This window comes from Salvia miltiorrhiza, chromosome 1 (genome assembly GCF_028751815.1).
Source record: "Salvia miltiorrhiza cultivar Shanhuang (shh) chromosome 1, IMPLAD_Smil_shh, whole genome shotgun sequence".
NCBI lineage: Eukaryota > Viridiplantae > Streptophyta > Magnoliopsida > Lamiales > Lamiaceae > Salvia > Salvia miltiorrhiza.
This window is the reverse complement of record NC_080387.1, coordinates 71,752,675-72,029,918: the sequence shown is the minus strand read 5'-3', so window position 1 is coordinate 72,029,918 and position 277,244 is coordinate 71,752,675. Positions and strand designations below refer to the sequence as shown.

General features: G+C 34.9%; 45 protein-coding genes and 1 long non-coding RNA gene across 63 annotated transcripts in view; 24 read left to right on the top strand and 22 right to left on the bottom strand.

Annotated features, from left to right (window-relative positions):
• LOC131005859 (glucan endo-1,3-beta-glucosidase 13-like) overlaps positions 1-1,127 on the top strand; it is a 1,485-nt gene extending 358 nt beyond the window's left edge. The window contains exon 1 of the mRNA XM_057932960.1: positions 1-1,127. This exon is cut by the window's left edge and continues 358 nt beyond it. Within this exon, the coding sequence (XP_057788943.1) occupies positions 1-852 (852 nt within the window). The 3' untranslated portion in view covers positions 853-1,127.
• Positions 1,128-8,806: 7,679 nt separating this feature from the next.
• Positions 8,807-12,202, bottom strand: LOC131005858 (probable sugar phosphate/phosphate translocator At3g11320). The gene is made up of 4 exons (XM_057932959.1): positions 11,190-12,202; positions 10,654-10,757; positions 10,306-10,534; positions 8,807-9,291 (listed from the first exon to the last, which is right to left on the bottom strand). Exons 1-4 carry the CDS (start codon positions 11,637-11,639, stop codon positions 9,145-9,147), a joined length of 930 nt encoding a protein of 309 aa, XP_057788942.1. The 5' UTR covers positions 11,640-12,202; the 3' UTR covers positions 8,807-9,144.
• Positions 12,203-16,999: 4,797 nt separating this feature from the next.
• On the top strand, positions 17,000-23,365 carry LOC131005857 (uncharacterized). Its single transcript, XR_009095360.1, has 2 exons — positions 17,000-17,578; positions 23,161-23,365. It is a non-coding gene; the product is annotated as an uncharacterized LOC131005857 (long non-coding RNA).
• LOC131005856 (serine/threonine-protein kinase RIPK-like) lies at positions 19,888-22,559 on the top strand. 5 transcript variants are annotated; one of them, XR_009095357.1, is made up of 6 exons: positions 19,897-20,226; positions 20,536-20,568; positions 20,649-20,729; positions 21,044-21,217; positions 21,303-21,434; positions 22,286-22,559. XR_009095357.1 is itself a non-coding variant. In XM_057932958.1 (4 exons), the coding sequence occupies exons 1-3, from the start codon at positions 20,167-20,169 to the stop codon at positions 21,306-21,308; spliced, it is 240 nt and encodes a 79-aa protein (XP_057788941.1). In that variant the 5' UTR covers positions 19,888-20,166; the 3' UTR covers positions 21,309-21,434; positions 22,286-22,559. The 5 variants fall into 5 exon arrangements, 1 of the variants encoding a protein (XP_057788941.1); XR_009095358.1 differs by having other exon boundaries at positions 19,893-20,226; positions 20,536-20,729; positions 21,044-21,213; XR_009095359.1 differs by lacking the exon at positions 20,649-20,729.
• Positions 23,366-34,439: 11,074 nt separating the features above from the next.
• Positions 34,440-37,213, bottom strand: LOC131005855 (G-type lectin S-receptor-like serine/threonine-protein kinase LECRK3). Its single transcript, XM_057932957.1, has 2 exons — positions 35,563-37,213; positions 34,440-35,252 (listed from the first exon to the last, which is right to left on the bottom strand). The coding sequence occupies exons 1-2, from the start codon at positions 37,196-37,198 to the stop codon at positions 34,573-34,575; spliced, it is 2,316 nt and encodes a 771-aa protein (XP_057788940.1). The 5' UTR covers positions 37,199-37,213; the 3' UTR covers positions 34,440-34,572.
• Positions 37,214-42,086: 4,873 nt separating this feature from the next.
• Positions 42,087-46,411, top strand: LOC131005853 (sedoheptulose-1,7-bisphosphatase, chloroplastic). Its single transcript, XM_057932955.1, has 8 exons — positions 42,087-42,413; positions 43,744-43,872; positions 43,961-44,146; positions 45,122-45,203; positions 45,275-45,496; positions 45,610-45,710; positions 45,799-45,870; positions 45,978-46,411. Exons 1-8 carry the CDS (start codon positions 42,297-42,299, stop codon positions 46,257-46,259), a joined length of 1,191 nt encoding a protein of 396 aa, XP_057788938.1. The 5' UTR covers positions 42,087-42,296; the 3' UTR covers positions 46,260-46,411.
• A 9-nt stretch (positions 46,412-46,420) lies between these two features.
• On the top strand, positions 46,421-47,316 carry LOC131005854 (uncharacterized). The gene has a single exon (XM_057932956.1). The coding sequence runs from the start codon at positions 46,594-46,596 to the stop codon at positions 47,122-47,124; it is 531 nt and encodes a 176-aa protein (XP_057788939.1). The 5' UTR covers positions 46,421-46,593; the 3' UTR covers positions 47,125-47,316.
• Positions 47,317-49,336: 2,020 nt separating this feature from the next.
• LOC131005852 (laccase-22-like) lies at positions 49,337-54,453 on the top strand. Its single transcript, XM_057932954.1, has 5 exons — positions 49,337-49,493; positions 49,975-50,126; positions 50,199-50,572; positions 52,343-53,263; positions 54,040-54,453. Exons 1-5 carry the CDS (start codon positions 49,395-49,397, stop codon positions 54,168-54,170), a joined length of 1,677 nt encoding a protein of 558 aa, XP_057788937.1. The 5' UTR covers positions 49,337-49,394; the 3' UTR covers positions 54,171-54,453.
• Positions 54,454-56,646: 2,193 nt separating this feature from the next.
• LOC131005851 (protein NRT1/ PTR FAMILY 5.5-like) lies at positions 56,647-59,689 on the top strand. The gene is made up of 4 exons (XM_057932953.1): positions 56,647-56,724; positions 56,817-57,040; positions 57,496-57,739; positions 58,430-59,689. The coding sequence occupies exons 1-4, from the start codon at positions 56,700-56,702 to the stop codon at positions 59,491-59,493; spliced, it is 1,557 nt and encodes a 518-aa protein (XP_057788936.1). The 5' UTR covers positions 56,647-56,699; the 3' UTR covers positions 59,494-59,689.
• A 1,063-nt stretch (positions 59,690-60,752) lies between these two features.
• On the bottom strand, positions 60,753-64,726 carry LOC131005850 (uncharacterized). Of its 2 annotated transcripts, XR_009095355.1 has the most exons (4): positions 64,521-64,726; positions 62,308-64,104; positions 61,374-62,224; positions 60,753-61,026 (listed from the first exon to the last, which is right to left on the bottom strand). XR_009095355.1 is itself a non-coding variant. In XM_057932951.1 (3 exons), the coding sequence occupies exons 2-3, from the start codon at positions 64,099-64,101 to the stop codon at positions 61,712-61,714; spliced, it is 2,307 nt and encodes a 768-aa protein (XP_057788934.1). In that variant the 5' UTR covers positions 64,102-64,104; positions 64,521-64,709; the 3' UTR covers positions 60,753-61,711. The 2 variants fall into 2 exon arrangements, 1 of the variants encoding a protein (XP_057788934.1); XM_057932951.1 differs by having other exon boundaries at positions 60,753-62,224; positions 64,521-64,709.
• Positions 64,727-68,355: 3,629 nt separating this feature from the next.
• Positions 68,356-70,005, top strand: LOC131005849 (transcription factor DIVARICATA-like). Its single transcript, XM_057932950.1, has 2 exons — positions 68,356-68,736; positions 69,594-70,005. Exons 1-2 carry the CDS (start codon positions 68,432-68,434, stop codon positions 69,877-69,879), a joined length of 591 nt encoding a protein of 196 aa, XP_057788933.1. The 5' UTR covers positions 68,356-68,431; the 3' UTR covers positions 69,880-70,005.
• Positions 69,873-73,503, bottom strand: LOC131005847 (uncharacterized). 2 transcript variants are annotated; one of them, XR_009095354.1, is made up of 4 exons: positions 73,357-73,503; positions 71,644-72,985; positions 70,174-71,333; positions 69,873-70,098 (listed from the first exon to the last, which is right to left on the bottom strand). XR_009095354.1 is itself a non-coding variant. In XM_057932949.1 (2 exons), exons 1-2 carry the CDS (start codon positions 72,792-72,794, stop codon positions 70,757-70,759), a joined length of 1,728 nt encoding a protein of 575 aa, XP_057788932.1. In that variant the 5' UTR covers positions 72,795-73,032; the 3' UTR covers positions 69,873-70,756. The 2 variants fall into 2 exon arrangements, 1 of the variants encoding a protein (XP_057788932.1); XM_057932949.1 differs by lacking the exon at positions 73,357-73,503 and having other exon boundaries at positions 69,873-71,333; positions 71,644-73,032.
• A 2,240-nt stretch (positions 73,504-75,743) lies between these two features.
• LOC131005846 (coronatine-insensitive protein 1-like) lies at positions 75,744-79,211 on the bottom strand. 2 transcript variants are annotated; one of them, XM_057932947.1, is made up of 4 exons: positions 78,579-79,170; positions 77,591-78,098; positions 76,014-76,885; positions 75,744-75,925 (listed from the first exon to the last, which is right to left on the bottom strand). In XM_057932947.1, exons 1-3 carry the CDS (start codon positions 79,076-79,078, stop codon positions 76,058-76,060), a joined length of 1,836 nt encoding a protein of 611 aa, XP_057788930.1. In that variant the 5' UTR covers positions 79,079-79,170; the 3' UTR covers positions 75,744-75,925; positions 76,014-76,057. The 2 variants fall into 2 exon arrangements, with proteins under 2 accessions (XP_057788930.1, XP_057788931.1); XM_057932948.1 differs by having other exon boundaries at positions 75,744-76,885; positions 78,579-79,211.
• Positions 79,212-79,962: 751 nt separating this feature from the next.
• Positions 79,963-81,484, bottom strand: LOC131005845 (uncharacterized). Its single transcript, XM_057932946.1, has one exon. It carries the CDS (start codon positions 81,421-81,423, stop codon positions 80,680-80,682), a length of 744 nt encoding a protein of 247 aa, XP_057788929.1. The 5' UTR covers positions 81,424-81,484; the 3' UTR covers positions 79,963-80,679.
• Positions 81,485-85,337: 3,853 nt separating this feature from the next.
• On the bottom strand, positions 85,338-90,382 carry LOC131005844 (uncharacterized). Its single transcript, XM_057932945.1, has 4 exons — positions 89,801-90,382; positions 89,507-89,622; positions 86,929-87,172; positions 85,338-86,839 (listed from the first exon to the last, which is right to left on the bottom strand). Exons 1-4 carry the CDS (start codon positions 90,155-90,157, stop codon positions 85,508-85,510), a joined length of 2,049 nt encoding a protein of 682 aa, XP_057788928.1. The 5' UTR covers positions 90,158-90,382; the 3' UTR covers positions 85,338-85,507.
• A 7,155-nt stretch (positions 90,383-97,537) lies between these two features.
• On the bottom strand, positions 97,538-101,454 carry LOC131005843 (signal peptidase complex subunit 2). The gene is made up of 5 exons (XM_057932944.1): positions 101,277-101,454; positions 100,971-101,122; positions 100,444-100,525; positions 97,909-98,051; positions 97,538-97,836 (listed from the first exon to the last, which is right to left on the bottom strand). The coding sequence occupies exons 1-5, from the start codon at positions 101,379-101,381 to the stop codon at positions 97,740-97,742; spliced, it is 579 nt and encodes a 192-aa protein (XP_057788927.1). The 5' UTR covers positions 101,382-101,454; the 3' UTR covers positions 97,538-97,739.
• A 1,012-nt stretch (positions 101,455-102,466) lies between these two features.
• LOC131005842 (peroxisomal nicotinamide adenine dinucleotide carrier) lies at positions 102,467-109,710 on the bottom strand. The gene is made up of 11 exons (XM_057932943.1): positions 109,207-109,710; positions 108,993-109,070; positions 108,839-108,913; positions 107,018-107,148; positions 106,263-106,317; positions 105,602-105,703; positions 104,914-104,982; positions 104,739-104,846; positions 103,387-103,455; positions 103,075-103,126; positions 102,467-102,908 (listed from the first exon to the last, which is right to left on the bottom strand). Exons 1-11 carry the CDS (start codon positions 109,285-109,287, stop codon positions 102,715-102,717), a joined length of 1,014 nt encoding a protein of 337 aa, XP_057788926.1. The 5' UTR covers positions 109,288-109,710; the 3' UTR covers positions 102,467-102,714.
• An 11,734-nt stretch (positions 109,711-121,444) lies between these two features.
• LOC131005841 (uncharacterized acetyltransferase At3g50280-like) lies at positions 121,445-123,306 on the top strand. Its single transcript, XM_057932941.1, has one exon. It carries the CDS (start codon positions 121,661-121,663, stop codon positions 123,104-123,106), a length of 1,446 nt encoding a protein of 481 aa, XP_057788924.1. The 5' UTR covers positions 121,445-121,660; the 3' UTR covers positions 123,107-123,306.
• Positions 123,307-124,825: 1,519 nt separating this feature from the next.
• On the top strand, positions 124,826-126,801 carry LOC131005840 (uncharacterized). 2 transcript variants are annotated; one of them, XM_057932940.1, is made up of 3 exons: positions 124,826-125,290; positions 125,646-125,998; positions 126,068-126,801. In XM_057932940.1, the coding sequence occupies exons 1-3, from the start codon at positions 125,266-125,268 to the stop codon at positions 126,632-126,634; spliced, it is 945 nt and encodes a 314-aa protein (XP_057788923.1). In that variant the 5' UTR covers positions 124,826-125,265; the 3' UTR covers positions 126,635-126,801. The 2 variants fall into 2 exon arrangements, with proteins under 2 accessions (XP_057788923.1, XP_057788922.1); XM_057932939.1 differs by having other exon boundaries at positions 125,634-125,998.
• Positions 126,802-129,317: 2,516 nt separating this feature from the next.
• On the bottom strand, positions 129,318-131,110 carry LOC131005839 (uncharacterized). Its single transcript, XM_057932938.1, has 3 exons — positions 130,477-131,110; positions 130,130-130,355; positions 129,318-130,024 (listed from the first exon to the last, which is right to left on the bottom strand). The coding sequence occupies exons 1-3, from the start codon at positions 130,999-131,001 to the stop codon at positions 129,564-129,566; spliced, it is 1,212 nt and encodes a 403-aa protein (XP_057788921.1). The 5' UTR covers positions 131,002-131,110; the 3' UTR covers positions 129,318-129,563.
• Positions 131,111-131,232: 122 nt separating this feature from the next.
• LOC131005837 (uncharacterized) lies at positions 131,233-133,991 on the top strand. 2 transcript variants are annotated; one of them, XM_057932937.1, is made up of 5 exons: positions 131,233-131,497; positions 131,727-131,809; positions 132,273-132,833; positions 132,955-133,180; positions 133,286-133,991. In XM_057932937.1, the coding sequence occupies exons 3-5, from the start codon at positions 132,309-132,311 to the stop codon at positions 133,744-133,746; spliced, it is 1,212 nt and encodes a 403-aa protein (XP_057788920.1). In that variant the 5' UTR covers positions 131,233-131,497; positions 131,727-131,809; positions 132,273-132,308; the 3' UTR covers positions 133,747-133,991. The 2 variants fall into 2 exon arrangements, with proteins under 2 accessions (XP_057788920.1, XP_057788919.1); XM_057932936.1 differs by lacking the exons at positions 131,233-131,497; positions 131,727-131,809 and having other exon boundaries at positions 131,834-132,833; positions 133,286-133,990.
• Positions 133,992-136,504: 2,513 nt separating this feature from the next.
• Positions 136,505-138,486, bottom strand: LOC131005836 (uncharacterized). Of its 2 annotated transcripts, none has more exons than XM_057932934.1 (3): positions 138,022-138,486; positions 137,314-137,678; positions 136,505-137,244 (listed from the first exon to the last, which is right to left on the bottom strand). In XM_057932934.1, the coding sequence occupies exons 1-3, from the start codon at positions 138,044-138,046 to the stop codon at positions 136,678-136,680; spliced, it is 957 nt and encodes a 318-aa protein (XP_057788917.1). In that variant the 5' UTR covers positions 138,047-138,486; the 3' UTR covers positions 136,505-136,677. The 2 variants fall into 2 exon arrangements, with proteins under 2 accessions (XP_057788917.1, XP_057788918.1); XM_057932935.1 differs by having other exon boundaries at positions 137,314-137,666.
• Positions 138,487-139,974: 1,488 nt separating this feature from the next.
• Positions 139,975-141,109, top strand: LOC131005835 (uncharacterized). Its single transcript, XM_057932933.1, has one exon. It carries the CDS (start codon positions 140,235-140,237, stop codon positions 140,814-140,816), a length of 582 nt encoding a protein of 193 aa, XP_057788916.1. The 5' UTR covers positions 139,975-140,234; the 3' UTR covers positions 140,817-141,109.
• An 854-nt stretch (positions 141,110-141,963) lies between these two features.
• Positions 141,964-146,560, bottom strand: LOC131005833 (26S proteasome non-ATPase regulatory subunit 7 homolog A). 2 transcript variants are annotated; one of them, XM_057932931.1, is made up of 10 exons: positions 145,992-146,560; positions 144,899-144,991; positions 144,732-144,813; positions 144,038-144,134; positions 143,805-143,880; positions 143,558-143,616; positions 143,334-143,456; positions 143,070-143,127; positions 142,896-142,981; positions 141,964-142,433 (listed from the first exon to the last, which is right to left on the bottom strand). In XM_057932931.1, exons 1-10 carry the CDS (start codon positions 146,176-146,178, stop codon positions 142,362-142,364), a joined length of 933 nt encoding a protein of 310 aa, XP_057788914.1. In that variant the 5' UTR covers positions 146,179-146,560; the 3' UTR covers positions 141,964-142,361. The 2 variants fall into 2 exon arrangements, with proteins under 2 accessions (XP_057788914.1, XP_057788913.1); XM_057932930.1 differs by having other exon boundaries at positions 141,964-142,981; positions 145,992-146,286.
• Positions 146,561-148,265: 1,705 nt separating this feature from the next.
• On the bottom strand, positions 148,266-150,398 carry LOC131005834 (probable aquaporin PIP1-4). The gene is made up of 4 exons (XM_057932932.1): positions 149,756-150,398; positions 149,300-149,595; positions 149,051-149,191; positions 148,266-148,628 (listed from the first exon to the last, which is right to left on the bottom strand). Exons 1-4 carry the CDS (start codon positions 150,084-150,086, stop codon positions 148,536-148,538), a joined length of 861 nt encoding a protein of 286 aa, XP_057788915.1. The 5' UTR covers positions 150,087-150,398; the 3' UTR covers positions 148,266-148,535.
• A 5,491-nt stretch (positions 150,399-155,889) lies between these two features.
• LOC131005832 (glycosylinositol phosphorylceramide mannosyl transferase 1) lies at positions 155,890-159,646 on the top strand. The gene is made up of 5 exons (XM_057932928.1): positions 155,890-156,400; positions 157,570-157,966; positions 158,655-158,818; positions 158,903-158,973; positions 159,288-159,646. Exons 1-5 carry the CDS (start codon positions 156,213-156,215, stop codon positions 159,446-159,448), a joined length of 981 nt encoding a protein of 326 aa, XP_057788911.1. The 5' UTR covers positions 155,890-156,212; the 3' UTR covers positions 159,449-159,646.
• Positions 159,647-161,271: 1,625 nt separating this feature from the next.
• On the bottom strand, positions 161,272-164,876 carry LOC131005831 (uncharacterized). Its single transcript, XM_057932927.1, has 3 exons — positions 164,631-164,876; positions 162,708-164,286; positions 161,272-162,204 (listed from the first exon to the last, which is right to left on the bottom strand). The coding sequence occupies exons 2-3, from the start codon at positions 163,997-163,999 to the stop codon at positions 161,964-161,966; spliced, it is 1,533 nt and encodes a 510-aa protein (XP_057788910.1). The 5' UTR covers positions 164,000-164,286; positions 164,631-164,876; the 3' UTR covers positions 161,272-161,963.
• A 2,802-nt stretch (positions 164,877-167,678) lies between these two features.
• LOC131005830 (60S acidic ribosomal protein P0-like) lies at positions 167,679-171,033 on the bottom strand. Its single transcript, XM_057932926.1, has 5 exons — positions 170,657-171,033; positions 169,818-169,886; positions 168,947-169,045; positions 168,301-168,693; positions 167,679-168,044 (listed from the first exon to the last, which is right to left on the bottom strand). Exons 1-5 carry the CDS (start codon positions 170,912-170,914, stop codon positions 167,889-167,891), a joined length of 975 nt encoding a protein of 324 aa, XP_057788909.1. The 5' UTR covers positions 170,915-171,033; the 3' UTR covers positions 167,679-167,888.
• Positions 171,034-172,481: 1,448 nt separating this feature from the next.
• LOC131005828 (syntaxin-31) lies at positions 172,482-176,079 on the top strand. The gene is made up of 6 exons (XM_057932925.1): positions 172,482-172,906; positions 173,832-174,082; positions 174,170-174,318; positions 174,936-174,974; positions 175,523-175,720; positions 175,800-176,079. The coding sequence occupies exons 1-6, from the start codon at positions 172,684-172,686 to the stop codon at positions 175,957-175,959; spliced, it is 1,020 nt and encodes a 339-aa protein (XP_057788908.1). The 5' UTR covers positions 172,482-172,683; the 3' UTR covers positions 175,960-176,079.
• Positions 176,080-177,101: 1,022 nt separating this feature from the next.
• Positions 177,102-179,275, top strand: LOC131005827 (probable inactive histone-lysine N-methyltransferase SUVR1). Of its 2 annotated transcripts, XM_057932924.1 has the most exons (5): positions 177,154-177,385; positions 177,482-177,515; positions 177,634-177,729; positions 177,926-178,303; positions 178,897-179,275. In XM_057932924.1, the coding sequence occupies exons 2-5, from the start codon at positions 177,489-177,491 to the stop codon at positions 179,104-179,106; spliced, it is 711 nt and encodes a 236-aa protein (XP_057788907.1). In that variant the 5' UTR covers positions 177,154-177,385; positions 177,482-177,488; the 3' UTR covers positions 179,107-179,275. The 2 variants fall into 2 exon arrangements, with proteins under 2 accessions (XP_057788906.1, XP_057788907.1); XM_057932923.1 differs by having other exon boundaries at positions 177,102-177,515.
• A 10,638-nt stretch (positions 179,276-189,913) lies between these two features.
• On the top strand, positions 189,914-195,239 carry LOC131005824 (anthranilate synthase alpha subunit 1, chloroplastic-like). 2 transcript variants are annotated; one of them, XM_057932919.1, is made up of 11 exons: positions 189,915-190,178; positions 190,511-190,695; positions 190,807-190,996; positions 192,082-192,233; positions 192,500-192,615; positions 192,692-192,938; positions 193,015-193,071; positions 193,219-193,371; positions 194,156-194,236; positions 194,378-194,464; positions 194,610-195,239. In XM_057932919.1, exons 1-11 carry the CDS (start codon positions 190,016-190,018, stop codon positions 195,027-195,029), a joined length of 1,851 nt encoding a protein of 616 aa, XP_057788902.1. In that variant the 5' UTR covers positions 189,915-190,015; the 3' UTR covers positions 195,030-195,239. The 2 variants fall into 2 exon arrangements, with proteins under 2 accessions (XP_057788903.1, XP_057788902.1); XM_057932920.1 differs by lacking the exon at positions 194,156-194,236 and having other exon boundaries at positions 189,914-190,178.
• Positions 195,240-195,998: 759 nt separating this feature from the next.
• On the top strand, positions 195,999-196,826 carry LOC131005826 (30S ribosomal protein S31, chloroplastic). Its single transcript, XM_057932922.1, has 3 exons — positions 195,999-196,272; positions 196,347-196,411; positions 196,511-196,826. Exons 1-3 carry the CDS (start codon positions 196,122-196,124, stop codon positions 196,643-196,645), a joined length of 351 nt encoding a protein of 116 aa, XP_057788905.1. The 5' UTR covers positions 195,999-196,121; the 3' UTR covers positions 196,646-196,826.
• A 1,329-nt stretch (positions 196,827-198,155) lies between these two features.
• On the bottom strand, positions 198,156-198,937 carry LOC131005825 (pleckstrin homology domain-containing protein 1). Its single transcript, XM_057932921.1, has one exon. It carries the CDS (start codon positions 198,819-198,821, stop codon positions 198,378-198,380), a length of 444 nt encoding a protein of 147 aa, XP_057788904.1. The 5' UTR covers positions 198,822-198,937; the 3' UTR covers positions 198,156-198,377.
• Positions 198,938-200,007: 1,070 nt separating this feature from the next.
• On the top strand, positions 200,008-204,022 carry LOC131005823 (arginyl-tRNA--protein transferase 2). Of its 2 annotated transcripts, none has more exons than XM_057932916.1 (6): positions 200,008-200,375; positions 200,615-200,653; positions 201,100-201,250; positions 201,799-202,953; positions 203,152-203,470; positions 203,652-204,022. In XM_057932916.1, exons 1-6 carry the CDS (start codon positions 200,225-200,227, stop codon positions 203,766-203,768), a joined length of 1,932 nt encoding a protein of 643 aa, XP_057788899.1. In that variant the 5' UTR covers positions 200,008-200,224; the 3' UTR covers positions 203,769-204,022. The 2 variants fall into 2 exon arrangements, with proteins under 2 accessions (XP_057788899.1, XP_057788900.1); XM_057932917.1 differs by having other exon boundaries at positions 200,360-200,375; positions 201,068-201,250.
• Positions 204,023-204,796: 774 nt separating this feature from the next.
• LOC131005822 (protein yippee-like) lies at positions 204,797-208,155 on the bottom strand. Its single transcript, XM_057932915.1, has 5 exons — positions 207,446-208,155; positions 206,041-206,084; positions 205,437-205,545; positions 205,307-205,362; positions 204,797-205,214 (listed from the first exon to the last, which is right to left on the bottom strand). Exons 1-5 carry the CDS (start codon positions 207,539-207,541, stop codon positions 205,130-205,132), a joined length of 390 nt encoding a protein of 129 aa, XP_057788898.1. The 5' UTR covers positions 207,542-208,155; the 3' UTR covers positions 204,797-205,129.
• Positions 208,156-209,819: 1,664 nt separating this feature from the next.
• LOC131005821 (protein PHOTOSYSTEM I ASSEMBLY 2, chloroplastic) lies at positions 209,820-212,803 on the bottom strand. Its single transcript, XM_057932914.1, has 5 exons — positions 212,612-212,803; positions 212,008-212,111; positions 210,767-210,932; positions 210,474-210,566; positions 209,820-210,068 (listed from the first exon to the last, which is right to left on the bottom strand). Exons 1-5 carry the CDS (start codon positions 212,691-212,693, stop codon positions 209,938-209,940), a joined length of 576 nt encoding a protein of 191 aa, XP_057788897.1. The 5' UTR covers positions 212,694-212,803; the 3' UTR covers positions 209,820-209,937.
• A 1,529-nt stretch (positions 212,804-214,332) lies between these two features.
• Positions 214,333-215,072, top strand: LOC131005819 (uncharacterized). The gene is made up of 2 exons (XM_057932913.1): positions 214,333-214,690; positions 214,767-215,072. The coding sequence occupies exons 1-2, from the start codon at positions 214,505-214,507 to the stop codon at positions 215,037-215,039; spliced, it is 459 nt and encodes a 152-aa protein (XP_057788896.1). The 5' UTR covers positions 214,333-214,504; the 3' UTR covers positions 215,040-215,072.
• A 3,861-nt stretch (positions 215,073-218,933) lies between these two features.
• LOC131005818 (deoxyhypusine hydroxylase-B) lies at positions 218,934-222,218 on the top strand. Its single transcript, XM_057932912.1, has 7 exons — positions 218,934-219,343; positions 219,668-219,801; positions 219,904-220,118; positions 220,198-220,336; positions 221,270-221,396; positions 221,663-221,781; positions 221,884-222,218. The coding sequence occupies exons 1-7, from the start codon at positions 219,187-219,189 to the stop codon at positions 221,917-221,919; spliced, it is 927 nt and encodes a 308-aa protein (XP_057788895.1). The 5' UTR covers positions 218,934-219,186; the 3' UTR covers positions 221,920-222,218.
• Positions 222,219-222,912: 694 nt separating this feature from the next.
• LOC131005817 (nuclear pore complex protein NUP88) lies at positions 222,913-229,922 on the bottom strand. 2 transcript variants are annotated; one of them, XM_057932910.1, is made up of 9 exons: positions 229,535-229,922; positions 229,028-229,179; positions 228,435-228,557; positions 227,948-228,092; positions 226,201-226,262; positions 225,721-225,937; positions 224,470-225,393; positions 224,007-224,256; positions 222,913-223,486 (listed from the first exon to the last, which is right to left on the bottom strand). In XM_057932910.1, exons 1-9 carry the CDS (start codon positions 229,835-229,837, stop codon positions 223,221-223,223), a joined length of 2,442 nt encoding a protein of 813 aa, XP_057788893.1. In that variant the 5' UTR covers positions 229,838-229,922; the 3' UTR covers positions 222,913-223,220. The 2 variants fall into 2 exon arrangements, with proteins under 2 accessions (XP_057788893.1, XP_057788894.1); XM_057932911.1 differs by having other exon boundaries at positions 223,262-223,397; positions 229,535-229,898.
• Positions 229,923-233,132: 3,210 nt separating this feature from the next.
• Positions 233,133-236,966, bottom strand: LOC131005816 (uncharacterized). 2 transcript variants are annotated; one of them, XM_057932908.1, is made up of 4 exons: positions 236,484-236,941; positions 236,098-236,378; positions 233,727-233,824; positions 233,133-233,388 (listed from the first exon to the last, which is right to left on the bottom strand). In XM_057932908.1, the coding sequence occupies exons 1-3, from the start codon at positions 236,770-236,772 to the stop codon at positions 233,768-233,770; spliced, it is 627 nt and encodes a 208-aa protein (XP_057788891.1). In that variant the 5' UTR covers positions 236,773-236,941; the 3' UTR covers positions 233,133-233,388; positions 233,727-233,767. The 2 variants fall into 2 exon arrangements, with proteins under 2 accessions (XP_057788891.1, XP_057788892.1); XM_057932909.1 differs by lacking the exon at positions 233,727-233,824 and having other exon boundaries at positions 236,484-236,966.
• A 2,643-nt stretch (positions 236,967-239,609) lies between these two features.
• LOC131005815 (NAC domain-containing protein 2-like) lies at positions 239,610-242,157 on the bottom strand. Its single transcript, XM_057932907.1, has 3 exons — positions 241,932-242,157; positions 240,398-240,654; positions 239,610-239,736 (listed from the first exon to the last, which is right to left on the bottom strand). The coding sequence occupies exons 1-3, from the start codon at positions 242,104-242,106 to the stop codon at positions 239,677-239,679; spliced, it is 492 nt and encodes a 163-aa protein (XP_057788890.1). The 5' UTR covers positions 242,107-242,157; the 3' UTR covers positions 239,610-239,676.
• Positions 242,158-243,759: 1,602 nt separating this feature from the next.
• Positions 243,760-249,545, top strand: LOC131005814 (putative ABC1 protein At2g40090). Its single transcript, XM_057932905.1, has 12 exons — positions 243,760-244,185; positions 245,300-245,454; positions 245,532-245,657; positions 245,788-245,883; positions 245,979-246,079; positions 246,275-246,311; positions 246,978-247,196; positions 247,494-247,605; positions 247,804-247,895; positions 247,988-248,167; positions 248,476-248,589; positions 249,068-249,545. The coding sequence occupies exons 1-12, from the start codon at positions 243,999-244,001 to the stop codon at positions 249,266-249,268; spliced, it is 1,620 nt and encodes a 539-aa protein (XP_057788888.1). The 5' UTR covers positions 243,760-243,998; the 3' UTR covers positions 249,269-249,545.
• A 1,742-nt stretch (positions 249,546-251,287) lies between these two features.
• On the top strand, positions 251,288-254,563 carry LOC131005813 (GDSL esterase/lipase WDL1-like). The gene is made up of 6 exons (XM_057932904.1): positions 251,288-251,687; positions 253,117-253,194; positions 253,442-253,582; positions 253,825-253,901; positions 253,984-254,133; positions 254,212-254,563. Exons 1-6 carry the CDS (start codon positions 251,577-251,579, stop codon positions 254,423-254,425), a joined length of 771 nt encoding a protein of 256 aa, XP_057788887.1. The 5' UTR covers positions 251,288-251,576; the 3' UTR covers positions 254,426-254,563.
• A 3,399-nt stretch (positions 254,564-257,962) lies between these two features.
• LOC131005812 (protein EARLY FLOWERING 4) lies at positions 257,963-258,628 on the top strand. Its single transcript, XM_057932903.1, has one exon. It carries the CDS (start codon positions 258,179-258,181, stop codon positions 258,500-258,502), a length of 324 nt encoding a protein of 107 aa, XP_057788886.1. The 5' UTR covers positions 257,963-258,178; the 3' UTR covers positions 258,503-258,628.
• A 742-nt stretch (positions 258,629-259,370) lies between these two features.
• Positions 259,371-262,773, bottom strand: LOC131005810 (peptidyl-prolyl cis-trans isomerase CYP19-4-like). Of its 2 annotated transcripts, XM_057932901.1 has the most exons (8): positions 262,462-262,773; positions 262,303-262,371; positions 262,124-262,199; positions 261,236-261,283; positions 261,119-261,142; positions 260,018-260,200; positions 259,798-259,873; positions 259,371-259,653 (listed from the first exon to the last, which is right to left on the bottom strand). In XM_057932901.1, the coding sequence occupies exons 1-8, from the start codon at positions 262,537-262,539 to the stop codon at positions 259,515-259,517; spliced, it is 693 nt and encodes a 230-aa protein (XP_057788884.1). In that variant the 5' UTR covers positions 262,540-262,773; the 3' UTR covers positions 259,371-259,514. The 2 variants fall into 2 exon arrangements, with proteins under 2 accessions (XP_057788884.1, XP_057788885.1); XM_057932902.1 differs by lacking the exon at positions 261,119-261,142 and having other exon boundaries at positions 261,224-261,283.
• A 1,576-nt stretch (positions 262,774-264,349) lies between these two features.
• LOC131005809 (phosphoinositide phospholipase C 6-like) lies at positions 264,350-270,566 on the top strand. The gene is made up of 9 exons (XM_057932900.1): positions 264,350-264,893; positions 266,610-266,806; positions 267,662-267,797; positions 267,892-268,074; positions 268,158-268,366; positions 268,834-268,951; positions 269,409-269,561; positions 269,889-269,975; positions 270,107-270,566. Exons 1-9 carry the CDS (start codon positions 264,600-264,602, stop codon positions 270,398-270,400), a joined length of 1,671 nt encoding a protein of 556 aa, XP_057788883.1. The 5' UTR covers positions 264,350-264,599; the 3' UTR covers positions 270,401-270,566.
• Positions 270,567-277,244: the final 6,678 nt, after the last annotated feature.

The following is a 277,244-nucleotide window of genomic DNA, read 5'->3' as shown; positions in this document are numbered from 1 at the left end:
ATCTCCGCCGGCTCCGACGTCATCACCACCACCTCCGCCGCCTCCGATCCCACCGCCGACCCCTCCACCACCCTCCTCCCGGCCATACGCAACCTCCGCCTCGCCCTATTCGACCTCGGCATCCGCACCATCTCCGTCTCCACCACCTTCTCCTTCATCGACATCATGACGACGTCGTTTCCCCCTTCCACCGCCGAATTCCAGGAGCCGATCGGATCTCTCGTCGTCCGCCCCTTGCTCCAGTTCCTCGACGAAACCAACTCCTCCTTCCTCATCAACCTCTACCCCTACAACATCTTCAAAATCAACTCCGAAATTCCGGTCGGATTCGTTCTATTTCAGGAGCATCCGTTCAATTTCCGCGACGACGTGGTCACCGGAGTGAGATACCGGAACTTGTTCGACATGATGGTCGACGCTATCGTCGCCGCCATGGCGGTGTCAGGGCAGGAGAATGTGCCGTTGATCGTGACGGAGACCGGGTGGCCGAGCGAGCCGGAGGCGCAGGACGCCGGAAACTACGCCGAGATGTACCTGAGAGGGCTACTGAGGCATCTGCGATCTGGATTGGGAACGCCTCTGAGGAAGGAAGGGGCGGCGGAGGCGTATGTCTACGAGCTGTTTGATGAGAAGAGTACCTTCAACAATACGAATGGTACAAACAGTGATGCGTCGATGAGTGGCCGCGCCGCCGGAGGGAAACAATGGGGGATCATGTACCCTAACATGACGATGAAGTACAGGGTCCATTTCTCCGATGCGCCGCGGAATCTTGATAAAAGGTTCGATCGCCTGATTAATCTAGCTTGCCTTCTGCTCGTGTTGCTGAATCGGAAAGTAATGAGAAGTTAGTGACGATTTTCTGTTTGGGTTTGATTCATTTGATTCTTTTCTTTTTGGGGGGGAATTTGGATTGCTGTTAGAATGATGAGCTGCCAATGAGATTTGCTTTACCAGCTTGAGATTCTTATCATATCTCTGCATTATTTCTGTGAATTTCTATGCATTCTATTAATTGATCAAGAAATTGGATAAGATGCCTACATTTTGATAATAGTTTTGATGGGAATCTGGTAGATTCTGTTCTAGTCATTGATTTGAATTTAGTTTCAATTTAATGCATCATTTGAAATATTCAAGTCTTCAGTTTCAAGATTGCTTGTATGTATGACTTGCTTTTAGAGAAAGTGGTTGGATATTTAATTTATAGTATTGCTTTTTGCACTATTTTACTCTTTGAGTAGTCATGTTTGAACATGGATGAACTAAAGGTTACTGCAAAACTCTGTTTTAGGGTAAAATTAAGGGAGTTCAGACTTTAACTAGCTTTTTCTAGTGTAGATTTAGAGTGAATAAAACTATGATTGCCATATTTATGAGAGAGAGAGAGAGAGAGAATAATTTGAAAGACAAAAGTAATAATTCCTTCTTTCCAAAATATAAAATGTTTTAAGCTTTTGGTCCTGCTCCAAAATATAAGATTTTAATTATCTCTCTTCCCCTATTAAATTTTCTACATTTCAATCAGTTTACTATATAATTGGAAAGTAACCCCCATTTTGCAATATGTATCATAATTAAGGATATGAATTCTAATAGATAATGTTCATTAATTACTTGGAACAACTAAAGGATCTGATTAGAACAGCTACCAACTCAAAAGCAGACGAGATTGGATCCATGGCAAGAATGAGACAATTGAACCCCAATGAAATATGCAAGGCCACAAATTTATAGAACTTTGATTTCTTTTCACTAATTGATTATCTCAAAAGAATTATAATAACATGTAGCGTTGTCGAGTTGAGGAAAGAATATAATACAGTGATAAAAAAAAGGATCTGATTTAGTAACCGAGACCGAATGCAATAAAAACTCCTACACAGCTATTGAGGTGTTGGTTTGTTGGTATAGTTTATTTGGTACGCTTCTTGGCTTCACTGTACAGGATAACGCCCAAGACTGTCAGTGAATATCCAAGCATTCCAGTGACATAGACGGGGTTCTTGAAAATTAATATGGAGACTGAAATTGTACCTATCCAAGTAAAATATATCTCCCACAACCACACAGTCAAAACTCTTAAAGAGACTAATAATGAAACTCGTGCAGAAAAATAAAGAACACAAGAACACCAACAATGGTTACCCAGTTCGGTGATAAAACACCTACGTCTAGGGGGCCACGCCCAGTTCAAATAGTTCACTAGAGATGATAAGATATACAAAGGACTTACACGCGAAGACTCGATCTTTCTAGCCTCTATATCTTCCCAAACCTTCTCCTACGTGAACTATGCAGAGTAAGATAAAACTTACTTCCTTAACGTGATTGCTGCTCAATCCACGCTGAAAAGCACGAACGGTATGCTCTAAGAAGATGCACGAAACACTCTCTGAATATACTGAGAATAATAATAATTGCAGCAGCCGTGTAGGTCCTCTTTGATAGACATATATAGATGCAAACCCTAGATGTTAAAGAGTATTTTAAAAGGGGAAAAGATAAATAAATTTAAGTATTATATTAATGAGAGAGTTGGAAAGGGAGAGAGAAAATCTCATATTGTGAAACAAAATACAAAACAATGATATTTTATAAAATATTTTCATATAAACCAAAAGCAAAGTCATATAATTCAATAAATCAAAACTAGAACAAAATTCCTTGGAAGATTGTAAGCTGATTAATTTATATTGTAATATCGAATATTTAATCATACCTGCTAGTGCTAGAAATTGAGATACTTTATATATATATATATATATATATATATATATATATGGCTAAAATAAGAGCATTTCTTAAGATAGAAAAATAAGAAGTTAAAGAAAAAGAAAAAAAAAGATGTATAACTTATAAATAAACCTTCAATTTTATTCTAACCACAAAATTGCCATTCAATTTTGAAATTGATTTGAAATTGAAAAATCCCTTTTTAATATAACTAGCATTTTCACTCGTGCGACACACGAAAAATATTTTTATATTTTATTATATATATAAAATTGATTATCATTTGATTATTATATAAAAATTCAAAATATAGTTAAAAATGTAATTTAAAATAAATATATTTTAGTTTAATATAAAAATAATAAAGAATAATTCATATTAATAAAAATGATATTGTGACAAAAAAAAAACAATATAAGTTAAAAGATAATTGAAAAAAAAATTATTCAAAAAAAAAGAGGAGAGAGGAGAGAGAATTTTCTTTAAGTTTTAATCTTTAAATAAATATACTTTTTATATTTTAAATCCAATATTCACGTAACATATATCAAATTAAAGTTCTTGTCATGATCTTAATTTGATATGCATATCAAATATTTTATAATTAGTCGAATTTCATGATTTTATAAAAGAAATAATTTAGAAAAACAGGAAATTAAAGAAGAAGAAAAAAAAGATGTATAGCTTATAAATAAACCTTCAATTTTATTCTAATTAACTACAAAATTACCACTCAATTTTGAAATTAATTTGAAATCAATTTGAAATTGAAAACTCCATTTTTAATATAGATATAGATATATATTATGGATTAACTTCGTGGATATATAAAAAAAAAATTATATATTATTCGATGGTAGTTAGTAAAATAAATAAAACTTATAGATATTAGAACCCCTAGAAGTTACAGCCATTAACACAAGTTAGGGTTTGTTGTTGCAGCAATCTCCCCCTAGAAGTCCCGAGTAGGGCTGGAAGTTCCCTGTCGTGTCGCGAAAAAAATCTTGGGTAGGGCTGGAAACTCGCTGCACTAAACCCAATCAGGGCTGAAGAATCGAACAGAGCTGGAGACTCCCTCCGAGCAGACCAAACAGAGCTGATAGTCCCGCAGAGAAGACTCCAGACAGAGCTGAAAAAATCCCATCACGCAAACCCGAACAGAGCTGGAGAACTGCAATAGAGACTCGAGTAGAGCTATGCACTAAATGACCCGATCAGGGCTGAAGAACCGAACAGAGCTGGAGACTCTCTCCGAGCACACCAAACAGAGCTGAAAAACCCGCGGAGAGGACTCCGGGAAAAGCTGGAAAAATCCCCTCGGTGGCAAAGCTGGGCTCCTAACCCTAAAGCCCACGAAACAGAGAAGTGAAGCCCAACTCGGTGGAAAAGCTGCGCTCTCGGCAAGACTGGCTATGGTAGCGCTATACTCTGGCAGGTCTGGCTCTGGAAGCTCTGCACTCTGGCAGGGCTGCATTTTGGTAAGTCTGACTCTAGAAGCGCTGCACTCTGGAAGGGCTGGTAGCACTGCACTCTGGCAGGGCTATCTGGTAGCGCTGCACTCTGGCAGAGCTGCCTCTAAGCTGCGCGGAAACTTCTGGTATCTTTGACTGTGCAGGCGCTTCTCGACTGCGCTGGCTCTTCGTATTCATTTGTTATCCCAAGTCTTTAGTTAGATCTGCGCTGGTTAGTTTCTGTGATAATAATAATAATAACAATAATCATGTAAAATATCCTTGTATTACTAAGCACAACACTGATGGGTATTGCAGTCCTCGTCAATTTGAAATCGAAAACTCCATTTTTAATATAGTATAGATATAGATATAGATATATATTATGGGAGAATGGATCCATAGAGAATCACATATATTTTGATAATAAAGAATTAATCTTAGCCTTTGTATTTATTAGATCTAGCGGTTTAGATCATTTCCGTCAGTTATGTCATTAACTTGTCTAATTATGCAATTAATTATGTTCAAGGCTCAATCCAAAACAAATCTCTTTATTTTCGGTAGTTTTTTAACCGATATCATTGAATCTTTTTTTATTCGTCTTCCTTTTATTTTTAATGTGTTATCAGTATTTCAATATTTGTGGTTTCAATATTTCATTATTTTTAAGTGTTTGACCGAATCTTTTTAATCATTAATTCATTAATTAAAATGAATACATGTATAATATTCATTAATTAAGTGTTTGACCGAATCTTTGTCAGCAGCAGCAAGCTTCATTCTCTTGTTACTGCCAGCATCGCTGACATCTTCTTTTTCGGACCATGCGAAATCTCCAAGATTTTCTTCGTTCATTCCTTTGTCAGCAGCAGCAAGCTTCAATCTCTTGTTACTGCCAGCATCGCTGACATCATGACCTGCCTCATCCGAGTGTTGGCGTTTCTTTGAAGTAGCAGCATTGTCATCATCGGCCATTAGTCTACGTCGAAAGGAGAGAGAGAATTAAGATCGAGTGCGGAGAGAGAATTGAGAGTCTAGTGCGGAGACAGAACTAAGACTAGAGTGAAGAGCTTTATCAAAAGAAAAGAGTAGAGTGAAGAGCGTTTTATAACTTTTTTTGAGAGGGAAGAGCGTTTTATAACTGATAACTAAATTTTGAAAAGTTATTTTTTTATTATTTTTTTTACTTGAAAAAAAAAATAGTATTACACGACGACGTATCCATGGGGTGCCCCGTGCAGTTGAGGCTGATCCAGCTGTGGAGGTCAGCATCGGGTCGCCCTGTGCAGTTGAGCTGAACCCGAAGGAGAAATATCCATCGGGCTGCCCATTGCCATTGATGCTGAGCCAGGAGGCGACATATCCATGGGCAGGGCCGGTCCTGAAAAAAATTAGGCCTGGGCTAAATTATAAAAATTGGCCCTTAATATATTAGCACATCAATATATTAAAAATAAAATTTTCCATTACTTATAAAAAATGATTTCATCTAGCATTTTTACTTGCAAAATCATTTACGATATTGTTAAATCTATGTTATCTAAAATCTCTTAATAAAGATAATAGAATTAAAATGAATATAAATCCATCTTATAATTGGAGGATATAAAATGAATGACCAAGATCTTGACAAAACTTTTTTAACTAACGATTATTATTATCTATTTAAAAAAATTCCACCAAAATATCTAGATATTTTTCTTTCAAATTTTCTATTAATTTTGAAAGGTGTTTTGGAACTTTTAATTACTTTTTACTGATTTGCATTTCATAATATTTTTTTAGGCGTTAATTGACTGTAAATCCACAAACTATTAGTGAATTTTGCTATTTGTTCAACTATATAAAGTTGCAATATAAATACATAAACTTTAGCTCATTCATGAATTTGCCATGAATTTTAATTTCGTTCATACATGACAAAATTAAAGATGATATAATATATACACATTATATTAAAATAACTTATACAAAATTTATACTGAAATATACACAGTACTATATATAATGAATAATATAGCTTAATTTTAAAATTTGTATTTTGATAAAATTAACAAATACAACCTAGCAAAGATGAAATTTAAAATTTGTCATGATCAAGAATCATTACATTTTAAATTGTGTTTATTTTATTATGTTTTTTTTTATTTTATATTTTTTACTATATGGTATTATTTTTATATTTATATTTTTTATTATAACAATTTAATGCAGTTACTAAGATTAAACTTATATTTTTTCATTTTAGAACTCTTTAGCTTAATATATATATATATATATATATATATATCTCTTAAAAATAGAATTTCAAGTATGATTTACATTTATTAAATTTTTAGTACGCTTTTGTATGATTTTTATATTATTATTATTATTATTATTATTATTATTATTATTATTATTATTATTATTATTATTATTATTATTATTATCTAGAGTAGATTGATAAAAAAATTTGAAAGAAAAAATTATTTTCAAAAATAGTAAGGTGATTTTTGGCAGGAAAACATAACTTACTGTTTTTTTAAGTGATTGAGCTTTTATATATGTATATAGATATTGTCAAATCATTCAATCTCTTTAGGGACATTGACGATCTCAAATACGTTTTCAACAATTTTAAATTTGAGAAGCTCATTTTAGAACAGTCTGTTAGTAAGTAGTAGGGTTAAATGCATGTAATATCATGAACTTAGGCCGAAATCCAAATTTAGCACGGACTTCAATTTGCCCAATTTATATGGCTAACTTTACCCCGTGTCCAATTTTAACACCGTTTTTTTTCTTCTCCCAAATTGAATCCTACGTGTCAATGACGTGGCTTGCCGGAACAAGTTTCCGGCCGGCGAGCAAAACGCTGCGTTTTGCTTGCCGAATTCTACTCCTCTCCTCCAACACCTCTTCCTCTTCCCGTTGGCGAGTGCCTCTCATCCTCCATGCACGATGCACAGCTCGCGTCGCCGACTCCCCCTTTGCGACCTCCGGCGACGATTCCGACGACTGTAACGCGGCCGGTCGACGCCACCTCTCTTGTCTCTCTCGGCCGCCGCTGCCCTTTTCCCTTAAACCCTAAATCCCCAACTTCAAACACCTAAATCGCGGCCATCCAGCCACAGGCTGCCGTCCTCACCGCCGCTCTCTCTCGCCGGACAAGCAACAGCTCTGAACCACCGCTGCCTCCCCTGCTCTCGACTGGACAGCAGGAGCTCATGCCGTCTCTGACCATGCTTGTCTCTCTCTCTCTCTATCTTTATCTCTATTCGGTGCTAAAATTGAACATAGATTAAAGTTACACATTTAAATTGAACACGAAGTAAAGTTACACATTTAAATTGGACATTTTTAAGTTATATATTATGATGTGTCATTTGAAAGACACGTCATTGCCACGTAGTTCTACCGGAAAACAAATCGGTGTTAAATTTGGACACGGAGTAAAGTTAGCCATATAAATTGGGCAAATTGAAGTCCGTGCTAAATTTGGATTTCGGCCTAAGTTTATGATATTACATGCATTTAACCCTAAGTAGTAACTGGCATTGCCAGCATAATTTTACATTTCAATTTGAACTTTGAAGTTTTAATATAATATAAATTTGATAAAACAATTTGGAGTATTGCCTAATATTTTTAGTATATATAAAGTCTATAATTAATGAGATATATTTAAATTTTTGGGCCCTCAAAATTATGTTACAAAATTATCATCAAATTAATTTGAAATTGATTTTAAATTGAATTTTGAATTTTTGACAATAAATTATGTTATCTAATATTGTTTAGTATACATAAAGCCTATAATTAATGAGATATATTAAAAAAAATTGGGCCCTCAATCTTTGGGTCCCTGGGCCGTCGCCCATGACCGCCCGCCCTCAGGGCCAGCCCTGTCCATGGGGCTGCCCCGTGTTGAGGCTGAACCCGAAGTTAAAATTAAGGACCATTTCTGTAACAGTGAATTCGAATTTCAGAGAGAATTGGCAGCTCATATCATTCTAACAGCAATATCGAAATTCACAAAAAAGAAATAAAAGAATCAAATGAATCAAACTTGACAAGTTGTCAATTCAATAACAGTGCTCAAAACCCAAACAGAAAATCATCACAAACTTCTGATTATTTAAACAGAAATCTTAAGAATTACTTTCCAATTCAGCAACATTAATCAAGCGATCGCACCTTAAGTTTCAAGATTACCTGTGCGAGGAAAGTAGCAGACACATTATCGTGGAAAACCTCAGATGCGATTTCTTGGAAGACTCCTTTCATCCATTTGTGTAATTCCTGTTCCAACATAGAGTCTTCTTTTTCGGACCACGCTTTCTCTCCAAGATTTTCTTGCTCACCATCTTGCTTCTTTTCTTGGTCAGCAGCTACAGAAACCTTCAATCTCTTGTTACTGTGCTCGACATCATGACGACGTCGTTTCCACCTTCCACCGCCGAATTCCAGGAGTCGCTCGTCGTCCGCCCCTTGCTCCAATAGATAAAGTTCTTTAATTATTTGGAATAATTAAAGGATCTGATTAGAACAGCTACTAACTCAAAAGCAGACGAGATTGGATCCATGGCAAGAATGAGACAATTGAACCCTAATGAAATATGTAAGGCCACAAATTTATAGAACTTTGATTTCTTTTCACTAATTGATGATCTCAAAAGAATTATAATAACATGTAGCGTTGTCGAGTCGAGGAAAGAATACAGTGATAAAAAAAAAAAGGATCTGATTTAGTAACCGAGACCGAATGCAATAAAAACTCCTACACAGCTATTGAGGTGTTGGTTTGTTGGTACAGTTTGGAGCCCTCGCCCACGCCTTCCCGGCCAAAAAAGGGTCTTTTTCATACGCCCACAGCACAGCACCGATACTCACTGAACTTGCGTCTATCAGATGGTATCACCTTTTCATATCACAACATAGAAGGTAATGGTTTCAAAGTCTACGCGTTCCTTCATTTGGTACGCTTCTTGGCTTCACTGTACAGGATAACGCCCAAGACTGTCAGTGAATATCCAAGCATTCCAGTGACAGAGACGGGGTTCTTGAAAATTAATATGGAGACTACAACCGCCACTGCCCCTTTAGCATTTCCGAGGACCTGAAGGAACCCACAATTTCGTCAGCAACCATGGTTTCCCCATCATAATCAACAAGCAATCTAGTAATCATAAAGTGATAAATGCAACAACTATGTCATGTAAAAATATATCATGATGTTCTAACAGAGATACTTCAAAGTAATGAAAACAACATTTGTACATTACCAATCTTGTTCTCTGTGATTTTTCAATAGTATAGATAATTTAACAAGAGATTCGAAAAGATTGAGCAAATGAATCCACCAATAACGTTGTTCTACCCTAGAATACCTCAGACTAGTCAAGGCTTTTCTATACATTTGAAAGACGTTTACGAGACTTCCTCCAAATGTTTCACTGGTTGATTCCATATAGCATATTCGAGATTCACATATGCATTCCAGTGACAAACTTTTCATAGATGATCAGGTCAACATTTCATTTTTACATCAAAAGACCCTCAACATTAAACTATAGACTAACAGAAATAGCTTCCGACAGCACTGAACAGAACTAAACAGGCATACGAAGGAGTGAATATTGCCAAATGCAGATTTCTATGGATAATAAATGGATAACTCACAATGCAGAGATTTAGATTAAAGGAGTATAACTGGTACAAACCAACCTCGAGCATATTATTCTCTGGTTAAAATAAATAAATGCACAAAAATGCTGTCGACAGGATATGCACAAATTTCACACAATCACAGGACGCACATGGAGGGACATATCTTATTGTCATTTCATTCTCCTTCAAACACAGCAATTATTCCGACCCTCGCATCGACTTCCCAATTCAATTCATTTTTTTTTAAATAGGAGACTATATTAGATTTTACAAATTGGTAATACTCGAGAACAAAGATCTGTCACAAAGAACACGAGCACAAAGCAGCAAGAGTCAAAATTAATTCAAGTGAAATTACTACATTCAACCCAACAAGAGTACTTTGGCATAAGATAAGCAAAAACATTGATTTTATAACATTATCGCCACGAACTGGACTGTAGGTTTACTGGGAAAGAAGTACCTGAAGAGTGAGGGCACTGGTGTGCTTCGTGACCAGAAAATTTGTCAAATTTACAAAATATGCAAGCGCGGAATTGAACAGCAGTAACCAAATAATTCTGAAATCCTCTCTTGCTAGGGCCAATGTGATGCCAACAACATTTTCTTCCATGAGGAGTGTTACAGGAAGTAGAAGTACTACAGCTATAGGAGCCATATAGAGGAGCAGATTCATAGAATTCAGCTTTTCCCTTCAGACAGAAAGAGGACTTTCAGATTACAAAAGTAATAATATAGCACACAAGTAACTTAGCCCTATGATAAATTCACAAGAATATATAGTTTTGCCTGAGTGTAGAAATTTTTTTACCCTTCAGAAGAAAGCAAAATACCCTGAACCACTGACTTGAGTGCCCTTGCAGCTGTTGCACCAATACACATGATAAACCCGAATAAATGGAAACTAGGCTCACCCTACACCAATCAAAGAGGAAGTCAATCAGAAAAGAATTTGAGTTTCACCGGCACATAGTAAAATAGAAAACTTGGGAGCAGTGTGCCGAGGACATTAGAATACATAGTACATGAACTACTTATATGGCTTTAATACATGAACTACTTAATAAGCACCTAAAATTGATGAACATCAGTTTGCTGGAACACAAAGGAAGCCCTTTTTCCCAAAATGCAAAAGGGGGGCATTTAATCAAACACACAACCTAAATTAGCAGAACAATTCTTTAACAGGTGGATTGCAACAAATCAACCCCAAGCAGTCGCAATCAGGCTCAATTAACACAATGATATCAATCAATAGAAAAAGGTACCCGTATCAAGAGACACTGAAATACGAAAACAAACACCAAATTAAACAAACCACAATTCAATCAAAGGAAACAGACATACCCCACTCGCGATGACAACTCCAGTAACTACAGGAACCAATGTAAAATAAGTCAACCACGCTTCCCTCTTGAGCGTCATCAAGTACGCAAACACCGCAGTGAAAAACGGCGTCGTGGCGCCAATCGCCTGATTGAAGCTCACGGGCAGGTACTTGAGCGAGATGTTGCCGCTGACAACGGAAGCGCAGAAGATCAAGCTGAGCGCCGAGATCTTCATGAACTGAACCCTAGATCTTATCGTCTGCATCGGCACCATCTTCATCCACGCGATCGCGATGTAGCTGAGCAACGAGCACGCCGTCATGTGGCACATCGTCAAGAAAATCGGGTACTTGAACCCGTAATTGCTCAGCAAATACTTGTTCAGCAGCAAAACCCCAATGTTCGACGAGTACCACGACGCCACCAGCCCGATCGTGAACAGCCGCCCCTGAGATTTCGCCGCCACCATCTTCAACCGAATTCAATTCACAAAACCCCGATTGAACCGCAGAAAATTTATAATCTCCAAATCCAATCGAGTACCGACAAATTTCTACACGGATCTACTAGGGCTCAGAAAGGGGTAAACAGATGGACTAAATTGACGGGGTCTGAGTTGCATTGGTGGTGGAATCGTCAAATTCAACGGCTCAGATTCGGCACAAATCGTCAACACAGAAAAAATAATTCAAAAAGAGCTCAAAAAATCATGAAGCTTAAACCTCGCATAAATGCTTAATTGCTGAAGAGAGCAGAAAAAAAGGAGAGAAATTTCGCGTGGTGTGCGTGTTTCTGGAGGTGTGAAGATGACCGACGAAGAATTTGGTTTGGAGAGGGTTTATTAATTTGATTAATTACGAATAATTATGAACATTAATCACCAAATGGAATAATTTATAGTTTATTTAATTTTAAAAGCTTTCAAATTGGCCCCTCAAAAAAAATAAACTCGTATTGGAAGATTCGGTGAAACGTCTTCGCATGTAGACTGTCGTAACATAGTACAAAATAATTTTCCCACAAAAAACATACAAGAGAATTTGACTTAATATTTGGGGTAATTATTAATTTAATTGAGAATTAATTGTTAATTGAGGAATTGCCGGATTGGATGTGGACTTTTGAGCATACAATGACAACTTGCCAACTGCAGTTAGGCCACTACTTTTGCAGATTTTCTTTCTAATATTTTATTATGTGCTATATTTGATGGATTTTATAATATGTAGCTTTTATTATTCGTGAATAAATGTAAAATTAATGATTCCCTATTTTGCACTGCGATTATTGTCTTTTGTGGGATGATATACATATTTAAAAATTAAAATAAATAAATTTGACGTCTTGAGCACATTAGTAAAGATCCCATGTGATGATGTGATGAGTTCGAAGAAAAAGAAATGGAAATATAGAAAGAGAATACAATGGAGATCAAAAGAAAATTATTAAAGGCTATAAGAAAGGGAAACTGAAGATTCTATTTGATATTTTTGTTTCAAAAATAAATAATAGAATTATAGATGTATATTTAATTTTGAGTAGATATCATTTCAAACCTCAAACTATTCGCACTATCAATTATTTCTGAACTATTGAAAATATCTTTTTAAACCTTGAACTTCCAAAAAATTGATGTGCCTCGTCGGATGCCACGATTTATTTAGAATTATTCTTTTCTTAACCTACATTATATAAGACGACGCCATTATTATATGCCTTATTAATTGAAAATTTAAAGCATAAAAAATGGATGAATCGTATAATTGATACAAAATTGATAGCTCAAAATTTAAAAAGCTATTTTCGATAATTCAGAATATAAATTGACATTTGTCACGACAGAAATGGAGAGAGAGACCTTGTGATTTCTTGAGGATGGGTGATTTGCCATGGTTGGTTGACTAGATGAATTAATTTTTTTTTTAATTAAATTGATAAGATGAGGGTCGACCGCCCCATCAAATGGTCATTGTTATTTAGACTTAGAGGATATTGAACCATGATCACTCACAATAATTTAAAAAAAAACGATCTTAATAATTAAATATAAAAATATATTGTTTAAAGTTTGAGGCCCAAAATCTTGATGCACTGGAGCATCGCCTAGGCCCATCAGGGCTGGCCTTGAGAATACTCATTTGTTGTATTCCCATAAATAAATAAATAAAAAGTACTCTTTTCGTTCATGAAAAAATATCATAATATGTAATATATCATAATATGTCATATGTCCACAAAAAAATATCATAATCTTTAATATAATAATTTATGAATTCCTTTCTCCACTCATTAACTTGCGGGCCTCTTTCTTCACTCACTATTTTAATTAATTTGTGGGCTCTTTTATTTACTCACTAAATAAACAATACAAAATTTTTTAAACTCCATGTCAATGTGGACAGATGAATTATTTCGTATCAAAGTAAACACATCATTAACAATGAAGAATACTCATTTTTTCGAGTGCATCTCTTGTTGTTTGCATTCTCGCTAAGGCACGGACAGATTCACATGCAATTTGTTTAAAGAAAGTCTAAACATTTTCTTGTAAAATTGAAGGGTAACATCTGTGGCAACAAATAAAACACTAATTTCGAATACTAGTAATGTTTATTTATTGTAGTTGTACTCCCTCCGTCCCAGCTTTTAGTATCCAACTTTCCTTTTTTTGCCGTCCCACATTTTAGTATCCATTTCTATTTTTGGTCATAGTAGGTGGAGCCCTTACTCCACTTTAATTATTTTAACTTTCACATAAAATGCGAGACCCTTATTCCACTCACAACACATCAATCACTTTATTAAAACCCGTGCTGTTCTGAACTGGATACCAAAAGTCGGGACAAAGGGAGTAGTATTATTTATGGTTGTATTAATTACCCACTGCATGCGTCTCAAAAAATATAATGTCGCGCGCTACATCTTTAATAAATGCAATATTTATTTATTTTTTACTTTAATAAATGCAATATTTTGTTTACAATAGTTGTATACATCTTACATTTCAATTCAATTAATTTATATTTTAATCGATCAATTAATAAATCAAATGTGGTACCTAAGTAATGAAATGTGGGATGGAGGGAGTATTATTTATGGTTGTATTAATTACCCACCGCATGCGTCTCAAAAAATATAATGTCGCTACATCTTTAATAAATGCAATATTTTTTTTTTACTTTAATAAATGCAATATTTTGTTTACAATAGTTGTATACATCTTACATTTCAATTCAATTAATTTATATTTTAATCGATCTATTAATAAATCAAATGTGGTACCTAAGTAATTATATATCTCATTAGAAAAATATTCTTTAATAATGAACTTAATTATTTTTCTTCTTTTTTTTGAAGCACTATTTATTAAAAATGAAGGCAAAATAAGTGCATATGTTGGTCTAGCGATAGAATAATTAGTTTTCGAGGTTAAAATTCTCAATAGTTCAAGTCCATTATAATACAGTCTTTAAATTTAACTACTCCCTTCTATTTTATATATATGTTGTTCTGATGTTTTTCATATTTTTTTTTTTATATTATATGTCATTTTAGTTTTGTATTCAACAATTAACCTCGTTAGTTAAAGAGGCATTAATTAACTGTCTCTCATTTATGCTCCCCATAAGAGAAAGTATCATTAAATAAGGTTAATATGGGTCTAAATTTTTTATATTAAAAAATGTGCAAATGAACGACCTATACATATAATAGGAGGGAGTATTTATTTATCCTAAAAACATGAATACAAAATTGCAAACTCTAGAGTACGAGGTAAGCTGAAATGGTAAAATGGAATATGAAATATGGTTCATGTAACCTATTATTTCTATATATTTATTTTAATTCTAATATTTTAATAGTAACATCATTATTTTTTTTCTTTCTTATTTAAATTTGTTACATCCAAATAAAGGAAAAATACACTCACACTCTAGTCTTTTAGGTGACTCGAACTCCCGATCTATTAGTTGGAAGAGAAACGTCTTACCAACAGACTTCGTTTCATCGTGATCAGTAGGTGACATATCATTAATTTAAAAAATTACATAAAAATCAAAATTCAATAAGTTAATTTCATTTATTCTCGGTACACTTTCGAGGAAATGCATTTTAATGTTTCGAGGCGATTAATGATTGAACTAACAACTGCTCAATATACGACACAATTATAGGTGGCTTAGTCTCATCTCTTCTGCCTATATAGATATCTCCGAAACAACACAACACATTCAACATAGCATCATCAATGAAACCGACGTCGTATCTCTTCTTGCTCGCCATCTTGTTCATGCACGAAGCCATTTTCACACAATGTGTGGAAACCCCCTTCTCTTCCGACGATGCTTCCATCTTGAAAACGGTGCCGTTTTCGCATACAACTACTACTCCCGTTGCTGATGTGAAGCGAGGAAGCCTGCCGCCGCCGCCGCCTCCACAAGCCGCCACGGGTACTCACTGGAAGTGGCGGCTGCAGAGGCCGCCGCCGCCGCCGAGGCTGAGATCACCAGCTCCTTCGCCAGCTGCGTAGACGAAGTTTGAATTCTTGCAAAATTTGTAGCTCTCATGTTTAGTTATCATCGTTATAAATGATTTCTCCTGCTTACAGTGCTACTCTTACTCATTGACTTAAATTAATGGATATATATATGGTAAGAGAAAATGGATCGATGAGAATAATCCTTAAAATGAGAAATAAGATTCAATCTGGAACGTCAAATATTTAAATCTTACGATTAAATTAATTATGTGAATTGTGATTAATGAACAATTTAATAAGATATAAGAACAACATTCTCAAAAAAAAAAGAACAACATTTGATCTTGGGTTACTAATACTGTACATATGCTGATCACGCACATACATGGTTTAAATTGAGACATTTAACTCGACCACCTAAAAATTAATGGATAATTTTTAAATTTTTTATGTGAAGGGTAAAATGATAAGTGTGACTAATTTTTAAGTATTTTTATTTTAGTGGAATTTTTTTTTATTTTTACTATTTCAATTTTGACATTTTTAAAATCCACTCTTTTAAAATATAATAGGTGACTTTTTATTTTCATTCATCTAAAAAAGTATGTATCACCTATTTTTGAATATATATATATATATATATATATATATATATATATATATATATATTATTTTAATATATCAAAATTATTTACAACAAATACCAAGCTAATTTTTTCACTCACAATGCTATAAATAATACCCTCTCCATTCACTTCTGGTGTCTTGTTTTAATTTTTGAATTGCATGTCTCACTGTAAATATCTTGTTTCCCTTTTTGACTCAAAAGTGAGAATCTTTGGGCTTCAAATCACCTTTTAAGCTCTACATCACATGACTTGATAATCCGAATCATTTTTTTCCTAAATAATTGTGCTGAAAACAAACAAGACAGTTGAAATAGGATGGAGTGAGTATAGAACTTTTTCTTTGCTCAAAATACATTCAACTAATATTTTTAAAATTCGTACAAGAAAAAATGGAGTTTGAGGTTTTTTTAGGATAGTAACTTAGATTGATATGAAAATTAGGACAAAAACTTTTGGACATGTAAAAATAGGATACCAGTTTTTTTTAGAGCAAAATAGGACACTAATTAATAAGTGTTGTATCCGCAAGACATTTTTCGATAAATTATGAGCCGAGAAATGTCCTATTTTTACGACGCTTATTAATTAGTGTCCTATTTTTACAAGTCCAAATTTTTTTATCCTAATTTCCAAATCAACATAAGTTACCGTCCTAAAAAATCTCCCGACTCATAAAAAATGGATCTCAACTCAAACCAAATTGCAAGTCATGGAGTCAACTGTGAAGTCAATGCAAGAACCAGACTTGCAACCACCCCTTTAAAAGCTGCACCTTCACAACTGCCCAATAACGACAGCTATAGGTGGCTTAGTCTCATCTCTTCTGCGTATATATATACATATCTCCGATACAACACATTCAACATAGTATCATCAATGAAACCGACGTCGTATCTCTTCTTGCTTGCCATCTTGTTCCTGCACCAACCCGTTTTCACACAATGTGTGGAAAACCCCTTCTCTTCCGACGATGCTTCTATCTTGAAGACGGCACCGTTTTTACATACAACTACTACTCCCGTTGCTGATGTGAAAAAAGAAAGCCTGCCGGCGCCGCCTCCTCCAGAAAAACATCGCTCTCCTCTCGAGAAGATGCTGCCACCACCTGCGCCGCCGCTGTCGCCGCCGCCACCGCCACTGCCTCCGCCTCCTCCTCCGTCGCCTCCTCCTCCGCCGCCACCGCCGCTGCCTCCGCCGCCTCCTCCGTCGCCTCCTCCTCCTCCGCCGCCGCCGCCGCCGCCGCTGCAACCAGCTCATTTTAAATTTTGAATTCTTGCAATTTGTTGCTCTCATGTTTAGGTATGTATATCATGTTTTAATGATTTCTGGTTCTCATTCATTTAAGCACATGACTAAATTGACTTAAATTAATGCATATATATATATATATATATATATATATATATATATATATATATAGGGAAGAGCTACCGTGAAAATACTTTTTAAAATAAAAATAGAAATAAAAATATTTTTCAATTTACGAATTTTATGTAGAACACATATGAATTCATCCAACAGGGTTACGAATTGTGAAAAATAAATTTTTGTTATCTTTGAAATTCGAACTCAGGACCACGAATTCATCCAACAGGGTTACGAATCAACCGTAGATCTTGATGATCTAAAAGTTGAAAATTGTTTATATTTTATATTTTAAGAAGTGTTTTTATTTTAATCATCTCATATATATATATATATATATATATATATATATATATTGAAAATGAGAAATAAGATTAAATCAAGAACGCCATATATTCAGATTATACAATTGAGATTAATTATGTTAACAATATTTGATGTTGTACATGATGTATATACATGGTCAGATTGAGACATGAATGGAGGGAGTATTATTTCTTTCAGAATGGATCGGATGTGTAATTCTTTAAAACGAGACCTGAAAAAAAAATACTATGAATTATGACAATGTAGAGTTTATTCTTATTTATAATTGATCCCAAGTTGAAGCTATGAATTTTTATTTCTAAATATACTACTACTATCTTTTTTTTTTTATAAAAAATTTATATACTCCCTTCGTCCCTCAAGCATTTTCCTTTCCTTTTTATTTTGGTTTGTCTTCAAAACATCTTCTTAATTAATTTTTTCCAAATAATTTCATTAATAATTATTTTTACAATCTTCATTTTTTGTGGGATCCATTCTTCACTGAACATCAAATACACAAATTATTTTTTATTAAAATTCGTGTTACCTTTAGTCAAGAAGATATTTGAGGAATGGATAGAAATTAAACAGAGACACTAAGGCTACAAATGAGCCAATCAATTTAAATGTTTGTCGGATATCAATTTGATATATACATGCGATGGGTCGAGTTTGGTCATTAACTAAATTGAGTCTGAATTTGAATTTGACATTATTTGATTCGTTAATTCGTGAGTACACGCTCATTAAGTGAATTATTTCGAAAATATGAAATTATATTTTTGGATTGGATCAGTGAATTTTAGTTAATTAGCTCAAAATTTTATTAAAATATTTCACAATCACATGACCCAATCCAATACGCGTGTTTGGTTTCCATTTTCAAGTCTTACAAAGAATACGAATTTTATAAAAATATTGATAGATGTGTATAAAGTGAAAAAATAGTCTCATTATATTAATTTGTAAGATAGTAATAAATAAATAGTTTGTGAGATATGATATATTTTTGTAAATATTATGTATGAATGAAGATAAAGTATAAGGATATATCCTTATCCTAAAATGAAAACTGACAAAAAGACCACATTAATCATAAACGGAGGTAGTATTAAAAAATTAACCATAAATAAGGTCTTTTCTTTAGAGAGAAAGATACTGAAAATAATGTCACTATAAGAAAGATAGTGAAAATGGTATTTTAAAAAGAGTCTATATCCAAATATTCATTCTCATATAGCATTAAAAAAATATATCTATCAATATGAAAGTTTTAAAAATTAATCATTTTTTGTGAAAAAAATACAAATATACCCCTGTCATGAAATTAAAAGTTATTCTTCGTAAGTTCCCGTCAAATTTTGTAAAAATTGTTCGCTATTTATAATTTTCATTAAGCCGCAAGTGCATGTTGTAGTTGCAATAAGTGAAAGGAAAAAGTCATATTCCACGTTGACATAGAAATTTAAAATTTTACTTAAACGCTTTTCAACATATGAAATTTGATAAAAACAAAAAGAATTTATTTCTATCTCTAACAATGAAAGTATTGGTTGTGAATTCGAGTTTTAAGCTCAAATTCACAGCTAATTATTTTTTTCACTCACAGTATTATAAATAACACTACAAAAAAATATGGCTATTACTACACGCCTCTAACGACATGTAATATGTATGTCTAGATAAGACCTCTATTACGACAACTTATTTTTTAATATTAATTGATATAAAATCGATTAATACTATAACAACATAGCCAAACCTGTGTCGCAATATTGTGTCAATTATGACACCAGAAAATTCTTCATCTCAGCCATAGAAAATGAGTAATTGTTTTCCGTTTTTAAAAGAAAGTAGAAAAACAAAATAGAAGAAATACTTGTTAGATATTAGCGGCAACTTTCCCACCAAAGTTTTAATAACCTCCCACCAATTTTTTTAACTATTTTATATTCTAAAATTCAAAAGAAATAAAATTGTTCATCTCATACCCTACCCACCTACGGTTTCTTCCTCACAATCTTTCCCCTCCCCAAATTAAAAGCCCTAGCATTCTTCCTCACCTCCTCTTTCGCCGGTGCCGTCAACCACCACCGCCTCCTCCTTCACGCCGGCAAGCACTCTCTCTCGCTCTCTCTCCGCACCCGCCGCTGTTTCCGCTGGCCTCTGTTTTTCGAGGTTAATTCCAGAGCTGCTCTGCTTCGAGATTGAGGATGGAGTTTGATTGTTTTCTCCACCAAAAGAAAACTCTTCTAGTTCTCCTCTCATCCAAGGTGCTTGCTTACACATTTACTTTTTTTTTCCTAGCTAACTAAAAATTCTCGATCAAATTTCATGTATTTTCTGTCTAATTTTACATTCATGAAAAAGTATAGTGTTGCATTCATCTTCAACTACTTGAAGCTAGCCAAAAAAGGAATTGTATGCCATGCCAGCAGCTTTTGTTGCGCGTGGAAGTTTTTGGCTCTAATCTGAACAGACTTTGTATCTATGTGTTCTACATGTCTAAACTTATGTCTTGTTCTATTGTTTGGCCTAATCTAACTACCAAAATGGTTTGTCTGTTTAAATTGTGATTGCAGGCAATAGGTTGACAGTGATATTATTAGCTTCATGTAAGATGATCTTCACTCTTGTTCTCACATTGATTAAAAGCACATAAATTCTGCAATATAACTTAATTTATGAGAATCAGTGATACTTGGAGTTGCAATCCTTGTCTTAATTGGCGGTTGCATATTTTGTCTCACAGTGATACCTAGATTGAAGGCTAAATGTAAGCATACATTCTTTCACCTTTTTTTCGATTCCATTTGTCATTTCAAATGATTGTTTTTCATAAAGATGGTTGAATATCTCTGTATGTATATTAGCAGCTGCCAATCTATTTATCTAAATTCATTTGATGTCTCTACCACCTATTGGCTGCGTAGTGTATTAATTTAAAGATTAGTACTAACAAAAACTCAATTAATATATGTATGCACAAAGATAGTGGAGGACAAACTGTGACATTAGATATATGGGTGGTGCTACTTGTTTGATTGGATTTTCATTAATTGGTCGAATATGCTTATCTTCACTCTGCAGGAGCTCAAGGTGATCACGCAGAACTTCTCGTCGAGTAATTTCCTTGGTGAAAGTGGCTTCGGCCCGGTCTACAAGGGCTTCATCGATGACAAGATGCGCCCCTGGTTAAAGGCCCAGCTCGTCTCTGTTAAGCTCCTCGATTTGGATGGATCACAGGGCCACAAAGAATGGTTGGTATGTCTTTTCTTTTGTTTTTTGCTAATTTGCATTTTGTGCTTCATGTAATATGGTTGACTTTGATTTTTTTATTTACAAACAGAAGTGATTTTTCTTGGTAAATTAAGACAAGCTCAGTTGATGAAGTTTATCGGACACTGTTGCGAGGAAGAACACAAGCTTTTGGTATATGAATACATACAAAGAGGAAGCCTCGAAAACCAGCTTTTTAGAAGTAAGTTCAATTTATTTTTTACCAAATTGATTAAATCTGCCAGCTTTGTGAGAGAAGATAGATGGAGGCATGACTTATAGCTAGTTTCCACCATAACTGAAATGGTTTATTCGAAAAGAAGCCTAGAATTAGTAGTTTTGACTCTTTGATTTTTGTTGTGCTTTTCTTTTGCTACTTGTTTTATTTTTTATTTCTTTTGGTTCTTTGGTAGGTGGATTTCGTAGGCAATAGTTTATCTCCAATGCAATATTGGTTCCTTTTTGAAATTTTAAAAGGACTTTTAACATCTCATATGGTATCTGACCCAATAACTTAAGTGAGTAAATGACATAAAAATTATGATCTTTTATCATTTCATAATTCACATTATTCATTATGGTTTCATTGTTGACCTTAATATTTAAACACATCCTTCCATTTTTCTAAAGTTAGTATATGATTTAATACACATCCAGAAAAGTGCATGTATCACTTATGTATGGGAAAGGGTTGTACTAGGAGTTGGAATGGCTCTAAAACAACATTGCGACAAGGTTTGGATCTCTTCTTATTGGCCTCAAATTAGTTTAATAGTTAGAGGTTAATGTAATGAGTTTCACAGGCTTGTGTAAAAGATGAGAGTGTTGAATGTTGTGACATGTATGCTTTTTTGCATACTTTTTTTGGGTTAACTTTTTTATAGTAATTTTACGATTGATTTAGTTTATGATTACTAGCAATGGTATTTGAAGATGCCTTGATGAAATGGTTGCTCCACATTGGTTTTGGTATATGATATAGTTTTGCTTCATTGATATTTAATTACTGAAATCAGATGTTTGAAATCTAAAGTGTCATAATTTTTTTTTCAGGTACAGAGAAGCTATCAAAATGTCAGATTCTTGTAGCCAGGATTTTAGCCAACTTTTCACCAGAGAAATTTGAAGAGTGCAACATGTTGCTGACAACCTACTCTAATTTTCTTTTCGTTTGGAGATAGTTAATACTAGGATTTAGAGCTATTTTCATAGCATATAAGATAACAACTATTGGTTTTAAGTCTTTTAGTTTATTTATTATTTATAATTGTAACAAAATTCGAATAGATGTTTGAAATGATTATAATATTGATGTTATAGTTAAACATGTCTTTCTGCTATTTTATTTTTATTTTATACTAATTTAGAAATTATTAGCATTACCAATTTGGAATTGGATGGATACGCAATAAGTACACATTGTAAAATGTAATACTATAAAATTTTAATTTAATAATAATATATTGTAAAATGTAAATTGTCTTTAGCGACATGAGGAAATGATGCTAAATTGTATTTATCCAAATGGTTGGTGTTGTAATTGGTTATATATCACGACCCGTAGTTGTGTCTGGATATATACTTACCCTTTAGCTACACTAATACACGCGACACCATAAATAAATGTTGGGATAGATCAAATGTTGCAATAAGTATTTTATTATGACATTTTTAGATGTCTTCAAAGGTGATTTTTTTTGTAGTGTAATATAGAAGTTTTTCTTCACTCAGAACACGTTCAACTAATATTTTTTTTTTTTTTTTTACAAAAAGCGTGCATACCAACACGAGATTAGAATATTCCATGTGTTGAATCTCTCAACTACTCAAACCAAATTGCAAGACATGGAATCAACTCTCAAGTCAATGCACCTTAATAACTACCCAATAACGACAATTAATCTCATCTCTTATGCCTATATATATAGATATCTCCGAAACAACTCCACCACACATCCAACATTAGTATCATCAATGAAACCGACGTCGTATCTCTTCTTGCTCGCCATCTTGTTCATGCACGAGGCCATTTTCACACAATGTGTGGAAAACCCCTTCTCTTCCGACGATGCTTCCATCTCGAGGACGGCGCCGTTTTCACGTACAACTACTACTCCCGTTGCTGATGTGAAACGACCAAGCGTGCCGCCGCCGCCGCCGCCAGATTTTGCTCTCTCTCCTGGCCAAACGGTGGTGTTTCCGCCGTCATCTTCCCCGCTGCCGCCGAGATCAGCTCATTCGCCAGCTGCATAGTCTTGGATGATTGCATGCTTGTCAAAGTTTGAATTCTTGCAATTTGTAGCTCTCATGTTTAGTTATATCACGTTTTAATGATTTCTGGTTCTCATTCACTTAAGCACATGACTAACTTGACTTAAATTAACGCATATATAGAGAGAGATTAATTGTGTAAATTAAGATTAATGAACAAGTTAATAAAATGTACCAATAACATTTGATGCATGTTGAGTTAATGATCATATATATTGTCTACATGGTCAAATTAAGACATTTAACTCAGACCACTTGGAAAGTTACATATATCTATTTTATAAGACATTAATTACACATGTATATAATAAGTGAAGAAGAGGTCCTACAATGTAGAAACAGTGTATGTCAATGTATTAGTGATAATATGAATATATGATAATTTTTATGATGCTAGTTAATGAAATTATTATATAAAAAATAGAACATATTTTATAGAAAGAATAAAAAAAATAAAAATATTTAAGAATAAATAAATTTTATTCTTTTCCTGAAAATTACTTCACGCTCATTTTGACAATTAACAAATACTATAAACAATGATTCTTGAGATTCACACTCCTATCGAAGAATTTTAATTTCATGATAAACGAATGGGTAAATATCATGAAAACCCCCGAAGTATATCCGCTTTATCAAAAATACCCTGAAACTTTCAAAATATTCTCTAAACCCTCAAACTATCAGGTTTTTATCAAATATATCCCGCATCTATTTTTTTATCACAAAAAACGTGACGTGGCTCGCCGGATGCTACAATAGACTCAGGGATAAATCCCAACAGAATTTGAGGGGCATATTTCTCAATAGAGTCATCACCAGAAATTTTCAAATCATGTGACAATTTATTGAAATTATCCATGTTAGAATCAATATCCTTTGAAGGGTCCATTTGAAAAGTCATGAACTGATTTTGTAAAGACCATGAAGACGCTTCAGAAGATGCAGAGTATATAGAGATCAAATCATCCCACAAATCCTTAGCACATTTGTGATGAGAAACCTGTCTAACCACAGAACTGCTCAAATTCAGCAAAATAGTGGCTCTAGCATTATCATTCATATCATGAAGTTTTTTCATCTGTCACAGTTTCATCAATTTTAGTTAAAAGAGCCTTATTCACCTTCTCTTTAACCAAAATGCACTCAATTTTTGTTTTCCAATCATGGAAATCATCCATTCCATTAAAAAGAACCATATGCACATTTTTCATGATTAATGCAGATGCAACACTTAAGCAAACACACACTTTCTCACAGAAAGCCACAACAATCACACCAGAGCAGAGTAGCAGGTCAAACAGACCACAGAGCAGAGCCAAACAAGGGTTGCAGAGCTGTGGATTGCCTAGTTCTCAACACAGATTGATCTGTGGAGCAAGGATTCACACAGGTCACCCAAGAAGGCTCCAACAGGACTGACAAGGTCAGATCCTCATAAACTCTCAATAGAAGTGATTTTCACAGGTGCTAGAAAACACCAACACACTAACAGAGAACAGCAGTAACACCAGAACACACAGAGCCAGAGCCAGAGAACTGCAGAGCACAAACAAACAGAGCCAGAGCTCAAACAAACAGAGCCAGAGCTCAGACACACAGAGCCAGAGACACTGAGCACACAAGGAACAAGAGCTCGAAATTAACCCTTTCTCCTTTGCTATCTAGAGTACTCGCACGAGGAGACCCTTTAAAGGGAATCCAGACGAACTGGACCGTCATAAAAGAGACCTTTCTTGGCTTTGAATACCAAGGGTTAGCAAGAGAAAACCACACACAGAACAGGAAAAACACACGGAAGCAACAACATACCAGAATCGCAAGATACTAGAGAAGAAACAGAAAAATAGCATAGAAAACCAATCCTAGACTAGGAGCTAGGGTTTCAGCCAATTTACCAGAGCTGGATCTCCCAAGAAGGGGAGAATCCAGACTTACCGAGCTCCTTGCTCGTCGGGAGCGAATCGGCACAGCCCAGAGGGTGGTGGGATGGAGGAAGTGCGGTCGGAGGGTGCCCCGGCTAGGTCACCGTGGCTCTGATACCACTGTTGGGTATCTTCGCCTAGCCGGTGGTTCACCACTTGATTCCCGAGCCGTCTTGCCGCCTCTACTATAGTGCTCAAGCACTTTAGATCCACGAACTTGTCCTTCTTCTTCTTCGAACCTGTTCCTGCAATACCAGAGAAAGAAAAGGGACGAAAAAAAGTAGATCGGAGCTCAGGTTTGACGAACACAGCCACCAAGGGTCAGGAATCCGGTGGTCAAGATTCTGGCGGCTCAGAGATCCTCCCTCTATCACCAATCAGGAAACCTAAGGTCAGGAATCCGGTGACTCAGAGTTCCACCCTTTATCACCGATCAGGAAACCTAAGGACATGAATCCAGTGATAAGGCTCACGACCAGAGGAAGCTCTCACCCTACGGCCACAACTCCAGAGACCAGAACGGAAACCAGAGTACAGAAGGAATAGCAGAGCCTTCAGCGTAGAGATCAGGTTCCAGCCTCAGAACTTCCCCCAGTCGATAGCTTTATACCCAAGATCAGAAGTGGACAAGACGGTGAAATAGGGCTTTGGGAAGGAGGGAGCCATTAATGGTTGTGGAGCTCGAGGGAGGGGAAGACCAAAGGTCAAGGTAAATTAGGGTTTGGGAGAGGATCAGAGATGGAGCGGCGGAGTGAGAGAGGGAGTATCTCAGTGTGAAGTGGGCTAGGGTTTGGGGTTAAAGGGCAAGGGAGGTCTGGGCCCAAAAGTTGGGCCAGAGAAGAAAATAAAGAACATTGGGCCAACATCCCACATGGATCGATGAGAATAATCCTTAAAATGAGAAATAAGATTAAATTTAGAATGTTAGATAATTTAAATCTTGCTTAAAAATAATTATGTGATTAATTGTGATTAATGAACAAGTTAATAAAATATAAGAACAACATTTGATTTTGGGTTATTAATATTATACGTATGCATATACATGATTAAACTGAGACATTTAACACGACCATCTAAAAATTACTGGATAATTTTTAAATTTTTTACGTGATGGGTGAAATGGTAAGTGTGATTAATTTTTAAATATTTCTATTTTAGTGGATGATTTTAATTTTTTACTATTTCAATTTGGACATTTTTTTAAAATCCACTCTTTTAAAAATATAAATAATACTTTCTCGGTCCCACTTCAAGTGCATGTCTTGTTTTTCTTTTTAAGTGTACTTATTTTCCTTTTTAGGTTATCACACTTCAAATGTCTTATTTTCTTTTTTAGAAAAAGTTAGTTTGAAAAGCGAGAATTTTTGGAGTTCACATCGCCTTTTCAACTCTATACCACATTACATCACTTAATAATTTAATTATTATTTTTCTAAATAATCGTATCAAAAAGAAATAAAGTACTTGAAGTGGGACTGAAAGAGTATAGAATTTTTTCTTCTCTCAAAAATACATTAATTCAACTATAATATTTTTAAAATTTGTACAAAAAAAATTGTGCATTTTTTAAACCGGTGCTTAAAAACAGTGCGTTGCCAAACACGAGATTAGAATATTAATTCCATGTTTTTGGAAATTGGAACCCAACTAAGAATTGATCGAGTAGTTATATATGTCTGTGATCCTCTTCACAGTTGGATCTCTCAACTCAAAACAAATTGTAAGTCATGGAGTCAACTGTCAAGTCAATGCAAGAACCAGACTGCCACCACCCCTTTAAAAGCTGCACCTTCACAACTACCCAATAACGACAGCTATAGGTGGCTTAGTCTCATCTCTTCTGCATATATATATATATATATACGTATCTCCGATACAACACATCCAACATAGTAAGTAGTGTATCATCAATGCAACCGACGTCGTATCTCTTCTTGCTTGCCATCTTGTTCCTGCACCAACCCATTTTCACACGATGTGTGGAAAACCCCTTCTCTTCCAACGATGCTTCTATCTTGAAGACGGCGCCGTTTTCACATCCAACTACTACTCCCGTTGCTGATGTGAAACAAGGAAGACTGCTGCCGCCGCGGCGCCCATGGCTGCGGCCGCCGCTGCGTCCTCGCCCAAGGGTGCCGCCGCCGACGTCGCCTCCACAAGCCGCTCCACCGCCGCCTCCACAAGCCGCTCCGCCGCCTCCACAAGCCGCTCCACCGCCGCCGCCAACGCCGCCGCCTCCACAAGCCGCTCCGCCGCCGCCGCCAACCCCGCCGCCTCCACAAGCCGCTCCGCCGCCGCCGCCCTAAGCGGCTGCTACCGAGGCTAATGCCGCCGCCGCAGCCTCCAAAATTCGCTTAGCTCCTTGTTGAAACTTAAATTGATGCATATATATAGAGAGAGAATCTGAGAATGGATCAATGAGAATGATGCATATATATAGAGAGAATCTGAGAATGGATCAATGAGAATAATGTTTAAAATGAGAAATAAGATTAAATCAAGAACGTCATATACTTAGACTATACGATTGAGATTAATTATGTGAATTAAAATTACGAACAACATTTGCTGTTGTATTAATAATTAATACTAGTATCTTCTTTATAATAGCAATTTCTTTATAATAGCAAAACCACTTATCTTATGTGGCATGCTTAGAATGGCTTCATTTCAAAAATTTATCATATTTATTTTTTATTATTTATTAATTAATTAACTATTACATTCCATATAAAGATTCATTAATTAATCTTAATAAATATAATTAATAGTATATATATATATATATACTCTCTATATATATATATATATATATATATATATTGGAATAGGATCATATAGTTTCCAAGCTTATGGTAGTACCGTAGGACCAATTTTTGACCACACAATTATGACATGTGGCGCATCAAGATAGTGACACGTGGCAAGGCATTCTAAGGCAAAATCTGGAGAGGGGTAAAATTGGAATATAATTTTCAGAATTAAAAATTAAAATATATATATATATATATATATATATATATATATATTTTTTTTTTTAGATTTTCACAAAATAGATTAGATGCATAAAGTCTCACACGAAGATGCATAAAGTTTTCACATGAAATGCATAACTTTGAACAAAAAAATGCATTTGATTTTTACAGTTTTAGTATTTTCATCACCCCACCCCATACCAACCCCCAACCCACCCCACATCACCCCCCAACCCTCCCCATTACCACCGCCCAAAAATAGGCATGTTTCACATGCATATAAAATCAAACAAAAATGCATAAAGTTTTCACATAAAAATACATTTCATTTTAATAAATCTGGTATTTTCGCCACCCCACCCCCACCCCACCCACCCCCCACCAAACCCCCCCCCCCCCCAATTTTTTTTTTCAAAAACTAATTTTCTGATTGCTGACCCCCCACCCTCCCAAAAAAAAACTTATTTGTAGTTAATGTTTTATGCATTTTCATGTAACAATATATGTATTTTATTGTTCTTGATTATGCATGCATTCTTCTTTTTTATATACACACGTTTTATAATATTTTATTTGAGGGTTTAGGGTTTAGTGTTTAGGTTTTTAGTGTTTAGGGTTTAGTGTGTAGTGTTTTAGTGTATAGGTTTTAGTGTTTAGTATTTAGTTTAGGGTTTGGATTTTAGTCTTTCGGGTTTCTGATGTTTTATTTTAGTGTTTTAGTGTTTCGGGTTTAGTTTTTCGGTTTTCGTGTCTAGGTTTTCGTGTTTCGTCTTTCTTTTCGGGTTTTGGTTTTCGTGTTTCCGGTTTCCTGCTGTTTCGCGTTTCGTGTTTTCGTCTTTCGGTTTTCGTGTGTCGTGTTTTCGTGTTTCGTCTTTCTTTCGGGTTTTGGTTTTCGTGTTTGGGTTTCCTGCTGTTTCGCGTTTCGTGTTTTCGGGTTTTTTTCCCCTGTCTTTGCACCCTCTTCTTTGTAGTTCCTGTTTTCTCCTTTTTCATGTACCTCCTTCTGCCTCTCGTGTATGCATAATGCCTCCCCAAAATTAAAAAATTAAAATTAAATTTGTTGGGTGGGTGGGTGGGGTGGGATGGGGGTGGGTTAGTGGTCAGAAAATCAATTTTTGAAAAAAAAAAATTGGGGTGAATGGTGGGTGGGTGGGTTGGGTTGGGTTGGGTGGGGGTGGGTCATTGGTCAGAAAATCAGTTTTTGAAAAAAAAAAAAAAAATTGGGGGATGGGTGGGGTGGGGATGGGGATGGGTCAATGGTCAGGAAATCAATTTTTGAAAAAAAAAATAAAAATTGGATGGGGGGTGGGTGGGGGGTGGGGGGTTCAGGGGTGGGTGGGGTGGAGTTGGGATGGGGTGAAATCTTATGCATTTTTATATGAAACTGTATGCATCTTAGTTTGAACCTTTATGTATCTAAAATATGAATATTTTGAGAATATAAAGTATATATTTTTAATATACGAAAATATTTTTTGATTTTACCCCTGTCCAGATTTTTGTATTAAATTGTCTTGGAAGCTTCTTGCCACGTGTCACAATCTCAATGCACCTCTTATCCAAATCGTGTGGTCAAGATTTGGTCCTATGGTACTACCATAAGCTTGGAAACTACAAGAACCCAACCCTATATATATATATATATATATATATATATATATATATATATATATATATATATAAACTTTACATATAATCTAAATTAATAAATTTTATTATTTATTTTATCTCGATAAAAATTAGATTTACATATTTGACCCAAAAAATTACTACTAATTTATATACGATAAATGATTTTAATTGAATGTTAGTAATTAGATGTATATTTGTTATTAACTTTATTTAAATTGATTACTTTAAAATAAAATCTTATATCATGTCTATCAAAACAATTAAAATAATTTTTTTTTATCTTTTATAAAATATATCCATACATTTTATCTGTACTGTGCAGAAAAATATATTTTTCATATCTAAAAGCTTTATTTTTTTCAGTTTCATTCATCATAATACTAATAATAATAATAATAATAATAATAATAATAATTATTATTATTATTATTATTATTATTATTATTTTTATTATTATTATTATTATTTTTACAATCTTATTTTTTGTGGGACCCATTCTTCACTTAATATCAAATACACAAATTATTTTTTAATTAAAATTCGTATCATCTTTAGTTACGAAGATATTTGAGGAATGGATAGCAGTTAAACAAAGACTAGTAACTGAGGCTGCAAATGAGCCAGTCAATTTGAATGTTAGTCAGGTCAGATATTGATTTGCTGCTGAAATATAAATTTTATTAAAAAGAAAAAAGAGAGAAAAGGGACATGAAAAACCCCTCAAAGCACTGATGCTAACAAAGAGTCGGGTCACAAAGGATCCGTCCTAGTCGGATATTGATTTGATACATGCGATGGGTGGAGTTTAATTTGCTCATTAAGAAAAATGAGCCTGAATTTATTTATTTTTTAAACCAAATGAGTCTGAGTTTGAATTTTACATTATTTAATTTGTTAATTTATGAGCACGCTCATTAAGTGAATTATTTGGAAAATATGAAATTATATTTTTTTTGATTGGATTAGTGAATTTTAGTTAATTAGCTCAAAACTTTATTAAAATATTTCACAATCACATGACCCAATCAAATACGCGTGTTTGGTTTCCAATTCCAAGTCTTACAAAGAATACGCGTCAATCAAGCTATTATACTGTGCGATCGATTTTATATCAAAGATATATAAATATTTCTAATTCCGAGCTCGATAAGTGTGATCAAATGGATAAGAGAATACGAATTTTATGAAAATATTGATAGATGTGTATAAAGTGAAAAAATAGTCTTATTGAATTAATTTGTAAGATAATAAATAAATAGTGTGTCAGATATGTTTTTTGTAAATAATTATATGTGAATGAGAATAAAGTATAGGATATATATCCTTATCTTAAAATGAAAAATGATAAAAAGACCACATTAATTATAAACGGAGGTAGCATTAAAAAAATTAACCATAAAATAATGTATTTTCTTTAGAGAGAAAGATAATGAAAATAATGTCACCGTAAGAAAGATAGTGAAAATGGTATTTTAAAAAGAGTCAATATATCGAAATATTCATTCTCATATACTCCCTCCGTCCCGCTTCAAATGACACTAAATTTTTCTGTACGAAGATTAAGGAATGTGTGATAAAGGTGTAAAGCGATGGTGAGACCATCCAAAAAGTAGTGTTAAATATTTCTAAATTTGGGTAGGGTCATTTGAAGTGGGACAACCCAAAATAAAAATAGGGTCATTTAAAGAAGGACGGAAGGAAGTACATGACATTTGATGCAAAGCAGCCGTTTCCTTCCGGGGCTCAAAAAGCACGGCAAAGGCGACTGGAAAAACATATCTCGAAAGTTTGTGGTGTCGAAAACTCCGACGCAAGTGGCGAGCCATGTTCAGAAGTACTACATGCGGCAGCTCAACGGAGGAGGCAAAGACAAACGCCGCCGGCTCATTTGAAGCCGGACGGAAGGAGTAGGATAAATAAAAAAATATCCATTAATATGAAAGTTTTAAAAATTAATCATTTTTTGTAAAATCTTCGTAAGTTCCCGTCAAATTTTGCAACTCAAACCAAATTGCAAGACATGAAGTTAATGCACCTTAACAACTACACAATAAAGACAATTAATCTCATCTCTTCTGCCTATATATATAGATATCTCCGAAACAACTCCACCACACATCCAACATTAGTATCATCAATGAAACCGACGTCGTATCTCTTCTTGCTCGCCATCTTGTTCATGCACGAGGCCATTTTCACACAATGTGTGGAAAACCCCTTCTCTTCCGACGATGCTTCCATCTTGAAAACGGTGCCGTTTTCGCATACAACTACTACTCCCGTTGCTGATGTGAAGCGAGGAAGTCTGCCGCCGCCGCTGCCTCCACAAGCCGCCAGGGGTACTCACTGGAAGTGGCACCCGCTGTTTCCGCCATCGTCTTCCCTGCCGCCACCGCCGGCGGTGTCGTTTTCACATACAACTACTGATGTGATGAAAAAAAGAAGCCCGCCACCGCCGGCGGCTCCAAAACTCAATGTATCTCCTGGCCAACGGCACCCGCTGTTTCCGCCGCCGCCGCCGAGATAAACTCATTCGCCAGCTGCATAGTCTTGGATGATTGCATGGTTGTCAAAGTTAAAATTCTTGTAATTTGTAGCTCTCATGTTTAGTTATACTCCCTTCGTTCCACCATTTTAGTTCCTTTCTACTTTTCACACATATTAAGACATTTAACTCTGACTAAAATTACATATATCGAGCTAATTTTTTTTTCTCTTCGGTCGCTAATTTTTTTTTTCGCTCACAATACGGAGCTAATTTTTTTACTCACAATACTAAAACGCATTCAACTAATATTTTTAAAATTTGTACAAAAAAAGTGTGCATACCAACACGAGATTAGAATATACCATGTTTTTGGAAATTGTTGGAACCCAACTAAGAATTGATCGGATGGGATCCTTTGTCCCATAATTTAATAATGTGTATTATTGTGTACTATTTTTTTTATCTCTTTATTTTAAAATTATTTTTTATAAAAATAAAAATTATTATTATATTATAAACTCCAATTAATATTTATCACTAAAAATTAAAAATTTAAAAAATTATATAATTAACTTTGAATTAATTAACTCAAATTAATAATCCATTATTAATATAAATAAATATTAAAAATAATTATAAATCCTAATTGGATGGTTGAATCCTTGTTAATTATCTTTATATTGTATTAATAAATTAAAATTAAAATTAAAGAAAAATAATTAAAAATTATAACAAATTAAGAGTGGTACACGATGGTACACACTAAATTATGGGACATAAGATCTCATCTGAGAATCGAGTAGTTATATATGGGTCTCTGGCCTTCAAAAAAAAAAAAGAATTAAGAGTGGTACACGATGGTACACACCAAATTGCAAGTCATGGAGTCAACTGTCAAGTCGATGCAAGAAGCAGACACACGGCAATGGCAAGACCCCTTTTTAAAGCTGCAACTTCACAACTACCCAATAACGACGGCAGCTATTATAAGTGGCTTCGTCTCTCATCTCTTCTGCGTATATATATACATATCTCCGATACAACACATCCAACATAGTATCATCAATGAAACCGACGTCGTATCTCTTCTTGCTTGCCATCTTGTTCTTGTACCAACCCATTTTCACACAACCTGTGCAAAACCCCTTCTCTTCCAACGATGCTTCTATCTTGAAGAAGCTGCCGTTTGTGATGAAAAAAGGAAGCCTGCCGCCGCCGCCGCCTCCAGAATCTGGTATCTCTCGTCGCCCGCTCTCGCCGCCGCCGCCGGGATCAGCTACATGATTGCATGGTTGTCAAAGTTTGAATTCTTGCAATTTGTAGCTCATGTTTAGTTATATCATGTTTTAATGATTTCTGGTTCTCATTCACTTAAGCACACATGTCATAATCATATTTTTTTCAGGTTTCGTTTTTAGGAAATACACATCCGATCTATTCAGAAATAAATAAATTCTACGTAGTTCTGTCATATGTATTCAGTACCTTAAATAAATCATGAATTTTGGAGCTTCTTTCAAAGATATATAGATCTCTTAAATAAATCATGAAAATACTATGTAATAGTGATTCGGATAGATGAATTTTGCTCCAACATCAACATTACACAATATAAAATATAAAATTTAAAATAATTCACACATACGAATTGATAATTAAACTAGGGGTTGGTCTCCTGTGTGGTTGACTGCATGGGATGCGGTGAGTTACTTTTAATAAGCATAAGTATACATTTGTGCTTATACATTTGTTCGCACAAAGTATATTTACGCGTAATAGTACAAATTTTCATGAATAAAAGTAACACTTATCGTGAATAAATATAATAATTTAGAAATATTATATTTCATTGTAACAATAATTACTTTTTTATTACTACAATGATTACTCGATCAAATAGTTAAGAATAAAAGTATTAATGAATGAAAATAACTAAAAGTAAAAGTTCTTATATATGAATAAAAGTAAACATTATTATGAAAAAATGTAAACTTTCAAACCGTCTACATCGTATGCGATTGAACGTGCAGGAGAATTTGCGTTAAACTAGATAGAACTAAAGAAGGAAGTAGGACTGGGAGGTATGGGAATCTCCACAGTCCCCTCCAGCATGAGCAAAACTTTCTTCATAGTCGGACGCAGCGACGGCTCATACTGCACACACCATAGCCCTATCTTCACCATCCTCTCCACTTTCCTCTCCTCCACCTCCTCAATCTCATCCCCCACGACCTCCCCGATCCTCCCCGCCGCGTAGCGCTCGTGAACCCACTCCTCGAGAACCGCCTCCTCCTCGCTCCTGCTCCAATCAACGCACCTCCTGCAGCATATGATCTCCAGCAGCACCACCCCGAAGCTGTACACGTCGGCCTTCACCGTGATTGCCTGCTTCTGGTACCACTCCGGCGCCACATAGCCCCTCGTCCCCCTTATCCCGGTGTGCGTATTGGTCTGGTCTTGCTTGAGGAGCTTCGCCAGCCCGAAATCCGACAGCTTGGCGCACCAGTTGTCGTCCATGAGTATGTTCTGCGGCTTTATGTCGCAGTGGATGATCTGCGTCTCACACTCCTGGTGCAGATACAGTATCCCCCTCGATATATCCCGAGCGATCTCCATCCGCTCATCCCAGCTCGGCCGCCTCTCCTTGTTAAAGAGTATGTCTGCGAGGGATCCGTTGCTCATGAACTCGAACACCAGCAGCTTGTTGTCTCCGTCGAGGCAGTAACCTGATTGAGTTTAAGATTTTTTTAGGCTACTATTTTAGGACAGTTTGCAAAAATAGGTTAATATTTTTCACACTTGCAAAAATAAGTTGAAGAAGTAACCAAGGAGGTGGATGATTGAGTTTAAATTTTTTTAGGCTACTATTTTAGGGCGATTTGCAAAAATAGATTAATTTTCGGACTTGCAAAAATAAGTTGAGAATTAACCTAGGAGGTGGATGATTGAGTTTAAAATTATTTTAGGCTACTATCTTAGGGCGGTTTGCATAATAGGTTAATATTTTTCAAAAATAAGTTCGAGGAAGTTATTAACCTAAGAGGCGGACTAGGTTCCGGTGATATGTCTTCCCGATCGTCTTCAGCTCCGTCTGGAACTCCCTCTCCCCTTGCGCGAATTCCTTCTCTAGCCTCTTCACCGCCACGGCTTTCTGGCGGAGAACCCCTTTGAACACCGTGCCGGATGCTCCCCTCCCCAGCTCTTCCTCGAAGCCGTTTGTTGCCTCGGAGAGATGCTCGAATATGAATGCTTGTAGGCATATATCCTCCACCAAGCTAGCCCCTTCATCTTCGCTGATCCTCCTCCGTCTCTGGTGCGCGTAGATGACGGAAATCGACAAGGCGAGGGCTCCCGTGAACATGAACGCAATGCCGATGGCGATGACGAGGATGCCTGAACGCCTCTCTCTCTTGATTACTTTTCCTCGTATGGCGGGTGGCGAATTTGTCGTCGTCGTTGTTGTTGTTGTTGTGACTCGAAGAAGAGCCATGTTTGAATTCCCCAGAGACCTTCTCCCGTACGTCAATGGAAGCCTCTGCTTTCTGCACTGGCCATCCCCAAAGAAGGCCACTTCGCAATTACAGTCAGCGAGACAGGCTCGACTGCAATCTTCAACAGTCGCCGTGTTCAAATTCTCATACGAGTTTTCCTGCCATTCCGTGTTCTCGACCGGTCTCATCTCGTAGCTCGACCCATTGGTTTTCGGACAGCCTTCCCACTGAAAGGCCGCCCTCGAGCAGCCAGCGGTGTAGTTGCCGAGCTGAATGAAATCGAAGCCGAGGAGGCACCGACATTCCGGCACGGTATCCATCTGAACGCAGAAGGAATTAGCTCCGCAGAAACCTTTTGGGACACACGCGTCGTCGGTGGATGACCATCGCCTGGTCCAATTCCAGTCACCGGGAGGGTTTAGAGAGAGAGAGTAGATTCGGAAGAGGCCTCCGGCGTCGAGCCTCATGAGATTGACGAACTCGCGCGTGGGGAGCTCTCCTCTGGTTATATTCCGGAGAGGAGCGCTTCCATTTAACAAATAAAGGCGGCCGTCGCTGTCGAGGTTGAGAGAGACGTTGCCGCCGGCTCTGTCTGTGTCCGGCGTGTTAACAGGGTACTGCACGAGGTTCCCATCTACCTGCATTTTCAGCCTGAAAATCCCTCCGCCGCGGTCGGAGATGAGCTCTTTCCCGGGGAGCAGCCGCTGCCCGGGGAGGAGGGTGTCGGTGGGGTGGTCGAAGCTCTGCCAGATGATTCTGGATTCAGAGTCGTAGAGCACGAAGTTGCCGTTGTCGAGCATCGACGCCGACGCGATAACGGCTGCGGAGGGGCTGATAACGTCGACGTCTCGGCCGCGGCTCCGCCGCAGGACTAGCCTGCCCTCGGCGGTGAGGTGCAGGGCGACGACGTCGTCCGGGACGGTGGGGCTTGGTGGCGTCCAGACGGCAGTTTTGTCGGGGAGGAAGATGCCGACGGCGGGGGCGGAGCGGTTGACGGTGGTTTGGGGGAAGAATCCGAAAGCGTAGAGGGCGGAGGGGGAAGGCCAAGAGGAGGTGGTGGTGTTGGGTGTGAGGGAAGAGCCTTGGGTGATTCTTTGAGGTGGTGGTGGTGGTGGTGATGATGATGCGGTAGAAATAAAGAGGAGAAAGAAAATGGAGATGGGGATGGAGTGGAAGGACATTGCTGCATGTTGAGGTGCAGCTTCTACTTAGGTTTTAAAGAGGTGTTGCCGTGCTTGGTGATGCTTCTTGCATTGACTTGACTCCATGTCTTAGCAATTTTTTGTTCATACTCGCTCCTTCTGAAATTAGTACCCATTTGTGGATTGCGTGAGTTTTAAAAGAATACTCCCTCCGTCTGCGATATCGTTTCCATATTTGTCATTCGGTCTGTTCGCGATATCATTTCCACTTCCATTTCTATAGAGTCCACAAACTTCCACTCACAACAATAGTGAGATTCAAACTCCACTCACTACAATATCCACTACTATCTACTTCTATCCACCACTTTTCTTAAAACCCGCGCTGTTCACAATATGGAAGCGATATCACGAACGAAAGAAGTATATATATTGAATGTGGTGTTAGCTGAATGAGTACTCATTTCATGGACAAATTAAAAAGAAATATGAATACTAATTTCGTGGATTGAGGGAGTATTATTTATATATTCAAATTAAATCAAATACTTAAAAAAAATCATATTTTTTCTTTTTAGAACGTTCACAAAAAAATTTCTTACTTATTTTTAAACCACCACTTATAATATTTATTTATTTTTATTTTTTTTACAATACTAATTACAATATCTTTTTATCACTTTGAATATATACGCAGCAGTATTTTTTGAAAATTTGTATCACTTCCTCTTATTATAGCTTGTTTGACGGGTCTTCTTTGTAAGACTTGAAATTGGCATGCGTATATTTGATTGGGTCATGTGATTGTGAAAATTCACTCCCATCTATTTTAATTTGACAGAAAAAATTGAAGCACATTCGCAAATGGGATATCTAATGCAGTATCATTTTTCATGTCTTTATTTTATAATTTTTTTTTTAATTTTAACTTTGTTATATTTTAATAAAAGAGCTGATTAACTAAAATTCACTAATCCAATCCAAAAATATAATTTCATATTTTCGAAATAATTCACTTAATGAGCCTACTCACGATTTGAGGCTACAAATGAGCCAATCAATTTGAATGTTATTCGCTAAATGGGATCCTCTGTCCCAAAATATAGTGTGTACCACATGTACCACTCTTCATTTCTTTATATTTATAAATTATTTTTTATTTCATTTTAATTTATTATGATTTTATATATTATAAAGATAATTAACAAGGGTTCACTCATCCATTTAGGGTTTATAATTATTTTTTTATATTTATTTGAATTAATAATAGATTATTTGGGTTCATTAATTCAAAGTTAGGGTATATAATTTTTTAAATTTTAATTTTTCAATGATAAATACTAATTAGAGTTTATAATAATATAATAATTTTTATTTTTATAAAAAACAATTTATAAAATAAGAAATGAAGAGTGGTACACGTGGTACACACAATATTGTGGGACAGGATCCCATCTGGTTATTCGCATATCGATTTGTAGCCTCAATTGCTAGTGTATCTTTCACGTTACGAAGACCAAAAAAGCGATAGTTATAGAAGTTTCTGTCTTTTTGCTTTCTACGTACTTATTATAATTATCATTATAGAAGTCTTTGTCTTTTATATTCCATTTCTTATTCAAACATCTTTTTAAGGAAATGTGACATGAATTTTAATAAAATTAATCATATAGGAGTATTTGATAATTAATTGAGAATGAGTCTCACAAAGAGTGAAGATTGTAAAATTAATTATTAGTGAAATTGCTTTAAAAATAGATTAGAAAGATATTTTGAAGACTGACCAAATTAAATAAAAAGAAAGGAAAATGTTTGAAGGCAACCGAAAAATTATAGTATAAAATTTTATAAAAAAATATAGTATATTTAGAAATAAAAATTCATAGCTTCAACTTGGGATCAATTATAAATAAGAATAAATTCTACATTGTCATAATTCATATTTTTTCAAGTTTCTTTTATGTAGAAATTCCGCCGTCGTCGCCCGCCAGCAACTCCACCTCCAGTGGAGCCGCCTTTCTTCTTTCTTCTTCTTTTTTTTATTTTTTTATTTAGGGCGTGCATGTATAACACGCGCTGTAAAAATCACGCTAGAGCCTAACGCAGAGGCAAGAGCCAATGCTCGAGAGCTTGAGGCGCGTTTTAGCATCTCGCTACGGATGCTCTTATAATTACAATGCCACTCGTTAACACAATATCCAACTCTTTGATTCTTTAATTTTCGTTGCCGTTAGGATCATTAATTTCAAAATTGATTGATATATCAAACTTTCGATTTCAAAGAATTCTTTACTTGGAGAAATTAAAGATTGGGCTTGGACGAGCTTGAGGAGAAAAATATTTTAATACGTGATTTGATATTCAATACTTGTTAATTAATTGCAATGAATATCACAATATCTGCAAATATGTTGGTGCTGCAACAAAATTTGTTGTAATTAACAAGTATTGGACGTTAAATGTTCCTCTCTTCGAGGCCCTCAAAGTTCATCACTTAATTTCTCAAATTAAGAGCTTGAACATTTAAAATGAAAAGTTTGATAGAATCGATTAAATGTGGGATTGATTCTAATTGCAATGAATATATATAAAAAAATAAATTTCGTACTGTCAAGATTTGAAAGTAATATTGTATTTACAATTTAACCTAAAAGTCATGTTTGTAAATGCAATTAATTAGCTAAAAAGAGAGAAAAAGAAAATGTTAGCGGGGTACCTAGCTAAAATGATCGAATTCAATTCTTACATCATATTCATAAATTATACTTACTTCGTTCATGAAAAATAATTCTAGCAAGGAGTGATACGAATTTTAAGAAAAAATTGTTAAGTGTAATGAGAGTAAAAAAAAGTTGTTAAATATATTGAAAAGTGATACAAATGTATTGTAATTAGTATTGAGAGTAGTGAAAAGGGAAGAAAAAAAAGAGCACAAATTAATGAAGATATTATATGTGGTAGCGCATAGTCCAAAAATAAATACTCTCCGTTCAAATTCAATAGGCCATGTTTCCTTATTTAGACGTTCCAATTTTTATAGGTCACTTTCTAAAATAGAAAATCGTACGTACATCATAAACACTCCACAAAATTCATTATTTACACAAAAAGCCATTATGGACCCATAAAATTATCACTTTTTTCACTTAAAAAATAATATCTTCATTTATCTCTCTTGCTTTTTTCATAAATTTATCCTTCAAAAAAGCTATTTTCTCTCTTCTATTTTATTATAATTTTTTTTTTAATATCTATATCCAAACCTTGTGACCAATTGAATTAATATAGAGGAAGTATAAATTTTTAAGAAACAATAGGGCCGGATGGCCCTATTGGTGATTGAAACTTAAATTTTGTCCACAAAATTTAAAACATCAATATTTGGCCATCTTTTATGTGCTCTACCTAATTTACCCTTTAACCCAATAGATCCAACAACTTTCTTTGACCCGGATCCAGATTTAGGGATTAACCCATGCCTTGTCTACCCCCCAGACCCCCGACCCCACCCACCCCCCACCCACCACCCACCCCCAAGCCAAAAAAAAAAAAAAAAAATTTACTTCCCCTGCCTTGTCTACCCCCCAGACCCCAGACCCCCGACCCCACCCACCCCCCCAAGCCAAATTTTTTTTTTTTTACTTCCCCTGCCTTGTCTACCCCCAGACCCCCGACCCCACCCACCCCCCCCAAGCCAATTTTTTTTTTTTTTTTACTTCCCCTGCCTTGTCTACCCCCCCAGACTCCCGACCCCACCCACCCCCCCCCCCCCCACCACCCACCCCCAAGCCAATTTTTTTTTTTTTACTTCCCCTGCCTTGTCTACCCCCAGACCCCCGACCCCACCCACCCCCCCTCCCCACCACCCACCCCCAAGCCAAATTTTTTTTTTTTACTTCCCATGCCTTGTCTACCCCCCAGACCCCCAACCCCACCCACCCCCCCACCACCCACACCATGCCAATAATTTTTTTTTTTACTCCCACTGCCCTGCCTACCCCTGACCCCCGACCCTACCCCCCCCACCCACCCCCAAGCCAAAAGGAACTTTTAAACACTTCCCCTAGGGTTTAGATATTCCATTTAGGGTTTAGATTATCCATTTAGGGTTTAATTGTTCCATTTAGGGTTTAGATTATCCATTTAGGGTTTAAATGTTCCATTTAGGGTTTAGATGATGCTGTTGTTTCTATATTTGTTCTGCATGTTTGGCACTTATGGCACTATTAGTGCCATAAGTGCTAAAAAGACCATTTTACTTTATTTTATTTTGGATTTTCGTTGGCACTTATGGCACTAATAGTGCCATAAGTGCCATAAAATAAAATAATAAAGTAAATTTTTTTGGCTTGGGGGTGGGTGGGGTCGGGGGTCTGGGGGTAGACAGGGCAGGGGGAGTAAAAAAAAAAATTCGTTGGCACTTATGGCACTATTAGTGCCATAAGTGCCATAAAATAAAATAATAAAGTAAAAGTTTTTGGCTTGGGGGTGGGTGGGGTGGGTGGGGTCGGGGGTCTGGGGGGTAGACAGGGCAGGGGGAGTAAAAAAAAAATTTCGTTGGCACTTATGGCACTTATCTATAAGTGCCATAAGTGCCAAGCTTGGCACTTATGGCACTAATAGTGGCATAAGTGCCTAACCCGACCCGCGTGCCTGATCCTACCCGGCACGCGACCCGCGCTCCTGACCCTACCCAGTCCGCCCAATTAAGGGCAAAAACGTCCCAAAGCTATAAAAATGGCCAAAATTTGTGTTTTTTCAATGTGTGGCCATAAATTGTGTTTTATGCAATTCATTTTGGCTACTTCAAAATTTTACTCAATTTTTAATATAGATAATTAGACTCGTATTTCTTCACTTTTTCCAAGAGCCAAAATATCCAAGCTGAGATACAAATTGCATATACAAACAAAATGATGCGCACCCATATCTCAAGTATGTAACACCAATATCTACGCCACAAATTAATGTGAGATCGAAATCAAACCTCCTCCAACTGGGATGGCGCCACGTGTCAGCACATTGTCAGCTGCTTATCTGCTATCTCTTCAAGAAAAAAAAAATACAGTTAACTTGCTTCAAATCCAGTTACCAGGGAACTCGAAAACATCATTAATTTTCTCGCAATAAATCAAGCATGGAAGCTGGTATGGCATGCTGCGCACGTGTGGCAATCTTGCCCAATGTCTCCTCGCAGCAATATTCAGCTGCGCTGCCATCGCCGCGCTCCGTTTATCCATCTTTTAGCTCCAAGGTTCGTTGCTTCCAATTAATCTCATTTTCTTGAGTTCTATGTTATCACAAAGGATGCGTTATCTCTCATGAAGAAGAGTGGAAAATATATATTTTTATATTTTTTTTGCCATTTTCATATATTCTGTGGGATGGATAATTGTTTTTGGAATTTGATGTTCTTTTATCACTGCATAATAGTAATATTATCATAAAGTATCGATGTGATTATATATATATTTTTTTTTCATATTTTACACCTGAGATTATAAAAATATGAAAATCACTAAAACATGATAAAAATATTTTTTCAGATTTTCTAATGATAAATTTGCAATCAAAGAGAATAAACCCAAAATCTTAATCACAATGCAACCATGAAAGTAGGAGATTAGATACGGTGCCAATCTTCGAGCATGACTCGGTGATCGCTCGAACAATTTTTTTATTTTTATTATGTTATCTTGTACGTACTCCATCCATCCCAATTTAATAGATCATATTTTCTTATTTGAATGTCACATTTTAATAGATCACTTTCTAAAATGGAAAGTCAGTACATAATAAATAATTTTCATATAACTCATTATTTATACCATATGTTATTTTGGGCACACATAATTATCTCTTTTATTTTTTACAAAATAATATATTAATTTCTTTCTTACTTTTTGGACAAATATATATTTGAAAAAATTTAATTTATCTCCCCTATTTATTATAAACGGAGTATTTGTTTCTTAATATCCGTGTCCAACCTTTGTGACATACACTCCGTCCCATTACTTTTGAACACGAAAATCAAAAAATGTGTAGAAAATAGATAAAGTATGTTGGTGGAAATTATTTAAATATTGGGTATGAAGAGAAAATATATTGTCAAAAAAGGACGTGACATTTGTAATGGGACGTCCCATTATGGAAAGTGAAACATTTGTAATAGGACAGAGGGAGTATTAAATTGGATCAAAGGAAGTATTTTAGATTTTTCTGATTTTTTTATGCTCTCTACATCCACTAAAAGTGTGGCGTGGTTTGAAAACATGAGTTTTAATAAATAATTGAAGATGTGTATAAAGTGAAAAAAAGATTCATCAAAATCGATTTATTAGGCAAATTTTAAATGGTTTGTTAGATGTTTTTTTTTTTTGTAGATAATATTGAGTTGAACGAGGTTAAAAATATAACGATATGTGTATCAAAATAGAAACACGGTACTTATTGCGGGCGAAAAGTGGACGGCGAAATTACACAAAATTGTGATTTCGACGTCCAAATTTTTTCCAAAATACAAAATTATAGTTTCGACTACTCATTTCTAAAATCCTAGCTCCGTCCCTGCATGTAAAAAGAGCTCGAAAGGGAGCTCCATATTCGGAGAGTCGCTGCGCGTGGCGCCACGATCGTCGATGAAGGCGTCGAAGGGGAAGAGTTCTTCTTCCTCCGTTGTGACGACTAAGTGTGAGATTGGAGACAGTCTGGTGAGTGAAATGGATGGATTAAATTAATTGAATTCCATAGGCATAGATCATGAAGAATTTGAGTTTTTGTAATTAATTAATTTTGCAGGAAGAATTTCTGGAGAAATCGACGTCGGATAAGGGGCTGATTAGGCTGATGGTGTGCATGGGAGAGGCGCTGCGCACGATCGCATTCAAAGTTAGAACAGCTTCTTGCGGCGGAACCGCCTGCGTCAACTCTTTCGGCGACGAGCAGCTTGCTGTTGATATGCTTGCTAACAAGCTTCTTTTTGAGGTCATTTCCATTCCTTATTTCTCATCATTTTTTTGAGTTTGTATAATGATTCATACAAAATATCGATGATAATTTGACTATTTCAAAAGGATGAGAAAAGGATTAAATTGCTTAAAAGTTATTGAACTTTTATCAAATTCTGATTTTCCATATAAATTTTAATGTTTGGAAGGGTAATTACTGAACTGTATTGATTTAATCTGATTTTGCTACCCGTCGAATTTCGGTAAAATTTATTACTGACACGACTAGTTGAATAATTAACTTTGAATAACTGTTCTCGCGTGGTAATCGATTGAAAATTTATTATGAAACCGCGTCAATTATTCGACGAGCCATGTCGGTAATAAATTTGACCGATATCATATCTGGTAGTAAAATCACGCCAAACTTTGAAGTTATATGTAAAATCATAAATTTATTAAAATTAATTTAATAATTTATAGGCGATTGACTCGGAAAAAAAATCTCTTATTTAGTGGGTGCTTGAGCCCACCTTGGCTCCTCTTGAGTCATTTTGTACCTCAACTTTTAGTCGAGGCAAATAGTGTTGACCTCAAGCTTCATTTGCTTGTTACGGAATTGAATTCAAATAATTTAATTCATCATTTTCTCTTAATAATTAAAGTTAATCAGATACTCCCTTCGTCCCCAAAAAATTTACTATAATTTTTTTTTTGGTCCATCAACAAAAAAATTGACAGTTTCATTTATAGTAGTACTGTAGTAGGGGTTCACAGCCCAACTCACATTTGATTAAAACCAGTTCATAATATGACAATTTTTTTGTGGACAGAAGGACTATTTAATAAGTCGTGTGAAACTTAAGCTATGCAGACTCATTTAGTTAACGAATTTTTTTGAACGAGCTTTTATCGAATCAAGATCCAAGTAGCTTGACTCATTTACAGCCTTTCAAAAAGCTCTGAGTAGTGAACACAAGTTGATAAATTTCCCTTGTTGATAAATGCATAGGCATTGCAATACTCTCACTTCTGCAAGTATGCTTGCTCCGAGGAAGTCCCGGAGCTCCAAGACATGGGAGGCCCTGTCGAAGGTCTGAATCCTCCTCCACAAATCTAGTATTTCATTTCATCAGTTTCTCACATAACGTCGAATTTGGAGCAGGAGGATTCAGTGTTGCCTTTGATCCACTCGATGGCTCCAGCATTGTGGACACAAACTTCACAGTTGGCACCATCTTTGGAGTCTGGCCCGGCGACAAGCTCACCGGAGTCACCGGAGCTCAGCAAGTTGCTGCCGCCATGGGAATCTTCGGGCCGAGAACTACTTATGTTCTTGCCCTTAAGGACTGCCCAGGAACACATGAATTCCTCCTACTTGATGAAGGTTTGATATACTATTTGTGTTTTCTCTGTTTCCTCTGTTTCCTCTGTTTCCTCTGTTTCAAGTCATGTGAAAGACACTACTTGTTTTGCTTAAAACATGATTTTTTCTTGAAGGAAAATGGCAGCATGTGAAAGACACAACATCAATTTCAGAGGGGAAGATGTTTTCACCTGGTAATCTGAGGGCTACCTTTGACAATGCAGAGTATGCCAAGGTGAATTTTTTATGTTTTTTCTTTTTCTTTGTAGTTATGGTGATTTGAATCATGTATATGTAATGGTACCAGTTTGAAAAATCCACAGCTGATCGACTACTACGTGCGCGAGAAATACACCTTGAGATACACTGGAGGAATGGTGCCTGATGTGAATCAGGTATGCCTTGATCTTGATCCTCCTCCTCCTCTTCCTCTTCCTCTGCATTCGTGTGAAACGGGCGAATTTGGGTAACCGGTGTGTTTTTTGGGATGAAACTTGTGTAGATCATTGTGAAGGAGAAGGGGATTTTCACAAATGTGATATCACCAACTGCCAAGGCCAAGCTGAGGTTGCTGTTTGAGGTGGCTCCTCTGGGGTTCTTGATTGAGAAGGCGGGAGGGTTCAGCAGCGATGGCAAGCAATCCGTGCTGGACAAGGAGATCATCGGTCTTGATGACCGGACTCAAGTCGCCTATGGATCCAAGAATGAGATCATCCGGTTCGAGGAAACTCTCTATGGATCCTCCAGACTCAAGGCTGCTGAACCCGTTGGAGCTGCTGCTTGAGCACGTTGGCCTCATCGCGTTTCTGCTTCCTCTTTTCTTGCCTAGTTAGAGCAAGATGCTTTTGTACACAGATTCTCATAGAAGCTATGTCTCTTGATGAAAAATTGAAGATGCAAATATATCTTGATCATGAGTTCCCATATTCAAGAAAACTCTGTTTTCTTTGTTTGTTTTCTACCTTTTGTCTTTGTCTTTGTCTTTGTCTTTGTAGTTTCCAAAGCTTTTCTTGTGCTAGGAATCATCTTCTTTTGTAGTTTCCAAAGCTTCATTTTTTCTTGCCTACTACAAAACCAAGGTGCCCTAATAGATATTTGCAAGAAGATAGCAAGGTTTCATGGCTGTTGTTCAAGAGGGAAATGAGGTGATGAATAAGAGCCAGAAATGGCATGGAGCAGTAGGAGGCATTGTTGATGCACCAATAGAAAAAGTTTGGGACATGGTTTCTCGAAGCAGCAGACTGCACGAATGGATGCCGATGGTGGAGAAGTGCAGCCATCTGGCCGGGGAGGAAGGCGTTGCAGGCCACATCCGGTTAGTCTCGGGTTTCATGTTCCCACAGAGAGACGAGGACAGGTCGTGGATCAAGGAAAGGCTCGTTTCCATGGACTCCTCGTCCCACAGTTACACGTATCGTTTGGAGTCAAGCAATGTAGGCCTTGATGGATCTTCAAACTCACTCAAGCTCGTGGACTATGGCGATGGCTCGACTCTCGTTGACTGGAGATTCGAGATCAGTCCAGTCGAAGGCGCCTCCGAGGAGCAGATAATGGACTACTTGGGATATCTGTACAAGTCTTGTATCAATAGAATTGAAGGTGCTATTGAGGTCTCATCTAGAAACTCTGTCACATTCTTGAACCAATAATTTGCTTCTCAACTTTTGGAAAATGCCATTTTTGAGGCAATCACTTTTGCTGTGTAATTAGTGATAGTGATCTCATTTAGTTGTGGAAGGAGCTGTTGCTTATGTATAACTTCATCTAGTGATGCATTAACTTATTTTAAACATGTGATGATATCACATTAGTGAATGTTTTAAAGGAAAACTATTTCTCAACTAATCATCTTTTCCTTTTGTTTTTTTAAGCCCAATTACCAACTCCTACAAACATTGCAGCTAAGCAGTCTATTCATGGAAAGCATTCACCTCCTCCTATTAGTAATTTTCTTGAATGATGAATTTCGAGTTTAATTTGCTGTTCCTTTTCAAGATTATTTATAAGTTGGGTAATACTCCCTCCGTCCACGAAATGAGTACCCATATTTCCATTTTCGTCCGTCCACGAAATGAGTACTCATTTCCCTTTTTGGCAAGTGTACCCCACACAACACTTTAATTAATACACTCAAAAAGGTGGGACCTCTATTCTATTCACACTATACTCAATATATTTCTCAAAGCTCGTGCCGTCCACAAATGGGTACTCATTTCGTGGACGGAGGGAGTATATATTTAGAAACTTAGTCATAAAGAAGTTGAGACTTGATCAAACCAAATCCATCATGAAATTAACTCGTTCTGCAAAATAATAAGTGAAATTAAAAAGAAAAATAATGGGTATGTATTAGTTTAATAAAAGTTAGTTGTATACTTTATAAGTGAAAAATGGGTCCCACAAATCAAAGGTAATAATTAATAGGATTATTTTTAAAAGTAGAATAGGAAGATATTTTGGAAATAGAAGAAAATCAAGATGAAAAATATTTTAGGGACGGAAAGAATATATTTGATTTTGTAGGTCGATATAATGTGTTAAATATACAATATATCCTAAAATCCGGCGAGTTGTTTCAGCTTTCCAACATCAGATTCTCAGTTCTAGACCAAAGTTGAAAACTCTCACGAATTTCTAATAAACAAAAATTCCAGGTCATATTTAAAAAAGGCTTCAAAGTTCGAACCATAAATTATACCGGGCCCCAAAAAATAACATCTCATTTCAAGAGGCCGCTTCTTAAAATGAAAAATAAATACATAACAAACAACCCATACATAACTAGTTATTTACACTAAACGTCATTGTAGTCTACAAATAATTATTTTCATTTTTAACTTATAAACATTATCTTATTTTCTCTCTCCTACTATTTTCTTTTTCCTATTTTATTATAAGTTATTCATTTCTCAACATCCATGTTCCAGTCTCGTGGCCCGTTGGATTGGGACGAAGATAGTAACAAGTAGCTTTTGATTGCAAAATACTCCATCCGTCCACGAAAGAACTTCCTAGGAGGAAGTGATTCGAGTTTTTTTTAAAAAAAGTTGTTAAGTATATTAAGAGAGGAGAAAATGTTGAGTGTATTGAGAATGATGAATATGTGTTTTTTTTTTTTTTTTTGAGAAAAGATAGAAGCTAATATTACGCAATCGCAAAAGAGTTTAATACATGAGGAATACACTCAAGGAAAATAGGTAAAGTACAAGTAGACACCACTGCTAGAATCCTCCTCCTCTCTGAGAGATTTACATGTTGCGAGATTTAAAGTGAAGTGACCCGGGTTCGATTCCTCTTGGGAGCGAATTGGAGATTGGAGATATAAGGTGGATCTTGGTGAATGGAGAGATAAGGTGGTTCTTGGAGTGGATGGGGAACTAACTACTAACATCTAACATGACTTTGCCCAATCAAAAAAAAAAAAAAGCTGGACACCGCGGGAAGGGAATGCTACGGCTGACTGTCTAGTGAATAGGTATTTATAACCGGTGGGGCATAGTCCAAAAATAGATAAAAAGTTCTCCTGTAGACATCCCAAAAGTGAAAAGTAAGAAGTTATTTCATGAACGGGGGAAGTACTTTTAAAGTGTGACACACGAATTTGAAAAATGACAGCCAAAATAATCAAGTAAAGTACGGAAACAAGTACTCAAAATTCATGTCTAAGAAATCCAAAAACAGAGGATACATACCTTTCAAGTTGCACTCTGTCAAGATCCCAATTAGAGCCATATACATTTTTCTGGGCACATAGCCACTTTGTGTAATACGCAAGAAACTTGGGGAAAATATGCATGGCCGTCTTCACCTAACTCATCTAAAACGACATTTGCTTTGCTCTCTCTTATAACGTTCCCATCTCTCTGCCTCATTATACTCTCTATCCCAAAACAGAGACTTTACACACAAACAACAGATAATGGGGGGGAAAGTTGGCGTCGCTCTAGCTCTCATGCTCCTCACACTCTTCTCCTCTTCGTCGCGTGTTGACTCGAGAATCCGACACTATAAGTTCACGGTACGTAAGGAGCGTTTACTTTTAAGAATTAGATAGATAAAAATAAATACTAACTGATCCAATATTTTGAGTAAGATGGATTGAGAAATGATGAGATTAGAGATTTCTCGATAACAGTGGCGGTTTCAGGATTTGTCGACAGAGAGCAGAACTTGTTGAAGTATGGAGTCTGAAAAGTACTTGTACCGTCCCGAGCCAAATATTCTTGGGCAGTCCGCACAGTTTGTTTTTGTGCCCAAGTAGAAGCCATTTGTACTCATTTTTTTAAAAAAATTGTTCCACCTTCTCAATAAAGTAATTTCCATTATTCATACTACATAATCTTATTTTAACTTGAGATCCGACTCAAACTCAATATTGAAAATTAACTAAAAAATGAAAAGAGGCGGAAAATAACTCAAAATTTGAGAGAGTGGCTTCAACCCCCTTAGATTCAGCCGTGTTTAATAATAAGGATAAAAATATTCAATCATACATGCAGGTGGTGAGGAAGAACACGACGAGGCTGTGTGCGAGCAAGCCCATCATCACGGTGAACGGAAAATTCCCGGGGCCCACTCTCTATGCACGGGAAGATGATACAGTCATTGTTAGAGTTGTGAACCATGTCACAGACAATGTCACAATACACTGGTTTGTTTGTTTGTTTGTTTTTTTTTTTTTTGGTGACTAGTGAAGCTGAAACTAATGGTGGTGGGAATTCAGGCACGGTGTTCGGCAGCTCCGGACGGGGTGGGCCGACGGGCCGGCTTATATCACGCAGTGCCCGATCCAAACAGGTCAGAGCTACATTTACAAGTTTACCCTGACGGGGCAGAGAGGGACTTTGCTTTGGCATGCGCATATCAACTGGCAGAGAGCCACGGTGCACGGCGCCATCGTGATCCTGCCGAGGCTCGGAGTTCCGTATCCATTTCCCGAGCCTCACAAGGAAGAGATCATCATATTAGGAGAGTGGTGGAAGGCGGATGTGGAAGCTGTGATCAACCAAGCCATGCAAGCAGGCCTACCGCCAAACGTATCCGATGCACACACCATCAATGGCCTTCCCGGCCCTTCTCCAAATTGCTCTTACGCAGGTACATCGTTTTATTTGATAAAACAAAAAAATATAGATATAATATCTATTATATAAATAGTAATATAGCATAGCCGAAATTTTCTATTAGATTAATTGCTCCTAATCTAATTAAACCCATATAACATGTCTTGTACTAATACAAATAGTATTAGGGCCAGTTTGATTTTCAGTATTGGATTAATCAGGATATAAATTATCCTGATAATTTAGTGTGGATTAGTCATGATTTCTAATCTCAAATGGGTGTTTGATATCATTGGTAATTAATCCCAAAAAGTATTTGGTATCCATTGAAATAGGTTGGATTAACATATCAAATACCTAAATTAGTAGCCTATGGAGGGGGTGGAATAATTAGTGTGGGTTAATCCCATGGGGGAGGTGGGATAATTAGTGTGGGTTAATCCCACAAAATAAGCTAGGGTCTTGGGATAAACCTGGAGTTGACCATATTAGTAACACATAATATCAAACACTACATAAATCCATATTAATTTAATTTATCCTGCGTTTAAACTCATATCAAACAGGCCCTTAATCCTATAGTATAGCATTGCCCAAATTTTCTATTAGATTACACCTAATCTAAGCTCATACATGGTGCTGCCTCTTTAGAGTTAATACAAATAGCATGTCTTGTATTAACACAAATAGTATTAATCCTATAATATAGCATCGTCCAAATTTTCTATTAGATTACTCCTAATCTAAGCTCATATAATATTTTATTATATCAAATACATTTAGCGTAATATCTAATAATTTAATTAGTATATTTATATATATATATATATATATAATTTGTGATTTACAAAATTAACCTTAAAATGAAATATATAGTAGGGATTAGATAGTCTATAAATTTTATGTCCAAGATACTTTTTCTATTAATATAGATTCACAGTATTTTCTCTTCTTCTTTTTTTAGCAAAATAAACCCGTCCAATTTGGATCCAAAAGTGTTGCACGTGTTTATTTAGGTTATGTTATAAATTGAAAAGTAGTGTTATAATTACAATAACTAACTTGTAGAACGTGTCAAAAATTAAAGAGGCACTCTCCCGTGCAATCGGTTGCACCGTGCAACTGATTTCTGAATAATTTTCAACTGTCATTTGTATGTTGAAATAGTATAATTCGGAAATGTTAAGTTAGTCACACACGCAATATTAAGTCTTTTCTTCATCTTCAAATAAATGTCATATTGTAAAATTTATTTTATCCACTTTTAAATGTCATATTATATAGTTTTAAAGTAAAATTATGCGAGACTTTCAATTAATCTATCCTTATCTTAAGTTTAGAAACATAATAAAAACTTGAGAAGTTAGGAAAAATTAATTAAGGGCACACATATAATAATCCATATTATTTAGTATCCATATTTTCATTTTAGTATATGTCTTTCAATTTAGCAGTATCTTTTTTTACTTTTAATAAAAGCATCTCACACAATACTATAAAATGTGGATCTCTACTTCACTTTTAACACCTTCGTAAATGTACTATCCTTAATCCGTTCATAATAAACTCAACCATTTTATTAAAATTGATGTCATTATTAAATGGATATTAAATTGTGAGACGGAGAGAGAAAATATTATCTTCTTTCTTTTAATTCTTTATATGTGTTTTTTTGTATCATATGATATGACACGTATTTGAAGATCGAGTAGTATATTTGATGTATAAGTACTCGATTTCTTTAGAAAGAAAGAAAAAATTGTAGATTATCTTGAACTAAATTAATCAATTGTTGAATTTGAAGGGTATAGTCTCCATGTAGAGAGCGGGAAAACATACCTCCTACGCATTATAAACGCAGCAGTAAACGAAGAGCTCTTCTTCAAGATCGCCGGGCACCACCTCACCGTCGTCGAAGTCGACGCCGCCTACACGAAGCCCTTCAAAACCGACACCGTGTTCATCGGGCCGGGCCAGACCACCACGGCCCTCCTCGCCGCCGACCGGCCCGCCGGCAACTACATCATCGCCATCTCCCCCTTCATGGACACCATCGTCGCCACCGACAACCAGATCGCCACCGCCACCCTCCGCTACGACGGCGCCGCCCCCTCCGCCGCCGCCGCCGCCGTCGCCGCCGACATCCCCGCCCGCAACGCGACGGCGGTCACGGCCGCGTTCATGGACGGCCTCCGGAGCCTCAGCCCCGGCGGCGGCGCCGTCCCGGCCGGCGACGTCGACCACTCGCTCCTCTTCGCCATCGGCGTCGGCGTCAACCCGTGCGCGTCGTGCGCCAACGGCAGCCGCGTGGTGGCCGGGATCAACAACGTGAGCTTCGTGATGCCGGCGACCGCGCTGCTGCAGGCGCGGTACTACAACGTGACCGGGGTGTACACGGCGGACTTTCCGGCGGCGCCGCCGGCGCCGTACGACTACACCGGGGCGGCGCCGGCGAACATGCGGACGACAACGGGGACGAGGGTTTACCGAGTGGAGTACAACGCGACGGTGCAGATCGTGCTGCAGGGGACGGCGGTGATAGCGCCGGAGAGCCACCCGACGCATCTGCACGGATTCAATTTCTACGCCGTGGGGAGAGGAGTTGGGAATTATGATCCGATTAATGATCCAAAGAGGTTTAATCTTGATGATCCTGTTGAGAGGAACACCATAAGTGTGCCTACCGGTGGATGGACTGCTATAAGGTTTAGGGCTGATAATCCAGGTACTCCCTCCGTCTCAGTCGACTTGATCAATTTCTTTTCAACACGATTACTTTTTTTAAGAAATTAATATCGTAAATGCGAACTCATATTAAAGTGATTATTTAGAACATAAATAAGTCAAGTGAGCTCGAAAAAGGATACAGGTTAAGTCAAATGGGATGGACCATGCACTAGCTTTCGTATCAATACAATAATAGGGATGTTAATTCAGTCTGAAATTGTCTGATTCGAATAGACGAAAAGAACTTTTAGGGTTATGGACTAATATTATTAATTTCGGGTGGATGATTGATATGTGGTAATAATAAGGGTTCCAAATTTAGTTTTTGTATAAGAAAAATATACACCATAACTCTAATATTTGATAATCTTAAATGGTCACATGTTATTCATCTATGTATGCAATGGATAGTGATTTCTTTTTGTTAAAAATAGGCGTAAAGTTGGTGCATTTGTTATCAAGGGTGAGATGTTGTTCTCATTGATGAAGTGATCAACTAGATGTTGTTCTCATATTCCTATGAATATAATACTTCTTTCATCCATAAAAAATAGTCTTAGAAGGGGCCGATACAGGTTTAAATGAAAATGATTGAGTTCATTGTGAGTGGATAAAAGGTAGTGTTATAATGATAATTAATTATATTGTGAGCGGAGATAATAACACATTATGTAATAGAAGAACTAATTTTTATGGACGTCTCGAAATAATAAAAAGAAACTTTTTTTTTTATAGACAGATGGGGGTATATAATAATTGATGATGTTGATGTAGGAATGTGGTTTTTGCATTGCCATTTGGAAGTGCACACAACATGGGGGCTTAAGATGGCATTTTTGGTGGAAAATGGGAAAGGCCCAAATCAGTCAATCTTGCCTCCTCCAAAAGATCTTCCAAAATGTTGATCACCATTTTGTAAATATTTTATTTGAGGACAGCTTTTTGAACTTTTGGGAGTGAAGATAATCATGCTGCACTTCAATAAACCACACAAATACCAGAAAAGGGAAAAAAATTGTTTTATGTATCATTTGCATTTAATTTGTTTATTTGTGATCTTGTACATGGTTGTAGGCTTGTAGCAAGTTTTCATTATTTTGTGGAGCCACAAATGAATAAAGTTTGGGCTGTAACTTATGCATCTTTTTTCATAGGGAGAAAAAAAATAAAATATTTGTTTCCATATTAGTCCTTTTTTTGTTGATTAGAACTCAGCTTGTGACTTGATGATAATCAGATTCTGACGCTAAATATTGAGCTGATAATTTTTAGCATTTATCTAGCTTTCTTTCAACATTGGGAAATTGAATTATCAATCAGGACTGGTCTTGACATTTCGAGGGCCCTAAGCGAAAAGAGAAAAAATGATCCAATTTTTTACTTGTTGCACATTATGATATCTTTCATACTTGCGTGGTTGCACAATTTTAATATCAAACAATAAAATGCAATAAAACAAAAAACAACGATTACATAATTGTGGAAATAGTTTAGATCTTCTAACATTTTGCGAAGCGAAATTGCAAATGACAAAACCTTCACCCATTTGTTTGTTCCGAAAACGAGCGGCCCTTCCGCCGTTTGAGACTTAGAGATGTGAGAATGTGACAAATAACTGAATGATAGTCGAGAGACTGAAAGCGAGAGAGTCGGAGAGAACAAAGTTATATAACTAGCATGAGAGTGAGAGATAGGTAAAAAAGAGTGAGACTGTGAAAGAGCCGTTCCAAAATTGGAGAAATAACTTTTTTTCCTTTATGCCGCATAAGTCACGATTAAATAAATTTCTTTTTTTCTTTCTTTCAATGGACTTTTCCGAAGTAGGAAAATAATTCTTTCTCTTTTTTGTACATGGGGTATAATTAGGGTGATTCTATTCATAGCCCACATTTTACTCCTTATTGCCCCTTTTTCAAATATTAATAATAATTAATTAAAAATTTATTATTTTGCCCTATATTTTATAGCCCCAAATTTTATTAAATTTTAAATTAATTAATCACTTCAATTTGATAACCCCCATTTGAAATTGAAGAAATTTCATAGCCCCCATTTGCCCCGGCCCCCCAGAGCTCCTCCGCCGCCAGCAATGGCATCATCTGTGTTCTTATTATAAATTCTCTGTTTTTATTTCCTCACTGAAAATACGCTTGTGTTCTTATTAGAAATCTGATATACAGTTTTGCACCTTCAACCAACAAACATTGTTCATTGATCCGTGTGATAATGAAGATAAACTACTGTCCAATTGTGTTTCAATACAGTAAATAGATATAGATTTGGTTACTTCATTCAATGACACTTTCAAATTCAGTGGGTTGGGAGCTTTAATGCCTGTGGGTTGAGTATTACAATGGAATGTTGTTGCCTATTTTTATATCATTGAACACACTGTTTTCTGCGCTTCTTGTTTTCTTTAGACGGCGTCTTCAAAATTTCCGCCACAGCCAGAGAAATCTCAGGCAACACTTATACGTATTTATTCTTTCAGATTTATTTAAAATTAGTTTAATTTGAGGGCTATAAAATATAGGGTAAATTTTTAATTAATTATTATTAATATTTTAAAAAGGAGGCTATAGGGAGTAAAATGGGGGCTATGAATAGAATCTCCCGTATAATAAATGTTATTGGACTTCAATTTTGAAGCCCCTAAATTTGGGGGCTCTGGGCGTTGCCCCACCAATTAACGCAACATGGCCGCCCTATTATCAACCCATTGATTCTTTATTTTTATTTTTATTTTTTATATATCTTTACCATATTGAACATAAAAACTATATCGAGGTTGAAATTCTAAATAAAAATTAGCTGAAAGTAAAATCATTGAAGATGCATTTATCTACCATTTCTTTCAACTTTGGCATAGAATATCTTTATGCATGCTAAACACAAAAAGTAAATTGAAGTTCAAATTTGCTGAAAGTATCAGGGCCTGAGGGTTTTCTTTTTATTTTTATTTTTTTATTTTTTGGGAGTTAGAGGAAGGAAAACTGTGAAAATTGAACCCATTGAAATGTGTTGAGTTGGATACGTATTTTTTTTCACTTTTCCGCTTCGTGGACTCAAAGTCAAGGCCATGTTACTTATCATATACACGGTAGTATTACTTTCAAAATTAGTCGGTAAAATAATCTTATCATATAATTAATTATTAATTTTTGTATTATGCTGGTGTATGTAGTATATGGTATGTTCCCTAAAAAAAAGGTATATATGGTCTGAACAAACGAATTTTATTCCTAGTATTATATAGACAAGCAAAGAAAAGGAATGGATACAAAACTTCACAAGCTACTCGTGAGAATATTATTAACGAGACATGAAAGACTGAATAAGCTACTACATTCTCTCTCTCTCTCTCTCTCTCTCACACACACACACACAGTATTCGTATTGTGCAGGGGAGCAGAAGGTGTCTGAATTCTCTAACGATGGCTGGAAAAGTGAGAAGCAGTGGTAAAGAGAGAATCAAATCTTAGCTCTTGTTTAAAGTTAATTATGGACTAACTAAGATAATTAAGTCACATTTTGGTTGTTTTGATTTGAAGCTTTGGCGTGGGCTGACATAGTGGTGGAAGGCACTCTCTTTCTAATGCAAAATTATCTAACAGATATTTGGAAACTCAGCTTCTTTAAAGCTGCTGCATTTCTTAATATATGGGGTGGAATTTATAGAATATTGCCAATTTTGATTGTCTTCCTCGCCGGCAATGGAAGAAACAGTTTACTAAATTTCATCATGCTTGCAGCCTCTGGCATCTTCAGCACAACGGTAAGTATATATACGAATTTTATTTACTTTCATATCATTCAATTCGTGTTAAAATAACTACAATCTGATTTATCCATATCAACATTCCAACATGCTAAATAAGCTTTAATTTGGCCGAAAATAGAATTTATGTTAAAATCATTACAATTAATTAATAAGTTAATGTATTTTTTGACATTTTTTAAAGTTCATGTTAAAAAGTAAAATTGGTGTATTTATATGCCCATAACCCATAATAAAACTATTATTTAATGAGAAGTCAACTTTATTCATTTGTTTCTTTTAACTGGTGTGGAGCCCATTGAGATTATGTTTGTTTTATTTATAAAAAAATGGTTACAATCATATTTTTATCAATATAGGTAAAAATTTATACATTTAAGTATCCAAAATAACTATATATGCATTTCACCCTTGCATAAAGGTTTCAAAGATGGATTGAGCTTTGGGTGCAGGGTCTTGTCCTTATCACATATTCGGCGTTGCCGGCGTACCGATGCCACCACCAGGATCGGGAGGCGCAATGCGTTGGGCCTTCAGAAAAGATTGAGTTCATAACAGGGATGGCATTGATAGGTCTGGGAAAGGCTACTCGTTTCGCCTTTTCCCAACCAATAATGAACATTGATGAGGTTGAGACGACTAACCATGAAGACGAAGACGAGATCCAAGCTCCGGGCACGATCGGTGATCGTCCGGGTAATTTATTTTTAATTATTACTTATTCCGTCTCATAATAAGTGTCTACATTTCTTTTTTGGATTATCCCATAACAAGTGTTTACTTTCTAAAAAATGAAGTCGGCTCCTGTTAAATGAAGTCATCTCATAATCATCCCCACTTAAATGTTAAATTATATTTCTCGATCACAAAATAAAAGTGAGTTCCACCGCTTTTTGTCTTTTTACCTTTTAATCATTTTCACTTCAATTTTCGTGCCAAAAAAAAAATAGACACTTATAGAATGGATGGAGTATATTTATATTGTATTTAATATATGGGTTCATCATATTTTTGTCCATAATTTCCAAGATTTTTCAAAAAATGTCTCCAACTTTTAGTTTCTATTCAACAAAATCCCTAATTTTCAATATTTTTTAAAAATAGAAATTTTGGCCATAGAACGAGGAGTCACTTCACTAGATTATTAGGATTCTTAAGTGGGAATTTTTTTCCCGCATAAAAATCCAATTCCATCGCGGAATATTTTTTGAAAAATGCTAAAAATTTAAACTTTTTTAATAGAACGCGAAAGCTAATTGGAGACATTATCTGAAAACCGCCGTAAGTTAGGGACACAAAATATGTTTACACCTTTGTATTTTTTTTATTCTTTTAATATATAAAATTGTACTAATTTTTTTGCCCGCTCAATTTTTGAAATCCTAGCTCCGTCCCTGCACGAAGAGTACTTGAACGGACCAAGTTGCGAGCTTCCGAGGCGGATTTTAATGTATTTCCGGTGGATACTTGTTGTTTTCTTCTTCGTCACACCAGCAGTTGCATTTTTCACATTCCCATACGTGAAAAAATGGTACCTTCTGTTTGGAATTTCAGCAATGTGTACCCTCTTAGCTACTCTCTCTCACTTGAGCGGATTCCGCACCTACAAGGAGTCCGTATCAACTCCGGCCACCGTCGTAAAACAAGCAGCCATAAAATTATTAAGCCAAGAGCTTGCCATAAAATTAGGGTTTTCAAGTAATCCCAACACTTCTTCTTCACAAACAACAAATGCAGATCACGAGCAACCACCTCTTAAATTCGACCACACTGTGTTTCGAATGGCAATGCTGTATACCGGTTGGATTATTTGCGGCATCGTATCCTCGATCGGGAACACTTATTTCGTGCAGCAAGCAACTCTCATGGATTACAATATTGGACACTGGAAACCCCCTCTTCAGGTGCTCCAGTTGATCTTCCTTGTCTTCAAGCTTTTTTATGTAGTAAGTTTGCTCCCACATGAAATTTTTACAATCGGGGAACCAAAAGAAGTGGAGACCAGTATTAACTCCGCTCTGATGTATTCTGTTTTGTGCTGTGCGGCGGCGGCGGCGGTGGAGAGGCGCCGGATTCATGCGGCGAGAAGGCGTAATTTAGTTGATGATGCGAAGACTCCGATGAGCGCGTTTTGGTTGTTTTTCCAGTTATGCTTCCTTGGCATTGTGGAAGGATCGGCTAAAATCGGCATTTCGTTGTTCCAGAAGCAAGAGGCGCCGGAGTTGATAAAGAGGTACCGGGAGCTCGTGGGCGAGGCGGTGACGGGTTTCGGATATATGTGCAGCGTGCTATCGGTGTACGTTGTCGGAAAAATAAGCGAGACGGGCGGCGGCAAAGGCTGGTTTCAACACACGCTCAACGGAAGCCGCCTGGATCGGTATTACTGGGTGTTGACAGGTTTAACTGGTGTTAAATTTTTAGTGTTGTTTGTTACTTTTTTGTATTGGTAATTTTTTGTATTATACTCCCTCCGTTTATAAAAAATAGTCATAGAAGTTGACGGCACGAGTTTTAACAAAAATAGTTGAGTGTATTGGTGTTCTGGTCAAATTGTGTTTTTTTGTTTGGTTTCTATTTTCTATTGCCAAGAACTATGGTATACCAAAAGTTAAAAAACAAAATAATGCAAATCTTTGTAAATTTCAATTGGAACTATCTTTGTCTTTGTAATTTCCAAACATTTTCTTATGCTATGTGAACAAACACATTCTTACATAAGCCTACTACAAAACCAAGCTGTCCTAATAGATATTTGCAAGAAGCAAGGTTTTTTGACTTGAACAAATATTTGATTACTAGACTTATACTAAAACATTTCATGGCTGTTCTTCTTCCTTTCTCGTCGCCGCCTTACTTCTCCGTCACCCTCAATCTTCTTCTTCTTCATCATCCTCCCGCGTCTTCTTAATTCTTACAAATACTATAGAAAGGTGTCTGGAATTCTCTAACAATGACCGGAAAAGTGAGAAGCAGTGGTAAAGAGAATCAAATCTTTCAAACTCTTGCTCTTGTTTAAAGTTATGGACTAAGATAAAAAAAAAAAAAAAAATTGACTTTATGGACTGAGATAGTTAAGTTAGATTTTGGTTGTTTTAATTTGAAGCTTTGGCGTGGGCTGACATAGTCGTGGAAGGCACTCTCTTTCTAATGCAAAATTATCTAACAGATATTTGGAAACTCAGCTTCTTTAAAGCTGCTGCATTTCTTAATATATGGGGTGGAATTTATAGAATATTGCCAATTTTGCTTGTCTTCCTCGCCAGCAATGGAAGAAACAGCTTACTAAATTTCATCATGTTTGCAGTCTCTGGCTTATTCAGCACAACGGTCAGTGATTATGATTGTGGAGGCTTCGGCTTAATCACTTGATATTTAATTTTTTATTGTTAGTACCAAAAATAGGATTATCATATATATTGAGGATAGTATATATATTGTGTGATAATGTTTATAATCACTTGATTATGATTGAATAAATAAATAAATTGATATATTGAGAATAGTATTGGTAGTGTCTATAAATAAAAATGAATTATTTACGTGGATGATAGAAATACACAAGAAATACTAGCACTACCAATAAAAATGAATTATTGGTAGTGCTAGTATAATACACAAGAAAGGCCACCAACTACAGATAAAGGCAGCAAGCTTCGATAAAGATGTTTCCTAATCAGATGTTAAATAGCAAGACAAAGCTAGATGCTTCTTACTCACCTAAGCATATATTTATAACTGCAAGTTCAAAATGTAAGTAACATATGATAACATAATCTGCTAGTACCAATAAACCATATATACTGCCTATTTCTAAAAATCACACGATAATTCGTCCAGAAGTGCTCACATTTTGCACGTTGTCACAATCGTGGCACATCCAGCTTCAAAACATGTCAAAACCCTTCTTGATGCATTAGAGTTGATAATCTGCTCACTTCACCAATGCAGACGCTTTGCCGATTGGAGCCCCCTAAGAACCCACCCTGGCAAGTAGAACAATAATAGCGGTACTATCTATTAGCATCCATCAATCAATTATAGCAAGAATATCTATTGAATTCTCAAATTGTTGCAACTTGCTAGAGTAAATGTATACTATTATTCACAACAAAGCAATAAGAATGCCTCCAAACATGAGTGAGCAAGACATGCAGCATACTTGCAGATACATGAAAAGCACAAGCATGCTACTACTGATAGACCTACTACCACTGAAGTAAGAAAAGAAATTGAGATTACACCACAAAGAAAATGTCAAAATTACAATTACTATTAAAAAGAAATGTAAGTCGTCATGTTGAAACAAGAATCATAAATAGAACAGACATACATGTGTGGAAACGAAGCTCATTGCAAAATCTGAACGTACAGCTACGATTTTCTCCTTTGGTTCACTCTGGCACTCTGCTAATAGAAAGTTGATACCAAAATCACAAAACTATTTAGTATTCCATTGCCATGTCATGAGCCTAGTAGTGAAGTGATATGACCTAGTCAATGGCAAAGCAACAAAAAAGTTTCTTGATCTACTGTTACTTTTTTATAGAATCAAACAAATTTATTTAATAGCATTATATAGAAATACCATATCTAAAGGCAGCAAAAATGTATAAATAATTAATACATTTACATTGATCTGAAAATTGACCCTTGGTCATTCTAGTTTTGCTAGCTTAATTGAATACGCTGCAAGATATGCTCGTTTTCAACTGTCGAAAGCACATCGTTCTCAATGTACACAACTAAACTATCATTCATCCATTCATCTCCCAGCTGGTTACACAAGTGAGTTTTGATAGTCTTCATAGCAGAAAAAGCTCTTTCGACAGATGCAGTGGCAATTGGCAAAACCAATGCCAACTCAATCATACGATAAACCAATGGAAAAACTGAACTTTTACCAGTTTCAACCATTTTCTGGGCAAGACTTTCCAAGTTGTTAATTTTAGAAAATTGAGAATCATGCCGCATGTTAGCAATGAAATTACTTAGCTGTTGAGGAAGACATAAATAATCATTCGCTGAGAAGTCCTCTTTGTATAAAGAAGCAAAGCGCATGAGTTGATCAACATTGAATTGAGAAAATGAATTTCTCGGATCAAGGCATGCTATGCAACTAAGTAATTCAGTGCTTGCTTTTGAGAAACGATCATTCATCTCTTGGATAACCAAATCAACAACCTGACATTGTAACCATGAAAAATTCAATAAGAAATGAAAAAAATTCAACAAATGAAATAAAATGATATGCTTAAAAGTAATACCTGACAAAAGATCTCCACATAATAATACTGAAAATTGGTGATGAGTGGTGCTCCTTGCCTTTTATAACCAGGGCGTGTTATATTGCCGTCCATGTCAATCAATGGAATATAATTCAATTCACAGAATTTATTTACTTGGTTCAGTATTATTTTCCATCCATCTTCCCTATAGCTTTGTAACTGATATTTCACAGAGCAGATCAATGACACTGCTTGAATGATATTTTTCTCCTTTTGTTGTAAGACAAGAGACAACTCATGTGTGATTCCCAATAAATATTTCATCAAGTGCAACACAAAAACAAATCCATAACTATCCATCTTTTCAATCAAACTTTCAGCAATCATCCTATTTTCAGAACAAGTGGCATTATCACGTACATTCTCCAACACTTGTTCAACTGAAGGCCACAAAGAACAGAGACGAAGTAGTGTAAGGTAAAATGGACCCCAACGAGTATCTGCACTCTCTTCTTCCCCGCCATCGAATTCCTTAACTAGCCTCTCATGCTCTGACTGCCTAAGTTGATCTCTCATTTTACATGAAGCTCCAGTTGTATTCACTATCATGGAGACCGAGCTAAAAAACTCTCTCACAACATGAAGTTCCTTACCAAGAGCGATAATAATTAACTGAAGTTGGCAAGAAAAACAGTGACTATACATTGCATATGGATTTTCCTGCAATATTAAGGATTTCAACCCGCTAAACTCATCCCGCATGCTTGAAGCCCCATTATATCCTTGACCTCTCAATTTTGATAATGATAAACCATGTTTTGCAAATAAAGCATCAATAGCACCTTTCAAGAAATGGGGACTAGTATCAGCCACATGCACAATTGCAAGAAATCGCTCAATCACACATCCTTCTATGTTCACGTATCTTAGAACGATTCCCATTTGCTCTTTCATTGAAATATCCTGAGCCCCATCAACCAAGAGAGTAAAAATCTTGTCTCCAATATCATTGACGATGGCAAGTGCGACCTCTGAAGCACAAGCATGTACAAATTGTTTTTGAGTTTCAAGGGTAGTCATTTGATCATTTTCAGGAGCACTTGGACTCAATACTTTAGAGATATCAGGATTTCTTTGAACATACCATTCAAGCAATTCAACAAAATTACCTCTATTTAAAGAGCCAACTGACTCATCATGTCCATGAAAAGGCAGTCCTTGCTTCAAAAGAAAACGGGTCACATCCAATAATGTAGTTGAACGTGCACAACAAATAGCATTCATCTCTCGGCTAAATGATTCCAACATATTTGTATTATGAATTTGATCTTGGAAAGACTCAAACTGTATCCTAGCATTATTGTGACAACTATTCACAGCCCCAACATGAGCATTGAATTTTTCTAATGCTCTTTTCCAATTACAAAATCCTATTTTTGTAAAAGCATCCACTGCATATCGACCTCCTTTATCTGATTGTTTGAAAAGATAACACCAGAAACAAAAGGCAGCATCTTTTGATATGCTATACTCTAGCCATGGAAACTTTTTATACCAAACTTCTTGAAAGCTCCTATCATGAATACCAAAGGTACTTCTCGGATACGTGTAACCGATTAGTTGGCAAGGCCCCCTAGCCAAGTACTCTCTTCGTACTTCATCTCGAATACCCACATCAAATTCATCAATTGGTTTCCTTAATCCCGGATCGCTAACAATATCATCTAAGTCCAGTTTTACCTCTCGAGGTTTGACTTCCACTATTTCATAACCAGTTCTTACATTGGGATCGGAAGATGAACCACTACGAATTCGTTTAACATATCTCTCCATACTCTACATAAAGAAAAAAATTCAAAACAAATTAGTATAAATAGTGACTTCCATCTATGAAGTATGAAGACATTTCCGAACTTATAGAGCGAAAACCATATATCAAAAATTCCTATTGAAAATACACATTTACAACATTTTGATAATGACAGAATCCAAGGAATTTTTAGGCGCGCAGATAAAATTTTGTAAATATGCATCCAATTTGGTATACTAACACAAAAGCAACAGCAGCATACACAAATTAATTCTTCTTACCAACATATGCAGCTCACTAACAGATAAATGCTCCATATTATGCATACTAGTTCTAGTCTCAAATGAGTTCACTCCAAAAAAAAAAAGTGATGAACACAGTGTTCATTCAATATTACAGTAAAAAAATGATAATACGTCAAGAAATTGGAGATAGGGCTTACCGTATGGCCTTGAAATTTAGCGGCGGCTTAAACAGTTTGATTGTAGCAAGATGAATTTGCTGCTGCTGCCATTGCGAGAATTGCTTCTTTCTTGGATTTTTTTTTTTTTTTTTATAGTAATTTTTTTTCTTTGAGCTGGAATTCAGCAAAGGATACAAGGGTTAAGGGAGGATGGAAGAGTAAACTCGTCAGTCATCAGCCATGGACCCAATCAAATTACCAAAATATCCCCAGAGTTGGAGAAGTCGCTTTTTGTAAGTGTAGCACTTCTTGGTTTAGTAAGGAATTAAAAAAAAAAAAAAAAGATTAGGTCTTTTTTAATGTAAATTTATTAATAAGAAATGGGGGATAAAAATTTAATATTATGTTATATTTGAGTTGTTCTTACCTTTTTTTTATTCTATGTTCTTAAGAATTTTTTCTATAGTTTAGATGAGAAAATATTATTACATCAAATTCCCATAATAATGTTATCATACATTAGAGTATTATTTTAGCGTGGAATTCAAGTATAGCCTTTTATTTGGGTTTTAGTTGGTAAAGTCTTACTCTTTCGTTCCCAAAGAATGTAATTTTTGTTATAGTACGTCACACAAGAGTGTGCATTTTCTTTTCTTGGACCATGTCTTCCGTTAATAAAAGTGGATCATTAATTTCTTTCACTTATAAACGCACCCACCTAACATTTATCAAAACTCGTGCTACATTTTGCGTGTGTTAACCTAGCGGTAGGAGGTTAATGCCCAAGACCTGAGGTCCTTGGTTCGAGTCCTCCATCTCGCAGTCTTTAATTTTTTTATTCATTTATGTAATTTATAAAAAAAAAAAAAAAAAAAAAAAAAAAAAAAAACTCGTGTCACCAATAATCATGCACACTCTTGTGGGGCGGAGGAAGTGTTAAAAATCAATATGATTTAATTATGAATGCTCCCAATCCTCTCAACTTTACTTTCTTCGGGCCGGTTATGTTTCATCTCCATTAATTCATCTTTCGTCGATTGAATGTTTGTTTCAAATCTTTGGTAGGTTAAATGTTGATGAGATTTTCAGATCCTCATCCCCATGCAATAATAATCAAGAGAGTGTCTAGGTAAGCTTATAAGCTTTATAAAATACTCCTTGTAAGCCATATACAAACTTATAAGTTCATGATCAGAAATATGTGGCAAAGTAAATTTTTAAATAACTTGTTAATTAAGTTATAAGTTATAAGGATTCTTTCACAATAAGCATGTATAGATTTGTTAAGAGTAAAGTTTTTCGTGAAAAGATACTGTTGTGGGCCACATGGAAATAATCAAATATGTGAAGCCCAAACCCTCAAATTTTCATTTTAGGATTTCCACTAAAATCCATCAGATGAATTGAAAAATCGTCGGTACATTTAAAGATATAAATGGAATCCAGCTGAATCGAGATTTCAATTACACTTTTACGCCTACGCTCAACTTGAATAAGATATTCTGCTATCCTTTTTTGTCACTTCCTTTACTTTTTCCCCTCTTTATTGAGATGTATTATCACTTTTCCAATTTTTACTTTAAATAAATGCAAAGGGCATAAAAATTAAAAAGTTGTATATAAATTGTGGCTGCTGATGGTTCGCTAACACAAGATTAAAAGTTTATATTATTAATTTAGTGTTGAAATTATTAATAGTTCCTATGTCCCAATAATATTGTCCCCTTTCTTTTGGGCCGGAGATTAAGGAGTGTAAAATTAGTATGGTAAATTCGAAGGTCCCACATGTTTAACAAGAAATTAAGTATAACTTAAAATTATCATTGTTTCTTCCTCACTTTCCCGGTGGCAGCAACAGTAGGCGGAGCCACACCTGCGCCGCCCCTTCCCCGGCGTCAGCACGGCCACCAGCCGCATTGCCGCCTCTCTCCATCCGGAACAGTGAACAGAATCAAGCAAAAGAACAAGAATAAAAATCAAATCTTTAGCCCAATAACAATTTCTTCAACAAATTTTTCATCATCTTCATAGCCCAAGAATAGAAATATAATCATTAAATTTTCCATCGTCTTTGCTAACCAAGAACAGAAAACCAAGAACAATTTCTGGAGAAGCCAAGAACAGAAAAATCAAATTTCTTCAACAAATTTTCCATCGTCTTCGCTAATCAAGAGAGGCCGTTTTTCATCGTCTTCGTTAACCAGGAGAAGCCGCCGACGGAAGGGGCTCAGATCTTCGTCCTTAGATGTATTAGGTGAGCCCTAATTTTTGGAAAAAAAAAAAAAAGAGAAGGTGGATTTACAGATGGGGGAGGCTTAGATTTGTGCAAATGGAGGAACGATGGGGAAGGTAGGGGAGGTGGCGCCCGAGGAACGATGGGTGCGGCGCCAGAGGAACGATGGGGGAAGGAAGGGGAGGTGGCGCCGGAGGAACGACGGGTGCAGCGCCGAAGAAACGATGGGGAAAGGGGGAGGCGCGAGGAACGATGGGGAAAGGGGGGAATTGTTTGCTGGGTTTAATTGTTTGGGGAGGGGGGACCGATAGGTTTAATTAGAATTAATTAGTATTTGATCTCTAAAAAAAGAATTAATTAGTATCTAAAATTTGCCTAAAAAGAAAATGAGACAAGATTATTAGGACAAACCAAAAAGGAAAGTGGAACAAAATTATTGGGACGGAGGGAGTACTAGATATTAAAGGTTCAAGTTCAAATCCATTGACATGATCTGGTTCAAGCCTAACTAACTACTCATTAAGATCAATTTTATTTACCGAAACTCTCAACTAATTAAACTGAAAACATCTTATTCCTTTCGTCTCACAAAGACATGCACGAACATTTTGTTATTTTGAGCCGTCTCAACAAAACATGAATATTTTTACTTTTGTACATTATTTACTTTTTATCTCTATTTTTATAAAGTAAGATCTATTTTCCACCCATAATATATTTTTATCAAATACTCCCTCCGTCCCTAAAATAAGTTCATTTTTGGGGACGGCACGGATTTTAAGAAAATGTTGTAAAATGTATTGATAGTGGAGAATAAGTATTATAATTATTATTGGAAGTTGTGAAAATATATTAGGAGTGGTAAAAAAGTGAGAAATAAGAATAAATATAAGTATTATTAGTGGTGAGTTAGTTGTCCAAAAAAGAAAAAAAAGAAAGAGGAAGTTATTTGGGGAACGTCCCAAAAAGGAAAAAGAAGAACTTATTTCAAGGACAGATGGAGTATTTCTTAAAACACACGTACGCCACTTACAAATATTCATTTTGCCACTTACAAATGTTCATTTTTTTATAAAACGGATGAAGTATTAATTGAGTTGTGCTTCGTTGTCGTTAATCAATAAGAGCATTCCAACCAACCATTTCAATGCTAGTTCAACACTCCCATCCTCTCTCTAAATATCACTCTCTCTGTATACCAACATCAACTTTGGATTCCCAAGTATGTATACATATAACACAAAAATTCTTGTGAAATCGGTTTTATAGTGAAATCGGCATCACATTGACACTACTTCAACATACAAATGACACTTTATCATTTTAAAATGTCATTTATATGTTTAAGTAGTGCCATTGTGAAGTTGGTTTCACCATGAAATCGGTTTTACAGGAGACCACCCCTACATGTAATATTACTAGGAGAGAATCGGAATACAGATTTTGCTCAAAAATCTCTCCCTATGTGCAGTCATGTTTTTCAAAGATTCTAAAAACAGTGATTTCTTTTCAAGATTCTTCAAACAGTTCCTCTTGGAAAAGGAGAATGCTCTATTCCCATTAAAATATTCTCATGATTTAATTAGTGCCCTTTTCTTCGATCACAAGTATATATAGATAGATATCCCCACTTCTCTCTATAACACAACATCGTCCCAACTCAACATATATATCTAGATAGAGAGAGAGAGAGAGAAGAGAGAGAGAGAGGGAGAGGATGGAAACCCTAAGTGGAAGGTTGATGGAGGGGAGCAGCACGTGGACAAAAGAGGAGAACAAGACATTCGAGAGCGCACTTGCGATGTTGGACGAAGCGAGTCCAGAGAGATGGTTGAAGGTTGCGGCCATGATTCCGACCAAGTCTGTGTTGGATGTAATAAATCAGTACAGAAAACTGGCGGCGGATGTTAGTGATATCGAAGCAGGTTTAGTCCCCATTCCCACATACTTGTCTTCTTCCTCTCCCTTACAATTGCCTTCTCAACGAATCAAAGGCCTCCCTTGGACTCAGGCCGAGCACAGGTATGCATGCATCTCATACATACATATATTTCAATTTACATAATATTCCCTCTGTCCCACAAGAGTCTGCATCGATCACTTTTGGCGGCACGTGTTTGATGAAATGTTGGATGAGTGTATTAAGAGTGGAGAAATTAATGCACATTCTTCTGGATAAGGACTGCATTTTTTTACGCTAGCTGTTAAGATTAATGCATTCGAAGAAAAAAAAATATTCACTTCCACCATGATTTGCACGGGTGCTAATGCATTCATATCCGGTAAAATGATACATTCGTAATAAATCTTGAAAATAATTTTTCATTTTCATTTTTTATAACGGTTATCATTTGAATATCTTCCTATATATGCTCCCTCCATCAACAACAAGTGTGGTTAACCATTTACCGCTAGACCAACAGACGCACGTGACGTATGTTTTTTTTTTAACTACAACATACACGAATTTACGAAATGAACAGTATTGATGAACCTTTATTTATTTTTATTTTTTTTAAAAGAACTTTTTTCATATAGGGCAATTCTGAATATTCATCTAAAAAGTGACTATTCATATATTTTCAAATTTATGTATATATTTTCTTTGCCATATAAAAAAATGACTCAGGATTCGTGGGACGATCTAAAAAAGAAAGCGACTTAAGATTCGTGGGACGGAGAGATTAGAATAATGCAAGCATAAATGACACATTATACATGATACTTCTTTTAAAACCGTCATTTATATGCATGATTCAAGTATGCACGACAATTCTAATAGATACAGGCCGGATTTTTAGATATAGACGATAGTTCACACAGAACGTCGAGTATGTAATTATTTTTGTATAGAATACATAACATTTCACGCGATGCAGGCGTTTCCTTCTAGGGCTTGAAAAACACGGCAAAGGCGACTGGAAAAACATATCTCGAAAGTTTGTGGTGACGAAAACTCCGACGCAAGTGGCGAGCCATGCTCAGAAGTACTACATGAGGCAGCTCAACGGAGGCGGCAAAGACAAACGCCGCCGGCCTAGCATCCACGACATCACCGTCCATCTCGCCCGGTCGGAACCACCTTTTCTCCACGGCGACGTCACACTTTTCAACTCCGATCTCGGCGTTGCGTATCCCTACCCCGAGTCGTGCATATATAGTTGAATTGAAGGATGCTAATTAGATTATGCATTGAAATGTTCTACTCAAAAGTGACTAGGGCTTTCGCCTCTTAAATTTCATATATATGCTTGCTATATTTCCTAACAATGAAGAAATAATGAATACCTACTCTCTCTCTCTCTGTACATAAGTCTTGAAACTTCAATAAAAGAAATAGATATTCTTCAAAGATAAGGCAGCAAAGCTTGATCCTCAGTGTCACTGCAAACACGAAGAATTATTAATATAAGAAAGAGAGGTATATGTGAAAAACAAAATTGTAACAGCAACAATTACCTTTGCTTTGGATGGTAAACAAACATGCAGGAAGGATCGAAGTCCTTGATCCTATGCGGCACCTCAAATCTACAAGAAGCAACAACCTCACCCTGCACATTCCCTACATCCATAATGACTTGACCATGCTTCGACTTCCGACTAACGCCACCATGCACAATGCAGACATGACCCTTAGCCTCCTCACCCTCCAGAGGAGTGATTGTTGAACAAGGATACCGTCTCAACGGATCGTCTTCATCGAACCAAGTTCGTGGGAACTCAACAGCATTTCCGAATTCCCTATCTCCTTGAATATCAGAAGCACACCAAGGCGTTTGCCACCGCATTTGGGTTTTTTCATTAACTACAAACAGATTCTGATCTGAACTAGGCTTGGTTACCATACCTACATCGTACAGTTTCCAGCCTTTGGAGGGGGACTTGAGATCAAGAGTAAGCATTATACCACAAGTAAGTTGCACCAGAAATACATCCTCATCGATCAAAGTATAACGAGAAATCTCTGTATGAAATTTTTTATCCCAAGCATTCCTAGGGATCTCTGTTTTCTCATCCCCGTGCACCAGGAAAATGGAAGGATTCATAGAGTTAGTTTTTCCCATGTATTGGTTCCAACATCATACATCTCAAAATCAATGTCTTTATCAAAACCAGGATCAACACCATCACCAAAGAAGGTGGTAATGGTATTGTACAACATAGAAGAAAATACTAGAATCTTTTTAGTGCTAGGAATTGATGCTATTCGAGCACAGCATTTGGGTCCCAACATAGGAGGTAAGCTGCCTAAATCATCAAGGCCTAACTTCAAGCCTTGATGTTTGGTTTCGACATCGAGAGTGTATACTGTCGGACTCTCGGACGAATCAGGAGAATCAACAAAATAAAGTGTGGAATCAAGACCACAAACTGAACAGCTAAGGCCATGATTGAGTAGGATATTATATTGTAAATACTTCTTAGATCCATTAACTAATTCAGATAAGTCGACGACAAAGATAAGGTCGCCTTTGAAACCATCACAACAATCACAACCACAACCATAGCGACCATATTTCGGATCGACACTGCAAACAAAACATACCCTATCTGAAAAGCGGAGTTTCTGCTGCTGCTGCGCTACTGCTCCATCAAACGATCGTTTGATCTCACCCATCCTGCAAAATTTAAAAGGAAAATATTCCAATGAAAACCCTAAACTGATCGGTTTCCCTCGCTAACCACAAGATGAGCATTAGTAATGATTAACAATTTAACATCTATCAAGATATCCTTGAAAATGGTGGATGAAAATTTGAACTTTTTTTGCTTTAGTTGTGTTTATTTAAAAAAAATAAATCAAGTTCAATCCGTGGTAATTTGTAAATAAAGACAATTCAAGATCATAATTAATGCAATATTCAAAATAAATTTTAATTTAAAAATGCATGATACCAAGTTAAAGAAAATTGTAACAACAACAATTACCTTTGCTTTGGATGGCAAACAAACATGCAGAGAGGTGTGAAACACTTGATCCTATGCTGCACTTCAAATCTATAAGAAGCAACAACCTCACCCTGCAGATTCCCTACATCCATAACCATTTGAGGATGCTTCGACTTCCGACTAACGCCACCTTGCACAATGCAGACATGACCCTTAGCCTTGTCACTCTCCAAATGAGTGATGATTGAACAAGGATATACTTTCAACGCATCGTCTTCACCGAACAACGATAGTGGAAACGCAACAGCATTTCCGAATTTCCTATCTCCTCGAATATCAGAAGCACACCAAGGCATTCGGAATTTATCCTCAACTACAAACAGATTCTGATCTGAACTAGGCTTAGTTACCATACCTTCATCGTACAGTTTCCAGCCTTTGGAGGGAGACTTGAGATCAAGAGTAAGCATTACACCACAAGTAAGTTGCACCAGAAATACATCCTCATCGATCAACGTATAACGAGAAATCTCATATATTCCAAAATCTTCATCCCAAGCAGTCCTAGGGATCTCTGTTTTCTCGGCCTCATGCAGCAGGAAAAAGGAAGGATTCATAAAGTTACCATTACTGTAGACTTTTAGGATAATAAGTGGAGGTAGTTTTTCCCATGTATTGCTTCCAACATCATACATCTCAAAATCAATGTGTTCATCAAAATCATCAACAAAACCATCATCAGCCAAATTAGGATTGTACAACAACACTTGGAACTGAGAAGAAAATACTAGAATCTTTTTAGCGCGAGGAATTGATGCTATTCGAAGAAAGCGTTTGGGGCCCAACATAGGAGGTAAGCACTGTAAATGTTTAGGGCGTAATTTCAATCTTTGATGTTTGGTTTCGACATCGAGAATGTATATGTTCGGAATCACTGAACAACTAAGAGATTCAACAAAGTAAAGTGTGGAATCAAGACCACAAACTGACATGCTAAGATCATAATTGAGCAGGATATTGTATTGTAAAACCCCCTTAGATCCATTAACTAATTCGCATAAGTCGATAACAAAGATAAGGTAGCCATTGAAATAATCATAATCATGATGCCGGCAAACAATACATACCCTATCTGAAAAGCAGAGTTTCTGCGCTACTGCTTCATCAAACGATCCTTTGATCTCGCCCATCCCGCCAAAACTGAAAAGGGGAAATTTACTATGAAAATTGCAAAACTCTTTTAGGCTTTATTACCGGAAATTGGATGGAAGGGGCGGATCCCAAATTAGATCACCGGCGACAGCAATAGGCGGCGGAGTGAATAGAACAAAAAACCTAAAAATCAATTATTTCAAATTAGTTATAAGTTTGTAAATAAATACTGTACAAGATTGTAATTAATATACTATTTAAAAATAATATGATTTCACTAAATTCTAATTTAATTTTTGGAGGAAGGCCACTAAACATAATTTTACATACTTATATAAACTTATTATTACAAGCATGCAAAAACTATGAATTTAAAGATGGACAGATAATTACTGTGCTATTCTTTAAAAGATTATTATTATTTATACAATATAAAATAATGACGACTTATTGAAAATATTAACTGTGATTATTAAGTCCATTTGCAAATTTTCATTTTCAAATATTAATTTGATAAAAGATTAAAGCTTTTTATTTTATTAATGTACTACTCTATTTTTTACAACGGCGCCCATTTATATGCATGATTCAAGTATACACAATGTTCTAAAAGAAATAAAAACCCTAATAGGCTTATTACCGGAAATTGGATGGAAGGGGCGGTGTGGTTGCGAGATTGACGGAGCACAAATTAGGTCACCGGCGACGGCAATAAAAAAACCTGCAAATCAGTTATTTCAAATTGTGTATTCAGTTATCCCTCAGAGAGGGGAAAAAAAATGTGTATTCAATTAACAATAAAATGTTTTAATAGACTTTTTATAATACGTGAATTATGTTAATTTCATAAATTATTATGTAAAGTTTAACAAATTCTGTTAATTTGATTTTTTTCCTTTTCTTAAATTGATACATTTATAGATTGTTATAATAAAATTATATATATAGAAAAACAACCAAATTCTATAGACTTTATTTTAAATTTTGTAATAATAATAATAATATATATAAAAAACAATCAAATTCTATAGACTTTATTTCAAATCCTGTTAGATTAATTTATTTTTATTTTCATAAATTTTATAAATTTATAGATTGTTATAATAAAAAATATATATATTCAAAACAATTAAATTAATCTTTACCAAAATGACATCAAACACTATATTGGAAACTTTCAATTTAATTATTTAGTTTATGTCTAAATTCGTTTGTACTTCTATTCAATTTTATGTGATTTCACTAAATTCTAAGTAATCATCACTAAAAAAATGTTTTACTTTTTGAAGGAAAGCACTAATCATGAACATATTACAAGCATGCAAAAACTATGAATTTAAAGATGGATATATTTTTATAAAAATTTAACATCTGATATTTAGAACAAACAGATATATATTTACTATAAAAAAAATTATAATTGTAGGTAGTCTTAATTGAAATATTATATTACATACATTTATACGTGGCCTTATAATTGATTGATTATATTAAACCAATAATGAATTTATAATTTTGACAAATACTATTAGTCTTAGCATAAATATTGATAATATATGTTAGAGACCTAAATTATTGGTTAAATCACAAATATCCTAACTTATTAACAATATCAATCAAAGACTTAAAATTATCAAATTTGTATCAAACATGACACGAGTTGACTTGGGCAAAATAACGTTGTTTTGCTAATGTTTTTTTTTTTTTTTTTTTCCACTCAGATTGCTCATATTTTTGAAAATCTGAGCAATCTCATCTTTTAATTGTGTGAGCAAAAATATGTGTACATGAGCAAAAATTTGAGCAATCCGAGCTAAAATATAGGCCAAAACGATGTCGTTTTGATCGATCGACATAATAATAATAATAATAATAATAATAATAATAATAATAATAATAATATTATTATTATTATTATTATTATTATTATTATTATTATATGTCATCATTTTGTGATGGAACACGTAACTTGAATAAATGTACACAATAGTTTAAGACATTTGTATGATTCAATCCACAGTTTAGGCCTTTGATTGATATTCACTCTTAAATAAATGGTCTTATCTACTGTACAATTTCAACACACTAATCTTAATCTTTATGTATAAAATAAATGTATTAAAATTAATGGGACATGGGGAATACCGTTTTGTCTCACTGTCATCAAACACAATTTTGGTGATAGGGGCTTCACTATTTACGTATAATTAAACACAAATTCTCCTGTGCACGGTGCACCCGATTGTACAGTGTCATTTCGATAACAAGATAGTGTCATTTAATGTTAGTGTCATTTCGCCACAGTATTATTTATATAACATGATAATGTCATTTATTAAACAAAATAGTGTTAGTGTCATTTCAAAATAATGTTAGTGTTAGTATCATTTTGCATCCGGGTGTACAGGAGACCACATCATAATTAAAACCCTCGTCCCAGCCTGGATTTGGTGTTACTTTACTTTATGCAAATTGCACTATTTTGATTGCCTTTTCCTTAACACCATATAAAGCACCACTTTTGCGAACTTTAAATCTAAGCGATTTTGGCAGTTGCCTTTATAGTGAAATCAACTAGATTTAAGATTGTATAAAGCTATATACAACCTTTTTAAAATTCTTTTCCCATCTACTTTTATAAGAAAAGGAAAAGGGGAAATTAGTTCAAGGTCTGAACCTTGGTCTTTTCTAAAATTGCTTTTATTTCCTACAAAGAAAACAAAGGAAAAGTTTATCAACATGTTACGTTTTGGGATGTGTACCCGAATATATGAAACTCTATATTTGATCATTTTCTTTTCTTTCCAAAAATGTTTCAAACTTTAATCATTGATATATACTGAAATAAATAATGTGATCTTTTCTATTTCATGTTTCAATTCACACAAGAGCCACAAAAGTGACTATGACTATGACTTCCACAAAAGTGACATTTACCTGCTCTAAAAAAACAAAAACAAAATGTGATATTTATTACTCTCGACAAATTTTGGCAATACCCCCATTAACTCATAATTTAACATCAGATATTCATTCATAACACAATCAGACGTGGAAAGAGATCATCAACAACTAATTATTTACACTTACAGTATGTATGCATTAATTAAATTCGACTTAATAGATCAGTCAACACTACCAAGAGCTCCATAAGCATCCCAGGCATGGTCTGCTTCATCACAAATGAAGAAATCAAAATTTAACAGAAAAAATTATGTAATCAGACAGCGCAACAGAGCTAATAAACAGTACGTTACCGAGGAAGAGCAGGCAAGCACAATCGCCACGTCGTGTGACGGATCTAGGGATCGCGGAAAGCTCTAGGGTCCAGAGGAATGACAGTACTCGGAAAATCGGTTCTTTGCCCTGCAAGGGAATAGTAAGCAAGAATGTGAGCAGGGTCCTCGACAATTACTAGTCGTTGTCTCTGTTCATCGTGAACAATGTGTCGCGTAGCTGGTATCAACTCGATATTCCAGTTTGGCCTCGCCATAGCTAAGAGATCTCGACCATCACCCGATCCAGATGCAATGTATCCTTGCACCCACAAGTATCTAAGAGCAGACAACCGAAGAGCAGCCGTGGCTAGTGCACGTTCGCTGAAACAACATCCTCTCATTTCGAGCTTTTGAAGGCTCGGACAACCCTTGGAGAACTCCAGAAGACCTTCATCAGATTCCCCAACATAACCGAGAAGCATCCATGTCACTTTAGGACTATACTGACCTATGTAACCGAGGCCTACGTCTGTCAACCCTCCTTTACGAAGATACAAGGCAAACCTAATGAGTTTATCGCAACCTACTAGCAGGGATCGGACTCCATTGTCAAGAGGCAAATCTGTTATGCTTTCCTCTCTGTCGAGTAAGACCAACCGGAAGTCACATAGATTTTTTGAGTGTGTACCCATGCATTCCAATGCTGCATTTGTAATATCCGACACATATACTGCCAAGTATTCCAGTTCAAGGCAACCTTGAGCCAAAGCGATTAGTCCTCTCTGTGAGACCACGCCTTCAACATCTTCCATATCTTGTTCATCAGCTCCTCGCTCTATCCTAAGCCTTTTCATGCTTTTACAGTATCGAGCAAGAACCTCCAATCCCCTATCTCCAAGAACATTTCTTGCCTATTGCACATAAATTGAAAAAAAATCAAAATACAGACTACTACAGTTCAGGAAAAGTTTTTTGTCATTTGTTTAGCCACAATAATTATAGTTAAATTGTTAGCCTTCTTGGGGGCAAGGGGTGGGATAACAAAAGGTTAGGCACTCAATCATTGATAAATATTCCAAAATAAAATAATAAAAATAAATATAAAGAAAAGAAAGTTAAATTTTGTAGTACCAAAATAAGACCTCAACCCCACTGCATAGTAACAAAACCAAGAAACAACACAGGGTTGAGAATGAATAGCAATTGCCGGTGTTACATGATAGGGATGAACAAACGAGGACATCTTATCTATAGGCAGACCCTAAAGCTCTAAGCTTAAAGGTGAACATCAATTTGGCCACGATCTCAACTCGCCCATCCATAGAATCAAGAGATGCATGTGGACTAAGAAAATTTGTTTTCCGAAGAGGATCTTGACATAATATATATCACTAAAATGCTCCCTAGGATAGTAAATTGGATTTTCAAGCTATGTCACAAAATATTTGTAAATGATTCGACAAAAAAAGTAATTGTAATTGATCAGCACTATGTTTAACACTGGGGACCAAGTTATAGAGGACTTTAAGCAAATAAAAACTTGTCACTTTGCAAGCAGGAAGGAAAGAGATTTACAATGAGAAAAAGGGTTAAATAAAAAGCTTAAAAGGTTTTACCTCAAGAACTTCCAAATTTGGGCATATTTGTAGTATCTGGCAGTGGCCTTCTGTGTCGAGCAGGGCATAAAGGAGATCCAGCTTTTTAAGCTTTGCAGCAATAGGATACACGATCGGCAGCTCTGCTCTTCCCAAATAAGTAAGTCCCAACCGGCACAATTTTGGGGGGAACGAAATTGAACTATACCTTTCCAATTGCTCGGAAGAACTAACTTCACCATTCTGAGCTAGCGGCTCAGTTACAGAGCCGCCAGCGAACTCTTCCAGTGAACCCGCATTTCTGAAAAACTCAACTAGCTTTGAAATATCACAATCACTTATTTTCACGGAGGTCAAAGATGGGCATCTCCTCGCTAGCAACTCAATGTCTTCAGATCTAACACTCTTGAGATCAGTCATGAAAAAGTTTAGGTTTTCAAGAACAGTATTATTTGAAGCAAGCTGATGCAGCCACTCCCCATCATGCTCAGCTATGATGCTCTCTTCGATATATAAAGTTCTCAGATTCCTATTAAAAAGCAAAACCATTAAGTTTGGGATACACAAAGTTAAACATATAGAAAGAGCGAGTTCATGATCTCAAATTTAAGCCTCATATCTCAACAAACCAGCAATGCAGTATTGCAAGTTCAATCTTGATAAGATCTGAGAAAAACATGAAAAATACGCACTCATGATTACAAGTTCAAAAAACTATTGAGTGTTAAGAAATAGGAACATATATGAATATGGAAGAGAAAATTGACCCCAAATTACAATCAATCAACAACAGGAAAAAAAAAAAGTAAGTCGAACTTTTGCTCCAAAAGTGAAATAAATATCAAGCAGACAGCTCAAATAATTGAGCTCCAGCAATTAACAAAATAGCTCACAGAAAACAATACCAGAACACAAGAAAATCCAAATTCCGGAACCATTCATGTTCATAAGAAATCGTTTGAAGAAAATTTAATTTTAAACAAACAATAACAAAATCGGGAATTAATACCTGCAGGCGCGTCCAATATGCCGGAGCCCGTCCGTACTGAAACCGGAGCACCTATCGAGCTTCAAGACCTCGAGCACGCCGCCGGCGGCCGACGCGGCGAGCAGCTGTAGATCGGAATCCGACACTATCATGCGCCGGAAGTGCAGCGCCTTCATCCTGGCGAAGGATCTGGTGACCTCCTGCACCCAGGGCGCCGCGTAGCCGCCCCAGTCCTCGCCGATGAGGTTGAACATGGCGGCGCGCGGCTTGCCCTTGATCTTGAGCGACTCCAGCTGGGGGAAGCGGCGCGAGAGCTGCTGCGGGGTGGCGGTGTAGCAGAGCGCCATGGTGACGTGCTTGCGGGTGATGGCGTCGATCTCGTACCAGCGCTTGCACACCAGCGACACCGCGCCGCGGTCACGCGCGTAGGGGATGACGCACTCCCACACGGTGTCGTCAGGGCCGCCGCCGCCGCCGCCGCCGAAGCTAGGGATTCGTCGTTGAGTCGTCGAATTGGTCATTTTGAGAGGTTTGGGGGTTTGGGAGAGAGAAATTGTACGACAGGTGGGATGAAGGGAAAAGCGCCGAAAGAGATGCTTATTGTGACCAATACCAATCAACACCTAAATATCACTTCTTTTATTATTATTATTATTATTATTTTCATTTTCTTTTCTTTTCTTCTCTGTTCAAGATTCGCATGTACTCCCTCCGTCCAATATCGTTTCCACATTTGCCATTTCGGTCCGTCCCCGATATCGTTTCCACTTTCATTTATAGAAGTAGGGTCCACAAACTCTCACTCACAACAATTGTGGGACCCAAACTCCACTCACTACATATCCACTACTATCCACCACTTTTCTTAAAACCCGTGCCGTCCACAATGTGGAAACGATATTGCGGACGGAGGGAGTATTATATTTAGAGATACTTGCAGTAAAATACACGAATTTGCTGCAAATTCTAATTTTTTCTATAATCTTTAAATATATTCCCTTTCGATTTTTTTTTTGGTTTGAAATACATCCAAATAAAAGTTGATTTTAGGGCTTTTCACTTAGGCCATCCACTGTGGTGCTACCCATAGTGGATGTCACATGTGTGCCACCTCATCTACTACCTCCTTTTTCAACTACCCCATATTTTATCCACTATAGCACTACCTCATTTTTAACTATTCATGGACCTCACTATCATTATTACTTTACCACCATATATATATATTTGTGTATTTAATTTTATATTATATTTTATTTTAATAAAATTAATATGATTATATGATTAAATTAATTTATTTAAATAATATAATTTAATTTTGAAATTAATATAATTATATGAATAAATTAATTTATTTGAATGATAACATAGAATTTTAAAATTAATATAATTATGCTAACAAAAATTAAAATTCAAACGCACATTTTATTGAAAATTAATTGCTTACAACACACAACTAAAATTAAAAACACAAATACACACAACATCTTAATTTAAATACCAAATGATGACAAACTAAAAAAAATTAATTATGACACTAATCATCGCCGAATCGCGCCCACACGTGCTCAACCAGATCGGATCGAAGTTGGTGATGTATTGTTTTGTCACGTACTCTAGCACCCCTTCTGAGGTACTCGTTGAATCCTCCTACCGAACCACGATTTATTTCCCCTGCAATATTGTTGCTCGACGTGTTTGGTTCGTCTTCAACCCATTGGCTTGTCATTTCCCCTTCATCTTCAATTATCATATTATGTAAAATAATGCAAGCATACATAATGTCAGTGATATTTTCTTTATACCAGAGGCGACTCGGACCTCTAATCATTGCCCAACGAGCTTGGAGAACCCCAAATGCACGTTCTACATCCTTCCTCGCAGCTTCTTGCATTTCCTTGAACTTCCTTCTTTTTGGATCTTGAGGATGTTGGAAGCTCTTGACAAAAGTTGCCCACTCAGGATATATACCGTCTGTTAAGTAGTATCCATGGGCATATTGCGTGCCATTTACTGTGAATGGGATGGAAGGCGCTTGCCCTTGTAGAACGTCGTTGAATAGTGTAGACTGATTAAGCACGTTTATATCATTGTTGGACCCTGCAACTCCAAAAAAAGCATGTCAGATCCACAAATTTTGAGATGCAACCGCCTCAAGCATAATTGTTGGGACTCCATGATCGCCACGGGTGAATTGGCCTTTCCATGCTACTGGGCAATTTTTCCATGTCCAGTGCATACAATCAAGACTCCCGAGCATTCCAGGAAAGCCATGCCTCTGCTCGTGCATCTCCATCAAGCGCTGATAGTCATCAACGGTTGGCCGCCTCAAGTAGTGTCCACCGAAAACCTCAATAACACCTCGGCAGAAGTGGCGCAAGCACTCGTACCCTGTTGTTTCAGAAATCCGCAGGTACTCATCGTAGTGATCAGCTGGGCCACCATATGCCAACTGTCTAATCGCATTCGTGCATTTTTGTAGTGGCGTGAAACCCTTCTTCCCTGTGGCATCGGGTCTTTGTTGAAACCATGTGTTGTGGGCTTCCAAAGCATTCACTATGCGAGTGAATAACTCTTTTCGCATCCGAAAACGCCGCCGAAATACATTGGGACCCCATGTTGGATTATCATCAAAATAATCCCGCATGAGTCGCTCGTGTGCTCCTTCCCGATCTCGTTGCACATATCGTCTCGTGTGAGGTGTGTTTGACGCTATTGCTCGCAGCACATGTTGATGGATACTATTATCCTCCATGTATTGGCGCATGTACTCTTCCATAAAGGCTTCAGCTTCAGCTACAGCTACAGCTGCAGCTGCAGATGCAGCCGTTTCTTCAACATCATGTTCAGAAGAAGATGAAGACATAAGTCGTGTGTTTTGAGAATATGAAGATATGTATTGGATATGAGAGAATTGTTCTTCGTAGAGATTGAGAATGAAGTATATGTTACATATATTTATAATAACTAAGGTATGACCGTTGGAGAATGCAACGGTTACTTTCTAAATTAATATGACCCTTCGAGAAGGCAACGGTTACTTTGGAAATTAATATGACCCTTCGAGAAATTATTCACACTCCGCATCTGAATAAAACACCCGGCGCATGTTGGTATTCTCTTCGTCGTCGTCGGATGAAGGCTCAACTGAGAGATTTATATTCTCCAAACCTTGAACTGCCTTTCCTGAAGATGGTGTGCCTCCATGAGTACCACTCCCATCTACACTGGTCCTCCTGGAAGAGTCAGAAAACATAAACCCCTGTGAAGGATATCCTTGTGGGGAAAATCCTGGAGGGGGATACCATTGTTGAGGATATCCGTATGGCTGAAATCCATGAGATAGATGCACTTGGGATGAAAATTGAAATGAAGGGGCTGATTGACTCATGGGATTGTTGGGATATGTTTGAGGATTAGACATATGTGGCCAAGAGAAATTTGGAGGACGATTGCCGGAATTTTGAGAAGGATCGTTACAATTTTGTGAAGGAGAACTTGAATTTTGTGAAATTGAATTTGATCCATATGGATCAAACCAATTTGGAAATCCACTCATGATGTTTCTAAATTTTTTGGAGAAGAAGTAAATATAATAAATAGACGAAGAGAAATTTTGGGGTAAGAATCTTATGATACATGGAGATATATATAGGGAAAAAAAATTGAAACTAATACAGATGCTGCTTTGTATCATCACGTCAAATACAGATGCTACTTTGTATCATCACATCAAATACAGATGCTGCTTTGTATCATCACATCAAATAAAGATGAAAAGATATGTCGATCTCTGACAAATTTATTTGTTTGGAGTTGGAAAATGGAAGGGAAACAAATAGGAAAAAGGATGGGGAAAATGAAAAAAAAAAAAAAAAAAACGAAAGGAAACGGACGAAAATGGAGAGAAAGAGGTGGGCCAGGCCGTGTGGGGCATTACCAGGCGCACAGCGGGCGCGTGCAATGCACGCGCTCCAGCTGTGCGCAAATTGGGCGTCCTTCAACTCAAACGCGCGTGCTTTGCTTTTGCCTTGGGGGCCCACGGCTGACTGCTACCAAGCTAGCAAATTTGCTACCTTTGAAATTTTGCTACCCCAAAAACTCACGCCCACTATGGTTCTCTCCCCTCCACGTCAACAACTACCCATTTTTTGTCAGCCATAGTGGATGGCCTTAGGGGGTGTATTCGTTCAGGATTTTAATAGATTTCTGCAGACTTTTAAAATCTGAGTGTATTCTTTAAAGACTTTTAAAAGTCTATGAAAATCTGGGTGTATTCGTTTAAGACTTTTAAAAGTCTATAAAAATTTAGAGGTATTCGTTTCAGACTTTTGAAAGTCTATGAAAATCTAGAGGTATTTAAAAACCTATGGATTTTAAAATTGGATTGATTTTCAATGATTTCATTCAAAAAATACACATGAACAAATCCGACCTCCGACCACGAGAATTCGAAAATCTTCAAGAAGCCAGCGCCGGCTCAAGAGTCCAGTGGTCGCTGCTCAAGAAGCTTCGGCCAAATCCAAACATTTCATCATTTGACCCATCTAATTTTCCTCTAGTCTCTTTCTCTCTCTCTCTCCAAACCTTTCTCACTCAAATCTTTCACTCCTCTGCACTTCTGCTACGCACTTGTATTGTATCCAACTATATACATACATATATACACACATAATTCTAGAGTGAGAAACAGGACGACGCGGCCTTTAATTTTTGTTGCTATTACACAACTTACAGTTCAACTCTCAATTTTCATGTCTCTGATTCTTTCTCTTTCCTGCTTGAGCTGAATTTGCAATTGCACAGATCAGATCTGCCATTGCTATGGCACCTAGCGGTCGTTGGGCCTGGTTCCAGCGCTCACGGGCTCGCAGCAGTCGCTCCAGCTGGGTCCAGCGCTCGTTTAAAGCCAACGACCGCTCGGATTTTTAGTTTCAAATCCGTAAAAATCACGGCAAATTCTTGTTAAAATCCGTCCAAAATTTTTGTAGATTCCTGTTTAGAATTCTAAAAATCATGAAGAATCTGTGTGAAATTGGTAGATTTCTAAAATCCAGAGATTTAAAAAATCTATAGAATTCCTGAACGCATACACCCCCCTTAGATTTGTTGAAATCTAAGCCATGCTTCAATTTTATTATGCCACATTTATTATCCGTCACGTTTAGGTATCAAAAAATTTAAGTCAAAAGCCCTAAAATCAACTTATATTAATGTTTTTTGAACCTCTTACCTCTTCTCTAGAATTACGAGAACTTATTTCATGGTGTAGAAAGAAATTAAGTGGATGATTTACGAATTTTATTTGAGATATTTAATTGATTGAAAGAGAAAAGGAGATTTTGGATAATTGATTAATGATGTTGAATTCACAATTAGATCTATGAATTTACATTTTATTGTTCTTCAATTCACAATCAGATCTATGAATTCACAATTTAATGTTCTTGAATTCACAACCAGCTCGATGAATTCACAACTTAATATTCTTGAATTTACAACCAGATTTATGAATTCACAGCCAAAATAAATTCTAGTTTTAGTTGTGAATTCAAACTTTAAAAACTCAAATTCACAACTAGTTGAATTCACAACCAAAATAAATTTTGATTGTGAATTAAATTCTGATTGTGAATTCGACTGGTTGTGAATTCACAACCAAAAAATTCTGGTTGTGAATTCACAACTAAAAAATTTTGATTGTGAATTCGACTGGTTATGAAATGTGCGAATTTTTAAAGGGTAAAATGGTAAATGTGGTCATTTTTTAATTTTTTTTTTATCTTAATGGATAATTTTTAATTTTACTAAAACAAGTAGGCTATTTTCAAAATCCACTCTTTACATCATAATATTGTTGAGGATGTAAATTTGATTAATTGTGTATTTCATCCTATTCTGCACGAAATATTTGAAATAATTGCGTCATTTTTCATGTGTTGGCGTGGAAGACTGTATACCGTAAATTGTAGTAGTACATAAAATGGATGTTGAAAGGGATGACACTTTTGGTATGTTCTCGTGGGAAATTTATTGGTTCCGATCTCTACAAAGATAAATCGTGATAGGATTAGGAAGAAGGGAAATAATGTCGCCAATACGCAAATACATATTGGTGAAAGCTTATAAAAGTAACTTGTATTTGTATGAATGTCATTTTTACAAAAAAAATAAAAACCTTGAAATCTATATTAATTTCAGCTACAAACTTTTTTTTTTTGATAGAGCTATAAATTAATTAGAAATGATAAATAAATCTCACCCTTTTAATGGAGTAAGAATCAAACAAAATTAATTTAAATGACAGAAATAATCAAGAGTCTTGGATATCTTGAAGTTTCAATTTATGTAAGTAAAATAAGGAATTAATCTTATTATTATTTTTATATATTAAGATTAACCCTGTATAGTAAAGGTCGTTAAATAATTATGTATGTACTTGACAGTATTCCTAACTTTAATTGCTATTTAATGGTCATAAATATTCATTCATGTGGTGATGTACTTGACGGTATTTTTCAGTTATTTCTCTCAACTTGTTTTGGACGTAACATTCACTTTAGACATATTACAACTACCAAACAGCTAAATGAAGAAAATACCATTTTCAGACTTTCTCAAGTTGTTTGGACATGACCTTACAATGGGAACACGATTCATACACAAATTCTAAATTTTATTTAATTATGTAGTGGCTTTCAAAGCCTCAAATTAGAGTTGGGTGGATTAAGCAAATTAACAATGGCAACAACATTGCTACATGCTTCATTGCTTCATGAGTTAAGAATCATAGAAAGACTGCATTTTCCCTTTCATTTGATCTTTCTCAAAAAATGGATAATTACACTGAGCCACAAGCTGATAGATAATAGTTATCACATAGCATCTTCACCGATTTCTATACATTTCGATGAATACCAGACAATTACAAAACACAAAAGAGGCAACTATCATTCTATAGCTTCTTCGAAACTAGATGGATCTGAGGTAGATGCCTTCTCCTTATGATCATTGCTAGCAATTCTTTTGACAATGCTACCCCCAGCCCCGGGCCCCGCTGAATTCTCGGACAACAAAACAAGCTCGAAAGAGGGCATGCTACTAGCTTCGACATCCTTGGTTCCGATGTAGAGACCCCGGCTTCCTGCAGCAAGTATGCTACGGCTATCAATGCTGCTGCTTAGGACAGAAGGCAATACCTCTAGCAGTCGCGGATTGGGTTGGTTGGAGCTGTTGATGAGCATCCGGAGCGTCTCCCTAGCGCTCTTTTCCACCATAGATTCACCATTTGGGAGCAGAGGGTCGACAAGATTCGGATTCAAGGGTGGGATCGAGGTAGACATGGCAGGACCAGCACTGACTAGATACCCTTGGCCCGACGAGCAGATGTCAATAACTGGAATATGAACAATAGGGTCGCAGATCAAAGGTGTAAACGTCGGGATTTGCTGTGAAGATGGTAATCTAACCAAAGGCTCTGGGAGGAAGCTAGGAAAATCAAAAGGTGGAAGCTCTGCTAGATCTAGCAGTGGTTTTGAGGTGACGAGACCTGACGACCTTGCAGATGATAGCAGAGACGAAAGTGGAGGCAGAGAAAGGGATTCGGTGGGAACAAGTGAATTTCCTTTAGTGAATTGCAGTGCTGATGCAACAGGAGGACACCAGCAGTAGTGAGGAGAAAAAGGAGACGGACTTGACGAGGGAGCCTGCGTGTCGGGTCCTGAAGGCGGGAGCTCGCCAGAAGTACCAAATACTTCCAAGAAACTTAAACTTAACGAAGCGAACTGGAGAGGAGTTCCATTCCCATTCACCTCAGGAAGTTTATCTTTCTGAAAGCAATGAGAACTAGAAGCTTCACAGGTTTTCGATGAAGCCTGAAGTAAGCTGTCAATGCCTTGAACATTATTCTCGCCACGACGCCTCAATTTTTCTCTGGCGGCAATCCTTATGTCAGACAAACTTTTCTGCATGCCTTCTTTGAACGAACTCGACCTGGGACTTAAACAGCCCTGATAGATGAGGTTTGTCTTTGATCCCTGACTGCCATATTGCCTGGCGCGTGAACTCTTCAAACAGTTGGCTGATGAATGAGGATTGTTATGTTCAGAAGAATCGGCTGAGCTATCTGAAGGGCTAGCTGGTAGCGCGCCACTCACTTGAGCACTATTTACCACAGTTCCCGCTAGGTATGCTCGAAGATGACTCACAAAAGAGTTGAGTCTTGACTCGCTAATTCCAGTTAATTCAGCGAGTGAAGGTTTCTGAGCTAGCAAATCCTTCAACTGTTCAGACAAGAAAATGAAAGTTGAGAAATGTCTCCAGATAACATAGATCAACGTGAAACAAGGCTTTCAGTTATTTTAATTCTTACCTTTCTTAGCAATTCATACCCCACAAGCATAGACTTTTCGGAGCACCAAAAATAAGAAACCACACCATCTGAGTTCTTCACAAAGAAGGATCTTCCAGATTTATCAGCAGGGATCTCATTAATTTCGACATCAGTACACTGAGCCTCAGTACTTAATGTCGCCAGCCTCTCCTCGGAGCCATCATCTCCATTAAACGATATTCGCAAATCTGATGTTGGCAGAAGGGTGAGACATAAATTCCCCCTGTTCAAACAACAAAAAAAATAAGGCTCAGAATCCACAATCAGCACAAATAGGATGGAAGCAGATCCCAAAGAAAAGAAAAGGTCATACTAATGACAGCCTTCATTTCCCCTAATACCCACTAGTAATAAGAAACAGCTACAGTCAGAAACCCAAATTTCCAAGTCAGCCCAGTCAAATCCACTTTCTACAAGAACGAGATGCATGTTGTACAAGGAATTTATGCTTCAAGTGACCCAATTCTAGGTTGGCCTGAGCTTTTGTGGAAATTGAACTTTAAGTTCATGTGTTTTATTTTCCCTCTTCCTCATTCTCCATCTAACTAAAATCACCATACCCTCTAATTTTGAACATTTGCAGTATGTCTATGTCCTGATTTCTTCACAGTATAGTTTAAATACACTTGGACTATAAGATCATAGACTGGGTTTGTTCACGTAGAAGATCAAACTAAACATGCCAAGCTATATATTTAAAGAAACAAAAAACAAGCATTAACTATAAACCTTATTTTATTTTTACGATAATCAAGTGTGATATATATTATAGGCTTATAGCATGGTAACCAAGTATTGGTGAGCTCGAAAATGTATATTGGTAAAAAAACAATAATTTAGATAATAGAGCCAGAAAAAAGGTAAAATTTTACCAGTGCCTAAATTTCTAAGTAACACAACATTAAATGTGACAAAATCTTGAAAAGACTAACTTAAAGAACTAAACATCAATTTGAAATCTCAAGATTTATAAACCAAACAATTTCATGTACATAATAATTTCTGTAATCAATTAATTAACAAAATGGAACATTGATTCCAAGCAGCATGGACTTAAGGAACAGGAAAGATACAGCAAAAACTAACAAAGCAGATAAATATAGTATTATATATACAGCTGAATCACAATTAGAAAGAAGTAAAAGACATCAAAGCAGAAAGACACCAATATAATATACAGTAAGTCAACCAACTCTGGTAGAGCATGATATAATGTAGAAGCATGAAGCTACCTTTACTTCTTCTTAATTCAGAGATCATAATAGTCTACGCCCATTTTACCTACAAGTAAAAAGATGTTTTCACTTGGAAGGATGAACAATGTTACCATCAACAATCTAAAATACAGCACCCTAGGTATTCAGGAATCATAAGAAATTTGCAAACAGGGTAAAGATACATTTATTTCCATTTGCTAGAGAAACATCGCTTGCATCAGGCATAATATCATGAAATAAGGACAGCATAGGATAATGAACACTGAAGACATAATAGCTTGATCCAAACCAAAGTAATATTTCAGTAAAGGAACAAGTAATGATCACAGTCATCAGATATATACAAAGGTCATCAGATATGAAAAGGCTGTTGCCATGGTCTCCATTAAACCGCAAAGGCAATCATATTTCCACACAAACCTTCCCTGGTGTCTCCAGATGTCAAAGGCACCTCCTAGGTATGAACAAGTCATATCAAGACAAAAGGATCTAAGGCAGAATCCAGCATTTACTGCCCATCAAGAGGTGAAACCAAATTTCTCAAACTTAAATGTAAAGACACCCAGAATGTGAAGCCAAGACAAGATTAAGGATCAATATTGACAGCAAAAAACGTATTCCTATCAGCCACTTTCTGTGTAAACAGATAATTATGCTACCTCATCAAAATGAAAAGAATTGCATTATATGAAGTATAATTCAGCATTCTGAGGCATATAGGAACAAAAAGAAAGTCAGGTTTATAAGAGTACTTACAAGATATATATTTATTCTACTACACATAAGCAAGAGCAAGACAAGCACGCACAATTAATACAGCCTGAACATAATTAACGATCAGCAACGGAAGAAATGTTCACAAGGCAAAAGTAAGTTCAGTTCAACTGTTTTGCTTGAAAGTAAAAACAAAATATTGTGTTCATTGACTGACATTAACATATATCACGTTCTACTTCCAAGCATCTCCCAAACTACTATCTTCAAATACACAATTTCATTAGTCTCAGCAATTTGGTAGCCAAATAGCAATTAGGCTTACAAATCTATTGCACTAGAATGCGATTGAATATAACAGTTAGTAATCATTAAGAATAACTCTCAACTGATTTTGGATACTTTCAATAACTGACTGCTTACTGATAAACAAATTGCATTGTTGGAGAAAACGATGAACATACATCACACAAATAAACATCCAACAGTTGTGCTTAGGGTAGCTTTCGACATTACAGATATGGACAATCCTTTATTTCCTCGGCCGATTAATAGAAAGGAAGTGATATTATTTGCAAGCACTGAACCATATCAATTCCCCTAAAAGAATACTCCTGCAAACTTACCTTACAGAGGTTGGAGACAGAAATGTTCCTTGCTTGTTGATCTTTCCGACTCGGATAGAAACCAGCGGTGCGCACAAGCACCTGGCCAACATACCAACCTCTGACGGCTCAAAGTGCTGTTGAATACAAGAGGGGTAACGCGTCAATTACACGGATCTTTCAAAAGCTCAAGTAACATTCAATCTGGTATTAGATTAACTAAGGAGATGAAGCCTATTAAAACATGAAAATGTCAAGCTCACAAAATAACTGGACATACATAATTCCTATTTGAAATTGAATGTGCATACATACCTGACTAAGGTGAGCTAGCAGACCATCCTCAGCCATGGCAGCGGAGGCGTTCAGCTTGAGCAAAGGCTTCAACCTCTCATCCGCTCGGCAAGCCCCCGTCACCTGCAAATCCAATGCGCGAAGCCATTGGATAACCCCCTCCTCTCTCCCGCTCCTCTGCAGCAGCAGATCGGCATCCCTATCCTCCACCAAAATCTCCGTCAACCTCCGCGTAACCGACCGATTCGCGCGCACCGACGCCTCGTCGCCGCTGGAAGAGACCTCCATGGAACCATCCCCGCCCGAAACCTGATCGGCGCGATCCACGTCGTCGATCCGTCGATCCTCCGTCGATTGCTGTTTCTCGGAATTCGCCATTCTCAAATCTCGGAAACTCTTCGATCAGTCCGGAGATAGCGCTGCAACGATCGCAATTCCCAATGAAGTGAACAGATTGAACCCGTAGCGTGAATACCGAGATGAAGATTTTAGAGAGAGACGGAGAGAGAGAGAAGAAAATATCTTCTATATATCCTAATAATATGCCTGGCTGCACCAACCTCAAAATGCAGGGATAAGAAGCCATGAGGTTTCATTTGTAGGAAACGACGGACGTGAGATATCACTTTAAATCCGGTTCAATATCTGCTCTCGGTTCCGGAAGTACACGTCAGATGGGTCCCAGTGGGTTGTACGGGTCCCGCAAACTAACCAATAGTGGTGGTTGCTCGGCGCGCCACGTCAGCGAGTGGGGTCCCCATCTGATGCAAACGAGGGGAACTTGACTAATTTCGTGGAAAATAAAATTTAATACAATAATGGCCTCAAAAAAAAGAAAAAAAAGTACAATAATTGTTGTATGCTACTTCCTCCCTCCGTTAAGATTATGTCACAATTACTATATCGGGCGTCCGTCAAGATTATGTCACTTTCTTTTTATGGCAATGGTTCCACCATCCTCTTTAATATTTTATCCTTACTAACACTCTTTATTTACAAAAAAAAAACCACTCAAAATTCAATCTCAACCGCTCATCTCATAAAGTAGTCGGACCATTTCTCCACTACATCAAAATCATCACCAATTTTATTAAATCTCGTGCCCAAATAAATTGCCATAATCTTGGCGGACGAAGGGAGTACAAAGCATACGAGCTTATTTTTTATTATTTGAAAGGGTATAGGAGCTTCAATAATTTTTTTTTTTTTTTTTTTAGAGAAGCTTCTTTAATTTAATTAGGAGGTGGTAATGTTGGAACTAAATTATTGAATTTTTTATTAATGGAGACAAGGACTAGGGCCTAACTAAAAATAGACAAAGGTCATCTTTAGATGCTTAATTGTCGTTCTCAAATTATGATATCATTGTACTAAACTATGATCATTATGAGTATATATCGACTAATATGAGAGCTTTATGAATTAAGAAATCATCACTTAATTCAATAAAATAATGTTCCCTACGTCCACAAATAGTGTATGGTGAAGTGGAGCGCAAAAACTTTAATTAAATAGTTGAAATATATTATTTTAGTGTTGAAGGATCTCATAAATGGTAGTATTGAACCCATTAAATTGTAAAAATAATCGATGAATATTTTGTAAATATTGAGTATGAAAGAAGTTTAAAGTATAAAGCAAGTTTTTGGATTAAAAAAATACATAATATTTAAGGACGGACGAAAATAGTACTCCATCCGTCCCATTGATCTTGTCCCGTATTCCTTTTTTGTTTGTCCCACCATCTTGTCTCATTTCTATAAATAACCCTCCTACTTTATCACATTCTTTCTCATACTTTATCTACACACTTAACACTACTAATACTCTCCTTAATAACCGTGCCGAAACCAAATAGGACAAGTCCAATGAGACGGAGGGAGTAATAAACACACAATTTTTGTAGACGGATGGAGTAAGTTATAAGGTTGAAATCATACTATCTTTCGTAAGTTTATGGTTAAAACATTTAAATTAAAAGTTGATGACTTTATACATAAAGGTTCAAATTTTTTGTGATATTATTATTCAGCTAAAACATTGAAAAAATCCACGTGGCAGACAAAATATGAGAAAGAGGGTGTGAAATAGGACAAATTTATTTTAAATAGGAGCTACGAAGTTGGGAAAATATAATGAATTCTTTGTAAAATAATTATATATTTGATGTGAAATACGATGAATTCAAAAAAAAAAGCACATGAAATATTTAAACTCGTAATTATGAATTAATTTAATAAATTGATGGATTTACTATTCCATCCGTCTTAATTGAGTTGATCAATTTCTTATCAGCACGAGATTTAAAAAATTAAATTTAAGTGTTTTTAGTAATAAAGTGAAAAAGTAATTAGATGTTTTCTTGCTTAAATTTATTTCATATAAAAAAATTAATCAACTTAATTGGGACTGCTCAAAAATATTGAATCAAGTTACTTAGGACAGACGAAGGGAGTATAAATTTTCAAGATTTAAGGATTGAAAGTAAATCTTAATTTATATTCAAAAGTATAATGTTTCCTATCGAATATGTCACATAAAATTTTTGGATAGCAGAATTTGAGTGACGTGAAACAATTGCAAAGATATTGAAATATGGAGTATAAATTTGCCAACTTTTAAACGTTGTGACTTTATTGAGAAAAAATGGCCAAACAATGTCTAAATTATTTCTCTCAATTTTCAAACATTGAGACTTTATTTACCAACTTTTTATTGTTATAATATCAATATGATACACCAACATAAAATTACATGTGTATTGTTGCATCGTTATCATGTAAGATAATTAATTAGCTCTTAAATATTTACACATTTTTAGTTATAGAAGGTTTGAAGGTTGTCGCATAAATGCAATAAAAAAATATATAAATTTAATAATTATTAGTGCAAGTTGAGCTTGTACCGACCTATTACAGTGATTTATATATATTTTTTTATTTTTCTTGACTTTTATATATACACAAATATATGAAAGACCACTTCTTAAGAGTGGTTAGTAAATCGATTATCTGACTATATAGTGAGTCACTATCACGTCAGATCAATTGCAAAATAGTTATAATAATAATCAGCAACTATTTATTTTATCTTGCTCAATATGCATCATCAAACCTTGCATAAGGTTTTAGACGAATAACTTATACCACGCATGTATATATATTACAAAAATGAATTAATTATTTTTCAAGAAAAATGATAGGTCTAACTCCCACACACTCCAAGATCAATGGATTCATGTAGTTGATGAATCACGTACATGTATTTAAGAATTGTTAGAAAAATAGATAGGTATATTTATATTTTATTATTTCCCATGAAAATCAAAATTTTAATAGCGCAATCATAAATTTCAAAACGCCGATGAGGCGTAACTCAAGTGACAAAGCTGAGTCATTCAAAACTCTTCTTTGTGAAAAGTCTCGAGTTTAATTCCGCCTGCGTTTGTTTATATATGATGTAAAGGTCTCCCCTGCGTGCGATTTGCTGATTTGTTCATATATTAGACGCCGCTTGTCATTCTTAAAAAAAACTATAAATAATGTCAATGCTCTTCGTTTTGTAGAAAATAAGCATTCCAAAGTTTACTAAATTTTCAAAGATCACACCAAATTTGAAAATAGAAGTGTCAACATCCGACCATTATATTAACAACTTTACCCTTATATTTAAAACAGATTCGTAGATACGTCTAACTTTATTAGTTATTACGACATCACCATTCTTTTATTTTTCCATTATCATATTTTAAGGTTGCCAATGGTTAGCCAGGCAAATTAAACACCAAAAATTCCAGCACCTCTCATTCTCCAAATGACAATGATTATGATAATTTAATTTAATTTAAGTTAAGTTAATTTAATTGGATGTGGCTGCAGAAGCACCAAGCCACACTTCTCAAGCTTAAAGACAAGAAAACCGCCCATTGAAAGAGATTGATGAGCGACTAAGAAGTCAACTATTCATGATTAATTAATATTCCCTTTGTCCCATTTCACTCATCCTAATTTCTTTTTTTACTGCCTCATCCGATTTGATCTGTTATTTTTTCTTTGAGTAATATGCTATAATAAATATGGACCCACATACTTTATATCATAATCTTACTCTTTTTAGTAATTGTGTCGAAAAAAACTAGATCAAGTGAGGTGAGACCATAATCCTACTCTTTTTAATAACCGTGCCGAAATGAACTAGGCCAGGTGAGGTGGGACGGAGAGAGTATTTCATTCATCTATTGTATTTATATATATCTTTCCTCTTTATCACGTTTCTTAATGCGCACTTTATTTTTGGATACTACTCCCTCCGTCCCACTGTATCTGAGACTCTTTCTATTTAAGGACTCTTTCCTTTTTCGGTAAAAATTTTACCCTTTAAACACGTTTTCATTTTTTCACCTATAAACAAATACATTTTTCTTAATTTCCGTGTCCAAAAAAATGGTCTCACGTACAGTGGGACGGAGGGAGTATTCTATACATAATTTTCATAATTTTACCCTTATAACTTACACTTATTTCCGCAATCTACTTAACAATACCTTTAATATGAGACCCTTTCTCCACTATTGATACTCTAAACAAATTTTTATTCAAATTCATGCCAAAAGCACCTATGCTATTTATGGGGGACAAATGAAGTATTTTAAAGGGTTATTAGCCTGTAAATACACGAACTTTTTATATTTTCTGAAATTTAACATGACTTTTATTTTTAGCCCACAAATACACGAACTTAACATTTTTTCTGATTTTTGACATCGACAGGAAAAAATTCTAATTTACTATTGACGTGAAGGCCGGTATACCATGTCATTCACTCTCTAATCAAAATAATGAATCAAATTACTCTATTCAAGTGCATATTTTGTAATTCATGTCATGTATTCTGGCCTCCACCTCAACAATAAATAGAGTTTTTTCATGTTGATGTAAAAAATCAGAAAAAATGCTAAGTTCGTGTATTTGTGGGCTAAAAATAAAAGTCATGTTAAATTTCAGAAAATATAAAAAGTTCGTGTATTTAGAGGCTAATAACCCTATTTTAAAATATAGGAGTATTATATACTCTATGTGTCTCACTATAAGTGGCACAAAATTTTTGAGCAGGCAAATTAAGTAGAAGGTATAAATTAAATAAAAGTGGCAAGATCTACACTTTTTTAAGAATTCATTTTTGTTATTTACTATGAAACATGTCATCGAAAATAAAATACATATCACTTGTAATGGAACATAAGAATACATTAGAATAAACTTTTTTAATTAAGTGCGTATGTCTAATGGAATACACACGATTTTTTCAAACTAGTATACGCTCATTCGTGCGATGCACGACGGAAATCGAAATTAAATGATAAATTTAAATAAATAAATAAAAATAATTAAAAAATCAAAAATAAATACAAAATATGTTTTAATAAAATATAATCATTCAAATCAATTATTCAATAAAATCCTTTATTTAAAAATATAAATTTTCAATTTATACAAAGTGTAATGATAATTATAGTTATTAAATAAATTTAAAAATTATTCGATAACAAAAATTTGCACTATGCATATACTCCCTCCGTCCCGGCAAAGACGCTACATTTACCTTTCGACACGGGATTTAAGGAGTTGTAGATTAATGTTTTAAGTGTGTAATAATAAAGTGATAAAGTAAGAGAGAGAAATTGATAAAGTAAGAAAGAGAAGGTAATAAAGTGATAAAGTAGGAGAGAGAAAGTGATAAAGTAAGAAAGAGAAGATAATAAAGTGATAAAGTAGGAGAGAGAATGTAATAAAGAAATACTTAATTAGTGTTAATTAAGTGTTTAAAATTCTTTATTTTTGCCAAATATAGAAATGTAGCATCTTCGTTGGGACGGCCCAAAAAAGAATATGTAGCATCTTGGGCGGGACGGAGGGAGTATTATTCATCATAATAAATATTTTTATTCACAAACATAAATAAAAAGTTATAAATTTTTAATGAAGAGAAAGAAAATAAAATGTTCTAATTTTTTCATAACTTATTCATTTTAATTAAATTCATTTTTGATGATTTTTATACTATATTAAATTTAAGAGGCATACGGAATATTTTTTTCATGATCAAATTTGATGGCGTTTAAAAAATAATTACAATATAAAAAAAATTACAAATAAAATTATTTGGAGGCCCAAAATATTTTTTGTTTAAAAGCCCAACTCCTTTTTTACAAATCCATTTTCAAAACTCCCTTTAATATGGAAGAAACGTATATTTATTTAGGTTAATGATGGTCATATATTATTTTAATTCTAAACGAAAAATTTGTGAATTTAAAACACATCCTCTCTCGCCTCCCTCATAGTCGTCCCATCTTCCCCAAAATCATGCCAGATTTCTAAAAACTTCTCCACCTACCCCTTCCTCCTTAAAATCCGACCACTAATCGTTGTGACTCGGATGCCGTCGTTTGCATCGTTTTTATCTCTCAAAATCCACAAACTTTCCCCTAAACAAATCTGGCAGAATCGCTAGCAACAAATGTCGCCGTTGTCTCGCCGCCTCTGCCGTCGTCTCTTTCCGCCAACGACTGGTTGAAGACCACCATCTTTGTCGTCCTTCCTTCCACTTTATCTCTTTTTCTAATTCTTGTTCCCTCTATACCTGATTCACCCAAAAATCGAATCAAATTTTCGAACAATGATTCAAAAAAAATAGTTAATATCAATTCGAATAGTCGAATATTTTCTTATGCCTCGACTCAGTACAAATCTGCACCAGATGCGCCGCTCTCAAATTTGGCGTCGAGCTCTTCATCCCTAATACTTCTCTCTTCTTAATTCGGCTGAGTTTTTATTTTTGTGTGTATCTTTTTTGCTGTCTTTTGTCTAGAATATAATTAGAGGGAATATAATTAGAGGTTGTTGTTTTAACTGTGAACTTATCCTTTTCTTTTCCGAAGAAACTTGATTTGGAAGAGAAAGAGAAAACTGATTGGTAAAGAAAAGTGTGCCATTTACGGATCATGGAGAAATTAGATTTTGAGAAAGAAGAAACTACCTATTGATAAGAATAGAGCACACATTTTTTTAAATAGATCGAAAATTGTGGAAGAAAAAAACTGTAAAAAGAATTGCCGGGAAAATATTACCGTTGAACTGGTCTTTTATATTATATATAGATTACCAATATAATGATCACGACATTTTCTATGAGAAGTTTCAATGAAACGAGGAGTGAATGTATAGATAAGAATTAGGGATTTTATATTCATTTCCATTTTACAAGTCAATTATATTCAAATAGATCCTTTCAACTTTGTAAGTATATTTATCCGCTTATCTTCGACCATATAACCATTTATTTATCTGCTAAATCGAAGAAATGAAACATTATTACAAATTATGTTTAATTTGCAAAAATCTGTAAAATTAAAAATTATTAATCCTATAATATAAATCCCCCAATTTAAAGAGTTGCCTCAGTTATACCTTGTGATACATACATTCAAAGATTAAGCAATCTAATTATAGGAGTATAAATAAAAAAAATTATAGGAGTATAAAATAAGCAATGTAAACAGCATACATAGAATGATGCCAAACTTGCAAGTTGGTACCCCAAATTATGATTTCTCAACTTAAAAACAACTCATACAAAAATATTTACATAAAATAAACCTAAAAAGGAGCAACTGAAAAGAAGCCAAGTACAAAAAATAGCCCACAAAAAAATGAAATAAAAACATAAAACAAGAATCATCATGGAAACTGCAGGATATAAAGTCTAAAGCATAGAATTTGCCCATCATCAGTTATACTAATTCGATCAGAGTTATATCAGCGAATCATTCAATATTTTTAACACAAAATCTATTTAAGGAGAGAACTCACTTTCGATTACTGTCGTCTCTGCCAAGTAAACTAGTTCGCGTGTACTTTTCTAGCAACGAGATCCACTGGTATATATTACAAGTTGAAATTTATTTGGTCTTTCTAGATTCTTTGGCATATTCATTTATAAGCCCCTCGACGTCCTTCCAGAAAATGCCCTCCACCAAAACTCCATCCTTAGTGAACCTACAAAAGTATACAAACAAAATTAGCACCGAGAATGTGTTCGTTTATGGCTGGGGAAAGTCAAGAGATTACCACTTAGTAACGCTCTTGGTGAATTCAACTGGTGGCCTTGCAGATATTGACTGGGGGTCGGCGCTGGCTATGATAAGTGTATACATGTCCGAGAATCTTGGCATCTTAGACGTTATTACTAACCCGGTAGAGTTGAAAGAATCCTGTTGAAACAGTACAGCAGATATATTTCAGTTTCTCTATATATACAAAATAAAATGCTACTAGTGATATACATAATTCTAACCATGATCAAGTAAATAATCATGGTTTAAAAATCTTTTCTTCTTAACATAATTCTAAAATAAGAATTTGATTGTGCAATGCTTGCAGGGTGAAACACATACAAAGAGTTGCTTTCGAAAAGGTCCTACACTAAGCTTCTTATACAAGTTTATTATCTCAACCTGGTTACTACAGACACCCTACAAGATATATATCTTAAAAAACAAATCTAACCAATTCCTTCACCGATTAGAATAAGACTCTGTTTACTGAGAATGATATCTTTATGGAAGACTACGCATCAGGAACTAACTTGGTAGACATGAGGTTATCACCATGCTAACTGTTTTTCCTTTATCTTGCAATACATAATAATTAACTAAAACTCGGCTCAAATGAAAAAAATAGGCTAATACATAGTGTTACTAATATTCACTGAATGTTCATGAGAGACTTGCTGACACCTCATATTTTCCGGGCTGCTTTTTGACACAAGAAACACAGAATGAGAAGAAAGACATTCTTTAACATAAACATGCAATCAGGATAAAAATAAAAGAAGTGAAAAGAAGCAAACTAACGACATTTCCTAAACTATATGGATTACCATAAACAACTAAGGGGACGTTTACTATGGTCTATGCATGATTGATAAGATACATGATTGAGTATATTTATCCTCAAGATTAGGATTTCTCCAATCCCACCCTTCCAATGGGATATGAATCAAGCAAAACTGGCTCAAATGATAGAAATTAGCAAGGGCCTTGGGATATCCCAAAGTTCCAATCCATCTTAGTAAACAAGGGATTAACTTTACTATTTTTATCTATCTAGGCTAATCCTCAAAAGTAAACGCCCCCGAAGACAACTCCAATAACTGAAAGCCTCAACAACTTCTCTGAATACTTTATCTTAGCTTGTTTTTTTGTAGCAGAAAAAGGTAAAAAGGGGCCCCAGAAACGACATCATCTTGAGCTCCCAAACATATTAACATCGCACCTTTCGAGTCTAAGAGGGACTTGGACCTCAATAGGATGGTGTAACTTAAAAGTAGCACGAAAAAATATAAGATGAATAACTATCCAAGCAAAACACATGTAAACTATTTAGACAAGGCTAAGTTATTTATATCATGTAACAGTGGAGAAGAAGCAATGTCAAGATACTAATCCTAACAAAGATTTATAGCAAAATATGCAACCCATGTCAGCTAATACATGATCTAAAGTACACATCAGTTTACTATGCAAACCTGTTATCTGGATAGTAACACAACTATTTTCATATAATAAACATAATTTCCAATCATCTACATTAACTTCAAGGGTGATTTCCAGGACAACGGAAAAGAGATGTGTAATGAAAACAGCGGTTCTCACAAGCTAGCCAATCAAAATGGTTTTATTTTATTTTAAAAGACTCGAAAACACATGAAGATCTAAAATTATTTTCATACAATAGAAACATAATTTACCAATCATCTACACTAAACTCAAAGGTCAATTTCCAGTTAAATAGAAAAGAATATAAAAAAGGAGAAGTGTAATGAAAACAGCGGATCGCACAAGTTAGCCGACCAAAGGCCATTCTCACACATTCAACACTCAAAACAACATACCGCTTTGTTTGCCTGGTTATCCTTTTCATTTCAAACTCGCCAAGAGAGTTTGGTAATTGATTATGACATTTTATCTTCCTAATTTTGATAAGGTTGACTACAAGGAAATTGTCTGTAGCATTTTAAATCCTAATCAATCAGACTCAAATCATATCTCAGATTCCCCAGCAACTACAGAAATACCAACACCCAATTTAAGTGCTAATTTAGCAGTTAGAATAAATTAAGTATTTTTACTGATGCAGATAGAAGGGTTTCTCTCCTAGTTCACCACATTTTAGAAGAAGGAACAAGAAAGATCATATTCACCTTGACAATCGTGCTAAAGAGTTACGAGTTAAATTTTCATCATACTTGTATACATGATTTCAACAATAAAAAAATAAATGATGAAAAGATCAGAGCATGGGGCAATTATGGATACCAATTCCATATGAGAAACATGCTTTCTACATGCAGCAGCAACTAGTGCTAAGGGGGCTAGCAGGCCGAACATAATATGTTCAAACAAGAATACACACATTGAGATACCCAAAGACAAACATAACCCACAACATATGTCAGGTATTCAACAAAATACTAATTAAGAAAAAAAAAAAGTAAAATCTGGAAAACTAATAATTGTTGTGTGGTACTTCAAACCCCATAGAATAAAAAGAAAACCGAAAATAAGCACACAAAGTTCATCAAAGAGAAAAATCAGAACTTACAGGTGGAGGATAGGTGAATAGAATGGCATTCTTTTCCTTCATGTTTATAATCAGTTGTAATATCCCATTGAACAAAACATACTTGCCAGCGTCAAGGATCAAATAAACAATACAGTTCTCTAACAGAGATAAATAAATCCTCAAATGATAAAATAATACTAACATCTTACACATCCCAAAAGCATGTACGGTATCACCATAGTAATTAATTCTTCATCCTCTTTGATGAATTAGATATTTAAATGCAAAGGCACAATTTTCCAGCGGAGTTTTTCATTTTTTGCTATCCATAACATGCTTTAGAGAAAGAGTAAAGAAAAAATAATCCATGCAGTGAGTCACTTTACAAAACATTGGTTTTTCCCCTCTCAATCATTATAGAAATGCTCTCTTCAATTATCAACCAGACCAATCTAACAAAGACAATCAGCAAAAGAAATGAAACAGAAAAAAGGAAAATCGATCTCAATCCCCACTCCTCCCCCAAAAAATAGAACTTAACAAATCAGGCAAATGAGAAAGGATATAAAACGATGCAGCCGATGAGGAAGTTCTGGTTCTCGGGGAACTTCTTGTTGTAAAACTGCGCGAAGATCGCAATAACAATGATGATCGCCCCAATCAGCAACCGAATGTTACTCATCCTAACATCTTCAGGATACCCTTTGCTCGTCACGATCTACAGCCGAGATAAGATGAACCAGTCAAATCCAAGTCAATTTCGAATCAAACCATTCAAGCCGATGAAATTAAACAAATGACAAAAATCCAAAATCCAAAATTTCAATAAAAGCACAAAAATTGATCATGAAAATGCGTGAGAAACCGTAAACCTCAGTGACAGACTCATCGAGAATGTGCTTGATGGAATTGTGATCGAGCAGATTGGCCTTTTTAGGGTTCTTGTTGGCTGGCTTTTCCACTTTCTTCTCCTGCATTATCTCCGATGTCTCGATTCTAGGGTTATTGTCTGAAAATGAATTGATTCTACAGTTACAGTATGACTGGAAGAAGAAAGAGACGACATATAAATTACTGTCGTAGCTGGACTCTTGGGCTTTTTATTCGGGTCGACCCGTTACGGATCGAAATGGGCTTCGCAATTTGCATGAGTTTTGACCAAATTCCAAATTAATTTTTCATTAATTTGGAGTATATAGTAAAGTTTAAAACTTAATTAAATTATAACAAAAATATTTTTAGTTTGGAGTTTCTGAGTTAGAGAATAAAATAATAAATTTGTAATTATTTTTTTAATATGGATGGTAGTGAGTGAAATAAAAGCAATGAATATAGCATAGATAATGTGCTATATTAGTACTTTATTGAAATTTTCCGAAGTAGGGATGCTTGATTTATGTAATTTAGGAAGAGGGTGAAAATGGTATCTACCTATTTTAAAAGAAAATTTAAAGAATATTTATATTTTTCTATATATATAAATTATACCTATTTAAAATATTTTTTACTCTATGTCGAGCATTAGTGCATTTTACCGCTAATTACTTGACATGTTTGACTCACATTGATCGAACATGTCAAACAAAATTTGCGATTCAAAAAATATAGAACGCTGAGATAAAAGCTTGAATTGTATCGTAAGTAGTTAAAAAAATGTTATAATTAGTATTGAGATGGATGAAAATATGAAAAATAAGTGTACATAAAATATTATAAGTGGTGAGTAGTGTCCTAAAATAAAAAAAGGAAGTTATTTGATGTACGATTCAGAATAAAAGTGAAAAAGTTATTTGAGGAACGGTGGGAGTATGTATTTTATATTTTTTCTTTTGAGAATGAGTAAAAATCATCATTAACCCATGTATAAATATAAAGTATGGTCAAAAAGCATTTCTTATTATTTTAAAGTTCATGGAGTCTGTATTTTTTTTTTACTTGGGGGAGTTGGGAAGGGGGAGCAGTGGGGTTTGAACCCGGGACCTCACTGTTCACACACAGGAGGTCGCACCGCTTGGTGTCCCCTTGGGGACTATGGAGTCTGGACGTATATAGACTCTGGACGTGTAAATATATTCAAAACGTTACATTTTTCAATAGTAACACAAATAATCGATAATATGTGACTAATTTAAACATCAATTTTTCTTTGCACCGTACAGACATGGCGAACTAGTGTACACTTGAACTAATGCAGCAGCAAGCTAAACTGCTACAACACAATGATAATTTCTTTTTTTATTATAACGTATCCAGTTTGGGATTCCAGCAGTAGTTTCTCCGGCGGCAGTCGCCTCCCAACACCGGAGCACATCACCGTGGCTTCGATTTTACTGGATCGACGACGCCCTTTGTTAACAACCATCTGCTACCCTTGACGAGTTCTTCCTTCACCATGAAAAGAACAGCAGCTGCAAGCACACTTTGTACGATTTTCGTGCTCATGCCCTTGTAGAAACCGTAGCAACCTTCATAGCGTATCATCTTCGCGATAGCATCCAAGGTGCCTGCACATTGTGAAATACAGCTCCTACTCGTCACATCCAAGTTCATTGAAAAATGAAATTAATCTATGCTTATGCTTGTAGACTTGTAGTTGTATGTTTCTGATGTAAGCTACGAAATAAAAAGTTACGTATTTGGGGAGTTCAGAATGCAGCTACAAATACAAACCTCTGTATTGATGCCTTTTATCTGCAACCATTTGCTTTGCTTGAAGCCGTGACTGCGGGAAGAGAGACCTCAAGTGAACATTAAATATCCCAAGGAAACAGCCACGATACATCAAACTTGGCTCGAATTTATGTACACTATAGACTATAACGAACATGTCGACAATTTGCAAAAATAAAATTCCATACTACATCTTCACAACAGAAACAAATATACTGACTATCTGGTAACATATTTCAAGTGAAGCCAATATATTGAATAGGCTGATCATATAGAAATTCTGCAATCACTAAATAAGAATTTAAGTGTTACCTTGACAACCAGAAGAGGATATGTCACAACTGTAGCTCCAAGTTTTGCCAAAGCTCCCAGCAAAAATATCTAACCACAATGACGTAGTAATCTCTAAGAAACCAATAGCACAATAATATATGAAAATCCAGACGATGAAGTATTAAAAAAAAGGGGTAATAGCCGGTAAATCCATGAGAAATTTTCATTTTCTGGTTTATATCATGACCCCTAATTTTGGCGGCTAAATACACCAATTTTTAATTGGTTCTAATTTTTCCCACGGCAAAGGACTCCGGCGAAATCGAAACTGACGTGGCAAGTACTTAGACAAAACGACGTCGTTTCATTATTAATTAAAATTAGTTTATATTTAATTAAGAATAAAATTATTAATTATATCCCCTAATCTAGCCACGTCACCCCCTCCCCTTCCCCCACCCCCTGCGCAAACCCTCCTCCTTCTCCACCCCGGCGCCACCACCATTTTTCGACCGTCTCCGTCGCCGACTAGACCAACGCCCTTCCTCCGGCGACTGGTCCATGCCGCCAAGCACAGCGCTGCCCCCTCCTCTCTCTTTCCCGGCCACCCCTCTCCCTACGAAATCCCGCCGCTGCAACCTGAAGAATGGCAAACGGCCGCTGCTTCAGCCCATCTCACATCCTCGTCTCTGCACCTCACTCTCCCACAATCGAGGCAAAAGGGTGAGCCCTAATTTCCCCCCATCAGTTCGACGGGAAATGCCGCTCTTCCGGAGAATTCGACGCCCTGCACCAGAGCTTATCTCTCTCTGAATTCTTGTTCACAACAGGGCTCGACCCCCCTCCCATTCTGATTCGACGTCGCCGTTTGAGAGAATTGTGAATTTGGTGTTGTGGAATGAATTTGGAGGTTGTGGAGGGCGGCGTAGGGGGGAGATAAGCGAGAGAGAGAAGCAGAGGCGGAAGCTCAAGCTCGATCTGTTTGAGGCGGAGGAGATGAGCAAGAGAGAGCAGAGGCGAAGGCTCTGGGCCAGCGAAGCTACCGGCCGGAGCTGTGGTGGCGGTCAAGGCGGAGGGCGGCGGAGCCGAGAGATGAGAGAGAGTTGTGAAGCTGTGAGAGAGTGGTGACGTGTAAGAGAGAGAGAAAGTGGGGTGTGTGAGAGAGAGAGTGGGGAGTGTGTGTGTGTGTGTGTGACGTGGTTATTCCGGCTGCCACGTTGGCATTCCGGCGTCCACGTCAGTTTAGATTTCGCCGGATTTCTAAATCGAGGGAAAAATCAGAACCAATTAAAAATTGGTGTATTTAGCCGCCAAAATTAGGGGTCATGATATAAACCAGAAAATGAAAATTTCTCATGGATTTAGCGGCTATTACCCCTAAAAAAAATTACCTCCAAGGCAGTTACATTACTGTTACCCTTACTGCTTGAAAGCCGTCGCTTCTTCAGCCTCTTCAGGAGAGTCTCATACAGCATAAACTGTATTGAAGGATTGCTTACCTGCGACAACATCAAGGATCATTAATAAATAAAAAAGCAATAGCAACTAGAGTAATTTTGCACATACCATTATCAGTGTGGGGAAAACACCTCTCCAAAATCCCAAGACTCCCCCTTCACCATAAACTTCTTGAATCTGAGGATAAGAACATACTCATGAAGCCGAAAAGAAATTCGAGTAAAGTGCAAGAGATCAAGTCAAAATATATTTGAAGTCAAAGAAAAATGGAAGCACCATTTTCAGATCATACTAATAATAAACTTAGGGAGGCAAAAAAATGCTAAACCTAATAAGGTCACCAAACTTCGAAGGGCATTGAGGAAGTGAGGATATAAGAGACGTAGTAAGACAGGGCAGCAATTTTTGTTAAACCGCATACTAAAAAGTTCTTGGTCAAACCACAACAGTCACAAAAAAGGGTAAAGAAACATATAAGAAACAATAGAATACATATCAAATCTACCTATTTGGGTTCATAGAATCCACCACAGAAAAATTTACAGTCCAAGCCAAAGGAAAGTAGATTAAAACACCAAGGCTTTATGGCTCACCTGACCTAACAAATGAGGACCTAAATAATTTTCAAGCATTCTTCAATAAAGATACAAGTATAAGTCTGGGAAGCACATGAGTGAATGGTTGTACTGAGTGAACACTTCATATATGTGAATGAGTCATACTGAGTAAAACACTTTATATATGTCAAATATTATTTTCTAGTATTCTAATAAACAAATAGAAACTGTGTACATACCGCAAGTGTCGTACCAAATGGAGGAGGTTCCACTGCAGAAGGAATTATATCATCAGAAGACAGCAAACCCGTACGATTTGGTTGGCTTTTCTTTGTGTGTGTCTGCAATTTTTACCAAGAATAAGCTAAAGATATATGCCTAGCAAAAACAAAAGTAGCTTCTTCTCAAAACCTAATTAGTAGTTGATCAATTCATCTTCAATTGTATAACAGAGGTATGTACTTCAGCATACAGTATAGATATAGAACATGCAAAAGAGCCTTATATATAAATTACCATATGCTCATTTCTGAACCAAACTGCATTGACATGGTTAGTATCTCTAGTATTACCAGCACACTCCAAATTAATATTCTATAAATGGAACAACTAACACACAATAGATTCAGGGAGGGTTTTTGACCAATTGGCTGCAACTGCACATAGAATCCAGTGCAGCAGCAGTGTGCAGAAAAGAGCTGCAGAAACAGAACCATTCACAAAAAGATCTAACTAGATTTCAAACTCCACTCTTGCTTCTACTCATACAAATTAGGCCTAAAATAAAATTAGGAACATGAACTACAAAATATGAAGCACTGAAATCTGAAAAATAAACCAACCATTTTGAGCACAATTCAAACAGTTAATGCATAGCAAAAAGGTAGGATGAATCAAGACCTGCATGCGAGTCACGACCACCCAAATAGGATTTGTCAGCAGCACATTCACACACCTGTTGAGGAGGAAAAGTTTATAAGGTCATCTGTCACCTTCTGCAAAATGGAATCTACTTCCAAATACAATAAGGATAAAATTGTATGACGTTGATCTGATTTTTTGCATACAAATGTAAAACGGGATAGTGCCTGGAGAAGAATCCATGTTCATGTTAAAAAAGATAAATTAAAAAATATTTATTTTTTACATATAAGAAAACATAGTACATCTATCACGTATCTTCAGACCCAAACAGCTAAACAAATCAATAACTCATGGTCAGAGTCAGACTGATAGCATACACACGATTAATCCTTTACAATAATAACTGCAGAAATATATAGCTGAATGAAAACATATAAACACTTGGAATACACAATTGATTGATTACGTTTTTACCATTGCTTCAAAAGCATCACAGCTTGATGAGTTAGAAAACCTCAAAGTTAGACCAGAAGATATAGTTCAGTGTTGGCCGCCTACCAAGGAAATTATCATTGTGCCATTATGGAAGCCCAGTAATTTTTTTATTGAACTGATGGCTTCTTAGATTTCCCAATGTATTTTCCATGATTACATTCACAAATGTACACATGAGACCTTTTATGGTTTAAGAAAGTCAAATCAAGGGGGCAATGAGGAGATACAGTCTTTGCAAGTAACGGGAAATACTAACTAACTATGCGTAACAAGTACTCCAGGGAAGAGTATATTACCCAGCCATAGCAGCAACCACAAGCGATGAGAGCATTCCAACTGATCCATCACCAAAACCTTTCCTCTTTCGTTCAAGAGCAGCAACCTCGGCCTTGTTCCTGAATATTTGATAGAAATAATAGTAAACACCCTGTAAAATAAGAGTAGCAATTACATAAGAACCAGACATCTTGATTCCAAATTTTATACTCATAGCTATCAAGGACATCTGACAAAAACAGAAAACATGAACTTATACCACATCTAGTATGTCACAATTTGGTGGAATCTATTATCTATTATACTTTTTATTATTCACAAGAATTGCACATACAAAGATTTATGATAACAATTTGTCAGGATTTGTGCACGTAGTCCATTCTCACTTTTAATTACTATGGATATTATTCAAACCACATATATTGCTTTAACCCAATAATATCATTTGTCATAAGACGTATCCAATAAACTGATAATGACAATTTCATGCTTGGTCCACTCTAGTTAATGTTAATTGTATATTCTTCTGTGTGCATGTGTTGGTCTAGTGGTAGAAGGTTAATGCTAAGACTCGAGGTCTTGGGTTTGAGCCTTCCCTCACGTGGTCTTTAAAATTTCTTTATTTACTTAAAAAAATTGTATATTCTACCATTTAACCCTAGGGCTCAGTGCTCAGAACTGAGGAGAACAAGGCACTTGTTACTTGTTACTCCCTCCGTCCCATTCTAATAGGCTTGTTTTCCCTTTTGGGACGTCCCACTAGAATAGGCCCATTTCCCATTTTGAGTAAAAAAATGTACTTAATTGCTTTGGACCATATCACTTTCTCCTAAAAAATAAGTTTCTTAATCTTCATGCCCAAAAGAAGTGAGCCTATTAGAGTGGGACGGAGGGAGTACTTGTTAGAGTGAGAAAATGGTGCGTGTATCCCTGACAACAATATCCAGAAAATTATTGTTAAATCATTTCACCTATAGTGCACTAATTAATTAATTGGACAAATGTGGATGGTCATTTTGAGTGGAGTAAATTATGGTCTCAATAATGTGTTTGTTGTCTCGTGTAAGGCCTTTGCCTGTTTGCCATATGCATTCAGCAATAACAGCATATCATAGATTTTATTCCAGAAATATACTGTTCACTCTCCATCTATAAAAGAGGGGCAAATGAAAGAAAGCACAAAACATATGTTTCCACCTAATCCTAAAATATTCGGACAATCTCATTAACCTTTATCCGACCTTTAAAAAAAAGTTTTTTTTTTTTTTTGAGAAGACCTTTAAAAAAAGAAACTCATCTCTAATCTTTAGAATAGTGGTTAGATAATATCTTCAGTTTGATTTTTCGAGGCAGAAGAATTATTCTTTATTCCATTTTGCCTAGCAACAGCCATAAATAAATACCATACTCCATTACAATAAGATGCAGATGCCGACGGCACACCATTCAATGACCGGGACCACATTCACCCAACAATATACTTATATTTTAGACTTTTCGTAGATCTTTAAATATCGCTTTAACGCTGCATCATAGGTTGGCAACTGATATAAGTTATACATTTAATACTCTACAAACAAGGCCCAAATCAACAATTTGCAGCCCTTTCAGTTTCAATAATACCTAATTTCCATGAACGGTAAATAAATAACTAATTTCCCAAAGTTAATCAAATATAATTCTCTTCAAGATATGCAAGAAAATTAGCTCCTTTTCTACGTCTATTCTGTACTAACAATTAAAAACAAAAAAATTAGAAAAGCTAGACATGATCACGCCAAAAATACAAGCAATTGAACCAACGAAAAAGGATAAGCTGAAAAAAAAAAAAAAAGGCTGACCTGAGACGTAGCAGTGCCGACGAGAGACGGAGCTAATCCTCCATACAGCCGATCCCACCCTTCTTGCTTTACGACCTGCATATGATCACAAGGTTCCATTATGCACTCGATTGAGAAGGTCAATAGCATGAAACTGGGCCGGAGGAGAGAGGACCTGATACATTTGCTCCAAAGTCCCAATTTTCCTCCTCTCCTTCTTCGGATCCCTCTCTGTTTGCTGCCGAGTATTTACCTAACAAAACGAAGGATCATCAACATACTCACTTCACCATATCCAATACCTCAACCAAAAGCTTAAATTTAAAGTGAATCAAAGAAATGTGCCAGTAACAAGGAAGGTTATGAAATGAAAACCCAAAAAACCTTACCGTTTGGAGAGGATACGTAATGAGCTGAGCGATAATTCCACCGCCGGCACCGGCGAGGCCGTTGATCAAAGCGTCGGACATAATTTCTACGACAATTCCAAAAAAGCCGAAGCTGCTGAATTTGGGGAAAACGAAAGAGAGAGAGAGAGAGAGAAAGCGAGATCTAGAGCGAGAAAGCAGATAAAAATTGAGTATCTCCGAGCTTGGAAGTTTGCGTGCTCAAATTGTTTAAACACGCGGAAATTGCTTGCGTCCTTCCCTACAACATCAAAATCAATACCAATATCATACTTGAAGACTGAGATTAGGATATGGATTAGGCCCTTTCTTCTCAGGGTTTATAGAGGATTTTAAATTTCAATTAGTTTCAAATGGGATTAGCCTTCTTTTAGTGCTTTTTAATTTGAAGCATCTAAAAACCTTTTTTTTATATGTTTGTGAATGTGAGGTGGAATAATAAATAGAAGCAAAATAAAATAACTACATATAAATTTGAAGAATATTATATAATTTGTTTAATATTAATGAAATATGAGAGTGGGGTACCATTATAGACTTATAGTGTATGAAATTTCGAAAAAGTGTCATTAATTTTTATTTATTACAATGTGGTACTCCCTCTGTCCCACGAATTTTGACACATTTTCAAATAAGGTAATAATTAACGGGTCAAGATTCGTGGGAGGGGGGGAGTATTTAATTAGAGTTAATAGTTTGTATATATACAAACTAATTGTATATATACAAACTAATTGCCTGCTAATCATGATATGGATGGTCTCCAAATTAACTAGTATTATTGGGCCTTCTTTAAAAAAAAAAAAAAAAAAAAAAAAAAAAAAAAAAAAAACCTAGTATTATTGGGCTTATTGGGCCAATTCATTGATGGTTTTTTATGAATATTTAGCCAAAAATTCCACTAATTTGGGCCCTTCCACAAAGCCCTTCTCCGCCGTTATCTAGTTTTGAGCGTTTGATTATAGTATAGCCTTTCATATTTTTCCTAAGTTTTATATTAAAAAAATTGGCTTGTTCCATTAATTATAATGTAAATATTTTCTATATCTGGCACTTGGGTGTAGGTGTGTTTAAATGGATAATTAGTTCGTGTTGTCTTTTGCTTACAAATAAATACTTTCTTTTTACTCAAAATAAAAACGAATCTATTCTAGTGAGACATCTCAAAAAGAAAAACGAGCCTATTAAAGTGTGACGGATGTAGTACATAGTATTGTGATGTGTTTGCGTTGATCTTGAGATAGAGTAATTAATGTGTATAGTTAAATATTTCAGATTCAAGTTCATCACGATCTTGTAAAATCTATGTCCCCTCAACCCAAAAAGACATAGCATTGCGACATTAGTGAATTATCCATACACTTTTAGTTTAATTTTTGAGTATGCGAGTAATATACAATTTACTAAAATATTTGAAAATTTATAGTATTAGTTATTAGTTAATTTGGTTAATAATTGATACAAAATTGTTGCTTCGAAAAGATTGAAGCGATGAAGACTTTCTCTATTAACAAATAAGTTTAATTAGTAGTTTGGTTTGATACAAAATGGTGTCGAAAGAATGAATTGGAGAAAACTTCTCTAGAGAAGTTAAGCAATAAAATTAAAGTTCCAATATTTCTCTCTTGCATATATTAGTATCATTAGATAACAATTCAAAATATTTAAACAAATTTAAAATCCTAATAATAAATTAGTAAATATCAACATCACTCGACATATTATTCAACATCAATTACATTGAATTTTCCTTGAACAATTTGATTCTTTGAGATGAAGAAATGATTTTACGATATATTCAACATCAATTACATTTGAATCTTCCTTGAACAAATCAATTCTTTGAGATGAATAAATGATTTTACAGGAAGTATGAAGAGAATATAAAGAAGTCGGAACGATAATAAAATAATTAGATAGAAAATAAAATGATACTATAATCTCGGAGCCCAATCGACCCAACGAGCTGATTGGACGGGTTTTTTATGCACGTAAACCTTTATTTTTCTTTATCGAACTCAACCCAACTCTAAATTCGAACGCGCTAAGCCGATTTTGCCAGCAATACCGACAACAGTACCACTAAAATCTAAGCAACATTAGACTTTGGAATATTAAGTAAGTGTCACGTAGAGTGCGTGTGGTGTGTGTGTGAGTCTACAAAGCACAAGACATATACTTGTCGGATAAAGTGGAATCAAATTTGCATATAGTTTTCTTATCAATTATCATATCAAGCTTCGAAAGATTTCTTTTGATATGACACCATTTCATAGCTATTGTCTCTCATAATTCTTCTTCCTCATTATTTCAACATTTCTTCAATGTGGAACCTCATACCAGATGCTGTTCAATGCATTTTCCCTAATTAAAACTTGCTATTTTATGCTTAATCGATTAAAAAGAAGCAAGAATATATAGCACAACATTATCAATAATAAATATTCATGAATCTGTCGTCGTAGTGAGATGAGATGTTCTGAATTCTTGTTTTCATGCATTTGGAAACTTTTTATTTACCATAGTTCAAAAACAAAACCAATTTAACTTGAGTTGCCTCTAAAATTGAAATTTTAACTGCCCACCCCCCAACTCTTCAAAGTGGGAAATTGTCTTTTGTACGTAAATATATTACTCTCTCCGTTCCACTATAAATGAGACCCTTTTTTTGGACATGATAATTAAGAAATGTGTATTTTATGAGTATGTGAAAAAGTGAAAAGGTGTGAAAGGGTAAAAATTTTACCCAAAAAGAAAAGAGTCTCACTTATGGCGGGACAACCAAAATAGAAAGAGTCTCACTTATAGTGGGACGGAAGGAGTATATATTATGTAATAATGTATTATTGGAGGCACAAATCAGTAGTGTAATTGTTTAATTAACACATCTTAGTAGCAAAATATACAAAAGTACAAAAAAATTACAAATTTAAATTTCCCAATAACGACAATACTACAATTTTTTTTAGACGGAAGGTGTGTAATTAATATTATCAAGATCATTGCATACAATGACCTTCAACCAACGAGGCTAAGCACTCGTCCAAACCTACCTAGTTTCTTATGCTCAATGCTACGCGCATGCTGCGCCAGACTATGCGCGGCCTCATTCGCAGTGTGGAACATATGAGAGATATTAGAGTTTAAAATCTATTAGTATTTCCAAATCATTATTTATGGCACATGAAATGAATATAATGCTTGGACGTGACAATTTCGCATAATTCATTGATAACAAAGCTTTCTAGTCCAATCAATAAGAAGGTTTATGTTCTTCGAATTCAATTCTTGTAGTCACTTTGCACTATACATCGTGTGACTAGCTAGTCTTTTCAAATTAAATCTCAACTTTTTAAGATTCAAGATATTAAGCAAGATAAAAAATATATATATTTTTTTTAAATAATTCCCAAATGGAATTTGAGTTCGACGTGTTTATTTAGTGTCCGGCACTTTTATATATCATTCTTATCCGGAATTTAATCCAATAGTACTTACATCTATGAGGTTACATGTAAATAGTAAGGATATAGTATAAGATCACATTCATGAATCGATGACAACATGTTTATTCCATTTTAATCTAACTTAATTAAAGTTAATCCAACTTGATAGGATAATAGAAAATGATTACAGCTCCAAGTATGGCCACAAATAATATATATATATATATATATGGTGTGTTATCGTTAATTGATAAATTTATCGTGAGAAAGTGAAAAATAATACAAAATTCTCTCTTTAAATGATCATCTTTCTTTTCCTTCATTTTTAATAAAAGAGAATTTCATCATTTTTTTCATTCATCCTTTTCATTCCAATGAGGAATAATATTATCACACCAAAAATTGAGGGATAATATTATTCCTTATTGGGGTGAAAAAGAAGGAATATATAATTAAGAAATGGTGAATTCAGTACTTTAATTTGTAGAAAATTAGGGAAAAGGAAGATATTCAAATGGGAGAAAATTCTATTATTCCTCATTTTTTTCATGATAAATTTATCAATCAAAAATTATAAAATATATCTCGATCAAACATTATAAATTCGCTATGAAAATGATGAATTAGAAAAAATAGAATTCTCACCCCCTTACGGTCATAAATTCATTTAGTAGAAAGCATGAAAAAAATCTTTTCCATCTAAAAACCGAAAATGATTCTTAATTTATATTTTAATATATATATATATATATATATATATATATATATATGGTGTGGTTCTAGAGAGAACTACATTATTTGTGAGAACGGGAGAACCATCAAATCTAATGCATCCACTGTAAAAATTAATGCATTCGCTGTTAAAATTAATGCACTAAAAAAATTAAAAAAAATGCTCCCTTCAGGATTCGAACCCAGGATCTGCATTCATCCAACAAGATGATGCATCCACCGTAGATCTTGATGATCGAATGGCTGAAAATGGTTCTCCGGTCTTCTTTTATTTATGGTTCTTTCTTGAACCTCTCCCTATATATATATATATTGACGTGAGAGGACTCAAAATTTATTAGGGTCGGAGAAGTTTGTTAGACTGGGGTTCCTTTTTGGCATTAATTTAATTAACTTTACATACTATTAAGATTATAAAAAAAAAAACTAAAATATTCATTTTCTAGAGCACAATTTAGAACAAGTATTGGAGATGTAATTAAATCTACTGTAAAATAGATCAGATTGCTAAGATAGGATCATAATATTAATAACATATATATTGAAACGTATACATAATTGAATAAAAACTCCACCTAATTTTAAAATAAATAGTCAATATATTCCAATATAATCAGTTTGTATTCCCAAGCATGCATAACCTACAATCACCAATAATAAGTTAATAACAATCAACCTAATTTTCTCCAAAAAAACAATCAACCTAATTTTAAAATAAATATTCAACCATATATTCCAATATAAACAGTTTTTATTCGAAGCATAATTAACCTACATTAATCACCAACAAAATTACAAAATATGCTTACGGCAGGTTCATTAATCATGCGAATTTTATTTTATTGCTGTTCCAACTGCTCAAACTGCCAAAAAAGTCCCATTTTGAGGTCAACATAGTATTAAATAATATTTTTTTTCCACCCATAAATTGGAATAAAAATTAAATCGTGCAGCATTTAATAGAATATCATGGTTAGTGCATCACAGTTGACTTGAGGATTAGTAGTTTGGTGGTCTGAAGGAGGATGCCAAATTTGGAATCTAGTTATCTAAAAATGGTTTAATTTTGAATTAGGATAGGTACATGAATGCAGCTACAAATTAAATTTAAGTCACAAAAATTGAATTTGGAGTCATTCATGATATCATATGTGCAGAGTATATTGTATGAATTCCGGCATGCTTCAGTTACGTGGTCATATAAACCGGCTCTACTATGAGATATGAGTGTTGGGTAGGGGTATTTTGGTAATTCAAGACCAACAACTAGTTTAACAATCTTACAAATTCAAATATTGTCACAACTTGTGTGTGCTTTTAAGAGGAAATTGTGATTATTCTTAATGTGCAACCAATATTGACTTCAATCTTACTAATATAATTAATGAGTGCTATATATGTTATGTCTTGAGTTTTTATTTTTAAGATAAAAGATTATCAATAATGGTTTCTCGTTTCCCTCGTGATGATTTTAATGCCTGACATAGTAATTGAAGAAAAAGTTTCTTACCCATTGAAATATGTTTCGTTGTTATATGTTATGTTTGGGTTACATGCACGAAATTTCGACTTTGAAAAGTTATAGTAATATACTTTTTCAAGTATGATTTACCTTTTCTATATGGTTTGATGGTTATTGTACATGAACCAGAGTTTATCTAATTGAAAATAGAGACTACGAATTCCACGACATGAAAATGATGTACATATGATTAATTGATAAATTTATAAAGATTTGTTCACTTTGATGGATGAAAAATATATATATATATTCACCCTATTACGTTCTTTTCACGTATTTTGTATGTTGGGCAATTTTTACTTGATCAACATGAAAAAGAAGTCCGAGCTGCCCAATCCTTCTTTTTACTCCACTTCATAATAATAGATATATTTAGTGTGATAATATTTTTTCATTTCACCTCAAATAACATAAAACAATAAAATTTTAAATTATAAAGATTTTTTTATGATAAATTTGTATAAAAAAAAGTACTATCGTAAAAATAATTTCAGAATCCACATCATTGTTGCATGAACTTTGTTGAATTGCCTTTGGATGAGAGAGAGAGAGAGAGAGTGTTTTGGAATTATTGAACAGTTTTACTTCTACTTTTGCGGCCCATTAGTACCAATGGACAACTTGACACCAAAATGTGGATAAGTAAGTGTGCGTTGGTCAAGCGGTAAGAGGTTAATGTTTAAGGTTAAAGGTTTTGAGTTTGAAACCCCTATAATACGATTTTTAAATTTCTTTATTTAATATTATTAATTTATCAAAAAAAGTGTGGATCAACAATTTAGAAGAGTATTTAAAAAGATTTATAAGTTCTTCAAAAATATATAAATCTATATACTAATATAAAAAGAGCCTTAGGCACAACATGTGGATTGCTTATTTTACCCCTATTACATATTTTATTTTAAGATTATTTTACATATTATATATTTATAAGAATATATTAATTCATTAGATATTACCTAAATCTATGTGATATATATCTATAGCTACTGATAAGGCTTATAAATAAATATATTCATCCAATAAAAAATAATAAATTAATAAATTTTTAAAAATAATTAATTATCAAATAAAATAATATTAATTACACATACGACCTATGTGCTTTCTACTAGTTCTTAAAAAGTGTTTGATATGACATATGAAAGTTAGTACACGAAAGTTTGTGCTATGTCATATTTAATTTGACCAAATATTGAAATCATGATAATTTTGCATTAATTGTTATTTTAAGGCCAGTAGACAGTAACCCTTTTAAATAATAGTTCTGTTATATGTGCTAGAAAGTTAGGATTGCTCTTCCTTAGGGAGTGATTATTATATAAACAAAGGTTAAAATGAGTTTACTTCGAATTAGCCATAAAACATTATAGTTTTATTATGAAAATTTATGATAAATTTAGAAAAATATAATTTTTACTACCTATAAAATTTCAACCATGTTATATCAATTCAACCAGTAAAGTCATAAATTTTAACCATCATGAATTCATCTTAGAGATTGCAGGTGCAACTACCCTAAGAAAGTGTGATTTGTTTTTATCCTACAATTTGTTTATTTAGTTCGCTATACCTTACTAATATATTTAGAAAAGTAAACACCCCTTAAATGATGTCGTTTCGAATTAACCTAATTATTCTTGTTTGAGTATAAATTTAACTTTAATTTTCTGTTACCTAGCTCTACATTTGAAAACAAAGCCTATGTATTATATAGTACTCCTTTTGTCCCAGAATAATATACTCATTTTTCTTTTTCGTATGTTACATAAAAATATGCACAACTCATTTCTACACTTATTTACAATTTTATCAATATGACTCATCATTGTTTTTCCACTAAACATAATATTCTTTCGAAACGAAGAGAGTAATATGTTAAAGTCGAAAGTGTTTGACATTTATAAGAAAATGGGCCTATATCGAGCTTGTAGATGACCCCATGAACACTAATTCGACCTTCAATACATTTCTCAAGGCAAGTCTATTCATTGTATTTTGAAGAATATATCACTGTAATGCAGCATACTCTTTCCGTTTTTTATTAAGTGTTTTATTTTAATATTTTCTTTGTTCGCTAATAAGTATCTCATTATTTTATTCTTATTTAATATTATTTATAATATAATAATTAATTGTACATATACATGCATTATAAATGATAATTAATAAGATTATTACAAACATAAATTTTTTATTTTATTCATATGCGTAATTTGACGCCTGAGGAAACAAGACACTTAATAAAAAAACGAAAGAAGTATTCCCTCCGTCCCACTAGAATTGACACACTTGTCTTTTTTGTTTGTCCCATTAGAATTGACACTTTACTAAAATTGTATGTAGTCCATATATTCTTTACACACATAAAATAAGTGAACCATATCTACTTTACACACATAAATTGTTATTACTATATCATTTACATGTTACATATACTCTCCCCCAATCTTATTAAACACCAAACAACAACTGTGATGCTTATAAAGTTCAAAGCATCCATTCATTCATTCAAGAAACAAATTCATCCAAAATGGCAAGATTTGGTTTAATCTGAACCTTATTAATCGGGATTAACAACAAATAACAGTAGCAATCCAGCCCACAAATTCATCTCGGTTGTTCTTGAACTGTCACACACGTGGACATAAATATTAACCCCATTGAACTTAGACGCCAAATTAAAACCCCTAAAATATTCACACAAAATATACAAAATTAAAAGGGGCCAGTGAAGGATGGGCCCACCAATCATAAATATGAATAAATTAAAGCCACATACATAAGTATTGACCAATAATTATATGAAATGTGAGAAATTATGTTAGAAAAAATAGAAGGTGGCGCGCCGACAAACCAGAAAAGACGGTTATGGAGGGTATTATTAAATGAAAGTTAACCGACCTTTTTCGATCAGGTAATCTTAAACATAAGCTAAGTTAAGGATTAAATAATGCCAAGTAGGATTGGATGAATATTTTGGTTTGGATAAATAAGGAAGATTTAAGAGATTCCATGCCGACTTTTATAGGGATTGGAGGAATGACAGCCAGCTTACAGAATGTAAATAGTCGGCGCGTTACAATTATTTCGTTTTACATAATAATAATAATAATAATAATAATAATAATAATAATAATAATAATAATAATAATAAATAGCACTTTAGCCCAACTAAAAATATATAATTATAGAAAATTGAAGTCATATAAACAAAAGTAAAAAAAAAATAGTAATTATATGTTTTAGTTATGGTTAATTGCTTGTAAAATACTGAACTTTAATCAAATTTTGATTTTGAATATAAATTTTAGAAGGTAGTGTGATAATTAGTGAACTTTTATTAATTTCTGATTTTACATACAAATTTTAAAAAGTTGAGTAAAAACTTTAGAAGGTGGCATAGTAATTACCGAATTTTCACCAAATTTTGATTTTTGAATATAACCTTTAAAAAGTAGCGTTATAGTTATCGTACTGCTGATGTGGTGATATCTACCTTTACATATTAAAAATTTATTGTATGCATGTGATATGGGATAGACCCAGAAAAATATTGTGATAAGAACTGTATTTACTAAATTTTGAGTTCGAGAATTTTAGAAGATAATTATTAGTATATGATTCGATTTGATGGCAAAGATTTTTTAATAGTATAACGATTTTATAAATTAAAAAAAAATATACTCGATGACCATTGGATGTGATCTAATATGAACCCATATTTATTTATTTTGGTTGTAAATAATAATAAATCACAGTCAATGCTAAATCTAACTCGTGATATACTCCCTCCGTCTGCGATATTGTTTCCACATTGTGGACGACGCGGATTTTAAGAAAAGTGGTGAATAATAGTAGATAGTAATGAGTGGAGTTTGGATCTAACTGTTGTGAATGAAAGTTTGTGGACCCTACTTCTATAAATGGAAGTGAAAACGATATCGCGGGCGGAGGGAGCATTATTTATGCAATGATGTACAACTCATAACGGTCATTTATAACTATGAATAAACTGAAATCATTCGATTAATAATTATTTGTTTTATAAAATAAATAATATTAATTGAAGAGAAATTTAATTTAATGAAAATTATGATCAAGCTTTAATTATTTGTTTCCTTTTTGTGGGTGACCACAGAAATAAAGTTGATAGTGCAAAAGTTGTGATGGTACTGAGACAAGTATATAACACGAAAGAAGCAAAATTGATTTGCAAATATGAATTGGGATTGTCGAAGCTCGACCTATATATGGCCATGTTCCCCAACTACAAGCAAATATGAACAACCCTTTGCAAATACGCCACGTCGGATTTCCCTAGTTTTACTCATTTACCAATTCCATTTATACCCAAATTCCATTTCTATTATTGGAAAATATTATTAAGGACCCTAAAGTTTCAACTTTTTCACAATTATACTCTTAAATATGCAAATTAATACCTATATTATTATTTTAATAATTCTATCCGCCTCTAAAAAACATACTGCGATGTGAGCGACACATGTTTTAAAAAATGTTAGATGAGTGTATTGTGAGTGAAGAATGAGTTCCACTTTATATAGCGTTATTATGTTACTTAAATAAAAAATAATGATGAACCATAATAATCTTTTTGTGAATAAAATATGAAAAGTAAAGATAAAAAATGAAAAGTGCATGTTTTTTGAGGAGGCGGTCTAAAATGACAAAATGTGTATATTTTTCGGAAACGAATAAAGTATAAACTATCATCGAGAAAATTCTAACGGTACTTTCAAATTGTCAATCAAATTCGAAGGTCGGAGGAGTAATTGGTTGACGAAGATTATTCGGTGCAAAATTGTGCGTGAGGATTTTTTAAGCGGAGTTTGAAGTTTAGATTTCGATGTCAAAACTGATGATCAAATTTGTAAAAGATGATGCTGCAATAACTATAAGGCTTTTTCTTTTCTTTTCCGAACCGATAGGATAGAATTATCAAAATAATGAAAATATATGCATTGATTTGCAGTTTATCATAACAACAGTATTATTACGAAGAATTTCAAATATTGGAGTATAAAATATTTCATCGGTCCCACTAGAATTGGCACACTTATCTTTTTTATTTGTCCTACTAGTATTGACATTTTCTTAAAATAGTATGTGATCCCTACGTTCTCTATTCACATAATATAAGTGGATCCTACCTACTTTACACTCTTAACCCTTTATTCTTAATCTGCGTGCCGAACTCAAAAAATGTCAATTCTAGTGGGACGGAGGAAGTAGTATTTATTAATTTTTTATTAGTTTAACTTCTATGAACTATTAAACATCATACAATATAATAATTCTATTGGTTTGACCCAAAAGAATTAGACTTGAATTTCTTGGATGTAGTCCGAAATAGAGAGTAACCACCATATACTTTGGTTAGTCCAAAAAATAGGAAGATTCAGAAGCAAGTAAGAGAGAGAGAGAGATTTTGTTAGAGGATTCATTGAGCCATTCAAGGAAAATCTCAAAGAGTATCCCTTCGTAATCTCACCAGATTACCATGCCACGATTTATATTTTTCTTACATCACTCGAGTACGACTACTAATATAAAAATGAGGTTAATATTTGTTTGCACTCCTAATTTTAGTTCATTTTTATTTTCCAAAACTTTCTATCACGTGATGAGCCTCTTTCACCACTTATAATACAATTAATTATTATTACTAACACTATTTTTTAAATGAAGTCTCTTCTCTACTTGCAATATACTCAACTATTCTAGTGTCATTCCTTCTAAGTGAAGGACATGAGTTTTTAAAAAATATATTTGTATAAAGTATAAAAAGAAACCAACAAAAGTTTATTCGAATTTTTTTTATAAATGATTTGTTAAATGAATGTTTTACAAATATTGAACGAATCAAAATAATAAATATATCACATTTATTGTGGAGAGAGAAAATATTATATACTCCCTGCTTTCAAAAATAGAAGATAATTAAAGCTTTTGCAGTATAATTACGAACAATTGTTCCGTTTTTTCCTAAAAAAACAAAAAGAATTAAGAATAATTAATTAACATCAAATTTAAGAACTCATTCTCTTTCGTCTACTACATGTTCCAATAAACTTAATTAATGGGGAAAAAAATTTAATTATATCTTAATGATAGGGAGTTGGAACGTGGAAAAATTTAATGGGAAAGAGAGATAATATTAATCTTGGTTGAAAAAAAAATCTTATATTGTTAAATAAAATTAGTGTTAGAGACCACCTCAAAATTGTGATGAATATTTACCACTAAATTTCAAAAAAAAATCCCTTATTATAGATTAATCAGTTCTAAAAACAAATTACTAATTAAATTGCACAATAAATACATAGAATTAGTTATACAACTTAATTAACAATTTTAAAACAAAATCCTAAATCTTATATGGCCTTTAACGCCATAGTTGTACACGTGCCAACCAATAATATCTTTTGAGTAGCCCTTCATCAACAACAATATAGAGTCAACTGAGCACGCTAAAAAACTACTAGCAAAATTTAACAAATTAAAAATTGATAAAAATATAAAAACAGCATCACCCCCAATAACCAACACTGCCACCGCAGCAGCAAATGCATGAACCCAGCCACCCCCTTCGGCCCCTATATATACCGCCCCCCGCCCCCCTTTCTCCCTCACTCTCTCTCACTCGCTTCTCACTGCCACCTCCTTCCCCTTTCAGTAGAGAGAGAGAGAGAGAGAGAGAGAGCGAGAGAAGATGGTTTCGCAGTCGTCGAATCTTCCATTAGTCTCTCGCTGCACCGTCTTCCCCGACCGGGAATCCACCGTTCCCGATCTCAAGCTCTCCGTCTCCGATCTCCCCATGCTCTCCTGCCACTACATTCAGAAAGGCTGCTTGTTCACGCGGCCGCCGCTCCCGGCGGCGGAGCTCGTCTCGCAGCTGAAGACCGCCCTCTCGCAGGCGCTCTCGCAATTCCCGCCCCTCGCCGGCCGCCTCGCCACCGACGCGGAGGGGTACGTCTACATCGCGTGCAACGACGCGGGGGCGGATTTCTCGCACGTGTACGGGGGCGGTATCCGCGTGAGGGACCTGCTGGGGTCCGCCGACGGCGACGTGCCGGCGGAATTCAAGGGGTTCTTCCCCTGCGACCTCACCGTGAGCTACGAGGGCCATTTCAGGCCGATTCTGGCGGTTAGGGTTACGGAGCTCGCCGACGGCGTCTTCATCGGCTGCGCCGTCAATCACGCCGTCACGGACGGGACCTCGTTCTGGAACTTCTTCAACAGCTTCGCGGAGCTCAGCCGCGGCGTGAGGAAGGTTTCTAGGGCTCCGGATTTCAGCCGCGAATCGCTGCTGATATCCGCGGCGGTGCTGCGGCTTCCCGAGGGCGGCCCGAAGGTCACCTTCGACAGCGGCGCGCCGGTGAGGGAGAGGATTTTTAGGTTTAGTCGGGAATCGATTCAGAAGCTAAAAGCCGCGGTTAACAACAGGAAATTGGAAGGCGGAATCGACATCGCCGAGCTGATGGGGAAGCACAGCAACGACACGCTGAAAAACCCCGACGGCAAGCTAACGCCGTTGGCCTGGCTACGCAGCGCCGTCTCGAGGGAGGCGCCGCCGCCGGTGGTGGCGGCGGAGATCTCGTCGTTCCAGTCGCTGTGCGCGCTGCTGTGGCGGGGGATCACGCGCGCGAGGAAGCTGCCGGCGAGCAAAACGACGACGTTTCGGATGGCGGTGAACTGCCGGCACCGCGTGGAGCCGAAGCTGGAGCCGCTCTACTTCGGGAACGCGATCCAGAGCATCCCGACGCAGGTGGCGGCGGGGGAGGTGCTGGGGCGGGACCTCCGGTGGTGCGCGGAGCAGCTGAACAGGAATGTGGTGGCGCACGACGGCGATACGGTGAGGCGGTACGTCGAGAGCTGGGAGCGGGACCCACGCTGCTTCCCGCTGGGGAACTTCGACGGCGCCATGATCACGATGGGCAGCTCGCCCCGATTCCCCATGTACGATAACGACTTCGGGTGGGGCCGCCCCGTCGCGGTCCGGAGCGGCCGCGCCAACAAATTCGACGGCAAGATCTCCGCCTTCCCCGGCCGCGACGGGAACGGCACCGTCGATTTGGAGGTGGTTTTGGCTCCGGACACCATGGCCGCCTTGCTATCCGATTCGGAATTCATGCAATACGTATCAATATCGAGTTAAAAAGTCACCGTATTATTTTATCGTGTAATAAAAATAATTATGCTAAAAAATGAGGGGGAAAAATGAATTCTATCTTGTATGGAATTCGTGACGTTGCAGATTGGGGTGAGGGTGTGATTGACAAATTTGTGATATAGTTTTGTTTTTTGTCACTATGTAATTGATATTTAATTCCATATGCCAATTTAATTTTGTGACTATAGTGTTCGTCAGATACTACTCACTCCGTCCCATCATTGTTGGTCGGCATTATTTTTAAGATAAAACCAATAAAAAAGTAAAAATAAATTAATAATATTGAGAAACTAAAAAAGAAAAACGGCGGTTAAACAATAATGAAACGGAGGGAGTATTTGTTTTGACGCGGTGATGCGATAAATGATGAGAACAACCAAGATCAGAATTGGGGCGAAGGGGGCTGATACCAACGGTCGCCCTCAAATTTATTTATATTTAAAAATCGTTAGGTTTTGAGATATTATTTTGTAAAGCTGTGTGTCAATGCATAGTCCAAATATAACTACTGTGATCAGGTCATGGACTATATGTTTTCAAAATGCAAGCTTAAGTCGGTTGACTTGTATTTGTCAAAGGTTCCAAATTAGCCCATCGGAATTCAAAGGATCGAGTCGAGTCGAGTCGAACATGAAGAGAGAGAGGTTAGATGTGGTCCATGTGGATGGGTGCAGGGTATTCAAACAAATTGATCTTCAATTTATCTTGCAAGGTAGAAAAGGCTACAATTTTATCTTATCTTTTAGGAGCGCCACTATTCCCCCTCTCTTCGTACCCATATATATGTAGTATGTATAGATATTTTCCGTACGAGTTTTAAATAAAAAATATTTAAAATATTGATAGTAGAAATAGAATTTTATATTAAGAGTATTACTAAATACACTATTAGTAGTAAATAAATACTATAAATTATAAAAGTAAAAATTGTGAAAATTATGTGTGAAGTAACGTACAAAAATAGGGTGGACATAAATCTAAGGAACGTACCAAAAATGAAAGGCATGCGTAAATATGGGAAACATAGAATGTACATGAAATCACTGAATATTGGTGTAACCAAGTAACTTGTAATACTTCTTCCATCCACAAAAATAGGTCATAGTTTATCATTTTCGTCTATCCACAAATATATATCATAACCTTTTTTTGTCATTCATTGAGCCACCACTTATTAATTTGTGGGGTCCTATCTCTCATTAACTCTCTACTTTTTTTTAGTTTGTGGTACTATTTCTCTACTTATTAAATAAACAAATAATTTTTTTAAAACTCGTATTGCCTTATCTTAGGATCTATTTTCGTGGACGAATCTCACCGGAGTAATAGTTTATTATTCCAAAAAGCAAATTATACTCCAGTCAGTTGAATTCTCCTCAGATTTTCAACCTATAAACAAACACTTGTAGATGGCTCACATGGATAAGTCTTACCACCGCGCGCGTAAATTTATTTTAAAGAGCTTATAAATTATCAAAATATTTGAATAATTGAATTTATAGATTAGAGGGAGAATTTTGATTTAGAGATAAAATATTCTTGTTAAATAGAGAAAATATAAGAGAAATGGAAAAATTGTATGCAATAGAAATAACTTATTATAATTGAATAATTATTGCAAATAACTTATGTATTGGAGAGTTTATAAGTCGTTGGAGTTTATTTTTAATGGTTATAAGCTATTTAGGGGGTGTTTGAGTAGGTGGTTAGGTTTAGTCAATGTTGCTAAAAATAGGATTAATTTGCAGGTTAGAGGCATTGATATGATGCTGGTCATATATGTTTGATATGCAACGTTAATTATCGAAATACCAACTCGGCTGATTGGTAGCCTCCATTACAACCAACACTATAATTTGAATGCCCTATTTTGCCCTTAAATTCCATTTGTAAAATACTGAAATACCCTCACATCTCACTAGGTCATTATAGCGGCAAAATTCGCCCCATTTTTCTTTGTTAAATAGGAATTCCCCCCATTTTTCATTCACTGCTCATCAAGGCAACACAGACCTTGGCGCCAAGTTGAATAACGGAGAAGAAAAATCTGCAACGGGGCATTTGTCGCTGCTTATCGGGGTAGGGATTTTGGGCACTTGTCGCTGCTTATCGGGGTAGGGATTTTTCGTCTGCTCGACACATCCATGGCAAGCAATGCGGGGCAACAAGGTTAGTTCGGGTGTACAAGGGAAATTTTGTTACGATATCTTGAGGTTACCTATGCTTTATGGAGCAATTTCTTTGTATATGACGCCTTCGTGTCTAGAGTTTTGCTTACCTATTGGTAGTTGTTGGGTCGTCTTTATAGATTTCTCCTTATTCTGTGAATAATCTGGAATTTTTCGATATGAATCATATGATGTTGTATCTGTGGATAAAAAAAATGATTGAGTGTACAGCGTGTTTGAGCCCCGACAGCCTCTTTTTGTGCCCTCACCATTTGCAAGCTTGGGTCGATTTTATTATGCAACTGCACATGTTTTAATGGTATGCTCACTAACTGTGGTTTAAGATATGCAAGCAGGGAGCACCGAAGGTTGCCGAGGCAGGGTAAGTAAGACGGACAAGACCCGTCGTAGCTGGTCGAAAAGGGAAGAGGAGATATTGCTGGCATCGTTGAAGGAAATCGTTGCTCAAGGCTGGAAGGCAGACAATGGCTTTAGGGGCGGCTATCTGACCAAGCTTGAGGAGTCAATCCGTAAGGAATTTCCAGATAGTGACATCAAAGGCATGCCCCACATTAACTCAAAGATCAGTTCTTGGAAAAAATCTTACAACTCCCTCTTAGGGATGCTTGATGTCAGCGGTGTAGGCTTCAATCACAAAGGCACCTTCATGATCGACTGCGACAACGACCAATGGGAGCTAATTGTCAAGGTATTTGTCTTCGTGACACTACATTCCATATATGAATGAAATGTATGTTGATGTCTCCTTTGCGTGCAGAAAGATAAAAATGCTCTGAACATGCGATTTAAGAGCTGGCCCATGCTCGATGACTGGAAGGAGATATTTGGGAAAGATAGGGCCAATGGAGTTCAAGCCGAAGATCTAATGGAAGCTGTTCATGACATGTACACTGCTGAAAATATTGCGCAGGAGGACCGTGGGGCATATTTCAATTCAGCTGATGAGGAGGTTCCAACCGACGAGGCAGAGGTCAGTGTTTGCCAGACTGAGAAAAAATGCAACAAGGGAGGTGGTTCCAAGAAGAAACGCAAGTCGCCTGATGAGTTTGATAGATTGTGTGATGTGCTTGGTGAAATTGGTCGCGACACTGGACTGAGGCTCGGGGACCTTGTAACTCGCATCGGTTATGAATTTGACCTTGGGCAAGCTCGGCAGACCGTATTTGAGAAACTTGGGGCTATATCTGGATTGTCCACGAAGGAGAAGTTCGAAGTGTGCGAAATGTTGGCTGATAAGGTGCAGCGTCTTGAGATATTTATCGGGCTGCCGGAGGATGCTAAGGCCCAGTATGTTGCGTATCTGCTGGAGTCGAAGTTAAACTAGGTTCAAATTATAATTTGGCAAAGTAGTTTATGTTAATATCCCTTTTGTGCAGCTAAACCTATAGCAAGTATGAAGACTACGTAACAGCTCTTGTGACTCATTTTAGGATATCCTCTATTTGTGTTGATCGACCTTTTGTAAGATGCCATATATCTCGAGCGTACCATATTATCTATGATGCCATATATATATATATTACTTTGTGGTTTGGTATTTTTGGCACCGTAGAGGAGTTTTGGTATTAATGAAATGTATCTCTTATGATTGCAATTGTTAGGTTAGCTATATCTTCTTTCGATTCAATATTTTCACATTCAAATCATAGTACACAGTAGATTTCATAACCATATATATACATGATTGTTCATGGCTTCAAGAACTATGCCAAATGAACAACAAAAGCATACAAAAGATAAGGATTAAACAGCAAGAACTAAACACATTTTGCTGCATCCTAAAATAGACATTCAGGTGGAGTTATTTTCATAGTCATAGAGGTTTCACACACACAAAAACTATCTTAACACTACCATATAACACCACCATCAGAGGGTTCAATTTACTTACGTGGACTCGAGGACGCGCAAGAGCTTTCTTCGACGTTGGTTGTCTTGCCACCACGGCGCTTGCGCCAACCAGTCGGCGGCATCTTGGAAACAAGTTTTGGACGTGGGTTTGAGCTGACATTGTCGACTGTTGGCATAGGGGCAACGCACGACATAGCATCGTCGGCAAACAACTTTCGCACGGCTTGGCTTGGCCTATGTGCAGCAGATGGGTTCACCTCCTCATCAGGCGATGAAGAGATTATTTGCAGAGTGTGGCTGATTGTTGGGTTCGGCGAGTCACTGATGAGTATGACCGTGTTCGACGGCTCTTTCTTGATGTCAGTCTTTCCGAAGAGCAAGCACATAGTGTAATACTCCGGCTCTCCCTCACGCAAGTACGCTCCAGCGAAGAAGTTCTCCTATAACACACAGATGACATAACCTTGACAACTTTGCTATGAAAGACATATTGCTCAACTTAAATGAAAAAACTATAGCAAAATCACCGTTTTACCGTGATTATTGTCTCCCATACTTCACTTGCTGCCACAATCTCATTGCTCTCAAGGACCCAGCGAGTTTGTTTTGTACGCGTCAGCTTCTTGAAGGTATTGTACCTCTTCTCGAGGAACTCCATACGTTTTTTTACTTCCGAAAGACTCAAGCTTTTCTCGAATTTTTTGTTGATGGCGATCATGGCGGTAGTAAGCGCATGCATAGACTGATACGCCGGGATGGGGAAGCACTCGTCCTCCATCTGAAGGACACGACGGAGTAGCAACTCATCCATAGCAGATTCCCATTTGAGGTTGTAGAAAAACAAATATTGGCTAGGTACATCTGATAACTTCATTTTCACACACTATTTTTTTTTTTTGGGTTTGTTTATGTGTAATTTCCAACTGCATAAGTGATGGATTTAAATAGATAATTTGTATAGAAGGTATCTTGGTGAGGGTTGGACATGGTTAATTACGGGTAGGTGAATACGAATTCAATTTAGTGCAGCTTTCTTTTGGACTCAAAAGTTACAAGATTTGGCGGTGCAGGTGCATTGATGATATTTCAGAACTTGATTAAAATGGGTGAGTAGATACATATGAGTTTAGGATTAATTGCTTTGATTGACACATAACCACTTTTAGAAGATGAGATATTCTAATGAAGTTATCTAATAAAATAAATGCAGCATGCGAAAAAAAGAACAAAAAAAAAGAACAAAAGTAGCAGGTGGAAATCTATATCTATATATGAAAACACAATTTGTGGCAATTTTGAAATAAATTCAACAATTGAAGGCAATAATAGAAGTTAATAAAAATGGGAGAGGAGGGAGAATAAGAAGAAAATGTTTAATATCAAAAAAATTTAATTAACATAACTTATTTGTTATAATTTATTTTAAATTATTTTTATCATAATTTTTAATTTAAAACGTATATTGAATATTTTTTTATGAATAAAAAAATATATAATATAAAGATATTATATAGACTAGAGCACTTTCAAAAGAATGTTGTTTTACTCTGCAGCTTTATATAGAACCAAATAAGATCATCTACCAATAAAATATTATTTCACCATTCATAAGTTTAAAAGTAAAATATTATTTCAACCTAATTTAGATTTAACCATTCATAAGTTTAATTTAGATCTCTTTAATGTTAAAATATATGTTTAAAATTTCAATTTGTATTAATTCTAATATAAATTTGTAGATAAATAATTAGTTGTCTGTATACAAATATTACAATTTCTAAATACATAAACATATTCGTTTTATTTTGTTTTTCTCACTTATATTATGTATATATATAGATTTTCTTATATTCTGTAACTAAGCCAAGCTCAGACGCAGATCAGCTGTTTTCACTACATATCCACAAGCCAAAACAAAAGTAATAATCCCAATTTCAAACTACAAAAAAAAGGCTTTTGTTTTTCTAAATACATAGCCATGAGCCAAATTAGATAATCATCCCAGCACTTACTACAACAAAAAGAAAAGCCATAGTCGGCTATGCCTGTAGAGTGTAAGAAAGACCAAAAAACAGTGAACTTTACTCCAACAATTTAATTTTCAAGTCTGAAGCACTCATATCACCATACAAATAAACACAATTCTCCAACAAGTTTAAATCAACGCTAGTTCAATCATAAAAAAGAAGTCTCATGATCACAATAAACTACAACCTATAGTTTTCAAAACTAGCATTACATAAGTAGGAAACACGTTTTTTTACTAGATATTGCTGCCACATTATCTGTGCTAGGAAACACAAAATGAGAAATTTTGCTGCCACACAAAATGATACTAGATATTACAAAATGAAATAATCAAAGAAGTAGTAAGTCTTTATCAGCCACATGCACAACCAAACTTAAGTTGATACTAGATATTGCTGCCACATTATCTGTGCTAAATTGTCCCTTGCCGCGTTCCACTCCGGTGAAGGCTCAACGCCATCGATGTATTCCTCATTATCAGATTCAGTATCCGCAGTTTCCACATATTGATTGTCAAACTGCTGCTCTATTGGATCTACAGGCATGTTAGTCCTTATGAAATTGTTGATGACAAAACATGCCATGATCAATCGATTTTGAACCTTGACAGGGTAGTAGGAGGTGCTTCGGAGAATGCCCCATCTCATTTTCATGATACCAAAGGCACGTTCAATTGCGTTACGCGCCTTTGCATGGCGCAAATTGAAAAGTTCTCGGGCGTTTTGTGGTCTAGCAGCAAGAGGGCCCCATTCTTTGAGATGATATCTAACGCTTTTGTACGGTGCCAAAAAGCCTTCACAATTTGCGTAGCCGTTATCGCACAGGTAGTAATTGCCTACGAGCACATACAATTTAACAAAAAGAGAATTAATAAAATAAATTTCACAATTAATGCAGCTTGAATTAACCGTTTGTAATGATAACTAGTCTCTTTGATTACCTTTAGGTACTCTGAACCCATGAACCCTCGTGAGTGCATCGCGCAAGACTCTAGAATCCGCGGCGGAACCTTCCCATCCAGGGAGAACGTACACAAACTGTAGGTGTCGATCGCACACCGCCAATGTGTTAGTTGCAATCTGTCCCTTCCGGGTTCTATATCGCGGTTTATCCTTGTTTCGCACCATAACATCGATGTAGGTGCCATCCAGTGCCCCTAAGCAGCCCTGACAACGTAATGACAAAAGAGTGCATTAACAATTCACTCAATTGGCAGTAGAATGTAAAATGAGATTGAATCATGTGCAAAGTAAATAAAAAAAAATATACATAAACTATATAGTTTACCTTAAACCATCCCCATCTAGAATCTATGCACTCTTCATCGACCGGCTTTGGTTTAACGAGAAGTAGCACGTGTAAAGACAAGATAGCTTTCAAGACAACGTGTACGTAGTGTGATACTGTCTGCCCGGAACGCCAAAAATTGAACCTAACCACGCGGTTTTTTTTATGATGGGCTAGGACCGACAGGAACATGGCTACTTGTTCCTCTACGGTAACGAACCTGCCATTCCTCATGCCTGCCAGTTGCCGTAATAATTGGCACAACCGACCGAATGTGTTGCGATCCATTCTTAAATTAACTATGCAGTCAACATCACTAAAATTTACCATCCTATCTAAGTGCTTAATTTGATCAGGCATACGCTGTATCAAAGCAAATGGTTCAACCGTTGAACTACGTTTCCTCTTGCGGGACCTAACTGTGGCTACATGATGGACAACTACGGCCAGTTGCGACATAAGATTAAGCAGTATTTCTTCAACCATGGAATACACGTATGCTCTTAAACGACATTGTGATTGCATTTTGACGAACACACACTACACAGAGCCCAGTAACTACTGCAACACAAAGAAGGGATGCCTCACTAAACAAGTTTCCAGTTTGTGCAGCCATATACACAACAACATTGAAATCATAAAAAATGCATTTAGCAACTCAGGGGGTGTTTGAGTGGGCATTTAATGCACTATTGCTTATTATACCAGCCCATTTTATGTGTTTGATATATTTATTTCAGATCATGGAGGGCCCGCTATTTTGCCAAAGCCCGTCCCACAATTCACTGTTCCTTCGCGAAAATAGAACCAGCGTCTACCATCGGTTCCATTTCCATGGATTCTACAGTAATCACTACTATTTTCGATGATTACAAATTTGCCCTCCAAACTCATTTCAAAAAATAAATTCATTCCCTCTTCAAGACACATCTCATTCTCTATCTACTTTTTTTTTAGCGCTAAAGTGTTGAGGTCGTCTTCTACACGACGGACTACCGCCAGATATCAGCCCAAGCTGCAGGTATTCCAATAATTTCGATTAGCTTCCTGTAGAGTCAGGTGCGAATTGGTGTTTCTTCGTGCAAATTCGGCGATTTCATTTTTCACCCAGCACACACGCATTTATCTAGGGTTTTTTTACATACCAATTTTATTGCAAACAAAGAAGGGGTTACCCGATTTTGATATAATTGGGTTTTAAATGTGACTGCGATTTATTTTGAATTCAATTTGCTGTTGGTTTTCGGCAGGAATTCCATCCTACGTATAATCTTTCTCGTGTCTGTGAACCCAATTCCAGATTTGTGGTTTACTGATTGAATTTACTCGTCAGGTAAGTCGAAATGGTGCTCACCGTTCGTTAACTGGGTGAGCAAACTGAAAATTTGTTTTTCCATCATTTACTTGTAAATAACATGAATTTGTTGCTCCTTTCTGGCATTTGAGAGTGTTGTTGAATGATTTGTGAAGTTTTCCTATCGATAATTGTGAAGTTACCATCTGAAGTCAAGGATTTGAGTATGGAGGGCATGTATGTTTAACAGAATTTTTTTTCATAGAGGTTATGCTACATTTATATAATATTTGGCGATGCTTGTGCTGGTGCAATGTGTAATGTTCAACGATACAGTTTTGGTGGCTTGTTGAATCGTGATTATGTTGGTGTTGGTTGATATGTTGTGATAGTGTAGTATGCTGAGTTGCTAAATGCATTTTTTATGATTTCAATGTTGTTGTGTATATGGCTGCACAAACTGGAAACTTGTTTAGTGAGGCATCCCTTCTTTGTGTTGCAGTAGTTACTGGGCTCTGTGTAGTGTGTGTTCGTCAAAATGCAATCACAATGTCGTTTAAGAGCATACGTGTATTCCATGGTTGAAGAAATACTGCTTAATCTTATGTCGCAACTGGCCGTAGTTGTCCATCATGTAGCCACAGTTAGGTCCCGCAAGAGGAAACGTAGTTCAACGGTTGAACCATTTGCTTTGATACAGCGTATGCCTGATCAAATTAAGCACTTAGATAGGATGGTAAATTTTAGTGATGTTGACTGCATAGTTAATTTAAGAATGGATCGCAACACATTCGGTCGGTTGTGCCAATTATTACGGCAACTGGCAGGCATGAGGAATGGCAGGTTCGTTACCGTAGAGGAACAAGTAGCCATGTTCCTGTCGGTCCTAGCCCATCATAAAAAAAACCGCGTGGTTAGGTTCAATTTTTGGCGTTCCGGGCAGACAGTATCACACTACGTACACGTTGTCTTGAAAGCTATCTTGTCTTTACACGTGCTACTTCTCGTTAAACCAAAGCCGGTCGATGAAGAGTGCATAGATTCTAGATGGGGATGGTTTAAGGTAAACTATATAGTTTATGTATATTTTTTTTTATTTACTTTGCACATGATTCAATCTCATTTTACATTCTACTGCCAATTGAGTGAATTGTTAATGCACTCTTTTGTCATTACGTTGTCAGGGCTGCTTAGGGGCACTGGATGGCACCTACATCGATGTTATGGTGCGAAACAAGGATAAACCGCGATATAGAACCCGGAAGGGACAGATTGCAACTAACACATTGGCGGTGTGCGATCGACACCTACAGTTTGTGTACGTTCTCCCTGGATGGGAAGGTTCCGCCGCGGATTCTAGAGTCTTGCGCGATGCACTCACGAGGGTTCATGGGTTCAGAGTACCTAAAGGTAATCAAAGAGACTAGTTATCATTACAAACGGTTAATTCAAGCTGCATTAATTGTGAAATTTATTTTATTAATTCTCTTTTTGTTAAATTGTATGTGCTCGTAGGCAATTACTACCTGTGCGATAACGGCTACGCAAATTGTGAAGGCTTTTTGGCACCGTACAAAAGCGTTAGATATCATCTCAAAGAATGGGGCCCTCTTGCTGCTAGACCACAAAACGCCCGAGAACTTTTCAATTTGCGCCATGCAAAGGCGCGTAACGCAATTGAACGTGCCTTTGGTATCATGAAAATGAGATGGGGCATTCTCCGAAGCACCTCCTACTACCCTGTCAAGGTTCAAAATCGATTGATCATGGCATGTTTTGTCATCAACAATTTCATAAGGACTAACATGCCTGTAGATCCAATAGAGCAGCAGTTTGACAATCAATATGTGGAAACTGCGGATACTGAATCTGATAATGAGGAATACATCGATGGCGTTGAGCCTTCACCGGAGTGGAACGCGGCAAGGGACAATTTAGCACAGATAATGTGGCAGCAATATCTAGTATCAACTTAAGTTTGGTTGTGCATGTGGCTGATAAAGACTTACTACTTCTTTGATTATTTCATTTTGTAATATCTAGTATCATTTTGTGTGGCAGCAAAATTTCTCATTTTGTGTTTCCTAGCACAGATAATGTGGCAGCAATATCTAGTAAAAAAACGTGTTTCCTACTTATGTAATGCTAGTTTTGAAAACTATAGGTTGTAGTTTATTGTGATCATGAGACTTCTTTTTTATGATTGAACTAGCGTTGATTTAAACTTGTTGGAGAATTGTGTTTATTTGTATGGTGATATGAGTGCTTCAGACTTGAAAATTAAATTGTTGGAGTAAAGTTCACTGTTTTTTGGTCTTTCTTACACTCTACAGGCATAGCCGACTATGGCTTTTCTTTTTGTTGTAGTAAGTGCTGGGATGATTATCTAATTTGGCTCATGGCTATGTATTTAGAAAAACAAAAGCCTTTTTTTTGTAGTTTGAAATTGGGATTATTACTTTTGTTTTGGCTTGTGGATATGTAGTGAAAACAGCTGATCTGCGTCTGAGCTTGGCTTAGTTACAGAATATAAGAAAATCTATATATATACATAATATAAGTGAGAAAAACAAAATAAAACGAATATGTTTATGTATTTAGAAATTGTAATATTTGTATACAGACAACTAATTATTTATCTACAAATTTATATTAGAATTAATACAAATTGAAATTTTAAACATATATTTTAACATTAAAGAGATCTAAATTAAACTTATGAATGGTTAAATCTAAATTAGGTTGAAATAATATTTTACTTTTAAACTTATGAATGGTGAAATAATATTTTATTGGTAGATGATCTTATTTGGTTCTATATAAAGCTGCAGAGTAAAACAACATTCTTTTGAAAGTGCTCTAGTCTATATAATATCTTTATATTATATATTTTTTTATTCATAAAAAAATATTCAATATACGTTTTAAATTAAAAATTATGATAAAAATAATTTAAAATAAATTATAACAAATAAGTTATGTTAATTAAATTTTTTTGATATTAAACATTTTCTTCTTATTCTCCCTCCTCTCCCATTTTTATTAACTTCTATTATTGCCTTCAATTGTTGAATTTATTTCAAAATTGCCACAAATTGTGTTTTCATATATAGATATAGATTTCCACCTGCTACTTTTGTTCTTTTTTTTTGTTCTTTTTTTCGCATGCTGCATTTATTTTATTAGATAACTTCATTAGAATATCTCATCTTCTAAAAGTGGTTATGTGTCAATCAAAGCAATTAATCCTAAACTCATATGTATCTACTCACCCATTTTAATCAAGTTCTGAAATATCATCAATGCACCTGCACCGCCAAATCTTGTAACTTTTGAGTCCAAAAGAAAGCTGCACTAAATTGAATTCGTATTCACCTACCCGTAATTAACCATGTCCAACCCTCACCAAGATACCTTCTATACAAATTATCTATTTAAATCCATCACTTATGCAGTTGGAAATTACACATAAACAAACCCAAAAAAAAAAAATAGTGTGTGAAAATGAAGTTATCAGATGTACCTAGCCAATATTTGTTTTTCTACAACCTCAAATGGGAATCTGCTATGGATGAGTTGCTACTCCGTCGTGTCCTTCAGATGGAGGACGAGTGCTTCCCCATCCCGGCGTATCAGTCTATGCATGCGCTTACTACCGCCATGATCGCCATCAACAAAAAATTCGAGAAAAGCTTGAGTCTTTCGGAAGTAAAAAAACGTATGGAGTTCCTCGAGAAGAGGTACAATACCTTCAAGAAGCTGACGCGTACAAAACAAACTCGCTGGGTCCTTGAGAGCAATGAGATTGTGGCAGCAAGTGAAGTATGGGAGACAATAATCACGGTAAAACGGTGATTTTGCTATAGTTTTTTCATTTAAGTTGAGCAATATGTCTTTCATAGCAAAGTTGTCAAGGTTATGTCATCTGTGTGTTATAGGAGAACTTCTTCGCTGGAGCGTACTTGCGTGAGGGAGAGCCGGAGTATTACACTATGTGCTTGCTCTTCGGAAAGACTGACATCAAGAAAGAGCCGTCGAACACGGTCATACTCATCAGTGACTCGCCGAACCCAACAATCAGCCACACTCTGCAAATAATCTCTTCATCGCCTGATGAGGAGGTGAACCCATCTGCTGCACATAGGCCAAGCCAAGCCGTGCGAAAGTTGTTTGCCGACGATGCTATGTCGTGCGTTGCCCCTATGCCAACAGTCGACAATGTCAGCTCAAACCCACGTCCAAAACTTGTTTCCAAGATGCCGCCGACTGGTTGGCGCAAGCGCCGTGGTGGCAAGACAACCAACGTCGAAGAAAGCTCTTGCGCGTCCTCGAGTCCACGTAAGTAAATTGAACCCTCTGATGGTGGTGTTATATGGTAGTGTTAAGATAGTTTTTGTGTGTGTGAAACCTCTATGACTATGAAAATAACTCCACCTGAATGTCTATTTTAGGATGCAGCAAAATGTGTTTAGTTCTTGCTGTTTAATCCTTATCTTTTGTATGCTTTTGTTGTTCATTTGGCATAGTTCTTGAAGCCATGAACAATCATGTATATATATGGTTATGAAATCTACTGTGTACTATGATTTGAATGTGAAAATATTGAATCGAAAGAAGATATAGCTAACCTAACAATTGCAATCATAAGAGATACATTTCATTAATACCAAAACTCCTCTACGGTGCCAAAAATACCAAACCACAAAGTAATATATATATATATATGGCATCATAGATAATATGGTACGCTCGAGATATATGGCATCTTACAAAAGGTCGATCAACACAAATAGAGGATATCCTAAAATGAGTCACAAGAGCTGTTACGTAGTCTTCATACTTGCTATAGGTTTAGCTGCACAAAAGGGATATTAACATAAACTACTTTGCCAAATTATAATTTGAACCTAGTTTAACTTCGACTCCAGCAGATACGCAACATACTGGGCCTTAGCATCCTCCGGCAGCCCGATAAATATCTCAAGACGCTGCACCTTATCAGCCAACATTTCGCACACTTCGAACTTCTCCTTCGTGGACAATCCAGATATAGCCCCAAGTTTCTCAAATACGGTCTGCCGAGCTTGCCCAAGGTCAAATTCATAACCGATGCGAGTTACAAGGTCCCCGAGCCTCAGTCCAGTGTCGCGACCAATTTCACCAAGCACATCACACAATCTATCAAACTCATCAGGCGACTTGCGTTTCTTCTTGGAACCACCTCCCTTGTTGCATTTTTTCTCAGTCTGGCAAACACTGACCTCTGCCTCGTCGGTTGGAACCTCCTCATCAGCTGAATTGAAATATGCCCCACGGTCCTCCTGCGCAATATTTTCAGCAGTGTACATGTCATGAACAGCTTCCATTAGATCTTCGGCTTGAACTCCATTGGCCCTATCTTTCCCAAATATCTCCTTCCAGTCATCGAGCATGGGCCAGCTCTTAAATCGCATGTTCAGAGCATTTTTATCTTTCTGCACGCAAAGGAGACATCAACATACATTTCATTCATATATGGAATGTAGTGTCACGAAGACAAATACCTTGACAATTAGCTCCCATTGGTCGTTGTCGCAGTCGATCATGAAGGTGCCTTTGTGATTGAAGCCTACACCGCTGACATCAAGCATCCCTAAGAGGGAGTTGTAAGATTTTTTCCAAGAACTGATCTTTGAGTTAATGTGGGGCATGCCTTTGATGTCACTATCTGGAAATTCCTTACGGATTGACTCCTCAAGCTTGGTCAGATAGCCGCCCCTAAAGCCATTGTCTGCCTTCCAGCATTGAGCAACGATTTCCTTCAACGATGCCAGCAATATCTCCTCTTCCCTTTTCGACCAGCTACGACGGGTCTTGTCCGTCTTACTTACCCTGCCTCGGCAACCTTCGGTGCTCCCTGCTTGCATATCTTAAACCACAGTTAGTGAGCATACCATTAAAACATGTGCAGTTGCATAATAAAATCGACCCAAGCTTGCAAATGGTGAGGGCACAAAAAGAGGCTGTCGGGGCTCAAACACGCTGTACACTCAATCATTTTTTTTATCCACAGATACAACATCATATGATTCATATCGAAAAATTCCAGATTATTCACAGAATAAGGAGAAATCTATAAAGACGACCCAACAACTACCAATAGGTAAGCAAAACTCTAGACACGAAGGCGTCATATACAAAGAAATTGCTCCATAAAGCATAGGTAACCTCAAGATATCGTAACAAAATTTCCCTTGTACACCCGAACTAACCTTGTTGCCCCGCATTGCTTGCCATGGATGTGTCGAGCAGACGAAAAATCCCTACCCCGATAAGCAGCGACAAGTGCCCAAAATCCCTACCCCGATAAGCAGCGACAAATGCCCCGTTGCAGATTTTTCTTCTCCGTTATTCAACTTGGCGCCAAGGTCTGTGTTGCCTTGATGAGCAGTGAATGAAAAATGGGGGGAATTCCTATTTAACAAAGAAAAATGGGGCGAATTTTGCCGCTATAATGACCTAGTGAGATGTGAGGGTATTTCAGTATTTTACAAATGGAATTTAAGGGCAAAATAGGGCATTCAAATTATAGTGTTGGTTGTAATGGAGGCTACCAATCAGCCGAGTTGGTATTTCGATAATTAACGTTGCATATCAAACATATATGACCAGCATCATATCAATGCCTCTAACCTGCAAATTAATCCTATTTTTAGCAACATTGACTAAACCTAACCACCTACTCAAACACCCCCTTAAGCTTCTAAACAGCTTATAAATTAGTTAATAACTATTTCAAAGAGCTACTAAATACTACTCCCTCCGTCTCACAAAAACGTGAGCAGTTTGCCATTTTGGGGCGTCACATAAAAACATGAACATTTCTATTTTGGTACTCTAACTCACCACAATTCCTTTATTTTTCATCTCTACTTTTTATAAAATGGAACTCCTTTTTCACTCAGAATATACTTTTATTTAGCATTTCTTAAAATTCGTGACACTTACAAATGTTCACGTTTTTATGAGACAGAGGGAGTAGTTTACAAACTAGTACTATTTTTAAAAAGCGTTTAAGCTCGTTCAAAATATCCTCTAAATCAAGCCCTTCTCACAATTTTAGTTATTTATATTTAATATTTTACTCCCTCTCCTCCTGTCCACAAAAAATTAATAATTTTTTGTCATCTTGAGAGCACTCACAACGCCTACACGATAGCCCCTACACGATAGCGCTATCGTGTAAGTGTGCTATCGTGTAACCGTTGCGAGAGCACCTTACACGAGGGCTACACGTTCTATCGTGTAGCCCATTTTCTCTATAGTGTAAGGCGCGTGTGATGCACGCGTCTATTAAAAAAAAATCAAATTTGATCGTTGGCTGCCTCGTTTTGCGTGATTTTGACATTTCAAATTTTTTTTTTCCTTTTTCTTCTATTTATTCTTCTTCTTCCTCATTTTTTCCCTACACCCTCACTTCTTCTTCTTCATCTTCTTCATCTTCTTCCTTTCTTCCTCTCTCTACACCCCATGGATCCACACAACCCAAATTACTATGACCTAAATTGGTGCCCCGATCTATCCGACGATTATCATCCCGATTTATCGGGGTGTAACTTGGGGGATGCTCCTCAGTCCGGCGAGGAGATGCCTTCGGCAGCCCATAGTGCCGCCAAACCGAAGAAAGGCAGCCGGAGGAAAGAAGTCGCCCACAAGATCCGCCAAACCGAATAAATGCTCAAGCATCGTGGTCTTATCTAGACTAGGAGTTTAATTTATGTAATTTATATTATGTTTTTAATTTTTTTTAATGTAATTTTTAGGTTTTTTATTTTAATGAAATTTTAATTATTAGTCAAATGTGTTATTTAAATTTGAGCAATTAAATTTAAGTAAAAAAACATAAAAATCAAAACTAATTCTATCATGTAAGCTATCATGTAATCCCACTGCAACATCTTTACACCATGTGGTCCCCCCATCATAAAGTAGGCTATCATATAAGCTATCTTGTAACCCCATTGCGGATGCTATGAGATATGCACAAAAATTAGTCTATTTTCATTTTTAGAAACTATTTATCATGTGTTGGACCCTATTTTCTTCGCACAGTATAATTAATTATCATTATAAACACTGTTTTTTAAGTGAGACTATTTTTCCGTTCATAATACAATAATCATTTTTATTAAGATTCGAAACGTTTTTTACTATAATTATTTTTTGTGGACGGAGGGAATAATTCATTCAGGTCTTGCCATCTAAACAGAACCTATAACAACAAAAAAGCCAAAAAAAAAAAACAAAGAAAAACAAAGTACTAATTGATTAAAATATCCCCAATAAGAAAAAGCAGTGGATCTTGACAATGAGCACGGACTCGGTTGCTAACTCATCAAGCATCCGAGTTAACCCAGGCATCTCTATCTAATTATTCCAATCTTTTCTTAAATCTATCACAGTTTCTCTACATCCATTTGCAAAGATGAGAAGAAGAAAAATCGGGAATTTGAAGCTGAAGAGCCCAGTGAAACTGGTGTGCACGATCGTCACCGTTTCATTCATAATCACACAGATCTTCACTGCGGTTAAGCTCAGAGGCATACCTCGATCGGCAATTGCTTCAACCAAAACAGAATCCCCCGCCAAACGCGCGAGAATCGGCGAGTTCGGGGAAACGGTGATTAAGTTGTTACCTGAGGATCTGGCGTTCACGCTCTTCCTGCCGTCGGAGGAGGCGATTCGGCGCGATCTGAGGCTGAACCGGAACGATAGCGATGCCTACGCGGTGCTGACGCGGGTGCTGGGGTTCTCGTCGGTGCCGAGGTGGATTTGGACCGCCGATTTGGAGCGCGGAGGGCGGAGAAGCTACGATTCGATATCTGGATTGAGTTTGTCCGTGGGGAAGGATTCGAACGGAAATGTGGTGGTGAATGGGGTGGTTTCAGAGGTGGTGGATTTGAGAATCGGGAAAACTGTAGTGCATGTGATGGATGGGGTTGTGATGGATGCGGAGTTTGAGCAATCGGTGCGCCCTGAATCTGATGATGATGATGAATTCGATTAGTTTTTCTGTTTGCTTCGAAGTTGTTGCAGGGTGTGACCATTGCTCATCAATCCGGTGCTCTTGCCGAGGAAGACTGCCGGAGTCGCCGCCGGCCAAGGCCGCGAAATCACCTAAGAAAGCTGCTGCTTAGTTTTAGGCAGATTGAGTTCAGCAAATTTGATCAATTGGTATGTGATTTTTGGCAGGAAAAAAAAAATGGAGGTTGTAATTATATAGTGCTATTAATTTTGATTCATTTGCAAGGTTTAGTTTTTATTGGGTTTATATAATAAATACTTCGTCTCTTATGAAAATTTATTTTTTCTATTTTCGTGCTTTCACAAAAATTGTAGTTTTTTTTATTGTTATTTGTATTCATTTGTAAAATTTTTTTTTTTTCTTTTTTTAGAAACTATATCTCATATTTTAAATACTAAAACAATTATTATTTAACACATCAACTATAATGATCACTTTCTCCGCATAATTTTGATAAGTTCATTTTTCACTAGAATTTTTGTGGATGGAGGGAGTTTAAATTTAATTTCGGTGTGAAGAATAAGGATGCAATTATTAAATAAAATAATTTAACTATTCATAGCCCAAAATTAAATTGGACCTCACGGGTGGGTTTGGGCTGGGCCTATTATTTTTCACAATACTCAATTTTCTGATTTTTAAAACGGAATTTACAATTATAGTAATGGAGTTTTACACCAAACTTATCAAATCCCAAATTTTTAAAATTACAAAAATAGCAGAATTTGCCAAATAACAACAAATAAATAAAAATGAAAGCCTTGGCTTTTGTTACTATCCAAAAGATGTACTACTTGTTAGGTTATTTCTAGGGAACCAAAAGGTGAGCAAAACACCCGAAATTCGAATATCCGAATCGAACAAACTAAACTTTAAAAATAAATAAATCCAAAATCTAAATTATATTTATAATATACATTTATTTTGAATACTTGGATTTCTTTGTGCATTTTCTAAATTTACAATTCAAATCAGATTTAGTCATAATAAAGTTGCCGCATTTTAGGATCAATTTGAATTAGGCAAAAATTCAAACCAAAATCCAAATACTCACACCTATTATTTCACTATCTAATTTATATCGCTGTAACTGCATATGGTGGCATCTTAACAAAGTGAGAGTATTGTCTTACCATAACAAAATGAATTACTTAAGCTCTTAAAACTGACATGTTCAGTCATTCCTAGAGCAAAAATAAAAAATAAAAAACGCGACATTCCTTTTGTTAAGGTGCATCAATGGTTCAACCAAATGGTTTGCTAAAAGAGAACTAATTACTATCTTAGTACATATAAAGTAAGGGTGGTAAGAGAGAGAGAGAGAGACTATACGAATATTGTTACGAATCTAGACGACTCTGGATTTTCAAAATTCACGCAATATTGAGGCAGAAACCAAATACGAATATTGAAGACTAGCTCGAACTTGAGAGGACGCTTCCCGTTGGCAAAATGTGTCTGAGATCTCCAAGTATCCAGGAATCGAAAATCACGCAAAAGCAAACTCCCCAAAAGAGATCTCCATCTTCAGCTACCAGCAGCAGTAGGCACAGCAACTGGCTTCGAGTCTTCCGCCTTTTCATGTTCTTTGTTAAGCATCTGCAATAAGTTTTCCAAAATGTCACCAACAAAGAACAAAGTATTTCAAGCCACAAGCCTATCTGTGCCTGTTTCAGCAGCTCAGGAACATAGCTAAAACAAACTTTCATGTGGCTCGTTGATTCATAGAATAACATATACGTAACCGTGGTATTTTCTCAACTATTCGTTTTAGTGAATTTGCCTAACGCATAATAGTTCCTACATAAAGGAGCAGGTGTTGTTATAATGATACATTTAATAGCATAGACGAAAAGAAGTATGGGCCCTAAATATTTTCAGAAAGTTTACTTCTAAATAATATCTCAATACATGCTTTAACTTTGTACGGTACGCTATCACAGAAAAAATCACTATGGTCAAGTATACGTTTAGAAGTTCAGAGAAATCTGATAGTCTATTCATTGTTAACAAGGTTAAAACTGCATCATAATAAAACAAGACATGTGAAGAACATCTTACCTTATTGTTTATTAAATTGTGGAGAGCAATCACACTTCTGATAAGCGATGACAGATATATGACCAGCATCATGTCATTCGTTTTCACTGTAAACATTACAGAGATCAGAAGCTACAATAGAAAAAACTTGTCAATGAAGTAAATAAACAAACAACTGACGCCCATCTGTTTTACCTGCAAAAGCCTTTACTAGTTCAGACACGTTTAGGTTGGGGAGAAGGTTGAATACATCCTGCAGTTATTTGGAAGCATTTCAAGTTGAGGTGATAATTTTGGTTATATAATGAAGCAGAAAAAATTTAATGGTTTGTATTCGTATATATTTTGGCATTGACAGCTTGGGGGCTAATGAACCATAATAGATGAATGATTCATCCATATTACGAACTGACAATCTGATGTAATAATAAGCTACAGAGATTAATGGAAAATCCATACCTGAAGATGGTAGAGGATTTCATGGTTCAAAGGGAGCTTCCCTTCAATAACCAGATCAAGATAACTTCGAATCTCTTTCAGTCGTGCATCCAAACCCTTCAAAGCAGCAAGTTTTCCAGTCACCTGCACAAGATAGTGATAAACATGCTTATTGCTCCAATTTGTTCAAGAAAACAAATGAATATCATCAGGATACTAAAAGGCTTCAAGGGCAAAAATAGAACCTCTGTAGCAAGGGTGCTGATAGTTGTGTCTTTCACATCTCTTAACAAGTGTTCCACTCCTATACAAAGACAATAGAAAGCATTAGCATTTTGAATAGGAGAGAGGTGAACAAAAACCTGAATATCTGATCTCCATCACAAGCGATAGTAAAGGTAGGAGGTAGTTGGAAGTAAAGCATCCCACAAAAATGGAGCAGCAAAAGCAAGAAACAAAATAAAAGGCAAGTTTATCTTGAGGTATGCATACCAATTTCTTCAACTTCATGGGCAGCGATTTCTGAAGGAACATGAACGAAGACTTTTTGGCTTTTCTGAGTGGCATTCTGCAAGAATATCCAAACTATTAGATGAGATCCACTCATATCATCAAAATAAAGTTGAATTCTGTCTTTGTGATCTTCATTTTCCTTTCCTGTCAGGGCTAGTGGTGGAAGCTATGCCTGGATGTGTCAATAAACACGCAACACCATTTTGTCATACCTCTTTAACTTCCTCAACAGCATAATATGCTTTTGTAGGTATCCCAAGCTCTTTCGGCTGAACATCAATGATCACCAGTACAGGAGTGGGAACATAGCTGCAACAAGAATTAACAGAAAGTCATCAAGCGTAAGGAGGTGCTAAATAACAAAGACATAAATTACAAAATGACGTTCACATGGAGATGTAGGAAAAACCACATAATCTTAAATGAGCTGAAAACATAGATGAGCTAGATGGGGAGTTCTCTTTTCAATTTTATTTAAACAAGCCTAAAAGAGGACCAACAAAAATGAACGGGGAAAGCAGAAGGATATGACAGTCACAATACATACTGTGTGGAGCTAATGATATGGAACAAAAATAAGTTTCACATACAGGTAGTAAAATAAATTTCCATATGTTTCCGTCTCTGTACGAAACAAAAGAAACATTTCACAAGAGAGGGCGGTAGAATACATTCCCTATGTGTTTTTAAAGACTAATAGTACCAAGTCAACAAAATAAACCTCAAGGCATGATTCCACATTAATTGAAAGCCAACTTACCAATCAAAATTACTCACAATAATTTTTTTATTCTTTACTGCTAGCAACAGTACTAATAAACAATGACGTGAATCAGAAACTGCCTAGCAGCTCACCAATGACAGATAATAGAACAAATTCATTCTGAACTGAGAAAGAAATCTTACTCATTGAAAAGACCATGAATATTTAGGTCATTCTCCTTCAGTTTTGGGCCAGTGCTATACCAACCAACAACATGCTCCTTGGCTGACAGAAGCAATATATACATAAGCTTGGAATTGAACAAGCAAATCTTGTTAATCAGAATCTAGAGTCTTGGAATATCACGTACCATTTATTCTTCTGAACATGGAAAACATTGATTCATGGTAATTATGATCAAGAAACCAAATGCTAGGGTCCCTGTCATCTTCTTCAAAAGGAACTGTTTATACCAGGCAAATATATTAGTCAAAGCCTAAAAGAAAAATGTGGAGTCAACCTCAAGAAATTATATACAAGAGCTAGTATTCTGGTATGTAATACACATAGGACATAGGAGATTGAGAGGCCAGATATTATATAACAGCTGATAACATAAAATCCTATCTAGAGAAAAAACTAAAAAGAAACAAATAAAATAAAAGCATTTCTAAAATGTGGCTCATATTAGCAAAGTACACATGAAATAAAGTCGAAGCACCACTGAAGAAAAGTGTAGTAAGATGTTGCACTCAATAGTAAACATTAGAGATAGATATGCACTCAATAGCAATAAAATTTGAAACAATGAGTTACCCATGGCAATAGAGCTAAAATGGACTCCTAGAACTTGTCAAGCTGTATGCCATCTAGCTATATACAGAAAATTGGTACATAACAAGCAGGTTGGCCATCAACAAGTAATACACATTGAATCAAGGACCAACAACTATTAGGTATCTCTCTTATAATCCGCTTTCCATTCTACTTCAATACAAATTAATAGATCAAAACACTCAAAACATAATAAATTAACTACCTCTAGCAACCCTAAAAGATCCTACCTAGCGAACAATTCAAGATCACAACACAAATTAAGCGCCATTTTTCATTTCACGCCTCCACGCAGTCAAACATTGAAAATTTCAAAGCAATCATCATCTAAATTGTATCTCCAGTCCAAATCAGACACTATTTTCAGTGCAATTCAAACTCCTTACCCTCAACTACTCTAATGAGATCTCCTACTGATTTACAGGATACCTAACTCCAGAACACAAAAATTGAACCGAATCCCCCCGCACCCCAAAACGGAACCAAACACGGCATAAGAAACTATATTCTCTTTTCCTACAAGCAGGTCCTCGCATACAACCGCGCAATAACAATTTGAAATGAACTTTTAGAAAAAAATATTTGTAAAAGAATTTGATGAAAACAAAACAGAAAGAAGAAAGACCGACCGGCGTAGCTGTTGGTGACGTCAACGGTGCCCTTATACGAGCTCCCGAGTAGAACACCGACGACGCGCTTCCTGGTGTCACGCGCCACCCGATTGTAGTGATCGACGATGCTGAGCAGCACCAGCGGGTGCACCACCACCTTGTCGATCGGCCGCGCCGAAATCTGCTGTGATTTTATCACGTCCATTTCGCTCCAATTTCTACCTCGCGGTTGCTTGAGCTGGGGTTTTGCTTTGGGACGAAAGGGGAATTCGGTCTTCCTCAATTTCTCTTTCTATTTATTCCCAATAAATAAAATAAATTAAATTACTATTTTTAAATGGGTGTGTGTTAAATATTTCTCGAGATGGGCCTGGTAGATAGTGGGCCTTAATCCGTAATGGGCTCACCTGGTGAAGCAGTATGTAACTATATATCACATGGGAATTTATACCTTCATTTTTGTTTTTGTTTTTTACAACCCTAAACATTAGTTAAAGGTTAATAATACTTTATAACCTTTCAAATATACAAAAAGAAAATGCTCACATTTAAAATATTTACGAATATAGATGCAAAAAAAAATTAAACAAAATCCAACACTCAAAAAGTTTATGCTCTAGTAGTGTTATATTTTACGGATTGGATTGAATTGGATTGGGTCGGACTAGATTAAATATTTTGGCCCAACTACGGACCAAATTGGGCTACCCACTCCAAATTTTTGTACTTAAGTATTTAGCCAGCTGGAATAGAAAGTATGCAGCCCTAAACGACTATAGTATGATACAACGAAATACAATTTAATTGACAAGACGTTTTTCTCATAATCATTAGATCGAGATTCGAGTTGTTAGAAGGGAAATGAGAAATTACCTAGTGAACCAAAGTTTCGGGTTATTATTATTATTATTATTATTATTATTATTATTATTATTATTATTATTATTATTATTATTATTATTATTAATTGTGAGGGCTATATAAGGAAAAGATATAAGTTGTTGTGAATCGAATTAGTATTACCCAAAAATAAATGAAATTGGTAAATGATCTTGTTTGCTAGTCTTTATCATTCTAGGCCCTTCCTCCGCTCCCTAAGCATAAAGATTATTTGCATCATGCAACTATAAATATGTTCATTTTAAATTAAAAAAAATGGACCAATGTTGCCAGGACAGAATGAGATAGAATAATAGTAGTCCTACTTCACCAAATTAAATATGTTAACAGATAAGTCAATACCAAGTTGCTACTTATACTATTCAATGCTCGAAAAGGATAACTATACACAAAATAGAGCTTTTTTCCTTATGAAGTCTTATCCATATGAAGTCTTCCACCTTAAAATAAAGGGTTGGTCATAATTATCTACCAATTTCAACACTTAAAAAAAAAAAAAAAAACAATCTCGACTCATATTTTTTAAAAATTTTAAATATTAAAAATATTTGATTTATATTCTCGTATCAAAATCAAGAATGACCTTATCAAATTCTTAAATGAGCTATACGTAAACTTTTTATTTACATCCAACTATCAAAATGACACTATTTTTATGCTTGTGTGGGGAAAAAATGAAAATATTTATAAATACAAAGAGAATTGTATATATATATAGGTTGTTATCGTGAAAATTACAATTGATAGTGAGAACTGAAAATACCGCACCGATGTATAAAGTTGTTATATTCACCGTGAAATTAATTGCACGTAAAAACAGGAAAAAAAATGAATTTTTCACTCTCAAATCACATTTTATTGTGAGAACTTAGAAAATTACACTGACATATAAAGTTACTACATTCTCGTGTCATTAATTGTATTCGAAAAAAATGGGAGAAAAATGAATTTGTCGTTCTTTCTATTATCCGAACTCAAGTGTTGCACTCATTCATAAGGATGATCAGTAATACATACACAATATTAATTGTTATATACAACGTATATTCATGCTTAAATAGCAAATATTAATTAATTATATATACTATACTTTTTTTAATAAATTACATAAATAAATAAATAAATTTAAAGACAGCGCGATGGAGGATTGGAATTCAAGACCTCAGATCTTGGGCAATAATCTGCGTATACTATACTTTAGTTATTGGCATAGTTGACTAGGGTTAGGCATAATTAATTAATAGGGTGATTAGTCACTCCCACAACCAACCATAAAATACAACAATTATATATTAAATTAACAAATTGCAAGCGTGACCATGGTAGGTTAGGGCAGGTGAATTATTATCATGACAAATTGGCATTTGACAGCCACATAAAACACATTACAGATTATGCCAAAAGCCAAACAAGCCCACTTTTTTTTCCCATTTAAATAATTTCAAAAGCCTCCCCTTTTTGTTTATGAACATTATCCCATCAAACATTATCTCCTACAATACATACAGCAAACCAAACAAAACAGGAAAATATGGAAATTACATACAACATGGACTTCATTTTCTCTCTCATCATCTCCATTTATCTCAATGTTTCTTGAAATAAATTTAATGCCACAAGTTGAATGATCAAAAGGGACAGCTTTTATGGCTCGGGACAACATCACTTGTTCTTGAATGGGATGGCTCGGATCACCACCACGTGATACAGGGCGGCGAGCGCGGCTCCGATGAATGGTCCCACCCAGAAAATCCACTGCCATATTTATCACGTCGAAATAATATTAGATGTTACTAGAACACGATATAAAATATAGAATTTCGAGACGTCTATCAAGAATATTAATAGATATAGATTGTACATATATAGTTGAATTTGAAAATAAAAGGTATTAATAATCAAATCTATTCAAACGTTTAGCCTATTTATTAAATTTATCTCAATCTTTAAAAATAAAAATTAATATCTTTAAATACAAATTATTTTTCGGCGCAAAATAAAGGTCGTTATTCGGCACGTCATGGCTCAACTACTGAAGTGGAATTTCGATGATAAATTTCGAAATTTTTTAAATATAATTGATAAATTTTAAAAACTTAAGGTATAATTAATAAAATCACTAAAAGTTGGGATATAAATTTTATCATAAATAAAAAAAATTAAATCTTGTAGCTTACATGATCATTCCAAGCTGCATCCTTGTTGTAGATGATGGCTGCTCCAAGACTTCTTGCAGGGTTAATACCAGTTCCAGTAATAGGAATGGTTGCCAAGTGAACCAAGAACACTGCAAAGCCAATTGGCAATGGAGCCAATATCTGCAAAAACATAACACCATCTCACTAAGCTCTAAAATACCCTATTAATTAATTATATATACGTAGATACATAGATAAATAGATAGATGTGTATTTACGAACACTAACCGGAACATGGGAGTCTCTAGCGCTTCGTTTGGCATCGGTGGCGGAGAAGACGGTGTAGACTAGCACGAACGTTCCAACGATTTCAGCACCAAGGCCGTCACCCTTGGTGTAGCCGTGGTTGACCACGTTGGCGCCGCCGCCCTTGGTCATGTAAAGAGTCTTGTGGAATCCCTTCACCACGCCGGCGCCGCAGATGGCCCCCAGGCACTGCATCACCATGTAGAACACCGCCCGCGTCAGCGACAGTTTCCTCGCCAGGAACAGCCCGAACGTCACCGCGGGGTTGATGTGTCCACCTGCAATCAACCCCAATTAATAAATACTCACAACCTTTTATCATCCTGACTCAAACTCAAGACCTCAGGTCTTGAGCATTAACCTCCTAAAGCTAACACACGCAGAACTTTTCAATTTTATTAAGGGTGGGTGGAGGGGGACGTCACTCAAATCAATCACCTGAAATCCCGGCGGTGCAGTAAACGAGAGCGAAGATCATGCCGCCGAAAGCCCAGGCTATGCCCTGGATCCCGACGGTGGCGCACTTGGACGGGGAGTTCTGAACGCCCATGACGGTGAGGATGCTGATGTACAAGAAGAGGAAAGTCGCGATGAATTCGGCAATCCCGGCTCTGTAGAACGACCACGAGGTGATCTCGCCGGGCTCGAAGAGCGGCGCCGGCGGCGGCTCCTTGTAGTCCTTGTCCTGAGTCTGCGCCGCCGTGCCGATGGGCTGGCGCTCCGGGAACTTGTTGGCTCCCACTCGAACATCCTCCTCCTTGTTCTCCATTCTCTCTCTTCCCTCTCTAGAATCAAATTAAGCAGTGGAGGTCGTGATCAATGGTAGTGAGTGGTGGTTGGATGAAAGTGGGAGGGTGATGATGATATATTTATATAGAGGAATAGTGAGGATAGGAGAGGGGGGCCCATCGAGCTCCATTGATGACTTAATTTTATTTTATTTTTTCATTATGATACAAACCGACCATCAATCATGCAAGAGTTTTTATTTCTTGATATATTCCTATTTGTGCAAAGTGTAGTTCTTGAATTTTGGTTGGGTTAGTGAAAGCGACGTGGGCAGCCCAGCTGGCAAAATGAGGTCCATGAATGTGTTAAACGTTCCATTTTTGATGATGAGAAAGGGTGGAATTAAATGAGAAAGGGTGGAATTAAATAACAATGATGACTTCCTCAAAAAAAAAAATGGTGACGGGCTCGACTTGCGATTATCCGAATAAAAATTTGTCTTAATTTTTATAATTATATTATATTTTGTATTTTTTTAAATATCAAATTTTAATTTAATTCGTTGTAATTTATTTTTAAATCAAAATGTCCATTTTAAAAGATCCTAAATCCTTGACAACGAGTGATCGCCGCCCAAGCCCACACTTGGAATTTGCTCTCTTTCTCTCTCTATGGATGAGGTTCCATTAAAATGTTAAATATGTTGAGAATTGAGAATGCGTCTGGATTTTTTTGAATAAGTCAGTAATTTTGATGAATAAGTCAATATTTTTTATAAATAAGTTTTTTCAAGGTAAAAACAAGCATTTTATTAATATTAAATGGATAGATAAGCTTGTTCATCAGTTTAATTTATTATTAGTTTATCCAAAAAATTATTGATTTATTAATTACTTTTAATTGTCATATTTAGCAATTTTACTATAATCACACGAGAGAGAGTGAGACTGTGAGAGAGAGGGTCTTCTACTTGTGTTGGTCAGTTTTTCAATACTAGTTTTTAATGTTTGTTCAATAATTTCAATATACAATACTTTTTACTACTATACTGACTACTTAGTTAAGATTCATAAGTTCAATTAGAACTTATAATTATTTTTTGTATTTAGTAATAGTACTTTCTAATTTGTTGTTAATTATCATAATTGATTATTCTATAGTTAGGGTTTTTAGTTTTTTAAAGCATCAATGATATATAGTCCATCGTAAAGCAATAGTAAGACAGTAGTTTTTACTTTTACAATAAATATATGATATGATTAAAATAGAAAAAATGTTAATTATTGGGACAAAGAAGATAGTGGAATAGATACAACAACCCCCTCAACTTTTTTTAACTTTACAATTAGTATTTTCTGTTGATCTTTTTATATATTTTATAATTTTGTTCTTTATATTTTCTTTAGCACTTCTCGTTTTCTTAAAAATCGATTTTAATTTCCATCTTTCACCAAATAATTTTCTACATCCACTCCTCTATATATAATAGTAATATATAGGTAAATAATTAGGTGAGAATCATATCTTTTTTTGATAACTGAGAACCATGAACAAATATATAAAATACATGAACAAGAGATGCATTTAATTGTTTACAATTAAATATAACATATATACAAGATTCGATTATCTCTTATTCATGTATTTTATGTATTATAATTGTTTACAATTTAATCATCTCATATTCATTATTTTATATATTTATACATAGTTCTCGATTCTCACAAAAAAAATGCAATTCACTCGGTGAAACCTAACCATATATAAACCGCACGATCATATTTAAACAATATATTTGAGTGACGTATGTCGTATACAAGATCCAACACGTTCGAGACATTTCTAGAAATACCCAGATTCAATATGTTTTAACCTTAATTAGGTTCAATTTCAAACTCTTATCTCTCTAATAATTGTCTTCGATATATATTATGCGCGTGTTTAGCTTAATTGTAAAACTTTAATTTAATTGTTTTGCGAACTAAGTTTGGGCAAGTTTTTAATTAAATCATACTCCATTTGAGTTTAAATACAATTTAATTAGAATTCAAGATTGAGTGACCCTCGAACTAATGTGTCCAAGTCCAAACTTGATGTACATCGACTAAATTTATTATTTTTACTTTTTTTATAAATCATTAATTAATAACTTGGAAAACTAATAGATACAAGCTTTGAAATAAATTTATTATTTTTACTTTTTTTTATAAATCATTAATTAATACCAACAATCGTTGACATTTTCACTTAAAATACAAGATGCTTTATTAAAACAATAAAATGACGTGGACCTTATAGGGTTTTAATTACTTGGAAAACTACGGAGAGGCTACCTATTTCATGGAGTATTTTAGAATACCAAATTAGTTGGCTTTATATTATTACTCCATTAAATTGATAATATATATATATATAGAGAGAGAGAGAGAGAGAGAGAGAGAGCTAAAAACGAGAGAAATCATAGTTTGGCAGTTATTTGCGATTAATATTCCCCTGTTTAGTCTCTCGATTTGTTTGAATTTGCTGATATTATATGTATAGTTGCTTTCTTAGGAATTTGGTAGTGTTTTTTTAGCAATTTAAAGTACTTGTACATTAAAAACATGCTAGATATGCATAAACATGTTATTTAAATTGTTTTATTATGATTGAATCGGCATGTTACACTTGCAAGGTATGTCTACTCGTTTGGAGAGTACGTGCTATATATACTTACATATCTATTTCAAAAGAACAAGAGTGCCAACGCAATCAGGGCCGGTTCTGTATCTTATGGGATTTTAAGCAAAAATTAGAAAATGGGTCCTTGTATTTTTTTTATATTGATGAAATATTAATAATAAATTAATATAATCTTTTTTCGACCAGTTATTCAAAAGAGTTTTCAAAAGAAAAGAAAAGAAAACGAAAAGACACTAAGAAGTCAATACTAATGGTATAATTTAAATGACAAAAAGAACCTTTACAAGAAAAAATATATTGCAATTCTATTTTTATTGTTAAGAAAAAATAATTTATATACATACAAAAAGAATAAAAAATTAAACTCCCAAAAAATTAAGGCCCTAAGCAGCAACATGTCGAGCATATAATCATGGATTTATCATTAAATTTATTTCACGATTTTGTAATTTCCTTTATAATACTCCATCCGTCCACGAAATGAGTACCCATTTGGGGGTGACGCGGGTTTTAAGAAATTGATTAAGTGTGTGTGAGTGGAATAAGGGACACATTTTTATTGTGAGTGAGTTGTGTATGATACATTTACTAAAAAAGAAAATGTGCACTTATTTAATGGACGGACTAAAAAAGAAATATGGATACTCATTTCATGGACGGAGGAAGTAGTATTGTACATGCTACATTAGCAATATGTGTATACTGAATATTGATGATACGAATATGCTTTGGCTTTTATAAAACCTCGTTTTCACGTCAATCACTAGCAGATAATGCAATTTAATAAATAATTGGGTCGGTTTTAATTAAACGTTTATTATTATTATCTTATCTATCCTTTCTTCGTTGCTCCACATGCTAATTAATCATTTCCTTTGTTGATGAGCTGGTGATTATCTGCCAATTACATAATGCAAGGTCGCCACGCTGGCATCCTTCCCAAGATAATCAATGATTAGTGACCTCTTATTAGGCTAATTAATTTATTTAGTTAGTCTTGTTCCTTTTCCTATTGTGTTCACGAGATGATAATATAGATTAATCAGTGGGTATTATGTAAGCCGTCATAATTAATTAGTGAGAAAGATAATCTTCAAAATTAGTTTGGTGAATGCCCCTATTCTTTCGAGTAAAAAAATCGGTTTTTGTATGTTATTTTCTATTACTTTTTCTATAAGGTATTAACTATTCTATTATTAAAATCAGCTATTTTTTTTTTTCAAATGAGTGGTTAATCGTACATAGTTACATGCGTAGGTTCATCAATAATTTGATTTGCACTTTTTCAATGACTAGTAAATTAGGATATCAAATAACGATATGAGAGCCAATGAGGCATAGTTCAAATGGCAAAGTTGAAGCATTTAAAGACTCTCCTTTATAAAAGGTGTTGGGTTCAATTTCAATTGCATGCATGTAATTTTTCTACTTTTGTATGAGACTAATACAAAATTTGTTTCAAAAAATTCAAAATATGATAATACAAAATGGCCATTTTCTTCTTATCAAAATTCAAAACTATAATTCACAGGTCAAATCTCTCTTCTATCCTTGAATCTTGTTAATGTTTTAAAAATTTATAAGATGTAATTCTTAAGAGCTTATAAGTTATCAAATTGTTTAGATACTTGAACTTATAAGTTAAACAGAGAAATTTTAGTTACAAAAAAAAATAGTGAAAGAGAGAAAATCGAAAAAAGATTAAATTAGAATATTATATGATGAAAATAAAAAATTATAGTTGAGTTATTTTTGTAAAATGTGTGTTGCTTATAAGATAATGAGAAAATAAATTGGGTAGAGGAACTTATTTTTTTTTAATGTCTAAGATATAGTCTACTTTCAAATAGAAACTCTATTGAAATTTTATTTTATTAAATTAATATATTATTTAATGTTTGTAAAGATTATATGTAGAATACATAAGGATAAAATAAAATAACTGCATTGATATAATGTGGCTAATTGTTGGCCCAATAAAAGTTGATCCGTTGTGGGTTTATCCACAGTAATGTTCTTCACGAAAAGCCTTATGGGCCGGCCCAGTTAAGCCAAGTTTTCTGTTCAAGTATGGCGGAATTAGATTTACTTTCGAAATGATGTTTATTGCAAAATAAATTTAGATTTGATGTAAAATATTGGAGATGGCGTAAGCCTCCATTTCACATAACTGAAGCTGCACCCTTCTAGGAATTTGCATTCACATTAAAAGGATTGAAATAAAATTTATGTATTTTATGAAGTACTCCCTCCGTCCCAAATGAAATATTCTGTTTTCCTTTTTGGGCTGTCCTAAACGAAATGTCTTGTTTTCTTTTTTGGCAATACACTCTCTCTCTATACTTAATATTTAAATAATTTTCACCAACCCACTTTATCTACTTTATACACATTTCTTAATCCTCGTGCCGAAAAGAAATAGGGCATTTCGTTTGGGACGGAGGGAGTACTATTTTTTATTTTTTTGCGTCCGTATCTGTTTACGCCCCGACAACATAAACTTATATTTAGAGTAGACGCGTGCAGTTATATGTGTGTATACACATGTGTAATTTCGTTTCAAAAAAATTAAACATTTTATACAATCATAATTATGTCGTTTTTTATTGTTATGTTAATTGTAAATTTGCCACTTCATAATTGATTTAGAAAAAAAAATTAATTTCATGAGAAAAATAAGATAAATTTAAAATTTGTGTATTTACATACAATTATCCTCACATTACGTTTCTTTTTATGACAAATATATACTATAATATATATTTTTTTAATCAAAATGGATATAACTAAACTTTATGGTGATAGTTTGGATATTAAAGTGCAATTTTTCTTAAAAAAAATTATAAAGAAATTATGTGCACATTTTTAACATAGTTTTTCAAGTATTTCCAAAAAGACAAAAGAAATTAGCTCTGATATATATGTGAGGATTACGTTTCTTTTTATGACAAATATATACTATAATATATATTTTTTTAATCAAAATGGATATAACTAAACTTTATGGTGATAGTTTGGATATTAAAGTGCAATTTTTCTTAAAAAAAATTATAAAGAAATTATGTGCACATTTTTAACATAGTTTTTCAAGTATTTCCAAAAAGACAAAAGAAATTAGCTCTGATATATGTAAATTCCGGAATAAACTTGTAAATTGATTGAAGGTGTAAAAATTAGTTACTCCATCTTAGATATTTTTATCCCAAAAAAAAAAAAAAACGAGAAGAATAACTAACTTTTATTTGCTTGATTTATCGAGGGCTCGAGTCCTATATTCCCGTTTGAAAAATTTTCTCAGTTGTGAATCTAAACTGACGAAATCGAGGGCGAGGCATGACGTCATCACCGACGTGAACTGATCTCCGGCAACCGCCTGCTCAGCCACCACCCGTCGTTGTATGGAATCGCCGCAGCCTGCGACCTACGCTTCCTCTACCGAGTTAGTCAGCAAGCGCCGCTCCTCAAATAGTTTCGTAGCTCAACAATGAGGACGAGCCTTTTCAGCCGCCGGACGATAAGGCAGGGAGCGATGTCCGCCGTCGGATCGGCGAAGATGAAGCTAATGTTTGGCTGCTGCGTGCTGTTGACACTGATCGCGCTCGCTAGCCGCACGACGTCGTATGGAGGGTGGAAGCAATACGCTGTTTATCCGCGCGGATCATCTCTGCCTCGGTGAGATTTCTAACAAATCGACGCGATTTTTGTGTGATTTGTTGGCCGTCCTTCAGTTTAAATCGGTCTTAGCTGGCATTAGTGTTTACTAATTATTGGATTTGTGACATTTGTCTATTTACTACTCTAAGTTTTTATAGCTCTATTTCGAAATTGCTGATCTAGTTTCCTGCTTATAGTTATGGAAGTATTTCGTCGTTATCGTTTTTGTTTGAAAATAATTGATCTAGATTTTTGCTCGTAAATATGTAAACATGTCATTATTCCTCTCTAGAATTGCTGCTAGGTGCCTATGAGAGGGTTTAACCAAGGAAGGGTAATATAAGGGTTGAAATTTCATTAAGTTTTGGATCATACCATTATTTGCTCTACTGAAACAAAAGCACGGTGCTGCCTCGGGTGGAATCTTTTTCAGCTCAACTATCTGTAAATAAGATCTTCCTCTAATGCCTATTGATTATGGTAAAGTGAGAATAATTATTAGAAACTTGCTAATTTGCAATATTTGATTGTTCAGGTAATGTTTGAGTAATTTTACTATGTTTGCAAGCATAAACAAAATGTTCAATTTGTCATGGAAAGGTTCGAAACTTGGGACATTTTCTTATGGTTTTACAGACTGCAAATATTTCTTGAAATTCTCTCTGCAAATTTGATTTTCATAGAAAACATCAGTGTCCATGCTTGTTTACTGTATTTGGAGGTTGGGGGTTGTTTATTGTCACTTCATTAGTAAATTAGTAATGTGGTCTGCACGTTTCTTCTTTGGGTTTGTTTGTTTAAGTCTGTCTTTGCATGACAGGGCATCTCTTTTCTCCTTTTCTTTTTCCAAGATTTATATTATAGTAAAGTTAAAAAGTAATGGGCCCTTGCGGTTTTTAGGCGATTCACTTTAGACTCTCACCTCATATATTCTGGCAGTTTGTTCATCTTAACTTCTGTGTTCCTTTCAATTAGCAAGTGGAGTTTTATAAGTAATCTCATGATATCTAAAATTTGGTATTTTTGTTGGGAGTTTTGCACTAATGTGTTATTAAAGCAAGAAATGTGTTGGAATATGGATATAGCTTGTTTGCATGAGCAGACATATGCCCCCATATTGATACCACTGCATGCATCTAAAAGGTTGTCGATCTTTTCTGCTAATGCTAACTTTATGTGTCTTGCAGGAAAGGGTACACCTTATTGATTAACACATGGAAAAGAAATGATCTTCTGAAGCAATCCATATCCCATTATGCATCTTGCCCTGGGCTTGATTCTATACATATTGTTTGGAGTGAACCCAACCCTCCTTCGGAGTCTCTTATCAACTTTCTAAATCATGTTATAAAGTTGAATTCCAAAGATGGCTGGAAAGTTGAATTGAGATTTGATATTAATAAGGAAGACAGCTTAAATAACAGATTCAAAGAAATCAAGGATTTGAAATCTGATGTGGTCTTCTCAATTGATGATGACATTATATTCCCCTGCGCCACTGTAGAATTTGCTTTCAGTGTCTGGCAAAGTGCACCTGATACAATGGTGGGATTTGTGCCTCGTATTCACTGGGTTGATAAATCGGTATGTACTGGCATTCTGTTCATAAAAGTCTCTTAAGGTCACAGAAAAAAGTCTAGGTTGCCTACTATTTAGCATTTGTTTTGTGAAGAGTTTTAAATTTCCTCATTGAATGTTATCACATTATTTTTCTTTTTCATTTTCCTATTACTGTAAGGATTTCTTTTGTTGCATTTGATGTAATTCTTACGCTCACTAATACTATGTTCAGCTATATTTGTTAACATTCATTGTCATTAATCATTATCGTCATGTCTGGGACTTAAAATAATCATTCATAAATGGCACTTTAATTCTTAGTCATATACATATCTTAATTGCTTCATTATGAAGTTGAAATCCTCAACTCTGATACTAGTATATCGTGTAACCTAGTTCATGAAACCAAGTAGAAGTCGAAGGATATGAAATTTATGGTTAGTTTGACATGTTCTCTAGTTTCTATGATGATAAAGTCTAATTGGCTCTATATAGGTGACATCTTTTATTTTTTTTTAAGTTGCACATGGCCTTACTTTACAATTTCTAAATTGGGTGTGATATCTGTTGGCACGAGATCAAGAGATATTAATTGCTCACTTATTTATGATACGATGTTTGTATTTACGTGCTCCTTCAAAAAGCTTGCTTAGAATGAAGCGTGTGTTTACATACACTATCCTTTGGTTCAATCCTCTTTTCGTTGTTTCAGAAAAATGGTCAGGACGCGTTCATCTATAGCGGATGGTGGTCTGTCTGGTGGACAGGAACATATAGCATGATTCTCTCCAAGGCTGCCTTCTTTCATAAGAAATATCTCAGTACGTACACCTATGAGATGCCATCATCCATCCGAGAATATGTGACCAAGAACAGGTTCTTCTCGATATGATACCTGCATTCACATTCAGAGTTATCTTGTTCAGTTTTGGTTTTCCCTAATCACTATGAATATACCAGGAATTGTGAAGATATTGCTATGTCTTTCCTTGTCGCAAATGCCACTGGCGCTCCTCCTATTTGGGTGAAAGGTATATTAATTTGTTCGGTCAACCTTCTCTCTTCTATAAAAAATTATACACTGCTTACGTTTAGTACTTGTTATGCTCCTAATCCTTCAAAGTAATCGTCTCCTTAGTGTCATAAGTTTCTCTGTTTCGCTCCTTTTATCTCCATCAAATTTAACTCTAGGTTGAGAGGTTAATGTACATGGAGTACACATATAACTTCATATTTTACTTTGATAGCTTCCACATTGGTTCTAGAGTTATGAAATTTCGTTGACGGAAGACAACGTTTTGCTGCAAACGAATTTACATGCTCCAACCTTGAAATGTTTGTGTAGGTAGCATTTTTGAGATTGGTTCTAGTGGAATTAGTAGCTTGGGAGGGCACACCGAGAGAAGAAGCGAGTGCGTGAACCGGTTCGTGGCTGAATACGGGGGCATGCCCTTGGTGTCGACTTCAGTTAAGGCGGTAGATAGCCGTTTTTGCTGGTTTTGGTGATGCTGCAGACCATTCTTCTCTTCATCTCTGCATTGCGTATGTGCCAATTCTTGCTAGCTAGCTCCCACGCATGTATCATTATTGTCAACCATAGGAGGCTCCTTACCCCTTTTTTTTCTCTTTTAAAATGTTTGTTGTATCAATGTACAATTTTGTGGGTTGCAAATCGACCTTTTAGTAGGTTCTCACTTGTACCAATTGGGGTGTTTTAGAAGCAGAACCACTTGTACCAATTGGGGTGTTTTAGAAGCAGAACCGATCACCTACCCACCGTGGGCAAGCATAATGTGCCCATCATTGATGTGACAATTTTAATTAGGAAAGATAACTAATAAATCTTACTCTAATTAAAATTATGTTACTATAATTACAATTGTCACATCATGGTGGGCACGTTATGCATGCCCACGATGGGTAGGTGATCGGTTCTGGTTTTAGAAGTCCAATGTATAAAATTTTTAATTCGTTTCTCTTATTTGAAGTTTCTGTTTAGAATTATAGTACCAAAGCAATGCTTTCGAGTTACATAATCAAGCTCAAATTCTGAGAAATATTTTAGTTGCTTGAAATGGGCGTATTTGTGGCATCGCTACCTATAATCTTGTTTCCTCAATATGGAATGATTGTCAAGTAAATCAAATGATCCAATCTTGTTCAGAATATATTGGAGAAGGTTCAATGGAGAAGTAAATATTTACAAAGAAAAGAGAAGTAATTTCAGCCACTGATCTTATCTAATCTAACAGTCAACATCAATAAAAATCACTAAATACAATAAGAACGGATAATCATTTTAAGACATTCGATCATCAAGATCTAAGGTGGATGCATCATCTTGATGGATGAATGCAGAATTTGGGTTCAAATCATAAAGGAAGCAATTTTTTTTTTTTAATGCAGTAAATTTAGTATCGGATGCATTAATTTGTATTGCAGATGCAATAATTTTAATCGTTCTCATGTTCTCACGAAAATTGTGATTGTCACTAGAACCGCACTATTTATATACATAAGTTTTAAAACATTTGATTCAACTTTTGATTTATTAGGATATGGACCACAAGGATAATAATGCATGTTTTGAGTGAGAAAATCAAGCTAATTACACTCATAAAATCAAACCGTGTGTAAGTGGATATATCTCTCAATCACATTGACGTAAGAAAATCATATTTTGTCAAATTTATTTATCACTATTGAATTATTTACCAATTTAGCTACTTGTATCTGGTAAACCTCTTTCTATTTTCAATTGTAAGCTAGCGATCGTGACCGGCAACATAGCGGTGATATCAAGATTATTTGAATTTTATAGCCATTATCTTGAAAAAGTTTTGTATCGTCATAGTTATCCCTATTTTTTTTTTCCTTTTTCTAAACCTTTTATCCATTTAAATGTCTAATCATAGAACGAGAATAAGGCGGTGGATAATTATGAAGACTTCTTGGATCAGAAAAAAAGTACTATTATTTTGTATTCCACTATAATACTTTTTTTTGAATAATTGTATATAGTGTTAAAATTTGTATATTTTCTCGCAATTTTTTTTATTAGGTAAAAATTCAAAATTTGATGATAATTTGGCGATATTTATCATGAATATGACGGTGCCAAAGCTAAAAAAAATATTCAATCCAGTTCAGTTTTTATGTTATACATTTTAACTATAGTAAAAGTATTAATTATCCAATTAAATATATTTTTATATAAGATATTAAAACATATAAATAAATGGTTTATCTTTTTTCGATCGAAATTAATAAATTGTTTATTACCTACAATTATTTGTATAAAAACAATGAATCATAAGCAAAATAAAATATGAAACTAAAACAAAATACTAATTAAATAAAAAAACTAAACAATATACTACATACTTACAAAACCATATACATACTTTTTCAGAGGGGGGAAAAAGCACCCATTCATGAGGACAATATCATCCCCTTATTCTTCCTTTTCTAATATATTCATCAAATTCTCACATCTAAGTAATCAACAAAAATTAGCATACAGAAACTTGAATGGCACCTCTGCAGAAATTTATGTAATAATATACAAATGTAGTTTCTCCTTTTGAATAGTAAACAAGCACACAAATGCCACTCATGTAAGCAAAATCACTTACCTTTTCTGTACAATTGAGAATTTTGGTAAAAATTCAGAGCTGCATTTCTTACTGTGCTGTAAACCTGCTGTAAAATCTTCCTTCTCCTTCCTCATCAACCCCATCAAAACCTCTCCCTCTTTCTCCTGTAACCCTACCTTATTCGCCTTCGTTGCCTGAAAACTATGATTATTCGCTGTCGTGCCTAAAACGTACAAAGATTTCTTCGTGCTCCCGGGTTTCCGGCCCTGATGAAATACATACAATATATCTACCTATCTCCACCTTGTTCCATTGATCAATGTGGAGGAGTTTCCACAGTCCTAGTGTGTCCGGAAACGCAAGGCACGATCGGATTTTTATTCTTCTTATATCACTATACGATGATGATGATGCTAGACGACTCCCTACACGTTTTGGGAATTGTTGAGGGGGAAACAGGTATCCTCGCCACCGGTGCTCCACAAGAAGTTGGCGTACCTGGAAGCATAGTGTGCGTTGTTTGGCTCGAGGGCCAGAGCTTGCAAGAAGCTCTCCTCGGCCGCCCAGTAGTCCTTCCTCACTGTCCATAGGAAGTTGGCATATTGGCTGAGAGATTCTGCATCGGGTGGCGATGCTTGCACTGCCCGCTTGAAGCATTCCTCGGACCTGTTCAATACGACACAATGGCAACCTATCGTGAGAAACTGGGAAAGACCGGAATTAGGTTAACGAGGCGTTTACTTTGCGTGATAGATTAGATTGACATTGAAGGATTTACATGATCAAGAAAGCTCAAAATTGTAGTTGGATCAGCCTAAGCATACATAGTAATGGAGATTAGTGTCACTCAAAATCTCTAAGGGGGCATTTACCATTCATGATCAACAACTATACATGATTTCAAGGTAAATATTTTTATCTGAATCATTTGGATTTCTGCAAAAAGAAGATGAAAATATTCCAACAAAAGTTACTAACAATATGATCATTGTTGGTTAGCTATTTTCAAATCAAATTTCATGCATCAACAGTCATTCATCTCATCTCTTGGTCTAGTTATGCTACAACAGATTATGTAAAACACTAGAAAACAAACTGAGACAATCAATGTGGCCTAACATCATAGAATCAATCAGAAGCAAAAGATAAGAGAATCGACAAGAGATCACCTTTGATAGTCGCGTGCCACAACCTGCAGAAATCGCGCATAGTTCAATAGCAAGAGTGAATTATTAGGTTCCATGGCTATGTGCATCTGGTACAATAGGTCTGTCCTGAGATAATCTTGGTGGGTATCGGGCTCGATCTCCACAGAGACGGGCGAAACAAAGTGTTTCATGGTGTCGTGATCAAGAACCACCTCCTCGTCCACGCCTTCCCGCATATCTTTAGCTTCATCAACCATTGAATCCCACAGATTCATCTCTGCCACGCTCCCAAACTCATTACTCGGATAGATGCTCGGAGGCAGATTCCCACCTTCCGTTTGCTCCTCCAGGGTGGCCCCCTTATCCGTGACCAGCATTGACAACGACGAGCTTATCTCTTGATACTGCCGAGCCTCACTCCGCTCAGAAGGCTCAAGCAATGCTCCCAACAACGGGGCCTCCCCACCTATCGCAGTGTTGTGGGAGGTCGAATGCACGCTGAAATCAGCCAAGAGCACCATCACGTCGAGCATCAAGGCCGGTGTCCTCGAGAACACCTGCTGGAACAGCCACACGAACGACAGATGCATCTCCTTCTGCACCTTGGATGTGATCACATCCAAATCCTCATCACACAGAGCTTCCCTCATGTGCAAGGCGCAGCTCTGCAGCTCGACGATGATGAACACCATCGAGGCAAAGGCCGCCTTCACGGAGCAATAGCCACCCCCCTCCGCCTCCGACCCCTCCATGGACCCGCCAGCAAAGCCCTCCTCCAGCTGCAGCTTCTTCTTGATCATCCTAAGGGAGAGGGGAATGTCCAAACTATTAGCCTTGTGTTCAATCACGGTCCACGCGGCCGTGTCCTTATCCGGCCAATCCGGGAACTCCGGCTTAATCCCTAGCATCATCGGCTCCAAGAAATCGAAACGGGACTCCAAGAAGGAGTCTTTCTGATCCCTCCTCCCTCCTTGCCTACCAAAGAAAGGGGTGTTGCCGTTCGAAATGGCACAATGCTGCTTCTTACGCCCTTCCTCCTCCCGTGGACCATTCGACATCATCTTGGCCGACGCCTCCACGTGGAAGGAGGGCTTCTCATCCAAATTCAAGCTGCAAGAGCGCCTAATAATGTTGTTACCCTTGGAGACCTTGCTAAAAGACCGCGTTTTAAGGAGAGTTTTGGGGGAGAAGACAAGGGATAGAGGCCCATCCATTTCAGAGGTTCGAAAGCGGAAGGATGATGAGGTGAAGAAGGGTTGGAAGGAGGCATGGTGTGAGCAATCTGCAGTGGGCGAAACAGGTTTGAGCCTCATAATTTTTGCTAGTCCCACAAAGACCAAAGCCACGCAGAGGTAATAACAAAAGCAGATTGCAGCAAAATAAGGCCAAAGGCAGAGCACAAAGAGAGGAATGCCCACTAATAATAGGAAAGGGAGAAACAGTCAAAACCACAAAACGGAAAGCCCGTGAAAAGGGGGGCTTTTCAATCTCATGGAGGAGATGAAAACAAGCCAAAAAGCAAATATTTATGAGATAGAGAGAAAGAAAAGGGCTCTCTCAATCGGATCTTGAGCTTGCTTTCAACTCAATGAATCACCACCTGTGACATACAAAATGTAAACACGAGTAATTAATTAAATAGTACTCCATTAATAAGTCAAGATGCATAAAGATCTTCCTTTAGAAAATTCTACTCTATTCCAATTTCCACCGCCATCGCAATTTTATTCAATCAAACCAAAGTAGCTTTTACAAAAGATGTGCACGCACGCACACACATGCTTGCAAGTAGCTCACCTTTTTCTATTTCACACAAACGAAACTACAACCATGTTTTCATTTAATCTAAACGAATGCATTGCAAATATAGAAACGTAAAGCAACTACAAGAGAAGGGGGGAGTGAGCAAGATTAGATTTTGCGAAGAGGGTTTGGGGAACTCACGGAATTCGGATAAACTGTGATGAGCCGTGGAAGTTTGAGTGGAAATGAGTAGGAAGATTATCGTGGAGATATATAAAAAGAAAAAAAAATTGCGAGAAAAGAAAAAAATGGAAAAAAGGGGGAGATGAAGGGAAGAATCGGATGAGGGATAGAAGGATAGGAAGATATGAGAAGACGATATTTAGTAAGCACCAAAAACAAGCGTTGCGCTTTTAGGACCAGTTGTGGGGCAGCTTCATCAATGGCGGACTACAACTGGGGCATGTCGGTCAAATCTTTTTCTTTTTGCTTTATTTATTTGTTTTTATTAAAAAAAAATATTCTCTCGTCCCATTAAAAATGTCTAATTTCTTTTTTGGCAATATATTTTCTCTCTATATCTAATCTTTAAATAACTTCCACCAACTCATTTTATCTATTAATTACATATTTCTTAATCCATGTGCTCAAAAGTAATGTGATATTTGTAATGTGACGAAGGGAGTAACATCTTGTAAATTATATTCCAATATTTGAACTCTTTTACAATTGTACCATGGTCTCCAAAAAAAAATTATCACATTGAAAATGATAACAAAATATGAGTAAAATTGTTATTGAAGTCGGGGTCCACTTTAAACGTGAGTAACAAAATATGAGTAAAATTGTTATTAAAGTCGGGGTCCACTTTAAAAGTGAGTGGAGCTGTGTAAACTCTATTATCAATTATCATACTCATAAATATAATAAAAATTAATTTTAACTAAATATATTTGAATTGAATATTAAAAAATAAAAAATAAAATAATAAAATTTGATATTATGAAAAGCAAAAAAAATTAAGTTAAAAAATAAAAAAATACTAATAAAAAAGAATTAAAAATACACTTTTTTCAAAAAGATGAGAGAGGAGAGAGAAATTATAAAATTTTAATATTTAAACAAAGTTAATTTGTACATTTTAAATCAAATGTTTGTATAAAATATATCAAATTAAAGCTCTTATCGCAATCTTTAATTTGATATGCATATTAAATATTTTATAATTAATCGAGTTTCACAATTTTGGAAATAAATAAAACAACAAATAACAAGTTAAAGAAAATATAGTTTAAACATAAATTTTCAATTTTATTATAACTACCTTTTTAATATAGTATAGATATATATATAGATAATAGTAGCTTCCAAATTCATATGTAATGGAGACTAGGTTGCCCTTTTTCTCGAGGGCCAAAATTGTAGGTTAGGTGAATATATGATTGTAAAGAGACATGGGATTTAGGTTAATTTTGCCTTTCTTTAATTTTATATCGATTAGGAGAAGACATCATATGCAAATAACATGTATTGAGATATATGACATGTAAAGTCCACCCTCTTTAGACTTTACTGAAAAGAAACAGGCAAAAAACTTAAAAAGTGCACATTGATGGGATTTCCTCCAATCACACCACACTAATTTAGTATATACAATATAAACTTTACATCTAAGTAATTAATAACTAATTATGAAATACTACATCCATCCCTTACTTTCATAACCCTTTAAAAATAACACAAATTTCAATAAGATGATTCTTGTGAATGAAATGAAAGTCTCGTATTTATGAGAGTGTTAAAATGAATAAAATAGAATAATACTTTCATTTTTTACGGGGTTGTGTGGAACAATTTTATTAAAAATAAAAAAAGACATGAAATTGGGGGACGAATGAAATATAACATATTACAATCAAAAATATTTTAAGTTATATCATAAAAAGTAAAAACTCTCATTCACATTGAGAAATCTTTTAAATAATATTTGGAATTGTGAATCACATGAGTAAAACAATAAGAGTAATTATCTTTTTATTACTAAGTGCTGGGGCCGGATCTATTACTGTTTGAGACATATATATTTATAAAAACATTAACAAACTATAATATATAAATATTTTCAAGTAAAAAATATATTACTCCTGTTCACGAAAGAATTTTATATTTTTTTTCAGACGTCCACAAAAGAACTTTTTACATATTTTTTTACTATATCCATTATTTATAAATATTTCATTTACCTTTATTTTTCATTTTTTCACCATTCATAATATTAATTAAAATATATTTTTATTATTTTCAATATATTCGTACAATTTTTTCTCCATTATTAATATACTCAACAATCTTTTTTTAATCCGAAAACAATCATTGGGCCGGTTCAGGTTCCACCGGACCCGTTTCCATCTCTGCATGAGCGACACGTGTCGAACTCAATCTCAGATGAGTCATGGACACGTGCCTTCGCCTCATTCAAAACTAGGCTGTGTTTTCTTTCCCTTTTACATTATTACACGTGGCGCTTTTTGTTATGGCATTTGCATGCCTCCGTTCCTTTTCAATATGTAAAAATGATATTGTCTCTTTATTCTTAAAAGAAAAAAAAATCCAGAATATTTTCAGCAACAAAATTCTCCATTGCTAAATTTCCCCAAATTATTTTACCTTTTTTTTTTCCCCTCTCAAATATTTGTCCAAATTCTAAAAGAACAAAGCCAAACATTACAAAGTTAATTCGGCTCTTGCTCTTGTCGTCACTTTGCCTAATCAATACTAATTTGAAACTTTGTTATTGTGCTCATTTGTTCAACGATTGATACACCACTCCACTCTCATGGGATGTTCATATAAATGAAACCATCAACGTGTGCATGATTTAATGCATGAGTTGGTGTTGGTTGAAAAGTTGAATCATTCGAAATTCTTTATGGTAAATTGTTTTTTCATCTCTTATATATTGAAAAGAAATGCAACATATGTTTGTCATGTCCATCCCCTTACGCCATAATAAATAATATTTGGAGATAACAAGTCTAATAAGCAAATAAATTAAAGGCATGGAATATGCCACAAAATCAGCCCATAAGATCAAAAAATGGGCCTCCTTAAAAAATATAAATACAAACTTCTTCGATATCACACAGTAATCAAGTTTTATTGAATCGAGATAAGGCTTGTACTAGTCTAATAATATCTTGTTTAGCTGATTAGATACCGACCCGATACTTAATTTCGAGATAATGCTACTTAAGATTAATCATGTTTTTTATATATTTTTTTTTATTTTGCGAGGGAAAACGACTCTTTCTTCAATGGCCTAACCAAAACAATTCACATTCCACTACAAACTAACTACCTCTAAAATATTTGGTAAGAAGTGGAAACTAACTCCTAAATAACATAAAGCCAAAATTATTTAGCCCAAAGGTAGCCTTTCACTGAACTCACTAATATTACCTAATCGAAAAGGTTGCAAACAAAATCATCATCCGACTCCTCGTCCGCTTCCTCTTTCTTCTTCTCCTCCTCCTTCGACGCGGCCGCAGGGGCACCACCAGAAGCGCCACCTCCTGCCGGAGCAGCCGCAGCCGCAACCGCAAACTTGCTAGGATCCTGCATTATTTACCAAAACAAGAAAGAAAAAAACATGAACATAAAACAAAAGCAAGAAAACTTAAGGTCTCATCAATGCTAGAGAAAATCACAAATACTTCTGTGCAACCCGTTGCAACCGATTTCCAGAATGACTCTACTTCATTCGGGAAATGACACTTCTTCTTCAAGTGTTATTTGTACGTTGAAGAAGTGTTATTCAGAAACAATGCAACCGGTTGCACGAGAGAGTGCCTCAGAGAAAATTGATTCGAACCGCAAGATACTCCTTCACTTTGTCAGCTTGAGGGAACGAGTAGTCGGTCTCCACGGCGACGGCCAGCGCGTTCTTGTACGCATTGACGAACATGTGCGGGGCAGCAGCGATGGTCGGGTACGCGATGGCCAGCGACAGGGAAGTGACGATGGAGACGCCCTGCGCAAACCTCTCGGCGAGGTCGTCCTCTGTCAAGTTGAGCACGTCGGGGCTGAAGACGGATCCGTTGTCGTAGACGGAGAGCACGACGAGGCCGTACGAGAACGGCCTAATGCCAAGCTTGGAGAGCAATGCGGCTTCAGAGGATCCCACTTTCTCACCCTTGTGGATGAGCTCCACAGGGGTGATGATTTCGACCGTGCCCTTGTTAATTTTTGTGGGAATGTTGAGAACCTGTTAAAGAGGCTAAATGAGACTTTAACTGAGAAATAGAGATGAGGCTAATAAACTACTCCCTCAGTCTCTGGCTTCAAATGATCCCAAAAAAAATTGGACACTGAGATTAAAAAATGTGTGATAAAGGTGTAAAGTAGTGGTGGGACAACCCAAAAAATAGTGTTAAATGCCCAATTTTATTTCTAAATTTGGGTTGGGTCATTTGAAGTGGGATAATCCAAAATAGAAATTGAGTCATAGTGATGAGAACCTGGAAGAAGGAAGTCTGTGATGGATCAAGACCGGTGTTTCCAGGCGGGACGACGACGTCGATTGGAGCTACCAAGCCGACTCGAGCAGGTGCTCCGACCTGTTATGTAGTAAGCAGAAGAACTGTAAGCATGTGCTCATCTTCCACAACTCACAAGAACAAAGATACAGTTTTCAAGTCACAGAACCAGCTTATTGTGACATGCCAAATTTTGGATCTATTAAAAAAATTATCACATTGTAATCGACATGAATTTTAATATAATACGAGTGAAGTTGTAGTGGAGTAAGGGATCATTTTGAACATAAGTGAAGTTATGCGAACCCTAATACTATAGTGGAAGTGATAAATTTTTCGTAGATGGATAAAAAAAATTACGACAAATTTTTCGTACTACTCAAATCAACTTTCCAATTCGATATCAATTTGACCCAAAAACTCCAACTTCGAACAATCATGAAATCCAAATCTGCATTGTTAAATCATGGAATTTTCGAGCTTATCATTATTTTTTCATTTTTCATAATAATGATAAACAGAATATGGAAGAAAAGGTGTCATAAGGAACAGACAAAAAGGGGAGAGGAGAGAGTCAATGAAAAGAGTAATTACTTCAAATCTGGCTATCGTTGTGTTAGCAAAGAGGGAATGTCCCAAAAGAAGTTCTAAATAGTCTACATTGATTCATGATTATTGTTGAATTTACCCCAATCTAAGAGCAAAGCTAGTAATTTATCAAATATGCAGGATTCAACCCATGAAATAACAGAGCTAGCAAGAGTTATCATTGTCAAGAAAAGAACACATGCAAGGATGAGCAGGTAAATTGCAAATATACGAATTGGGGAAAGACAAGCATTAGGTCATTAACCTTGTACTTTGCAACCTCCTCACTGACTTCCTTTAAATCGCCCTTGGTGAAGATCAATCCGACATTACCCTGATAAAGAGAGCAACAAACAAATAAGTTAAAGGCTAAAGAAAGTTGAGCGTTTTCGTGTATTTTGAAGTAGAAAATGCCGCCGTGGCAAAGCCATATATAATTTCATGTACATCTTGTGAAAAAAAAAAATTAGAAAGGATCAATGTGCCATGAATCATCCAAAGCTACTAGATCACCTACTAGACTATTAAATGTGACTAAAATTTATTAGACCGTTACCATGATATTAAATTATTAATTAACAGTACTCCACTATAATAAACGTGAGTCATTAAATAAATTAAAAAAAAAAAAAAAAACACGATACAAAATGAGTGGAAAGCGCACTAAGCTGGGGAGCTTGAATCCAGTTCGTCAATGGCGTATATTTTGATGCGTGGCGAAGCGAAATGGAAAATTTGACAAAAAATAAATAAGTCGACGACAAATTGCCTCGAACCAATTGCACGAATAAATAATTACACACCTTCTGCATTTACATCGCGCCAAAACTCATGTAAAGCTGCAGTAATTAGCGAGATAACAACATAAATCGCCAATTACACAATTCACATTTCTCCGTCGAAAACCACACTCCAATAACGTAACAAAGGTCAAAATCATTCAAAGCAGCAGCACAACATTTCACGTAATCTGCAGCACGAGACGCCCGCGCGCGCGCGCGCGCACACACGCATACAACATGCACATTTCCTTCTCTACAACCACCAACGCCAACAATTCGCATGAAAATAAAGAAAACCGACATAAAAATCTACGAGACTTACAACAAGCAGAGGCACGAGGCTGAGAATCGCGGTGTTGCCGGTATTCTCGGAGTGAATTCTGACGGTTCGCTTCATCATGGTGTTCTTACCCATCAGAACGACGGAATCGCCTCGCAGACCCTTCCGAATGTTCTGGAGCTGCTTCGATCCGACGTTATCGGCGGCCACCACCAGCACCTGCGCGTACTCGTCCAACAAACTGCACATTTTCTTGTCGTAGTTGACCTTTTTGTCAGCCTTGGATAGTTTCGGAGCCATCGCGAGCTGCCGTGAGTTCAACTTGTCGACGGTGGTTGCGCGGAGGAGGAGAGGTAAAAGTGAAAAACCCTATAATTTACCTCAGAGGCGTTATATAGGTCAAATGAAGTACGGTAAATCAGTCTAACGATGGGGATCCGGATAGATCGATTCAACGGTTATAGATACTTCGCGTTAGCATCCTTTTTGGGCTCATAAAATTCCATTGGGCTCAATTTCAAAGATTATTTGAACATCCCCATTTTAATAGGTTATTTATAAAATAGAAATTCAATACACAACAAATATCCTCAGTCCTCACATAATACATTATTTACATCATATATTAATGTGGCCGCATATAATTTTTTGTCTTTTCATTGAACAAATATATCCTTAAATAAATTAATTTATCTCTTTTGTTTATTATAAACTATTTGTTTCTTAACATTGTATCCAGTACTACTCAAATGTTTCTTCTTATAACGTAGTGATTTGACTCCATAAGCGGAACCAAGCATGTTGCCGCCAAAAGCTCATATCTAGAAAAGAAAGTCTCCTAATTGTTCCAGAGCAACTAGCTAGAAATGGATTCTTTAACCAAAAAGAATTCGATGCAGAAGTAGGATACTTATCCAGAATTTTTCGTAACTCAATCATAGATGATGGAATCATCAAACATTTGACCTTTTCGAACTCTGTCTGTAACTCACTAGAGACCTGGGAAACAAAGAGAAGATGTGTACAAACGAGATATTTAGCAACAAGAAGAAGGAAAAGAATTGAATAAAGGAACTCCCGAATATTTGGCGATCTCAAATTGGCTATTAAATTGGGACAGATGAAGTAATATTTATTTAGTTGTATGATATGATCCATTGTTTAATTTTAAGATAAATATCATATAAGAATAGTCACAGTTTATTAATCTTTACATAATCCTTTAGTAACATTATTCTCAAATAATATGGGGATAAAATAATTTCAAGCAATCGAACACTTCCTTAGTATTAAAGGATGCGTGTTTGGTTTATAAATGCAAGGTTTTTTTTTATAATAGTAGATTAGTATCTAATAAATTGACATTGTTCTTAAATTTGGAACGAACTTATTTTTAGGTATCGAAAAATTGTATTGGCAATAAAAAAAACTTATGTGGAAAGCGTACTCGCGAACTTATGTAGAAAGTGTATTGACAAAAAAAAAAAAAAAAAAAAAACTTATTTCAAATCGCGTACAAATTCCACATGAATATTTTATTGCTAATGTAGACTATAAAATGAAACAATTTATTGCGCACTAATACGTTACCCACAGAAGTGTGGTCTATTTTTAAATTTAATTCAGTGACACTTTCGAAAAAAAGGTGTAATTAATCCTAAAAGAATAATCCAATGTCAATATTTTAAATTGTATACGAATTTTATGTGAATTTTCAACTGTCAACACAACTATTTTGTATTAAAAATGAATAATCTAAATTTGAAAACAAAATTAATTTACATCAACATGGGATTGTGAATATCAAAATTATTGTATTTGGACATAGTTTAAGTGTAATTTTGTAAATAATCCTAAAATAAAATGTGCATTAGGGTAAAATATCAAAATTGGAGCTCTATTGTTGTGAAAGAAGCCATATGCCAACAACGATGGTGACTAAGAACCAATTAAATCGAGCAAACGATGTGACCCGCGCTTTTTCAATTGACTAAACACGTTTTCACAATCAATTTTGTCATCCCGGCAAAAGATATTTTTCCCTCTATTTTTTTGCACGTTTCATTTTTATGGCTGCCGCCGGCGCCTCGCCGTTCCGTGATCGGACGTCGGAGTTCGTTTCGCTGTCGCAGACGTTGAGAAGGATCGGTGGAAACGCAGCAGCTCCGCCGCAACCGCAATGGAACGACTCGATTGCAGTATCTCCGGATCGGTCCGAATTCAACAAGAAGGCTTCCAGAATAGGCCTTCGCATCCACCAAACCGCGCAGAAAATCGACCGTCTATCTAACCGTATGCTGTCCTTTCGGTTCCGGTTAATCTTGTGATTTCAATTGATGATGTTTATTTAGTCGATTAAATGTTAGGTTTTATGGATGTAGCTCTATTTGCTTTTATGAAATGATGGAGTCGAAGTGTTTTTGAGCCATTTCCTTTCTGCGTTAATTGATCTGCTAATTGATTACAATGATTTAACAGATTTCGGCCCCGCGAGAGTATGATTGTCATTTTGGTTTGCTAGATTATAAATGTTGAGGATGGATGGCCGTAATACTTGATCAACCTTTGAAATTTTGATTATCATAATCAATCACCGGTTATTGAACAATTTACTATATTATATGCAAGTTGATCAGTAGACTACATGTTATATCAGGTAAAAAGGCATGTTTGGAATTGTCTTAATCCGCTCACAAACAGCAAGATTGCCATATTCCAGAGTTCTGATTAGTATGCTGTCTTTATCATTTTCATTGGTGGAGAGGGTGGTCGGGGGAAGACTAATATTTTTCGTTGAATTGGAATCTGGTCCTGCCAGTGCTAATGACAGAGCTAGTGTCTTATATTGAACTCTTTCAATTCATTTTAGCAACTTAGTTTTGGCATGTTTAGTCACATCTAAACAGTGTGGATCCGGCTATATTGCATAAAGAGTTCAGTCGTTTGGTTATTTGACATCTTTTCCTTGCTTATTTTTCTTATGGTAGATGCATAAAGAGTTCAGTCGTTAAGTTTCATCTTCATTAGCTTTTATTGGCATTTAATGCCATCACCTATGTCCCATCTCATATTAACGCGCCTAAAATACTTCCTTCGGAGATAAAAGATACTATACTCAAGTCTTATTTATATATGAATTTTTCAATAAATGTTAGATTACTTCCATCGTATTATTATGCTGTCCTCAGGTTTTTAATACGTACTCTTATCGCTACAGTAACCAAAAGGTCATCTATTTTTGATGATCGGAGCAAGGAAAATGAAGAACTAACAGCCTTGATAAAAAATGATATCACTGCACTTAATATGGCTATTTCTGATATGCAATCACTCCAAACCCTGGAGATGGCTGATGGAAATTATACAGGGGATAGAGTGGTTCATTTGACTGCTGTTTGTGATGATTTAAAGAACAGACTTATGAATGTGACTAAGCAGTTTCAAGATGTATTGACTACTACGACAAAGGTACATTTCCTATAGTTCATGTTTACATTCTTAACCAATGAGTGGCAATGTTAGGATCTTTTTCCTAATCCATTTACTTGTAAACAGAATATCAAGGCTCGTGAGAACCGGAAACAGTTATTTTCCACTGTTGTATCAAGGGAGAATCCTTTAAAACAACCACCTAATACTGTGTCGGAACCACCTCCATGGTTGAGCTCATCTGATTCATCTGGAACAAATCTGCAACCATCAGTGTAAATTCTTTTTGGCTGGTCCCTTACAGATGTTGATATTGTACTTGTTGGATAATTGCGTTTCGGCGAAGATACTTGTGATTTTAATGCAACTTACTGTGGCGGTCAGGTATCTATAGTCTGACATTTTTTGCTCAAATGTTGCATCTGGTTTACAAGATCTTGATTGATAAACTGTGTCCATTTTCCCCCAAATCTGTTGGTCTGTAAAGATACTTGTTGTAGGGACTAGCTTAGTTGGTTTTGTAATTAATCAATTTTGACCTTGTAATCCCAAGCATGACCAATTTCAAATGTGATGTCCTATTCCACTGTGGCTTTTCCATTTTTAAATGCTTTTATTCGTTACTCCAAATAGTGAAGGTGAAACCCAGTGAAGTTTATCTGGATTATGTTCGAATGAGATAGTCCATGTTCAATGTAGTTTTTGTAGTATAAAATGTCAGAGTAATGTTTAGATGTTAATTGTTTGTTTTGGGGAAAATACTTTTGGGAAGTATTCAAGGTGAGTGCGTGGGGAAAATCCTTTTGGTGGAAGACATTACATATTTGTGTTGTGTTGTACATAAATATGTTTCGCCTCTAATATTTTCCTTCTCTATCTTTTTTAATTTCAGAGCAATAGGAAATGGTACTCAAGAGCGCAATCAACTAAGGTATGCTCTTACATGTGATGCTTTTTTGGTTATGTAAAACTGTTTGTACCTTGTGTAGGATAAATATCATCTGGTAATGTAATGCTTTCTGTTGCATCAACTCTTATTTTCTAGTTCACTTGGGGACCAAGGGTGTGTTCTCTTTGATAGAAAAGGTGGAATAAAATTATTTTCCTTGCTTTTCCACCCTTTTCACATATTTAGTAGCGTAGATAAATATTCCCGATCAAGATGGAAAATGTTCCTAGGGCAGCAGGTCTTCTCCCTCCTTTGCTCTCCAATTGTAGATAATATTATCATGGGGCTTGGTGTGACAAAATTATCATGAGAGGAAGGATTGGTGTTACAAAAAAATTCGCACCATAGAGAACATGAGATAAAAACGGTGTGTGGGCTTGCTCCGTGGAAAGCCTATATTTCCTGGAAGTCATACTAAATTATCTTTACAGAGTTCCTCTTGCAGTCATAAGCGGCATGTCTAAGTAGTTTTTGTGCAACGTAAGTCCCTATGCCTAGCTTCTTGCATAATATAAATTTTCTATTTGCAGGCGAAGAATGGGTACAGATGCCAGTCCATCCCCTCAAATGGAAGCTGCAATGTTGCAGCAAGTGGTTCCTCGGCAAGAAAGCATCTATCAAAATCGAACTACTGCTCTTCAGAACGTGGAGTCTACGATTACAGAACTCAGTGGGATTTTCACACATTTGGCTACCATGGTTGCGCAGCAAGGGGAGCTGGCGATAAGGTAACATTCGGACCGTTTTCTGTTGGACAACGTCGTGTAACTCCTTTCTGATTCAAGTTTCTTGGGTTGGAATGATCAGGATTGATGACAACATGGATGAGTCGTTAGCAAATGTCGAAGGTGCTAGTAATGCCTTGATGAAATACTTGAACAAAATATCTTCAAATCGGTGGCTCATGGTTAAATTGTTTCTCGTATTAATATTGTTTCTTGTTATATTTATAGTTTTTGTGCTTTAGTTCTTTTTCATATTATTTTCTTTCGTCTCCATCTTTATCAAAATACATTGTCTAAAGCCTAAACTTGCTGCAGCCGATTCTTTGTATTATAATCAGTGGTTTTCTCATTTGAGATTGAAATTGGCATCTTGGTCTAGTTGAGAGATGTATTGAATAGTACATATTATCTGCATTTGCTTAAATATTATCTGCAGCATTGCAAATAGAAGTTGTATAAAAGTGAAAGGAAATAATTGGTGAGAAGAGAGAGAAAATTACATGAAAAAACTATCGTACAAAAAAAAATTTGAATTTTCATGGAGTGTGCAAATTGCGTCAATTATTATATTCTAATCGTACAAAAAAGAGCCAAGCTGTTTATTTTACGACGCACAATTCAAGAAGTGCGATTATAGAGTGCATGCACAATTGAACACTTTAGTTAATGGGTAAAAATACTCACTTTTATTTTATAATTTTGAAATACTTAATTTGTGAGTTTATTAGTCATAATTTCTTATAAAAATATAGTATATATTTTGTACACATTTAATAAAAATATACTCACTTTTTATTAAATATGATTGAAAAATGCATATTTTTATAAGGAGTTTTGACAAATAAAATCACGAACTATTTCAAAATTATAATTTTAATGTGACTTTTAAAGTGTGACGAATTAAATCACTATACCTTTTAATTTTTGCAATTTCGCTCGGCCAATTTTTTTCATGTGAGGATCGAATCAAGCTACTACAAATAGGCCTAACAATGACACGCAAAAATTATCAAAGAGAAGATCACAACAAAAGAATATTTAAAATTACATGTCCTTGATAATACTCTGACAATCGAAAAAAATTTAGGAAGGCGAAATTGTGAAAACTGAAAAGACATCACAAAAAAATCACGTTAAAATTATAATTTCATAATAATTCGCGATTTTATTTGTTAAAACTCTTTTTCATAAAAATAAAAGTTTCCTCACATTTCAAGATTTTATTTCCGAGACTTAAATTACTTCTTCTTTTTGTGAAAAACCTTTACACATTTATTAGACAATTACGGTTTTGTGTCATATTTTTTTTATTTTTTTATTTTTTTATTTTTATCAAAATAAAACGTTCCTATATTAGTGCACGGCAAATGAATAAAAATTAACCATTGTTACTTTAAAAATCCCATCTCATTTTTATTTGGCAAAAATGATAAAAATATGATTGGCCATTGGGAGAGATCATGCACTCATTGCTTCACCAAAACCCTAAACCCAACGTTGATCTTATTTGCATCATCTTTTTCCGCTTGTTTCTACACAACACAAGCATGAATCTGTCTCCCTATCTCCCCCTTCAATACTCGTCTCGGAAATCGTTCACGAAAACCAAAATTTTTGAAAAACTTGATTGATCAGTGACAGATGCGACTTTGTGCTCGATTTTGAAGTGTATGAAGTTGTGGTGTAGCTCGTTGGCGCTCGTAGACCTAGATTTTACATTCCTAACTCCTGCCTTCTTCTAATCTCCAGTCTCTTTGCATTCAGGGGAAAAATGGCTCCGAGGAGGCGACGCTCGAAGGTTTCTCCATTACTTGATCATCGCCTTTTCTTCTAAATTATGTGTATGGAGTTGATTACATTGATTCAAAATCGTGCGAAAATCTCGTGATGATGCAGATTTTGGAATTTTTTTGCAGGTAGGTTTGGGGAGAATGGACGCTGCGCTAGACGCCATGCGCCCCATGGGTTTCCCCGCCGACGCTGTGCGCAAATCCGTGAAGAAACTTCTTAAGGTTTTGCTGATTCTGTTAATCTTAATTTCTAAAATCTGTTGTTTCAGTAGTTGATTATTTGATGTTGCTATTTGATTAGTGTGGAATGAGTCGCTGTTGTTGAGAATGTTATGCTGCTTCGAAATGCTGTGCTCTGCTTTCTCTGTTTTAGTTTTGCTGTGTGAAGTGAGGCATGAATTGGTTCTGATGTTTTAAGGTTTATGGTGATGGTGGGTGGCCATTCATAGAGGAGGCTGCATATAAGTTGCTCATTGACACAATTCTTGAGGAGCCGGAGGGGGATCAGCTAGGGCATGAGACGGGACTTTCGCCACCGGAAAGTTGTTCAAAAGGGAGTCTCGAGCAACCTGCATCCGGCAACGAACTTTCTGATAAAGCGGCTACTTATGATGAGCATGAAGAGCCACTTCCACCAGTACAAAGTTGTTCAAAAGGGAGTCTCAAGCAACCTGCATCTGGCAAAGAACTTTGTGATGAAGTGGCTACCTATGATGAGCTTGTGGAGCTACCTATATACTGCCAAGAGGTTAAACTTGAAGGAGAGAATATTGAGGGACGAGATTCGGGCTTTGAGGTAACTCCTATGCTATTCCAGGAAATTGTATTACCAACTATGCTATAAATTGTGGGTTTGTTGTGTGTGGAATGAAATCTTTCATTCACATTTGAAGTTGTGCCATGCTTCGGGTATAGGAGGGTAGGAAATACGGTTCTTTGTTTGCTACGTATCTTTTATTCTCGTATAGTGATTGAAACTTTTAGTTCAGTAGTTCTAATCTTCTTTATTGGAGTAGGAATCATTTGAGAGGATGAAATGGTAGGGGTTCAAGGGTCATATCCGAGTGGTTTTTGGGTAAGAATTAGGCAACGTGTGAGGTGTAGAACACTTGTTTGGTGCTTCTGAATTTCATTCTTGAAACTTTCTGACTGCAAATAATTTCTTTTTTTGGCTAGTGAGATGTTTCTCAAATCTGTGGCACCAAACTTATCAATTTCATGATAAATCCTTGAAGTGCAGCTTAAAATTAAACCCCATAGCTGCATTTAAAACCCCATAAGCTTGAGATATCTATGATCAAAATAACTTCCCATCTTCTAACTATGAACTACAAGTTTGTATATCTTATAGTTGATGTTAGCTAATAGCTGAGTTCTACCATTACATAGGATGTCGAAGAGCACGAAGAGATGGGGGTAGGAGTTGATCTTGGTCCAGCCTATGTTCCCCAACCGGTGAGCAGAGTTCCAACAGGTGGCCAGCGCAGACCGTGCTATGGATGGATCAGCGACGAGGACGAGGACGATGAGATGGTTGAATTGGCCCCAAGTACTAGTAGCCTGCAGATGCTCTTGCATGAAGAAAAGTTAAGTAGGTAGTATTTGCAGAAGTAATAGCTAGTAATGTATATAATCATTGAGACGATCTAGTGTTCTTTTCTAATATCTACTTGATTATTACTTGGAGTGTTTTTGGCCAAACTTATAAGTTCCTATTACTCTTTACCAATCATCTAAAAAAGAAGCACTTTATTTACTCCCACAGAAAGATATTGCTTATGAACTTTCCTAGAAAATAGTAATGGAAATCATTTTTCTTCTTATTTTGTAAAGTTTATGAAGTATTAAAGCATGTTATTGCTAAGGGTTAACTGCACACAAATACACAAACTATATCCAAATTTTGGTTTTTAATCAGATTTATTTTTTTGGTAAAAAAATACATAATTTTTTTGTAACACCCCGAATATTTAGATTTATTATATAAGTTTAATTATTATTATTTTCTTGTTATAGTTTTTTTAAAGATAATTACGTGATATATATATATATGCAGCATTAAATTAGTATAGGTTATTATTATTATTATTATTATTAATTCGATTCCTATTAGAACTATAACTCTTTTATCATCTTTATTCTTAATCTTATTGGAAATAGAAGATATTAGTGACAATTATGTATAGTTAGTTTGTAGCTACTTTAAAGTATGAGCAGAGATATTAATTTAACTAACAAATAACAAATTTATTTATTTATTATGCGAGAATGAGTTTTGAATTAATCTATTTAATTTTATTTTTGAATTAGCTAATCTATTCTTTTATATATGCACAGGAGTGAGTTTTCATTATTGAAAAGGTTTACAAATTTTATTTAGGTTTCCTATGCCCACTAAAACTCATATGGATCATTCTTAAATTTTTGTTTTAATCATCCCATTAAGAGACCAACTTGGAATAGAATTCAAACTTATCAATAGTTTTTTTTTCAAACTTATATATGTAGGAGTCAAGGAACGAAATTAGAGAGACAACCACCAAATTCATATGTATTTTTTTTTCTTTCGTCTTTTTTTTTACCAAGCGCTAGTCTACGAAGTTTTAGTTTTTATTTATGGGATAAACGAATTTAGGATTCGTTAAGATATTTTAAAGCAAGATTCAGGTGAGGGATTATATGCTTGTGGTTATATTCATGTATGTTTTTATATGCTCTTAGTTCATGTTTGATTATACTTGCTCAGCCATGTAGAAATACATGTTCAGAATATCAGCCATGTTGAAATACATGTTCAGCCATGTAGAAATACATGTTCAGAAAATTAGCCATGTTGAAATACATGTTCAGCCATGTAGAAATACATGTTCAGAAATTCAGCCATGTTGAAATACATGTTCAGGGGCTTTCAGTTCGCCCATCAGATTATCAGTATATGTGTATGACAATGTGATTTATTTGCATGTTTAAGCGTATGTGAATATGTGCATGGTTCTTCATTGAGTATATTTTCAATATGCTCACTCCTTATCTTTTCAGTTTTGCAGTTCTGGAGTTGAGGTGGCCATGAAAGTCGAGAATGACTAAAGATAAAGTTTTTGCATAGAAAATTTAAGTTGAACTTGTTAAGTTTTAGTTTATCGTTTTATTTTTTTCATGTTACTACTTTAGTTTTGGCAAGTTGATTTTAAATTATTTTAAACGTTGATAGTCAAGATTTTTTATTTATCTATTAGTTCTTCAAACTTTTAAATTGCAAAGTTTATGAAAATTGGGGTGTTACATTTTTTATTATTTGGAATTTGACATGAGCCCCAAAGTTCGTTGATCAATAACTTGATTGTGTGGAGTCCGATGGGCAATCCGAAGGAACAGTTGGAAAGCTCTCGACGTTATCTTTCTTTTGGTCGCCGAATATAGTCGGAAAAAAGAAAACATAAAGTTTCATAATATCAACTTTTATGTCATTTTCAGTCACTTTCGGTGATCAAATTCCAATAATATAAAGATCATTAGAAAGATAGCATCGAGAGCTCTCCAACGATACATTCGAATTGCCATCGAACTCCACACAATCAAGTTATTAATCAGCAAGCTTTGTGCTCAAGTCAAATTCTAAAAAAATAAAAGTTTAGATTAAAAATCATAATTTAGATATAATTGATATATTTGCAGACAATTAACCCTATATAATTAGTTTCAATAGTCATAGAATGTACCTAAACGTGTGTCTCAATATCTACCTAAGCCCTATTTATTTTGGGCATTAATTGAATGATACGCAGTGTAATTGCTAAACCCTATTTGCTATGGAAATTACTCAAAATTATATCATTCTAGTACTTATCCAAAACTACATAGCCTATTTTGTGAAAAATCTACTCTTATTTGTAGTATGGCCAAGTTTAGGGCAAGATTTTTCCACTATAAACAATAAATTAAACTGAATATAATAAATGGTTTGGGTTGGTGTATGCACATTTTTTTATTTGCTAATTGCTACCCTAAACGTCTTAATTAGAGCAGCCCTACCAAAATAGACTAGTTTGTTAGTTAACTTTGGTTTTATTTCTATTTTTAGTCTCGTTAGTTAGTTATAGTTGGCGTCGGATTGTGAAATAGTTCTGTATTTATAAGCTTAAAATGTTTCAAGTTTTTTTTTTTTTTTGAGGGAATAAAATATTTCAAGTTTGTTTCCAAATATTACAACAAAAATGAATCTTAATTAGTAGACTTTTTTTATCATCTGTTTGGGAAATACCAAAAACAAAACTATTATAACTACTTTAAGTATCAAAAAATTATATTGTAAGTGAAGATAATAAATAGTCGTAGAAATTAAAAAAAAAAAACAGTCATTTTTTCGATTTAAAGTAGTGTTTTGCCCTTTATTCACATGAATAAGAATGAATTCACGATTAAGATTAAATCTTTGTGGTTGTGAGTTATCGGTAAAATATGATCAATTCACAACTAAAAAGCTTTGTGACTGCTAATTGTAGATAAAATAAAGTCAATTCACGATTAAAAAAATATTTTACTCGTTGTTTATGGACAAAATAGATGAATTTACGACCAATAAACTTTGTGGGCGTCATTCTAAGCAGAATATTCATTTTATATTGTAATCTATTATCTTAGTGTTTGTTTTTTATTTTTATAATATCTGAATGGATAAGAATATGACTTTTTATTTAAAATTTCCAGCCACAAATGGTAGGACTAGGATATGGGCCGGTTTTGATTATTGAGTTGTAATTACATTAAACGGGATTGTGATTGATACTTATAAATTTGTCTCTCACTTTTAAAATAAAATTCATGAATCACGTTTTTTTACATAACCTTTGTTAGAATGAAAAATCTTTGACGTGACTTTTATAATATAGTTTAGATTATGGAATTTCCTACCTGAAAAATATTTTCTATGCATGTGCAATGTGCTTCACGATTTCTTAATTTTCATTCTTTTTTAATTTATAAACGCAAATAAAGAGAATGATTTCTTAATTTTGATTGTTATTAGGCCTTCACTTTTCCATGGGAAACAAATAAGCGAATAAATTCAAAAATAAAATAATGAGTGTACAAGTATAATTAGGTTACATGATTTTCCAAATTTGGATTTTAATTCTAAGTGTGCATATATATTCTGTGAAATTGTGAATTTGTGCGCTACAGAGTCACGATCTAATGGGTCAAGAGTTGTTAAAGAAATAAGAGATGGTCTTGGGTATAACTGAGTGTACCGTACAATCGGATTGTATTATGATTTGTATTTTTACTCGCACCCTGATTCGGACCGTGTAAATGACACTATTCGGTTATATAAATGACATTGTCTGTAATTGATATTATTCGATTATATAAATGACACTATAACATTATAAATAACACTGTGTATAATTGACACTATTAAAAAATAACACTTCGTGTAATTGACACTATAGAAATTGTAAATGACACTATAAGATTGAAAATGAAACTATAACATTTTAAATGTTACAGTGTCATTTGTATAATCGAATAATGTCATTTGCACGATTTGAGTTAAGATGTGGATTCGAATCAAGATGCAAGTTTGAATTTGAGTGCGAGTAAACATGATTGTACCCAAGTTTTTGTGAATAAATAAATATTTGAATCCAAATTGACAAACAATGATTTCTTCAATTTGAAGAATATTTTCTACGTACATTCACAAAATCGGAGTGAGATACATGGTTATCTTGAGAAAAAACATGTACTGTTTATTAAAGCATTAATATTTTTAACTTTGATTAATTTTGTTGTTTTGATAGGTCTCCAAATAATTTTTTTACCTATCTAAAAGGTTATAAAGTATGAAAACTGTTGCTGTTAATTTCATATTTATACGGTGTATCTAAATGCGTGTTTCAATATCCATCAAAAATAGCTCGTAATTAAATAGTCGACACATGATAGGGTTGACCCGAAAATAACCTAATATCCTATCAAGCTGGTCAGAAAATAATGTGTTCGGCTAGCACAAACATTGATCGGCTAGCACATAATAATTTTGTTTTTTATAAATTACATAAGTAAATAAAGAAATTTAAATATCGCACGACGGAAGACTTGAATTCAAGATCTCAGATCTTAGACATTAATTTTTTACCATTAGACCAACACATGCACACTACAATTTTAGTTATTATTCACTTTTCTTACACAAACACGATTGTACGATAATTATGTAAAAACTTTCACAAATTAATAGATAGTATTTTTTATATATACATTATCAAAAGTAAATAATTTTACCCAGCAGTCACTAACACTGTTTACAGTCAAATTCCATGTTTTTATATATATGCATACACTATATATTAAAAATTAACGAGTTCGTAATTAATTGCACGAAACCACTCATTAGATCACATTATAAATATCGTAACACTTATCGATTACATCATTTTAATGGACCTAGTCCAAGGCAAATCTGTCAAATATAATTCCATACTTATCAATTATAACATCATTTTAATGGACCTAGTCCAAAGAAAATATGTCCAATTCCATGTTTTATACACTTGCATTGTGTAAAACATTAAGGGTTTATAGTAAAAAAAAAAATCCACAAATTTTGATGAAAATTGAAATTTTTATCCGAACTTTGAATTAATTAAGTTAGAAAAAATATTGTATAAATTTTATATTTGAATTTTAATTTTCACCTGAGTTTGATTTACGGCGAAATTATAGTCTGACCACAAAAAATAAATTTTAATTCAATATTTTATGTTTTGATTATTTGTTTAGTGTATTTTGCATATAATATGAAGATTGGACAAGGTTCTGAATTAAAATTTTATTTTTTGGGGCTATATTAAACTCTAATTAATTTAACTGGAAGTCACTTTCAGGTGAAAATTGCAATTTAAATATAAATACATAATTTTTTTTGCATAATAGAAAATTTAGATGAAAAATGCATTTTTCATCAAAATCCGTGTATTTTGGTCATAACCCCAAAAATTAACGACTTTGTAATTAATTACACGATCATCACTCATAGATCACACGATCAATATCGTATCACTTAATCAATTACGTAATTTTAAGGGTTAATGATTGATTTTATTACTCACCGTAAAAAAAATATACTATAAAATATCAATTTCGAACTTAAAAAGATAAAATTACCTTTACCTTAACTTGCAAATTTTGTCGAAATCGTGAACTTTGTTCGACGTGCTCAACCAATATAAGTCAACCTTGACGAATATTAATGATAAATGCACTAAAGCTCGACATGCTCGACCATTGCGAGTCGAGTATGTCGAGCATTAGTGTATTTGTGATAAATATACTCATGCTCAATATGTTCGATCATTGCGAGTCCAACAATCGAGTATTAGCGGTTGAACATTCTTAAAAGATACATTATACATTATTGCAAAATATACTAATGACATAATGAAAAAAAAAGTTATAAATGAGTATGGTTTATATATTTTATAAAAAAAATGAATATTTTTTAAAATGGGTATATATTATTTTGTCCCTAATATTAATCGGCCTAGCCTTTGTTTTTATGATAAATTCCGGCTAAAATACGCACCACCAGTCGAATATGATACCACAATAAATAAATATTTCTCGTGCGTGGGAAGACAAGTATTAAATTTGTAATTAACTTTAATTGTAATTAATTACGAAGTCGTTAATTCCGGTTAGATATATCCATTACGCAACCTGTCGAATATTTTAGCACAATAAATAAAATGTATACGTTGAAATTAAAATTTAATGAAAGAAACGTAAAAATAAAATAATGCAATGTTAAATTGAATGTTGGTAACATATAGTACAAAATTAAAAAAAATCACAAAATTTTAAAACTTGCTACTTGCAACTTGCGAGTGTCTCGTATATAGCAAAATAATCACTATAAATCAGTCGATAACTCCGTATTTTAATGATAATTTACGGTAACTATATATTTTAATGATCGAAAATTTCGATCGTTAATTTCGGTCGTTAATGCTGCTTTTTCTATATATACTGCGTGAGCTGAACAGTCTGGTCGACTAACCAGACCTATTTAACAAGATTTGTTGGATAATCATCTTTCTTGATTAAGGGTTTTTTGACATAGTTCATTCAAAATCCAATAGTTGTGATTTTTTTAATACAATTAACCTTTTATAATTATTTAAACATATTGAAACAATATTAAGAAACGTTCAAACATTAGGATATTGTACATTTAGTTGTTTTTACCCTACGTAAACGTGTGTGTATCTAATTAGCGTATTATTTATTTACCTAGAAATAAATCATCTACGTACCTATATACAAGTAATTAGGTTTTTAGGTTTCACTAGCTAATTCATTTAGGGCTTATATACTAGGTTTTACACGACAACGTCACTAAGGGAGTGTTTGGCTAATTAAACTTATTTTAAAAAACTTATAAGTTTCACCATGTTATAATATGTTTGACGAACTTACAAAATAATTAGGCTTATAAATTAGAAAGAGAAAATAATAGTTAGAGAGAGAAAATTAAGTGAAGAGATAGAACTTCAAATGTATACGATGAAGATAAAAAATATTGCTGAGTTATTTTGGAAAATGATTGTTGCTTATAAGATTAAAAAAAATAGATTGGAAAACTTATTTTGGGGGCTTAATTATAAAATTATATTGCCAAAGAAGAAATTCACTTATTTTTTGCATCCTGTATTACATGTGCTATTTGGGCATAGATTAAAGAATAAATGGGGATTTCCAAAATGTCAATAAATGTAAAATAGTTTGAGCAATTGATCACTACATATAGATTTCATTGTTGGAAACATTGGAATCGTTACTTTTATACTTTATCATATGCCCTAAATTGAAATTGTTCAAAGCTATATGCATTGAAGAGTAATGGAGATGTTGATGATGATTTCACTTATTTTATTATTTTACGAATTTATTTATTTACCCATAAAAAAGAATATCAAAACTGAATTATATATATTTGCCACAAATGGAGTTTTGGATCTGATCATATATGGTAACACACTTATAATCACTTGCTCCTGTTTTTTGAAAACTTTCAAATGCAAAATCAAATGGGAAAATGTCATTTATGAAGAATGAACAAAATTCCAAAGAAGTGTTTAAATGTGATTTTCCATAGTTTTCTTATTTAATCACGTTTTATAAAAAATGGAAATTATCCACAAATAGTAGCTGCATTTGCCTTGATTTTTCTTTAGGTTTAGATGAACTATTAAATGAATATTGGAGTGTAGAATATTAATTAAACATAGTACACTCTAGAATTACGTAGGAAATTAATTAGAAACGTGATAAATTAAGTATACAAATGTATGCTTTTCAAAAAAAGTACAAATGTATGGAAATATAACTTATACTATAAGCCATAAATGCGACGTGGAAAGGAATACTAACAAATTCATTAATAATTCTATTAATTTCGATGTTTAATTCTAAAAAAAATCGATGTTTAATTCAGATAAATTAAGTAAATGATGCAATAAATATCACTAAAATTAAATAGCAAATAGATCTTTTATATCACTTTTGTACCACCGATCAATATTTTTAATTTTAAGCTAAAAATGAATTTTATAGTAACTCAAAGTACATAAACGTATATATAAAATACAAACACAAATAGTCCAAATTTGCACAACAAAAAATTTCATTTCTACCTTTTGCATTTCAGAATTTGTCTAAATTTCAGTTTTTTTAGATTTGAAATACACATAATATATTTTTATTTACTAATTTTAATTATTTTGAGTACTAAGTTAATAATAATAATAATATATTAACAACTTTTATGAAATTAAAAAAATCAGCGAGGATACAATAAAATAAAGTAATATACTGTGAAACCTAAACAAATTTCTAAAAATCCAACTCTAGATTCAAATTGCAAAAAAAGTGAAAGAAAAAAAATAGGGTTGCCCAACTTTTGAATAAGAAATGTAAATGTTATACATATGGCAATATATATTGAATCCAATATGATATACATTGTATATATAAAATATAATTATACTTTATCATGTTATCCTTTCATATAAAAAAAATATTTTGTCAATTAATTTAATTAAATAATTTATCATTTATATTTTGGGTTCATATCATTGCATATTAATTTGATATAATCCGGCTGACATATTTAATGAAATCCAAAACTATAAACCGATTTTCTGTAAAACCAAAAAGCCCGGTATAGAAATGATTACATATGCTATAAATATCATAATATAAATATCATAATAATAATAAGAAGAAGAAATTGCCAAAAAATCGCAAAAATACCATAAATAAAGTTGGGATTCATTTTGATCTGATTGTGTATTGTTTTTGGTGCATGCATATTGCATAGAGTATTAAAATTAACTATCATCATTATTTATAATTTTCATAATCTTAGATATTATTCAATATAAATAAATGAAAAGTGAAATTTTTAGATGAAACATGCAAGGGTTGATATATTTTATATTTGTATATATTTTAATTAATATATAGACCTACCAATCATAAATATTGTCATTTACTCCACACAATAATTTTATCTTTACCTAATATTAATTCATTCGTCTCAAATAATCCCAAAAGTATTTATAACCGGATTCAATTTACTCTTGTATCAATATTTTATATTATTTATTTATTTTTTAAATGCTTTATAACAAGTTTATTTCAAATTGACAACTATGATAGACAAAAAGGAAACGTGAGAACTTATGACGAGTAAAATTATAAGTGAACTCTATTTCATCATTTTTTTTAAAGAGATACATACATGTATCTATATAACAGTTGAGTTAATCAAATAACAATCATACTATTATAAATTAGATTAAATATTCATACATTTAAACAAAAACAATATAATCCAACATTCAAACAAAATACAATCCACATTATGTCGGTGAGACTTAAACCAATGATCTCTTGAAAGAGAATCTTTGATGCCTCAACTTTACCGCTTGGGCTAAGCCTCCTCGACTATATCATCATGTTGTTATTATAAGCCGCACCTGTGACAATTTCGGATAATTTACAAGCTTAATTAATTGTTGTTTCAATAAATCTAGGGATTTGTATAGTAACACTAAGTAAGATGAGCCCATGATAAGATATAAATTTGGCCTATACCCAATGTTTGGTATCTTAAATTTCTACTATGAAGCTCCGAGATAGTGTAAAGGATCTTGTAAAAATTAATTGTTCCTCTTTAGATAAGAGATTGAGTTTCCCCCTCCAAATCTCCAATAACTTTCACTGCTTTAATTACATTTTGAGGCACTCTCCCGTGCAATCGGTTGTACCGTGCAATTAATTTCTGAATGACACTACTTTAACATACAAATGACACTTGAAGATCTCTAAGTGTCATTCGGAAATATTCAAGTGTCATTTCCAGCATTAAGTAATGTCATTCTGGAAACCAGTTGCACGGTGCAACCGATTGCACATGAGTATTTGTGTTACCTTTTTCATTTCTGAGAATTCATTGACCGGCAACAAGAAGCTTGCCATCCAAATTCGGCGATGTCAAGATACGAAAAAAGTTTCGTCGCGTTTCATTTTCTTACTTTTTTTTTATTATTTTTTTTATTTTTGTTTTTCGCTCTTCATAATTCCTATCAAACATGTCCTTAGGTATTTGTTTAGTAGTAAGTTAACACTACCTATAACTGTAAGCTTGATTCCATACACTCCAATGCTCCACTTTACAAGTTTGATAAAATTCCATAATTTTGATATAAAAAAATAGGATTATAACCGTTTAAATACATGAATTTTTCTCAAATTTTAAATTTTAACATAAAATTTTAATTTTTTTTTACTAAAATGCATGAACTTTAATATTTGCTTGATTTTTACATCGACCATCATCATCAACTGACACTTCAATACGACATCGTACTGAAATACAATCATCTTTCAGACATGCTACTTCAAATTCAATTTAGAAAGAAATAAGGCTCGGTGTTAAAAGTCGAATAAGTATTAAAATTCATGTATTTTAATAAAAGATTGAATGTTTATTTTAAAATTTGAAATCGAAGGAAAGTTGATGTATTTAAACAATAATAACTCTGAAAATTAAAAAAAATTCCATAAATTTTGTAATTTGTTTGTGCATGACTTTTTCGAGGGAGATAAACATGATCTATCTGAATTTTGTAAACATTGGCACTATTAATTAAGTCACATTCAAAAAAAGGAAAAAAGAAAAGAAAAAAAAGAAGCAGAGAATATGCTGAAAAAGTTATAAAGCGCAGTCCACAAAAGTAGGTAACCGTAAATATTCAAGCTGAGCAGCTTGTAATAAATAATAATAATAATAATATGTATATTAGTATATATATATAAATAGCAATCACAAAGTTTCGACCAGATTTTCTTAAAAGGCCATCTCTCTTTCCCTCTCTCTCTCTCTCACACACACACACACTCTCACAGTGAGACCACCGCAAGTTCCTAGAGAGTGATTCCAATGCAAATGCAAGCTTTAACGTTCTCTCAGAGGCCATCTCCGGCGATATGGAGGCCACCGCCGGCGACCTCCGCCGCCGCCATTTCCGGAAGAAGCGGGAGCTCTGCCGTCACGTTCCGGCTCCGTACATTCCAGTGCTGTTCTTCGAGAACTCCTTCTCTAGGTTTGCATCGCCTGTTTCTGGACTATGCATTCTAGTGTTTGCATGTTTGGTACACTTAATTTGCTTTTATATAAACGGCGTTTTCTGCAATCTATACTGAGTGAGCTCTGATTTTAATTTTAATTTCACGAACAATGTAGAGCTGCGAAATGAAATTGAAATCAATTCAATTTGCTGTGTTCTGGTTTTTCGTTTTATTTGTTCCTTTAGCAGTTCATTGGATATTTTTCGCTGTGTTAATCTGCCTAGGATTTTTGTTTTTTAAATTCTGGAAAATGAAACGGCGTTTGGATTCGCATGTTAATGAGTTTTTATTTTTCTGTGAATTGTAGAGGTGGATAAGAAGAGGTTTGTTGAAGCATCTGAAAATGGAAACTTAATTCCGCTGTACAGATGCATATTCTCGGATCATTTGACGCCGGTGTTGGCTTACCGATGCTTGGTTAAAGAGGACGATCGAGAGGCTCCGAGTTTCCTATTTGAATCTGTGGAGCCTGGTTTTCGTGCATCAAGTGTTGTAAGAAGCACAGATTTAACCTGATTAATATTTATTATTGAATGGATTTATGTATGCATGTGTCTAAATTCTTGTAGTTCACATTCGAATAAGCTTTGTTATCATTTATAGGGTCGTTACAGTGTGGTTGGGGCGCAACCAGCCATAGAAGTACTTGCAAAAGAGAATCAGGTTACAATTCTGGATCATGGTTCTGGAAAAATAATCGAGAAGTCGGTAGAGGATCCTATGTCAATTCCAAGAAGTATTTCAGAAAACTGGAGTCCACAACTAGTCGAGGACCTTCCAGACGCGTTTTGTGGTGAGGACTGGTCTTGTTGAAATATCAACAGTGTTCGCACGTGCATTTTAACATGTTTCATGATCTTAATAGCTTTTTAACTGTATGTTTTGTATAATTATGTACTGGATTTCGTGGATCTTAGAGGAAGCATCATTTTTGTTGTTCCGGTTCTTGCTGACGCATGTTTAACCCTCTTGTTATGAACTTTCGTGTGATATTATGGAATAGTCTCTTTTGTGGTAAAAATTGAGCTAGAATAACATGTTATCGCTTCATCAACTTATACTAAAATGTGTTAAGTGACTAGAATAATATTCCAAACATATATAGGTAGAAATCAGATGGTTGTCTGCATGAATTTCTCCATGCAGTAATTGATGAAACGAATGGAAGTTTATCTCGCCTCAAATTATGTGTATCTTCTAAGTAATTGGTTGATGTAGATTTTGATATCCTAACTAGTCTACGTGCTTTTTGTCAATACTAAAATATGATGCGTAGCTAACGAGAACCCGAGCTCCTAACTAGTCTACGTGCTTTTTGTCAATACTAAAATATGATGCCTAGCTAACGAGAACCCGAGCTTCTTTTGGCTTCTGTCAATTCAGTGATACAATGAAGTAATGTCAGTTTGTCGTTTCCTTCAAGATAAATAGCAACCATTCAATTTCAGCAGATACAGTATAAAATTATAGTGGCCAAATCTTAGTTGAGACTGGCCCACTTAAATGATTCTTGATCAAATATATCAATCTTATGGAAGGAGTTGGTGATGATATTATTACATGTTTTGTTTTACCAAAAAAATTGTCATTTTATTGGGAGGTCTGACTACATATGAGTCCAATAAACATACATGTATTTTCATAAAAAATATACAAATGTTTCCTTTATAACTGAAGGTTTTAAGTGAAAAGGGAACTAGGGAATTGGCATTTGTCAACATATGAGTTAAAGCAATTGCAATTGCTTTTGTGTTATGCTTCATTGACAGTAGGTAATGATACAAGCCATATGTGTCCACTGTATTTTATTATCTAGAAACTGAATCTGAATATATAGTTGTAATATTTAAGCGACTCACTTTTTACCTTCTTCGACAGGTGGATGGGTTGGATTTTTCTCATATGATACAATTCGATATTCTGAGAAGAAAAAGTTGCCATTCTCTTGCGCTCCGGAAGACGACAGAAATCTTCCTGACATTCATCTTGGACTGTATGATGACGTAATCATTTTTGACCACGTGGACAAGGTACAACCGGGCGAAAAATGATGTTTCTGTTGATTATATGTGGATCTTTTGTCATTAAACTTTTTTGCAGCCTTATGATTCTTCCTCGGAATTGCCGAAGCAATCATAATCAAAATATAGAAATTTTACAACCTCATCTTGTTTAAAGGTGTCCATAAATAGTCTCACATTGATATCTCTTTATCTCAAGTTCGTGCTTTGTAGTTTTCTTCTTCTTATTTCGTATTGGGATCATCAATGGACATTATCTGTGATATTCTTTTCAGAAAGCATATATAATCCATTGGGTGCGCTTAGATCAATATTCATCTGCTCAAAAAGCTTATGATGATGGAATGAAACGCTTGGAAACCTTGGTTTCTAAAGTACAAGACATTGATCCGTGAGTTTTTTTCATCTCATCTTGAAAATGTGAATATTGTCATTTTGTATGCCAATGTGTTTATCTCCATTTGCAGTCCACGGCTAGCTCCAGCTCGTGTTGATTTCTGCACTCCTGATTTCGGACTTTCTCTATACAAGAGAAACATGACAAGTGAGGAATACATTAAGGCTGTTTTACAGGCTAAAGAGCATATTTTGGCTGGAGATATCTTTCAAATTGTTTTAAGTCAACGCTTTGAAAGAAGGACATTTGCTGACCCATTCGAAGTATACAGAGCTCTGAGAGTTGTGAATCCAAGTCCATATATGAGTTACTTGCAGGTTGTTTCTTCTTTAGGGCTAGTCTTCATTAGTTGTTGATGAGTCAAGATATCATTTCATTTTTGCTTCATGTCAGTCTCGCGGTTGTGTAATGGTTGCTTCAAGTCCAGAAATTCTTGTTCGTGTAAATAAGGTAAACTTATAACTTGACATTTTCAAAATCCGACAGATATCAGTTTTTTCTTTGATGATGTGCTCATTTTACATAGTTGTAATTATCAACATTTACATTTCATGTGGACAAATGCCTGATATAATTGCACATTACTGTTATTGACAGAATAAGGTTGTTAATCGACCCTTGGCTGGGACAGCAAAACGAGGGACGACAAGCAATGAGGATGAAATGTTAGAGATGAAGCTGCTAAAGGATGAAAAGCAATGCGCAGAACATATTATGCTGGTTGATCTGGGCAGGAATGATGTTGGAAAGGTTTGTTTATTGTTCATATTGTCTAGAGGAAACTTTTGAGCTTTGCGCACCATGTCTCCTTATTCTGTTTGTTATTCCATTCTCCATGAAAAGTAAATCTCTTAATACTTGAGTACTTTACAATTTTAATCATGCCCTATGCCCTCTATAAATGCTGTTGTGCCAGTGTTTTCAGTTAAATATTTTGTTTCCATTATTATCCACATCATGTGCCTATATTGTGAGGGAGAATATCTTATAATGTTTAGGTGTATAAGTTTTTTGCTTGTACTTTCATCCTTCACAGAATATAAGTTGGGTGCTAACGTATGGGTATTTTCAGAGCATAAGATGATCCGTTCTTGGTTAAATATCCAGTGTGCAAAATTGAAATGAAATTTCACCTACACTAACTGGTCATTGTACAAAGTTGAAGCTGTCTAACAAGTTATAAGAGTATTTGATATCAATTGGTGTGTTATTAGCTTTTCTTGTTTACATACGTTTTGCTAGCATGTCAATCAGGCAACCCCAGGATTCAGAGGAAGGCAAAAACTTGATTTGACTGAAACCTCCATCTTTTTGCTCTTAGCATTAGATAAAAACCATCAATTTCTCAAAGCACTTCCATATTTTCTCCATATGGAATTTTATTAATTACTTGTGAGGATTTAAGCTGTGTATGACTTCAAGAGCCGAAAACTTTCTCGGCATCTTTTGTTTTCCCACTTTGCTATCAAATCAAGATCCCTTCTTATTTGATGTTATAATGTAGAAAACTGTTTCCATAATTTTTTTCGCCCAGGTTTCAAAACCTGGTTCGGTCAAAGTGGAAAAGCTCATGACTGTTGAACGATATTCCCATGTGATGCACATAAGCTCTACAGTAAGAACATGCTTTTACCTGGCAATTGAATTGCCTCATTGGCAAATATTTGTTGCTCAAAACATTTCTCGTTGAAATACCATTGCTTTTTTCTGATTGCTCAATAACTATTTCGTATTTCGTGGTAAATTGTGATTATAGGTAACAGGAGAGTTACTTGATGATATGACGGCTTGGGATGCACTGCGTGCTGCACTGCCCGTTGGAACAGTTAGTGGAGCACCAAAGGTAACGATGCAGCTTTAGCTTATCTGAGACCTGAGTTTATGCATTGAATTTAATTTTCCAGTTTCAAACTCCTGAGTTCTTGTAAATAATCGTATTCGTCAGTCGATAAGATCGTGTTTTGTTTTCCCCTGTTCGCGAACTTCAGGTGAGGGCTATGGAGTTGATTGATCAATTAGAACCAACACGAAGGGGACCATACAGCGGTGGCTTCGGAGGGGTTTCGTTCCTGGGCGACATGGACATCGCATTGACCCTGAGGACAATCGTTTTCCCTACTGCAGTCCGTTACGACACAATGTACTCGTACAAGGATGGCAACAGGCGCCAGGAATGGATCGCGCACCTCCAATCCGGTGCTGGGATCGTGGCCGACAGCCGTCCAGATGACGAGCAAATCGAGTGTGAACGCAAAGCTGCTGGCCTGGCCAAGGCCATCGATTTGGCAGAGCTAGCGTTCGTGAACAACGCGCCCCCACAACCAGAGAGCACCGACGCCTCTCCTCCGCCGCTGCTCCATATCCGCAGTAGGGAGCTGATTACTCATAACGGAGGTATGGGTGTTTGAAACCTAACTAGCCTAGTTAGAGTAGTCTATGTTGTGTAATAGGAGGCTCAAGCCTTTCACAAACTACAGTATAGAGATCTTTGGCTTAATATGCAAGTGCATTTTTTTTTGTCTTGCTTATTTCCTTTTTCTTTCTTTTGTATGTAAATTTTGTTGAAACCACAGTGTTAATTTCTTGAATTGTTACTAAATCATGTTATTTGTATCAAATTGGTTGCTACACTTGCATTTGTATCACCCAAATTTCAATTAATTTTATCTCATGTAGCAATCAATATACCACGTAAGCTTCCCCTGTAGCAATCAATATAACGTCACTTCTGGTTGAAAATAAGGTCAATATTAATATAAAATAAAAATTAAAATCTAATACTAGTCCCACACAATAACAGAATTGGCGGTTGGAAATTGAATGTTTGTGTGAGAAATTTGTTGGATCATTAATTTTCCCAATTTTGATGCTCATTTTATTCTATTTCCGTCATTCTTAAATTATATCTCATACACATTTAAATGGAAACATAATTACTTTTGTGTGAGAGAGGCGTTTAATTTGGATAATAAGATATGATTGATAAAATAATTTATTTTAATTAAGTGTTTATTTTTGCATGATTCAACTTGTGATTGATAATTCGACTTGAATTTAATCATTCAAATGAATGATTATTTATCATCCAAAAATTGAATAAATTTAATCACTCATCTAATCTTATTAATTTTATTGATCTCATTCACCAAATCAAATGCCTAATATTTCTAGAATATGAGCTCAGTAAAAATGAAATGTATTGAACAAAAAGGAGTAACTATTATTATTATTATTAGTTAAAACAAAAGATAATTATATAAGAACACTTTTATTAGTGCCTCAAGGAAAAAAGAACAATTTCATTAGAAAAGGTAGTAAAATTTAAATACGGCTAATTCAATTAATTTTATTTTATTTTATTTTATTTTCATGGGAATAGATATACCAACATTCCCATCAAAACGGCGTCGTTCGATCTCCACATTTTATCCGAAACACAATCCTTTTGTCCACCAATTCACAATTTCGTTGCTCAATTCCCACAGATTTTGAGAATTGAGATGGCGTCTCTCTTGCTCGGAGTTGGAGCTCCTCCCATGGCTTCCAGACCCCTCACAATTCCCCCTTCTCTTTCTCTCTCTAAGTCTCAAACCCTATTCAATGCCCCTTCCTCCCTCTCCACCTCCATATCCGCCCCTACGCTTCCTCTCAGTAAGTGAACTCTCTCTTCTCTCTCTCTCTCTATCTCTCTCTCTCTCTCTGATTTTTTTTTTCCTTGGGTTCAGTTTTCTGCGGCCGAGGGGACAAGAAAACTGCTAGGGGAAAGCGCTTCAATCACTCATTCGGCAATGTGGGTTTTACGCTAATTCATTTGTTAATTTTTCTTTTTTCGGAGGTTTATTTATTCCATTTTTCTGTTATTGATTGTGTGGATTTTTGGCGTGTGAAGGCGAGGCCCAAGGATAAGAAGAAGGGGAGAGGGCCGCCGAGGGTTCCGGCGCCGCCGCTTCCGCCGAGAAAAGATAAGTACGACGACGGCGAAGTGGTCAAGATTGAGATTGACGAGTCTCTGTTTGGCAACTGAATGAAATTTTCGGTTTTATGATTCGTGTAATTTTTGTTATAATGGGAAAATCTTAGCTATGAGAATCGCTTGAGTTTTATTTTAATTTTGTGATTTTTTTTATAATTGTTGTTTATATAGTATGTTCATATTAACTTCTGAGGTTATATTTATCATTCTATATCATAATTCCTCAAGAAAATATATTTATCATTGTTAATTGATCAAGAATGCTTTATTGGTGGTAAAGGCTTGTAATTATTTGGATTTGTTAAGTTTTAAGCTTTTGTGTATGAATTTCCTCTTATAGACGGCATTTTTCAGGGTAACTTAGAACTATTTCTGTTTGATGATCCTTTTCTTGAATTATTATTTCCCAAATTACTATTTAAGTAGTTCTTGATTGTTGCAAGCATTAGGAAAATTTGCTGCACAAATTGGCATATGAGGGCCAAATAGGTATTGCTGTTGCAAGCGAAAAAGCTTTTAAAAGAGCAAAAACAATAAAACTGATTTAGTTGTGATTTAGTTGTATAAGATCTCCTAAAGAAAAATCTCTATTTCATCAAAGGGGTGAAAAATAAACACAATAATACTGATCCAATATAATCTCTCCACGAAACAGAGTTCCATTTGGGGTTCAGAATGAGTTTTAACAAAAAGTGTATTGTTTATTTATTGAGTGAAGAAGATGGCACAATTTTTAAGAAAAAATGATTTATTTGTTAAGAAAATAGTAGTTACTAAAAATGGGTAAGTTACGAATTGATGAACGGACTAAAATGACAAATTAGAACACGAATTGATGGATGAGCCCTATATTCACATTTGAAAGCTATAAGTAGAGGAACATGACTACAACTTTGCCTATTTAATTTGACTGGAATATGGAAAGGCTATCAACCAGCAAAACTTGGGAGAATGAGAAAGTAATAAAAAAAAGTCTATAACCAGCAAAGAGTGGGAGAATGAGAATGCAATAAAATTAAAAAGGGAATACATATAAAGCAATCTTGCTCAAAAACTCACCTGATGCAGCAAGCTTACTTGATATATATAAACATCAAATATGGTTTTGTATACAAGAATTTGAGGCTAGGGACCTGCTCATTGCTCAACACATCATCATTGTAAGGTGCATTAGTAAAACAAGATGCACAAATATGAACCAACACATTTGATCCCCATGTTCAAGAATCAAGACTAACCATTTTCTTGGCCACCACCTCCTCTTTGAGATACAAGATACAATCATATCATATAATTGAATGTATATTACAATGAATTAATCAAGCTAGTACAAACTAGATCAAATTAGAGAGCTAACTATGAAGCACAAATCAAGTTCAATTTTTTAGAAAATTCACCAAAACCATGAGTTGAATGGGCATACAAGAGTTAGCATTAGACTTACATTTCACTTGCTCCAATCCCTATCACTGCCAATTCCTAATTCAAGAATGCAGCTAAGTTCAAGTTGCAGAAACAGAGACCAATCCATTCTTGAACAAGCAAATCGTGAAGCAAATAATTGAATAAGCAAACACCATTCAATGCCACATTTACTGTATTTATCACAATCAACACCAAATACACTTCCCCACCAAAAAGAGAAAGAAAAATGCAACGAACAAACATAGACACAGACACAGGCGCATACACAGAATTACTAGAAAAATTAAACGAAAGCTGAAATTTTATTTATATTCCATCATAATCGAGAAAAATTAGGGCACAGCGATTAAACCCCCTTTCATCCCAAACCCTTGCGGCTATCATAATCGAGAACTTCGTTATCGGTTACCGACCTCGAGTGCTGAACGATGGATCGGCCGATCGAGTTGATCCAGTCCTCCTTCTCCTTCTCGGCGTCGGCGATGAAGTACATAGTCTCGGTCCGAGTGGACAACTCGAAGGCGAATTGCCGGTTCAGCACGTCCTCGGCGCCCTTGACGGTGAGGCAATTGGCGACCGGGATGACGCCGCGAGGCCTGGAGGCGCGGGTGACGGTGGATTCCTTGAACCAGAAGAGCTTCCCCTGCTTCAGCACGAACCAGCGGCGGCGCCAGGTCTTGATGTACTCGCCCTGCTTCATCAGCCAGCCGGCGCGCTCCGGCGTGCCCCAGAACTCAACGCCGTCGTAGTCATCTGCTCCGGCTTGAGCCGAGCCCATCGCAGCTCGCCACAGGCTCGCCATGGACGGTGATTTTGGGGATTGATGAGAGCGAGAGCAACTTTTCTAGTTTTTGTCTGCTTCCGTCTATTAATTTCATGGGACTACTATTTTTATTCTTCATTTATCACACTACTTTTCTTCTACCTCTATTATTCAGTTTTTTTTTTTTTCATAAATATTATACTCAGTAGGAAATTGGATATTTGCAATAAAATACACGAATTTTCAGCACATTCTGATTTTCCCATAACTTTTAAAATTTGAAAAAAAAATATATAATCTCTTTAATTTGTTCTAATTTTTCTCACGAGTATAAAATACCCAAAATAGAAGCTAATTTTAGAATTTTTAACTTAAATTTTTTGATACGCGAATAATAAAGGTGACATTAATAAAGCCGATGCATCGACTTAGGTATCAACGAATCTAAGTTAAAAGCCCTAATAGAAAAAAATTCCATATAAAAAATAATGTTAATAATAATAATAATAATTTATTTTGATAAAGTTAATAATAATAATAATAATAATAATAATAATAATAATAATAATAATTAATTGTATCGTAAATGGAAAAACAGACTCACTATGTGAGTATAAACTTTCTAAAAGTGGAAATAGACTATTTTTTGTGGACGTTCCAAGATAATAAAAATGAATTGTTTTTTGTGAACGAAGGGATTATATATATTTATAAGGGCTGTTTATTTTCATAATCGATAAAATATATGATTGAGTATTTTATTTATTATTATTTAATCTTTTTAATTGAGATATCAATTAAATAAAATTAATTTAAAATAATTATAGTAAGAATTTATTAAGGGTGTCGTAATATTTTAAATTTTGAATTTATCTTAATAAATAAAATTTGAATTAATCTTAATAAATAATTAATTAACCTATATTATTTTAATTATTTAGATTAATTCTAAAAAAAATAAACACCTAATATTTTTAGTTAGGATTATATCTTATTATAAATAAGTTTGGAACTTAAATTTTTCCTATAGTATTAGTATTTTTTTTTTTTGCATTGAACTTTTGCCAAAAAAAAATTAACGAGGAATTTGCACTAATTTTTTCATTGTTTCTACATATAGCATTATTTCGATATGTGATGGCTAGTTTTAGACAAAACAATAATTATGAATTTTATTGACGTGACGATATTTTCATTGTTAGTTTTGTCGTAAGTAAAAGAAAAGAAAAAATGGGAAAAATAAATTTCAAGAACATAAACACAACAAATTTTAGACTAATTTAAAGGGATTCCAAGTCATCTACTTCACAAAACTGCGATCACTGGCCAATTGGATTCATAGGTTTCTCAATCAAAGAAAAAAGGGGGGAAATAAATAGCAGCGAAACTGCCTTCAATTAATTCCACTGCCAAATCAGAATTTGCAGCAGTCGAAATCAGTGATGGCGGAGGTCAAGAAGATGCGAAGCGAAGCGAGCACCAGCGGCGGCGGCGGGGGTGGTGAAAGAGGCGAAAGCGTGGTGGGCGATGTTGGTCGCCGGAAAAGCACTTGTGGCTACTGCAAATCTGGCGCGTACACCAGTGTTTCTCATGGTTAGTGCATCGATTGTTCGTGGCTCGCCTATTTGTATGATTCTGCGATGGAACTTTTGGAGATTAGTGAAGCGTTTGTTTGGTAGAGGCAGTGATTGAGAATTCGAGGTTACGTGTTTGTATGTGATTAGGTGTTTGATGAGATGGCCGAAATGATTGTGTTGGTTACTGAATTGCAATTTTTGAGCTCGATGATGATGATAAATGAGTTACTGAATTCTAAAATTCTTATGTCGTAGGGCTTTGGGCGCATAGTTTGACGGTTGACGACTATCAAGGTTGGTTCCTGGCTTGATTTCCTTGCATATAATACACTTAGAACTTGTTTTGTGCGGCAGTGATCTATTTTTGGCTTAATTTTATTGTGTAGTATGTTAATACAGTGGTGAAGTTTCATTTTCATACTCCTTCATAGCTTGGATATCAGTTCGATATTTTTGCTGCTTTTGAGGCTCATTTATTTAATCTAAGGTCTAAATCAGTAGTATATGAATTATAGTGGTTATCGTTTGTGAAATGTGCTTCCTTAACGAGCACTCTTTAATAGCCCCAAGGCTCATATTTTCTATGCGAAAGAACTTAAGCATTAGAAAGCCAGTGCACTTTTGGTTTGTTACAGAGATTTGAATATATGCTGTCAAGAATTTTGTTATGATTTAATTGGTGATGCCATTTCATTTTCACTAGACTAGGCTGAGTTTTCTCAAAGTTTTCTTCGCTCTAGCTCTCCTTGACAGAGGCTGGAGACGATCTGGCTGTTTCCTGTACAAACCTGACATGGAGAAAACATGCTGCCCCTCATATACTATTCGTCTCAAAGCTGGTGACTTTGTTCCTTCAAAAGAACAAGTTCGAGTGTCTAAAAAGATGCAAAGGTATACCCATAACTCCAGCTTTTTTTTTATTATTATAAGTTGACATATTTCAAAACTCCGGTCCACATTAATCATTATCTAGGCATGATGGAAATAAAAGTGCTCTAGTTGCGTGTATAAGGCTTTTGAGGCTTCTGTGGTTGTTTCTTGTTATATGCATGCATAATTTCACTTATTTACTTAGTGCAAGAGACAAAGATAAGGCCTTCAGCTGGTTGTATTTGTTGGTGCATAAGCTCTATAAACGACTTGATAGTTAGTTGGCTTTAAAAATAATCAATATTCTGAAACTGAATTTGCTTATTTTATGATTTGCTTGTGTGACTGAAGACATGATAAGGAACCTGGTTGTTTCCTAGTAAATTTTTGGATCCGCTTGCTTTTTTTCCTTACAGTCTTGATGCTTCCTTTATTTTAGTATTTCTTCCTTGATGTCTTGAGGATCTTTATGTTGTATTTGTTTTGGAACTCTAGTTGCTTGTCACAAAGATTCCTTATTTCGAGAAGTTTCTATTGGCAAAGAGCTAAATGTGAGTTGATCTTTCTAGGTTTTTAAATCACACATTAGATGTGACCACAAGGTCCACAACAGACAAGCCAACTGATGAGCTGAAGACTTCTGTGGCGTCATGCAGCTCTGAACATAATAGTGAAAAAAACTCTACTACAATTGACTCCTCCAAAGGTGATGGCAAAGATAGGGATAAAACTGGTCAATATGTGCATCTCTTGTCAGACCAGGTTGATAAAACAGTAGACCTATGTGTAAAATGTGGGGAATTACCTGCTAACATACAGCTGCCAAAGGCTTCAGTAAAAAAAGTTACACCAGCTAAAAGAAAATTGCAAGCAGAAAACTCAGAAGAACTGATGTTCTCCTGCAATGTTGCCTTCCAGATCATAGCTACTATCCGACGAGTAAAGAAAGATGCTGAGCATGTGAAATCAGTTGAACATGGATTTGGAGGAGACAAAGACTTCCCTGACCTTTCCCCTCAGAAGACTGCTGAAATTTTGGCGAGCCACTTGAATCAGCTTGCAGAATCCCATGGTTTGTCAGTTAGAGCTTGCAATGGACACATAAATTTCTATTCTGCTATGAACCAGGTGGATCTAGTGGAAGTTGGCAGAAGTACAGTCTCCAAAACTTCTCTCCCAGCTACTGGTGCTAATGATAGAATTGTAAAGAAAAACTCTGGAGGATGTGGCGGCCAAAAAAGGAGGATTGAGATACGGTTGAATAGGTCTAGCTTTGATAAGGAAGAATACTATTTGTACAGGAAATATCAACTTAAAGTGCATAATGACACACCTGAGCATGTGACTGAAAGTTCATACAAGAGATTTTTGGTTGACACTCCTTTAGTATATGTTTCACCAAATGATGATGGCTCGGTGCCCCCATGTGGCTTTGGCTCTTTCCATCAGCAGTATGTGCTAGACGGGAAGCTAATTGCAGTTGGAGTTATTGATATATTACCAAAGTGTTTGTCAAGCAAGTATTTATTTTGGGATCCTGATCTTGCATTTCTATCACTTGGCAAATATTCAGCTTTACAAGAAATCAAATGTGTTCAGGAGAACCAAGTACATTGCCCCATGCTTCAGTACTATTATCTTGGCTATTATATTCACTCATGCAGCAAGATGAGGTACAAAGCTGCATATCGACCATCTGAGCTCCTCTGTCCTCTTCGCTACCAGTAAGTTTACCAAGTTTATGCTTTTACGAGAGGACACAATACATTTACACATGAATGGTGTAGTGAAGCTTTTGTTAGAACTTAGATGCTGTAATCCCTATTACCTGAGGCACTTAGGGTCTGCTATCATTTATTTCTAAATTCCGACTTCTGTTGTTTTAGTTTTTGTTTGTAATTTATAGTATTCTATTTTGTCAGGTGGGTTCCATATGATATCGCAAAGCCACTTCTGGATAGAAAAAAGTATGTGGTCTTATCAGATTATGCCACATTACGCAATGAAGATTTATCGCCACTGAATTTGACTGATGGGCACATGGAAGAGCAACCAAATGAGTTTGACCAGGAGACCACAAATGATGTTTGTATGCATGATGATGAAATGGCTGAACTTGACTCGGATTCATCTGATGTTGAATCAGACTCAGACGTTGGTGCCTCAGCCACCGCAGTCCCGGAAGATGCTGACCTTGGCAATATTTTGATTGGAATAAGAGGACATCGTCCCCGATACAAGGTACCTCTGTTTCTCTGATCCCCTCTAAATTTAGCTTCTCAATTTTTATTACATGGATAGTACGAATACTTATCTGTCCAACTCTACACGCTTGTAAATAATCAGATGATCGAGCATTCTAATCGAAATGTTCAGTTTTGTTGTGCCATAATGTGATAATCCTTTATAACATTGGTTGAAGGACCTTCAACACGCATTCGATCCCAGTCAGAGGAAGTTCTTGGAAACCCAGTTAGAAAGATATGTGAAAGCTGTGGGTACCGAGCTCTCGAAGAAGATGGTTTACACCGTAGGGTAGATCTCTTGGTGATCAACGGTTCGGATTTTCGCGTAATAATCTGCCTTCTTGAGCCACACAGCTGGGAATTCATCTATTGTTCCAGCAAATATGCTGATCATTTAGCTGTGCATGATTTTCATCTGTTTACTCGTTATAGTGGAAGTCGAATTTCTGGTATTACTTTCTCTACTTGCAGTTCATGAAATTAGGTGGTGCTGTAATTAATGGTTTTGTACATTTGAAATATTTTTATGAATTCTAGACTGGTTTAAGTTAGTATCTCAAAAAAGGAAGAAAGAAGAAAAAGAAAAAGACTGATTTAACTTAGCTACGATAAATCTTCTCTTTTTCCATTTTCAAGTTTATTATGATACTAGTATTTTAGGTTGTAGTGATGGGCCTAATGGATTCGTTGACGTCGGGCTATATTTTATTTTGTTTGTGTATAAGCATGGTTTATACTTTTTAATTATCTATTTCGAGAACGTTACCTTTAAAAAGGAAATAATAATAATAATAATAATAATAATAATAATAATAATAATAATAATAATAATAATAATAATAATAATAATAATAATAATAAGTAAATATAGTTAATTATGTTTGGTGTGCTAAATTTTTAATGGTTTTTATAAAAATATCTCTAATTTTTTGTTTTTTATTCAGAAATCCTAAACTTTAAGTGCTATTAGTGAAAATATTATTCCATGATACAAAGTTCGAAGATGAAATGATGACTCACCTCATCGAATTTTTAAATAGAAAAACATCATTTTATTAGGTGAGACAAAAAAATTTAACCTGAAAATCCGACGAGATGACTGTCATTCTGTTACTGAATTTTGTATAGAGATACATTTTTTGAAAAACGTTGAGTTGGAGGATTTTGAAAAGAAACAAAATTTGGGAACATTTTATGTTGGATGTCTTAATCCAATAGGGCAGTCTTAATATTTTGCACGTTGCAAGTTCGTTACTAAAGGTAATTCCAGACTAAAAATGGCTAATTCCAATACTCAAAACACTTCTTCTGTCCAAGAAGATACAAGAAAATGTATGAAGTTCTTTCATCCAATTCAAACCATTAATGTTCATGTTCTTACACAATCATGAAACTAAGACATCAGCTCGTCTTCTACATAAGCTCTTGAGGATCTAATGAGCAATGTCAGTTCCTTGAGAATGCCATCGAAATCTAGACGAACCACGATTCGAGCAACGTTACAACAACAGACGAGATGTTAATCCGACAGTATGTACAAGAAGATCGATTTATTGTAGTAAGCATCCAATGAGCAATTCACAAGTAGAGGACTAAGAAGAAGAATGGGGAGGTTTGAGAATGTACAGTTGAAGATGATGATCCTCTCATTCAGTCAGACCTCATCGGCATCACTTCCTCCGAAATGTGCTCCGTGGCTAACCCAGTAATTACTTCCATCCGGCCCCGATATCTTGAACCTGTGGCACGAACGATGATATCTCAAAAAACCGTGAAAACATATCATCATCACACCGATTTCTATAATGTGGAAATCAGACATGAAACAGACCGCTCAAGAACAGATTTGCCTTCCTTGTACTTTTGACTCTTTTCGCGAGCAGTTTCCTGAAGATTGCAAACATACGATCGTTACAAATGGAAAACTAGGACTTCTTCTGCATCCTAATCAAGGATCTTACATATTTCCATCCAACGATTGAACCACATTGGACGCAGAAGATATCTGCAACTATGTGCGATCCGGTCATCATCATCCTCTCTTCCTTCTCTCCTAGCGTTACATTTGCTCTGGAAACGGAAAGTAAACAGTGCATTATGCCATCTTCGAGCGTGAGAACAAATGCAAAGATTTTCAAAACTGTGCATGTGAATATGAAGATGTTCTTTGCTATTTGTCATCTTCTATAGACTTAAAACAGGTAAATGTGCACACCAGGTACTCGCTACGAATCCTTATTGCCATCTCCAGATACCATGTTCATTAGCGCCATGTTTTTGAAATTTGGAGATCATGAACATTTAGTAACCATAATATAAGATCCCCGAAAATTGATGTTTGATATAACTTCACTCGTATGAAGACTTCATTTCTGGCTCAAGAATGAAGAAATTTTACGTATATCTAATTTACCAAAGTTAATTCCTACAATAAAGGCATAGGAAAACTACGATAGAGGAGAAAAGACATCGCTGATCTATTTACACATCATATAGGAGACCCGTGCCATAAAATTAGTGTTGAACAACACGTCTATTAGCCACCAAAAATCAAGAAACACTTACACCTTACTGAAGAGATAAGCCTTTCCATGCCTGCTGTGGAAAGACTGAAGCAAAAAACACAAGGAAAGGAATGAGTCAGATAATGCCTTGGTTGGAAAACTCTGATTTCATTTTGACAAGTAAGATATTTGAGATTCAATCTATAAAACATACTATAAAATTACACTTGATAGAGTAATTAGCCTAAGGATAAATTGATATGAAGTATAGTTTACTTCATTTTTCGGAGAAATGGATATAAACAGAAAATCACAAGGTTTTCCCTTCTAAATAAATAACTAGCAAAGACACGCACTTAGACGTCCATGACAAGAAACATGAAAAGAAGAACAATATGGTACTAACATGTGGTCCTCTATGGATTACAGCGTCTAGATACAATATCCCAACAAAAGTTTCATTATACATGGCAACGAAAAATTCCTGGTCAAAGTCAATTTTAGATGTAAAACTAGCACACTATTCTACTGAAATAAACACATAAAACATTAGAGGATACATTCAAGGTAAGTACTGAGATAATATTTCATTTTCTATGCTCGGTATTCCAAACGTACTACGCACTTACTGATGACTAGCACCACGAAAAGTATAAGTCATATATGTAGAGCACTGAGGCAAGAATTATACTGATTCCAAACTTTTTGCCCCATATCTGTACAAGAGCAGGCAGTAATAAACGACTTCAGATATCCATTTTGCTCTAGGGAAGATTTTACTATGATTACTGCAACAGTCTTGTGAATACAGGAATGGTTGTCTGTAGTAAATCATCCTACCATTGTGATTTTAATGAAGTTATCATTTTTCCAATACCTTAGAAAGTCTAAAAGTTGGGAACCAAAGATAAAACCAATACTTGAATTCGACATTTCGAATAGCAGATATAGGAAATAACAACACTTCTCCTCTGCAGGGGTTCAAGAAATGCACACACACACACACACACATATATAAAGGAACATGCTTCTCACAGACAAACCAGCAAAAGAGGTAGTACATATATAGCACCTTTGCGCTTGATTAGTGCAAACTGCAAACTGCAGTTATTTATATTATACTCTTACAAAATCATGTAATGTCAGAAATATTCCACCAACATTAGTAAATATTTGATCAATATCCCAACAGGGAAAGTCAACTATCCGAATCAAAATCAGATCACATAAACAACTCCAAGATTGTATACATGATCAAAAAACAGAGCTCATCATCATCAGAACTAAAGCAAACCACCAAATTCCAAATTGACAACAATATAATCGCATGCCAATAAAAAAGAAACAAAAAGAAGACTAGAACAGGCTTCACGTAACATCCCAATTTCAAGATTTTGCAACCAAAATTGATCACCAGAAAATAGATAAATAATCATTTCAATTTATCGAAAGGGAGAATGATGAACCTTGGAGACGATGTCATCGCCCAGCGCAAGATGAGTTCCACAGTGCTTGCAACTATAGATCTTTCCTTCGAGATTCACCACAAACACTCTCCCCATATCCCCTTCTCAAATCCTCAACACTTTTTAGAAAGAAAAAAACAACAATTCAGCGAGAAATTGATCGCAAACGGCAGAATTGAGGAATAATTCCGAGACGGTAACTGGATTGGGGGTGAAGAAAAACGGCTAAGAGGAATTCCAGATTAGACGGCAAGAACAAAAGTAGAAAATTGAGAAAAAAGGAAAACAAATGTAGGTAGCTTTAAAGAATGAAAAATGGGAGAATTGAACACAAGCAAAACACGTATATTTAATTGGCAATCGTCACACACTTTTCTCCAAGTGGACCTCCACAGTTACGTGTATGCTATCGCCATTCACACACACACACGCAGTATTAAAAGAATTTTTGCAGAAATCGATAAGTTAATGGACAAGATAAGATATGCTGCATATTGCAGCAAGCAACCTTCTATAATTAAATACGTGATGTTGATAAAGGGAATTTTCCTAGCTAGTTTGTGATGGTGAGGCAATCTCCATTTTCAAACAATATGATTTTCTTTGCTTTCTCTTTGGGTTTTCAGCTTTTTCTGATTGAGATCGCTGCTGTGAAGTAGCAACATTTTACATTTCGATGCTTAAAAACGAAAATCAGAATTTGTGAATCGAGTTAAATGAAGGCCGAGAAATTTAAGTATGAATCTATGAGTGCATGTACATTAGTACAGACTATAGTGAGCAAAATACTCGAAATCCGAATATTTGATTCGAACCAAATTAAAATTTAATATTTGGTTCGAATTTTTTGAATTTTCAAATCGAATTGAATTGAATTTTAAGTATATTTTGAATTTATGAGGATTGATGTTTTTAAAATTTAAAAAAAAAATCCAAAATTTGATTTATATTTATAAAAAAAATTATAATATTATATATAAATATATATAGATTAGTTCTTAAATAGTTTAGACTAACTCTACACTCTCATCTTGATCTTGATTGATTATAATTAATACTAGTAATTATCTAATTGGTCAGGCTGATATTTATTTCGAAAATTTCATATTTTTTTTTTCATATTTCGAATTTTTCGGTTAGGATCTAATCTTATCCGAAATTTTGCGGATTTGAATTTTCAAATAATATGATTCGAATTGAATTTTCAAATTGGATTAGATAATAATTCGAATGCTCACCCTTATAAAGTACTCCATCCGTTTCAACAATCACGTCCCAATTTTCATTTCTTGGAGTCTCATTTATAATGCTCCGACCCAAAAAATGAACGATTTATTTTATTTACTCTCTTTATTTACTTTATCTATATCCTCATTTATTAAATTTAAATAATAATATATATACAAATTTTCAATTTTTCTGATTTTCCTGCTACGAATAATTTCGGTGAAATCAAAACGTTGAGCTGGAGAACTGAATTACCAGCATGCACAAAACGTTCGACGAACTATGGACAAAAAATAAGTTGGCCTTATATAGATGTCATGTGAATGTTGATTTTGAAAAAAAAAAAAAAAAAACTATATACTAAATGGTTTTGGAAACAAAGAGTGTGATCCAATAATAATAATAATAATATAGCATTTTGTTCGGTCACAAGCTGAAAAAGTTATTCCTCCGTCCCAATAATAACGTCCCAAATTTCTTATTTGAGCATCTCATTTATAATGTCTCAACCCAAAAAAAGAAATAATTTACTTTATCTACTCTATCATCATTTATTTGTATTTCTCTCTTACTTTTTCACTACTCTCCCTATCATTCTCCTTATTTAATTTATATCTCTCTTACTTTATCTATAATTTCTAAATTTATGTACTTTATTTTTTTGAGACGTCATTATTGGGACGAGGGAGTAATACTTTATGCAACATCATTTAGTCTCACGGGTAATTACAACATGTGTTGGTTTGTTTGACAATATAAGCATAACAATGAAATTAGTAGGGTAGGTTAGATAGAGCAATCTCACCTATAATTTAAAGCCACACATAGGTTTAATTATTGAATTGAATATTAAGCACACATATAGTAAATTGTAATGTCATTTGTATACTAAGCAAATCAAGATAATATACCTATAATATTTTGATATAGTTTGATATAAAACACACGTCCTTTATAAATAAAATATTCAAAAATATTATATATATCACATGAGAAGATGATGTACATAATATAAATCATAATTATAATCATTAACAACTTTATATAATCTTAATACACCATATCAAACAACGAATTATATTGTTACATATATTTTGACGCATTCTACGAAATATGACATTAATACGACAAATAGTAAAAGACATTCTAATTAAACATATCACATCATATTTCATACCGTGTACCAAACGAGAGTAAAATAATCTCATCAAAACTTGTATATATTATTTTTCATGATATGGGATAATGAATATTGTTGAAAATAGCTAGGAATTTGGTAACAATCGGCCATTGTACATCTTATCAAGCAATTGGCGTGCGTCTGGCCTCCTTAGAAGACCTTTGTTGTTTGGCAAACCTGTCCCCAAACATACAGGGCACACTAATATCCCCCTACCTGCACCCAAATTTACACTCTCATAAATCCTTCGTACTTTGCATAATTGAGTATTTTTATTTTCGATAGTAAGATTTCTCCAATCTCATCATTTCAATCGGATATGAATAAAGCAAAACAAACGTAAATGAGGGATTTGGGATATCCCAAAAGTTCAATCTATCTGAGTAAACAAGAAGGTAAACGTCCCTTAAGAAACATAATAATCACATCCATATCAATGAAAATCCAAACATTTATTCCAATTCCAAAATCCAAATTAGAAACTTTTGAGCTAATTTTGCTCGACTCATATCCCACTAAAAGTGTGGAATTGCAGAAATCCTAGTAACCGGCATAAAAATATTCAATCATGTATCTTATCAATCATGAAAAGTAGCGCATGTATAGATAGAAGGGAATTACCATAGCAGTTGGGGCATTCGGTAAACTCGTAGACATCTTTTGCACGTTTTCTGTTCAGAGCTTTCCATTTTCCTGTACCACCACACATATCACCTAAATAAACAGCAAATCAACATCTTATGTCGAAAAATACAGATTTCACATTTGCACAAATATGAATTATCAGCTGATTCAGCTCTAGTTTGATTCTAGAAATGAAAGGAACAGGAATAGACTCAAAACATACTAAACGTGTGTTGTTCTCTCATGCATAACAATGGCCATTGAAAATTAAAAAAAAAATCTACACTCACAGATAATAGCACCACTGCCTCTGCAATTGCGACACACTGCTTTTTCTTTGTCATCCATAGCAACTGCCTTAGAGTCGGAATCCGAAATTCCTGGAGCAACTATCAGTGCCATAGTTGAGCATATACAAGTCAGACACTGACGACGAGAGGTTGCAGTATGAGATGCCTGCTTGGAGACCAAAGAAGAAAATGACTAACAATTACATCAACAGCAAAGAAAATGCAGGTTAGGTGCAAAGTAATAATACAAATTACTTGATTTCATGTTCCCACCTCAGCAGCATTTCACACTACATCGACAAATCAACCCCTAAGCTGCCATGCTACTAGACCACTAGGTTGTATGAAGTAAATTTCCGAACAATACAATAAACAATGAACAACGATACTAACTGCACACTTAATATCTCATGCCTCATGATTTTCTTTTCTAAGTATATGAGCAAAAGTGTCTCCAACTCTTATGCCCTTTACGACTTCTTTTCCCATCAAGAAATGAAAAAGTAAAAGTGCCACTAAGAGGGTGTTTTGCTGAATAACAATAACTACTTTGGTTTGGCTTTTTTTCTCGAAGTATTGAAATTTACGCAGGGAAATGAGGAGTTTGTATGATAGAATCCGGAATTGTGATCTTTAATTCAATCTATGTTTAGACATTTTTGCCGAATATAAGATTTACACATCTTCAACTAGGGTTGACAAATTTCAAAATCCATGATCAAAAGTCAAGCCATAGATCCACCAAATACTGTAAATTATCCAAATGTTGACAGCAGTCGCCCTAAAAAGAGGCTCAGAGTTACTACATAAGAGCACCCCAAGCAGTGCACTGAGGGGGCATTTACTTTGAGTGAAAAGATAGATTGATAAAATATAGGATTGAGTATTTGAAAGATAAGATGGTCAAACAAAGTTCAAATGTCATCGATCAATCAAAGTAAACGGTAGACTAGCCTATATTACTTTAATCTATCCGTCCTATCACTCAAAGCAAACTCTCCCTAAATTATATTTTCCAAAGCATTCTTCCCAGCCAACTCTTGTGCAGAATGAGTAAAAGCAAAAGGACATTTCAGCAAGACAATAACAGGCTTTAGCTGCTCAAAGGAAAACTCTACTAAAACCCAAGAATCCAATTTAGCTATATTTTCAACTCAAAACATATAAAAAATATGAGGAAACAGTAGCATTTGGAAAGCAGCACCCACAACTGAAAATCAACGAGTAAAAAACGCACAAACCTCTGTCCTCGTAAGCTCTAACGAGCTATCGGAACTAGAAGAAGCGCCGGTCTCATCCTCCAAACTGGATCTAACTTGCAATCCAACTGGCTTGAAATTAGCATCTAAAACAATAGCCCCAAAAAACCTTACTTTCAGCATATTGAATTCAGGATTATGTATTTTGTTTTGTGACAAATTCGCAACCAAGTCCAAATGTCAGCAACTAATCATAATATAAATATTAAATGCTGGTCATTAGAATCGATAAATCAAATTCACGAAGGAATTTCATGCAATTATCTATTCCCTTTTCCTTCAAATACATCTTCTACTCGTGAAGTTTTAACACTAAGTTGGAAGACATTCCTCATTTACATATACATGAAAAAAATGCGAATCAAGCAGGAACAGAGAAATTCTACAAAGAGCCACGGCCGATAATCTTACGTTCAGTTCCAAACGCCGTTTTCTTCAGATTTTCACAAAATTAATTGTTCTCAATAAAAGTGACCAACAATTGGACATGTTTGAGCACAAAATTTCAGATTTCGTTCACTTTTAGTAGCGGTAACAGCTGAAAACAAAGGAAATTTAGAGCAAAGAGAGAAGGGCAGGCACATACAGCGGTTCGAGCGAGGCTTAGCATGTTGCAGAGAGAAGCTTGATATAGCTGAGGGTGAATGTGAAGAGAGATGAGAAGCCATCTCTCTCTCTCTCTCTCTCAGTGTGTGTGAGAGTGCAAGTTTTGTAAAAGAGATGAGTTTTGTTCGAGTGGTGGTGGATTTTTTTATTTTATTTTATTTTTATCTTTTTTAAGGAAAGATTTGATTGTTATGTTATTTATCAAAGTAGTACATGTGTTCCTATAAGGCACATATAGTCATGATAATTGATTAACTAATTGTAATCACCAAATACACATATGGAGTATAATAATAGAAAAAATGTTAGTACTTCATTATGATAAATATAGTACTAATAATTTTGTGATATATCTACCCAAACAAATTATTAATATCTATCTATCTATCTATTTAATATATGAAAACACAGTTTGTAACAAAATTGTAATTAAAGAATCAATCAAAGGGTATTTATAAAACTCAACAAATCCCATATATTTTCTCTCTCTTCTCTCATCTCTTTCATCATACACATTCTTCAATGTTCTATACTCTCCCCCCCTCTCTCTCTTTCTTTCTCTCTCTCTCTCTCTCTCTCTCATATGCTCTTTTTCATATTTTGATGATTTTTTTAAAAAATCAAATTTTATTTATAAAAAATATTCTATATATACATCTTAAATTAAAGATAAATGTAAGATCTTTGATTTGGTATCAAATAATTATTCAACTCTTTTATTAGTATTCTAATAATATAATTTATTTTCCTACTTATCAATTGAAGCTTTTATAATAAGATGACATAGGTAATGAGCTAACTTAGAAAAAATAATTTTATGCATGATTAGCTTATGTTTTAAAAATATATATTGTGATGTGAAAACTCTTTTTTTTTATTCGTTTATTTTAATTTGAATGATGTGTTTATTCTATAATTTTAGGGAAGAAAATAAAGTTTTCCATCAAATAGATGGAAAATTAAAAACGATACTTTTCAAAATTATAAAATAAAATTAAGAATCTTTACTGAGTAATTGATGTAGATTATTTTATTTTTTAAGAAAAAATAATTTACATTTACTTATATTCTAATTATATTTAATAATTATTTTTTATTTATTTGATACATCATTTAATTAATTTATTTTTGATAAATTAACATGATTAAATAAATAAATTTAAAGGTCGCGCCACAGTGGGCTCGAACCCAAGATCTTCGGTTTTAGACATTAACCCCTAATCGTTTAATCGATACACACACTACATCGTTTAATTTTGATGCAAAACTATGTTCGCCGTGCATCGCACCGGCGAATGTACTAATATATTTTTAAAAAATACAGTAACATATTAAAGCACAACGAATCTTTGTGTCAATTTTCGTCTAAAAGTAATTTGTGATGTTGGAATGTATAAATAGCAACCGGAGATGACAAGTGTCACTTATGCGAAATGATGTCATTTTGTATTTGAAATACTTCGTCTGCTCCGATATTCGTGGCTCCCTTCTTTTAGATATAAATTTATGACAAGTTAAGCTTCATAAATAAATGGGAAAAGTATCAATTAAGCCCCTGTCGTGGTGGCTCTTTTCACTTCTGGCCCCCTATACTCGAAGGGGTATCAACTAAACCCCTGAACTAAATAAAATTGAATAATTTCACCCCTTGCCCTAACCCCCAGTTTGACGCCGTCTGTGTAATTTAATTATTTAATTTTTTTTAATGCGGGCCCCACACTTAACGGCCTCAACCCTCTTTTTAAATTTGGGGCAAAATTTAAATTTGATGAACCCTAACTCGCGATAGGGCTTCAGAAATCGGGAGAATTTGCGTTTAGGTTAGTGAAATTGGTGTAGGGTTTGTCGATGTTCTTCGTCTTCGATTAGATTCATGAGTTTCAATACAGTTTCCGGTGGGAATTCGTCGAGCTCATGGAGCAGTCGACGTCAGTGCGATGAATGGGAGAATAATCCAAAGTTTTGTGCGTGCGAAGGTAAAAAGTGTAGGGCTTCCTTGATGACATCATGGACAGAAGATAACCCCGGTAGGAGGTTCTACGGTTGTCGGAATTGGAAGGTATGTGCGTTGGTTTCATTGGTTGTGTTTTAGTTGAATTTTAAGTCGCTTGAACTCCTTTTTTTTCATATCTTAGACAAAAAATTGTGGTTATTTTGATTGGATGGACGAACCTATGAGTGAAAGAGCAAAGGAAGTTATCAATGACTTGGAAAGGGAGAATCTCAAGCTCTTGAAGTTCAAGGAAAGCTCAAGGTCAAGCATTGATGTGGATAGTGAAATTGCTAAGCTTTGGGATGTTTTGCAAGCTTTGAAAGAAGAATCAAGGAAGATAAGGAAGAAAAGTAGATTTATGACATACATCTTGCTTGGCTCTTGGTTGATGTTTGTATATTTCGCTCTAGCTTAGTTTAGTTTGTCTATGTAGCTTGATCTTGCTTGGCTCTCGGCACCTATCTTTTTTATGATATGATAGGCATTGTCATTTTGGTTCATTTTGGTTCTTGGTTGATGTAAGATAAGCATTTCATGTAATATATTTTGCCTATGAAATGAAGTATATATTTGCCTATTGAATGAGGCATATTTCATGTATTATCCCCTGTTTTGTATGAATAAAATGGTAAGCAAAAACTCGAGTTTTCATACACCAAAGTAACAAGAATTATAAACTGATCCAACAACATTCATCCTTGGCAGGAAACTTCAATAAACAAAATAGTATAGCAATCACATGAAGTCTAGGCATTACAAGTTAGAAAACAGAAAAACCATAAATAAAAAACACAAGTTTTTGTTCATTGCCAACACAAGTGTTTGTTGAAGCCATCAAAAACAAAAAACACCAGTAGATCAATCATCCGAAATGCCAATTCAACTGGTTGATCCAGCAGTTGAATTCACATTTTTTCCTCGCGGTGACCTCCTGAGGATTGCTTGAACCTGCGCATGTTTTCCTTTGCCTCTTGGAGGCTTGAATGGATTGGAGGCAATCTTCCTTGCTTTTGAACTCTGTCCCTCTCCACCAGTTTGAAGTTCCTTTCTCTTTTCTTTCCTCAACTCAAGTTCATTTGGTATTGCAAATTTCGTGTTCGGATCAGCAACTCGAGGGGTTCCCTCATCTATCACAACTGACTGTGAGCTGCCACTCTATTACAAACAACACATCAATTGGTTAACTTCTTTGACAGTGTATATTGAATGAATAAATTGGTTAATTGATGGACTTACATGTAGAACTGTCCTCCCAGTTTCAGGGTTAATATACAAGCCAACTCCAGAGTTAATAGAATCTTGTGTTTCTTGTGTAACCTATAACATATAAGAGCAAATCAATAACCAACTTCAAGGTTAGTTGTTTCAATGTTAGAAGGATACCTGAACTGGTCTTTGAGGGCAGTTATACTTCTTGTGGCTCTCACTCTTGCAGATGCTGCAGTGTTGTTTCTGTCCTATCTTTGATAACTTGTGGCTCGTCCTTGGCTCATGTTTTGCTCTGCCTCTGGAATTTGGTCCTTCACAGCTTCCATCAACCCCTAGCAAAACAAGCAAAAAAACCATGTATTAGTTGCACCACCAAAGCAAAATGTATCAATTAATATAGAGAGTACCTTTTGCATATCACTCATTATGGTAACAGTTGCACCATCTCCAAGTTGGAGCTCTTGTTTCAGCCAACTCACAAACCAGCTCCAATTGTGTTTGTTTTCTTTATTCACTATTGCCCAAGCAATAGGAATCACACCGTCATTGCCATCTTTTCCAACCGCAGTTAGAAGGCAACCAAATGTTACACCTTTAAGGTGACAACCATCCAAAGAAATCAGGGGCCTACAACCCCCCTTCCAGTTCTGCCTGCAGGCATCAAACATAACAAACAGTCTCTTAAAGACCCTCCTACCGTTAGCCAATTCATCCTTGCTCAACTGAAGCTCCATCTTTGAACCAGGGTTGGTCTCCTTCACCTTCTCAATATAACCAATCAACATGTTGAATTCCTGCTTGTAACTGCCTCCAAGCTTGGTGATTATTGCTCTCTTTGCTCTCTTACACTTCCCCATACTCACATGTAGTTTCAGGTGCTCTTTAACATGTCCCTGCATATCCTTCGCACTGAATCTAGGATTCCTGTAGACTGTATCTTTGAAATAATTTGCCAAGTATTTTTTAGAAGCACTTGGCACTTCTCTTTGCCTTGCACAAGTGTGCTCTGCCACTAGAGTTTTTATGATCAACCCCTCTTTATCTCCATCAGCCGATGCAAGCAATACAAAGGGACAATCCTTTTCACTGATGCATACAACTCTAACTCGCTTAGGTTCATTCTTCATGAACTTAAGCTTGTAACCAAATGTCACTGAATATCTTGCCAAAGCCTCCCTACAATCTTTTGCCTCAGCAAAGGTCATGCCTAGTGCAAAGTTCCCTTGCTGTCCCTGTTCTCCAGATCCTATCATGCACTCCTCATTCACTATATCTTCATCACTCTCTGACTCATTGTCACTGTATGTACTAGAATCAGAGTCCGAACCAACCCCTAAAGGATCAGAAAAAGTGTGATCATGCTCATCCCCTTCATGCTCACTACTTATTTCATTTACACCTATACCATCATCCTCTTCTACAGCATCATCTTCTCCAATCTCGACATCAACCCCCTCACCCTCCTTTTCGATCTCCAACCCATGAATATCCTCTAATTGATCACCTTCCTTTTCCTCATCAAACAATGGTAAAAGTGTAACAGGGGGCAGGGGATCTCTTTCATGGTCAGCAAACAAAAGAATCTCCTCTGCTCCAAGCAACTCAAGATAATCAAACACTTTTTTACAATGCTCATCATTCCTAAGTAACACTAATCCCTTTTCAATGGTATAATCTCCATCCAAAGCATACACACTCTTAGGTCTACTATCATAACACTTAGCAAATTCTTCAAATATACGATCAAGACTCATGTCATCAACGTTTTCGTCAATTTCAACAGAATTATAGCCATCATAAACCAATTTTGCAGTTTCTAAATCCTTCTTCCAAATACCCCAATAATTAAAAACGAAGGTTACACGACGCATGCTGCAACAAAAAGAAAAAGAAAACAAGAAAACCAGTTCACATTCAACCATTGCAAGTGCGAAAACAATAAGACCTAGAAAATTCTGACATCCAAATAAAATTGCATGCTCTGAAACTTATGAGGTTTCCACCACAAAAACAGAGTAGATAGCTTACCTTGATCGTGATTTGGTGGCCTGACACAACAGCTTCGTCTTCCTCTCGCTCGTCTTCTCTGGAATCGCCTGATGAAGGTTTGAGAGTGAAGAGGGTGAAGAGACGATTCATATGGCCATCGGTTAGGAAGCCCGCCAATGTACTAAGTAAGTGTGGGGCCCGCATTAAAAAAAATTAAATAATTAAATTACACAGACGGCGTCAAACTGGGGGTTAGGGCAAGGGGTGAAATTATTCAATTTTATTTAGTTCAGGGGTTTAGTTGATACCCCTTCGAGTATAGGGGGCCAGAAGTGAAAAGGGCCACCACGACAGGGGCTTAATTGATACTTTTCCCTAAATAAATTATAAATATACATTAAAAAAAAATTATTCACCTCAAACGCAAAAGGAGGTTATATCGTCCATGTTGGCAACTACGTCTTATCTTGGATATATTGCATATAAATGACTGAACTTTCAACAGATTCTCATTTTGTAAATGAACTTTAAAATTTTGATTAAAATTATTCAATCATTATTTTTTTTTTCATTTTACATATTTGCCCATTTTTCGTCTTGGTGACATAACAGAAATATACTCATTTGATATTAATATACTTGTGTGCATAAATATGAGCGCGTGAAAAAATATAACTTGTGTCGTATTGTATACTTAGATGGAAATAACGTTGTTTTAGGCTTAAGGTTCGGCCGAAAAATGAGTAAATATATAATATGAAAAAAAAAATTAATAAAAAATTTAAAATTTATATGCAAAATAAAAATTTATTGAAAGTTCAGTAATTTATATGCAATTAATCCTATTATTTTCCCTTGCCAATGCTTTGGCAAAAATTTTATTTATTAGATTTGAATATATTAACGATTTTTTTGCTCAAAAAAAAATACTACTATATTAACGATTTACTCCATATTATAAATTGTTAAAACCGTCACAATGTCGTATTATAAATTGTTAAGCTAAACTAGTGTATTTTTCTTATAATAATCACAAAAAAAATCGATGACATCATTATATTTATCCATATTTGGTTCCAAACAACTCAAAATATAAAAACAAAAACAATGATTGTTATATTTATAGCTTATTTCAAGTTTTTTTAAAAAAATCATAGTACTAAAAAACATCACATGCATGCTAAAAAAATCGGTTTTATGAGTTCGATTCGACTTAGGATCGAAACCGCCCGGATTGCTCAGTAGAGCAATTTTAAACCCTAATTTCTAGCAATTAGGGCTTTTCCGCGGCAAAATCACGCTACTGTGATCAATTTTAAACCCTGATTTATAAAGGTTGGGGCTTTTCGCAGAGCAATTTACAAATGGATAGCGAACGTTCGTTCAAAGTGCCGCCGGAAACGGAGAGGTTTCTCTGCGAACGGTTGTTGGATGAAAAGCAGCCCATCTCAGAGCGATTTAGAGTCCTATTTTCTCTCCGCAACCTCCGTGGCGCCGCACCCCGCAATGCGCTCATCAAAGGTATGTTCAAATTTTAGTTTTTTATGCAGGTTTTAGTTTGTCTCTGTGTACATATTCATTTGTGTTGTTATTGGGTTTTGAGATTTGTGGAGATTAACTGCATAAGTTATTTGAGCGTGAAACTTTTGCAAAATAATATCTTGCTAGAATTTGTGTGTTTTTCGTAAGATGAATTATTGCTTCAGCTAGTTAGATGCTTCATGCGAGCTTAAATTGGAAAGGTTTTCTGATTAGAGTCCTTTTTGCATGACAATTGTTTCCATTTGAATCTTGGTTGATTGTTACATTTGTTTATAGTTTCTTGTAAATCTTTACTTCTGTCAGCAACTAGGGATACTTCAAACCTGCTTGCACACGAGGCGGCATTTGCTTTGGGTCAGATGCAAGATGCTGAAGCTATCCCTGCATTAGAAGCTGTTCTAAATGATCTTTCATTGCATCCCATTGTGCGCCACGAGGTATCTGCTTTTGAATCTCGATTTTTGTATTCAAGTGTATCAAGCAATTCAGTCTATCATGATTAAGCTCTAAATAGCTCATGTGGATTTATGAATCATCAGGCTGCAGAAGCTCTTGGTGCAATTGGTTTGGAGTGTAATGCCGCACTTCTTAAGAGTAGTTTGGCTTCAGATCCGGCTCAGGAAGTTAGAGAGACATGTGAGCTAGCCCTGAGTCGAATTGATGGGTTGAAGAATACTTCTGTGTCTGAGACATCTCCTTTCTTGTCAGTTGACCCTGCTGCTCCTGCTGCTTGTTCTTCTGTAGAAGAACTCAGGTAGTTATTTTGCACTTATATCATAAGTTTCTGATTTTATATCATTTGTTTGCTTGATCGACTTCTTTAATATTTTCAGGGAAGTTCTACTGAATGAAGACAAGAGCATGTACGAGCGGTATGCTGCTCTTTTTGCTCTTAGAAACCTTGGGCGAGATGAAGCTGTTTCTGCTATCGTTGAGTCTTTAGGTGCTGATAGTGCTCTACTGCGGCATGAGGTTTGTTTATCTTTTCTGGTTAATGTTGAGTGTGTGGATATGTCACCCGAAAGAAAAAATAAATTAATCTGATTGCCAGTATTCTTAACATGAAATAGTTAGTGGAATCGCTAGGATTTGTGGTGCTAGATATATTGGACTCTACCCGAAAAATACAAGAATTCCTCGCTGACCCGTGTTTTTGTTGCCAATTGGCGATATAATTTACTACTGAAAGATCGTTTGTACATATATAAAGTAAGTTGGCGGTTATTGCAAATCTCAGCCTTCGTCCTCTTCTTTCCTTTTACCTTTACCGGCCATCTCATTTTTATGATACTCTTTTGCCCTTTGCAATCAATCTCAGTTCTACATCAGTGGTTGTAAGACGGAGCAACTATACACATCAAATATTTAAGTTGAATGTGAATAGGGTTTAGAAGTGTAGGTCATGCCACTGATCTCATGCTCATGATTGTTTGTTTCCTGACCTGTGTGATTGAGACAGTTCTTGTTGAGATTTAATGGGTGATGCTTCATTTTGGAATGAAAGTGACCAATTACTCAGTTATCTTTAGTTCTCATTCTCCCTCTCCTAAACCCCATACCAGTATATTTTCTATCATTTTGTCATTGATGCTTAGCTAGCTGAATAAGTGATAACACGTAAATCATGCAAGAAAAAGTCCTTATAAGTTACAATGAAAATGCACTCTTGTCATTGGAAATCTCTTGAAAGGATTTGCTGAAGTTTGATATGGTATTATATCTTTATCTTTTATCACATTTCTTGATTTTGTTGCTGGTAAAGGAAGCAATTTTCCGCATCATATATTTTGCAATTGTAAATTTTTGTATTTAACAGGTCTTCCTGTCTAATGTCACTTCAATTTTTTTATTTTTTTTTTCGTGTGTATAATTCTTTTGCAACTATATGATTTTGATTGATTCCAGGTTGCCTATGTCTTGGGCCAACTGCAGAATAAGAAAGCTTCAGATGCACTTTCACAGGTTCTTAGAGATGTAAATGAACATCCTATGGTTAGACACGAAGCAGCAGAGGCTCTTGGTTCAATTGCAGGTTCGGCTTCTTTATATTTTAATTAGCATTCATATACAAGTTAAAATTGATCAATAATCTGTTGACAAATATGTGCACTTAATTATTTCAAGAAACATTTATATTTGAAATATGGTACCTTGGTCTTCTCATATTGCTGGGAAACATAGTGATCATAATCTTTGGTGCCAATGCCATAACATACCTTACCATAGCCAACTATAGCTTTGTGGTTCACATTTCGTCTTCATTTTAAGTTTATCTTTCACACCATTTGTATCTTGTAGATGAAGAATCGATTGCTCTGCTCGAGGAATTCGCCAAGGACCCCGAGCCCATCGTCTCACAGAGCTGCGAAGTTGCTCTCAGCATGCTTGAGTTTGAAAATTCAGGAAAATCCTTTGAGGTAATAATATAGAAAAAAAAAAAAAAAAAAAAAAAAAACAAGATTCAGATATGATTTAACTAGTATGCATACCTCTGATATATATATACCATTCTGTTACAGTACCTTTTCATGCAGACTCCTCAAGCTTCATGCTAAGTTGAATTTCTTTGTTTTCAACTAATACTATTTCTCAAGAAACTATGGAGGGTTTGAAGATCCAAATCCTTGCCATCGATTGGGAAAATGTGATACACATTTACACATTGTAGTAGACAAGGGAATGAGTTTTTTTTTTTTTTTTTTTTTTTTTTTTTTGCTTTCTGGTGTAGTCTGTGTGACATGTGATGAGTTTGGCTTTTACCTTGTCAAGGTGAGTTATATTGATGGTAGGTACAAGTTGGGACACCACCAATATACCATAAAACAAATTAATTAAATGTTATTTTCATCTAAAATTATATACTTTTTGTGAAAACAGTAATCCCCTTATATAATTTTGGTCACCCTAAAAGAGCTGTACGAACCCTTTGTTGTAATTAATATTTATTACTAAAAATTAAAATTTTGAAAAACTGCACCTCCTAAATATGGAACAATCAACATTATCAAGTATTAATTGGCTCCAAGAGTAAAGTATTCACTAAAGTATACAAATTAAATATTAGAAAAGTAATTATAAAATTTTAAATATGATTAGTGAATCCGAACTAATAATCGTACAATTAATGTTACATGTCAAATATGTTCTTATTTTTCCGGTTACGACGCTCAATTGTCTCTTGATTAGTAGATTCTAGAAATAATGAATGAATTATTTAAACTAAAAAAGGAACCCTTTGGAGTGAATTTTTTGTTTCTATTTTAGAAAAAGGAAAACTAGTTAGTTGATTGATGATTGGCAGGTGGAATCCCAAATCTTCTTCTTCCAAGCCCAAGCTATAGTTTAGATTATTAATACAATCATGAAATTACCAATGTACTAATGTATTTTAAATGATGTTATAAAATTAATTCCAAAGCTTTTCTTATTAACTTTGTTTATGTCTTCTCCTTTTTTCATCGGATAATTTTTTTTTATTAAGGATAAATTATTACGTTTTCCATCGGATAAAGATGTTTTCATTAAAGATAAATTATCATAAACTAAAATTAATTTGAATATAATTTTTCTATTAATGTCTGGCAAAAGCTAAAAAGGAAGTAAATATAGAATAATGCTAAAGCAGAAATACAGAGATGGAGATGATTTACACAAGTGTGCATTTCACATTACAAAGCAAGTTAGCATTTTAATAATCTGTTGCATGAATTCTTGAAGCTCTTTCCAAGTGGTTATGTCAGTTCCCTCCAGCAACAGATACATGGACACTATGTGCTGCAGTGTTGCTTCAGAGAAGTACAAGATCAACAACGTCAAGTATAATTAACCAAGACAACAACGAAGCGCAACTCAGTTGTCAATCAGTGATTTCCCTGGTTTTCAATGCGGATTCAACGAGTTTGACCTTCTTGCTGTTCTCACTGTTTATGAGAGAGAGTTTTTCAAGTAAGGATTTGAGTTCGGACACACCATTGTCTTGAGCCCGGCTTCCCCTTCTCAACGGCCGTTGTGTTCGTTGATTTGAGGAATCAGCCTGCGTGGAATGAGTGTATCTTTTCATTCTTGCACTCAGAGCTTCAATGGAAGAGTGCAAGGCATCCAACTCCAATCCAGTAAATTTATCTGAGGAAATTTGAAGAAGAAGAAGAAGAAGGGGTAAGGCCAATTTTACAAAAAATAATGTAGGGAATTGTAAGCATGAAATAATGACACAAAAGGCACTTTCCTTTCATCATACATTTCAGGAAAGAGCATTTCTTGACAAATCTAAAAGAGCATTATAATCTAATACATTTTCAAAATAAAACCAGAGGTTCTGAGCATTTCTTGACAAAATCTAAAACCAGAGGTTCTGTGCATTCTTCAAAACAATTTTCCTTAGACTATTAGAAAAGAGCATTTCTTGACAAATCTAAAAATAGCAAAGGAATTTTTGTGGCAAGAGGGTTGTCAACTTTTTTACTTCACAAAATTCAGAAGATAGTGAGTGAAGGTTAGGTTAGGACTGGACTCAACCAGAAACAAAGTATACCGCAAGTATAAATCCCCACCCATCATCATAACAAAAGAACAAACTGCAGCTGGCAGTCTTTGTAAATATGATCATTGCTTTCAGGTTAATAAGGGAAAGCAGAAAAATTACCTAATTCTATCTTGAATTTTCTCTCCGCTTTGGAAAGTGGTTTTTTCTGTGGTCCGGGCAGGCTCCTCAAGTTTTGTAGGCGCTCCTCTAAGGAACTGTGAATCTTAACTGCACGGTCTACACGATCCTCTATCTTTTCCTGTTTTATTTCAACTTCCAAGAGCTTCTGTTGCATCTTCCGCAACCGAGAATGCTCTTCGTCAATTATTTTTTTCAACTGAGGTGCGTGATGCTGGAGCTCAAAGTACACCTATTAACAACATAAAAATATCATATTTATTCATATGAGCATATCACCAAGTTTGCAGAGTGTATAAATCTACATGCACAATATATTTTGCTATCTGCTTCTTGTTTGTTCTCAAGCAGAACTTGCATTCCGCAACAATAGTAAGTGGACAACAACATTTTGTCCAGGTACATAACTAATTGGAAACATTAGTTAGGACGTAATAGGTCATACCTTGTGTGCGTACTCCACATAATTTTCATGAAACAGCTTGAAATACTGATGAAGCATCGATCTTCCTTCAATAGAATCAGCAGTCACAGAGCGTAAATTTGGTGCAGAAGGGGGCAATAGAACTGCCTTTGGCCCACTTAGAAGCTCTTTGCTTATTATTGTGTTAAGATCTGTCTGTTTTGTCCTTGTTGTCTCATTTGTCGTTGAGATTTCTTGTATCTTGCCAAAAGCATCAGTAAGCAATACATTCCAAGTTTCCATCTGTAGCACTATACAGTCATTAGAAGAAGTAAGTCCCACAATCCATGAACTCCCATAAGAATCTGATAAAGCCAGGAAACCGTGAAGAGGCGAAGGCGAGGATGAGTCGCCAGGGCATGTACTAAGTACAGAATGTACAGATGGAGTTCTCATTGGCTCTTCGTTCCCAGTTGTCTGGTTGGTGAAAGGGAGAAAATGCAAGACAATTGAATCCATCCCTCCAGCATGAACACAAAATATTCTTTCAGGTAGGAGAGGATCACTAATCATGCCAATCAGAGAACTACTTTTGATAGGCAAAGCTAAATCCACAACGGCCAACCTCAGCAAAGGAGGCGGGTGGCCCAACCAAGCAGTAGAGTACAGGGTCTGATCTAGCTTCAAAACAGCAGGACTACTGAAGACAGACTCACATATCATAGCAACACCTGCTATCTTATCAGATGAAGTGAAACAAAGACGAGGTGTACTATCCATCTTCCAGACTGGTTGAATTTCATCAGCCAAAGCATCAAGTTGCAATTGCCCATCACTTCGAGCAATCACAAGAATTGTGTCTTTGCCAACTAAATTGTAATGAAAACTGACAGCACGTCCTTCACATGTGCTTTTTTGAACATCAGAATCTTCAGTCACACCATGACATACTTTATGCAAAGGCCCCTGAAATTAATGTTGTATTTAAGATGAAGGGAATGGACTAAAGGAAATTAAGTTTGTCAACAGACTGAAGACTACATCCAGCGATATGGAAAAGAAAATCAAATACAAAGGCCATTCCACCATAACTGCAACAAATATCATCAGTTCATTTAAAACAATCTACTCAAAATTCCAGATACTAGAACAGATATAAGATTTGGTCAACAAATAGTAGCGTCTGGTCTTGCAACATCAGAGATAGGATATTTTCCAGTCAACAAAGGCAGGAACAAACATGAAACAAGACAAGAATACTGTAAACAAATGAAAAGAAAGTGCTAAAGTTACCTGCAATGAAACTGAGGCATCCATATGAACAAAAGGCTGAGCTCTAACAGTATGCAACTGTCCACCATCTCCATCGTGACGGACTAACTCGGGAAATGTTGCCTCCAGCCAAGAGATTGCCATGTTCGAATTACTAACAGCTTTTGAATTGGCAGATTTTAGCCCAAATGTATGAGCGTCATTATAAACCTCCAGAATTGATTCCCATTTATACATGCTGTTATAAGTAGTGGACATAATCAGAACTGAGAAAACAGGTAATGTAAGGATGTAGAGAAGTTAATTATAGAGAAGGCAAGGGTGAGAATGCTGAAATCATTATAATTGCATTGCTAGCATCATCACAAGGTTTAAGTTTTGGCATAGTGAGGCACCAGCGCAGCAGCAAAAGCAATTTTGGTCAAACAGGGTGACCATCAGCCGAAAATTTTGATCCAAAAAGCCAAAGGGATAATAACAAACTATGCAAAACAAAATTACCTTGCAAAAGGAACAACTGGGCAAATTATGTAAGTGGATCCATCACTAAACAAGATAAAAACCTGAAAAATGAGCAAGGCCATTAGTCTTTTTCTCAGCATATACAATATATTCAAAACCTATTGCGTTACTTATAGAATATTCACATGAGTAGATTGGATACTTATTATCACTTCGCATGCAGTTGACAACTGACATAATCCAAGATATCACAATATGCTCAACAGGTACAAAGAGGAGCATCAGCTACCTTCTATGTTATTATATAATATGCTCATGGCATTTTCCAAAAAAAAAAAACAAAACTTTTTCTTGAAGGACCAAATTTCTGGTCAATTAAACCATGTTCAAAAGAAACAATCAAAGAAACAATCTTATTTATCAGAAGATGAATTATCTCAACTTCAAAATTCAGACTAGAGCTATTTGGATATGACACTGGAGTTGAAAGCTCAAAACCGAATGACGTTAAAGATTAAATTTCAGATATCAATCAATCTTATTCATTAAGGCACAACTAGACTTATCCAAGGATCAATTGCACTTAGAAATCTCCAGGAATGCTAAGAAAACATTGTAAATTGAGAAATTGGTGCGAGGGTATCTTCTAAAACTGAGTTTGAGGCAGGTAGCTGTTATAATCCTATTATAGTGCTTCACTTTGTTGGCAATTTATCCATTCCAACTCCAGTTGACCAAATTCAATTGCCTCAAAATTAGTCTTTGGTTCCTAAACATAAATAGCTCCCTCCACATTAAATCAAACAGAGATGTGAAGACTGAAGAATGAATAGAACAAGCATTTGACCCTTAGACAGACCATGTTGCCAAGAAAAATAATACTCCCTCCGTCCCACTTCAATTGGCACACTTGCCTTTTTTGTTTGTCCCACTTCAATTGGCACTTTCCAAAAATAGCATGTGGTCCCTACCTTCTCTACACACATTAAACAAATGGTCCCCACCCACTTTACACACTCAACCCTTTATTCTTAATCTCCGTGCCCAAAGTAAAAGTGCCAATTGAAGTGGGACGGAAGGAGTATACTTTAAGGGTGTGTTTGCTTTTTATCCCTCTAAATAGAGGGATAACAAAAATTTGTGCCTTTAAATGTTTGCTTTCTTATCCCACATTTTACACAAACACCATTTTTCCTTCCTTATTTTCACTTTAAAGAGGGATAATATTATCCCTCCATTTTGGTGTGATAATATTATCCCTCCTTGAAGTGAAAATAAGGAAGGAAAAATGGTGTTTGTGTAAAATGTGGGATAAGAAAGCAAACATTTAAAGGCATAAATTTTTGTTATCCCTCCATTTAGAGGGATAAAAAGCAAACACACCCTAAGAGGAAAGAGGGCATATATTAAAAGAAAAATAAACTGTAAATAAGCCTCTTATTAAGCTGAGCCTATGACAATAAACTTCATCAACATTTCAGTAGGGAAAGTAGGAGAAAAAACCACCAACCAAATGACCAGGCAAACTATAAATGAGAATGTAATATATATTCAAGAGCCGAGAAAATAGTCATAAGCATAAACATAAATGATAATTGCAATTTGTCAGCCAAACAAAATATTAAATCAAAAAATGCAAATGCTAAACAAAATATCAAGATCAGAGAATTCCAATAAAGCGTAAATGGAAGTACTAAGGTTTTAGCAGCAAGAAAACAAAATTTCACTACTAGATATGAACACTACACAGATATTCATGTAAGACTGGCACATGAAAGAGAGTTACACTGAATTTATCCCATAAATGTTCACCACCAAAAGCAAAATCAACTGGACAAATTGCTGCAGCATTACGGCAACTGCCATGCTCTACAGGTTGTAAATAATATTCCTGCTCTGGCTGCCCAATGTCTGTAGACAAATCAAAAATTCTGCAAAAGAGACAACATCAATGATCAAACTGTTCATGTTAGCTCATATGCTTCAAGCTGTTAAAGAGTGGTTTTTAGCACATAAAGTTATATTTCTCAAGTTTAAGACATCCTTTATTATTTGATTTGGCTACTTCAATGTGTCATTTTTATTTTTATGTGCACTATTCTTTTCCAAATTACCGGAATAAGTTGTACCAAGAAGAAGTACAAGAATAACAAACAATTCTCACTTCTCGCAAACGAATTGCAAGTTCACCTTGTTTGAGAGAGAACAAATATTTGCTAAACAGATATCAGAAATTTGTACTTCATAGAAATATGTCCAGTAAGAATGTGCACCTGAAAACAGAATCAGAGGACAGGATTCCCAGGTGTGTATCACTGTAAGGGTGCCAAGATATCTGCAGAATGCGTATGAAGTTGTTTCTTTGGAAGTAAATCTCTGAACCAATAGAAACAGTCCTGTAAAAGGTTTAGGTCATAGCAGTGGTATTCTCAGTCTCCTAGGCCAATAAATTATGTACGCAAGTAGGTAAAATATTATAGAAGGAAATCCAGCTTATCAGAGGAAGAGTATAGAAACCATGCATTCTATCTATTAAAAGATTACTTAAGTACTTGGCATATGCTAGACACACTACTTATTTCATAGCCAGCCACTGATGAAGAGCTTAGCAAACTGGATAAATTATCTGCTCCTTACTAGAATCATAAATGATATCCACAAAATGAAACACCCAACTGTATCGTCTACAAATATACGGAGAGTAACCAGCAAAGCCCAGATGCTAGCAATAAAATGGTCACAAAATAAACTCAAACTTACGCTCTCCGATCCATCAGTACACTACTACATGCATGTGATGCAGTCAAAAATAAATAAAACTTCATTAAGCAGATAGGTAGACACTTGGCAAATAATGTTAACATACCGAGAGATGATGGTATTTTCTGCCAGTGAAGAGCGTCCATAAAGGTACATAACACATAGGCCCTCCAGCCCAGCCAGGAGCAAAGCTGAGCCATTTCTGTTGATAGAAATCTTAGTGACCTCAAAACTCAATGGGGTTTCCGCTTGCAACACCTATAAGAGAGCGTGTAAGTATAGTGGAGTCCACATTCATCCCTTCTACAACATAGCTGTTCTCCCCCAACAAAATTAGAATGTCAACTTCCGCAATACCACTAAGCTCAATTTAAGTTACGCCCTATCATAATTTTACATCTAATTGTTGGAAACCAAATCTCAAGCTAGTAAAGTTACACAAATGCATCAGAATTTCTACTGAAGAAAACCTTTAGGTATGCAAAATTATGATTTCATAAACCCCTCTTAAACCCTAACTTGCATAATTCCTGCGCATGAAGCACACGCCATTGTCCTTCTCGCACGCACACACACAGACACACATGCTGCATCAAGAAGAAGAATGAAAGACCTTAGAGGGCGAAGCTGCGAGGATCGAAGACGGGTCGGGTTCGCCCAACCGAATTGATAACCGGTGGAGGCATTTCTTCTTCAAGTCCCAGATGTATAGCCGCGAAGCTCCATCCCAAGCCATGAGATTGGGAGGCTTTCTCCCGGCCGTATCGGCGGCGGCGGGCGTAGCACCGGCGGAGGAGAAGAGCGGGTGGTTCTGCAGCGGGAACCATTCGAGCTCTGATTTGGGGGTAGAACTCGACGGCGAAGGAGCCGGCGATTGACGGCCGTCGGTCTCCGTTAAGTCGAAAGAGAACCGCATCTCTGGTGGAAATGTTGAAGACAAGAGGAGCCGAAGCCTATTTTTTTTAAAATTTAATGTTTTCTTAAATGAAGAAGTTTATGCTGACGTGAGTGTATACTTTCTTGCATTTTGTTTTTTAATTTTTAATTTGTGATTATAAATTGGAATTTTTTTTAGGGCAAATTGTATGAAAATACCTCACTTTATACCAAAATCTGGTTTTTTGACAATCTTTTCAATTGTAGCAAAAATTTGAACTACCTTTCAATTTGTTGCAATTGACTTTCGGAGTAATTTTCCGGCCAACTTAATGCTGATGTGGATTCCCGTAAAGTTGATGTGGCATGCCTCGCCGGCTAATCAAACGACAAATTGCATGAAAATACCCCACTTTATACCAAAATCTGATTTTTTGACAATCTTTTCAATTGTAGCAAAAATTTGAACTACCTTTCAATTTGTTGTAATTGACTTTCGGAGTAATTTTTCGGCCAACTTAATGCTGATGTGGATTCCCGTAAAGTTGATGTGGCATGCCTCGCCGGCTAATCAAACGACAACGTCTCTAATTATCTTAAACGATGTCGTTTTCCACGATTTTAAGCAAATTACAATTTCTAGTTTTATATATTTGTCGATTAGGGCTTCAAATGTCCTCATTTCTTCTCCCAAATTTTCTCATCTCAGTTGTGTGGCCATAAATTGTGTTTTATGCTTCATTTTGGCTACTTCAAAATTTTACTCTTAAATAAAAGTATATTTTAAAGAGTACAAGATACTTGATGTGGGTATTTTTGTACATGATGAGAAGTAGCGCCTCTCCGGATTAGTCACACTATTTGAAGTCTGCAAGATGCACGGCTTTGGTTCTTGGCATCTGCAGAATTTTGGAGATAAGGGGAAATTGTATGAGCTCAGTCGTCCCGTTTGAGAAGAAGAATCCATCAGTTCAAAGATTTTTGCTGCAAATGAGAATTTATGGAACAAGAATTTCAACTGAGATGAGAAAATTTGGGAGAAGAAATGAGGACATTTGAAGCCCTAATCGACAATTATATAAAATTAGAAATTGTAATTTCCCTAAAATCGTGGAAAACGACATCGTTTAAGGTAATTAGAGACGTTGTCGTTTGATTAGCCGGCGAGGCGTGCCACATCAACTTTACGGGAATCCACATCAGCATTAAGTTGGTCGGAAAATTACTCTAGAAGTCAATTGCAACAAATTGAAAGGTAGTTCAAATTTTTGCTACAATTAAAAAGATTGTCAAAAAACCAGATTTTGGTATAAAGTGAGGTATTTTCATGCAATTTGTCGTCCGGCGAGGCATGCCACATCAACTTTACGGGAATCCACATCAGCATTAAGTTGGCCGGAAAATTACTCCGGAAGTCAATTGCAACAAATTGAAAGGTAGTTCAAATTTTTGCTACAATTGAAAAGATTGTCAAAAAACCAAATTTTGGTATAAAGTGAGGTATTTTCATGCAATTTGCCCTTTTTTTTATTCGATTAGGATATATAATTATTTTTTATAATTTAATTTTTTTATTAATTAATAATAGATTGATAAATTCACAGTTATGGTATATCACTTCTAAAAATTAAATTTTTATAAAATAATAGATATAATAGTGAAAAATGGCAGCACACACAAAATTGTGGGACATTAGATCTCATCTCGTCTCACTTAGAGATTGTTTGGCTTAGCTTGTAAAATTCTAATCGGCACCGCTATAGCTTATAAATTGTTTATAAGCTTATTTTACTGAACACTTTGAAAAAAAATTATATACAACAGTTATTTTACAAAAATAATTCAACCATCGTTTGTTATATTTATACTATATTTTTTCAATGTTCTCTTTCTAATAATTATTTTTTCTATGTACTCTCTATCTTTTAAACTTGATTATTCAAACATTTTGACATTTTACAACGTTCATAAAAATGTTCACGAGTATTCAGGCCATTATTTTATATTTTTAAAAGGTCGGATATGATTTTCTAACAATGGTAGTTCCTAATACGATTTTCCAATAATGACAGTCTATAAAATATTTCTTTCAGTGAGATAATTCATTTTTCTGTCACTTAATTTTGTATAACCCAACATTTTCTGAAGAAAAAAAAACTAGAAATTTGAAATTTTTAGAAGAAAATGAAAGTTCCAGATTTTCTGTGAAAAATGTTAAAAGTTTGAGATATAAAATATTATTAACCCAAAATAAAATAATAAGAACAAAATCAGGGCGAGAGTCATGGCGGTGGGGTTCCAGATTGAGAACTTTGTGGATTCTATTATTGGGATTAAATTTATTAGGTCGACCAATGAATAATGATCATCTTTGGCAAACTCGATAGCGTCCAATTTAATAATCACGGTCTGTCTTTTTTTTTCAGTCTCTCAAAAAAAAAAAATTATTTTGTATTAATTCTAATAATTCGAATCTTGGTATTTCTTACTAGTGAGTAGTGATTGGTGCAGATATTTATTATCATCAAGTCGCTGATCAATTAAATTTAAATGTAGAAAATATTTGTGAATGGAAGTGGACATAAAATTAAATCGAAGGGGCCACCTTACTCTTTATAAGCTTAATGGGGAAATATTTTTCTAAATTTAATTATGCATATGTTCTAGATTCATAGCAAGCAGACAAATTGATCATCACGCACTTACTTAGAATGGGACACATGATCATAATTATCTTATCAACAAACTATTGTTAAGGATAATTTATTTAAGTGTTCATGAATAAAATTACTCACGTTTTGTTAGTGTTTATGTAAAAAAAAAATGCTTATTTTTACAAAACATATAAAATTACCCAATGTTAAGTTTTTTTTTTTGTTTTTTTTTTTTGTTTTTTTGTTTTACTCTATATTGATTGTTGAAAATGTATTTTATGGACCGATAAAATAACCCATTCGGCTAATTATCAACCCTGTTACAAATGAGGCACTCTCTCGTGCAATTGGTTTCTGAATGACATTATTTTATGGCATTATATGTTGTAGTATCATTCAAAAATGTTCAAATGTCATTCTGTAAACCAGTTGCACGGTGCAACTGATTGCACATGAGTGTTTGTGATTACAAATTTGTAATTAATGTTACTTCGAATTTAATTGTGCTAAAAAAATCTTGAAGGGGGAACCAAAAAATACACCTTCTCCGATCCATTTTAAATGTTTTTATATCTAATTCTTATATTTAGATTAAAAAAAAAAACTTAATACTTGTTGTCCATCACCATGTCATCGCTATAATTGCTATCATTAAAAATTATAATTAACCATACTGAACAATTCTTGAAGTTGACATAATTCCACATCTATTTAAATTTTAATTACATGTTACAGTTGACAACCTCTATAATTAAGCCGATGCATGTCTCAATATTTGATTGTTCGTTGGGACATACTGCAAAATCACTATACACTTATAATTTTGTGTATATACTACGTATTATAGAAAAACATCGTATATATACGTCTAATCTATGTCTAAATTCTATAATTTCTTGACCGTGTATGCCTTCACAGTCCACCCCTTCGGACAAACCTGTCAAATAAAAAAAGTATATACATATAATTAGTTGTTATCATCAATTAATTTAATTTGTGCTAAATATTCCCCTAAAAAAAGTGCTAAATATATGATTTTTTTTTGGGGGCAACAATTAGGGCATTTTTTACATATATAGATAATAGAAGATAGCACAGAATCTAAAATGAGGAAGGGTGTATGATTTTGCTTAATTTGAGTTTTGTATGTACATGTGATTAATTAAGTGTGTTGGTTGGAAAGATTACAAATGGAAATACTAATTAACTATTGATTAATATATATGCACAAATTAAAATAAAAAATTGTTTAGTAGTAGTACAGGTAAATTTTACCTGAAACCTAATTACTTGGGCTGGTGAAAATTGGAGTCCTGTTAAAATTGAAGTATCTTTTGATGATGTCTAGGAATTATAATATTGCATGCGGATACCTGCACACATGTGACAACAGGTAATTAAATTAATTAGATAATATAGTATATGAAGTAAATTCAAATTAAAAAAAATGATGTTTTCGGTCTTTTATTAAAAAAAGAAAATTTTAATTTATTACGATCAACAGTGGTTCACTGAATATGATTAATGAAAATTCAGCAATGATAAATGCTTCTGAAGCAGTTAGGTGCAATTTGGAATTTATCAGTAAATTTATAACTATAATTGCACGAAAATTCTGAGTCTTTTTTTTCTTTTTTTCAAATTGAAAATTCTAAGTCTTGATGGTTGGGATTTAAATCAAAATATTATAAAACAACTAATTTTTTTTCTTCCAGATATATGAGAAATGCAATATTTATATATAGTAATTAAATCTATAAGGAGCATGTCCAATAGGCCAAAGGCCTATATATCCTAATGAACCTCAATGTGGATTTAATCAAATTCTAATTTATAATAATGAATTATTAATTTTTAGTTGTGATCGTGATATAGAATATTAATATATTACTCTATTCATATAGTTCATCGCACCAATATACATTAGTATATGTTACAATACAAAATAAATCTTAATTAATTTTATACATAATTATATAATAATATCGATATAATAAATAGTATGAAAAAGATTTAGTGGTTAATATTTGATGAAAAAATTTCAACTTATTACATCTTTACTTTTAAAAGTTACTAGTCCATAGCATTATTAGATTGAAATTTTTCAAAGTAGCTAGGGAAATAATTAGTTTTTTCCCCCTAGCTTATGAGAAGGATATATAAATCTCACTTTTCGTGACGTGAGCTCAACCAATGGCAAGAATCTCAATAATCAGATAACTCTGGAATCTTCTATTTAAACAATACTAGTACGACCATCCGTGCGATACACGCGAAATCAAAATTACATGATATTTTAAATAAACAAATGTAAATATTAAACAAAATCAAAATATAAATAAATGTAAAATATGATTTAAACATAAAATATCAATTACTCAATAGAATTTTGAATTTAAAAACATGTATAAAGTGTAATGATAATTACAGTTATTAAATAATTTTATATTATTTGATAATGAAAATTAATATACACATTATTATTATAGATTATTACACATAATAATAAATAGATATTTTTATAAACATGCATAAATAAAAGTTGTAAAATTTTAACAAAGGTAAAGAAAATAAAATATTTTAGATTTTTAATAGCATATTCGTTTTAAATTCATTTTTTATGATTTTGATACCATATTAAACATCTTGTTACGAACTTAAACTTAAGATGAATATTGAATATTTCTTCATAAATTAAATTTGACGATATTTAAAAAAGAATTAAAATTATATAAAAAATGACATAAAAAGAGTGTAAAAAAGTGATAGGAGAGAGAGAGAGAGAGAAAATGAAGGAAAAAAATAGAGGGTGAAAACTCCTCTTCTATATATTATATAGATTAGGAATCATAATACTAATTAATAAAGTAATAATTGTTGCAAATATATAAATTTAAAAATATTACTATCAAATACTCCAAGTGTGTGTTGAAAATATCAAAATAAAAGGTAGCAACATCTTTTTTAAAAAATCAGAATTTTTGTGTCGACCACATAAATCTTTGTCATCTTTCACACTGCGTTGTAACAGGCCCCACCAATACCCAATTTACATGAATCACCATCATTTAAAACTCAAATTATCTAAAAAAAATACTAATAATAATAAAAATGCATGCACCTCAATCACCCCCACTCAAATAAGCAAACCCAAAAATGACAATAAAAATATCTCACAGTTTATAAGATTCATTTTTTTATATAATTACCAAAAGGTAATTAATTCCTAATTGTGCCGTGCACACAAATTTGTTCACTTAATTTTCGTTTTGCACATCATAAATTAAATTAAAATACGTAAGTAAATTTATGATTATTTCTATTTTTTCATAAAATTATCAATTGTCCCTAAATTAACGCTAACAACTGAAATATCTACATGGCTATATACTAAGTTTATATAACTTCAATTAATAAAGATGACATTAATTAATTACCACTTCGACTAGTCATGAGTCATGACTAACATTATTTCAGTGAAAATTGATAATCTTATCAAAGATCAAATAATTGAAAGTTTATATATATATTTCAAAAATAATATTGTTAATTTATGTATAATTAAATTTAAATGAACTCGAACTCAAAATCTTCGACCTTAAGCATCAATCGAAAATGCGTATATTTTTTAGATGGATTGACTTACGGCTTCGATATCAATTTTGTAAACGAGCAGCTTTCTTCTCTCCCTACAGCAAATCCTGTACGCCACCGCCACGTGGCCGATCGCCAATCCCGCCGAGGAAACGAACAGCGCCACCACCATTGCTGTCGCGAATGAGCCTCCGCCACCGCGATCCTCGCCGCCGATGAATACGTAGGGAGCCTTAAGCGACACGAACGCCAGCGACGCCGCCGAGCACACGGTGGCGATCGCCAAGTACGGGCCCCTCGACAGCGTCGGCCCGTCGCACAAACCATACACACCTACAACATATATATTCAAAGTAACAAATTAACAAATAAAATAAAATACTATATATAGGAATTATACGTACAGAAATATTGGTGTATATATACATATATACGTACAGAATATGATGGCGGAGCGAGTGAGGGATAGGAGGGGGATGTCGACGAGGGAGCGGCGGAAGTCGTAGTTGGTGAGGTGGGAGGAGAAGGAGAGGGACGACGGCGGGAGGGCGGCGGAGAAGCAGGCGGAGGGGAGGAGGGCGTCGGCGAGGAGGAGGAGGATGGGGGCGGCGGAGAATAGGAGTAGAGATATGAGCATGTTGATTAAGAATATGAGGGTTTTCATCCATCTAGGGATCACTACCACCACCTTCTTCACCATTTTCTCTTCTTTCAACACTCCCATCATTCTCTCTCTCTCTCTCTCTAGGTGGGAATAAATTAAAAGAAAAGAGGTGAAAGAGGTATGGAGAAAATTAAACGACTGAGAATTTGGTGCCTTACATGAGGAAGGAGAAGGTCAAATAGAGGAGGCTTTACTCTCTCTCTCTCTCTCTCTCACTATAATTTTATAAACCATTTTGTGGACTTAATTAACTGCAATACCTAATTATTCATATTGGCAAGCGATACATGTTTAACATTTTGAGGGTTCTATTCCACTTTCTTAATTTATTATATACTTACGGGTGAACTAAAATAAAAACACCTTAAAATATACTCCCTTCGTCCCTAAAATAACTTTCTCTTTTTCCATTTTGGGACGTCCCCCAAATAACTTTCTCTTTCTTTCTTTCCATTTTTGGAAACCTACCCCACCACTAATAATACTTTATTTATTCTTACTTTTCACTTTTCACCACTCCCAATAGTAATTATAACACTTTTCACAACTTCCAATAATAATTATATAACTTTTTCTCCACTATCAATACACTTTACAACTTTTTATTAAAACCCGTGCCGTCCCCAAAGAGGGAGCCATTTCAGGGACGGAGGGAGTAAAAGATAAATCATTTTCAGCTCTTTGATCATTTTGATTTGCGGTCGATTGACTACGTTATTGGATTTATATATATGTGTCAATATACGAGAACAGTATACTACAAATCAATTTAAGATCTCACCGTATATGAAAGATGTTAATGGAACTTTTCATCTAGATGAAAAGAAATATATTTCTCTTTATTGTCATTTCATTTAATTAGCTTGTTTGTGAAAGGCGGTCTTCTCCATTTGTCATCCTACGATGACTCAATAATTGTATTTTTTATTTCCATTAATTTTAGTACGAAGGGCTTTTAATTCTATAATATGACCAATTCATCGCCACTGATGTACATAGTTTCAAGTTATTACAAAACATATATAAGTTGAGATTAAATAACATTTATTTGAACAGGTTTTATATTACAGGATCATTGAGTTTAAACAGAATAGTTAATATCGGTATTTAATTTATTTAATCGTATATTCGTATTAGTATATTACTATAAATTAATATTTCATTACAGTAGTAATGTCGTTATGCAGTATGTAAAAGATCAATTGCTCGTCAACTAACTAAGAGAGTACTGATTTTTTTCATGTAAGAAGAAGAAATAATTTGTTGATAAAATTAAATGATAGTAATAAATTATTGTTTGTTAAGTAATACTGTAATAGTAGTATTCTTTTTCCCCTAAATAAATATTGATAAAGATAAATGAAGATTATTGTTAAAGAAGCGGGTGTGGTTGAGCGACCCGAAACTATATCATGTGGCACGATTAAGGCTCTTCTGATACACGACATGAGATAAGTTATGATATAATCCATCCGTCCCTGTAAAAAAAGTCCTAGGAGGGAGTGACACGAGTTTTAATAAAAACGATTAAGTTTATTATGAGTGAGTAAGGGTCCCACCATAAAGGTTGAGTTAATAATGATAATTAATTGTATTGTGAGTGGAGAAAGAAGGCCACCATATGATATAATAAGTAAATAAGTTAATATATGGAGGGTAATCTATTAAATACATATGGGAAAAGGTAAGAAAAGAAGACGCTTTCTGAAGGCCCTTTGGAGCTGTACGATCTGGGTATTGTGGAGACGAAGGAATGAAGGTCGATTCGAAGGAAAGGCTTGAGATATTAATGGTTTAAGTCTTGAAATAAAGACTATAATGTGGAGTTGGATCTCTATCTTTGAGTTGCTTGATTGGAACGATTCCTTTTCTTCCTGGTGCTCTAGCAATCTTTCGAGCATTCTTTGTATTTAATCTTGGGCATCTCTGATGCCTTTCATGTTTTATGAAATTTCTTTTCTGATAAAAAAAATCTATTACAGGGTAGTGTCCATAAATGGATTAGGACTATTTTTTGTGGACACCTCAAAAAGAAAAATTAGGACCATTTTTACAGGACGAAGTGAGTATTTAATTGAAATGTCTTTTACTATATGTCATATTAATATCATGTTTGGTAAAATACATTAAAATATTTGTAAAATATTATTTGTCATGATATATTAAAATTATATAAAGTTAATATTAATTATAATTATGATTTGTATCGTGTATACCTTCTCTATAGTTAGTATACAGAATCCATCAAATCAGTATAATATTTTTGAGCTTTAATTTATAAAGATCGATCCGTATATATTTCGTATTACTCCTTACTAAATAAGATACTATGGTATTATATGTATATTATACACCCTAATCATGTATTCCATGCAAGCTCTATACATGCAGCCTGATTTTATGGAGGTTAATTAATTATCCATTAATATAGCTACAAGCTCTTGTAGGTCTGGTCGGTCAAATGCTTAAAATTATATATCTAAGACTTTTGGAAGTTACTTATCCACTCTCATTTGCCTAAAATCCCATAATTATAGTATATTTTTTTCGAGAATATGAATAATACATGGTGGAAATATTTTACCCAGTTTTAATAAAAAAAAATGTAAAAATTAGTTGCAATAGGTAATAATATCCATTCTTGTTAAATATAAACTCCTTCACATAAATGATGACTTAATTTGGCCATCATCATATGTTACAACAATAATATCCATTTTTAGTTAAATATAAACTCCTTCACATAAATGACGATTTAATGTGGCCATCATGATATATTACAACAATCTTCTAACATCAAAGTTACAAGAAAGAAGAGTCCATGCAAAAATTTAAGCAGCTAACATCTGACAAAATTGTGATTAAACTCTACTATATATCATGTTATGTATAAAAAAATAAAAAAATAAAATATAAAAACGTTAGTGCTATATAGTTTTCGTCTTAGTATGCCATCAGCTCAAGTGCTCAACCTTCCTCTTCCTCCACCTTCTTCAGCTTGATTTTGCAAATTATATACCTCTCTACCTGAAAAAAGTGGCACAATTTAACAAGCTCAACTCTAAATAGTAGATTAATTTGGATTAATTTTACCTATCATTCTATCATACGATTGATAGGATACATTATTGAGTATAATGAATTTCCTTTTCATTAATTATTAATAAAATATACCGTTTAAGTATTTTTTTATTCCAATTAATAATAAAATTATTTGAATAATATTGAGATATCCTAAAATAAATTAGCATATATACTATTGAAAATCTAGGCTAGCTAATCCTCAAAATCAAACGTCCCTAGAATTATCCAAGTCAAATCTTGAAGAAAGAACGAGCGATGATTGGTACTTACAACGTCAGTAGATATTTGAGTAGGATGACACTTGTACTACTCCCTCCGCCCCACTGTATGTGAGACCTTTTCTTTGAACACAGAAATTAAGAAAAGTGTATTTTATTTGTAGGTGAAAAAGTGAAAATGTGTTTAAAGGCTAAAATCTTTACCAAAAAAGGAAATTAAGAGTCTCACTTACAGTGGGATACCTTAAATAGAAAGAGTCTCAGATACAGTGGGACGAAGGGAGTATTTTCTATTTATAGTGGGACGCCTTAAATAGAAAGAGTCTCGAAATCAAACGTCCCCTAGAATATCCTAGTCAAATATTGAAGAAGAATGGGGTACTTACAATGTCTATAGGTATCCGAGTAGGATGACACCTGTACTCGATCATTTTCCAATAAGTTCTATTTCTATTGACACCATAAAAGAAAAGTTTGGTCTTAAATCCGATGACTTCTCCGGCTATATCGACGGCCACGTGGTCTTTGTACACTTTCCAATAGCCGTTGGATGTTGTCCGAATTTGACTCTCTTCCTCGGAACTTTTCCTTATATCCGTTGTGAAGAAGAATGCCTCATCGTTTTTTGCATGCTTGAATTGATCTGTGGAAAACAAAAATTAGCTGAGTTATTTGGAGTATTTTGGGACCAATGAAGTATTTTGAAGTAAAAGTTATAGGAATGTTTCTTGCTAACATGCATAAGAAAAAGTTCTAGAAAAATATTTATTGTTTAGTAGAAAACTGAAATAAAAAATATATGAATATTTTGATGAACATTTTAACTAGCTAATAATAATCATCGATACAACTATAAAAAGTCACATTTATTTGAAGTCTTATAGTATTAGTGAGATACATTATATATAAATTAAAAACCGATTTTATATTCTTTTATATTATGAAAATAGTACTATTAATTTTACTATAATTGTATAATATAATAAGACATTCATCGTCAAAAAAATATGAATTATTTATACTTATAAATGGAACTTAATATTAGTTTGATATATTCTATATAAATTTAAAAAAAAATGCAAATTACTTATATATTTTTACTAATTTAGTTAATTAATTATTATCATGTATGACACAAAAAAAACATTAAAAACCATAAATTACTTATATTTTTTATTAACATGAAAACTCAACCAATTGAATAGAATCTAATTTAGTTAAATAACTGCTGTCGTGCATGCACAAAACATGAAATCTAATTTAAATAAATAACTATTATGGCTCACGACTCAAAACATGAAACACCCGCCGGATGAAATTTAATTTAGTTAAATAACTATTATCGTGCATGACACAACATGAAACTCCTGGCAATTCTAATTTAAGTTAAATAACAATTATCGATGAAATATAAATTAATTAAACAACTATTATCGTGCATAACACCAAACATGAAACACCTGCAAGTTGAACTCTAATTTAGTTTTTTTTAGACTTGAACTCTAATTTAGTTAAATAACTATTATCGTGCATGGCACAATCTGCACAAAACATGAAACACCTGCAAAAAAAAAAACATGAAACACCTGCCTACGCCTGCAAAAAAAAACATGAAACACTTGCCTGTCGAATGAAACTTATTGAAAACACCTGCACAAAACATGAACATGAAACACATGCCAAAACTTACTGAAGGCGAGTTGGCGAGGCTCGTAGGGTAGAGATGGTCGAGATCCATAACGTAGTATCTCATTAAGTTAAATAACTATTATCGTGCATGACACAAAACATGGAACATCCGCTCGTTGATTAGAACTTACTGATGGCGAGACGTAGGTGTAGAGATAGTCGACATCCATAACGGAGTATCTAATTTAGTTAAATAACTATTATCGTGCATGGCACAGAACACGAACTTACTGAAGGGGAGTTGACAGGGCTCGTAGGTGTAGAGATGGTCGAGATCCATAACGTAATCGGACGGGAGCTTTTCGCCTCTCAATTTCGGAATCAGATAATGTTGTAATAACTCCACGCTTGTCGGATCGAACTTGTACCCGAACGGCAAATTCAACGAGGATTTGATGGGATCCATTATTATGAGTTTTCGAGGTGAAAACTCGAGTAAGAAGAAGGAATGAGAGGCTAGGATTGTTTCTTTTTGTTGTAGTGTGCAAGAAGGTCATATATATATATACACATGGTGTGTATATATTTTGGAAATATAATTAATGTGCACTGCGATAATAGAATTATCATTGTAATATAATTCTCCTTCCTAAGTCGAGGTAGATGCTAATTAGAATTGAACTAGAAATTGGTTTCTCTCTCTCTCATTCCCGCCGCTCGCCGACCACCACCTTTCGCAGTCTCTCGCGCCTCCGCCCTCTCTCTGTCGTCCGTTGGTCTCCGCCGTAGCCTCCTCCTCCGGTCGTCCGTGGCCACGCCTCCCCTCGCCGCCTCGGACCTCCGTCCAAGCGCCAAGCAGCAAGTAGCGCAGCTGCGCGACTGCGCCGCCCTCGTTGCATCTACCACACACATAAAATACTAATTCCTTAAAATTCGTGTAAAGAAAATTGTTCAAGTTTGGCGAAACGAATGCGGAGGAAGAGAGAAAAAAGAGAAAATATAGTAATGTTAAAATTTGCTTTTTAAGTGCACGGTTGATTATGATTACATGAATGAATAGAAAACATATATGCTATTATCAAGGATGACCATATACACTATAAATTTCTCCATTTAAAATATAGACTTCTATTATAGCTTACTTCTATAATAATATGTAAAATCTTTCTAAATTGACTAAAATAGCTCGAAATCACATGCATGATATAGACTTGCCATAATTGATAAGTGGCATTTGCATAATTAGTCCAATTATTTCCTTTTTCTAGGACCATTTTTGGTCACACATTCATATTCTTCATGGGCTTTTTTGATTCTACAGTCTTGGGCCTTGGAAGTACATCATGCAAAATTAACCCAACTTAATATAAAACTCAATAAATTAAGAGAGTATTTATTTTTTATGATTAATAAAATAAAACGTGTGATTGGGTATTTTTATCATTATTATTATGGTGTTTTCATCCCACCCTTTTAATAGAACACGAATGAAGCAAAATAAATTCAACTGATAAAAATTATTAAGAATCTTGAACTATTCCAAAATTTCAATCAATCTTAGTAAACAAGGAATTGTGATTATTAATGACGTTTTCATCCCACCCTAAGCGCATTCTATGCACTCACTTTAATTAATTTTGGATTGTGATTAATAATTTTTAATCATTAATCAATAAACTTTAATTAGGGATCAATAAACTTTAATAGATAAACATTAATCAATAAACTGTGTAGAAAAAGTTGTTGATATTTATCATAAATTTAATACGATATATGAGCATTGGCAACGGCATCCTCGATGCCTTACTCGAACTCGAGTATTGCACTCGAGTAGGCGTTGCAGGGAGGAGCTACTAGAGTTTTCGAGTATGCTCGAGTGATTTTTTTTTTTTTTAATTCTCTTCTGCTCTTTAAAAATTTCTCTCTCATCTTTAAAAACTAAAAAAATCAAGTAGGCTATCAAGGAACCCCAATGCAGCACTACCTACTCAATAACACAACCACTATCAAGTAGGCTATCAAGTAGACTATCAAGGAACCCCCTAATGCGGATGCTCTATAGTAGTATTTCTTATAAATGTAATTGAAAATACAGCCTGCTAAATTAGTTACGTGCATTGATTTTTAACCACTATTTGCGAAAACTTCTACATGTCCCACTTACCAAGAACAATAAATTCTTAATTTGGAGTTTAAATTCAAATAAAAACTTAAAACATAGGGCAAATTATTATTTAATTAATTAAAGCATCGAAATTGCCGAGCTATAGCCTATAGAGAATTAAACGTCGAAGCCAAGCAACGCTATTTCTTGTCGGCATTAGCGAGGAAGAAGGAAAATCGCACAGAAGAGAGGAAATGGCGGTTAGAGCTTTTTTGCGCGCCAAAACTAAATTACTTTTGGTGGCTACTGCAGCGGCCGGCGCCGGCGCTGGCGCCGTCTCCATTGCCAACTCCGATGATCCGGCTTCAGCTCTCAAACTCGCCACCACCGTTCCCCTCCGCCTTCTCCGCGACGCTGCCACCGCCGCCACCATCGTGTATGGTACGATTGGCTTCTCTAACTCTATAAATTTTCTTCACCTGCTTTCCTTTTGCTATATTAGGTTTTTCCTTCATCCGAACCGAAATCATTTCTGGTATATTTATTGCGATAGCAGCTGAATCGAGCTGCTTATTTGATAGTTTTCACCTTTTCTCACATCTGATTAGTTGGAGAATTTGATTGTGATTTTTAGTTGCCGTTGCTAATAAACAAATATGTAGTATATCTTAAGACAATGGCTCTGCGTTGTGCTTGCCAGAGAGCGGCTTTCACCAAAATGAATGAAAAATGCCTTTGTCTCATATAACTAGGATATTTGTAAGAAGTTGTATCACAAAAATTGGTAGGACACTATCGCCATTTTTACCTAACTAAATATTTGACTAGATTCGAACAATTCTGTAAAATGATTAGAACACTATGGGATCACTCGAAACTTTGTTGATCCTTTTATTTATTTCCCAAACACTCATCATTTTCATACTATATGCATTTTTATTGGTAGTTTAGCAAAATCCATTAGAGAATCAAGAGAGCAATTTAGAGCTCTGATTGAACTATTTTGTGTATTGTATGTGCACAAAAGACCTCTTTCATTCCTGATTTTCCAATATCTCAAGCATATTATGTGGTGGGTGGATTCTCCTTATTTTAATTTGACTAAATTACTTGGCATGACTCAAGATTCTTGCATAAGATAATCGCAATAACTTAAATATATATCAGTAACTTTTGGTTTCTTTATGTGCCTTTGTAGTGTTTTTCAATTATGCTGACTCTGAAACTAAATACAAAAGCTAATTCACTCATTCAACAGCATTAACCTTCCTCCCCTTAAATTGGTCTCAGTTGTTACTATCTGATGTATATTTTCATGTGTGATGAGGTTAAGATACCCATATAATAACTGCCAGATTGACTTGAAAGAGAGCATGGCAGAACACATGCTTTAGCTTTGAGCTAACTTGAGCCTGTGGATAGTGTTTAGCATAACAACAACCATTGACAACCCTATTTCTACTTGCATCTGAAAGACTGTTTCTGTTGCTGATAGGAATTTTCTAACTTATGCAACATTAGAATTGAGATCTTATGGTGTACAATTTCTATGTAGATTACGAATACTCACTCTTGGGGTTGCCTGATGGCAGCAAAGAAAGGGAAAGAGTTAAACGCGAAGTTCATTCGAGAAGTGCACATAAGCTTCAAGAACTTTGCTTTAGAAATGGTGGGATATACATCAAGCTAGGTCAGCATATTAGTCAGCTGGTATGCTGTGATTTATTCTAAGGTTTTTGCAGAGTGTTATTCTTAATGCTGGACTTCATAAAATTTCCCTGTTTCAGGAATACTTGGTGCCTGATGAATATGTACAGGTAATGAGGCAGTCAATGTTGAATAAATGCCCCGTTTCATCATATGAGCAGGTGCTTCAAGTTTTCAAGAAAGAGCTTGGTGGGGCGCCCGATGAAGTAAGTACCCTCATTCAGCTCAAATAACATTTGCATTTGAATGGCTCTTCCAGATGAACCAAAACTTTTTTTGGTTTCTTATTACGTACCAAGTCCTCTTATCATTCACACACAATGTTTGTTCCTGCAGATTTTTGATGAATTTGATCCTGTTCCCATTGCGAGTGCTTCTTTAGCACAAGTTCATATTGCCCGAACTCATGATGGACAACAGGTTGCTGTGAAGGTGTAAAAAACTCGAACCTTCATCTTCTGCAGTATTGATGTTAAATGATTCGAATGTTTTATTCAAATTTTTATTTTTTATTAATTCCACTTCAGGTTCAACATATTCACATGACAGACACTGCACAAGCTGATTATGCAACTGTGGAGTTACTTGTGAACGTTTTACATCGCGTCTTTCCTTCTTTTGATTACAGGTTTAAGTGGGCTTCATAAGGAAACTCTGCTTAGGCTATTTTCATTTGGAGTACTAATGGTTTTTACATCCTAGTAAATGATAGTGATGATAACTGATGCGTTGTTGCAAATACTTGATATTTTGTTATCTGCTGTGTAGGTGTTATATTTGTTTTCCTTTTCCTTATAAACTCAATAAACTCAATCTTGTACAGGTGGTTGGTTGATGAAATGCGGGAAAGTTTACCTAAGGTTTGTTGCTGAACTGTCTACTTTTTTTGTGCTGTCCTTTTCTGTAAGATGAAAAGGGTAGGTTCCATAAGTGATGGACACATGCTAGTTAGGTGGTCATTGGATTTCTAAGTCCTCATTTTGTTCAACCTTTTCATTTGGTTGATATATTTATGGCAATATTTCCTTGGGGAAAACTCTGATCTTGCCTGCTCAGTTAAAACTCCTGGCTTAGTCCCTAGTTTCCCACATTGTATCAATATGTCCCTCTTTCAGGCCACTTTTAGTAAGCTATATGTTTCTCTAAATTAAGGTTAGTCTTCACTCGCTTCCTCGTTGTCATTATCACGTGTTACCCTGTTTCTCTGATTGTTGCTCATAATCGCATTACATTTCCAACAAATGTAACATGGCTTTAACATGCAAAATTCTTAAAAAAAAACCTACAGTTTCCTTAAACATGTTTTATCAGTTCTGTGCATGGTCATTTCACTGATCATGTAGTATTTCATGTTGATAATGTATCTGATTGCCTGAAGGATTGTGGATAAGCAACCATTGCATTCATGGTTCCCATTGTTTATAGTAATATCTCTTAACATATTCAGGCAAAGGTTCCCTTTCTTATCATAGTTGCCAGTTCTAACTTCTAAGACAAATTTTAATGAGTTGCAATGAACTTCTCAGGAGTTAGATTTCTTGATTGAGGCGAAAAACAGCATAAAATGCATGGATAACTTTCGGAGGTTCTCTCCGCATATTGCAGAATATGTTTATGCTCCAAAAGTATATTGGAACTTGAGTACCTCCAAGTTGTTGGTGATGGAATATATCGACGGCGTTCAAGTAAATGATTGTAGGGCCATTCAGAAGCTAAGTATTCAGCCAAGTGATGTTTCAAAATTGGTAAGTTTATGTACTTCCTCTAATAAATTCAGTATTATGATACCCAAAAGTATCAGATTTATCAAGCATTTTGGTTGGAAAATTATCTTTTCATTTAGCAAGCTCCTTCAACAAATGATTTTTTTGTAGCCATTGCAGTATTGCTATTGAACTTGATTACCCACTATGAGTTGATTGATAACACAACTGTCAATAGTCAGTTATTAATCTAAAATGATTGAAAGGTCTTTAACATCATCATCTTAATGTTATGTATTCTTACTACATTTGGGTAATATGTTTGTTTACCATATGCAGCTTAGTCAAGCTTTTGCTGAAATGATGTTTAAACATGGATTTGTGCACTGTGACCCACATGCTGCCAACGTGCTAGTTCGTCCTTTGCCTTCTGGAAGTAGGAGAATTTTTGGTGAGACCTTTTTCAGATCTTTCAGGGTTGTCATTTGCATTTAACTGTGCATCCTTCTTTTGAATATTGCTGTTGGTTTATTGAACTGTTTGCTTGTATTAAGAAATCCTGGTACGGTCTTATTTGTTGTTGCATTTGATCACATGCAATATTCATTTGGAATGCTTCACTGAATGTTTTCTTGTCTTTCATGCTTAGGCAAGAAAAAACCACAGTTGGTATTGCTGGACCATGGTTTATACAAGGATCTTGATGACACAATGCGAATAAATTATGCTTCACTGTGGAAGGTGTGTGATGTTCTTTAAAAGTATTGTTTTCAAATTGGAGATTCTGAGTGAAAAATCTTATTTGATGATATTATTATTGGCATACTTTACAGGGTTTGGTATTTTCTGATGCAAATGCAATTAAAGAAAACAGCGCTAAATTAGGTGCTGGTGAAGATCTTTATGCGCTGTTTGCTGGCATTCTTACTATGAAGCCTTGGAATAAAGTCATTGATCCAGCTGTGGATCATCTGGTTGTCAAGGGAACTGATAGTGATCGTTCAGAAATCCAGGTTGACAACATATACAAGTGTCTTCTCCAAAACCCAAAACCCTAAATCCTAATGATAACAGGCTTCTCGAAAGAAAATGTTCGGGGATCCTCTCTTCAGCTTGAACATATTTGATTGACCTAACTAGATTTATAATAGTGAATTTTGTCCATTCTTGAAGCTGAAAACTTTAAAAAATAGGCTTAATGATTTATAAAAGATATTATGTACAATATTCTCTAGCCGTGTACGACAGTAGATGCTTAAAATTTCCATCTGTTCCTGATAGATATAAACTCTTCCTTCCTTTACTTTTTCTTTGTTTGCAGATGTATGCTTCGGAATACTTTCCACAAATTACTGAGCTCCTTGGGAGACTCCCCCGTGTTATACTTTTAATGCTAAAAACAAATGATTGCTTACGAGCAGTAAATAGAGCACTGGTATGTAGTTTCTTCTACGTTTAATTCTTTCACACTCTGCATGGACATTGTAATTTGATGCAGTATATGAAACTGGACTTTAAGATCAGTACTAATGCAGCCTAATGAATAATTAAATACTATAATCCAAATTGTCAACTATTCGTTTTCAGAATTTAGGTGCATCTATGAAGAGCATTAGAGCTACACCTTTACAGATTTTTTCTTGGTTCCATATGCATCCTCCTAACCCCCGATTTCTGGTCATGAAAAATTAGAATGACTTTACATATCAATTTTCAGCTGTGCTATTTCAAGTGACATAGGCTCAATTAAATATGCTTTTAAGATGCTTCAAGCATCTCTATATATGCATCGTTTCCTCAGTCCTTCTCACTTCATCTTTCAAGATTTCGTTGTGCAAGGAAAAGAATGTGGGGTTCGGTTGCGACACTCTTCTTTTGCAATCCTTACTAATACGACTATGTTTGCTTAACAGATGGAAGGATCGTCTCTTGAGACATTTTTGATTGTGGGAAGAGTTTCTTCTGAAGCAGTTATCGAATCAAAATTGTTGCACAGCAAGTCCATCCTATCCCGGCTTCATGTTTGGTTTGAGTCGTTTCTCTCAGAGGCTCGGTTGTTTGGATTGCAATTTGCAGTGTGGCTATTGAAAGTTCAGAAAGCTTTGACTCTGTGAGAACCAATCCACTCTCTCATTCATTAGTTTATCTGAGACCATGGTTTTTTAACAGGTTGAAACTTATATTCTTCGCGTTGCAGCACCCAATTCATTTTAAAACCCTGTCAATCATTTTATGAATCTACATTTCTACATTTATTCTTGCAATACTAAAGTCCAGCCAAATAAAAATCATAGAATATGTATCAATTAGGTACAAAGGTTTTCGTTTCCTAGAGTTTTATTAGTATACATGAATTGCATGTCATCTTCAATAAGTTACATTTATTGATCATGATCTCTCCTTATCGTGATTTTTAAATTTTGTACTTGTTTGTTTTTGTCGCAACTCGCAAGGCCATAGGTGATGAGGTGCAGGCTCTCATGAGATTTTTCCTAGTTTAATTCAGAGTTTATTTGTTCGATCCTTTAAATACTCATCATATATTTGTATCTTTTTTTTGGGGGAAAATTGCATGTAAATAAACAAATTTTGCTCAAAATCCATATTTGACGTGAAGTTAGGATTTTATAATTAAATACACCAACTTTGTAAGTTGTTCAATTTTGATGTTGATTTCATTTCCGATGATTGGAAAAAATGACGTGAAGTTAGAATGTCGTTTTGTTATTTGTCCGGCGAACTAAAAGGCATGTGCCGGCGAGACATGTAGGAGCTACGTCATTTTAAAATTTGGAAAAAAATAAATTCGTCGTCAAAATTAAACAACTTATTTAATTGTAAAATTTTAACTTTACGTTAAATATGGATTTTGAGCAAAGTTTGTGTATTTACATGCAGTTTTCTCTTTTTTTTTAAACAAATTAAGAAGGGGATAGTCGTAGGATTTTAACCTTACCGTTGGGATGTCATTAAGCTGCACGTACAAACACATATGAGCTTAGTTACTAGGATTTGGTTTCTATTGCCATAACTCTATAAACCTACCCCATAAGTATGTAATAAATGACATTTATTATTTAGGTGTGGGTGCTTGAATTTTTGGGTGGGTGAATCATTTGTCAGGATCTATGTTGAAACACTAAAATTTGACTTTTAGACTTCATTGTTTCATGGAAGCTACATTGTTGTACTATTTGACCACTGATAGATTTAGGTATTTTCTTTTGATTTTAAGTTTATCATTAAAAAAGAAAGAAAAATAAAGAATGAGAAAATTTTATCACACTATAGTCTCATATTTTTTTTGGTGAAAAAAATATATGAAACTATTACGAAGAAAGAGAATGGACAGAGAAAAGAAAACGAGAGAACAAGAAAAATAGAGAGATATATTTTGAGATTAAAATTGAAAAATGATAAAAATATATTATTATGGAAAGTATTAAATCTATAACTTATGATAATATTATTTTCTTTGAACAGAAACGAATTTTTTTTACTAAGAAAATATGTGAAAAGAATGAAAAAAAAAGAAAAAAATATATATGCATTTCACAATTTTCCATCAAAGAGAACACATCCTTAATTATTTGCTCGTAATTACACAAAGTAACTGGGGTAAATGCATACATATTCAATTTGGACAATAATCAGTCACGACTCACTAGTCAGTAGGCACTATTAAAAACATGCCTAAAAACAACGAAAAAAAAATATCATCGGAAGATTTAAACAAGAGTAATATTTTGCTCTTGTTCGCATAATATGCCTAATTAGCTTCGACACGAATTTTAAGAATTGTCTCAAGTGTCTTGTAAGTGAAATTTGAATCTCACATTTTTTGGAGGGTAATAGTAAAAAGTGTTTATGGGGTATATTGTCAAAAAAGATTAGGCAAATGTATATTTTTGGCGAACAGATTGAAATGACAAAATAAACATATTTTTGGTGGACGGATGTAGTATATGATTTTTTAATAAAAATTTTACAATTAGAATAAACGCATCCTTATATTTAAACGAAAGGATTTATTTATTCCAAAACATTATTAATTCATTGAACAATTATGAGACACGTAACGAGAAATCCTAAGCATTAAATTACAAAAATGAAACGACATTTAAAACAGAGCTGTGTTGTTGTTATCATGTGTATCACAACACCAAACAAAAACAGAAGATTTCCCCTAAAAATAAATAAATTACTATTCCACTAAATAAAGTCAAGAAAAGGAAAAAGAGAAAGTAGCTCGGCACTGCCTTCATTTAAAGCCAACGCTGCTGCCATGTTAGCAATTGCTTCCCTTCACCACTGCCCCCACCACCACCCACCCACCCTCCTATTTGCCTCACTACACACAATTAGCTGCGAAATCAATCAATTTCATTTTCCATATACTGGAAGATCGAAGAAGAAGGAGAGATGGTGGGACCGGCGAGGCCATTGTTCGTGCTGTTCGGATCGTCGATCGTTCAACTCAGCTACAGCAATGGCGGTTGGGGCGCTATTCTCTCCGACATCTACGCCCGTAAAGTATGTCCTCTCCTTCATTTTAACCGCCTTTGCGCGCACTGAAAATCCTAAAGCCATCAAAATTTTCAGCTCGAATTTTGCTTTTGCTTGTTTCGAATCTGTTAATTTGTGCGGTTTATTGTAGTAATTTGGCGTAAGAGAGGTTGGAGCTGCTTGATTTTCTGTTAATTTGTTGGTACAGAATTGTGGGGGTTGAAATGACACTTAGGTCCATCAAGTGATAGGGCGGAGTTGATTCGAGCAAGGGCGCCTTGAGGGTATTTTAGAACATTTGGCTCTCGCAATTACTAGCAAACTCATTAGGATAGTCCGAATAAATTAATTACTCCTTCGTTCCATTGACAATGACTCATTATTATTCGACACAATTATTAAAATAATAATAATAATTAAAGGATAAAAGCAGTAGAAATTGGTGAAAATGTGACATCATTATCAGTGAGACACATAAAAAAAAAAGTGAGTCATTATCAATAGAACGAAGAGAGTATAACTGAAATTTGGGTGCGGCCCTCTGCTTTAATTTATTATTTGACTATTAATGTTTTTAATCATGGTTTAGTAATTCATAATTAGGGTTCAGGGTTTTAGTATATGGTTTAGTAATTCATTATTAAAGTTAGATTTTTCATGAATGTGAAGCAAACTATTCTATTCATATGAAGACATTTTTCAATTAAATGTAGTCATGGACGTTATTTTCGTAAAACATCTATAAAGAGCATGCCTGTTTTTCTGAGAGAAGACGGAGAATTCACCATTTTCCTAAATCAGAAGCAAATTTACCTTGCAAGACATTAGTTCTCTTACTGATAAAAGATGAGAATCCGTTTGTATCTCAAATTCTTCACGAGAGTTGTCTATTCGTCGTGAAATTAACTGTACTCGAAAAAGAAGAAGAAAAAAGAGAAATTTTTTATTCCTTCTTGATTCGAACATAGTGCCGTATTCATCCATCAAGATGATGCATCCAACTGTAGATTTTTAAGATCGAAGGATGAATAAGTGTGTAAAATCTATGAGTAAGTTTCTCATAATGCACTAATAACCATTTAAACGTGGATTCGAATGCTGAAGGGTGCAAAAATTTCACCATATTATCTGAATACGTTATTGATACATTATAAGCAATTTATGCATGGATGATCATAATGATTCTCTTACTTCGGTTAAACTATTAGAAAATTGATTGTGAAACTTTCTTGTGTGATTTATACGATCCATTGGACAAGACTGATGATATAATAATGCCTTTTGATCAACGGTAGTTTTTCATTTCTTCTTTATTGGCTATATTCTTAGTTTACATCTCCATAGTGGCAGCAGTTTTCATTTTCATGGTATTTGAATCAAGAAATAATTCTTCATTGGCATCATTCTACCAGCAAAACTATCATCTCTGAGTTATGATTTGTTTCTCAATAAACAGGCTGACATAATCTTAAGGGGATATTATGGTTGGAATTCAAGACGTGCTGCCCAAATCCTTGATCAAGTTTTCCCAAAGGTGAGATAGCATTCCTGCTGCTCATTCAATCAACTTTATGTTAAATGTCAAAATCTTGCACAAATAGAGAGTATAAGGCTTGTTTCTTCCCATCTGAGAGGAAAAAAACCTTAATTAGGCTCATCCACAAGCACTTCAAACTAAACCAACTCTTACCGTATGCATTGAGGAGCATGATATTAGATATATCCGAATGGCTTTTACCCTCTTCTTTGATCTTAGCATTGTGTTGTTTCTGTGGGAGCAGGATGCTTCTGTTCAGCCGTCACTGATAATCGTGTATTTTGGTGGCAATGACTCCATGGGACCTCACTCATCTGGACTCGGTCCTCACGTACCACTTCCAGAATATATTGAAAACATGAGAAAAATCGCGACCCATCTCAAGGTAACTTCTCAACACTAGAGTCCAAGCTTTCTGATATGTAATGACATGTTTGTGTTGTATATACAATCCATTATAACGTGATTTATCTGATTGCTTCACTTTGAGAGCTTCTTGTGTTTTGGAAGGAACAGTCTGAATTTTCTCTGATATCCTTTCAAATCACGGCTTGCTGCTTATCTCCTTTCCTTTCCTTTCCTTTTGTCTTTGCAACTTTGTATACTAACACTGCAAATGAATCTCAGGACCTTTCAGACAAAACCCGCATAATATTTCTTAGTACTCCGCCTGTCAACGAGGCTAAACTTCGCGAAAACACAAGGTACTACTACTACAACTACTATAGTGATGGGAAAACTTCATTAAGTCTCATCTGGAATAATATATATATTCTTTCAAAACAGTACGTATTTCAGTGAGCTAGTTCGAACGAATGAGCTATGCCGGATGTATTCAGAGGCTTGCATCGAGTTATGCAAGGAGATGGATGTGAAAGTAGTTGATCTCTGGACAGCATTCCAGAAACGGAAAGATTGGATGAATGCTTGCTTCACGTGAGCACGTCCACTCTCTCTCTCTCCTTCTCTTGTGCATCATTTTGAGTAGCTTACTTCCTCCAACTGCGTTTGCAGGGACGGAGTTCACTTGTCCGCAGAGGGAAGCGAGGTCGTGGTGGAAGAGATACTGAAGGTGCTGCAGCAGGCGGAGTGGGAGCCTAGTTTACATTGGAAGTCGATGCCGAGTGAGTTCTCAGAGGACTCTCCCTACGATCTAGTTGCTTCGGATGGGAAAACCACCATAAATCCTTCCGAGTGGACTTACCACAGAAAGATTCAGTGGGACTAGGTAGCTCCCATAACCCATTTTTGCCTTTCTTGAAAACTTCAATAGTGCATAAGGAATGTGTAAGTCACCTATGTTACTGCAAATTCATGTATACTGTGTTATTAGCTGTTTGTATGTTGTATTTGGAATTTGGATCGATGATCTGGATACGGATATTAAGTGAAATACTCCCTCCGTCCCATTATAAATATCCTACTTTTCATAATGGGATATTCCTTTATAAATGTCATATTCTTTTTTTGACAATATATATTCTCTCCCTACACCTAATATTTAAATAATTTTCACCAATCCAATGTATCTCAAATTCTTAATTTACATGCCCAGAAGTAATAGACATTTGTAATGAGACAGAGGTAATAAGAGATAATTATGTGCGAGTCACATGCTCACAGTAGCTTTGGTGTAAATAACGAGTTATGTGGGAGCATTTTTTATATAATAATTTTTTATTTTATAGAATGTTCCAATAAAAAATGTGACCTATTGAATTCTGACGAAAATAGGATTCTGATTTTAGTTTCGGGCTATTTCAGTGGATGATTTGGCTGATGACTTTAGTTTAAAAGTCGAGCGATTCATTCCCTAACTTTTTTTTAGGGCCTATCTTCTCCTTTATGGTCCAACAACACAAAATTGTTACGGGCTCATCATTTGAGTTGGAGAAATTCTATTCATAGCCTATATATTTAAAATAGGGGTTATAGCAAAAAAATACATGAATTTTGAAAAAAGTTACAATTTTCGCTTGAACTTTTAATTAAGCTCCAAAATACATGAATTTATATTTTTGTCGTAATTCTCACCTAAGTTTGACTTTCAACAATATTAGAGCTTAATTGATAGTCGAAATTAAGTCAAATATATTAATTTTTGCCTTCTTAGACCTCCGAGCTTCTAAATACTCATTATTATTAGAAGTTAGACTAACATCAGGTGAATTTTCGACTGTCAATTAAGCTCTAATTTCGTTGAAAGTCAAACTTAGGTGAAAATTGCAACAAAAATATAAATTCATGTATTTTGAGGCTTAATTGAAAGTTCTGGTGAAAATTGTAACTTTTTTCAAAGTTCATGTATTTTTTTAGCCATAACCCCTTTAAAATAATACTAATAAAAAATGTACTGTTTTAACCCTATAGCCTCCAATTGAAAAATCTAATAAAAAAAGCATAGTTGATATTCTATAGCCGCTGGATCGATGATAAATTGAAACTCAGCAGCAACAATCTCTCAAAGAAATAGAAAAAAAAAATATCTTTCAAATAAATAGTGTCATTTTTTTTGTTACCAATTACTATTTGCCTTGGTTGGGTAAATAAACTCAATATTATGATTTGATACTTGAGACATGCAATTCAGAGATTCGAATGATCTCTATCAAGAATTTATTGATGGAAATCCAAATAACAATATCATGAGAAGGAGCAGTTGATATCAACAAATTTGAATATCATTTTGACGAAGATGGGAATATTGGTGTTGTGGCAAAGACTAACAAAAGTATTTTTGTTATTAACATTTTAAATTGGGGCTATAGATAAATTATACATCTATTATTATGATTTTTATTTGGAGGGTATAACAATAAGTGAGTAAATTGCCCAAAATTTCATAAAAGAGCTTTTTTTTTTTTTTCTGATTATAAATCGAGTCCACCACTTAAATCTAATACAAATTAAATTTTTAAGTTTTGAAATAAATTCACATAATAGTTATGTAAGTGCATTTAATTAAACCCAATATTTTAATTAGTTCATCAAAGTACATGAACTTTCATTTTTTTTTTACACATGAACTTAAAATTATGTTTATAAATACACAAAATTTTAATTTCTTTCTAATTTTGAACATGATGAATATTTTCAACGAATAAAAATTAAGGTAGAAGTCAGAACTGCCTATACAGCTTAAACATAAGTTTTCCTAAATAAACTAATTGAATATCAGGTAAATTTCACTGCAGAATTACAAAAATATATTATCGAATCATTAATTAAAAATGTTCATCATGCACAAATTAAAGAAAAAATTATGTGAAATAAATAAATAAATACTAGTATAAAATTTCGTTGTATTTTATTTTCGGTAAATGAGAATGAGATGCCATGAAAAACTTAACTTTGAAGTAAACGATGTAACTGTCGCGCATTGCCTACGTGGCCCAAAAAAGGGCAAAGGCTTTTGCGCTTTTTAGTATTCTTATACTCCCTCCGTCCACGAAATGAGTACCCATTTGTGGACGGCACGGGTTTTAAAAAATGTATGGAGTGTAGTGTGAATAGTTTAAGAGTTCCACTTTTTGAGTGTATTAATTAAAGAGATGTGTGGGGTACACTTGCCAAAAAGGGAAATGGATACTCATTTCGTGGACGGACGAAAAAGGAAATATGGGTACTCATTTCGTGGACGGAGGGAGTAAAAAATATCCTGAGATATTTTAGATATTTTTGCTCTCATATACACTCCCATTGCTCTCTGCAGCGCGTGCCTCTCACGTACATTATTTTTTTTCTATTTATATAAGTACTTCTCTTCTAGCCAAACATCCTTTTACTTATTTTAATCACAAAATGATTGAAAAATATTTGTCCCATTATTGATTGAAGAATTCAACGTTATAATAAAGTCTTTATTATTCTTTTAGACTCGTGGCATATTATGTGTTTTGTAAATTTATTTATGTAACAAATAATGGGAATATATTTATTGGCTCTTGTAAAAATTGAGAAATATTGATAATGGAAATAGTAATTTAATTCCTTTTTTTTAATCTCAAATTTTATGAGTGTATTTATTTTGGTTAATAAATTTATCATTAAAAAAATGCGAGATAATAATTTTTTTTTCTAAAATACCCCATTTCTTTTCTCTCATCTTCTACAAAAGATAATTTTATCGTTTCACATTCCAAGCCGTGATAGTATTATCCCTCCTATTATCCTTCTTTGAAGTGAAAAAATAATACAAAATGCTGAAATTTTATTTTATAAAAAATGAGAAAAAGAAACAAAAAATTAAAAAGAATTTTTTTTATCATCCATCTTTTTTTAAATAAACTTATTAATTAAAAATAACACATCTTATAATTCATTTTTTTAATCATTTCACATTCCAAACAGTGCTAATATTATTATTCCTAGTATCCCTCTTTAAAGTGAAAGAAAGAATACAAAATACTGAAATTTTCTTTTATAAAAAATGAGGAAAAGAAAAAAAATTAAAAAGATTTCTTTTATTATCGATATTTTTCTTAAAATAAATTTATTAATCAAAAGATAACACATCTTATACTTTCTCCGTCTCATTGATTTTGTTCTAGTATTTTTTTTTTTTGGATTGTCACATTGATTTTGTCTTATTTCTATATCTGATAGTGATTTTACACTATAAATAATAGTCTCACATTTTTTACATATTTTTATTACAGTAATTTAACTCTTCTTAATAACCGTGTCTAAAAAAAATGAGACTAGATAAGCCTAATGGAACAGAGTAAATAATTCATTTTTACTACGCAGCATTTGTTGCCGATGAGAGGTGAAATTCACGCGGCAGAGTGCGCGTGGCCGGAGCCAGGCATAGTCAGCTGTCCAATCTGTTTCGCCAAAGAAAGAGATAATCCCACAAAAATAAAAAGGATAAGCAAAAACCGTCCCCACTCTGTGGAATAGCTACAAAAACCCCAAACATCCTCCCCAATTTTCTCCATGAACGAAATCGCCGCCTCGCGCCGCCGCCTCTGAATCTGGCATGGACCACCTCTCCCCCAAATCTACCGCCACCGAACAGGCCGACGAGATCGACGGCGATCCGGCCGTTTGGGCCGCCTTCTCGCAGAATTTCCGGCAGGTGCAGTCGGTGCTCGACCGCAACCGCCTCCTCATCCAGCAGGTCAACGAGAATCACCAATCCAAAGTCCACGACAATCTGGTGAAGAACGTCTCCCTGATTCAGGAGATCAACGGCAACATATCCAAGGTCGTCTCCATGTACTCCGATCTCTCCTCCAATTTCACCACCGTCTGCCACCAGCACCGCGACGACGACAAGAGAAACTCCGGCGAGAAGCGCTGAATTCAAATCCGCTTCACCGTATTTGAGTGTAATTTTGATTTTTAGGCATGTATGGCTTGGAATCTGGTATGTATGTCGTCATGCTCTACATTTTCCAAATAAATTTTCAAACTGCTATTAATTTTATTCTCTCATTTATTGGAACCCTCAATCACCATCCATCTTCACTGTTTGTAAGTGTGACTATCTACGCTTTTTGTCGACAAAATATACATTTCCTTTTCGCAACCAATTACTGTTTGTGTTTGGATTGGAGAATTTAATGACCAACATAAATTCAAGTGGTAAAATATTGTTACACATAATTCAAAAGGGGTAAAAAGTAAAAACGCTTAAATTATGCTCCCTGGGTCCCGCGAAACATGAGTCGTTTATTTTGGGCATGAGATTTAAGAGAAAATGTGAACAAAGGAAAAAAATATTTGACATATAAGAATACGTCGTCAAATTTTAATTTTTCACATCAATTAAAAAAATTTATTGCCAAATACGCAAGCTTTCAATTATTTTCATTTTTTCACGCAGACACGCAATTAATGTAGTATTAAACAATATAATCAGATTCAGATGTCCACATCACTTCAATTTATCATTTTAATTAACCATATAATATTAACTCGTTGAAATTCACAATGGTATAAAAAATTAGAATAATTGAACATTCATATATTTAAAGATAGAATTTTTAGTTCATTTAGAAAACTAGAATATCATAAAAGTTCATGTATTTAAGCAGAATGATTAAACATTCATGTATTTAAAGATAGAATTTTTAATTCATTAAGAAAACTAGAATATCATAAAAGTTCATGTATTTAAGCGCAAATCACTTTGTTCAGAAAAATCTCGTGTGCAAAAAAGAGAGAAATTTAAGTATTGGATCGTTTTCTTACATTATAAAACCAGCAAATTTGGACATTTTGATACAGCGTGTAACCGATGTCTGTTGTGAGGAGGTGTGTGTGTGTGTACATATTTTTGCCAGCTAAAAACTGGCAAATAGCAAAGAGGATTACACAGACAATTCACCACTGTCTGAAACAACAACTGTTGCTTTGGGCATTCCACTCTCTGTTCCTAGTGCTTCAATCTTCTTCACCACATCCATACCCGAAACCACTTGTCCGAACACAACGTGGCGCCCGTCCAACCTTTTATTCACGACAACAAACCATATCGTAAGAAGAGCAAGTCTTTTGTGAGCGAATCCTTATGTAAATCGAGTAGTAAATGCTTATCTAAGAATGTAGAAACGTGTTTAGTCTTGGAAGAGGCGTTCGATATTGTTCACATACCAGCTTGTTTTAACTGTTGTGATGAAAAATTGAGACCCGTTCGTATCCACTCCTGAATTTGCCATTGATAGAACTCCTGCGGAGAGATGCAGCAGTGAGATAAACAAAGTTTCCAGTTTGGAACAGCTTCCGTTTGCTTAGCTTTGGTTGTTATGACGGTTGAGCAATTGATTTACTTACATGACATGACATCTAATGGATTTAAACAGAAGATACTCACCAGGGCCTGCGTGTTTTAACTTGAAGTTCTCATCAGGAAATTTATCACCATAAATAGATTCCCCTCCCCACCCATCGCCTCTTGTGAAATCACCTCCCTGGATCATGAAACTAGGTATGATCCTGTGGAATTTGCTGCCTTTGAAATGAAGCGCCTTCCCACTTGTTCCGGTTCCTTTCTCCCCTGAGATGAAGTTTTATATATTAGAAATTCTAACCTTTGCTTTTGAAACTAAATATAAAAGCAGTCCTGTTTTAAGTTGCTCGGCCTTTTATTTAGGTCCAAGCAACAAAATGGCGATGTAGTCTGCACGTATTGTACCTGGGTACTGATCTCACAAAATTAAGGAAATTGTACCAACAGAAATGAAAAAAAATATACTCTGATCATTTGAGTTTTCAATTAAATAAGACCCACATCTAAAGGAATATGATGTAGGGCAAAGGCCCACAATGTTGAAGGACAAAACAGACAGAATAATGTCAGCATTGCTTTCTATGTTAGGCCTCAGAGTGCACTTCTATGAAGAAAAATAAATTACCTCACATGGAAGACAAAATTATACTATTTCTTTACAAATCACTGTTGTGTATTCATGCTAACTCCTTTCCTCTTATATATGGAAAGGAGTGGCTGCAATAACTTATAAGTCAAATTGAGAATACCCCCATTCTGCTTCAGCCTTCAACTTCTTGTTTTATTTACTATAAATTTAACTGGTAAGTCATATTGGACTACTCTAATGTGGCAAACAATACGATAATCAATCTCTATCATTTCACAGAGATGCGGATTGTCCGAACCTTGTAAAAGTCGAGTGCAGGAAGAGAGTCAACTAATCAGTACGATGCTGCTCGAAGTTAACAAGGTTCAAGAATCATGTCATGTTTAAGTACAAAAGTATTCTTAAAACACAGGCAGTACTGTATTTTGATGTTTAAGCTGCATCCTGTAGCTGATAAAGTCCACAGATACCACATTTTAACAGTTCATGCAAGTTGCATACCCAGAGTGCAGAAGACATAAAAAAGGACTTACTGAACATCATTATCTGTAAAACAGAATCAAAGCACTAAAAGGGAGAAAATGTTACTCGGCTACCCGTGCAAAGAGCTCGAAAATTTTCTGCAGTCAGAAAATGAAAAAGTTTAGCACAAATATGTTCATGAAAACAAATGTGAATAAAACAATTATAATTGTATGCACTTGAAATTTTACCTGCTGTTCTTGGCACAGTTTTTCCATAGAGCCCCATCACAACGCGACCTGGAAATGCCACCAGGAATGTGATTATTAATTGTAAAAGACAAACGTGACCGAACTTTGGCTATTTTACTATTATCTTTGCATCACATCATTTGCAAATGTGCTCATGACTAATCTATACCAATTAGCGATTCAGAACTCCAAAAGTAACTCCTGCGAATTGTATCCAAGGGTGCACCAAGATATTAAAGTTACACTAACCATTTTTGAGTCTGAAGATCAGGAAAAACACTCTCAGGTCGCGATTTAATAATGGTAAGAAATACAGTTATAGATAGAAATTGCAATGGCTATCTAAGTGAGAGCTTCGTTGGGGTAATAGAAGTAGAAAATGAGAATGTGAAGGGAATCATCCTCGTCAATGGTGTTTGGCATGTGGTTTCCAGAATAAAATAAGTTAATGATTATCCCATTTTCACTAACTACTCCATAATTTATCAATTTGATTCTCATTTCCATTGCCCCTCCTCTATCAAAAACATTGCTAGAAATTTGTTCCTACCACAAACACTCGGGTACGACTCATGGTGATCTCACTTCATGGCCTTCTTCTATAACGTACATTCATACAATAGGGAACGGAAGATGCTGCAGATATTGATTAGCTAGTGACAACTATGGTTAATTTTAGGAAGAGAAGATTTGGAAATAAAAAATGAAGAGGCAAATTAGGTGACAAGAACATGCTTGCTAGGCATATGAGACTGTGATTCAGCTGAGACAGATTCACACGTCTTGAGCTAGCCATGCCAAAATATACAAGGAAATAAATTTGGATCTTTAAAGCAGATTACTATAGAGGCTTAATCAATACGTAAAAATAAAATGTTCATTTTATACCTATGTGCTTCCCATTAATTTCAATGTCAAAGTAAACTTTATGCGTCACTTGATCTGCATCCTCCGATAATCCCACCTACATGAATCCGGCCAATTATACACGAATTTATGACAAGAACAAAATTTGAAGGACGAAGAGAAGAGTTCGAAATCATTGTTTTTCAGTTGAAGATCCAGACCTCGTTGACAAGCTTTTCATCTACAGCAGAATTATGCTCCGATGAAGCTCCTGGATCGCTTAACCGATTCTGAAATTCAAGGATCATGGAAAGTTAGGGTTAATAACGGTCAAACAGTGCAGGAACTGTACCAAATCATGAGAAGAAGAAGAAATCTACCAGAATCAGAGCAAGGGTGCCAAACAGAATGACAATCCACAAAATCACAATGGGGAGTAATCTTCTGGTGTTGGCCATCTCACCATTCAAGAATCGAGTAGCGCAGGGAAAGAGGAAGAAAGATTTGGAACGCTTTGATGGAGGCGTTATTTGGTTTCAATTTGAGGGAGAAGAGAATGTTTTTTAACTGCAGTTAAAAAAAATTGATCGACTGTCACTGTTAAGACTCTGAGAAAAGTAAAAACAAGAAATTCATTATAGTAGTAATTGCCACTAAAATTATCAAGTTTGAGTGGAATTTTGATTCATTGCATCACCTTTAAATTTTGAACGATAATTTTTATGGAATTTTCTCATAAAATTAAATTGGATTAAATTCGAAGTTCACTTGACAAATGATGTGACAATTAAACGATTGATCAAAATAACATCATTTTAGCTGTCATATGTGCTCAACGAGATATCTATACGGTGCGAATTTGTGTATGTAAATAGTGAGATCGAAGGTTCAAATTCCTCGGCTCCCCATTTTCTAAGTTAAAAAGAAAAAAAAATCTTTGAAAAGTAATTTTTCTTAAATATTTAATTATATATGACAATTAATACAACGTCGATTGCAACATCATTTTTGATTTAGCTAGCTACGATTTTGGCTCAATTTGATATCAAGATTTTTAAAAAAATAAAATAAAATTTCATATATTATTATTTAAATCTTTAAAATCATGTCACAAATTAGATATCGCCAAAACTTCGTAGTTTTAGTAACATGCATTTTTATAAATTGCATATTTGTTATTTATATAGTGTCTACATTATTTATTCTAGTATTTATCGCTTATTGTTTTCTTTTTTTATGTTTGAAATTATAGAAAATTGCACCATACAAACACCAAATATTTAAATACTACAGTCGTCCATTTTAATAGTCCACATTGTTTTTTTTTCACATATTAAAAAAATATAATTAATACTATTATTTAAAAAATGTGATTTAAATATAATTGTTTTATTTTATTTTATTTATTGTTCTACATGTTATCTTCACACATGGAATATTAAATAAAGATTTTTTTTAAATACTTCCCTCGTCAACAAAAACAATACTCCCTCCGTCCCACTGTAAGTGAGACCTTTTTTTTGGGCACGAGAATTAAGAAAAGTGTATTTTGTGTGTAGGTGAAAAAGTAAAAAGGTGTTTGAAGGGAAAAACTTTTACCCAAAAAGAAAAGAGTCTCACTTACAGTGGGACACCCAAAATAGAAAGAGTCTCAGATACAGTGGGACGTAGGGAGTATTTTTTTTTTATTATTTTAGGACGTCTGCAAAAATTAATTTATTTCTATTTTAAAAAACTCTTTATCACATGGTGCACCATTTTCTTCACTCATTATATAATTTATTATCATTATTAACGATACTTTTTTAAGTGGAATCATTTCTTCACATATAATATTAAAACTTGCGACATTCTTTTCTAAGACTATTTTTTATGGAAGGAAAGAGAATAAATTAAATTTTCCAGAAGTTAATTATATCTTGAAATATCCCAAAAAGAACAAGAGTATGTCGTGTTTTTTTGAAATTACAAGAGATATTTGAATACTATAACAAAGGCGAGAAATATCTTGCATATGAGACCTCAACATCAGATAATACAATATCGTGGGAATACAACACTACTTAAAGTGAGAAAACATCATCACATACAAGTAAGATTGAATCCAAGACCCCTCGTAAAGGGAAATCTTTGAATGTCTCAGCTTTGTCATTGGAGCAAGGCCTCATTGGCAACAAGAGTATGTCGTGTTGACTCAGCATTTTCTTGTCGTGTTGACTCAGCATTTTCTAGCTACTACATTATACACGAAACTAACAAGTAACAACCATGTATTTAATAAACGAATACTCTTTGTACACCAATTTCTTTAATTATTTTCATATATCCAACCACCAAAAGTCTTCCCATTGAAAAAAAAAAGTTAATTATCTTAATCAATTTCTTATTTTAAATAAAATTTCACTAATCCATTCATCTAGTTAACTCTCTCACGAACGACAAAACCTTTCAACAAAGAGCCATTCAACCAATATACATATATTGGTTAGTGAGAGAGAGAGAGAGAGAAGAGAGAGAAATGGGGAGTTACAACTACCGGGTGCTCGGAGTGTTCAACCGGAAGTTCAAGATGAGCGAGCCGCAGGCGCCGCCGGACGTGAGGGCGGCGTTCACCCAATACGCCGACGGCGCGGACCACATCACGGCGGAGCAGCTGCACAAGTTCTTGGTGGAGCACCAAGGCTGCACCGCCGCCCACGCGGAGGCGATCGTGGCAAAGCCATTCCTCCGCCGCCACGACATCGGCCTCACCCTCCACGACTTCTTCGATTTCCTCTTCCAAGATGATCTCAATGCCCCCATCAATTCTCAGGTTTTTTTTCTCAATTTTACGTCTAAAATGTTTAAATTGCTCAAATTTTTCGGATTAGAGTTTAACCCAAAAAAAAAAAAAAAAGTAAAAGAAAAATGAGAGCTTACAGTCAACTATTTTCATAGCTTGGGAAATAATGTTTTTATTTTGTGAAGTCCAATATTAGGGAGAGAAAAGTATATGTGCGACATATTCGGTAGTTGTAATAATAGTACTATATTTTATTTTATAGTTGTAATAGTTTATTCGTAGTGAATGCATATTAGGGATCTGAGATTTTAGGAAATGGTTAATTTACTCATCTCCTACTAAAGTTGTTGAATATATAATTTAAATTATTTCTCTTGTACACGTTCGATGAAACTTGACAAAACATAGAAATGGCATCAAGCAAATTATTAATTTGATCTCCCTATTTTAACCTCGAATAAGTATTTCTCCTATAAACTTGTTGAGAAAGATACTATCAGGATTTTAATTTTATTTAATGATTAATCAATTTAGGACCCGTTTGGTTTTCAGTATTAAATTAATCAGGATATAAATTATCCTGATAATTTAGTGTGGATTAGTCATGATTTCTAATTTCATATGGGTGTTTGATATCATTGGTAATTAATCCCAAAAAGTGTTTGGTATCCATTGGAATAGGTTGGATTAACATATCAAATACCTAAATTATCCTCACATATTTTACCAAAAGACATTCGTGTCCTCAAATCTGAAAATAAGATGGAGGCATTGGTATCCTCACATCATCGTTTGGCGTGAAAAGGGTATCAATTTTCGATTTTAACATCTCGGTATTAAATTTATCCCATGGGGAGGGTGGTATAATTAGTGTGGGTTAATCCCACAAAATAAGCTAGGGTCTTGGGATAAACCTGGAGTTGACCATATTAGTAGCACATAATACCAAACACTGCATAAATCTATTTTAATTTAACTTATCTTACTTTTAAACCTATATCAAATGGGCCCTTAAATGTAACGATTTTACATAAAAAAAGGGGGACTAATTATAATGTGGAAACGAAATAATTATGCAAGAATAAAGTCAGAGTAACTAGTTTTTTGAAGAGCTTATAAATTGTTAAGAGTTTATTTTATTAAATATTTTGAAAGAGTTTATAAATTGTGTATTTGGCATCTAAGTTGAGACAAGGGTGATAAAAAAAACATAAATAAAGTATGTATTATGTGAGATTATTATTCTTTATACGTGTTTGGTATGTAAGATATAATCCTAAAACAATTAATATTCTTATTAATTGTATATTCTTATTTGGTAAAAAAGATATTATTGTAGATTAAATTAGCAAATTATAATTTTATTCTTATATAAATTTAAATAAGTAATTCAATATTAAAAGATAAATAGAAAGAAAAGAAAGTCAGAGAAAAAAAGATAGTAATCTCATCTCAGATAAATAACGCCTAAATAATTTATAAGTTGGTTTTTTTTTTATTGATTTGGGGGAGTTGGGGAAAGGGAACAATGGGGTTTGAACTCGGAACCTCACTGTTCACACACAGAAAGTCGCACCGCTTGGTGTCCCCTTGAGGACATTTATAAGTTGGTTTTAAAAACTTGTAAGTTCAGCCAAATTCCCTCTAAATGCTGCATTTCATGTTCACAAATTGAAGAAATATATAACTTTTAAGTGCACATGGATTAAATTTAGCTTACAAATTAATATGTGAATTAATTCCCAGGTGCACCATGATATGAGTGCTCCAATGCAACATTATTTCATATATACAGGCCACAATTCCTACTTGATTGGAAACCAATTGAACAGCGAGTGTAGTGAAATCCCAATCATCAAAGCTCTAGAAAATGGTGTTCGAGGCATAGAGTTAGATCTATGGCCCAATTCTGCAAAAGATAACATCCATGTTCTTCACGGAAGGTATGTATTACGTTTGCTTTGAGGTATAAAGAAGGAATAAGTTCTATTTGTCATCTTATATTTTGTTTGGTTTGACATAATAAAAAATTCGGACAGATGATATAAATTTTCGGGCAACACTTTTTTCCTTAGGAAAGTATAATTTTCCCTTGAGCAGTGGATAAATATATTATCGTTCAAACCAAATAAGATGTAAACAATGTGATCCTCACTTTAAATGATAATTTTATACATTATTATATTATCCCTCTATTTAGAGGGATAAAAAACAAACACACCCTTAATTTATACTGCATTTTCAACATATCATATAGTATATTTTTGGAATGTCTCAAAATGTACCTGTTATATTAGTCCTTTACTTTTTTAAAATGGCTCATAATGTAGCTTACTTTCTTAACTAGAATTATATTAAAATGATCCTACTCATTAGTTGTAAGCTTGATGTATAGTAATTAAGGGCAAAAAAAAATTTACCTTCTTAACCTGTGTGAAAATTAAAGTTGTAGAACAGAGGGACCGGGGGAGTAATAATCTTGTCTAATTTAACCCGAAAGTTTTAATTGCGAAAATTGTGAAACTTTCAGTATTTTTCAAAAAATGTTTTCAACTTTCATTTTCTATTCAAAAACCATCAACTTTTAGCGTTTTAAAAAAAATGTTTTGTAATACAAAACTCGACGACGAATGGTAAATCACCTCACCTAAGAATCCAACGATATGATTCATCATTCCGTCGTCGAATTTTACATAGCAAGACATTTTCTGTAAAACACTTAAAAGTTGAGGGTTTTTTTAACAGAAAACGAAACTTCGGAACACAAAACACGGTTAACCCAAAATTGAAACATGCAGGACGCTGACTCCTCCGGTGGCATTGATGAAATGTTTAGAGTCGATTAAAAAGCACGCGTTCGTTAAATCTCCCTACCCTGTCATAATCACTCTTGAAGATCATCTTACGCCACTTCTTCAAGCTAAAGTTGCAGAGGTAATTAACTCTGTTTGTGTGTTTATGTGTGTGTTATGATAAAAAAATAGAAACATTTGTGCATGGCTCAATGATTGAGATCAAATTTTTGTAGATGGTTACACATGTTTTTGGAGATATGCTCTATGTCCCTGATTTGGATTGCTTGGAAGAATTTCCTTCACCTAACGACTTAAAGCACAAAATTATACTCTCTACAAAGCCACCAAAGGAATACCTCAATAACAAGGATGATGAAACAACTCCAGCTGATCCGCAGGAGAAATATTTGTCTGAGGTAAAAAATTAAGAGCCAAAAAATTGTTTAATTTCTCTAATATATAAATTTGTGTTTTTGTTTTTTGTTTACGAAATCTGCAGAGCGATGAGGAGGAAGAAGAGAAAGACGAGGTCCAAGAGAAATCGAAGGCACCGGAATATAAGCGTCTCATAGGCATTCGGGCGGGGATTAATGCCAAGAAAGGGTTGAGGCACACTCTTATAGATGGAAGTAACAAAGTTAGTAGACTTAGTTTGAGTGAGCAAAGGCTGGAGCGAGCTGCAGAGTTGTATGGAACTGATGTCGTCAGGTGCGAATAATTCTTCACAAATTCTCATGTGCTGTGAGTGGTCAGCATCGTGTGGATGTCTGCATGATAGACCTCCTCTTAATTCTTTTAATTTATATATATATATATATATATATATATATGTATATGGGGTTAGTTTCTATGGAGAAGCAAAAAAAAGTAGAGAATAGAGAAGCATTGAACATGTTATGAACATATCAATAGAAAAATAGAGAAGCAGTTGAACATGTCATGAACTTTTGGGGGCTGGGGGGTTCGATGGTTGTTCATGTTCAACACAAATTCCCGTTGAACATGGCGCGAATCAATCTCAGCCGTTAGATTAAATAAAATCAATGGCTGAGATTGCTTCTCCTTTCTTTGCAAATATTTGCTTCTCCATAGAACTCTCTTCTATACGGGGTTATATATATATATATATCATTATTATTCTTTAAAGTTGTTGATAGATTAATTTGAACTTGTAGATTCACACAGAAGAATATTTTGAGGGTATTTCCAAAGGGAATGAGAGTAACCTCGTCCAACTTCAAGCCCATGATAGGGTGGATGCATGGAGCTCAAATGGTTGCCTTTAACATGCAGGTTTCTTGGTTGGCTTTGAAACATTTTCAAATGAGCTAGCTATGTTAATTACAAACATTTTAATTTGTGTTTAATTAAGGGGTGATTGCGCCTAAATACATGAATTTTAATTAAAATTTGGTTAATTTTCCACACGAATTAACTAAAATTTATGTCTCCAAATTTACGAACTTTCAGTTATTACGATTTTCCACGTGATTTGTTAATGGTGAATTAAGTGGACCCCTGAAATGTTTACATACCCTTAAATGGCCGACTTACTTGCATCATTGAAAATTGACAATTATGTGAAAAATCAAAATAATTGAAAGTCTGTATATTTGAATGCAGAACTTTTAGTTAATTCTTGTGCAAAACCAGGATTTGATCGAAATTCATGTATTTAGGTGCAATTACCTGGCCCCTTATATTAATGTCTCTTGTTAGAGCTTATAATCATGCTCAACTATATGTATAGGGCTATGGGAAATCGCTTCAAATTATGAATGGACTATTTAGATCCAACGGAGGTTGTGGATATGTGAAGAAGCCCGATTTGCTTATGAAGAAAGGTGCAAACAATGAGGTTTTCGACCCCAAACTAACATTACCTATCAAGAAGACTTTAAAGGTGAGTTACAACTTACAAGATCAAAATATCATGTTCAAATATTTTATTATCAAAAAGTAGTCTGAATTTTGATCTCATATTCACTTTTTAGCTCGAATTTATAAAAGTTAGAAGAATAATTTGAACTTATCTCAATTGGTTTCAATTTTGATTCCGGCTATCAACCGAACAAGGAAGATAAGATCAGATTATTATTTTTTAATTTTTATAAATTCGAACTAAAAAATGAACATAAGGTTATCACAGTTCTTTTTTTTTTTTTTTTTTTTTTTTAACAATAACCCTTTCATTAATTCATTACAACATAAGGTTTTATATATGTGGTAGGTGACTGTGTATATGGGAGACGGTTGGCGACATGATTTCAGCCCCACACACTTTGACGCATATTCACCACCGGATTTCTACACCAAGGTTAGCAAGAAACACACATAGCATAATGTCCCAACAAAAATGCTAGAATCTCATTTCTACAACAAAATATAATTATTTTAAAGAGTTTATAAACTGTTTAGGAGGCTTATTTTACGAAACATTTCTCTCAGGTGCATATAATTGGTGTGCCGGCGGATGCTGCAAAGGAGAAGACACGGATAAAGAAAGACGAGTGGATTCCGTATTGGAATGAAGAGTTTGTGTTCCGATTAAGAGTCCCGGAGCTAGCTCTTTTGAAGATTGAAGTAAGGGATCACGATAGATCGGAGAAGGGGGATTTTGGCGGGCAGACATGTCTGCCCGTCTCTGAGTTGAGGACCGGGATACGGGCAGTTTCCCTCTATGATAGGAAGGGTCGCAAATACAAGTCAGTGAGGCTCCTTATGCGCTTCCAGTTTGAGTGAAATTGGATTTTTTTTCCCACTCATGTTGAGGTGTAAATGAGTCGAGCTTGAGCTTTTTCCTAATATGATCATTCAAGGTTCTTAAATTCATTTCAATCTAAATGAACTTTGTAAATATAGATTCATTTTATTTTCTTATTACAAATATGATTAATTGAATATCTAACGTACTCCCTCCGTCCCTTGCACTTATGATGACACGAGTTTTAATAAATGTTATGTGAATATGTTGTGAATGAAGAAAGTGACCTACTTTATCAGTGTTATATGATGGGATAGTGACCTAAAATGAAAAACACACTCTTAGGGCCTGCTTGATATGGGTTTATAGGTAGGATAAATTAAATTAATACAGGTTAGTGTGATGTTTGATATCATGTGCTATTAATGTGGTCAACTCCTACTTAATCCCACTTCTACATGCTATTTTGTGGGAATAACCCATACTAATAATCCGCCCCCCCTCCCTCGGATAACTTTAGTCCTGCGAAGTTGGATAAAAATTCTGCTACACTTCCTCACGTATATCGATGCAAATGCCCAAACCCTAGTTCCTCAACCCATTTTCACACTTCCATTTTCGTGTATGCCCCTCACGACTCCTTCCTGCAAAATTGAAGCAATTTTCAACTCTTCTGCCGATTTCCATCTCTGCCGATTTTCGAGGCGACGGCGGCAGGCTTATCTCGTCGCCGGCAACGGATTGGTTAGAAATTTGGGCCGCCGGCCTCCTGGTCGTCGTTGTGGGCTCGTCAAGCATCTTCTATTTTCAGGTGAGAATATTTTCTGCCATTTAAATCTTTCATTACAAATCGAATTTCGTTTTATTTTCTACCATTGAAATTTTAGTTTTCGACCAACCTTTGAAAAAATTTAACTCTTTTGCCGATTTCCCTCTCCGCCGCTTTTCGTGGCGGCGACAACAGGCTTAGATCGTCCACTGCAACGGATTGGTGAGAAATTTGGACCGCCGGCAACCTGCTCGTCGTTGTGGGCTCGTGAAGCATCTTCTTTTTTCAGGTGAGCAACATTTGTTGCGCTTGCCAATTTCACCATTACAATTTCAATTTCGTTTTTTTCTACCTTCGAAATTTTAGAACTGGAGCAACCTTTTAAAATTTTAGGGATCCCATTTCATAATTTACAGTCAGGCGACACTAAACTTTAAGAAATTTTGGTTCACACCTCCTGTTCTGTAAAATAGAGAATCTGATTATTTTGGGTTACTCTGATTCTGTGGCAGCTAATTGAAACAAATCGCATTGCTACGATTCATATTTGGTAGGGGACACCAAAAGAGGACCTTTTTCACAAACCGCTGAACAGCTAAGGTGAGTTGCTCAGAATTTAATCTGCACTATGAGTAAATTTGAAAGGGATTTGCTGTCTTATGTTAAATATTAATTGGGGGTTTGATGATAAACACGAAGGTCGTATTGCTGAGGAATGATTTGAGTGTCAGTACAAGGCTAAAGCATGTTTTGTTTGATTTGAAGTCCGCCTGTGTTGTGAAACAATGTTTTGTTGTGAAGAATTTGCACCAGAGTTTTTAAAGTATGCTTGCTGAATTACATGAATGTTGATTTATGACTGATGCAATAGGATCTTAATGAAAGCATTGTGTTAGAACTGACTGTTGGGTATTCATGTTTGGCTGCGGTGGCTGTATTACTATGTTAGTGACGCATTTCTCATATTATTTGATCTTAATTCCCAAATATTTCTTTGCTATTAGGGACCTTAGATATCTGCAACTTCTGTCATTGAATTTACAAAATGCCTGGAAGGGAAGACATTCGGGCACGTGACATGCAATTTGTTTTGATGCAAGAAATTTTGCGAGTACATGTCATAAAAGTGGGTTTGTTATTCGCGTATTATTATAAGACCAGGTTAGGCAAGAGACGACGTGATTCAGGACCCCTAAAATGGGAGATAATCCGTAAAATGCCTGACCAAAACAAACACTTAAACCGATTATGTGGTATTAGCGATGTTGATTGTATATCCAACCTTCGAATGGATCGTAGGACGTTTGCACGCCTTTGTGTTATTCTACGGGACCGGGGGGGTTTGGTTGACGGTCGATTCGTTACTGTGCCTGAACAAGTAGGCATGTTTCTTTCAGTCTTATCCCACCATAAAAAAAATCGTGTTGTTAGGTTCGATTTTTGGCGCTCAGGCCAAACAATATCGCACTATGTGCATACTGTCTTAGGGGCTATTATACGACTTCATGACCTATTCTTGTCCAAGCCAGAGGTTGTTCCCGCGGATTGTAGTGATCCACGGTGACGTTGGTTTAAGGTATTAATACCGTGATTATAACAAATTTTAATCAATATTTAGTGTTATTAATGGTCTTGTGTATTAATTTGATGTGTTTTAATCAAATTTTCTTCCATGTTGCCACCTTCGAGTTGATGTGGGGCGTTACCTTCAAGTCAGTGTCGGGGTACTCCTTCCTCATGGGTTTGCAGGTTTGCAGGTTTGGGTTTGCAAATTGGGGTAAGAAGATCTGTTCAAGCAATACGACGAGACATCAAGCGGATGTTTGGAAGGTGGGTGGAAGTCAAAGGAAAGTTTCATGGACCGGATTTGATCATTATTGAACTTCGATTTCAAGTGAATGCTTTTAATCAAATTGTGAACAGATTTAAGCGATTTGCAGGGGATGTTCGAACTCTAAACGATAACATAGAGCTACCCTAGGTAATGTTTTTTTTTCTCATCAAACAGAAAAATAATTATTTTATTTCGTCAGATTGTTATATATATTTAGTTCATTTTTGGTGCAGATATTGATGGTGAAGGATTGAGAAAGATATTTTGTAATTGTTGCCGCAGATCTGCACAGTACTCATTCTCATTACTGAAATCCATTCAATGTGCACATAGTAGAGACAAATACTAGTCATCTGTGGACATTCATGCCTAGATCAAACATATTTTTACATTATGTTTATGAAGAAAGTGACCTACTTTATCAGTGTTATATGATGGGATAGTGGCCTAAAATGAAAAACACACTCTTATTAGACATATTGAAAGTGTTAATAAGCAAAAATGCCCACTTCCTTAAGTTTTTTTGTAAAAATGTCCTAAGTTATCATACAAAGCATTCTATGCCCTAATTATGTGAAGTGTCTATTTTACCCTTTGATGTTGATGGGTTTGCTTGGTTTTTTGTGAAAGTCTTACACATTTGACCGATTTGACAGCCATCGGTCATAAAAGTCAACGATTTGACAGCTATCAGTCAAGAGTACATATGACCGGTGGGTGGCTAGATCATGTGAAATAATATAAATACATACTAATCCACACTAATTTCTCAAGATAATTTTAATCCTAATCAATCCTAAACTGCAAATCAAACGGCCCCTTATTAGACATACCGAAATGGTAAAAATTGCACTCTTTTGTGAGACTGGTGAATAGTTATTACTGATCAATTTGGGAAAATGTGACATATTGGCCGAATCTGCATCATTTTAACAATGCCAACCGCCATAACCAGATGGCTGCGTACGAGTCATTTTGGATTCACGAGTGGAATAAACACGATCAATTTTTTGGATATACCCCGGAGGTATACTTCCGGGGTATTATCGATATCTTCAAGACTTTGCCCAACCATACAGGTATAAATCTTTATTACTCTATTATTTATTTTAATTATTTTGATATCATATTTATTGCTATTTTATTTTAATTTGCAGGTTTGGGTTTGCAAATTGGGGTAAGAAGATCTGTTCAAGCAATACGACGAGACATCAAGCGGATGTTTGGAAGGTGGGTGGAAGTCAAAGGAAAGTTTCATGGACCGGATTTGATCATTATTGAACTTCGATTTCAAGTGAATACTTTTAATCAAATTGTGAACAGATTTAAGCGATTTGCAGGGGATGTTCGAACTCTAAACGATAACATATAGCTACCCTAGGTAATGTTTTTTTTTCTCATCAAACAGTTTTTGTTTTAAAAAATAATTATTTTATTTCGTCAGATTGTTATATATATATAGTTCATTTTTGGTGCAGATATTGATGGTGAAGGATTGAGAAAGATATTTTGTAGTTGTGGCCGCAGATCTGCACAGTACTCATTCTCATTACTGAAATTCATTCAATGTGCACATAGTAGAGACAAATACTAGTCATATGTGGACATTCATGCCTAGATCAAACACATTTTTACATTATGTTCACGAAGAAAGTGGCCTACTTTATCAGTGTTATATGATGGGATAGTGGCCTAAAATGAAAAACACACTCTTATTAGACATATTGAAAGTGTTAATAGGCAAAAATGCCCACTTCCTTAAGTTTTTTTTGTAAAAATGCCCTAAGTTATCATACAAAGCATTCTATGCCCTAATTATGTGAAGTGTCTATTTTACCCTTTGATGTTGATGGGTTTGCTTGGTTTTTTGTGAAAGTCTTACACATTTGACCGATTTGACAGCCATCGGCCATAAAAGTCAACGATTTGACAGCTATCAGTCAAGAGTACATATGACCGGTGGGTGGCTAGATCATGTGAAATAATATAAATCCACACTAATCCACACTAATTTCTCAAGATAATTTTAATCCTAATCAATCCTAAACTGCAAATCAAACGGCCCCTTAATAGACATACCGAAATGGTAAAAATTGCACTCTTTTGTGAGACTGGTGAATAGTTATTACTGATCAATTTGGAAAAAGGTGACATATTGGCCGAATCTGCATCATTTTAACAATGCCAACCGCCATAACCAGATGGCTGCGTACGAGTCATTTTGGATTCACGAGTGGAATAAACACGGTCAATTTTTTGGATATACCCCGGAAGTACCTCCGGGGTATTATCGATATCTTCAAGACTTTGCCCAACCATACAAGTATAAATCTTTATTACTCTATTATTTATTTTAATTATTTTGATATCATATTTATTGCTATTTTATTTTAATTTGCAGGTTTGGGTTTGCAAATTGGGGTAAGAAGATCTGTTCAAGCAATACGACGAGACATCAAGCGGATGTTTGGAAGGTGGGTGGAAGTCAAAGGAAAGTTTCATGGACCGGATTTGATCATTATTGAACTTCGATTTCAGGTGAATGCTTTTAATCAAATTGTGAACAGATTTAAGCGATTTGCAGGGGATGTTTGAACTCTAAACGATAACATAGAGCTACCCTATTGTTCATGAAGAAAGTGACCTACTTTATCAGTGTTATATGATGGGATAGTGGCCTAAAATGAAAAACACACTCTTATTAGACATATTGAAAGTGTTAATAGGCAAAAATGCCCACTTCCTTAAGTTTTTTTGTAAAAATGCCCTAAGTTATCATACAAAGCATTCTATGCCCTAATTATGTGAAGTGTCTATTTTACCCTTTGATGTTGATGGGTTTGCTTGGTTTTTTGTGAAAGTCTTACACATTTGACCGATTTGACAGCCATCGGCCATAAAAGTCAACGATTTGACACCTATCAGTTAAGAGTACATATGACCGGTGGGTGGCTAGATCATGTGAAATAATATAAATCCACACTAATCCACACTAATTTCTCAAGATAATTTTAATCCTAATCAATCCTAAACTGCAAATCAAACGGCCCCTTAATAGACATACCGAAATGGTAAAAATTGCACTCTTTTGTGAGACTGGTGAATAGTTATTACTGATCAATTTGGAAAAAGGTGACATATTGGCCGAATCTGCATCATTTTAACAATGCCAACCGCCATAACCAGATGGCTGCGTACGAGTCATTTTGGATTCACGAGTGGAATAAACACGGTCAATTTTTTGGATATACCCCGGAGGTATACTTCCGGGGTATTACCGATATCTTCAAGACTTTGCCCAACCATACAGGTATAAATCTTTATTACTCTATTATTTATTTTAATTATTTTGATATCATATTTATTGCTATTTTATTTTAATTTGCAGGTTTGGGTTTGCAAATTGGGGTAAGAAGATCTGTTCAAGCAATACGACGAGACATCAAGCGGATGTTTGGAAGGTGGGTGGAAGTCAAAGGAAAGTTTCATGGACCGGATTTGATCATTATTGAACTTCGATTTCAAGTGAATGCTTTTAATCAAATTGTGAACATATTTAAGCGATTTGCAGGGGATGTTCGAACTCTAAACGATAACATAGAGCTACCCTAGGTAATGTTTTTTTTTTTTCTCATCGAACAATAATTGTTTTAAAAAATAATTATTTTATTTCGTCAGATTGTTATATTCCCTCCGTCCCTAAAATAACTTCCTCTTTTTCCATTTTGGGACGTCCCCCAAATAACTTCCTCTTTCTTTCTTTTCATTTTTGGAAACCTACCCCACCACTAATAATACTTTATTTATTCTTACTTTTCACTTTTCACCACTTCCAATACTAATTATAACACTTTTCACAACTTCCAATAATAATTATATCACCTTTTCTCCACTATCAATACACTTTTCAACTTTTTATTAAAACCCGTGCCGTCCCCAAAGAGGAAGCCATTTCAGGGACGGAGGGAGTATATATTTAGTTCATTTTTGGTGCAGATATTGATGGTGAAGGATTGAGAAAGATATTTTGTAATTGTTGCCGCAGATCTGCACAGTACTCATTCTCATTACTGAAATCCATTCAATGTGCACATAGTAGAGACAAATACTAGTCATCTGTGGACATCCATGCCTAGATCAAACACATTTTTACATTATGTTCATGAAGAAAGTGACCTACTTTATCAGTGTTATATGATGGGATAGTGACCTAAAATGAAAAACACACTCTTATTAGACATATTGAAAGAAAGTGTTAATAGGCAAAAATGTTCACTTC

Coding starts and splice junctions, on each gene's coding strand:
- LOC131005858 (XM_057932959.1), bottom strand. CDS start 11,639: ATGGTGGCGGCGAAATCTCAGGGGCGGCTGTTCACGATCGGGCTGGTG. Junction 10,758..11,189: donor GAGTTGTCATCGCGAGTGGG/GTATGTCTGTTT, acceptor TGATTGGTGTAG/GGTGAGCCTAGTTTCCATTT. Junction 9,292..10,305: donor CCAGTGCCCTCACTCTTCAG/GTACTTCTTTCC, acceptor GGGTTCCTTCAG/GTCCTCGGAAATGCTAAAGG.
- LOC131005856 (XM_057932958.1), top strand. CDS start 20,167: ATGGAGTTTGATTGTTTTCTCCACCAAAAGAAAACTCTTCTAGTTCTC. Junction 20,227..21,043: donor TAGTTCTCCTCTCATCCAAG/GTGCTTGCTTAC, acceptor TTCACTCTGCAG/GAGCTCAAGGTGATCACGCA.
- LOC131005855 (XM_057932957.1), bottom strand. CDS start 37,198: ATGTCCTTCCACTCCATCCCCATCTCCATTTTCTTTCTCCTCTTTATT. Junction 35,253..35,562: donor GAACCTAGTCCGCCTCTTAG/GTTAATAACTTC, acceptor AAACTCAATCAG/GTTACTGCCTCGACGGAGAC.
- LOC131005853 (XM_057932955.1), top strand. CDS start 42,297: ATGGAAGCTGGTATGGCATGCTGCGCACGTGTGGCAATCTTGCCCAAT. Junction 45,204..45,274: donor CATGGGAGGCCCTGTCGAAG/GTCTGAATCCTC, acceptor AATTTGGAGCAG/GAGGATTCAGTGTTGCCTTT. Junction 45,711..45,798: donor ACAATGCAGAGTATGCCAAG/GTGAATTTTTTA, acceptor AAAAATCCACAG/CTGATCGACTACTACGTGCG.
- LOC131005854 (XM_057932956.1), top strand. CDS start 46,594: ATGGCTGTTGTTCAAGAGGGAAATGAGGTGATGAATAAGAGCCAGAAA.
- LOC131005852 (XM_057932954.1), top strand. CDS start 49,395: ATGGGGGGGAAAGTTGGCGTCGCTCTAGCTCTCATGCTCCTCACACTC. Junction 49,494..49,974: donor TCCGACACTATAAGTTCACG/GTACGTAAGGAG, acceptor TCATACATGCAG/GTGGTGAGGAAGAACACGAC. Junction 50,127..50,198: donor GACAATGTCACAATACACTG/GTTTGTTTGTTT, acceptor GTGGGAATTCAG/GCACGGTGTTCGGCAGCTCC.
- LOC131005851 (XM_057932953.1), top strand. CDS start 56,700: ATGGCTGGAAAAGTGAGAAGCAGTG. Junction 56,725..56,816: donor TGGAAAAGTGAGAAGCAGTG/GTAAAGAGAGAA, acceptor TTTGATTTGAAG/CTTTGGCGTGGGCTGACATA. Junction 57,041..57,495: donor CTGGCATCTTCAGCACAACG/GTAAGTATATAT, acceptor CTTTGGGTGCAG/GGTCTTGTCCTTATCACATA.
- LOC131005850 (XM_057932951.1), bottom strand. CDS start 64,101: ATGGAGAGATATGTTAAACGAATTCGTAGTGGTTCATCTTCCGATCCC. Junction 62,225..62,307: donor ATGTGGAGATCTTTTGTCAG/GTATTACTTTTA, acceptor TTACAATGTCAG/GTTGTTGATTTGGTTATCCA.
- LOC131005849 (XM_057932950.1), top strand. CDS start 68,432: ATGGAAACCCTAAGTGGAAGGTTGATGGAGGGGAGCAGCACGTGGACA. Junction 68,737..69,593: donor TGGACTCAGGCCGAGCACAG/GTATGCATGCAT, acceptor CACGCGATGCAG/GCGTTTCCTTCTAGGGCTTG.
- LOC131005847 (XM_057932949.1), bottom strand. CDS start 72,794: ATGGGCGAGATCAAAGGATCGTTTGATGAAGCAGTAGCGCAGAAACTC. Junction 71,334..71,643: donor GTTTGCCATCCAAAGCAAAG/GTAATTGTTGTT, acceptor TAAATTTTGCAG/GATGGGTGAGATCAAACGAT.
- LOC131005846 (XM_057932948.1), bottom strand. CDS start 79,078: ATGACCAATTCGACGACTCAACGACGAATCCCTAGCTTCGGCGGCGGC. Junction 78,099..78,578: donor CATATTGGACGCGCCTGCAG/GTATTAATTCCC, acceptor GCTTTTTAATAG/GAATCTGAGAACTTTATATA. Junction 76,886..77,590: donor CAAATTTGGAAGTTCTTGAG/GTAAAACCTTTT, acceptor TATGTGCAATAG/GCAAGAAATGTTCTTGGAGA.
- LOC131005845 (XM_057932946.1), bottom strand. CDS start 81,423: ATGTCTTCATCTTCTTCTGAACATGATGTTGAAGAAACGGCTGCATCT.
- LOC131005844 (XM_057932945.1), bottom strand. CDS start 90,157: ATGGCGAATTCCGAGAAACAGCAATCGACGGAGGATCGACGGATCGAC. Junction 89,623..89,800: donor TGCTAGCTCACCTTAGTCAG/GTATGTATGCAC, acceptor TGTATTCAACAG/CACTTTGAGCCGTCAGAGGT. Junction 86,840..86,928: donor GGTATGAATTGCTAAGAAAG/GTAAGAATTAAA, acceptor TTGTCTGAACAG/TTGAAGGATTTGCTAGCTCA.
- LOC131005843 (XM_057932944.1), bottom strand. CDS start 101,381: ATGCAGGAGAAGAAAGTGGAAAAGCCAGCCAACAAGAACCCTAAAAAG. Junction 100,526..100,970: donor CTCATCGGCTGCATCGTTTT/ATATCCTTTCTC, acceptor TGACGCTGGCAA/GTATGTTTTGTTCAATGGGA. Junction 98,052..100,443: donor TATTCACCTATCCTCCACCT/GTAAGTTCTGAT, acceptor CTGTTTCAACAG/GATTCTTTCAACTCTACCGG.
- LOC131005842 (XM_057932943.1), bottom strand. CDS start 109,287: ATGTCCGACGCTTTGATCAACGGCCTCGCCGGTGCCGGCGGTGGAATT. Junction 108,914..108,992: donor CTTTGGAGCAAATGTATCAG/GTCCTCTCTCCT, acceptor GATCATATGCAG/GTCGTAAAGCAAGAAGGGTG. Junction 107,149..108,838: donor TCGGCACTGCTACGTCTCAG/GTCAGCCTTTTT, acceptor CTTATTTTACAG/GGTGTTTACTATTATTTCTA.
- LOC131005841 (XM_057932941.1), top strand. CDS start 121,661: ATGGTTTCGCAGTCGTCGAATCTTCCATTAGTCTCTCGCTGCACCGTC.
- LOC131005840 (XM_057932939.1), top strand. CDS start 125,266: ATGGCAAGCAATGCGGGGCAACAAG. Junction 125,291..125,633: donor AAGCAATGCGGGGCAACAAG/GTTAGTTCGGGT, acceptor CTGTGGTTTAAG/ATATGCAAGCAGGGAGCACC. Junction 125,999..126,067: donor AATGGGAGCTAATTGTCAAG/GTATTTGTCTTC, acceptor CTTTGCGTGCAG/AAAGATAAAAATGCTCTGAA.
- LOC131005839 (XM_057932938.1), bottom strand. CDS start 131,001: ATGCAATCACAATGTCGTTTAAGAGCATACGTGTATTCCATGGTTGAA. Junction 130,356..130,476: donor CTAGATGGGGATGGTTTAAG/GTAAACTATATA, acceptor TTACGTTGTCAG/GGCTGCTTAGGGGCACTGGA. Junction 130,025..130,129: donor TGGGTTCAGAGTACCTAAAG/GTAATCAAAGAG, acceptor ATGTGCTCGTAG/GCAATTACTACCTGTGCGAT.
- LOC131005837 (XM_057932937.1), top strand. CDS start 132,309: ATGCAATCACAATGTCGTTTAAGAGCATACGTGTATTCCATGGTTGAA. Junction 132,834..132,954: donor CTAGATGGGGATGGTTTAAG/GTAAACTATATA, acceptor TTACGTTGTCAG/GGCTGCTTAGGGGCACTGGA. Junction 133,181..133,285: donor TGGGTTCAGAGTACCTAAAG/GTAATCAAAGAG, acceptor ATGTGCTCGTAG/GCAATTACTACCTGTGCGAT.
- LOC131005836 (XM_057932934.1), bottom strand. CDS start 138,046: ATGGCAAGCAATGCGGGGCAACAAG. Junction 137,679..138,021: donor AAGCAATGCGGGGCAACAAG/GTTAGTTCGGGT, acceptor CTGTGGTTTAAG/ATATGCAAGCAGGGAGCACC. Junction 137,245..137,313: donor AATGGGAGCTAATTGTCAAG/GTATTTGTCTTC, acceptor CTTTGCGTGCAG/AAAGATAAAAATGCTCTGAA.
- LOC131005835 (XM_057932933.1), top strand. CDS start 140,235: ATGAGAAGAAGAAAAATCGGGAATTTGAAGCTGAAGAGCCCAGTGAAA.
- LOC131005833 (XM_057932930.1), bottom strand. CDS start 146,178: ATGGACGTGATAAAATCACAGCAGATTTCGGCGCGGCCGATCGACAAG. Junction 144,814..144,898: donor CATGTTCAGAAGAATAAATG/GTACGTGATATT, acceptor TGCTTCTGTCAG/CCAAGGAGCATGTTGTTGGT. Junction 143,457..143,557: donor TCAGCACCCTTGCTACAGAG/GTTCTATTTTTG, acceptor TATCTTGTGCAG/GTGACTGGAAAACTTGCTGC.
- LOC131005834 (XM_057932932.1), bottom strand. CDS start 150,086: ATGGAGAACAAGGAGGAGGATGTTCGAGTGGGAGCCAACAAGTTCCCG. Junction 149,596..149,755: donor CTGCACCGCCGGGATTTCAG/GTGATTGATTTG, acceptor GGTTGATTGCAG/GTGGACACATCAACCCCGCG. Junction 148,629..149,050: donor ATGCAGCTTGGAATGATCAT/GTAAGCTACAAG, acceptor TAAATATGGCAG/TGGATTTTCTGGGTGGGACC.
- LOC131005832 (XM_057932928.1), top strand. CDS start 156,213: ATGAGGACGAGCCTTTTCAGCCGCCGGACGATAAGGCAGGGAGCGATG. Junction 157,967..158,654: donor TTCACTGGGTTGATAAATCG/GTATGTACTGGC, acceptor TCGTTGTTTCAG/AAAAATGGTCAGGACGCGTT. Junction 158,819..158,902: donor GAATATGTGACCAAGAACAG/GTTCTTCTCGAT, acceptor TGAATATACCAG/GAATTGTGAAGATATTGCTA.
- LOC131005831 (XM_057932927.1), bottom strand. CDS start 163,999: ATGAGGCTCAAACCTGTTTCGCCCACTGCAGATTGCTCACACCATGCC. Junction 162,205..162,707: donor GTGGCACGCGACTATCAAAG/GTGATCTCTTGT, acceptor CGTATTGAACAG/GTCCGAGGAATGCTTCAAGC.
- LOC131005830 (XM_057932926.1), bottom strand. CDS start 170,914: ATGGCTCCGAAACTATCCAAGGCTGACAAAAAGGTCAACTACGACAAG. Junction 169,046..169,817: donor AGGAGGTTGCAAAGTACAAG/GTTAATGACCTA, acceptor ACTACATAACAG/GTCGGAGCACCTGCTCGAGT. Junction 168,694..168,946: donor CACAGACTTCCTTCTTCCAG/GTTCTCATCACT, acceptor CCTCTTTAACAG/GTTCTCAACATTCCCACAAA.
- LOC131005828 (XM_057932925.1), top strand. CDS start 172,684: ATGGCTGCCGCCGGCGCCTCGCCGTTCCGTGATCGGACGTCGGAGTTC. Junction 174,319..174,935: donor ACAAATCTGCAACCATCAGT/GTAAATTCTTTT, acceptor TTTTAATTTCAG/AGCAATAGGAAATGGTACTC. Junction 175,721..175,799: donor CAAGGGGAGCTGGCGATAAG/GTAACATTCGGA, acceptor TGGAATGATCAG/GATTGATGACAACATGGATG.
- LOC131005827 (XM_057932923.1), top strand. CDS start 177,489: ATGGCTCCGAGGAGGCGACGCTCGAAG. Junction 177,730..177,925: donor CCGTGAAGAAACTTCTTAAG/GTTTTGCTGATT, acceptor TGATGTTTTAAG/GTTTATGGTGATGGTGGGTG. Junction 178,304..178,896: donor GACGAGATTCGGGCTTTGAG/GTAACTCCTATG, acceptor ACCATTACATAG/GATGTCGAAGAGCACGAAGA.
- LOC131005824 (XM_057932919.1), top strand. CDS start 190,016: ATGCAAATGCAAGCTTTAACGTTCTCTCAGAGGCCATCTCCGGCGATA. Junction 190,997..192,081: donor CCTTCCAGACGCGTTTTGTG/GTGAGGACTGGT, acceptor CTTCTTCGACAG/GTGGATGGGTTGGATTTTTC. Junction 193,372..194,155: donor GCAGGAATGATGTTGGAAAG/GTTTGTTTATTG, acceptor TTTTTCGCCCAG/GTTTCAAAACCTGGTTCGGT.
- LOC131005826 (XM_057932922.1), top strand. CDS start 196,122: ATGGCGTCTCTCTTGCTCGGAGTTGGAGCTCCTCCCATGGCTTCCAGA. Junction 196,273..196,346: donor CGCCCCTACGCTTCCTCTCA/GTAAGTGAACTC, acceptor CCTTGGGTTCAG/TTTTCTGCGGCCGAGGGGAC. Junction 196,412..196,510: donor TCAATCACTCATTCGGCAAT/GTGGGTTTTACG, acceptor TGGCGTGTGAAG/GCGAGGCCCAAGGATAAGAA.
- LOC131005825 (XM_057932921.1), bottom strand. CDS start 198,821: ATGGCGAGCCTGTGGCGAGCTGCGATGGGCTCGGCTCAAGCCGGAGCA.
- LOC131005823 (XM_057932916.1), top strand. CDS start 200,225: ATGGCGGAGGTCAAGAAGATGCGAAGCGAAGCGAGCACCAGCGGCGGC. Junction 201,251..201,798: donor GTGTCTAAAAAGATGCAAAG/GTATACCCATAA, acceptor TGATCTTTCTAG/GTTTTTAAATCACACATTAG. Junction 203,471..203,651: donor GACATCGTCCCCGATACAAG/GTACCTCTGTTT, acceptor CATTGGTTGAAG/GACCTTCAACACGCATTCGA.
- LOC131005822 (XM_057932915.1), bottom strand. CDS start 207,541: ATGGGGAGAGTGTTTGTGGTGAATCTCGAAGGAAAGATCTATAGTTGC. Junction 206,085..207,445: donor GCGATGACATCGTCTCCAAG/GTTCATCATTCT, acceptor TTTTTGCTTCAG/TCTTTCCACAGCAGGCATGG. Junction 205,215..205,306: donor GGCAAATCTGTTCTTGAGCG/GTCTGTTTCATG, acceptor TTCGTGCCACAG/GTTCAAGATATCGGGGCCGG.
- LOC131005821 (XM_057932914.1), bottom strand. CDS start 212,693: ATGGCTTCTCATCTCTCTTCACATTCACCCTCAGCTATATCAAGCTTC. Junction 212,112..212,611: donor TAAGCCTCGCTCGAACCGCT/GTATGTGCCTGC, acceptor CTATTGTTTTAG/ATGCTAATTTCAAGCCAGTT. Junction 210,567..210,766: donor AGGCAGTGGTGCTATTATCT/GTGAGTGTAGAT, acceptor CTGTTTATTTAG/GTGATATGTGTGGTGGTACA.
- LOC131005819 (XM_057932913.1), top strand. CDS start 214,505: ATGAGTTTCAATACAGTTTCCGGTGGGAATTCGTCGAGCTCATGGAGC. Junction 214,691..214,766: donor ACGGTTGTCGGAATTGGAAG/GTATGTGCGTTG, acceptor TTCATATCTTAG/ACAAAAAATTGTGGTTATTT.
- LOC131005818 (XM_057932912.1), top strand. CDS start 219,187: ATGGATAGCGAACGTTCGTTCAAAGTGCCGCCGGAAACGGAGAGGTTT. Junction 219,802..219,903: donor ATCCCATTGTGCGCCACGAG/GTATCTGCTTTT, acceptor ATGAATCATCAG/GCTGCAGAAGCTCTTGGTGC. Junction 220,119..220,197: donor TCTTCTGTAGAAGAACTCAG/GTAGTTATTTTG, acceptor TAATATTTTCAG/GGAAGTTCTACTGAATGAAG.
- LOC131005817 (XM_057932910.1), bottom strand. CDS start 229,837: ATGCGGTTCTCTTTCGACTTAACGGAGACCGACGGCCGTCAATCGCCG. Junction 226,263..227,947: donor ATTTATGGGATAAATTCAGT/GTAACTCTCTTT, acceptor CTCATTTTTCAG/GTTTTTATCTTGTTTAGTGA. Junction 225,394..225,720: donor ATGCCTCAGTTTCATTGCAG/GTAACTTTAGCA, acceptor CATTAATTTCAG/GGGCCTTTGCATAAAGTATG.
- LOC131005816 (XM_057932908.1), bottom strand. CDS start 236,772: ATGATGGGAGTGTTGAAAGAAGAGAAAATGGTGAAGAAGGTGGTGGTA. Junction 236,379..236,483: donor TCGCTCCGCCATCATATTCT/GTACGTATATAT, acceptor TATATGTTGTAG/GTGTGTATGGTTTGTGCGAC. Junction 233,825..236,097: donor ACAAAATTGATATCGAAGCC/GTAAGTCAATCC, acceptor ACATGTGTGCAG/GTATCCGCATGCAATATTAT.
- LOC131005815 (XM_057932907.1), bottom strand. CDS start 242,106: ATGGATCCCATCAAATCCTCGTTGAATTTGCCGTTCGGGTACAAGTTC. Junction 240,655..241,931: donor GCCCTGTCAACTCCCCTTCA/GTAAGTTCGTGT, acceptor TGTTTTCCACAG/ATCAATTCAAGCATGCAAAA. Junction 239,737..240,397: donor CTCGGATACCTATAGACATT/GTAAGTACCCCA, acceptor CACTTTTTTCAG/GTAGAGAGGTATATAATTTG.
- LOC131005814 (XM_057932905.1), top strand. CDS start 243,999: ATGGCGGTTAGAGCTTTTTTGCGCGCCAAAACTAAATTACTTTTGGTG. Junction 245,658..245,787: donor TTGGTGGGGCGCCCGATGAA/GTAAGTACCCTC, acceptor TTGTTCCTGCAG/ATTTTTGATGAATTTGATCC. Junction 245,884..245,978: donor GACAACAGGTTGCTGTGAAG/GTGTAAAAAACT, acceptor ATTCCACTTCAG/GTTCAACATATTCACATGAC.
- LOC131005813 (XM_057932904.1), top strand. CDS start 251,577: ATGGTGGGACCGGCGAGGCCATTGTTCGTGCTGTTCGGATCGTCGATC. Junction 251,688..253,116: donor CCGACATCTACGCCCGTAAA/GTATGTCCTCTC, acceptor CTCAATAAACAG/GCTGACATAATCTTAAGGGG. Junction 253,902..253,983: donor AAACTTCGCGAAAACACAAG/GTACTACTACTA, acceptor CTTTCAAAACAG/TACGTATTTCAGTGAGCTAG.
- LOC131005812 (XM_057932903.1), top strand. CDS start 258,179: ATGGACCACCTCTCCCCCAAATCTACCGCCACCGAACAGGCCGACGAG.
- LOC131005810 (XM_057932901.1), bottom strand. CDS start 262,539: ATGGCCAACACCAGAAGATTACTCCCCATTGTGATTTTGTGGATTGTC. Junction 262,372..262,461: donor GCACCCTTGCTCTGATTCTG/GTAGATTTCTTC, acceptor CTTGAATTTCAG/AATCGGTTAAGCGATCCAGG. Junction 261,284..262,123: donor AATTAATGGGAAGCACATAG/GTATAAAATGAA, acceptor TGGCATTTCCAG/GTCGCGTTGTGATGGGGCTC.
- LOC131005809 (XM_057932900.1), top strand. CDS start 264,600: ATGGGGAGTTACAACTACCGGGTGCTCGGAGTGTTCAACCGGAAGTTC. Junction 268,952..269,408: donor TGGTTGCCTTTAACATGCAG/GTTTCTTGGTTG, acceptor CTATATGTATAG/GGCTATGGGAAATCGCTTCA. Junction 269,562..269,888: donor CTATCAAGAAGACTTTAAAG/GTGAGTTACAAC, acceptor TATATGTGGTAG/GTGACTGTGTATATGGGAGA.